This window comes from Aplidium turbinatum, chromosome 16 (assembly GCF_918807975.1).
Source record: "Aplidium turbinatum chromosome 16, kaAplTurb1.1, whole genome shotgun sequence".
NCBI lineage: Eukaryota > Metazoa > Chordata > Ascidiacea > Aplousobranchia > Polyclinidae > Aplidium > Aplidium turbinatum.
The window spans coordinates 16,232,494-16,469,792 of record NC_137487.1 but is presented as its reverse complement, the minus strand read 5'-3'; the positions used below and the strand labels follow the sequence as shown (position 1 = coordinate 16,469,792).

The following is a 237,299-nucleotide window of genomic DNA, read 5'->3' as shown; positions in this document are numbered from 1 at the left end:
GAAAAATTTTAGTTCAGTTTGTTTTTATTTTTGTTTGTTTGTTTTCCATCACAGCGAAAAAAAAGTATATGCCAAACATAGCAGAGGTCTAGAAAAAGGTAGAAGCTACAAAACGCGGACGTTATAACGTGCATGATATCAAAGCAGAACAATCACATTAAAATATGGCAAGGTTGTAACACCTTAAATGTGCCTGGCCGATGGCGAGTAAATCGTTCAGACATACCTTTGTGGCAGATAGAGCAAGAATTGCCATATTGGCGTTTTTTACTGCCAAATTCAAGAAATTTGATGTTTATTAAATGCGTTTGGCAGACAATTTTTGGTGTTAAAAGCATACTGTGACTATAGTTCTCCACCTATTGGTCGACATTGCTTTACATGCGAGATTTTTTTTCCATTGTAGTACGTTGAAGCCGTCAATTTGACGCTGAGGCTAGGGCCGTCAATTTATTTTTTAGTTGACAGAAGTGATAGCACCGTCAACTATTTTGCCGATTTTAAGCGTGATGCGCTATGCGTCACTTTTTATTTTCATGGAAAAATTCGTTTCACAATGTATTTTGGCCAGCGCGACTTTTTGTTTGTTTTTGTTTTTGTTTATCTTTATCCTGCATTGCGGGAAAGCGGACTTGAACGCTATGCATCGGTGTACGCCTTCCGACATACACCTGACCCACGCTGCAGCCGACGGCAATGTCTGTTTCCGGTTGTCTACTCTACTTATGACTTAAATTTGGTACTACCCATTACTCGAAATCGATCACTAGGTAGAGGCAATTATCGTAAAGTTTCTTGCCCAGAGAAACAACAGCAGGTGCGGGTGGCTGGAGTCGAACATGCAGACTCTCGACTGCGAGCCCAAAGCGCTAACCACTCAGCCACGGCTGCCGACAACGACTCATCCGAGTTATCCGCTTTCGCGTTGGTTGGAATGACTCCCTGGAATACAAGTGGAAAAAGTTCGCCAAAGGGTAATCACTCATATCGTGAGCAGTAGCCTATCGAGCACGAGGGATCAGAGAGAGAAAGCGAAAAATCAATGAATGTCATCGCAGGTTGAAGATACTATATTTCAAGAGCTCTATGCCCCTGAAAAGAGCGATGTTAGTGCAGTAGACTTCGTTAAAAGATTTATGGGCTATATGCTACACTACACCATCACAGCACGCTTGGAACAGTGATACCTTTCCGAGTAGCCTAAACGTTTTCAAGGCTTGTTTTTGAAATACAACACACCAATATAGGCTACCATCCAGCGTTGCTATGGAACGCTTATTTTCACTTGGAAAGGACATTATGCGTCCCAAACGCAGCAGATTGTCAGACAAACATTTTGAAATGCTTGTGTTTCTATAAGGAAATATAATAACTATCAGGCTAAGCAGCCAATTACAATACAGTCTCAAAACATAATAACCTATACCTGCTCTTTATTTATGTAGCTATTGTTAGCCTAAACTTGATTGAAGTACCGTAGCCTACTTCTGTTTTGTGAGGCCCTGGCTAAAATAGCGCTGACGCTGACGCCATCAATTTATTTAAGAGCTAACGCAGTACTTTAATTACGCTGACGTCAATTCATTTTATTGACGCGTACAACACTGCTTTTTTCTTACATGAGTGGGAGCTCCCGGTGTTCAACTGTTTTATTCGCATCAACAACGCATGGGTAGCCTACAAAAGATTGACATGGCGAGAAGAGCACAACAAACATAGCCAGGTCGAAGACTTTCAAAACCGACCTGCCGCGCGACGTGATTTAGAGGTGACGATGCACCCGGAGGGTAAGTCGACCAGCTTAGGTCACCGAGGTCAGGCTGGGGAGTCTAGGCACCAGTGGAGAGAGAGTGTGGATCGAAAATGTTACATGAGCCGTCCGCAAATTTAGGATGGCGGAGCTGGCCTGGGAGACAGGCTCTGTCTGCATAGCCCAGAAGGACGACCTGCGACGGGCCGGGCGACCCATCGCGTACTGTGGACGGCTGGACGCTGGAACCAGCAGTAATTGACTTCAGGGCGGCGCCCACGTATCCTTCGCGTGACCGCGGCGCAGGTACTTTTGACTCTTATACCCGGTCTGCCAGTAGGCAGAACGGATGAAATTGGGGTAGGCATATCCCACGAGGAAGAAAGTCAAGCTATTTGAGGATAATAGGGGCTCTCGTGGCAGACGGAATTCAAATAAGAAACTGGAGCAGAGGCTCGATTAATCAATGTAAGTTATATAAAAAATAAAAAATTAATATTCCTAAATATTTCCATCCATTTCCCATTATTCGACTCCGACTTCGACTCCGACCCCATTATTCGACTCCATGTTCGACTCCAGCCACCCGCAATTGCTGTTGTTTCTCTGGGCAAGAAACTTTACGATAATTGCCTCTACCTAGTGATCGATTTCGAGTAATGGGTAGTACCAAATTTAAGTCATAAGTAGAATAGACAACCGGAAACAGACATTGCCGTCGGCTGCAGCGTGGGTCAGGTGTATGTCGGAAGGCGTACACCGATGCATAGCGCTCAAGTCCGCTTTCCCGCAATGCAGGATAAAGATAAACAAACAAACAAACAAACAAACATTAAGCTTGGCTTTATTATAAAAAAAAAACTAATAAGAATAAGCTACGTTTTCAATGGTTGAATTTATTGCAATCTTTCATCGGTTTATTGAAATCAGCTTCAGTGAGATGGTTGGTACTGCAGTTTTTTAACAAGCTTGTCAGTGCATGAAACTGTTGCTGAAAGAACTTCTGAGCAAGATAGCCTAGCCCTAGGCTACACACTGAATTTTTTCACTGCTATTGGAAATGATACTGACAAATCTATATTTGACGTAAGATTTCTACTATGGTAACCTTGCTTTTTTGCCATTGGTTGATGGCTTTAGTTTGCACAAAGCAACGTACAAGAACTAGGTGAAAAACATCGAATGCTTTTTTATTGTTAAAGTCTTTGCATAATCTGAAAGCTTAAACAATAGAATTTCCTCAGGCCGAGGAATGATCCATTGCGAAAAAAACACAGTTTTTAGTCTTTAGTGGCAAAAAACAATTCAAAACAATGCACTGGTTTTTCAGACGTCTCACGACTCACCGAAAAACAGCTCGTGGCTCCCAGGTTGAAAAACCCTGTTTTAGAGTTTAGACGCGCCATGCAAATATTGAACCAGATTTTGGCGCTTTTGCTGGAGATCCAGTGAGAATCTGGCAACACTAGTAGTGGGATTAGGGAAAGGTTTTGTTTTGTGTGAGTGTGACTGATTAGTGATTATTGACTTATTGTTTATTGTATATGATACGTAGTTGCATACAGAGAAACATTAACTCTGGCTCTGAGGCACCTTCTCGGAATGGATAATCACTGTTAAATGAAAGAGATATCAGATTGGGTGCCGTAAAAGCTACAAGCCCCTATGTTCTTTATGGACAAACCCATTTCCTCTCTCCTTAGCAAATGTCCATCTGCTGACGCTGGATAAATTTTACTTTTATAGGTTTATTAAGAGTAGGCTGGGTTATTGTCCTAATTTCTATCTTAGTAAAGAATCGTCCTCTTAGTAAAGAATCAATCATCATCAAAGAATGTCTTCAGTTATTGGTGGAAGTTTACCAAGTTTAGTGGTAACTAGCAACATTATCTCTGCAACTACCAATACCACAGATGCATCAGGTAACACAGTAATACTGCCAATTATTTTGACTGATTTCTTCCTTCCTGATTTCTTCCTTAGTGCAGCAGAAAATTTTAGTCTTTTCATCAGTGGCTGATCTATTGAAAGGAAGAAAAGTATAAACTATCTAAGTATCTAGGTGTAACTTTGGATCTGGGTTGTTTTTTTTTCGCTGAGACTTTTCGGTCATTTGTCCGAAATGACTTGAAAAAATTCGGTCATTTTTTATTTATTTTGGTTATTTATTCTGATGAAAATATTTCCTTTCAAGTAGCTGATACAAACCTAAATTTGCACTTCCTTTTTCGAACAATTTGACCGAATTGACTACAGGCCTCGAAATTCGTTTTTGTTGACGGCGGACAAACGCGTCCGGTCTGAGCAGCTATCTCGGCGGACAAATTAAGTATCACGGCCGACACACCAGTTTTACCATCGATCGTCGTGCTTAATCACTTTATTTTGATAATTCTTCACCATTTAAGAACTATAGCTACGGTTTAGAAAGCTTTTTAAAATTTCAGTGAAGTCGCTCTGAAAAGCTTTCATCAGACCAACGACGTGTGCTTGAAGAGTCAAAGCGCCGTGCAGCTGCTTCATACGCCGCAAAACTGATTAACTTCTGCCAAACTAGGTCATGTGGCTTCTTGCATCACAATGCTCTGGACACGAGTCGGAAAACTTCTACACTAACGCTACTACTTTTTGCTGTGCAAAGTTTCAGTAGGCTTTTTTCTTTAGGTTTATTTTGCGTGTCATGTGAGCGAAAGTGAATTTTCCCTGGGCCTTTTCTTACTGAGATTAAAGCCAGACATTGTGACGTAAGACTTGAACTAAGTTGCGCGTGATTAATGTAGAAGTGCCGGTACTCCCATCAATTTTTGGCGAAGAATTCACCTTTGTTACGCTGATTCAATGTCATCAATCGTTGAAGTAACGTAAAAATCGGAAGTGTTCCTGCTTGAACGAAAGCTAAGGATGCAGTATTCACGTTTTGTAGATGCGCGCTAGAATGCGCGGGAAATTCTATTCTTGCAACAATTGTTCGTGCTATGGCAGCTATGCAATGACGATTTGTATAGCTAATTCCTGTGTTATTTCTCGGCGGACAAGTATGACCGATCTTGATGGTACTTCTCGCGGACATTACATGCTGTGACGGCAGACATGTCCGCCGTGAATTTCCAGGCCTGGGCTATATATTTTTTTGGATATTTTGACCGAATTGACTATATATATTTTTTTTGGACATTTTGCTAAAAAATCGGTCAATGACCGAAAAAAAATCCAGCTTTGGATGAGCGCTTGACATGGGATAGTCATATTATTAATCTTAGAAAGCAGCTTGCAAAGGTCTGCGGCATAGCATTTAAGCTGAGATACATTGCCCCATTAACAATATTACAAACTTTATATTATGCTTTGTTTCAATCCAAGATCCAGTACTCGGTTATAAATTGTGGAAGAACAAACTCTACATTGCTTACTCCACTTAAAGTGTTACAAAACAAGTTCATCCGATCCTGCTTATTTTTGCCAAGGTCAACAAATACAACTTTTCTTTATCACCAATTTAATGTGCTCAGAGTTGACGATATTATTAAATTAGAGACTGCAAAATTTATGGACAAATATGTGCACAAAATGCTTCCCCGGGCCTTTGCTGGCTGCTTTATTTTTGTAAACAAAATTCACCATCATAAACCCGTCAGAACCAAAAGAATGATTTATATTTGCCTTCTGCAACGTCAAACTCTGGTAAAAAGATGCTATGTTTTAATGGAGTGAAACTATGGAATCAAGTACCAAAAGAAATAAAAGAAAAATCTTATAATGTTTTTAAATTTAAATATAAATGTTTATTAAAGAATTTGTACTATGATCACTCCTGAAACGTATCATCTGCTTATTTCTCTGCACAGTTTTTTTTATTTTTTTATGTTGCCCTGTGTTACTCCACTGTTAATGTATATATTATGTAAACTGCTGGTATTGTGCTATATGTGTTAATGTTCTTGATTTTGGGTCTTTTGTTTAAATGTTTGGGTGGAAGCTGACTTTGGTGACCTTTTGGTCTTTCGCTGCCATCCTTGTTGAGGGAATTATTTTGTTTATTGTGTTTTTGTATATTTTTGTTTTTTTATTTTTTGCCAACAAAACAAAAATAAACTGAACTGAACTTCCATGTGCATTAAAATTCCTCTTATTACATTGTCTATGCTCTATTTTTTTAGAAATAAAAGAATCTATAAAGTTTGTTGCAGTGTATGAAAAGTGAATTAATTGCTTGTATGATAGTATTTCACATTTTAATGCATAAAATAGCTGAATCTCTCATCTTTTTCAATCTGTCATATACGGTACACTATACTGTAAGTAATGTGGCCTTTTTCCTATGCTGCAACATGTTGGGAAGTTTTAAAAACTTTAACGACCACAACAGCATATTAAAAATATCTTCAATTGATAATTAATATATAGGCTATATGATTCAGGCCTCTAAGCTCCTGGTGACCATGGTCACCGAGAAGTTGTTAAATAGTCTCTGAAATTACCGCGCTTCTGGGCCATGTTTGGTTGACGGTTTCCACAAGCCAACATTTCTCTTCTTGCTTTTGTATTTTTAACATTTTTTCTCCACTTGCGTTTGTACCTGAAGGTTTTTCTCTTCACTTGCATTCACAGCCTTAATTATCATAAACAAGCCAAAGTCTCTTACATGTCGACGAGTATATATATTGCTGATAAAAGTTTTGCAAAAAGTCTAAGCGTAAACCTATTCGAAAGATTACCGTAGCTGTGCTCTACACTTACTTGGGAAACAGTGCATATTATATAAGTACAACTGCAAATATATTTCATGACCTTGTTTGCGTTGTTCTTACCTGAGTGAATGTAAAAAGTGATAATTATTAGCGGATTTTTAAAAACATGACTCTTTAACGGATTTTTTATTTTGGCTGCCAGACTCAAAAGTTTTGCTGTCGAGAAGAAGCTGTGGTAGGCCATGCTTGGTCGCCGGAAAAATAAAGGAGTTTAGAGGCCTGGTGATCTATCATAAATTCTCATCTTTTCAGTCATTAATTGTGGGTACTGGGTAACCAGACTGTAGAACCAGACTATAGAATCGACAAGGAAGAGATTTTATCATAGTAACTGTATTTGATGTAGTTCAAAAGTTTTATAAAAAGCATAACCCTTGCAGGCTAGTATATCTACTAAACTTGACCACTTGGAATAAGAAGTGAGATATTATTTGTTTCAGCGCAGCAAGGTGTGAGCACTGTACAAACAACCCCTGAACTTCAGCCATCTGAAGCCCAGGTGATGCTACTCAATTTCTGGCAAAAACAACTTCAAGAAGTCCAAAGTTTAGATGTTGTAAGCATATTATGTAAAAGTTTAAGCATTTAAACTTTATGTATCAGTTTGAAATTTTACTTTTTAAATGCACGATTTGCTTCTGTTGATGACAGAACTTATGCATTTTATAAGATTGTATTCTAAGCTTGTTTTTTTTTCATATTGCCTTGTTTACTTATCTGATGCTGTATACCAGGGGTGGCCAACACATCGTCTCAACTGGTCAATTGTATCGGATTTTGTGTTGACTTGACAAGATTCTTAAAAAGAGTGTTTTTCAATTTATGCTGATTGTCCTTTTCAATTTATGCAAATTGTCAATCAACTCAGATAATTTATTTGGTTAGATAAATTTGATCATGGCTTCAGTAGGTATAAAAACAAAATCCCTGTCATACACGCCTGTTGAAGCATGTTATCATGTATCAAGGCTAAGAAACTGGTGCCTTGGCAAAAAAGTAGCAGTAACTTTCCATATTGATTGATGCTTTTGTTAAAAGAAGAGGCTAGTTACTTCTTACAAAAATTGTTACTTGCATTCATTGCAGCCTATCCCTAGCTTAATTTTTTTTACTAAATTAACTTCTTCCTGTTTAAGTCTCAAAAAAATTGCTGGGTGACTTCATCACCGACCAGTCGATTGTTAATAATTAAAAAAAAATTTCTAGTTGATCTCCATCAATGAGAAGTCGGCCACCCCTGCCGTATACTATCAGTCGTAAACCTTGGAGATGTGAGTTTTGTAAAAATGGCTTGTGATAATCGGACCAGTGCCCGTGCTCCTTGGGGTTATGGTTAAGTTAAATACAGTTAAAAACTAAGATTTTCATTGTATTTTGTTTTTGTTGTTCCACTTAACATTTGTTAGTATATTTTTGGTGTTGTGTTTAATTGTTTGGGTGGCAGCTGACTTTGGTGACCTTTTGGCCTTTCGCTGCCATCCTTGTTGTGCAAATTTAGTGTTTGTTGTGTTTTTGTATATTTTTGTTTGTTCGCTAACAAAATAAACTTAACTAACATATCAATTTGCATACTAACGGTGTTATGTTATATATGTGTAGTTTGCACAATTTTTGGTTTTTATAAAGTATAATATACATGGCATGTTTGTATTAAAACTGTTTTGTAAATTTTAGAATGATTTCAAGATACAAGAACTTCCACTAGCAAGAATAAAAAAGATCATGAAAATGGATGAAGATGTCAAAATGATTTCGGCAGAAGCTCCTCTTCTTTTTGCGAAAGCTGCTCAGATGTTTATCACTGGTAACCTCATTTGAACAACCACAGTTTTTATGCACAGTATGATATTAATATGACTGAAGTAAAGCATTATTGAAAAGATGCTAAAGTGAAAGAAAGGATCAGGCACTAAGGCACTTCCACTATGGGCAATCACAAATCTAATGACACAACACTCTAAAGTTTTGCACATGGCAATGTTTGCAAAGTAAAATCGCCTGGGAGCAACCATGTTCAACAAACGTTATAAACTTTATTAACACTTACTGTGCTTTAGAACTTAGTCTAAGAGCATGGATTCATACAGAAGACAACAAAAGAAGAACTCTGCAGGTGAGATTAATTGTATGTTCTATATCTTCGTGGAAAGAATTATTTGTTTTTTCTTAAATGTACGTTGTGCTTGCTTGTTTAACCCACACAGAAGTAGCAGAAAAAATCTGAACTTAAGTTTTCCAGTTGGTTTAGTTGGCTGTTGTGTGACATACAACCTAGTCACATGAAGAGCTCACCACTATAGACTACTTTTTTTAAGATCATTTATTATAGGATTCTTCTTTTTTAATGATAACTTCCCTTCAATACTTGTGTTTTAACCTGCAAGATGGTGAATGCGTAATACTTGTACCAGACCATTTTTCAACATCTAAGCTATTTGACTTTTTAGTTAATCATTTTTTTCTATCAGTTTGATTATGTTTTGTAGCAAGTTTATCTCATCAAATCTTACATCCGCAAACTTATTTCAGCGAAATGATATTGCCACTGCCATTACAAAATTTGATCAATTTGATTTTCTAATTGACATTGTTCCCAGAGAAGAAGTAAAACCAGCACGACGACCGACAGTAAGATGAAATCTTTGCTTTTATGTGACTACATAAGATACTGTAGGTAGGGATGGGCAATATAGAATTTCGAATAGTTGCAATCCGAATATCTAATTATTCGAATTGAAATGACATTTCGAATCGAATTTTCCAAACCGAAATTAAAATATCCACTTTTCCCACTACCAAAATTTTTTATCGATTTTCGCCGATCAATTACATTCGGCTCAGCGATAGCTATTCGCTCTAGCGAAAACGGCTAGCCAGCTCTCTTTCAGATGTTAGAAGACCGTTGTGTTGTGGATTTGCATCTATTTTCATTGTACGAAACATGGAACACAATTCAACTCTGGGTTAAGCTACCGCTACACCTAGTGTCGGAAGTTCCACAACAATGCAGCAATCCAATGAAATGGATGGTCTATTGAGCTCCGGTGTTGAAGTGACAAATACTTCAGCCTTCAGCATCAAGTATGTAACGACGACAACGAACAGCTTTCAGCTGGCCAGGAAATCCGATCGTACCTTAAGGCAAAAGTGCCAAACAGCGATGCAAGTGAATGGTGGAACAAAAATAAAGAAAAGCTCCCGCTGTTGTTTGATCTTGCAAGGAAGTATTCAGCCACTCCTGTCACTTCTGTATCCTTAGAAAGATCCTTCTCGAGTGGGGGATTAACAGCATCAAAACTGCGATTGCGGCTCACTGGCGAGCATTTAGAAGCTTTAATCATTCTTCACTGCAACAAAGACTTGCTCTCCTAGGCAGTTACTGTTGTTTTTCGTTTTGTTGCCACTTTTCCATGATGTCTCTTCAATAAAACCAGAATAAAAACAAAGCTTTTTGACATTTTCTGAAGCTAATTGAAAATTATTCTAGAATAGGTATTCGAAATTCTAAATTCGAAAAATTATTCTAGAATAATTCTAGAATAGCTTATTCTTCTATTTTACCCATCCCTAACTGTAGGGATTTTCTATTAGCGAAATCGTATGCTAATTTACAAAGATCTTGCATAAAGTAAGGTACTGTTTACACTGTTTTAGTTTACCTTGGGCTTAAACTATTTTGCCTTTCTTATACGAGTTTGAAATTGGGTCGAAATCCTGTTTTGCAAGTCTATTACGATGTCACTTTTCGACTTTTGCTTCGATTCTCATTCTCAATGCCCATGAAATGCAATACCTTAACGTTCCTATCAACCTTAATCATCTTTCAGGAAGAACCCAGGTCAACTGGTGGAGAAACAGTTCAATATTTCTATTCTATGCCTCAACAACAACAACAACAGCAGCAGCAACAAACACAAGCTCAAACCGTCACAGTGGTAGGCCAAAGCACAACGCAGGGGTCGTCATCTAATCTACAACCTAACCAAGTTGTTGTGACTCCTCAGGGACAGGTTTGTTGCGTTTGCAGTTTTCTTGCCTGCATAGAAATGAAATCACATTAACAGTCAGTTTCAGCCTTGGTGGGGTCTTTTAAAGGTTCCTATTCAAACAGGATTTGAAAAACGATGTTATTTGAATAAGAATCTTTTGAAGGTCTTATTAAGAATCAAACAGGGTGCTAAGGTTTTTAGAGCATAGCAACTGTTTGCTTTAACTTGCCTTGCTTGGCTTTTTTGGTGGGCATTGAGCACTAATTTTGTGTTGTTTATAATGTTTATTCTTGAAATCCAATCATGCAACTTTGGAGTTTCATGTCTGTCACAGATACTTATTAGAAGTTCGTTCATTTTAATATTAAAATTAATCAAAAATTAAAAAAAAACTTATCAAGTTCTTTCTCCTCAGATAGTTCAGTTTACTTCCAACAACCAAGTGATTGGCAACGTGGATGGAGGCCAGCAGATCATTCAGCTCTCTCAACCCCAACAGCAGGTAAGGCTCAATATATACCGGTAAACGTTGCCTGCTGAGAGGCTCATGTTTTCAAACTGAACCAGATTTCACTATGTCCGTTGATTTCAAAAAAAAACAAAAAGTGCTGTGTTTATGTTACGCTACAACTGTGAGGTACCGCCTTTTCGACTTGACCGGTACCGCTTGTTTGCTAAGACACAGCCACTTCCAGCGAATTAGTCGTATCGACTTCGTTTCCTCATACTCATTTGGCCACATACTCACAACGATGCGACTCAAATCCTGGCCTAGTGGTGTGTCTTCTCGAAAATGGTAATTGATTGTCGTTTATCCAGAACCAGCAGCAGCAAAACAACACGGTGGTGATGAACAACCAACCCCAGCAACAACAAGCAAGCATTGTCTTTAATCCTCAACAGGAAGTACGCTTTGAATTATCGTAGATCTGTCAATGACAGACTTTGCTTATGTATCCAACACTGTGTCAATTTTATTATGAAATCACTTCGATCTTGTGTTTGTTCATGGTTACATTTTGTGTTAACGCGAACCGTTGAATTGGAGGCCATGATATGTACCATAACTTAGATGTTGTACTGTCCATATACAAAGCACCCCCATCCGTCGCAGTAAACATAATATACTGTAGCTTATTCAGCAATATGTTGTTGCATTGTAAATTAACATTCTATGCAGTGTAGCCATCTTCATTGGCTATATAAATTAATAGAACAGAGCAAGCTTCTGAACTTTAATTCTCAAATTTACTTACTGATTTTACTCCAAATTAACTGGTATCAATGGGGGCTTTCACTTCACTGTTATTGTTCTATTTTTAAGACAAAGGTTTGTAGCTATTGGTTTGGTGAGATTGGAGTTAGTTTTTGTCGCCTGCTGTCTTGCTGTGCTTCTTTAAATCGCCATGTTTTGAATAGACGCAGCAGCAGCAGACAACCATCAACCAAACTATTCTGCAGCAATTGATCAACAACAGCGGAACCTCTGCGTCGGAAATCCATAGCGTGAGTGTTCTGCTCACAAATATTGGCGTTACAAATATTTTTTTTTCTTTAATAAAATATATGGCCCAGTTTTTTTTAATTGTAATTAATTATGGGGTCAGTTTTATCCCCAGTTTGTGTCGTTTATTTTTCCAAAACGTGAACTAAGAAAAAGTTTTGTGTTTACAAATACACCAATAAATTACTGAAAATTGCGCTACAAAGTTATATAATGTACCTAACTGTATTCAGGTACAAATCAACCCAGATGGACAGATCCAGTTGATCAAAGTTCCTTCCAATCAGTCGGACAGTAATCAGAATACGGTAGGTTAACAACGGGTTCCTATTAAATCAAAGTTGCCTTTTCACGTCGATTTACTGTTTGTTGTAACAAGGCAGAATTTGTTTGCTAGGTTAGAAAGAAAAAATGTTTTTAGCGTTAAAAACTGTAGAAACAAACTACTCATGTGGAAAACTTTTGATTGGCCAGGCGTTCTGTTCCTGAGTTAGTTACCGTGATGCAGATTTTTGTCGAATTTTCTCCTACGTAATAAAACGACCGGTTTGCACTCTTTTCAACATATGAACAAGAGGAACTTGTTCAGGCGTGCGTGAATGCACTTACCTGCTTTAAGAGACATTTCTGAGTAACCTGCGCATGATTGATTTCAAACGTCCGTAGATGTTAAATTAACGTAGAACCGATTTCTAGTATTTTTATCGTTTGTTCCAGACCCCGCAGCAAAACCAACAGCAACAAACAGTCGTCCGGCTCGATCCATCTGACAGTGGTCAGCAGATGTTTGACATCAGGACCACTACCTAGCCACCTCCCACTGGTCTTTTTTATCCACGAGAAGTTGTTATTCTGCCCGGTGCGGCCCAATGAGAGGCAGACCCTGACATGGACAGGGCGCGTTTGATAGTTTTCTGAAGACATTTTTAGTTTTTTATCGATGTTCACTGGTGCAATGAAAGAAGCAAAATACGATTTTGCTTTAATGCTTCCTTAACATTTCGCGCACTCTAGAAATACACTTCTTCAGAGTAGGTCAAGATACAAAGCGAAAGTTATTCATTGAAAGTTGGTTCGTCCATTCAGTGAAGACAAACTTTGACATCATTGATGGCTTACTTGGCCCTATCAAGGCGGCTAGGAGAAACCCTACTAAAATTAAGTGATATTCTATTTAGGCCGCCCTTTTCTGCATACATGATCTTCAAACATTGGCGGCTGTGTGCTTTAAAGAATCATCGTTTAGTAACTCTAATTTTTTAGCTTGTCTCATGTTGTTTTGTTGGTTTACTGCACAAGACTATCTTTGTATGTACGAACTGTTACGATCATATTTGACAAACCAACAAAAGTTGAACTCCTCACATCTACTAATTAAGATACAGATGACACAGCGTGAAGTGTTAGGGACATTTTATTGCATAATACGTTTTGAATAAGTTGGACTCTAACGGTGTGTCCCGTCCCATCAGCAATCCATTGGACTTTGTGAGAACGAAAAGGCTTTTCTCTGAATACTTTTAGTCCGCTACATGGCGCTCTCGAGCGATTATTTCGTACCTTTGTGCACTAAAAGATATGGACGTGCGCCCGGTTTTAACCGAAGGCAGATTTTTCAAATTAGAAGAGATGTGAAACTTTTGCAACACTTTGGTGACAAATAAAAATATTTCCATCCGAGCAATGTCTTGTCCGAGACAGATTCTTGGTCCAATACCAAACTGTATTATCTTCGGTGAACGAATAAACCTTCCATTGTTGATGTGGCGAAGCGGATCGAATCTATCTGGTTCATCCCATACCCTGGCGCCGTGATGAACTGCCCAGATGTTGGTTAGAACCTGAAGAGTTTTGAAAAGAAAATTGAACAGACCAACTAAAATACCACACTAGCTTAACACATTAGGCTAGTCTCAACAGTAGCTTAATTTGATATTTGAAGTAACATCTTAATTCAACAAGTTTTTGTCGTATGAAGGAGTTGACACTTGTCAATCAGTCATAGGCAAGCCAAACAGAGGCTCGTATGCGTCTATTCATTAAAAGCAAATTTCAAGACGCATTTTTCAGACCCCTCAGATATGTTCCCGCGTTTGGCTCAATTTTGTTCTAGTGCAGTATTACCAGTCCAATTTGTGACAACGCAGACAATGTTAACATCACAGAGGTAGTGGGGTATGACCGCCCCCCCCCCCCCTTAAAACACAGAAAAGTAACTTTATTCACGACAGTGCAAACAAGTCTGCATTTTGCAACTACGAACACCTTTTCTTCTGTGTTATTTCTACTTCTTGCGTTTTTCTATGATCATGTGATCAAGACTAAAATATTTCAGTTTGTGCTGTCACCACAAAATTCGAAAGAATCCAAATGAGACGTTGCTTTAGGGTTGAGAAAGTAAAGCTAGACTCACTCTGGTTTTAGCTGGGAGATAATAATCTTCAAATGCGGTTGCGTGTGCTGTCTCGTGCTGAATGCCAAGAGGTACAATGGGGCAGCACCTTGACACTTCATGGATAAACGCGCACGTGATTGGCAGGTCGTTCATCATCTTTGGAGGAGATCCGTCGCTACCTATAAGTCATTACTATCTAGTAAAGTCCGTTCTTTTGGCATTAAACCGGCTCGGTGCGTTAGTGCGCCCGCCTCTGAATCGGTAGGCGTGAGTTCGATATTATGTCGGGTCATACCAAAGACTATTTAAAAATGGTACTGAATCTAATTCCTGCTTAGCACTGAGCAATGGCATGTATTCTGGTGATAATGTACTCAGTTGCGCCTCTATACGACTGCATTAACACTGTCTGCTTTGTAAAGTGCTGAAGAGCAACGCATTCTGCGATGGATCCAGCGCTATATAAAAACAAGCATAATTATTATTAATTCGTCTTTATACGTTGAATCAATGTAGCACTGACGAATTTTGCTAGCTTGGATGTTGACTAACTTACATGTTGCCTACTAAGTTTAAAATATTTGCATCAATGAGACGTCATTTGAGAATCAGTAGTCGTATTTTTATCTAACTGAAGCTCAGTTGCTTTTTTTCTTTTGGCCGTTTACTTTCTCTGACTTACCCATAACTTTGTCGATTTCCTCCACAACCATATCATGATAGCGAGGAAAGTTTAAAAGATACAGAAAAATCCATGACAAAGAATTGCTGGTTGTTTCGGCCCCAGCTAGGAACAAATCTCTCACAAAGAACTGGAGATGTTCATTCTAAAGAAGAAAAAAAATGTAAATCGCAACAAGCCATGAGTTGTCAGCCCATCGTTTTTCTGGTTCATGAAATAGTTTTGCAAATGCTAAAGAAAAGTTAAATTTCTTAGACGTATGCTATTGTTTTACAGGTCTCGTAAAAAGTTCATCTTGTACAGGTAGGCTACAAAAGATAAGGTGAGTCCCATACTTGATCCAAGCATCGGGGGATGAAAAGACAAGGTTCTCATTATACTAAGCCTTCGGCACTAGGTAGGCTACTGTTCCAGACAATTGTTCACCAAATCAAACGTCATATAAAACCGTTCAGGTCTACTGAATCTTAGCGTATTACATATTGGAATATTTCTAAAAAATGAGCAGATTGCACCATCGTTTGCAAGACCTGTAAAACATTGCAGCTCCAGCATAACATTAGCCTACATCATCGTTAAATCTTGAATTGCGGGATATGGTGTAAGCCAAATTGAACACCTGCTGGAATAGCTTCATAATGGTTATCATGATTACGTCACAGAAACTGCTTACGTGCGTTTGAGATATTGCAATCTATTCTCGTCATTTTTAAAATTGTTGCTTGAAGAGTGGTCGAATATTTAACTGTTTTGCTTAGTGCTTGCCAGCTGGACGAAATTTCCGTCTTTACCTCAGTAATTTGCATTGTAGTGACAAGTTTTTAGTGGTGTACGGTGTTGCGTCCCAATTTCGACAGCCAATGGGCTATTTTTTACAGAATTACAATTCTCGAATAGACGTTTTCAGAAGAGTGTTTCTTTTCGGTCATTACATACAGACGAACGGATCCGGGAACTTTATGTTACAATTTTCCCACGAAGAGATTATGGTTTACCACTTTGACCAGCTACAGCAATCATTTAAATCAAGTTGCATTACCGGGTTTCAACATATGTTTTTTTATCATTGACGCCTATATGCGTTCGAAAACTCAATTACGGATAACTTAGCTACACCTTAAGCTACTTTTTTTCAAAGCTTTGATCTTTATGTCCACACAAGCAGGGTTGCCGTTCAGATTTTTTGTTCGAAAGTCTACGTTGGATGTTGCTAGTATTACTCAACGGCCAGTTAATAAAATGCTTGCTTTGTTTTTATGAAGCGTAGCCTAAATCTTGTAAGCTTGGGAATTTCAGTCCGATCAGTGCTTTGTTTCGATTGTAATTTTGCTAGGCTTGTGGTTGTTTTGTGACAGTACTTTCTGAACAGATCAAGTCAATAAAAGTGTCAATTATGGGTAAGCATTTTAGCTATACGTCAAAAAAGTTGCAATCAAGGAGTTTTCTGTTGTCTATAACTCTATATTACCGCAACCAGAAATCAGTTGTCAATGCATCTATATTTAATTTGTCGGCTGTTCCAACTCTTAAATGTTCGAAATTAACTTTTGCTGCCACAACTTACGTTGAATTTGTCCTTTTTGTTTTCATCATTTTGTTGGCATAAAAATGCGTCAATAAAATCCCGTATGTCATTTGAATTAAAGTCTTTTTTGTGCTCTTCAATAATTTCGCGCAACATCTCTGAACAAAACCAAATAGAAACATGATGAGAAATAGGCAGAACAGACAAACGTAGCATGCTCCTTTAGAGTAAACTGAAGATAAGGATTTTTTTATCGTGGAGCGCAAGTTCTCCATTATTCTGACGCATTTTAAATAAGTAGACTAAACCATTTGCCTACTGGCTGACAAAAACATTTTCTTGTGAAAAATCAAATTACACAGCAGAGCACAATGATATGGCTCAGACATTGTGCATGTTGCATGGATATAGTGCGTTTTTCTCAAAAGTGTCCTGATTTGGGGCCCGAAAATTTTACTGGTACCTTGCCCAAATTATCCTCCCAATGGCCCTGTTAAGAATCTCTACAGAAGCCGTAAAGACAATTCCCAGACAGCAAATCAGTCCTTTAAAGCAGATAGTTAATTTTATAATAGCCGTGAATATCATGCCAAGTATCAACCAAGCGGTGCTTGTTGTCTCTAGAAAACCTCTAAAATGCCAACCGTGTCTTTGTGTTAATTGAAATTAATTAGTCTTACCTATGATTTTTGTCTGTCTCTTTACAAACCGTTCGCTTGCACCAAAAAACGGAGGCACAAACCTCAAGTAAGGAAACATCACTAAAAGCATTATCATCGTTGAATCATAAGGGTCGGAGAACCTAAAAACCATTCATAAACCGATATAAGAATAGAGCATTAAGTAATTCAACAAAACTGAATGTGTCTAACAAAATTTGCTCTTTTATCCTTTGGCTATAGCCTACTACTATATGAACATCTCTGAGACAGCGCGCATAAGTCAATTTCGAAGAGATGCAAGAACATCCGTTTCATTGCAGTTAATCTACTTCAAACAATCCCAAATAGAAAATGCTTAAAGATTTATAGGTTGTTTACGTAGGCCTCCACTGAGCTGGCCACTTACAGATGGTATATTTCAGCAGCAATACCACGCATTTTGTAGTTCTCCTCATATTTGAAACGTCTTCCCATCACCAAGACGCCCATGACATTTGAGGAAAAGTTGTAATGAGGAATCTTGATATAACAAAAAAACAAAAAAAAAATAGCTTCGTAGATTTGCATTACACATAGCCTAGTCAACCACATACCAAGAACCCTACTAAAATTTGGCAAGACGCACGAGATCGATCAAACTGGAACATCATTGTACATCGAGGGCTGTATCAGCCATGATACCTACAGAGAGAGAGAGAGAGAGTCAAGTCTAGTTTAACGTAAACCAGAGATATCAATAACTACGGGGTTGGAAACTCTATTCATTGCTTTGCATCAGTAGGGTCATCACATTATCACGACCGCAGAAGGTTAACAAAATAATGTAGGCTACTCTTTGTACTACCGTAACTAAAAGACATATAAAATTCGATCTTACAATAGTATATAAAATGTAGCCTACATTCACGTAAAACTTGTTTGATGTATGAAAGTATATAGGCTACAGAACAACGAACCCAAAGGATCAAAAAATGAATAAATGCAAAAAATCCATAATCGCCTGATGTTGTTTTTAAGCATTTTGCTTATCATACTGCAAACTGGATCAGAACTAAATGAGAAGTGATCAGTGAAATGTGCTGGTGTATTGTGGTAAACTTGTTCACAGATGTACTCAGTACGAAATCAATACGGTAGGCTACGTTTAAAATGTCATTAGAACTAAAACCAATAGCTTTGTTTTCAGCAGCAAACAAAACACCACATAACTGCTCAAAGAAAATACAAACAAGGCAAGTGATCCTACACCCTACAGGTTACGGAATGTAAAATGATTTTTATACTTTTCCTTGTCTGTTTATTAGGCCTACTTGTTTCCCATTAAGGTTAATTTGTGTAAACCTCCATCACAGCTGAGCGCAAAGAACAGTGACCCTACTAGTGTATAAAGTGGTTTTAGTCTCTACAGAGTTTCCAATCTCGTAGTTATAGATATCCATGACGTAAACAACTAAACATACGAGAAAGTGTCTTTCTATGAAACTGTGTAGCATTTTTGCAAATCAAGAAAAGAAATGAGAAGCCCCAGCGAAGTTATATCAGAATACACGGAGCGGATCCTACAAGCAACCTTAGGGGGGGGGGGGGGGGAGGGAGCGATTTCAATAAAACACCACAATGTAATAAGTTTCTGGCCTTGCAAATACACCGTAAACAAAAGTTAGGCTACTTTTCTGTGTTTTAGCTACTCAGCTACTCTATAGCCTAAGTCTACCGGCTACCGCCCAAAAGAATACAAGCCTACTATGTTACGAACAAATGGTGTAGCTAGCCTACCCAGACAGCCACTTTATCTGGTCCAGATCTGGTAAAGATTTAGTCAGATCCGTACCAGATCTGGTAAAGATCTGGATCAGATAAAGTTGTTGTCTGGGTACTAATAAACGCAAAATACATACGGTACGATTCTATGTATTGGCCTGCTATGTCTTTTTTGCTTCTTGGATAAACCAAACCTGTAACTTTTCTCACCGTAAGATCTATTGGTGCGTTGTTTTGTTGTTTCAAAAAGTCAAGAAAATGATTCACTTCCTTTTTGCAGACGGATCGCATATTTTCTGTTCCACCATCAGGTCTACAAGAAAAACGCAGTGAGTACCGGTACATCTGTTACAAAGACATTAGTAAGCTGCTGTGGACTATTGGAACACTTTCTCTCTTGCAGCCAAAATTGAAGAGAAACCTGCCCAAGGCAGACAAAGATTAACCTACATAAGCCAACACAAACGACACCAGCATAGGTCTAATAGGTTAAAACAGACTACACACAGCAAAAGACCGAGAATCTTGGAAACTTTTCATACAAGTCAAACTTTTCAAGTCAATGTTTGGAGTCAGGTACGACTATGAAAAAAAGAAGCTGCCCAATGGTGGATTTATGAGTAGTGTTGTGGGATTCCAAGAAACAGAATGATGACAATTTCATCTTTGATTGCCCGGTCTCTAAGACATTAAACAGAATGCATGGCAAAACAACAAGGTACAGACTCTAAACACAACCACCCTAATTTGGCTTTTAAAATAACCTGCGCTAAACTTTTAAAAACTTTTTTTTGCATACATATAAAAATAAAAACTCAGCCTACCCTTTCAATGCTTGCAAAGCGAAAAGCTTCTGTGCTTTTAAATCATCTCCGTAATCCTTATGTATGATTCCATAGCTTTTAGATAATTGCTTGAACAGATGAATATCCGCTCGGTCATTGAATACAGCACTTTGATCAACAAAAGCCTGTAATTTTTACATTTGGTTTGATTGAAGATCATGTCAGGTTTAAATGTAAGCTAACTCAGGCTAGTGGTATGGAAACCAGGTTTTTAAAATGGTAAAGTACGGCAAAAACATTTCAAAATTATGATATTTTGATCCGAAGGGGAGTTAAACTAATTTTGAAGGTGGGACTCATTTTCTGTTATAGTTCCTCGCTCTTGGATTGGCGTCCATTATAGGTTAGCTAAAGTGTTATGCCGATGATATATGTAAACAGCCTTCAAAAAATGAATCTTGAGTACAGAGTCGCCGAGTTCAATTTTTTCTGTCCTGCCCAAGCAAGTCTATCTTCATGTCATTTGTCTGCTCAAGCGCTCAGAGTGGACTTCAAGGCTATAATCTAACAATTCACCCCGAAGCCATTACAATTTAGCCTGATTTGGTTAAGCAGAGAGTAGGCTAAGCCTAATAATTGTAATACGTAGCCTACAGTATCTTGTATTCTGCATAGTAGCCTATAGTTTCGTCTACAAGCAATAGACTGTAGTCTATTTACAGTGCCAATTACAGTAGCCTACCTACCTTTTTTATCGAGTCAAATTCGCTGAGAATAATCGTGTTCGTAGATCCAAGTCGTATTGACATAATTGGTCCGTACGTCTCGCTCATCTTGCACAGCGATACGTGGGGATAGTTCCCCAACCATGGAGCAATCCCTAATACAGGGATACCTCGAGGTCCAGGAGGAAAATGTGGATGCGGTTTTTTCCACCACTGCCGTAGTATGAGATATATGACAATTCCAAACAACCAGAGTTTAATTGGAATGAAATTAAGAAACTCTACAAAATACAATTCCAAGATCGATAGCATTGTTTACAATACAGTAGGCTAATGTTTTGGGTGTAACCTCCTAATAGGCTACTGCTGAGCATAATTACCGTTGTCACCTGAAATTAAACTGTTTTAAACATAAAATTTGTATTCAAGAAAAAGGTGGCTCTGAATTTTGTTGTCTCATTGATGATCATCAGAGGCGTAGCAACCGCCCTCCGAACCCTCCGATCGGAGGGGGCCCCGCAAGGAATAAGGGCCCCTCCGCCGAAGTTTTTGGAAGACTATCGAAATACAGGATATAGGCTAACCATGTAGTCACAAACGCGCACGAGAAATAGCAGAGCTTATTGGTATTGAGCAGGTGTTTTCAAAAAACACGGTAGGCTACGATGTAGGAAGAGAATGTTTGGTTACGAATGTGCTAATGATTCGAGTCGTCTTTTTGCTGAAGAAAAATTCAAATCGCAATTTTTTCTTGTTCTCACTGATTAGGCCATGTATTCTGTTTCTTTGCGCTCTGACCAACTCGTGGAGTGGTACCAGTTGTTGAATTTCTGTACAATGCTAGCAGCCTGAAGAAGTGTCTCAGAGAAAATGGTTGGGTTGGTTGGTTTTGAATCTTTTTCCTCGCACTGACAAAGCCTTGATTGGTTATTTCTGGTAGTTTCGCATACTTGTAGAGGCGCTTGACGCAGGGCCGGTTACCGAGATTGGCAGAGTGACGTTTTCTGATTATTGAAGTGATGATGCCAGGAAATTATTCCATTCACTATAGGTGCCACTGAATGGAGAGCAGTCCTGAAATGCGTTGCTCAAGCGCACACCCCGAGAGTCGAACTTGCGCCGCGTGGTCTTGAGCGGGCACGTAACCACTGAGCTACTGGGGCGGACAATGGAACTGGACAATCACTGCAAAAAAAAAAAAAATTGAGAGACATTGATGCCAACGAACTAATAATGGAATTGAATCGTTTTATTCATGTCATCGAGAAAGAGGGAGCACTTGTCACGGCAAGCATTTTTTTAACGTACAAGAACAGCCTTCAGGATATACTGTATATCCAAATCTTTGCATTTGCACCAGAATTCTTCTGACCGACCACACCAGTTACTGTCGCCAGTGCTGAAAGGACCATCAGCAGAATGAAACTGATCAAGAATATCTTGCGCTTAACCGTGACAGATGACAGGCTTTCTGCTCTTGCAATTAGCCTACCATCGAAAACAAGATTGCCAAATCCCTGGACTAGGCTATGACCCATTACAATTTGCGCAGAACAAGGCTTGAAAGGAGCACTTTGCGTAATTATGGAATATATGTCCAGTCAGGCCCGGATTAAGGTCAAATGGGGCCCCTGTGCTAATGAGTTTTATGGGGGACCTTTCGCCCTTACCAGCTTACGTGGAGCGTAATAGAAGTAAGCTGGTTTCGCTTGCAGAGGAAACCGAGCCTTGCTTAGGTAAGTTAGATAACTTTGACATAGCACGTGATCGATGATTAAATAAGCATGTGCAAATTAAGTCAACAATGTTTACGTTATAATGGATGCAAAATCACACACATTAAATCAACGAAACCGTGCAAGGGAAAACATTGTAGCAAGGGACCACTGTTAGTGCAGCACACTACACTGCAAATTGCAATGTAAGGTTATTCTGAATTTCTATTCTAAACTGCTCTTTCATTCACTACTAACTACCAATAGGATTTAGAAAACTAACATGAAATTCAGTCGAACGACTTTTTTCTGGCTTTTTTTCTGGCTATTGATAAATAAGTTACTTTTTTTAGACAGAGGGACCCCACTTTTCTTAATTTTTTTTCAGGGAAAATTTGTTATTTTATTTTATTCATTTTTAGGAAAAGTGGGGCCCTCTGTCTGCGGGGCCCCTGTGCTTTAGCACCCCTGGTTAATCCAGGCCTGTGCCCAGTGTCCACACTGTCACTGTAAACCTATGTAGGCCTATACACAGTGGTGGGCGCAGCTAATGTAAAAGTTAGCTTTCAACAAAGAAATCAGCGGATTTCCAATAAACTTACTTTCGCTAACGAGTCCGCTAAAATTTCTAAATATTAGCGAAAATGCTAATCCGCTAACCAAAGCGTTAGCTTCGCTAATTAGCGGTTAGCGGAACTGTGCCCTCTACTGTGTATACTACTATACATAATATGAACCCTGCATGTTGTATAAAATAAATACCACCTTCCAGTTTCTGCGTTGGAAGGGGCCCCGGACTTATGTTCGGAGGGGGCCACGTTCTTCGTTGCTACGGCCCTGGTGATCATTAACCGGTACCAGCAGGATTGATCTTGACAAAGGGTCCTTTTGGACCTGGGCTCGGATCATTTCGGTTGTTTGAAACATCTAAGGGGTAAAGGAGTTCAAGTCGACTCCTCTGAAGATTTATAAATCGTTTGTTTCAACAAATGATCAAAAAAAAAATGCAAAATTTCGCCTGTTCTCAGCAATATAGGCTACAGTAATTTACTGTCTTGAACTATTTTCAGGAAAATTACCTGTGAGACGAAGCCTAGCAAATTGTTTCATTATCCTCAAATAACTTAAAGCTATCATTGGACTAAATATCACAAACATACACGAACTGCAAATTTTTCAGAGATGCTAAACTGTCACTCGAGTAAATTATTGCGTTATGACTGAACAGCAGCTGTCCTGGCGCTGGCGCTTTAGGACCATACAAACACGCTGCGGTTACCACGGATTATCTCACTGAAGGTGCAATTGTGACAGCAGCTTTGCAAATGTGACATTTTCAAAAAAATATGGCTAATCGTTCTGTAGTGGAGCGAAAGACAAAAATAGAGATAAAATACCCTAGACAGCAAATTAGTCGTTTTTACATTGCAAAAATGTAAAAAAATGATTTGCTGTCTGAGATAGGCGTGCAATGAAAGGTTGCTATTTTCGTGAAGGTGCTGCGGACTTGTTTTACGTTACGGTCAGTGCACGCGCGCTGTAAACACAAAGCCGAGTTGCAGCGACATACGTGAGGTATAATTATTTGACTTGGCTTGCTACAGTACTAACAAATACAGAACGTTTGTTGCAGCGCTTGCTGTGGACTGTGACCATGCAATACAATTTTAGAACTGCTGACATTTTCCTAAAAGTGCTTTGTCGAATTAAATTGTTTCAGTTCAGTTTTCTGTGTTTTACCTTTTTCAGGCTTTTTGTACACTGGACGCTGCACAGCGACGCTTTGCTTCCTGACTTGATATCCCAGTACAACGTCTGCAGACGTTAAATGAATGTGAAAATGACGAATTTTGTTGTCGGGGTTGAGAAAGTTTGTCAGATTGATCCCATTCAGCAAAGGTTATCTTGTTTACATCGTTTCAACATCTTTTGCCGACTAAGATAAGATTTCCAATGAAAGCACACCAATGTTCGCTTTCAAGCAAGACAGTGGAACGATTGCAGCCAACATAAAAAAACTCTCTTTGTTTTCTTAGGTGCTAGGTTATATAAATTAATTGGAATTTCCATTTGCTTTAGGTATGTGGAGGCAACTGATTCTTTCAACTAATTCATCTATTATAAACTGTTAGGTTTGGTGGCCGTGCTCAAATTTACTTTCATCGACGTACCCTTTAAATTTACATCGCATGCACGTTTTAAACTTCTTTTGTTGGTTTTGTTCCGGTAAACTATTGGTAACTTTATCATTGCTGTTGTTTTCCGACAAAGAAAAATAAATTGAATTGAATTATTAAATAACAAAGTTTTTAAAAAATGTCCTTGTTTTTTATTTATTAAAGATATACTACGAACTTTGTTTAGCAGTAGGGATACTAAAGGAAAAACCTGACTTGGCAATCGTCCACGTTCTTTTGTTTAACATGCTATGCTACCATAAAACAATTTTCAATAAAATTTTGCCCCCCTTTGCGGTCTGATCAGCATTCCGCCCGTGCTTTTGTAAGAGCTTTCAAAACGGAAATGGGCGTGAGCAGAGAAGCGTACGACTCTACAGTCTACGTCACTATTGACCAGCAATCAGCTGATCGAGCAATAGTTGTTACTGCGGCGATTTAACTGTAGGCTATGTCGCCTACATCAAAACATCACATTTCAACATCAAAACATCAGATGTGATGTTAAAACATCAGACGTGGTAACGTGGCTTTTGTTATTGCTGTCGATAGTGACGTATTCTCGAGCAGTGTTTCCACTTTTTGGTCATTTTGAAAAAAAAAAATGAAAATAAATGAAACATTGGACTTTGGGCCTTGCCAGTGCTATTGAAAACAATTTTTTTTCCGTAATTTTTTTTTAAATGTATTCTTGAATGTTCAGTTTACGCATTTTAATGATTAATTCCCGTTTGAAAATTTCATTCAGTATGCCTTTAAGGGCTTTCAACTGGTTTTTCCGCATTCTCTTTACAGAATAACAATAATCACTATATTCGTACAAACAACAAAATCACAGTTGTATTGGAAGCAATTTGCACAAAGGAATAGTTTTAGTAAGCAGTTGCACAACACGAAAGGTGTCACACCTAACAACTAAGAGAAGCTTTAGCTGTATCCCAGGTAGCAAATCAACCGTTTTTACATTGATTTAACGTCTGTAGACGTTGAATCAATGTAAGAAACGGTTGATTTACTACCAGGGATATGGCTTGTTCTGTTAATCGTATTCTGTGTGCCGTTACTGTCGATAAACTCCAACACATAGCAAGAATAAATGCAACTACTATAGATTTGAGGAAGACATTTCTGCAATATTGAGAACTGTTTATGTTTAAAGCAGCGAAACGTTGCACTAAACTATAAAACGGTGTCGCTTCTATGAGAAAATAAAGTGCACATTACAATCTTGTTGTGATAAAATAAGAGACGACAGAATGACTTATGTATCGTTCACACTAACCGATGGGCAGGGGCTCTATCCACTTTTAGAATTCGGGGGGGGGGGAGTGATTTTTGGACAGTGGAATAAAATCGTCATGGTCATTTCAACAACAACTTTCAACTCGTCTTAGTCATTCCAAACACTCCAATGAGTGGGGGGTGATCACCCCCCTCAACTCCCTCGAATAGAGCCTATGCTTATGTGTAAAGACCATGACAAATTTGCAGATACGCTGTAAGTGAACTTATTTTCTTACGCGTTGTAAAAAGGAGGAGAAACGCTTTTCCCTTGAAACAGATAGTAACTCAGACAGCAATGATCAGTTAGCCCTCAGCAGTCTACACATCATCATCATCAGTGCATTATTGCCTTTGTGAACTTGGAGCCTACATACGCCCTTTTGCATTTATGTATAAGTTTGCTGCATGTGAGCCGTATGCTTGGTTCAGATGACTCTAGTAACATAGACTTGATTCACCTTGCAATCACAGTCTTTTGTAGGCCTATTAAAAAGTCAAAATGTTTTTTTTCCTTCACCGCTTCGGGTAAGCCTTCTTGTCTAGTTAGGATCGGAATTCCTGTGTAACTTCATTTGTTTTCGGATTATTATCACAGCGATTTTTGGCACGTATTGACAAACTTGTAAAATTGCTCAGTAACATCCTGTGCAAGTCAATTTCTTCATCCATGAATGCACACCAGGGCTGTGAAGCCAGAGGGATTTGGCGCATTCGGAGTCGGAGTCAGCCAGCTATAAACCTCGGAGTCGGAGTCGCATGTTTTTCGCCCGACTCCAAAGCTCTGTTGCACACTTCTTGTCCATGGTCTATTTTCAAAGTACTGTTACAAATGTATTTACTTTTCATGAGTCCTTGGACGGTTGAAAAGTATCTTCGTCGGATGGATTTTTGTCGCTATTGAGAAATGGCTCAACAAGTTGCGCAAATTTTAGTTGTTCAATTTTAACAAAATAGTCGTGGATCAAGATTGGGTTAAATTTTTTGTAGCCAAGTTTTTTTAAATAGGCAAATACCACATTAAGTCGCTCCCACGATGAGTCTAGAAATAAAAAAAGAAACTTTGTAAGAAAGTATTTCATTATGATCCATTATGACTCGTGAGAGCTCAAAAAAGAAAAGCAAAAGTCATTACCAGCCGCAATTTGTTGGTTATACAACTGAAAACAAAATGAATGTGATCAAATATTAGCAAACAAGTAGACTAATCATTGTGAAAAGAAATCATGTTAATTCTTAAACACTGTTTAGACGACAGTGACGTAACAAAAATTCAGTATAAGCCTGACATGGAAAACTGAGTACGTTGGGGGCGATAACCGCATGTTTGATTCAAATGTCGTAAAGGTTTCTGCTCGCCAGGGGCTCAACAGTCAACAAGTTCGTCCTTCCACTTTTTGCTCCCTGTTAGCAGATACCCTACGGTTAGGATTATTTGCTAAACAAATACTGACTATTTTACGATCATGCAAGTTAAAAAGGTTACGTCACCTATAACTTTGTAATGTGACGTACATAGAGATTCTTAAGTTAATATTTAACAAGGATTGTGCAGACCAGGTTGTAAATTTAACTCAGTTTTCCTTATGAAGATACAATCGCAATGCAGCAATAAAAGCACAAAAGTGAAACCGGCGACATCGTAAGATAGCTGACCAGTGACCACACCGGTTAGCTAGTCTCCTAAGCAAAACCACACAAAAGTTTTTTTTTTAAGTTGATACCAATTAGATACCCTATCGTTGACTAGCGTGCAACATATCCAACATTTTCTATTAAAAAAACTAAGCTTACCTGGTGTTTTTTTCAAATCAGAAACAAATTGGTCTGGATTTGGATGAAAATGACGGAATAGTCGAAATATGTCGTCACCATAAATGTGGTCTGATAAGACTTCTTGTAATTTGTTCACTAAAATAATGCATAAGTAACAAATCTGATCAATGGTTTCTTTAATGATAAATCAGTTCTTGGGTTTGTTTTTATATTGTTAAAGAAATTACACATTAATTTTTTCAGAAATTAAGCATTATTCGAGAAATAATCTTTTTGTTCAAAAGGTGATTTTATAAACTTATTGTAAAATGTTTTGCTTATCTTAAATTTGTTTTCATACTTTAATGCTTGTGATAAGCCTAAATATCTTGCTAAAATTATTAACTATCTACTAGTTTTACAAAAACCAGGATAGGCCCTGTATGTATTTTGGTATAATTATGTACTAAATATTATGCTGTAGCCTATCGCATTAGGTCTATTTGTTTTGTTTTTAGGTCACAACGACGCAAGATTTTAATTTTTTTAAAATATTTTCTGTCAACCCCCTTGGTGGTTTGACAATGTCGTCATTTTTGCTATCATAGTTTAATTTAAAAAAGCATTTGCGTAGTTTTTCACTGTATTTAAAATTGTGTGGCTTATGATTGCGGAACGTCATAATAAATGCCAGGTTTTGATTTTTGATTTTGGTTTTGATGAAACAAATAGCTTGCCAGTGGTTTAGTTGAAACAAGTTTAATACCCTCATTGCGAGCCAAAATAGGCCTAGAAGTTTTTACGCACGTAACAACAGGTCCACAGTAGTGATTTAAGCTTTAGGTCTACAATACCTATAGTCCGGCACTGATGATGCTCGGTGTCGAAAATTCGTATTAAAATACTGCATAACTTACTCTGTTCGTCTTCAAACGTGATTTCAAATGTAGCCGGAGCTGATGGGTCTTTGAAAGCCTATTATGGTAATGCAAGTCACGATTGCAGGTACGTGCAAAATTGTAGCCTACGTAGGATACTGCATTTTACTGCATTTATTACGTAGACTCAGACCACAAACTGAATGCAAAAATAAATAGGCTACTTGTTGGTCATAGTCCAATGCTGAATTATCCAAAAACAATCAACTTTGTTTACAAAAGAGAGACCTAACCTATCATGGCTTTATTGTTTTAAGCAACGTCAGAGTGTAAAACTGTAAATAGGTGCTTGCCCAAAAGGCAAGAGAATTTGGAGAATAAACATGGAAAACTTGTACCTCAGGCTACTATGCAAACTATTAAGTTTGACTGACTTGGAATCGATCTCTAATCTACCAGCACCAGAGCCACAAGAGAAGCCACTCGCCCGCTGAGCTGGTATTTGATAAAATGAAGAACCAGCAACAGTACGTTTTTAATGATTCTTTACACTTAATGACGTTTTTAATGACTCTTTACATTTACAGAGCAAACAAAATAGCACACATTTAGGCATTTTTGTATGTTTATTTCCCTTGGAAAGTTTTGGTCACGTACGACTATATGCCTCCTGGGTTGACAAAATCTGTTCATAACTTTATTCTTGTTGTTTCGCCCGTCCTAAATGTTTACAAAGTCTGTTAAACTAATAATGCAAGTGTAGTTATCAACGAAATAACCCCTCATTTGTAGCCTACCAAGTTCAAATATCAAAAATCTTTCCATGTTTTACCTTGTGCCGCTTGCTTGTTGGACGCTTTCTGGGATATTTTTCATGATTTTCCATAGCATTTGAAATGAAGCTCATGTCCTCCTTGTTCGTAGTCACGTAAATGACCACGGAATCACTTTTCGGTCGCTGAGTCCCTGAAGCTTGCTTTCGCCCGGAATTTGAAATAGAAGTTTGACTTGACTGATCAATCTGTTCAAAATGTTTATAACCGTAAAATTTTGTAGTTTTACCCCACTTCGTGTTGCAATAGCCTACTCAAGGTTGTGTAGTCAGAGTCGTGGAGTCGGAGGGATTTTGACCTGTCTGGAGTCGGTGTCGGTCATTTATAAACAAAGGAATCGCAGTCTTATATTTTTGCCCGACTCCACAATCCTGCCTACTCTTTGCAGAAAGTCTATTGCAAAATAAAGCGCTCCAGTAACTATTCCAGACATTTGTGTCCAATTTTATGATATGTAACCTAATATATTCGGCAAAGATAGTTTAGACTTTTGTAAAAGTGTGTCAAAAGTTGTTTGTTTTTCAAGCAATGGCTGCAGTAATTTTTTGATTTAGCAAAACGTTAACTAGAAAAACACTAATTGTTTCATGCTTTACTGACTTTGAAAACCATAAAACAACGGGCATCTTCAACCGAAAAGAAAACTCTGCAACGTAGCTGACAGTTAACATTTGACTTACTAACCTGCAAAGTAGAACCAGAACTATGAAGTTTCTTTTCGAGATCATGATTTTTTTTCATCAACTGGTGTACTGTCTCTGTAAGTTGGGAAATTGTAGCTTGTTGAGATTTTATGGTATGTCTGCATGATTGCGAGCACTCTGAAATATACACCCAGGAGTTCAGTTATAAACTGCTTCTGACCTTCCCCATCAATAAGTAACGGCTCAGCAAATTACTTTGATCTACTGTAAATAGTAACTTGACCCAATATTGGGCTTGGAACTTTCAATAGCAGTCTCAGAGTATGGAGTCTGTAGCCTATCTGTAAATGAAAGTGATAAACTAACCTAGGGATAGCCTACATTTACAAATGATTTATCACATTCAAAACCTTAGCACAGTGGTTCCCAACCGAGGGGGAATTTCCCACTAGGGGGAATTTTGCAATTTTCAGGGGGGAATTTGGCTATAGAATTGTAAACCTTTTTAAGCCTAGTTAGTTGGCCAAGACTAGAGCGTTATGGAGGAAATTATTATTAAATTAACTCCAGATTATTTAAGCCACTGTGCACTCAGTGTGCAGTGCACTGACATGGATGCAGACCATCACGTAGCCCTACTTGTGTTTCATGCAAATACTCGACGGCTTTCGAGAGAAAACGTAACCAAGCGAGTGTTTGAGCTCAGAGACGAGTTTAAATTATTTTTTGACCTTTCATTAAAATTGGAATTTGTTTCATTGCTGAATGATGAATTAGATTCCTTGCTTATTTGGTTTATATGTTTAGTTCATTGAATAAACAAAATCTGAAAATGCAAGGGAAAAACACCAATACATGGTGTTTATTCAATCGCCATCTCTGTTTAAAGCAGATTGCGCATCAACATGGGTTATCTGTATCCATGAGTCATTGACATATTGATACCATGTGAATTCACAAACTGTAGGCTACTGCTTCCTTCTGGCTCAAGGCAGGTTGGAAGAGAGTAATTGATATATGTCACTGTCATTAGGAGGTTGTCTTAAGGTACTAGAAGGCTCTGCTGTCCTGGTCGCGGGGGGACTACGTTTTGTCTGGTCTCTACCTTTCGACCACCCTGGCTTGAGTGGCCCTTCCAAGAGCAGATGCCAGTACCGCACAGCATTATTTAAAGATGCTTTGGAAGCTTTCACTAGCAAGCTTGATAATTGAAAGAGAAAAGTTAAAATGAACAATTGAACATGTTACTATGTTTAAAGAATTATCATTGATGCTGGTTGTTGACGGCAAACAAATTTTTAACAAGTTTTTCCAGAGTTGGAAAATAATTGATTTTGCAACATCTCACAGCAGCATTAGAACTGGAATTCATTCGATATTTTCCTGAAATTTATGATGATGATCTTGAATTAATACAAAATCCATTTCCATTGTTGATGGAAAAACTTCCCGAAAAATTGCAGGATGAATTTTTAGAACTCAACACGGATTCTTGCAAGAGATTTATTCAGAGAAAAATCAATCACTGGATTTGGGCCATTAATGTGCAATTCCTATTCCAAAGTGGGAGAGAAGTATCCTTCTATTTGCTTACACTTATCTATGCGAATCAGGTTTTTCAACTGTTGCAAATGAAAACAAAACAGAGAAACATATTAGACGTGGAGAATGATATTCGTTGTGCTCTTTCCAATACTCTTCCAGCATTCATGAATTATCGAAACAAAAAATCATAAGCTTCACACAGACTATTAAATGCAATGACTCTTAACTTTTGAATGTATTCTTTGAATAAAATACTTTTCAGCAACGTTCTTCATTAATTAAATTATTTTAGTATGAAAAGGAATATTAGGCCTACAGGCTAAATAACTAGTGAAAGTTTAGTTTACTTTCCAAGACTTAGATTACAATATTAATGTAAACGAGTTTTTAACAAACTAAATTTTTAGGGGGGGAATTTAAATTTGAATATCGACAAAAAGGGTCCACTGGATAAAAAAGGTTGGGAACCACTGCCTTAGCATAACCGAAGGTTTTGTTTGCACTTAAAACGATTCAAATCTTAATTAAAAGTGGATTCAGCTATTAATCTTTGAGTCATCTTATTTTAACTAAATCCTGTGATGCCACTTTGGTGGTGGAAATAAGCTATAACTTTTAAAAAATCTTTAACAATAGACCTAGCATACCTGCAGAAGAAGTGCCTTCTGACGTCATTGATCTTGCACGTGGCAATGCAATTGATGTATTGCTGCAATGACATAAATTACTGTCGGATTTATTAGCATTTTTTTAATGGCATCTTTGTAAAGCCAGTCTCCTGTGCTGCTCATTAACACAAAGTTAGTTTTGTATTGTTTACTGCAGGGGTTCCCAACCTGGAGACAATGGCCCCCTAGTGGGCCATGAACCTTTTTCAAGGGGCCATGGAAAAATTTGAAAAATAATTATTTTTTTTAAATTATCATCTCTAAGTCCACTCCAACACTATATAACGAAATAAATAAATTAAAATTTAATAAAAATGCCCACTTGGGAGATTTGATGTAAGAATTCAGCAAGTATTTCCCTGACATACCAGATCAAGCTGCTACACTAGTAAAAGATCCTTTGCATTGTCCTGTTACTGATATTCCAGACGCAAACGATTATGCGCAAAGCGAACTCTTGAAGCTGCAAGAAGAGACGGCAACCCGATTGAGCTTTGAGAAAGATAGTTTGACCACATTTTGGAAAAAAATTAAGCAAATCGTACCCTAAGCATAATGAAATAATATTGTCATGTCATTGCTGTTGCCTTTCTCATCAACATATCGTTGTGAATGTGGGTTTTCAACAATGTTACTTCTGAAGACAAAGCAGCGCAGTGTTTCAGATATTATTCTATTATTAGCTCTTTCCACCACCAAACCAAACATTGTCAAAGCAAAAACAAGCTCAACCATCACGTTAACTGCATATGTAATAACTAATTAATGTACTATCATGTTTATTGTGTGCTGTATATATATCATTTTAACTACCGGTGACTGCTGTATAAACAAGTTTTTTAATTAAAATAACGTTTCTTGATTTTTTCAAAAGGTTGAAAAAATAGGGAGGCTATTGATTTTTCAAAATTTTCAAAGAGGGCCACGGTGTAAAAAAGGTTGGGAACCCCTGGTTTACTAAATGACAAAACCGGTTGGTTGATAAGAGCAATAGACTAGCGACCAACCAAACATTCATTTGACGTTTAGTAGAAGTCAAAATGTTAGGAAAAGTTATGAAGACATTTGACACTAAAGTTAGCCTACAGCAGAAAGGAAATTCGAGCCAAAATTTTCGAATATGCAGTATGCTTGAATGTTTTATTTTGTTTGGACGTAAAATTCCATAGGCCTACTTGTTCATTTGCTCGAAGTAGGTTTCTAGCGTAGTACTATGGTTTCTAAGTGAAGAACTTCGCTTAGTTTTGTTGTGAATTATATTTTCTCGCTATGCATTTGAAACAAAACTTCAACATACGAGAATCTGGTTTAACACTCTGGAAACAGGAATATATCGAAAATTCTCAAAGCAAAAATCGTTTTGTCTTGCTACATAATTTTATTTTTCTTGATTTTGCTTTGCTTCGAATTTTGTAGGCTACCTAACTTTCGTAAACAAAAAAATGGCTTGTTATTGACAAAAGTTATTGTTAATGTCATTGCTTGTTATTGTTATATAACCCAGTGTTAAACAAATTGGTTTATTAGGATGTAAACCTAATTGATGCCTAATTGATGTCTAATTGTATGTTTGCACTTTCTTATCATAGCTTTCACATGAATTTCAGGTGCAACTGGCATCAAGACAAAATTGTTGGTATTTTGGAAAAATCATTTTTACAAGGTCATTGTCAAAAAAGTTTAGAAACATAAGCGTAAACAATCTGCCCCAGAGTTTGATAAAGAAAGTTGAAATAAAAGAACAAGTCGTAACTTGTAACAAAAGAACAAGTCGAACAAAAGTCGTAACTTGTAACGACTGAAAAACTTCGGCTGATGGCGAAGTAGAAAAATATGAATTTTTTCAAGTTACAAGAACTTAGCGCCGAAGATGAAAGTTAGTCGGTCTAATCTTTGCAATATGCACATATATAAGATATAAATAAGTGGTTCGCTGTAAAAAAATAGCTAAACTCCATCTGACCTGTTTTGATGATTTTTGGAACTAGGTCTTGTAACAAATTGAGAAGATTCCTCCCCAGAGTATGCATGGCCAGACAAAAACACCCACTCATCATTTTTGGATTTTGTATCCTTCAATGAAAAAGAAATTGAGAAAATAAACAATTTCAAAAAATCCACTATTTCAAACAAAAATTTTAATTAAACACTTTTTTTACTGAGCAGTTGAGCTCTATTTATACTGAACATTTTTATTATGCTGATGAACAATCTCAAGTAAAGTTAACTTTAGTAAAATTCTTGAAACGTATTTATGCGATTCCTATAGAACGGGAGGTTTTAAACTGGGGTGCGTAAACCCCTTAGGGCTTAGAAGTTTAAAGAAAACTTTTGAGATAAACACACGGTGCATTCACCGCGTCAAAACCCAGGTTGCTCCATTAAGAGGAGCGGCTTGATACAGGCATAGAGCAACCTTTAAAAGATTTTGAAAAAAAAACACAAAGGGTTAGGGTTAGGTTATAGGTTAGGGGAGGGGGACATTGAAAGAGATGATAGCAACATTTGCGAGGGTGGGAGGCCTGCCTGTAGTAAGATAATGACAATGTTGTAGATTGAGATACATATTATGCACATCTACTCCTTGGCATTAGTTGGAGATTGGTCGACAAAGGTCCACTTCAGGCTCTCAATGCACAAACGTGGCAACGCTATCCTTTCTGCTTAAAAGGTAGCACCGGCTTGAGTGTAGTTGGCACTAGATAGCCTTTCTGAAGAAGTGCAGTAGGTCTCCTGGAGGAGGGTGACGAGTGCCCGGATGGTAGACGCAAGCTGCTCTACAACTTTGTTCTTGCTTGTTGTGTAGTCTCCTTTGTTGAGTTACAGCATCTAGGGCAGGTTTACTCAACTAATGTTAACAAAGGTCGGGTTTGACAAATTGAATAATTGTAGCGGTCCGGTGAATAATTTATTTCACACGCAACCACGAAAGCTAAACTACCAGTACCAAACCACTTTTTTAGGTAAAATGTAACTCAACTTGGATTTTTGAGAAAGTGTTGGGGAGTCCGGGGGTCGAAGCCCCCCAGCAACTAGGATAATCACAGTAAAATTTGCTTCCTATCAATAGAAATCTGTTTAAAGAAGCCCTGAAACGTTGCAATGAACTTATTCTTTCCAAAGCTCAAGGTCCACCATCAACACCCAGAAGATCCGGATTCGGACCGCGATCCGCCAGTTGAGTAGCCCTGATCTAGGGCGTTTGTGCTTGTCGGAGGCCTTGCATCTGCTTTCCATTGCGCCATGTAGCTGTGCCGCCCGAGTCGAGGCGCTTTGTTGACAAGTTTAGTTTTGCATCTGCTGCTGATGTTTATAGCTACATCAATTTTATACAGCGAGCTACTAATCGTTTTAAAACAGAGTTTAAAAGTTGTTTAAGAGGAAATCTAGGTGGTTGAAGAGAAGCCAAAAAATGTCGTGTGTTTTTGCTGTTTTCACATGCCTTCACCCTTCATTGTCTGGAAACATTTCAGCAACGTCAAAACAAACTTTTAATTCGGAGTGAGGTGCTCGTAAAAAAGGATCTAGTTACTGCGTAGGCAGCAAAACAAAAATAAGAATTAAGTTGAAGTCGCTTTTTGATGGAGTGAAATCACTACCATTGTTTGACTTGACAAGGTAATTTTTTGATTACCAGATCCTTTTGAAAGACTGTCTAGGTTTATTTTTTTCTAATCACAAAAAAGCAAGTTAAGGCACTTAATCAGTGTTCCCTCTAAGATGCGCAATAATACTCCAGACCATTTGCGCAATGTGATTTGATTTTTCCGCAATTGCAACGCAATTTTTAATGTCATTTCAAAGTAGCCTAGGCTGCATGATTTAAGTCGACAGTACTTACATTGTTTTGTTGCTTTTTGAAAGGCAGATATTTCTTCATTCTTTTTTTCTTTTGAATCTTTACTTGAAAAAATACTCTGTGACTGATAAACACACAGCCTCTAATACAGCGGTTCTTAGCCTTTTGCTCTGTGGGCACCACCTTGAAATTACCAATCAATTCTCGCACCCCCTCCTAGGAATGGGTGAAAAGTAATAGACGCCTACAGTTCGAAATTTTGTTGAAACCTGGAAAAACAACTTTTCTTCTTACGTCATATTATAACAAACCTTGATAAATGATAATTTAGCATCCCCGCACCACCTAGGCACGGGTCTCGCAACCCTTAGTGGTGCGTGCACTCCTGGTGAAGAACCCCTGCTCTAGTAGTTGGTTGCAAACTTGCAATGACATTGATCCGATTCTCAACAACTTTCTAGAAAAGTTAGTTTTGCTCGTGGTATCACAGTAATATCAACATAATAATAAATCAACAAACATGAGTCATTTAGTTGCAACACAGACAGCATTCGCAATATTGCGGAATAATAACAAAAGCTTCGATTTGTCCCTTTCAGTTCAAGAAACATAGCTTGTGAGATCTACTTTGTTTATTTAAGTTACAAGTTAAACAACGTTTCTTTCTATTCGCATGCAGTGGTTTCTAATCTTTCTGTAATCGAAAACCTCTTAAAAGCAATTGAACAAATCTGCAAACCTCCAAAACTGCTGTTACGAGTGAATTTGACTAAAAACTTTGCAAATTACTCATCAGCATGTAACTTTTACTGCTTTAATTTCAGTACGCTACTTTTTCCTAAAATCAATGCATTCACTGAACACAAAACTTTCAACAAGTCACTTTGGGATCTGTATAATCATAGCTTGGCAACTGTTGCTATATGAATTGCATCATCAGCCATGTTAGAAACTTTTTTTTATTTTTGTGATAAACATTGCTCTCGCTTATTCAAAGTTTTTGGCGTGGTCGTAATGTGCTTTGACGTAAAGCACACATACAATGTACGTTGTAGAACAGTACTTATTGCCGGAGGACATGTTGGATTTTTTTTCCATCAACACAACAAGCTGCATAAGTTTTTAAGAGGACAAATTATTGTTTTCGTGTTAATAGGCCATTTTCTAAATTTAACTGAGTTAAATAACATATGGTAACTTAACTCAATGCTGAGCTTCTACACTCTTTTACCAATGATCAAAAACTAGTTTTAATCTGTCTACTTTCAGGAAATTACCTTTTCTACGCTTTTGTCAACTTCCTCTTTAATCGTAACAATAATTGGATTCAGCTTTTTAACAACCTTTTGAAAGTTGATTTGCAATACCCTTGACAAATGCAAATATTTGCTCGGTGTAGATGTAAATATTAAAGTGTCAATACCTTTGTGTAAACCGTGATTTCTCTGGTGATCACTCAAATTATTATCGACGTCCTTAACTTTAAAAACTTATAACAAATCATCACTTATTCAGCCGTGAGTGAAACATTGCACTATATCTGTGGCATGAAAGTAGCCATCTTTGATCCCACGAAAACTTGGCCAACCAGCCGTGGCATTGTGCTATTCAAAAAGAAACGATCTTGTGGCAAACGAATTGTAGAATTTTCTATTGATGTACTTTGAACCAAGTTTGATACTTAAGTTTACGTTGACACAATGCAAAACTAAGTTGAATTTATGTAATGGCAACCAGTGCGATGGCTGGCAAGAGAGTGTTATATGCTTACCTGATATTGACAATGTACATTGGCTCATATATCTCGGTACAGGTGTTGTTTGTAGGAGGAGGGGGCAGATCGTAACCCCCTTTCAAACAAAGAAATATGAAACAAAAATATTTGGGTTACTTTGAATCAAAAATTGTCCAAAAATTTCAGCTGTCCAAAAATTTCAGTAAATTGTCGCTCAAAATTTGAGCGAAAAAGACAAATAGCGTTTCATTATGATATAAAAATACAGTCAACTATCATACGGGGAATTTGGGTTGAGTTGATTGCTACAGCATCAAATGACAAGACCTAAAACAATGAAGTATTGCCTAAAACGAAAATGTAGTCTCAAGATAGCTAAGAAACTCAGTCTAAGTAACCATTAGTTGCAAAACTGAAAAAGAAAATTTATATATTGCTCAACAAGACGCAAAAGATTTCCCTCAATCAATCAAAATTAAATTTCTGAAAAATAAACAAACCAACTTTGTAAATGTTATGAATATCTAGACTGGAGCTCTGATACAAATCGATCTACATTACAACATACCTACTATCAGTCGCATCTGGAAGTTTGGCAACATAGAAAATTAAAAGTGATTTACAATTATATATGTGCTTGCCTTCTTTGTTTCTTTGTCCCCGGTGTTAATCGACATGTCTGACAATAAAAAGTGTCACTTTCACAGTTCAGGTTAGTCAAAAGTCTCTTTACAACGATCGTTTACGTCTTTTTATGTAGCCTACAAATACAAATTATGTACCTCACATAAGTATAATCGTGATGATTTGAAGTAGGCCTAGTTGGAACGTCAAAAACAAGCAAAAGTCCCGTCGGAGACACCCGAGACACTTAAGCTATTAATAAATATTTTCCTCTTCAACTTATGTTCCACTAATCTACCAGTTGGTATTGGTATTAAAACCAATCTGTAGCTTAAAATACGCGTGGCAAACACCCCATTAGTTAAAACGTAAACGATGAAAATTGCACCACCGCCCTCCTTGTTTTGAGAAATCGAACAAAAAACATCAGTTTCACAATGCCTAAGAAAACCAATAGAGCGGAACAAACGCCGTGGTCGTTCAGTAGGCAAATTTTTCACGGATAACCACAAATGAACGAACATTTTGTTTGCAAATTTTTTTTATTTCAAACAGTGCTATCGATGCATTTTCAAGCAGAAGTTGTGCTATGAAAGAAATAATGAGCATGAAGCCTTGTAGGCTACATTCAGTAGCCTATTAGACACCGGAAGAAAGTGCAGAACGATAACCATCCTGACCATATGAAATAAATACAATAAAACACACTAGGTCCACTGGGGCTGCCTCAGTAATTCAAACGAAAGTACGTTGCACATTGATTTGCTCATTATTGAGAAATGGCTTTCCCAACCCTCATATACTATATCTCTAAACTTTGACGCTTAAACGTCCCAAGACAATTAGATAACCGTAAACCGAATATAGATGCAATGTAGGTCAATTTGAAGTTGAAATGCGAACAAATAGACTAAGTAGCCTATTTGAAAACTTGACAAGTACCCTATGCAAAACTGCTAAGATTTAGTTACTGGATTTAGTCTACCTTTCTAAATACATTTCTTAATTCAAGGATAAAGATTTCCAAATTCAATAATCCTTCCAACAAATCTTCTTGTTCCGTTGGTTGAACCAAAATGCTTGTATGTTAGCCTCTGGCTCAATTATCTGGTTAGAGGCGGATCCAGGCGGTGATAATTGGGGCAATTGCCCTCCAAAAACATAGAAAAAGATGTGCAAATTTAGATGAATGTCGACCTACACATAATCGTGTTTTGTCCAAATCACCCCCTTCCGCCCCCTTTAGGCTACTTGTTGGATCCGCTCTTGGATCTGGTTAACAAACTCTTTTGCTTGCTCTGGACGTTTTTGGACATTTTACATTAATCTCCATTCTCCATAGGTGATTTCAGCCGCAATTTTAAAAGTATTTGCTTGGTCAAATTACGAAATTTATGTGAAGTTAAGAAACGTACGAACTTGATTAGGTAAATACGTTATGATTAGATAAGATAATGATTAGATAAGCTGATTAGGTAAAAAGTTATATTTTTGCACATTTATACAACGTTTTGCATAACAGTATTCGGCTTATTGTATTTGAAGAATGTTGATAATATCAACGAACATGATCAAAACCACTCAACAACGCACTTCAGCAGGCTACAATGTAAAGTTTATATGTATTGCAACATTCCAATCGTCAAGTGCTCGCTATTTCAAGCTATTTGGTATCTCAAGTCCCACACAATTTGTTTACACTTGTTTACACGTTGCTGAGAAGTCTGATATCTGCTTTCACCACGACTTTGACAAAACGGCAGGCATCGCAAGCTCCAACAAAGAGTATCTGTCGCTTTCTATCGTCGCATTCTTCGTATAGTTACTTGAATGAAGGTCTCTGCAGCTTTAGTAGGCTATGTTTTATCAGCTTTCGACTAAACACCAATCAGGAACTTGTAGGCTACGCACTACGCAGTTAATCTTAATGTTAAAAGAGGACGGTGAACTGTGACGCAAAACTACACAAACTGAATTCTTGCTGGGCGAGAATTTATTTTACGTTAGCAAAAAAGCACAACTCACTGTGTCTGAATAGTGTTGAGTGAGTTTTAAGCCGTAGAGTAGGTTATAGTTTCAATGTTGTCAAATATTTTCACTTTTATCAATATCACAAATTTTTAGCTCCCCTATAAAGCAGCGGTTAAAATCAAGAAAGCCATTTGCACGCGCTGCACAAGACCTTCTGGCAGCCTCTGGAGGAAGCCCTAGCAAACAGTGGTGCCACGCGGCGTGGTGTGAACAATGGTCAAGCAGCACGTCCCCACTTCGCCAAGTATTCAGATCCCCGTCCGAAAACCAGCTGGGACATGGCCTCTTTAGACTTGCCTCATCAAGGCGTAACCGTTTGCTCACTGGTGTTGGACGCTATGGTGCAGACATGTTGCGTTGGGGCTTGGCAGAGAGTGCTGCTTGTGAGCAGGGATATCTACAACTACGGGATTGCTAACTAGAAAATATCTATGACAGGAGCGGGCCGACGTCAAAATCACCACATTGTGAAGATACGATGCAATCAGGAGGCACTCAGTCAGTGGCGTAGCCAGGAATTTTGAAAGGGGGGGGGGGGGTTGACGGCCGGCGGGCGAAGCCCGACGTTGTCTTCGCGAAAGGCGACACCCAGCGGCGGGGCCAGAAAAATTTGAAAAATTACTTTGAATTTGGTGCGTTCTGAGAGCATTTTCAACAAAAATGTTGGTATAAATATTCCTGTAAAATGGTGCTGTCCAGTGGCATAGCAAAAGGATAAGATCATGTTTTCTTGGGCATTTTTCGGTAATAAAGCTAAGTCTCTATGTTTTTTCCTTGTTAATTCCTGGCTGAGATATTTGAATGTTTGGTATTGGCAAAACTCGCTCTTGTGACGTCACACGCGTGCCAAAGGGGGGGTTGTAACCCCCTAAACCCCCTTTGGCAACGCCACTGCACTCAGTCATCTATGTACAAGTACAAAAGTGTACCATGTAACTAACCGTATATTTATGGAATATTCAACTTGCGTCGGCATGTAGCCATCAGGCTAAAGAAAGCTCTACCACAAACGTTAATTATGAATACGGTAAGCAATAAGAGAAAACAAAATGGGTATGCATCGTAACAGGAGTCATAAATTCAAATTAAAACGTGTGCAGTAGATATGAAGCAATAAAACAGATAGTTTTCTTTTAGTTACACAAAATAAAGCATAAAAATACTACCCTAAAACACAATAGAGCAGTGGCGTGGTTGGAATAGCGAATACAGTAAAGACGTATAATAACCAAGCACACACAGACATTAGTGCCAAAATAAGCGTTGACAGTGACTAGCTCGTCTGCAGACTACTGATAACCGAGGAGCCTGAAAGGTGTGATAATATTGCGTAAATTCCAACTTTCATGAGCCAAACACCTGAAAGCATTCTCGCTAATGTGGATATAATGCTAGCTAAGCAAGAGCCGAAAAAGTACCGGCATCGACTGAAATCAGCTTTGAAAAGTACTTCAGTACTCCATACATGGCTCAAAATGTATTGTTGGTACCAGTAGCGGTATCGGAAAAGTACTTCCCACCTTTAATCGCAATGAATTATAACATTATGCACAAATAATACTGGATAGAAGTCTGGTGACAATCATACGCATAATACATATAGTGTGAAAAAAATGAAAAATACAAGTTCAATACAAATGACATGTGAAGATATGTAAGCATATTTCCTACAACTTAAAATTAGCTGCTACTAGAAGCTTTTGATGTTAGTTTTCTGATTTTTCGAAGCAGTTTAGGTTGTGGTGTATCAACAGTTGGTTGACTGTTAAAACGTTTAAGCTGATTTTTTGAAAAACAATTAAAAGCACATTGCACAATTAAGTCAAAATTACAATGCCCAGTGTTGTGTCTGCCTAACCTGCTTTACACAACTTGATAGTTCAGATTTAACATAGCACTTGTATTTGCGTGGCGGAACAAAGAATCCAAACAGCGAGACACGAGTCATTTATATACTAGCACGTTACGGGTTTCCAATACAGATTATGTAAATACACAGACACTACATCTCTTTCCTTTTCAGAATCAAACACTATTTCGAAATGTAGTCAACAGATCAAGAATTAAACATAACAGTTCTGGCTAAACACAACACAGTAAATTACATAACAAAGTCTTTAAACCGTTGCGGTGGTTTGATGTTGCGGTGCGGCCTGGTTAGAATAACAGCGCCAGTAAGGTTATCAGGCGAAACATTTTGTTCAGGTATTACATCAGTTGAATCAGAGAAAGCCTCAGTCGAGACATTATGTCTCGAAGACACATCAGTGGTTAGGTCATTGTTTGAATCATGAAATTTCTTAACATGGGTTACGTTTCTTTTATACTTTGCGTCATCATTTTCAACAATCACACAATTACCATGCTTCTCTGTGACAATAAACGGATCTTTACGAAAGGTAGTAGAAAGTTTATCACGGCCATGTTGTTTCAATAGTACAGTGTCACCAGGTTTAATATCAGCTTGAACTGCACCACGTCTAAGATCAGCATATAACTTTCCCTTTTCCTTCATTTCTGAATCTCTGTCACGAACAGATTTAGAATCATGGTCATAAGAACGATCAATGCATGGTAACTTAGTACGCAATTTTCGTTTGAACAACAATTCGGCTGGACTAACTCCAGTCGTTGAGTGTGGTGTAGAGCGATACATAAGTAAATACGAATACAATTCATTTTTCCAGTTTTTTCCTTCAGCTTGTGCAATTTTAATGCGTTTAAGCAATGAGCGATTTTGAATTTCAACTTCTCCGTTGGCTTGAGGCCACAATGGAGTCACTCTACGATGCAATATTCCACATTCGCTCAAAAATGAATGAAATTCGTTGCTAATAAATTGCGGACCATTATCAGAAGTTATTGAACAAGGTAAACCATGCGTTGCAAACATTTTCTTTAATCTTCCAATCACTTTTTCACTAGTAACTGTTTTCATAACATCAATTTCAAAGTAACGACTAAAATAATCGATCACAACAAAAACATAATCACCAGAAGGCAGAGGTCCCATTAAATCAATAGCAAGATCTTGCCAGGGTCCTTCCGGCAATTCGGTACGTTTCATGGGTTCAGGAGATACAGGTTTTGAAACAAGTTGACACCCAAAACAATTTTTACAAAAACGATCGGCATCTTTGTCTATGCCAGGCCACCATACTTTAGTACGAAGACGTCTCTTCATGACAACGATACCAGGATGGCCCTCGTGAGCTAACGTAAGAACATGTTGTCTCAATGTTTTTGGAATCACAATACGTGTACCTCGTAATAGAAGACGGCCAATGACAGCTAATTCACTTCGAACTGTTAGATAAGATTTACATTCAAGTTCACACCAGTCGTTCGAAAGAATGCAATCCATGACATTGCGCAACTCAAAATCAGCGTTTGTTGCACGCTCGATGTCACGTGTGCTCATGGCAATAGGCGTCGCTTCTTTTGCTACAAATTTCACATACTCATGCGTGTCATCAACGTGTTTGCACAGCGCTTTTGAAGAAAATAAGCGAGATAAGCAATCGGCAATGTTTTGCCTCCCTGGGATATACTTCACTTCATACTGATAAGGCATTAATCTTAAAATCCAGCGTTCCATTCTAGCATTCGGCTTGGAGCGGGAAGTGAAAATGAATTTTAACGGTTTATGATCTGTTAATAAATCAAAACTGCTCCCATACAAATAAACGTGAAATCTTTCGCATGCCCACACAATAGCTAAAGCTTCTTTTTCAGTTTGCGAATATTTACGTTCAATTTCGGTTAAAGTACGGCTAGCATAACTAATAACATAATTTTTCCCATTTTGGTTTTGCACCAGCACTCCAGCTAAACCATAAGGACTAGCATCAGCAATTACTTGAGTTTTAGCATGTTTGTCATAATAACCCAAAGTTACACAATTGCACAATAAAGATTTTAGCTTTTCAAAAGATTGCTGTTGAGCTTTACCCCAATGAAAATCAACACTTTTACGAGTTAACATACGAAGCGGTTCCGACACCGTGGCTAAATCAGGTATAAATCTAGCATTATAATTCACCAGTCCTAAAAAACTTCTTACTTCAGCGGCGTTTTCTGGTGCTCTTGCTTCCTTAACAGCTTCAACTTTTGCCTCTTCCGGGTCAATTCCTTTAGACGACAGCACATGTCCCATAAATACAAGTTTGTCTTTGTTGAATTCGCACTTTTCTTTGTTCAGCGTGAACCCACTATCTCGAATTCTTTCAAGTACCTTCTCGAGTCTTCGGTCATGCTCCTCTTGAGTCGACCCGTACACGATAATGTCATCAAGAATATTCTTGACTCCTGTACAACCTTGTAGCGTTTGTTGCATTACTCGTTGGTACATCTCCGGAGCACAACTAACTCCAAACATCAGTCTCTTGTATCGATATAATCCTTCATGCGTCACAAATGTAGTAATATTTCTAGAACTAGGTTGTAATTCAATTTGGTGATACGCCCATTTGACATCTAGTTTAGTGAATACCTTGCTTTGGTTCATGTCATGCAGCACTTCTTCAATGGTAGGCATCGGGTGACGTTCTCTTCTGACAGCTTTGTTAGCTTGGCGCATATCGACACACAAACGAATGTCTCCATTTTGCTTGGGCACGATCATTGCAGGTGAAACCCAAGTTGACGGTTCTTCAACTTTTTCGATGATGTCAAGGTCTTCCAACTGTTTTAATTTTTCTGCTAACTTGTCCCGAAGGTTAAATGGTATTCGTCTTACAGGTTGACACACAGGCTTTACATTTTTATCAACAGGTATTGTTAATTGAAAGTCTTTTAATTTTCCCACACCATCGAAACATGACTGATATTTATTCAAAAACGAAGGACTTTTAGTTACAGCATTTAGTTCACAATCAAATTTAATTATTTGTAACTCTGTGGCTGTTTTCAATCCTAGCAGCGGTTGCCCTTTTCCTTCGATCACTACAAATTCGACATTTTTCAGTGCTTTTTTTGTTGTTTCAACGTCTGCAGTGAAAATTCCTGCTATTTTCAAAGGTGCATCACTTCCATAAGCGTAGATTGTTTTGTCAGAAAGATGGCTTTTGCACTTAATGCGCTGTTTTTTTAAATCTTCCCACAGTGCACGATCAATTACATTACATGTAGCTCCCGAGTCGATAATCATTGAAATATTGATTCCACCAACATTTACCGAAACTTTTCCAGTATTGTAACTACATACATTAAAGATATAGTCCAACTCACCATCAGCATTTCGTTTTACTTGTCTGATGTTATTTTTTCGGTTCGTCCTGTTGCTTCCATTCGTCGGGTTCTTTTCCACGTGGCTGGTTCCAACAGTTTTTGTTCTGCAGCAGCTTGCAAAATGACCCATTTTATTGCATTTTCTGCATTCTTTTCCTTGCGCTGGACAATTCCTGTCGCTGCTTTTGTGACCTTCCCTTCCGCATCGGTAACATCGGAATCGAGATTGATAGCTTTTCTTAACTGATTTAAACGTCGAGATTTTGTTGACTTCCTGACTGTATGATCTTGATTGAATTTCTGACACTTCGAATGCCAAGGCCAATTCTCTTAACGTTTTTAGATTCAAGTCACTTCCTTTTTCTAAGAGTCGCCGTCGTAACGCATCCGATCTACATTTTTCCACGACTTGATCACGAATTTGATCATCCATGTCTTCAAAACTGCACGTTTCTGCTTTTTGTTTTAATCGAGTTATAAATTGTTCTACACTTTCTTCCTCTTTTTGAAATAGAGATCTAAATACATGGCGTTCAAACGGGACATTGTTTAACGGCGTAAAATAATTAGTTAGTGCTTGAACAGCAGCTTCATAGCTGTTCAATTCCCCTTCAAAGGTAAAGAAAATGTCCTGCACTGCCATTCCAGCACAATGCAGCAGCAGAGCTCGCTTTCTAGAAGCATTCGTGACATTCTTTCCTTCAGCATACAACTCAAAAGCTCGTTTCCATCTGGTCCATCGCGTGCTTGCTCCAGGACTTTCACAGTCAAAAGGTTGTAAATCAAACGTAGGTATCTCCATTCTTTTCTGAGTATTATCCTACTATCCTCGTCGCCAGAATTGTTGTGTCTGCCTAACCTGCTTTACACAACTTGATAGTTCAGATTTAACATAGCACTTGTATTTGCGTGGCGGAACAAAGAATCCAAACAGCGAGACACGAGTCATTTATATACTAGCACGTTACGGGTTTCCAATACAGATTATGTAAATACACAGACACTACACCCAGTAGAACATTTTGTATTTAGTAAACTAACAAGAATCTTTGATGAGCAAAGCATCTTTTTGATTGCATCAACAAAGGCACGCTGATGACTGTTTACTGTTTAAAGATAATGTTCTAATGACTGTTTAAAGATAAAAACTTTCTCATCATAGAAGGATCATTAATGATGGCCTGATAACACTGAGCAGCCAGTACAGTTGTCCCAAAGCAAAATTCAGACGGTTCACATAAACCTCCTCGGTTAGCCATTTCAAACAGATGCTTATGCTCATTTGGGATGGAGCTCTTCAAATCAGGCTCATCATCTCCTTTTATTAGCAACTCCTTGCAAGCACAGCACTTCGTGCGGCGTACAATACTGCGTGCAATGTATCCGCTGACATAGTAGGCAATAGCAGCATCCGATTCTGAAATATCCTCTAATACAATACCAAGAAAAAAGTCTGCAAGCCAAACCTGCTCTTCATTAACTTCACTACCATCGTCATCATTAGAAAAAATGTCAGAAATTCTTGAGGCTGCCAACAGAGTTTGCTGCTGTAGCAAACTTAAGCAACGTATTTTCTTTTCAGCCAAAAGCAGCTGCTTGACGGAAATAAAGAAATTGCCGCCATTGACCTGTATACAAAAAATGAAACTCAATATATGTAACGCACTAAAAGCAACACCAGCGAATCCTTAGCAAACCATACAGTGATCTCTAATAATACTAGTACAGAATAATATAAACTGACCTGCCTATACCAGCCAAAGCGGCCTTCAATAGGATCCGACATAACCTTGCCTGAAAGCAGATAATCAAAACCATGATTGGTTTGAAGGTAGGTGGCAAGTTCAACTACTGCTCCCATGGACTGAATGCAAGCTGTGAATGTCTCGTTGGAAAGCCCAGCCGTTCCACAAACACGCCATTCTTCAAAAATTTTTGTTGCTTCTTTCAAAAAAAGCAACCCAACATGATTTGTCTCATGGCTGATGCTTAATGGAATGAACATAGGATCTCTTTTCTTCTCTCCTAAACAAAGTACCAAAATTTTATAGGGTTATACATAGGCTCAGCTTATCTGCACTATAGTGCTTGTTTCTTTGACCTCCATAGACTGTACATACCTTTAAAACAAGTTTTAACAGACATTACTTTCCAAATGTTGGTGACAAAATTGATATATCGAGCAGTTTCTGAAAATGCTGAACAAGCTGTGCTGTAATGATCCAAGCCACGAACAGTTGATTCATTGAAAACACCTGCATGCCAAAAAATAACTAGTCAATAGTCACACAAAAATACTAGTAAAGCATTGGCATGAACACAAACACACACCTTGCACATAAATACATAAAATTTATTACCAGCTATATAGCTATAGCTTGAACATAACAAATTTACGCTATGCTGATGATACTGTTCTGTTGGCTGAATCACAAGAAGATCTTCAAGAAATAGTGGACAATGTTAACTCAATTGCCAATTGGTAAAGAATTTAATATGAAAATTAACGCTAAAAAGACCAAATCAATAATAATCTCAAAATCATCAGACACTCCAGTACTCCAAATTATAATTGACAATGAAATTATACAAAAAGTAAAATCTTTTTCCTATCTTGGACATTTAATAACTGAAGATGGGAGGTGTGACCATGGAATTTTGAGACGGATAGAAATTGCAAGAACTACATTTGGAAAAAAGAAAAAATATTTTAACCAATCAACGTTTAAAATTACCAATACAATTTGCACTTGATTACATGTTCTTCAAGTTTTTGAAGAAGTTACATTGAATGCATTTTCTACCAAGTTGTACATTTGTACAATAATGCATTTATAAGAACACTAACCAAACACCTACTGAGAGCATGTAGTGGAGATGTCCGTGAAATGCTGCTTGGATTTAATGAGGATTTCTTCAGTTTGTGAGCAACCTTTAATGCCTTGTCTTCTTCCATAGCATACAGGCGAGACAAATGATGAAATTCTGCAATACATGACTGACCAAGCAGGTGCTCATGGCCAGTACAAGGGAGATGCATCCTTTTCCTTTTTGCAAAATTGTTGTAAATATTCTTCAGGTTATGAGTAAAATCAAAAAATAAAAACTGTTTTTCCTCTTTTCTCAATGGATGCTCTATGCTGTGCGAAAGCTTTCCACCACACAGATCAACAAACAATTTCCTATAAAATAAAAAGTACAGCTTAAAGTGGTGAAAATGGTATATACAGCAATAGATGTCACTTTGTTTTTAAACAATGTTTATAAAAAGTTGCAAATGCAACAGGCAAAAGTTTGAGTTTTTATTTCATTGAGATCTAAGAGACTATCGAGCATATGAGAATGAAAGCATAATAAAATATTTTATTTAAACAATTATATATATGAACAGCTTACGCAGTAAGTACCCAAACAAACTACCGGTACTATGATGTAATTAGAAAAATGTTATCTTACCTGTTACAGACATGATTGTCTGCAGATACAGCAACTACAAAAAAGATATCATTGAGTGCAAGCATCACACGTTCAAACCAACTCTTCAACAAATTAGTGTCAAGTTTTTCTACAGGAATGAGACAAACAACATCTTTGTACTTTCTACTTATTGATTGGACCATAAATGTCAATACAGTTTTTGCAGGCTGACCTTCTTCAGTTAAACCAATGAAAGAGCCACTAGTATATTCAACACGCTGAGCAGTATACACTTCGTCCATCATTAAAACGACAATTCGTTCCCGTTGAGATAATTCAGATGTTCGTAATCTTAAATATTCCAAATCCAGTTTTGCAAAGTCAACAGTCATTCCAGTAGAAAGCTGACGAAGACGGCTTCGACAAGGCAATACAAAAAAATTTCGTAGTTTTTTATAAAGGGATGAACTGGTCAGTTGCCATAAAAATGCAGTAGTGGTAGTATTGGTGGAATAGCGACGAGCATTTTTTGGTACTTGGAGTAAAGATATTTGTTCTACAATAAATTTTAATAAAGGCACACATGTGTTTTCATTGCAAATGGTCAAATCTATGGATGCACATTGCTCTAGACATGATGCAGCTAACTCCAACAACTGAGTATGACTTATACTATCAAATGACTTGCTGCATAGTGATTTACATAATGCCAGTAAATTTGTAAGCTCAGAAATGGTTGTTAAACATTGAGAAGCGAAGAGATGTTTATAAACTATGCGAGGCAGGACTGCAGAACACACATATGCTTGAACTTCCAAAGCATCAGTAACAACAACAGAGGATAGAAGTTTGGGTGCAAATGTGAAGTCTTCAGAAATGGCAATATAATGAAACTGGATATTTGATTCTTTGAAAATAACGACATAACCACTTGGTAATACTTCATTCTGAATATTTGTCTTAAATGAAGCAAAATTTTTGATCACCTCTTGTTGGAACAGATTTTGATTTTGTTGTTCAATGACAGAATTTTCTTTTTTCAACCTGGCAGATGCAGATGATGCAGTTTTGTGAGGCACAGAACTTGCCTTTGTCAGATACTGGGGTAAAGCCAAAAAAACACGAGGAACTGCAACAGATTTTAATCGCTTTCTTTGCAATGTACTTGAACCCCGTACTTCCATTCGATCAATTCTTGTATCACAAGAATCCGTTACAAAGTCATTCTCATGAAAATGCAGGGAACATACTCTGGATGACTCTGTGACAATCCAATCTTTCCTCGGAATTACTTTTATCCATTTTTGTTTTAGCTCATGTTCTTTAGGAAACCTATATAAAGCAATTTTCTCTTTACTGTCATTCGTTTTATAACCAGTTTTACAACCTGGTACACAACATTTATACACCATCTTTCAGTTTACATTAAATACAGATAGAAACTTAACACTGCAATTTAGCTGAAAGCAATATACATGGATCGATAATGGTACAAGCAGTGTAAATATTTTTAAGGTAGGCTGTCATGAAATATTTTTACTGGCTACCGGTAATTTTAGTAAAGTGACAGTTTCACTTTACTGGTGACTGCCACACAAAATTCTTGAAGTCTAGTTTAACCAGGCCTACTCCAGAAGCTGAACTGGCCTTTCCTGTCTGCTCATTCATAAAAACAAGTGATACCTACTGCCATGAATCAAACTTGTGATCAGGTCAGCACCTTCAGTGAAACTTGCCTAGCCACTTGATTATCAACGTACCGTAGCTGGTGAGAATCAGCAACAATGTTGGTACTGGTAAGCCTAATAACCCCATAGTGTGAGCATGTACTGATGCAACCTGCCATCAACTTTGCAGAGTAGCCTACGATTAGTACATGCAGGGCAGGCATAGGATTGTTGTAGTAGTAGGCTACGGTACCATACAAAAAGTTAATGGCATTTAATGCCGCATAAAAGACAAGGGGGAAAGTCTATTTGAATTGTCAGATTACAAAAATAGATGTTTCTATATAGTTATAAATAGCCTAAACTCAAGTTTTTAAAATTTTTGACTAGTTAGCAGGAAAGTTTATATCCTAACTTGCATATATTGCTTCTGCTGAACCCCTAGCCTAGCACACCATTTTAGTAGCCAGCCAATCTAAGCAAAGAACCACTACAAAGCTTTACATTTACTCCCTTTACTTAAATCATAACCAAGAAACAAAACTAATTCTGCAGTGACAATCTAATAAGCACAGAGTTATGAATTCTCTGGTCAGCACACTGCAAACTTGCAAAGGAATTGTGGAAACACTTCAAAGTTCAAAAATACCATCGGCCCGCTTATGACAAAATTGCTGAGTCATTAAACGTGAGTTAGCAATCCCGTAGTTGTAGATATCCCTGCTTGTGAGTATGGCGAAATGCAGACGGCAGCCCACATTATCAAGGATTGCCGGCTATATAGACCACCCCATGGTATGGAAGGCCTAATTTCCATCGATGACGACACCAGGCAGTGGCTGACCAACGGATGCCCTGACATATAGCGACAATACGAGAGAAGAAGAAGCTCCCCTATGTTGATTATCTGAAATTTTACTATACAGCGTCTCCTAACGGAAATAAATCTTTCATAAATTTTGAAGCAACAAACTTATGACGATTGACAAGGCTCATGAGAAGGGGGTACGGCGTACCCTTGAGGACCCAGGACTGTGATTGTTGGGGGGCCCGAAATTGTGATTTTATAGTTTACGCGCAAAATTGTTTGGTTAAAACCATCTTAAACGACTAAATTCAAGCATAAAAGTTGTTATTCTTTAGTCCTGGGGGGCTCGTAATGTACAAAAAGGGCCTGAAAAGGTAATTGAATGCATTGCACGCAAATTAGGGGGCCAAAGTGGTGATTTTATGCTTTACATACAAAATTGTTTTGTTAAAAGCATCCTAAATTAAATCATAAAAGTTGGTTATTCTCTTGTCCGGGGGGCGAAATTTTTTTCCCACGAACATTTTGTTACTTCGCATAGAGTTTGTATTTATTCCGTGTGAATGCAATCATTTTTTGTTGGCGCATTTGGTTCAGTGGTTTCGCTTTTTGCCTTGTAATCGTGAGGACATCGGTTCGACGCCCATCGAAGTCAATCTTTTTTTCTTTAGGCCTACCGTACATTAATTTTTACAGTGCACAAAAGCTTTTAAAAAAAAGTAAGGTTAGGGCTAATGGGTTAGGGTTAATTCTTAATCAATTCGGAAAATCTTACTTTGAGACTAGTGACCACAATCAATTTATTTTCTCAACTTTTTTAAACTTGACTAGGCTATAGGTGTGTCTCCAGGCTACGTATTTTTTCAAGTTCAATGTTTAGATTTGGACCTGGAGAGCGAAAATCGGTAAAAACAGTTACGCGCGACGCGCGGTTACCAGTAATGGCTACACTTACAGAAATATGCAAATGAGACAAAAAGTTCGTGGGAAAAAAATTTCGCGTCCGGGGAGGGGGGAGCATATAGTGTAGCAAAAGCAGGGTTGAAAAAAAAAAACTGCTAGTTTTTGTTTTTTTTAAAAGCCCGGGTATTTTTGGGCTGTTTGTGTTTTTAAAAACTATTTGAAAAAAAAGTAGTTTCACGCTTATTTCACTTTAAAATGAATTTCGGAGCAGGTGAAGGAGTCAATACTGTCGGACCAGGAGCGCAGCCAGAGTAAAAAAAGTGACTTCGTTCGACTCTGCTAGGCATGTGGTGAATGCAAAAGTTAATGAAGAAAGTTCATTGGTCAGATGAGTAATTTGATTATGTTTTAACAAGATGTTATGTTTGAGCCTTCGTAGAGAGCTTGACTTGTACCAGATACCGTGCATATAACACTCAGTAACGTTAACGGATTTAACATTTTTTTATTGAACACACAAATAAAATAAAAACTACTAAATCCAACGTATTCGACACCACATACTGTCCTCATCAGGAATAACTATAGGCTACATCCAAGAGAAATAAATTAATGAATTTTAAAATTTTACATTAAAGCTGTAGCCTACAAGCGACACCTCCCAACAGCACAATCAACAACTGACACACGAAATCAATGCAGGATACACAAATTAGCGAGGGACAGATCACATGATCTGCACAAAACACTAAATAATAGTTTTATTGCAGCCTGATACTATTATTGCGCACAGATGTCCAATTCTGCAGTAAAATGTTGTATGGTGTGCAGGGATGGAGGAACCACGTGGGCCTCATAGGCCTGGGCCCACCTACTTTATTTTCTGGGTGGGCCTGGCCCACCCACTTTTGAAAGCCAAATTTCTTTGAAAAGGTAGTTAAAACGGCAAATTAGAGAAGGAGTTCCAAAAAAAGCTCTTCGCTCATTTGATGCACACTAGTTTGATTACACAGGCCAACAAAAAAATTTTGGCACAAAAGGTGAGAGTCATTTTAGAGTATTTCAGGGCCCCTGATTCCAAAAATGCACTTAGCTTTTTCGAAACTACCAAGAATTGAATTTCGAACCAAGATTACATTCTTCGGTAACAAGGATAAAATTTTAAGAAGCTACTTTATTGAAGAACACAACTTTGTATTCTGTAGTTATATAAATAGCCTTCGTACCTTGATGGGTGTTGCTCAGTATAGTAAGCCTACCATAGTAAAGAATTGCGTTTGTTCATCGATGGCTTTGTTTTGCTTATTCGTCTAGTTTGTTAAAACAATGTATGTATCTTATTTGTACTTAGTAGCTTAGTTAGTAAGTCTGATATTGTTGAAGTTAACAAATATATTAAGGCAAAGTACAAGTTAAGTTATATATTCTACATCTTGTATCCTCAGGCTTGCTTCATATCATATTTTTATTGTTACTAGGCCAGTAAACGTTAAATAGCCGTTTGTTTGGGTTGTAATCAACGTGATTGGTTTCAAATGGCGTTTATACAACTCAGAAATGTGCCTGGGATTACTTTCAGTTTTGTCTATGTAATAAACAACACGATGTTAAATCTATAGGAGCTCAAAATTGCCAAAAAAATGTTTTTGCTGTAGGCTATCTTAAAAACTAAAGCCAATTTGAAAAAAACAAGTGCATTTTAGGAATCAGGGGCCTCGAAATACCCTAAAATGACTTTCACATGCCGTGCTTTAAAAAAAAAATTTTGTTTGCCTGTGTTATCTTTGATAGCTCAATGATGAAATCTAATCTTCAAACTTTTCTTTTGAGCCGGTTGAGCCCACTGTTGATGAGCAGCACGTGTGGGTGTGGTTGCGTGTGATTGGTGGAGTAATCTATAAATCAATCTAATTGTTCTCCAAGGTTAAAACAATGATATCATTACATATTGTGCAGTGCATGCACGTAGGCCTACTGTATAATACTGCAGGTTATTTCTCCCAGGTTGGTATTATAACTGTGTGTGTATATCGCCTTTTTATTTGTGTGTACATCGCCATATTTTGTACAGCGCTATACAGCAATTTAACAATTTTGTAATTTGTTTGGCTAATTCGGGCTCAAAAACGGAAATTTTTCGCTGGTTGGCATAAAAGGCAATCATGAAAACACAATGTATGAGCGATTTGAAGTATTAGGAATGCAGCAATGCTATGGGGGTCTGGGGGGCGAAGCCCCCCAGAAGTTTGATTAACTTTGACAACTACGCCTTTGCGCCCACCTACTTTTAAAATGGTTCCTCCATCCCTGATGGTGTGCAATATGCCTAAGCAAACATCACGCGTTTTGTCCAAGACAAAGGGGGCCCGAATTGACACTACGTACGGTACCCCTAGTGAAAATTTCTCTCAGAGGTCCTGGCGATTAATAGATGTGACTTACATTGACAAAGTTATGCTATATAAGCCGGGACTACAGACTCTACAGTATAATTATGTTGGCACACAGAATCAAAAGTCAGCAATCTGTATGTAGAATTGATGTTTTTTCTATAAGTTTTATAAAAAATCGTTAGAATTTTTTCGACTTCGAAGCAGGGGCGCCAGAACGATTTTTGACTGGGGGGCAGAACTATGAAAAAAGGGCACTTTTGTTGCTGAAAGGCCAATTTTTTTTAAGTTTTAAGATAAGATATAGCCTAGCGATAATGCTCATCTATCAGCTCATTACATTAGGCCTATCGAGTAATGATACAGGAACTATAGCCTACCGGTGTCAGGAATATACAAAAAACAATGGCACGGAAGGATATCATGCTATGTTATAATGATGTAACATAAAGAATTTTGTGTCGTGAATATTATTTTGAGACCAAAATGAAAGATTATAATTAGGCTAAAAGCGAATAGCAGAAACTGTTAGCCTATAGCCTAATGCAAAGTGTGCAGTAGCTTACATGACCTTAAAAGGGCACTATTGCCCTCTGTCCCCCAATGCAGAGAAAATTTGACGACAGGGGGTAATGGGGCATACGCCTACTCTTCCCCCCCGCCCGCTCCCGGCGTCCCTGCTTCGAAGTCGCAATCAGTGCAGTAAGCCTGAAAAGCTAGGAATAGGCTACTAGCGATTGTCAGAGGTGCACAAGATTAGTCAACAGGCGAACAAAGGTAGGCTACAAGCAATAAAGTCGTTGAGAAAACAAACCGAGCCCGGTCCAAAGCGAATATCCTAGCCCTATTGGGAAAAAAAGTTAGCGTTATCGTAGTGTAGCCTACTGTATTTGATAAAAAAACAAACTGGCATGCCTTTTTCGTTTTTTTTTTCCCGAAAACAAATAGGCTAGCCCAGCTTACGCATATAGTTTGTCGGCATTTGTCGGCAGCAGTGGCCGAGTGGTTAGCGCGTTGGCTTCACAGTCGAGAACCTGCATGTTCGACTCCAGCCACCCGCACTTGCTGTTGTTTCTCTAGGCAAGAAACTTTACGATAATTGCCTCTACCCAGTGATCGATTTCGAGTAATGGGTAGTACCAAATTTATGGCATAAGTAGAGTAGACAACCGGAAACAGACATTGCCGTCGGCTGCAGCGTAGGTCAGGTGTATGTCGGAAGGCGTACACCGATGCATAGCGCTCAAGTCCGCTTTCCCGCAATGCAGGATAAAGATAAACAAACAAAAAATAACTTAGTAGTTACAACTTGATGTAGGCTATAATACCATAATGGGTAGTCAGTCATAAGGCAGCAGTCCCCGCCTATTAAGCCCACGTTGGGACTGGACGATTTTGGGGTTTGGTCACAACGGTAAACCATAATCTCTTCGTGGGAAAATTGTAACATAAGATTCCTGGATCCGTTCGTCTGCATGCAATGACCGAAAAGAAACACTCCTCCGAAAACGCCTATTCGAGAATTGCATTTCTGTAAAAAAAATAGCCCACGGCTGTCGAAATTGGGACGCAACACGGTACGCCACTAAAACTTGTCACTACAATACAGATTACTTGGATAAAAGACGGAATTTTCGTCCAGCTGGCAAGCACTAAGCAAACAGTTAAATATGCGACCAGCTTTCAAGCAACCATTTTACTGAATGAGAGTAGGGTTGCCAGAGGTTAATTTAAAAAAGAGCTCAAGCTTATGCAAAAAGGAGCCCAAATTTTTTTGGGGTTCTAAAATGGAGCCCAAGCAAAGAGATAGGCTATTATACTGTATAATGTATATACAAAATTTTCCAGAGCGCTTGATCATCAGTCCCAAATTATAAGTGTTTTTTTTTTTCAGTTCTTCACATCTTTCAGACAGATTGGCAACCATGCATTGATTGATTGAATTTTTATCCTCGGTCTGGAAAAGCTTCTTGCAGAGCTTAATCCTGGCTGTTTCGCATACTTGTAGAGGCTTTGAGTCACTGACGCAGGCCCGGTCACCGAGATTCACAGAGTGAAATTTTCGATTGTTGAAGTCTTGTTGCTGCTGAATGGAGAGCAGTCCTTATCGTGCGTTGCTCAAGCGCACACCCCGAGAGTCGAATCAGCGCCGCTTGATCTTAAAGCTTCTTCGTTCCAGAAGTCACGCGCTAACCAACTGAGCTATTGATTCACTCAACTGTTTGTTAAAATAACTACAAGCAATTAAGTAGGTACCTAAACACAAAAAATGGTTTGATTGCTTTTCGTGATGAGCTAACACATCAAGAATGTTCCCCGACCATCAACATTTTTTATAACCCACCAAGGTCGATCAACGCAGCAACTATCTATTTGTCTTGTTTTTCTTTTTTACTCATAGCCTACCGTATAAGTTTTTAAAAAATAATTCACTAGCCTTTTTTTCTTATCTTTCTAAATTTGTAAAATTTTTATTAAGGTGTTGCGACCATGCTATATGTTAGATTTTCAACAGATCCTTGATAGGCCTACCTTTCGTTTTTACTGCATTACTCCCATTGATTTGTGTATTCGCCACCTAGCGTCGTTTCCCCTTCATTGTTATCGCTGATTTGCAAATGGCAACACTCACCATGAGATTGTCTATGGAACTTTCGAGCAGGGTTGCCAGATTGGCCTTTTTACGGCCAAATTTCAGAAATTTGGCCTTTTTGAAAGTGTTTGGCTGGACAATTTTTGTTTGGCCGCTTGGCCTTTTTTTGGCCTTTTTTAGTTTCCCGATTGGCATTATTTGGCCTTTTTTTCTTGTGGTTTTCATAGTTCTTTTGGTTATCCCTAGCAACAGTGAAAAGTTTTGGTGTAGCGTTTTACATCATGCCCATTTCAAAGACCTTGCTAGCTATGCTTTAACATGTCTCTGCATCCCTGTCAGTAAAGCAGTAGTAGAGAGGATTTTTTCATTACTTACTGCAGTGAAAACAAAACCACGAAACAAAATGCAAACTGAGCATTTGGAAGCGATTTTGCGAATACAAACGGACATGCTGCTGAATGGAAAATGTTGCACAAACTTTGATGCCAGTGCCATAATGATAAGGCGTTTCACTTCTGAACTGATATTGTTTATGGTGAAACTAGCAGTAACGAAATGGCAGAGGCGCTAGCATTCCTAGAATAAGGAGTGTTCATTGTGGAAGAATGTTGGACATACATGCAATTAATTTCTCTGATTTTGCAGTATTGGGTGTTTAATGTAGCCTACAAGTAATTGTATTGGGTATAAATATTGTATATATTATTATTATTTATTTGCAATCAGACTCAAAGTCCATAGAATTCAAATTTTTAACAGTCATCACACAAAATATCAGACTAACACAACATCAAGCATACTATTTCATATTGCATTAAGTGATATGCCAATATTTACTCCTTCTCACTAGTCACCAGGGTCTCACTGGTGGACGTTAATGGCTTTTTAGTCTACAGGATGATGCTTAGCCTAATGTTGTATTGTAATTGTTTCCATACCTATCTGTTTGTATTTTATGGATTGCATTTTTTCAGGAATTTTACTAAGCAATTCTTCTTTAACAGATAACATGTAGAACAATAGAAACTGGGTAAATATTATCCAATTTGTTGTTAAAAGTAAGTGCAAAAACACCACTGGTTTCAACAAAGAGAACAAAACCTCAGGTTTGGCCTTTTTTTCTATAATTTGGCCTTTTTTGGGGATGCATTTGGCCTTTTTTGTTTTATCAATCTGGCAACCCTGCTTTCGAGACGTTTTCGTTTTTGCTGCTAGTTGCCAATGCCAGCTAGCCGAACTTGTTAGCTACTGTAGTCTGTGACTGAAAATTGATTGGATGATGTTAAATTGTTGATGCTTTGTTAGCTGCTTCTCTGTTATGTATTTCTACAGGACTTAAGTTTGACAACTGCTATGGTAGCCTAATATTTGCGTGTAGGCTGAATTCCATATTTGCAGCTTGCTATCTCTCAAAGTTCAACTTACTGGTGAGCGTACTTGTGATGTAATAATGTTTTGTATAACTGAATGTTGACTTTCTACCGTAAACAAACGTAACGTATCTCTGATGTGCGTAAATTGTTGTTGGGCTAATACTTCAAACTTAAATATTGCAGAGTCAATCACTATAGAATCCTTCGCGTGCAAGTGCATCATTTGGCATTACTGATCCGGTCATACTACCGGTATGTTTGTTATTCTGAATTGTATGATTGATTGATTTGTGTCGTGAATTGTGGATTCATGTTTACTACTGAATTATTGACCGATAATTTGTCAGCCTAATGGAAATTAATTCTCGTAAACCGATCTTAACTAGGCCATGTGAACTGCCACGTTTCTTTGTTTTTAATGTTGGTCTAGCGTAATGGTTGTACGGTACGTAGGCTACTAATTGTGAAAGGTAACATCGCGAATTTATTTATTCAGTGCGTCATTGGCCAACCTGTGGAACTTGTGTACCGTACAGTGGATTGAGAACTGTTAGTCAACAAACTTGGTACGTTTATCAGTTCGACTGTTGTGCTTGCTGAATTGTGACTAGTGTCTTATGTTGTGTTATTTCTTGACAGAAAAACCGTATAAACTTCATTGCTGCGAAGCAGTCATTGGAAACCGAGTGATTTCTTCAAGTTGGCGTGCTTTAACAGTTGCTCAGTCCTGCCGGGTGGATTAGGAAAATCGTGACGTCACCGGCGCAATTAACTACCGTACCTGTTGTGTTCGCGTCGCACACAACACTATATTTTAAACTGATTGTCCTGCTTTGGCATCATGCACGTTATCGCGTCCGCGTTTTGTCGCTTCTATCTTTTTCTAGACCCCTGCTATGTTTGACATATATTGTTTTACGTTGTGATGATCAGAAATAAAAACAAACTCTGAACTGACATCAACTGCATTTTCATGGAAAGTTGAAAACCTGGATCACTCGGGTTGCCAGATATTAAAGCCTAAACATTCACATTTTTTGAAATTGGCATCTTTATACCAAATTGGTAACCCTGCCTGACCGAGGCCTGATAAAACGCTGCTCCTCAATGAAATAATTACGAATCAGGTAAAAATCTTAAACATGATACAATTTTTACATAAAAAGTTATATTGTATTTTTTGAAAGAAAGTAGCCCGATTGGGCGCCAGCCAAAAAAGCGCGCCCAACGCGAAATTTTGGCGCCTGGAGAAATCAAAAGTAGCCCAATTGGGCGTAAAAGCGCCCAATCTGGCAACCCTAAATAAGAGAATAATTTGCAATATTCCAAATCTCACGGAAGCAACTAAGCATCTTATGTGACGTAATAATGATAAGCAATGATAAACTATTCAAGCACCTGTTTCAAGTTTGGCTAACACTTGTTCAAGCCTAGTTCACATCAGAGTTGGATCAATTACATTAATTTAGTTCAGTTACAATTACTCCCTTGAATGTTTTAATTACATTACAATTACTCAGTGCTAAAAATGTCAAATTACAATTTCAATGAAGGGATGCCTTTCGGCATGGCATAGACTACACATACACACTACAGTCAAGCCAACGGCCACGTGTTTAAAAATCATTTAATAATTACAACTACTCGTAAACAAAACATTTTATTAATTAATTACAAATTATAACAGTTTGGTTCGTATTTACATTTTCACTTGCTCAAAAACTGTTGGATTGCATTTGATGAACATTAGGCTGCGAAAAGTTTCTAGCCCCAGTAAGTTTCTTTTTGCCGTATAAAAGTTACTCGGAATTGAAAATACTCTTTCTGACGGGGCTGATGTTGCTGTTAGTCCCAAATAATCCTTGGCTAAAGAAGCAAGCGTGGGAAATTCTTCTGATTTCTTCTTCCAATACATAAATGGGTTTTCATCAAAATGCAAAATTTCTTCCCCCAAATAGCTATCTACTTCACTTTCTGAGTTTCTTGGTCTTTTGTTTTTTAAACCTTCTGCCATAAAGTTAAACAGGTTTGGCTTTTTTGAAGAATTTCCTTCCTCTGTGCTACAACTCTCTTCGTCCTTGCTGCCAAGTCTACTTGCCACATGAGTTTTTAGCAAACGTATGGCTTCTTCTTTTTCGACATCATCCTCAATCCACCTGTTTTTAAATCGTGGATCAAGAAGAGACGCAAGTCTGTTGTCTGTAAAATTTTTAAATGGCAACAACCTTTTGGAAATAAAGGCTGCCAGTTTAGCTACCAGTTTCTGGCAATACTGGAGATTTGAGTTTTTCAGCTGTTCCATTGCTTTCAGTAAACCAAGCACTACCGGACAAATGCAAGAGTACGTTACAATATTTCTCTTTTAACTTGTTGCATTGCTTACTTGAAAGGCAATTGAAAGGCAAAAAAGGACTGGGTAAGGTGGTAGCTGAGGCGGAACACTACTAAATGTAATTGAAAGTGTAATTGAGCCAAAAGTTTAGCAAATTACAATTACACAGAATGAAAATGCCTCAATTACATTACAATTACATGAAAAACTGTAATTAATTACATCAATTACAATTGATCCAACTCTGGTTTACACCTGCTCAAGTTTGGCTTACACTTGTTCAAGTAATTAAAGATTTAACGATGATGTAACGCTATGCCGCAGCTGCGAATTTTTTACAGGTCTTGCAAACGATTCTGCAATCTGCTCATTTTTAGCAATAGTCCATTACGTCAGACGCCAAGATTCAGTAGACCTGAACGGTTTTATATGACGTTTGATATGAAAATTGTCCTTAACAGGGTTATAACGAGTGGGCCTAACAGCAGATGAATTTCTGCAACTACGCGCAAAGTTGATTGTGGTCTACTGTATTCTACTACAGCTAAAAGTTGCTAACTTTGTTAACAACTGTGCACAGCGATACGATCACAGACCATTAATCATCAATCAAATAAATCAAGAACTGCGTTTGCAGCGGATTAAAGCTTAAAATTGTTGAAAGCAACGCTAAAAATAGTAAATTGTGACACCTTTTTACGCAATTTCAAGCAAATGTATTCGAAAGTTGGGCTTACTGAACTTCTTTTTTATTACAGGAATAAATGGGAGTAATTCTGGACCGGACCAAATTAGGCTTAAATGAGCAGAAGGACGGATCTAATAGGCTACGGTACTTTAATAAGTAGGCTACGGTAGTCTTTAGTCAAGCAGCATTGATCCAAGATGCTGACTACTTGTTATTCGCTTTTGTAGAAAAAAGTTCAAGTAGCATCAGACGCCTTTTGAGTGTTTAATTCTTTGTTGCAACAGCTCGTTTATTAAAGACCAGTTTTCTTTCTGCTTTAAGCTTAAAAGCAGGAAATAGGTAGGCCAGGGATATCTATAACTACGGGATTGGAAACTCTGTGGAACTGAAAACCATTTTATACACCAGTAGGGTCACTTTTCTTTGTGCACTGCTGTGATAAATAATCACAAAAATTGACCTCAAAGGGCAGCAAGTAGTAGGCTAAACGAACAACCAAAAGTGTAACAATCAATTCACCTGCTGTAAATTGTAAGATATAGCCTACGTTTGCCTGGTTTGTTTATTTGTTTGTATTCCATTAGTGCAGTCATGTTGTATTTTGTTCGCTGCTTAAAAGATTTCCAGAATGACTATTGGTTTTGGTTCTGATGACATCGTAAACGGATTGGTTTTGTATTGGATTGGTCTGTGAACAAGTTGATGATACAACAGCAAATTTCACTGATTGCTGAACACTCCTCATTTAGCTAGCTATTTCTCATCCGATTTGCACTAGCCTACGCAAAATGCTAAAGAACAACAGTAGGCGGTTTTTGGACTCGTTGCATTCATTCATTTTTTGGATTTATCGTTTTTTTTCTAGTAGCGTAACTGTACTTTTATAATCAATTAATTTTTAATGTGAGTGTATATTTCGTGTTATTATTGCAAAATCGAATTTTGTATATCTTTTAGTCGGTATTTTATTTTGTTAATCTTTCTGTAGTCGTAGTAATATGATGACCATACTGATGTATAGCACTGAATAGAGTTTCCAATCCCGTAGTTATAGATATCCCTGAAGTAGGTTAGTAGTAGTAGGCCTACGCTATGGTTCAGTTCACTATAGTAGAGCTACTGTCTGCTGCCGATAACAAAGCAATCCATAGAAGTTTTGAGAAAAATACTCTTTAATCACAAAAAGAAAGAATGTATCATGTTTGTTGCTTGCTTTTTTCTTCTGTTTTTGAACTCCATTTCCAGCTTCTCATCATCCGATTGCAATTGAACTCCATTTCCAGATTCCAAATTCCTACTCTCTAGTTTCCATTCAAACGCTTTTTTCAGAATCAATGAAAATTCACTACGGTAGATTTTGCATGCTTCCATTTGAGGAATTATTTTTGACAGTGTTTTTCAACTACTTTTGAAATTTTCAAAGCCATATTTTTTTTTGATTTTGCACTTAACACAATTTTCCACCTTGCAAATAAAGAAAATAATTTTCACATTAAAATGTGATGCATGGTTGCATCGTCAGTGACGCTAACTTTCTTATTGTGCAAACAAAGCAAGACTTGCTGATGCGCTTCATATTTTGTTTGTCTTCTTCTCCAGCATATTTGTATTAGTGACAATAAAAGAAAGTGTTTTGGTAACGGAGAACAACCTGGTCATTAAACCAATAAGAAAGCCTGTAATTCACTGACCGATTAGGACATAGAGCAAGCTCCTATTCTTAAGCTTATATACTGTAGCCTAGAGTAGATCATAAGCAGGTTACAATAGGCTTCGTTAGATTTTTTGAAAACTCATGAATTAAAAAATTAATGTATACGGTAGTAATTTGATGTAAAATTTTGGGAGCTGGTATACAAGTCCTCCCCCCCCCTCTTGGTAACTCATGACAAAGACAGGACTCAACCAAACATATAGGTAAAACTACTTTACCTTTGCTTTAGTGTTCACACACTTCAATCCACATGTTTTGGTCAATTCCTCTTTATCATGAGTTGCCAAGGGGGAGGGGGGACTTGTATACCAGCTCCAAATTTTGAAATAATGATAGTTACCGTAGGATTTGCTAGCCAATAGTGAAGTGCCAGAAGTGATGTCAGCCTGCAGCAGACGCAATGTACAACACAGGCCAACAAAACAAATTTTGCCGCAAAAAGTGAAAGTCATTTTAGAGTATTTCAAGGCTCCTGGTTTCGAAATGCACATATTTTTTTTTGAATTTTCTCTATTTTTCAAAATATTTGGCAATGAAAATATTATTGAAATTGTTGCCTTAAAAACTTTTCATCAGTAAATTACTCATTTTTAGCCCTGTTTACCATTTTGATGTTATAATTGGGTTTGTCTAGTTCAGGGGTTGGCCAATTTTTTTAATAAAGACCCATTCTGCTTCATCTTTCAGAAGATGTGACCAGCAAAGAGCCACAGGATTTGGTGCTGGTTTAGGATCGGCCGCCTTGGTTAGTGACGTCACAAAAATCTGTGACGTCATGCAAAAAAACGCAACTACTTTTAGGAAGGGTGCAAAAACGCGGAATAGAAGTAAAAGCGGAATGCCTATTGATTTTTAAATATTTGTAGGCATTATTATTGATCTAGCGCTAACTTAAACTGTTACTATTTTGTACCAATTCTCAGCAATTCATTTTTACAATAAAAATACTTGCTTTATTAACGTACCAACTTTCACGTTTATATGTTATCTACAAAACGAGCAATGTTATCTACAAAACGAGCAATCGTGGTTCAGTATAAGCCGCCCACAGTTTGCTGTGATCGATGAATACTGCCTCCACCAAATATGCTGTAGCTTTCTCATTTCTGCTCGGATTTTAACAATTTTACTATCGTTGGATGGCATTATGCTTCATCTACCCGAATGGATTAATTTCCAATCTAAAGTAGGCACTATATTTATGTAGCGCTAACTTAAACTTTACTATTTTGTACCAATTCTCAGCAATTCAATTTTTACAATAAAAATACCAAACCAACACAAATTAAAAGAGTATGTCTTGTTTTATTAACCTAACAACTTTCACGTTTATATGTTATCTACAAAACGAGAAATCGTTGTTCAAACGTAACCGCTCGACGAAGCTTTTTTCCAATGGATTTTTCAAGGCGATTCGATCGTGGTTCAGTATAAGCCGCCCACAGTTTGCTGTGGTCGATGAATACTGCCTCCACCAAATATGCTGTAGCTTTCTCATTTCTGCTCGGATTCTAACAATTTTACTATCGTTGGATGGCATTATGCTTCATCTACTCGAATGGATTAATTGCCAATCTAAAGTAGGCATTACATTTATGTAGCGCTAACTTAAACTTTACTATTTTGTACCAATTCTCAGCAATTCATTTATTACAATAAAAATACCAAACCAACACAAATTAAAGAAGTATGTCTTGGTTTATTCAAATGTTAACTTTCACATTTATATCTAATCCACAAAACGAGCAATCGTTGTTCAAACGTAACCGCTCGACGAAGCTTTTTACCAAAACAATGCAAACACAAAGCGATCAGTTTCCAGTGTTCATTACAAGCCGCCCACAGTTTGCTGTGATCAGTGAATACTGCCTCCACCAAATGTGCTGTAGCTTTCTCATTTCTGCTCGGATTTGAGAAATTTTACCATCGTTGGAATGCACGATACTGCATCTATCCAAATTCATTGGTTGCAAGTTTAAAGTATGCATTATATTGATCTAGCGCTAACTTAAACTTTACTATTTTGTACCAATTCTCAGCAATTCATTTTTTACAATAAAAATACCAAACCAACACAAATTAAAAGAGTATGTCTTGGTTTATTCAAATGTTAACTTTCACATTTATATCTAATCCACAAAACGAGCAATCGTTGTTCAAACGTAACCGCTCGACGAAGCTTTTTTCCAATGCATTTTTCAAGACGATTCGATCGTGGTCCAGTATAAGCCGCCCACAGTTTGATGTGATCGGTGAATAGTGCCTCCACCAAACATGCTGTAGCTTTCTCATTTCTGCTCGGATTCTAACAATTTTACTATCGTTGGATGGCATTATGCTTCATCTATACGAATCAGTTAATCCTAATTCACAAATAAACACTGGAGCCATTAACTGATGGTTTAAACTTTACTATTTTGTACCAATTCTCAGCAATTCATTTTTTACAATAAACATACCAAACCAACACAAATTAAAAGAGTTTGTCTTGGTTTATTCAAATGTTAACTTTCACATTTATATCTAATCCACAAAACGAGCAATCGTTGTTCAAACGTAACCGCTCGACGAAGCTTTTTACCAAAACAATGCAAACACAAAGCGATCAGTTTCGAGTGTTCATTACAAGCCGCCCACAGTTTGATGCGATCGGTGAATAGTGCCTCCACCAAATATGCTGTAGCTTTCTCATTTCTGCTCGGATTTTAACAATTTTATTATCGTTGGATGGCATTATGCTTTATCTACCCGAATGGATTAATTGCCAATCTACAGTAGGCATTATATTTATGTGGCGCTAACTTAAACTTTACTATTTTGTACCAATTCTCAGCAATTCATTTATTACAATAAAAATACCAAACTAACACAAATTAAAGGAGTATGTCTTGGTTTATTCAAATGTTAACTTTCACATTTATATCTAATCCACAAAACGAGCAATCGTTGTTCAAACGTAACCGCTCGACGAAGCTTTTTACCAAAACAATGCAAACACAAAGCGATCAGTTTCCAGTGTTCATTACAAGCCGCCCACAGTTTGCTGTGATCAGTGAATACTGCCTCCACCAAATGTGCTGTAGCTTTCTCATTTCTGCTCGGATTTGAGAAATTTTACCATCGTTGGAATGCACGATACTGCATCTATCCAAATTCATTGGTTGCAAGTTTAAAGTATGCATTATATTGATCTAGCGCTAACTTAAACTTTACTATTTTGTACCAATTCTCAGCAATTCATTTTTTACAATAAAAATACCAAACCAACACAAATTAAAAGAGTATGTCTTGGTTTATTCAAATGTTAATTTTCACATTTATATCTAATCCACAAAACGAGCAATCGTTGTTCAAACGTAACCGCTCGACGAAGCTTTTTACCAAAACAATGCAAACACAAAGCGATCAGTTTCGAGTGTTCATTACAAGCCGCCCACAGTTTGATGCGATCGGTGAATAGTGCCTCCACCAAATATGCTGTAGCTTTCTCATTTCTGCTCGGATTTTAACAATTTTACTATCGTTGGATGGCATTATGCTTCATCTACCCGAATGGATTAATTGCCAATCTACAGTAGGCATTATATTTATGTAGCGCTAACTTAAACTTTACTATTTTGTACCAATTCTCAGCAATTCAATTTTTACAATAAAAATACTAAACCAACACAAATTAAAAGAGTATGTCTTGTTTTATTACCCTAACAACTTTCACGTTTATATGTTATCTACAAAACGAGCAATCGTTGTTCAAACGTAACCGCTCGACGAAGCTTTTTTCCAATGCATTTTTCAAGGCGATTCGATCGTGGTTCAGTATAAGCCGCCCACAGTTTCATGTGATCGATGAATACTGCCTCCACCAAATATGCTGTAGGTTTCTCATTTCTGCTCAGATTTTAACAATAATAGTTGGTCAAGCAAAAATAGTAGGCTACACATTTAGCCAAACGCAGCAGCACCACTTTTCAAGATTAAACAATAGAAACCCGTTAATGATGCAGAAATCAGTAGTCTTAACAGCATCAAATTTTACGTTTTGAAGCAGTTTAACATCGCCTGTCTTAATACGAGAAGTAGAATGGGGTGACTTTGGTCCAGTTATGAGACACCGCTTACTTTAGTTTTACAATGGTTCTGGGAGAAAACTTTAATTAACCCATATTGAGGGCTATCAAGAGCCCTTACATGTTACCAAGTTTGAAGTCATTTGGTCCATGCGTAGAGTTAGAAAAAAAAAAAATATATAAGTGGTTTTCACTCCAGTGTTTTAAAAAAACTATAAGCAGTAATCTTTTTTCAAGACATGCTCATTGCCAACCCCAAAAAGGGGTGTCACTGGCCCCTTTCAGAGTTTTTAAAATACTTTCAACAATCAGCACTCGTGATTACGTATCAAATATCAAGTTAATCGAACGAAAATGTACCACTAATATATGGCCTAGCACCTGGTTTCCGTTTGTATTTCCTATAGGCATGTCAATTTTTGAAATATTAATCTGCACTCCATCAAGCCAAAATTGATGAAAATGGATCACTAACACAACTAAAATCCTGTAATAAACGACAAAAAGTGGATTAACATCATACAAAAGTGGCCAAAGTCACACCATATTTTCTACATGTCAAGGGGTGACTATAGCCACCTAGGTGAAAGAAGCAAATGCTCAGCAGCCAAATTACATAATTAATACTGAACCTAGAGCTAAGACCTACTTTCTGTCAATGCTTGGCATACCCAGTATGGTCAGACACTGGCGTGCCAGGTAAAAGTTTGCAAAGTTATTTTTTGGTGTTATTTGGCGGCCATATTGGATCCTCCAGAGTGAACAACTGAATTCACATTTTTCTTAAAAAATTCTGAAAACACACAAAAGAGGATATTTACAAACCTATGCAAATGACCAAAATATTGCAGAAATATTTTAAGTTGCTCAAGTTAACCAGTAACCTTTTTTTTGTTTGGTATAAAGTCGCCCTTGATGGCCAATGTCAACCCATTTTACGGAATGATTTGTTCTTGATGAGAAACATCTGAAGTAGCATCTATCCATGATCGAAAAATGTTTGGAACTGCCTATTTCATCCAAAAATTTGTTAATTTTTTAAGTTGGTACACTATTGTTTTTGTGGCAAAAATGGGACCCCCTCAAACTTAAATAAACGAAAAACTACTCGTTTTTCCTTTACAGTGCTTTGCTAGGGGAGAAAGTTGCCCGACTTCCCTCCCCCTCTCGGAGCACCTGCTCGGTGCCCATGAGATTCGCGGGCCCCTAATCAAGGCACTTCTAACAAAAACGCGCTTTGTATAAATATACGACTTAGTTTCTTCAATTTCCAGGACCTCTCGGAAGGGTTGCGGGACCCTCAAATCATCTCAAAGCAAGACATACTCTTTTAATTTGTGTTGGTTTGGTATTTTTATTGTAAAAAATGAATTGCTGAGAATTGGTCAAAATAGTAAAGTTTAAACCATCAGTTAATGGCTCCAGTGTTTATTTGTGAATTAGGGTTAACTGATTCGTATAGATGAAGCATAATGCCATCCAACGATAGTAAAATTGTTAGAATCCGAGCAGAAATGAGAAAGCTACAGCATATTTGGTGGAGGCACTATTCACCGATCACATCAAACTGTGGGCGGCTTATACTGGACCACGATCGAATCGCCTTGAAAAATGCATTGGAAAAAAGCTTCGTCGAGCGGTTACGTTTGAACAACGATTGCTCGTTTTGTGGATTAGATATAAATGTGAAAGTTAACATATGAATAAACCAAGACATACTCTTTTAATTTGTGTTGGTTTGGTATTTTTATTGTAAAAAATGAATTGCTGAGAATTGGTACAAAATAGTAAAGTTTAAGTTAGCGCTAGATCGATATAATGCATACTTTAAACTTGCAACCAATGAATTTGGATAGATGCAGTATCGTGCATTCCAACGATGTAAAATTTCTCAAATCCGAGCAGAAATGAGAAAGCTACAGCACATTTGGTGGAGGCAGTATTCACTGATCACAGCAAACTGTGGGTGGCTTGTAATGAACACTGGAAACTGATCGCTTTGTGTTTGCATTGTTTTGGTAAAAAGCTTCGTCGAGCGGTTACGTTTGAACAACGATTGCTCGTTTTGTGGATTAGATATAAATGTGAAAGTTAACATTTGAATAAACCAAGACATACTCTTTTAATTTGTGTTAGTTTGGTATTTTTATTGTAATAAATGAATTGTTGAAAATTAGCACAAAATAGTAAAGTTTAAGTTAGCGCTACAAAAATGTAATGCCTACTTTAGATTGGCAATTAATCCATTCGAGTAGATGAAGCATAATGCCATCCAACGATAGTAAAATTGTTAGAATCCGAGCAGAAATGAGAAAGCTACAGCATATTTGGTGGAGGCAGTATTCATCGACCACAGCAAACTGTGGGCGGCTTATACTGAACCACGATCGAATCGCCTTGAAAAATCCATTGGAAAAAAGCTTCGTCGAGCGGTTACGTTTGAACAACGATTTCTCGTTTTGTGGATAACATATAAACGTGAAAGTTGTTAGGTTAATAAAACAAGACATAATCTTTTAATTTGTATTAGTTTGGTATTTTTATTGTAAAAATTGAATTGCTGAGAATTGTTACAAAATAATAAAGTTTAAGTTAGCGCTACATAAATGTAGTGCCTACTTTAGATTGGCAATTAATCCATTCGGGTAGATGAAGCATAATGCCATCCAACGATAGTAAAATTGTTAAAATCCGAGCAGAAAAGAGAAAGCTACAGCATATTTGGTGGAGGCACTATTCACTGATCGCATCAAACTGTGGGCGGCTTGTAATGAACACTCGAAACTGATCGCTTTGTGTTTGCATTGTTTTGGTAAAAAGCTTCGTCGAGCGGTTACGTTTGAACAACGATTGCTCGTTTTGTGGATTAGATATAAATGTGAAAGTTAACATATGAATAAACCAAGACATACTCTTTTAATTTGTGTTAGTTTGGTATTTTTATTGTAAAAAATGAATTGCTGAGAATTGGTACAAAATAGTAAAGTTTAAGTTAGCGCTAGATCAATATAATGCCTACTTTAAACTTGCAACTAATGAATTCGGATAGATGCAGTATCGTGCTTTCCAACGATGGTAAAATTTCTCAAATCCGAGCAGAAATGAGAAAGCTACAGCATGTTTGGTGGAGGCAGTATTCATCGATCACAGCAAACTGCGGGCGGCTTATACTGAACCACGATCGAATCGCCTTGAAAAATGCATTGGAAAAAAGCTTCGTCGAGCGGTTACGTTTGAACAACGATTGTTCGTTTTGTAAATAACATATAAACGTGAAAGTTGTTAGGTTAATAAAACAAGACATACTCTTTTAATTTGTGTTAGTTTGGTATTTTTATTGTTAAAATTGAATTGCTGAGAATTGTTACAAAATAGTGAAGTTTAAGTTAGCGCTACATAAATATAGTGCCTACTTTAGATTGGAAATTAATCCATTCGGGTAGATGAAGCATAATGCCATCCAACGATAGTAAAATTGTTAAAATCCGAGCAGAAATGAGAAAGCTACAGCATGTTTGGTGGAGGCAGTATTCATCGATCACAGCAAACTGTGGGCGGCTTATACTGAACCACGATTGCTCGTTTTGTAGATAACATATAAACGTGAAAGTTGTTACGTTAATAAAGCAAGTATTTTTATTGTAAAAATGAATTGCTGAGAATTGGTACAAAATAGTAACAGTTTAAGTTAGCGCTAGATCAATAATAATGCCTACAAATATTTAAAAATCAATAGGCATTCCGCTTTTACTTCTATTCCGCGTTTTTGCACCCTTCCTAAAAGTAGTTGCGTTTTTTTGCATGACGTCACAGATTTTTGTGACGTCACTAACCAAGGCGGCCGATCCTAAACCAGCACCCAGAATTTAACATACGTATTTGTGATATTTCTGTAAATATACAACAAAACACCAGTATCAAAAGCAGTAGATATTCACTTTCTATTTGTCTGTTTGTCAATAATTTTTTTTCATTAAAAGTAAAATCGTTTTAATACTTTTTGTTCAAGATCAGACAAGTAGAAAGTAAAATGTTATAAGAAAATTATAGAAAATAAAAAATTCACTTTGGCACATGACGCCAAGACAGCCATCAAAATTTATGGCTAGAGATCTGAATACTTGCAGACGACTTCATCTTATAAACAGAATTCCTGTGCTTTAACGCTTTTGGCAACGTTTAGTTTTCAATTTGAATAACCAGGTTCACTAAAATGCACCATGCTTTGATATCGTTTTATTTTGCATGCCTGAAGCGTTTTAGTTTTCATTTCTATCAAGTTAATTAAAATAATGGCTGTGGCTATGTTTACACTATATAGTGTAATAATAGCCTCAGTAGTGTTGCCAAATAAGGAATTCTGCCCTAATTTGAGAAAAGTTTAAAACTGTTGAAAACAAAAACTTGTATTTTGGAATTTTTTTTTAGTCCTGGGCAAAGATCAAAACCCTAATCTTATTCCTTACTCTAACCCTTATCTTAACCCTTCCTAACTTTAATCCTAACTCTGGCAACACCTGATTGTAACCATGGCATTAAGTGTGGAAAAATAGCCACTTCCTAAAATAATAACAAAACAAAAATTTAAATTCCAAGTTTTGTTAAATCTAGAGGAAGCCACTTCAGTGGAGCTAAAGAGTAAAGATTTGCATGCGGCTCCAGAGCTGCAGGTTGCCGATCCCTGGTCTAGTTCAATTGGTTGATATTGAGGAAAGTTCAAAACACAAGTAAGGGTTGAAATGAATTGTGATTTATGAAAGGGAAGCATGAAAGTGGTTGTGAGTCTGAACATCACAAAAAAAATAGTCTGAAAATCATGTTTTTATTAATGTTACTTTGAATTAAAAACATAGACATATTGAAATTGATCCTTTTACAAATGAAATTTTATTCTAAGCCTTTGCTATTGTCTACTCTTTTGCTGCAAAGATTTTTTTCTGATTTATAAGCTGATATATGATATAGACCAGGGTGGTCCAAGACTGCGAACATGAAGGGCTACATTAGGGTCTGAGAAAAACTTCACGGGCTGCATAGTGAGAAATGATAACGCGTTGCTGAAAGTAGAAACGTTGTTAAATAAAAACTTAACTAGGTTGCAATTTTGAACTTCTTTTCTATAGATTTCTATCTGTTTCACCTGCATTCTTACTGTTTGCAGGCTATGAACATTAACAAATCTTGTCGCTGACAAAATACAGTTGCAATGAAAAGACTGAGTTTGCTGTTCTAATCAACCTAATGTTTTGCTGCACGCCTAACTCACTTTTTAATCTCTGCTTGCGACTCAAAAATGGATTTTCAGCTAGTAAAAAAGATACGATAGCCTACATAACACGTTAACAAATTAGCAAACCAAAACAATTTATTGTTTTTTGCTTTTGCATATAGTGTGGATCTCTGGTTTAAATTCAGTGGTCGACAGACGTAAGCAGGCAGCCAGGGTTTCATCAGCCATTCTGTTCCATGTGTCGCTTTTTAATCGCTTCATAACGGAGAAAGTGCCTTCATAACGGAGAAAGTGCTAGCAACAAAAGCAAAATATCAACGCACGTTTGTGTCGTCACAAACCGACATTGTTCCCTCATAGTTAACTATTGACTCGATTACACGCGACTTATTTAGGGTTGTGGCGAATGTAATGTATTTATAAAACGTAGGTGTATTTTTAAACCTTTGATTTAGCACTGATAATTGCGGCATGCACAAAGTGTAAGCGGGCCGCACAAAAGCTTTACGCAGGCCGCATGCGGCCCGCGTGCCAGGGTTTGGACCACCCTGATATAGACTAATAATATGCCTTTAATGTGTACGATGCTGTCCTAACGATCCAGATACATTTACTGCAACTGTGACAAGTAGGTACTGTATCTGACAAAAGACAAGTGCTTCAGTCTGATTGATTTCATAAAAAGAGGTTACTAAGCTCATTACTTTGACATAAACCGGGAGATTAAAATAAGTCCTCGGTTCGTCATACAGTATCAAACCTTGCACTAAAACCCGTTTCTGGGCTAATGTACTTGTCACCGTTGCAGTAAAATATATCTGAGTCATTGGGATAGCATTCTCCATATTAAAAACATGTTTAAGGCAACATGTTATAGGCAGCCCTTGCTTGTGTTTTAAATTGTCCTACAGTACCAACCAATTGAACTAGACAAACCCAATTATGACATCATAATAGTAAACAGGACCGAAAATGAGCAATTTGCTGGTTAAAAGCTTTTGGGCAACAATTTCAAAAGTACTTTCATGGTCGAAATCTTGAAAACTAGAGCCAATTTGAAAAAACTAAGTGCATTTTCAGAATCCAAGGCCTTCAAATGTTCTAAAACGACTCTCACATACTGTGCCTTTTGAAAAAAAAAAATGTTTGTTGGCCTGTGATAATTTCTACAAAGAAAAGTAGCCTCTGCCATAGACAGCAAATCTGAAAATTAGGTGCTATACTAATAGGATATAACAGTTGTTGTAAAAATTTGATCAATGACCATTTTAAACTACATAGTATATATTTGTCTTCCTTGACACATGCCTAAAAGTATGCTGTGGTAATGTTAAAGCCATGCTTCCAATGTTAATATAGAGACTAGAAAGGTCACTTGGCCTATTTAAAATAGAGTGATGTTTAATCCTTGCCAATGCAGTAGTTTACAGGTGGGTGAAATTCCCTTGATTCAATATCATTGACTGATTATCATGTTAGCTTTAGGATGGTTGAAAAAACTTTCTTGTTTAACATCTTGCCAAAGCTCAGAAAAGCTCTTGGTTTCAATGTTTGGTATGAAGGAAAGCAGTGTCCATATAGTTACTTCATGCATACATTCGCTGTTGCAAACACATATTAATTGTGCATACATAAATCTCAATGCAGAACCATTTGCTTTCTCCACTCGGTTTCAGTTAATAAACCAATGGAATTGTAATTCAATTACCGTGCTTTTATCGGTAGACCACAAGTAGTATGACTAAGCAGTAAGCATGACCAACATTTAACCAGACTAAGTCGTGACATAATTATATATATACCATTATTAAGCATGCACCATAATAATTTGTGTGAACTGTGTGCACAGCAATGGAGTCATTATTACGAAAAATTAAATAGTCTTAATGTATCACTGAAATAGCTGTGTTGTCAACAGAATGAGTTATATTTAATGATCTTTAAGAATATTGTTGTAAAGTAGCAAGATGAATAGCTTAAGATGACACAAGATGAAGAAGATAATTGTGACAATGACCTTCATGTTGCCGTTCGCCTTGGCGATTTACAAGCAGCAAAGAAAGCGTTAAAAGATGGTAAAGTTAAAGTTGTTTGAGCTTTGATTTATTTTTTTATCATTTAAATGAAACTTAAAATATTTACTCACTATTGAACAATGAAATTAGTCAATATATATACTTTTGAAATGAATTTTTTTTCAACCAAATTGAAAATTGTTTCTTGGTTTTATGATGCTTATGTATTTGTTTTTTTACAGATTTATTTTGACACACCGGTACGTGTAAACTCTTCCATTTCTCCATCTGTTTACAAAGCAAATTAGTTTTCAGTGATCCGGTATAACACTAGTAAATTGCAGAAAAACTAATAAGAAATATTTTTTTCAACGTTTTTACCATACTTCCAGGATACCACCCGGATACAATTGGATTGTTTGAATGGAACGCTCTTCATGAAGCAGCCCATAATGGAGATGTGGATATTGTAAAAGTAACTGATTAGGCTATTAAAGCAAAGTTAACGTGCAAACTTTTTTGGCATTCTTGAGCTTGATTTTTTCTGACCTTGTTAGCAAAGCAAAGTTGTGTAGACAAAGCACATGAACTCTTGGATGGCAGATCGAATACATTGCTTTAAATTTATTGTGCTGTTAGCTGGTACATAAAGATATTTTCTTTTTTAAAGAGTTTTGAATTAGTTATCACGGTGGATGCCATACATCCTTAAAGGGAAATTGGGGCAATTTCCCACCAAATTGGGGCAATTTTCCACCACTGACATTATTGTGTGTGTTCATTGATGCATTTTCTTCTTGTCAGATATTGTTGAACTATGGTGCTTCTCCAAATAAACACGACATTTTAAATGCCAACACAGCATTACATTACGCTTCATCTGAAGATCATTATAACTGCCTTGAAATCTTATTGGGAAAAGGTAAATTATTCAATTAACTTTTAAATTTGGTTTTATTCACGTCACTTTTTCGCTTTAGTTTACTATTAAGGCTAAAAGCTCTATCGGTTTAAGTTCTGCATTTTTAATTTTTCAAGTTCAGGTTTAAATGCTTCACTTTCAAAGTACATAAAGCCAAGAAGAACCTACATAATCTTAATTGTTTGTAATGCTAATTTGCCATTTTGTGATTTCGCTTTTTATAAACATATTTTCACTCTTTGAAATAGGTGGAGACCCAACCGTCCTCAACAAGAGTGGTAAAACCTGCATTGATCTGGCAACAAGTGAATCTTGTAAAGAAGCTCTGGAAAAGCATGGCCATGGTGTGTATCTTTCCACTCGATTTCCTGCTTTTTTGTTTCATGTTTTTTTTGTATCAGTCATTCACCCACTGTTTTGTTAAACTCAAACCTCAACACGACTATATAATAGCCTAATATAATATATAATATATATAATATATATAATATTATAATATATAATATATTATAATATTATAAATAATATATATATAATTATAATTTATAATTAATATTATAATTAATATTATATTATATATTATAATTAATATATTATAATATATATATAATATTATAATATATATTATAATACTATAATATATATATACTATATAATATATAATAGATATAATAGCCTAAGGGCCTAACCGATTGTTTAATTGGTCTGCCTAACCGATTGTTTTATACTAAATCGGTTTCTAGCTGAGTCCAATTCTGTTACCATACAGTCTCTCTTGCCTTTTTCATTAAACCCCGGCTGTATTGTAATTTAATGAAACTGACAAAGGATGAATTCAAAGATCTTTTTGAGCCAAATGGATATATTTTCATGCTTATGCTTTTAGTGCTGTTAAAATTTATACAAAATATTATTATGCAATACGATTGAACATTTGAACAATTATGTAGTAAGACGGGCGTGTGCACTGTGCAGCCTTTTTTTAATTTTCATAATGTCTTACAAAGCAGTTTTCTTAATTGCATATATAATTTCAGCCTGCCGAAAAGAAAAACCATTCATCAAACCAATCCTGAAGTCTACAAAAGAGAAGAATAAAGTCACTAAAGTGAATTCTACATCTACTCCTGTTATTTCCACTTCTCTGATAAAATCAAAGCAACTGAGAGTTGCAATAGAAACATCTCCTATCTATAATGAACCAGAAAATACATCACCGCCAGCCAGTATTGATAGTGGCACCTTTTCACCAACTCTCAAGAACTTGACTACATCAAGAGAAGCATGGGATGAGGTGAAGGGAGGTTTTTTGCGGATTCCCTCCTCACCCGCAAGATCACAGGGGAGCTCATATGGAAGTCTCACATCTCTTAATTCTTCCAGCTGCTCCGCTGCTGATGATTGTGAGTAGTGTATGCGTTTTTATTTGAATGTTATATGCTGTTTCACATCAACGTACTTATGCGAGTGTATTCTTACTTAAAAACCTTGATTCTCAAGCCATGCTAAAAGACTAAAGGACCTCTATTTAAGTGCTAGCAAGAATTTTATTGCGGCATATTCCTCTCAAAATGACGGAGTGCCAGGAACTTGTCTTAAATCATCTTGTCATCATCTTAAGCATCTCCAAAAAAAAACGTGATTAGTAGTATTGCATTTATAATGAGCACTGTATTGTTCTTGACATCTGTACAGTCACATAAATAATATTCTGTTCTTTTGGCGATTTTATTTTTATTTTTTTAGTTAAAACAAAACGTAATTCTCTACAAAAGGTTTAATGTGAAACACAATGAAATTTCAACTTGTTTTTGTTTTAAACATTTGTAAGTTTGAATATTAATAAAAATGCACGGCCTTTTGCAACAAGTAGGCTGTGGAACATGACCTGAGCCTTTGTACTGTAGGTCTTTGGAAATTGCTTGAATTGAGGTAATTTCCAAGACTAAAATATATCGTGAAAAAAATATTTTAATCAATTTTAAGATATTAACGTCTACCCTTTAAAGTACGTGTTAGTTTGAAGAGAAGGAGACATTATTTATATTCTCTGTTAAAGAAGGACCTTCAGTGCAAACTAGCACACGTTAAAATTATTTGGATTTGAACCAGTCAATTCATAGAACTTACGACGTGATACATTTTCTTTTCCACCATACTATACTTCCAAGTTTGATCAACTAATGAATTGATAGATTTAGAAGTCTTTCTAGTATTATTTACTTGTTTCTGTTTCTAGCTTTAGCCTTCATAGAGTAACACACTGTTCACTTCAAACTCTGTCATTTATATAATGAATACAAAGGACACAGCTTGATTAAGCGAGGGCGAAGCATGAAAGCAAAAAAATTAATTGAATCGTCACAAACGAAATAATGAAGAGTCATGTTGGCCACGTAATGGAATTTTACAGAGTATCCACTGCGCGACCAACATGATTTGCAAAACAGGTTGCAGAACGCGTTTTCGGCTCTTAAAGCCTCATCAGTACAATTGTGGATTGCGAAAAGTAGTTTAAAAAGTATGAAATACATTACAACTATTCAAAGGCGTGTTTAAATTCTAACAACAAGAAAGGGGGTCAGTCAAGCTGACATACACCCTAACCTGGGACCAGTCAAGCCAGCCTCCTGTAGAATGATCCACACAAGCGGATGCAAAACACTTCAAATCAAATTTAAAAAAAGCCCTCTTTTTTAATTTAAAATATATCGCTTGAGTTTCGAAATAAATTTCTTTTATGAGAATTGGATTTTAAAACAAAGACAAAAGAAATTCACGTCGAAACAAAACGTGTTTGTTTTGTCCTATAATGTTATACGTGCACTGCGCTTTCACTAAGATATAGATTAGACGACTTATAGTTTTATAATCATGATTGTTCCTATTTCCAGGCGCCGGTCAGTTTGTATTGTCCTTCCAATACAACAGCAAAAAGCAAGAATTCAAACTGCGCTTGTGGGAGATATTATTGACATCTCTCTTGCCTCCATCAAAAATACCGAAGGTATTGATTTGAAAAATCATCTTTTTTTTAATTTTTACTACTTTATGATTACGTTTGCTTCTTCTAGCAAAAGTATAATTACTGAGTTTCATATCTTACCTTACCTATACTGCTTTTACTAAGTTAAGCACTAAGTCATTTTGTAACATGTTAAAGACCCTTTTACTGTAGTTCCGCCATCGTTGAGTATGTATTACGTTTAATGTAAAAAATATATAAAAAGCTTGTCTATGCAATAAAGATGTGGAGTATGTAGAGACAAGGACATTATTATTCCTTGAATATCGGATTAATTTATTTGAAAGCTACACCAGTAACATAGCCTATTGAAGGAACACAAAGCATTATTAATTATTATCAATGCTGTTCATTTGTAGACAGTTTGGTGTCTTTCCCTGTTATACATTACTTGAGTCTTTAATGTCACTTAGGCATGTGAACTGCTTGATGCTTTGACAAATGGTCATAGTAAGTAGGTCTTAGCAGTCTTTCTGGGTCATCCATTTTTGCGGTATCTGCATTTTCTTCTTTTCATTCATAATTTTTGTCTTTCCTGTCACTAGGACACGATCATGCATCTGTATATTAAAAGTACGATATTGCTCGACGATGAATTTCAATCGAATCCATTGTTGAAACGAAAATCGGAAATATTTCGCTTACAAGCTGGCCAAACCTCCCTTCCTACGCAACCAAACCAGAGGTATGATCAAAACGGATAAATAATTTTACTGCTTTTTGCCTACGCCGTGACGTATTACGTTCTTGTTCACGTAATATCGATGACGTTGAGGCCTAACGTAAACCCCCCTTCATGTATCTTCAGTATAGAGTTTGGTCATTTACATATAGCGCTGTCTATCTTTTCTAGGGTAAGAAATTACCTCTTTGATAAACACTATTCCTCGGGTTAAGAGGTACTAAAGTTAAAACACACCAATTTAACCCGGTTTTGCTCTCGTGGTTCATCTTTGTTAATACGTTGATACGGATCTGACACGATGGTTTGTTTGACTGAAGCAACTTCCTTTGAAAATACTTTGTGAAGCTTGATATACTGTAGAGGTGCCGCTAATGCAGGCCACTTTTTCAATTTACGATTCTGCTTTTACGTTAGGAATGAATGATACGACGTGGTGTGACCACTTGCGATTTTGATAAATTGATCATCTTATCAATCGGTTTCTGCTAAATTGGGTCTTGTTTAGTGAAGAAGATGGTTAAGCTTTTTTTTTTCAGTTCTATAGCACACTTTTAATGCTTTTAAACGTCCAGCAATAATGTTTGCTTGACCTTGCTCGTTAGTTACAGGAAATGATTTTTATTGCAATGCACTGCTAAGGATTAACTATTGACAGATCGAAGTCACTAAATACACACACACAATTCTTTGTCCTCACTTGTAAATTTTAATTGTAGTTCTGACGTTTTCCTTGTGACAATTTGTTTGATTTATTTTCAGTGCTACAAATCTGGCGTGGACTGACAAAGAAGCCAGAGTCGAGTTTAAAAATTCACTTTCCCTGGATTACAATGGAATTTCTAAGGAAATGGTGACGTCCAGTTCAATAAAGGTAGTTGCCTTTCAATGTTGGCCGTAAGGCTACGTTATCGTAAAGTTGTTAGTTGCTTTTTTTCCGGTTAAAATACAATCGCATACACTTTTATTTGGGATAGGGTGTAATGCGGCAATGTCAGTTTATTACTTTATTTTTTTGTTGCAGTCAGTTTTTATTGTATATATTAATTAAAGCAATATTAAAATTGGAATTTGCTGTCATATGTATTTTACATTTTGTTTTTTGTTTTATTTTGTTAAATGTAGTGTTGCTGCTGGGTTACGTTTGTTTATACATCAATGTGTTAATCGATGTATGTAAATTCATAATATAAATTCAATTCATAATGAATTGAGTTTACTTTAACGGAGGTCTCTTTACAAGGCCAGCAGATCGCATATTGCCCACCCCTTGCTTCACCAATAAGTTTCTTAAGTATTCCGCTTTTATGCCTGGAATGTTTGTTTTCCACTCCTAGCAACTGGTTAGATATTCATTGAAGTAGCACTGCTTCACAGTTTGTCAAGATTTATGTACATTGATTCAGCATACCTGTAGCATGTCTTATACTAGAATGTTGTGGTGGTTGATGCATGATTGTAGTGGTGCAAAAAAATCAAGAGTTTCACAATTTGTTTATTTTCCTGTCAACTTTCATAATATGGTATTGAGGACGATAGTATTGGTTCGATTTGCCTTACTTTTTCATCTTTCAAACTCAATAGGCACGAAGTGCGCAGCCGCGAAGATCAGTTACAAATTCTTCAGCGCCCAGACTTGTGCCTATGATCTGAAAAAAAATCACCATTTTATATGTGTTTCATTCAGGTGTGCCTGTGCATTAGGCCTAAACGATCGTTCATTTCTAATAGAAGCAAATCCAATATGGCGGACCCTGTGCTGGCCAGTACTGAGTTTCGTATGGGGGAGGCAGTGAAAAAGATTATGAAGGTACGGCACTGGAAAACCTAGCTTACAACTGAATGATAATAATCCGTAAAATTGGTGATAATATTGCTTGGCGACGTTGAAGCGATGTACAAAAGCTCATATTCTTGGCTGGGCGTGTGGTTAAAGCAGGCCCATGTAAGTCATGTTCGTAAAGTTTGACCCACCCAAACAGCAAAATCTGTCATTGTAACATTGATTCAACGTTTGCAGACGTATATTTAATGTAAAATGACGGATTTGCTGTCTGGGCAGTTGCCATGTAATCGCCAAGAAATTAATTTAGAAACTAAAACAAGAATGTTGTCCTCTCATAGGAAGCGTATGACATGGAGAGGCACGATGTCCTCGGAGTCACCCGACAAGCATTCCCATTAGAGGGGGTCATAGCAGAAAGCCATTCCTATGACAACCATTCATTCAACAGCGACCCTTCCGTTCAGATCCGCATGGCAACACTGTCATCTGTCAATCACGCAATGACAAGGTTTGTTGGGATATTATGCTGCAGCCAACTGAATGGCGAGTTGGTTGACTTTGTTTAGCATTCTACAACAAGAAGTTTGGAGTTTAGAAGCTACATTCCAGACAACAAAATCCATCATTTTTACATTGATTCAACGTCTGCAGACGTTGAATCAATGTAAAAATAACGGATTTTGCTGTCTGGGATAGATAATAATAATAGACAAATCAATCGAGTCGGTCATATTGCTGTGGGCTTGACTCACTTCGGAAAATATGTTTTCCTTATTCTTGATGTAATTTCGAGAGCGTTGAATGAAATAAAAATACTTCGTTTTCCATTGCTATCCTAAACCGCTCATACTTCATCCAACCACCTTCAGTCTCAGATTCGATTTAAATTGAAGAAAAAGTTTAAATGTAAGCTTGGTCTTCGTTGCGTTGCGACGGTAACGTTTGAAGGAGTGAGTTTACTTTACTACCGGGCCTACTGTTTTTTTTGTGTTAATTGAACGTTTGCGGTCGTTGAATTAGAGTAAAACGCATGCTTATGTGTGCTGGTGAATTGTGATGTATGCAGCCGATTGTTTGACGTTGCTGTTACGTTAGATTACATTTTTAAAGAAATGATAGTTTTTGAAGAGTTGACCATTCAACCTGCACTTGAAATAGTAGTAACCACTTTCCGCAGGTCTTCAAGTGTAGGCAACTTGAAAGAAATAAAGCCCCGCCCTCATCTTCGCGACCAATCAAATCGTGAGAGCAAGGTAGATCTGGATAGCACGGAAGGGGCGGAAGATGAATTGGATAAGTCCGGAACTTACAGGTCCGTTTCCGTTGTTAGGTTTAATAATGAAAAGGAAATAGTTACCCTAGCAACAATACAAATTTTTGCTTAGTTGCATTTTTCTCCAAGTTGAAGACTTAAAATTAAGAACTATTAAGACTCAGTTTTAAAATTTCGACGTAGCCTAATGCTAAAATTGTGTAGTTTATTGGTCATTTTTTCATTTTGACTGTTTTTTTCGCAAACTGATTAATTTGCCATGTTAACTTGTACAAATGAGAAGTTTTGACTAAATTCTACCAATAGCAAAAGGTTTTGGCTGGTGCAAGAGTGTTTAAGTGATTTGCGTTTAATCGCTTTTTACAGCTTAGTCAGTCACGCCAAAATCTGTTATTCACGTCAAAATCTTGATATTAATTTTTCAACTTATTTTTTTTTTTCTTTTGTAAAAACAGTCCATTTCCAGACAGAAAATCAGTCGTTTTTTACATTAATTCAACGTTTGTAGATAACTGATTTGCTATCTGGGTTGTCACGTAAATTCCCAGTGCTTGCACATTTGCTCAATGTATCATCACAGATTTCTAATACGCATCTCATTTCAGTGTGACGTCATTGGACAGTGTATTTTCCCACGCTTCCACTTTTAACCCGGAAATGAAAATACGACTTCCTTTGGGAAAACTCTCAAACAATTTGAACGCAGTAGTAGTGGACCAAGCTGGAGATGGAAGGTGAGAGAACGATATGTTGCATTTGCGGTGAACAAATAAATCTGTCATTTCCGGTTCAAAGAAGAATGCTTTAATATTCTGCCTCAATCTGGTTATTACCAGTTTGGTATAACCAGTTCTCTGAAGAATCATCTGAAAAAGCAATCTTTTCAGAAAGTTTGTCAATGTTGATAACTTTAAAGTCATTGCTTAACTTTCTCCATTTATTCTTCTCTTGAGTATACGCTTTATCAGCACACAGGCTTTCAGGACCTTTTTGATTTTATTTGATTGTCGAAAGAACATTATCTTACGTTGAATTATAGTATTATTATTTTGAAAATTTGTCTCCATTTTCAGCGATAGACAGAAGAGTGACGTGCAAGTCGTTGTCCCTCGTCGGGGAAGTGCCGTTTATGACGAGTTTAAAAGGAAGCAAGGCAGTGAGTGAGAGTCTTTTCCAGTTGCAAATGTCAGCTTCTTGCAAATTACATGGCATGGCATTTGTTTTGTCGAGAATTCAACTTCACTTTAAACATTCATCATTGTAAAGTTTTTCTTCCTGTGAATGTAAGCTACGCGGCCGCTGCTTTGAAAGCCAAAATTAGCTTTTTTACCTTTCGTCTGCCACTACGACTGAGTACTTGTTTGTGTGACAAGGTGACTTTGCCTATATGAAAAAAACTCTGCCGTGAAGAAATAAGCTTTGCTGTTGTTCTAACTTTTACTGTTAATCATCGTTGACTTTGCGGTTTAGGTGACAAAGCTAAAGAAGGACTTGCCCAAAAAGCAAAGTCGAAGCTTAAATCCAGCAGCAGGGTTGTTGCAGTCACGGCAGGTGCCATGCTTAGACCAAATGTGACAGCTGTCACCGCGTTTGAAAAGGAAGAAAGAACAGTTGGAAGCCCTTCTGAAGAGGTTAGTTTTGCTATGTTTTCAGTGCGTTTGTGTCGTACGAAGTCACTTGCAGAAATGTCTTCACGTATCCTGCCAAAGACACAGCCGCATGATCTTGAGCGGTGTCGGATCCTTTCTAGCGTCGTGCCACAGTTCTCACTACTCGGCTGTGTAGCCGACGATACCGTGGCAGCTTTCGATTTATTGTATACACTTTGACAAATTGATTATAGTTGATCAAATACATTCTCTGTTATAAAAGGTACCATTTCTGCGCATTAGGACTAAACGTAAAACGATCATGTTTACATCCATAATAATCTCTTGATTTTCGCGGCTTGATTTACTCGCTGGTGTGCTGTCCATTAAATCTCTAGATGTACGTACGGCCTGATTTTCACATTTTGCCGACTTTTTTGCTGGCTGACTGAAATTGCATAAAATCACATTTTATCCCACTGCCTCCCATGCTACTTAATTTCATCAGACAGTGAAAGATGAGAAAATTTTGTTCGCAAAATGTGATGAATCAAGTCGCAGGCCGTAACATAGGTTCCAATACTGGTGCAATACTAATATAATAGACAAGCAAAACAAAGTAGCCTTAGCGGGCTTAACATAATGTATTACATACAAAACAAACTATATAACATAATGAATCAAACGTTTTCGACACGTACGTGTGTCCTCATCAGGTATTAAACCTGCAATATACATAAAATGAAAAATCGTAAGATAAATTTGACATTGCACTATAACTGTAACGGCACTCTGGACTAATATAATAATAATACAATACTATGATGAAGAATGTTACAATACTGATATTTACCATGACACTTTCAAAAGGTAGTGGCTGGTGGTAAGATACAATTAACTTTAAGCTTTAGTTTATATCTTATAACGTAAACCACTTTCAGGATATCAGCCATGGTCGGCTCACGTTTGAGGAAAAGTTGAAAAGTCATTCAAGGTCAGGGTCAACGGTGTCATTGGTTCAAGTTGATGAGAGTCCGTCACCATCTCGACGTCACAAACGCCCCGGGGACTTTCCCCGAGCCCGAACAAAACCTCGCTCCGCTGCAAGACGCAACCCGACAACCTCTGGTCACTGGACCGTGAACATCGATCCGGAAGGGACAAAAATAGAAATCGATAATCCGAAAAAAAAGGAATTTCTAGAGCCGAGCTTGAAAAATTCAAACCGGACTAGAGAAAGATACACAAATAACATTGAAATGAATATGTTGCCACCAGTATTGCAATCTAATCACAGACTACATTCTGGTCACCTCAACTCACAGCATAGGTCTTCAAAACCCGTCGCTTCTAGAAAGCTTTTATACGATGAGTCAGATTTTACAGAAACCCCTTCCGCAAACAATCCATGTTTCATTGCCGATTAACTACGTCATTAGATACGTAAGTAGTCTACGTCACTGTTAATTGTTGCGCAAATAGATTCGAAACGGAAGCAGTGTTGTTTGCTTTTTTTCTCTTTTATTTTTTACGCTTTATCAAAACTGTATTTTTAAAATTTTGTTTTACAATTTTTGGAATGTCACTGTAGTCAAACTTGTACACTTTGATCGTTTACACTTTACAGAGCAAGTGTTGCAGTTTTGTTGAAGTATGAATTTTTAAGCACATGCTTTTGAATGGGCATTCCCTTCTCGTACGACTTTTTAATATAAACAATTGTGTGTGTTTTTATACAGTGACAGAAGCAAAATGGTCGGAACGCCTGATCAATCTTATCAAAAAGTATAAAGCCCAAAATGTCGATACTAAACTCATGTTCAGCAAACAAACTTTTCAAAAACTAAACTGTTTTCACCTTTAGAACTATTGATTCAAAGCTTGTACATTTTGGGCTCTTCATTTTTTTATTACATTTTGTTTTCAGTTTTTCAACGTTTGAAACTAAAGTGCTTTGGCTCAAGATAGCTTAACGCTAACATTCGTCGATACTATGTGTTTTTGATTGTTGCAACATCACTAGTTTATTTTACGTGAATATTTTTATAGTTTGTTGATTCACTGTACGCTTTTATTTGATCAGTAAAGCTGAAGTAAGAAAATTTGCTTTAACTTTTCTGGTGCAGTTTTTTGTGTTTGACTTTACAAGCATGAACATTAGGGTGTTTCATTTTTTCACCATTTTTGAAATTCAAAATGCCTGGGGTCCCATCTGGTGGTATTTGGGGTAAAAAGTTTACACCCCAAATTTTTTTCAATTATGACGTCATATTGAGGTGGTCCACGAGGTTTGAAATTTTTGGGCCTCAAAATCTCGAAATTTGGCCGTATCGACAAAATTAGTATCAAAATGCGCAGAAGGGTCGGTTTCCTATACCTGATGTAAAGAATATTAAGGTCTATCTGCTTCAAAAAAAAAAAGTTATTTCAAAAAATCTGATTTTCGGTGTATTTTCTCCTGATGAACAGAGATCAGGTGATCAAGATAAAAGTTTTTCTGTATTTTTCTATCTTGGTAGCTGCTATTGCGTAATAATAGTCCTTGTTCGTTTTGCAAGAGATAAAATGGTAATTTGAAGGTACAGGTATTACAGTACTATTATAATATTAATGTAACTGTTGAGGAAGAGGTATGCTGCTCACCTGCTTTAGATTAAGTGTCATTATGGCATTAAGGTCAGGTATTAGTAAGTTGATGCAAAACTTCAAGGTATTGGAGAGAAATGTGCTTCCCCTGAATTCAGACATAGTAGGCAAGCCCAGTACTGAAACCTTAACACCAACTATTATTCCGCAATAACAGCTTCTCAGAGTGCAAAAATACAGAAAAACTTTTATCTTGATCACCTGATCTCTGTTCATCAGGAGAAAATACACCGAAAATCAGATTTTTTGTAATAACTTTTTTTCTGAAGCAGATAGACCTTAATATTCTCTACATCAGGTAGGAAACCGACCCTTCTGCGCATTTTGATACTAATTTTGTCGATCTATGATGAGCGGTTCCGGAGATACGGCCAAATTTCGAGATTTTGAGGCCCAAAAATTTCAAACCTCGTGGACCACCTCAATATGACGTCATAATTGAAAAAAATTTGGCGTGTAAACTTTTTACCCCAAATACCACCAGATGGGACCCCAGGCATTTTGAATTTCAAAAATGGTGAAAAAATGAAACACCCTAATGAACATGCGAGAAGATTACAATTGATTAAACATCATTATAAGGACGTAGCCACGGAGAGCTTGAGAGAGCAATCGCCTCCACCCCCCAGAATTTTATCTTGCCCCTAAAAAACGGGTTTTTGATGCCATTACAACGTTTTAATGACAAGGTATTACGATCATGTTTAAAGACATTTCATAATTGTTTGGTGGCATTCAGTAGCTATATGTTCAAACAAACTCTTTGTTTCAAATATTAAAATATTTGTCCCCCTAGCAGTTGTTTTTGCCCCCCCTAAAAATTTTTTTTTTTCTACATCACTGACTCACTATACAATTAGGCCTATACAATACATCTTCAATGCAGTAAACTATCATTCAAAACCTAGAACTTTTCGGACTCGAGGAAATATCGTTTCTACGCCGGCAGGTGGAGCTAGCAGCAGAAAATCTCTCATGCTAGCCATTCAGGCCGCCTGTCTATGTTTACAATGATCTCAAATGTTCACTTTTTCAAATTAAACATTTTTAATTTGATTTTTATTGGCTAGTATTGTTTTTCAATGGCCTACATTTTGTGTTTATGCGCTGTCAATTTTGTAAAGCATTTTTGTCTTCACAAAGATAAAATGTTTCCAATTATAATTTTATTTCAATGAAAACATTGGTGTGGTGAAGAAGAAAAGTTTCACACGAAGAATAAAAATTGGCATGGCAACTGTTGATGTAACAACAACACTGTTATGGTCAGGGCTAAGTCTCTGTTAAATCTTTATTATCAAACTTGCTTTTCTGCAAGCTTTAATCCTGATCGTTTTGCATACCGGTACTTCGTACTTGTATACATACATGAGACTTTGGGATGTGATGAGATAGCGCACGCAAGGCGTTGGCTTTCCAATAATGTAAAGCTGGTTCGACACCTATCTAATTTACCGCTCAGGGTGTGATGAATGCATGCCGTTATTGCAGCCGAGATGCAAGAAAACTTGTAGGTAACCGGTAAAAATCTCTCTTTGTATAGTAGGAACATTCTTGGAAGGAATACAATTACAATACTGAGTTACAATTAAATCTGACTTAACTTAGTTTCAAACAACAGAATGTGTAGGTTACACAATAAAACTAGTGGCGTCCAACTTTTGTAGAAGTTAGCTTACGTAAACTGAGTTTAGGCTATCCCCTGATCTTGCAACTTTTATAGACAAGTTCAGTTTTGTATTTTCATGTTTCAATAGAAATACGGTATAACAAATGTTTGAATTTATTACAAAATAATAATTAGTGTGCTCTTCTGCTTTGTTTGATTAGGTTGCAGGGGCCCATCAGTGGATTTTTCCGGAGGAGACTGAAGTGGTATTTACGCAGCACTGACTGATCACATGCATATAGCCTACATTAGGAATATCTAATGAGGGGGATACGAAGGCTCGCAGTTGCATCGTTTTTCTTTTTCTCACGACACTAGAAGGGCGGTAGGCTAGTTGGTAGCACGTTTAACATATCGCTTTTTTAATTACAGAAAATTGTGTAGTGCTGCTGGTAATGTCAGCTGCAGAAGACAGTTAGCAAATGTAATCTAGAGCATATTTAAATACGCTACTTGCTAATAGTGCAATGCAGGTTATCATACCAAGGTTTATAGAGATCATTTACGATAAACAAAAGCCCTTCTATTGTTAGATGTAATAAAATCCTTTGCATCACCTTTTTTAGATATTCCTGGAATATACTTAGTCACTTTACCAATATTTTTATATGATTCAATTCAATTTATTTTTTGCTGCTAGCTCAAACATATAGAAAACAGTAAACACACGAATTTAATACCAACAAAAAAGAAAGATGAAAAACCCAACCCAATTTTGTGTTTTTGCGTAAAAATATTTTTGGAAAATGTATTTTATTAGAGCTATCTAGAAGAAATGGCGGTTTAAATAAACAGAGTAGTCAATCATTATTAAAAATCTTAAGTTAAAGCTATTACCCGACCGAAAAATATTAAAAATGTTGTCGAACTTGTAAAGTTGACCAATCACGGACGGATTGCTCACTGGACACAGCGCAGCTGTTTAATGTTTTTGTTTACAAGTTATGTCTTTGACTTGGTTTGAAAACTGGGAAGCTCGTGGTTTAAATTTGGGTTTTAGTTTACTGTTCCTGATTCTTTCATGGAGGATTATAGATTTTAAGAGCCATAATCTAACACACGAATTTTTCCCTTAATATGCAATACTTGGTTTTCAAAATGATTGGTTCTTGGTTGGTTTCGAGACTCGAGTCTTCATACTCGGACTGACAATGCCCCTGATTGTTACGGAGATTGGCAAAGTGAAGTTTATTGATTGTTGTTGAAGTGTTTTTTTCCTGTCAGTATGGGAACTTGTGCTACTTTTGCAGTGTATACCGTAGTAGGCTATACAGCTTGCATATTTCGACCATGTACTGTTTCCTTGTCTGGCAAATAAACCATTAATTGATGATTGAAAAAGTGAAAAAGACTTTCAAATCATTCAATCACCATGGAAAGTCAAATGATTATATTTTTAGTCCACCCCAATACCTTAGTTCAGCGTTTCTTAACCTTTTCTGACTCTAGCACCCCTGTAAACAAGCTTGAACAGTCTAGCACCCCCTAACTATCATCAGGGCCTCTGAGAGAAATTTTCACTAGGGGTACGAAGAGTCATTTCGGGCCCCCCTCTCACTCCGGGCCCCCTTTGTCTTGGGCAAAAAGTGTGATGTTTGCTTAGGCGTACTGCACACCACACAACATTTTACTGCAGAATTGGACATCTGTGCGCAATAACCAATAATAGTATCAGGCTGCAATAAAACTATTATTTTGTGTTGTGCATATCATGTGATCTGACCCTCGCCAATTTCTGTATCCTGCGTTGAATTTGTGTGTCAGTTATTAATGGTGCTGAACTGCTGTTGAGAGGTGTCGCTTATTGTACGGTACATCTTATGTAAAAATTTTAAATTCATTTTTTATTTCTCTTAGATGTAGATTATAATTATTTCTGAAGAGGACACTACCGGTATGTCATGTCGAAAACGTTGGATTTAGTAGTTTTTCATGTTTTTTTTTGTGTGTTTAATGTTAAATCCATTAACGTTACTGAGTGTTATTTACTTATATGTATCTGGTACAAGCCAAGCTCTCTACCAAGGCTAAAACATAACATCTTGATAAAACATAATCAAGTTAATCATCTGACCAATTCTAACCTTTCTTCATTAACTTTTGCATTCACCACATGCCCAGCACTAGCAGAGGTGAACGAGAGAAGTCACTTTTTTTGACTCCGGCTCCGGTCCTGTTCCGAAAGTATTCTCCAGCTCCTGATCTAACTCCGAAATTCACTTTGAAGTGAAATAATCGTAAAACTACCTCTGTCAAATACTTTTTAAAAAGCACAAAAAAACAAAAAACAAAACAAAAAGGAAAGGCAAAAAGGCACAAACAAAAAGGAAAGCAATGTAAAAAGGGTATCGAGAGTCTGTTCACGTTCTGCGGTTGGATGCTTCAACTGGTGTTGCCGAAGTCTAGCAGGCTTCAAATTTGAGTTGCAAGAGACGAAATGGCAGGTCATACACTGTGCCCGGTCTGGTCCTCCACGATTGTCCAGGAATACAGTAAAGCCATACTTGACATATTCGTCACTCCATTTGCGAATCTGCTGATACTGGCAGAAAGACGAAAAAATGCAGAAAAGTAAAAGGGCATTTTTTGATATTATACTGCATGCATTTAGCACCCCCTAAAGTCAATTCCAGCACCCCCAAGGGGTGCTAGCACCCCCGGTTAAGAAACGCTGCCTTAGTTGGTTAAACGACTGATTTTGTGAATAAAAAAATGCGAGATTGAGCAGCACTGTTCGACTCATGATGTGTGCATCTAAATAATGCATTTCAAGGACAGCTTTTCATTCAGCGGTACCGTACCTATGGAATAATTGCTGAACACTTCAACAACAAGCAGAATTGGCACTCTTCATAATTAGGCCTGTATCAGTGGTTCAAAGCCTACATAAGTATACAAAACTGACAGAATTAAGCTTTCAAACAGTTTTCTCAGGTTGAGGATCATTTCTGTGATGTTCTGATATTATACGGTATTTATCCAGCATCCATAATCAGTAACCACCTTTAATTTTTTTCAAGTGCAGTATCTGAACTAACTTATAGTGACATCTGAAAGGACTTTCAAATAATGTCACAATAACAAAATATCACAACCTTGCTGAATTCTATCTGTATTTTAAAAACTCGCCTTTCCAACAGATGCCAGTATAGCCAAATTCTACTGTGGTAATCTGCTCATTTTATGCAGAATTTTTTGATAAATACTGGATTAGGCTATGTCTTCTATGTTTATGTCAGCCAAAGACAAAGAGACTTTAAATCGATTTATAAGCGGCTTGTGCCTTCAAAGTACACAGATAATTGTCCAAGGACGAATTGGAAAACCAATCAATACGCAATCTATTCCGCAATCTGTTGGATCAAAGAAATGGATTCCGGTAAATCTTTTTGTATGAATAAGTGAAAAGGTTTAATTTAATGTTTGTTGTTGTTGATGTACCGGTAGCTTTTTGTTGTTAAAATATAGTCCATGGAGTAAGAAGATTAAAAACTTTTTTTGAAAGTTTTGCGACCTTCAACATTTGAAATACCGGTACAGTAGAACTCATATGCCGTACAGGGTGATCACACCAAGTATAGACAAATATTTATTGAAATTAACAGTACCGTAGTCTGTACATCCAAACAGGAAAAAAATTACACATATAAAGAAAAATACAAAGAAAAGTATAAATAAACAAAAGGTATTCCTATTTTTCCATATATATCCTCCCCAGATTGGAAAGTTTGAACATTGCGCGGGGGAGAAGAGTTTCAGGTGTTGCATTTGCGCGGCTGTCAACATCAAACGCTGGAAATTGCGCGGTTGTCAATATCAAACGCTGGAAATTGCGCGTTTGAAAATTATTTACAAAAACGTAAGGAAAATGCTAACTGAAACCTTAACTTTGCAATTGCAATGCTGTCCTGCCTCGTTGAGCTTCTTTTGGAAATAGCATAACAGCAGCAGCTTAGCTTAACTGCGCTAAGCGTGCTCCTATAGAATCAAGGCGATCTCTATCGTCTTATTATAGGGATCGTCTTGTATATAATCCGCCTCCCTGGTTAATATGACGTCACAAAACAGACGCAGCTATTATTGGGAGGGTGAAAAAAAGGAAGGTAAAAAGCGGCGGAATGGAGATGATAAGGCGGAATGGATATGGATTTTTTTTACAATTTTACTATGTTTTTACAATAAAAACATTACACCAACGTTGAGTGTTCGATATAAGGCCCTAGGATGACTTAAAACTTATCAATTTGCATCAATTCAACTAAAAAATTGTCTAATTAAAGTTTAACATCAAAGATATAAAACCTTTGCCACTATAGTCAGTAAAGATCAGTTGACTGGTAAAACGGGTCGTACCAGAATGGAATGGTGGAAGCCTTGTGTTTGGAAAGGTGTTTGTTTGACATTGATTTAGTAATTGGTAATGTGGATGAAGCAAGGCCACCTAGTGAACCTGATCCGGAGTGGGGTATATGTGCTGCCGCTGTTACGAGGGCACAGGCAAAGAAGATGGAAGATAATGTGAAGCCTCTAAGAATAGCTGAGGTACAGTCTAAATTAACCGTTACGAGGAATAAATTGGCTGAGATTCAAGAAAACGACCTGACAGTCCAGTGGCGCCGTCAGACCTTCAACATTGGGAGGGCAAAATATTGACAGTGCAAGACAGTAGCATAATCAAAAAATTTGAAAGGGGGGTTGTTGACAGCCGGCGGGCGAAACCCGATGGCGTGTTCGCCGAAGGCGACACTTAGCGGCGGGGGGTCTGGGGGGCTTCCCCCAGAAAATTTAAAAAATTACTTTCAGTTTGGTGCATTCTAAGAGCATTTTCAACAAAATTGTGGGTATGAATATTTCTGTAAAATGGTGCTGTCCGGTGGGCATATTTACAAAAGGTTCCCTATTTTGTGCCTATCTCTAAAACTGACCAATCAGAAGCCGTATCGCTTTCTTACGTCAACTCATTTACAAAGTTTCTTTGCGTGATTGCGTCGAGTTCGTAGGTTTTCTCCAGGATTGCCAGTTCTGCGGTTTTCCCCTGGAGTTAGGCTAGTTTTGTTTCAAAGTCGCGGAAAAATGTTAGCAGTGGCGTTTTTTCTTGTTTTGTTCTATATTTATAAAAAAAACTTTGACTATATTCTGGACTTGTTTCATCACTTTCGACGACTGGGCTACCTTTCAGTAGCAATTGGGCTATAAATTTTAAAAACATCTGGCAATTTTAGTTTGCTCGTTGTTTGTGTCTGCTCTGCTGTCTGGCAGGCTAATCGCTAGGCTAGTACTGTGGGAGGCTAAATCTCGTAATATTTCTGTATATATCGAATAATCACTGAATATACAATGTGCAGTAATTAAAGTAAATGAACCGTGATGATTATCCAAATCTTACAATACATTTTATCTGCAATTTTAGATTTGGACTATCGGATAAAAAGAAAGCATTTCACCCCTACATGTCATTCCTATAGATGCTGCAAACATTTCACTGAAGTAGATATAATTAGTCATTGAACAAAAAGTGATTTTCTTGTTGCGTTTACTTTAGACTAAGTTTATTTGGCTTGAGTTAAAACATCAATCAATCAATCGTTTATTTATCAAAAAACAAAACACAAAAGTGACATAAAACAATAATACATACAATGTTGAGGTTTTGTTATTGATAGGGAGACAACGAAATGACCATACGGTCAACTAGTCAGTTGCCACCCTGGAAAGAATAATTTGAGTTATGAAACCAGGGATATCTATAACTACGGGATTGGAAACTCTGTGGAACTGAAAACCATTTTATACACCAGTAGGGTCATTTTTCTTTGTGCGCTGCTGTGATAAATAATCACATAAATTGACCTCAAAGTGTAGCAAGTAGTAGGCTAAACGAACAACCAAAAGTGTAATCATTAATTCACCTGTAAATTGTAAGGTCTATGCTTGCCTGCTTTGTGTATTTGTTTGTATTCCATTAGTGCAGTTATGTTGTATTTTGTTTGCTGCTTAAAAAATTTCAAGAATGACTATTGGTTTTAGTTCTGATGACGTCGTAAACGGATTGGTTTCGCACTGGATCAATCAGTGAACAAGTTGATAATACAACAGCATATTTCACTGATTGCTGAACACTCCTCATTTACTTCTGATCCGATTTGCAGTACGCACAATGCTAAAGAACAACAGTAGGCTGTTTCTGGACTTGTTGCATTCATTCATTTTTTGGATTCATCGTTTTTTTTTCTAGCAGCGTAAATGTACTTTTATACATCAATTAAGTTTATGTGAGTGTACATTTTGTATTATTATTGCAAAATCTAACTTTGTATATCTTTTAGTCAGTATTTTATTTTGTTAATCTTTCTGTAGTCCTAGTAATGTGATGACCCTACTGATGTATAGCACTGGATAGAGTTTCCAATCCCGTAGTTATAGATATCCCTGTATGAAACTAATCAACAATTTAACCAAATTAGTTACAATCAAAAAAGAAAACACAAACAAGACTAATACTTCGACTAGTAGCTTACAATTAATTGTCAGCTTCATAAAATTGTGTGCGAGATTTTCCAACAAATAGTAATCATGAAAATCAGTGGACACTGGACACCATGACAATAGACATTGTTGAATGTAAGAGCTTAGGCCAAATGAAGACCCACTTATCAAGTATCATAACTTTGCAAAGCTGATGCTTTGCTATGTTTTTTGAAATCATAAAAAGATAACTTTTTGAGATTGCTTGGAACCTCTGACCACACCACTGGTCCAAATACTTGTATGGATTTTTTGCCAAATTCTGTATTAGTGCGTTTAACATTCCTCCTTTCTTAAAAAACAATGACCCAAGAATCAAGATGATGCTCTCACTAGGATACTCAAACAATGTTGCTTATTAGGGCAACCAATTTTTTGACATAAAAACTTGAAATTTTGACTTTATAATTTACAAATTTTGACTCATAACTTTCTGCGTTTGCAACCCAAATGCAAAATACAAGCATATTAGCATTCAAACTGTTGGCGTTAAGTAAGGATATCTTTGTTTTTCTAATGAAATATCGGTACTGTAAAAAAAAAATGTGGAAGACTCAACGACACCACAGCTAACGAACACATAATGGAAGTCACCCGAAAAACTGCAAAACATAAATATGGAGTGTCTTTAAATATCCCGAAATTACTGAGAGGGTTCTGCAGTATTATACTTCAACATCAAGAAATGTTTCACATTATCGTCTTTGAAGTCCATATCTTTTGGTTGCCCTACTTATCATAGCATTCAACTTGAATAGGCAATAAGGATACTCATACATTATCACATTTTTGATTAATAAAATGAAACTGTAATTGTTTCTTTGCATCTGTTGCAGTTTCTGTATATGGAGTATTGCAAGTGTACATGTATATTTGCTGGAATGCTATTACTGAGAAGTACGTTGCATGGAACTTGTCTAGAGGATCAGTGTTCATACCTTTAAACAGGTTATATTGATCTATGGTCACAAAGAGCACGCTCTGCAGGAGCTCGTTGATACCAATATTCTTACCACCTGGCATGATTCAAATTTAAACAGCTGCTCTTCATCCTGCTTAAATATGTCCTGCATATGATTGGAATATGATTGTCATCTTTAAGGATACTTTATTGGTAACATGAAAACATAAACGTTATGCATAAAATTCACTGAAGATTGCGACTTACAAGAACCTAACAATAATAACAACAACTAACAAGAACCGAACTAAGATAGGTTTAGCGATGCAATTTCCTAATTGCTGCCAGCCAGTAGCGCACCCAGCATGGGGCTAAGGGGGCTCAAGCCCCCCCCAAATCCGCCACAAAAAATGAAGTTTTTGTATGTTCACCATTTAACCCTATCTGTAGTGACACCGGCTTTATGAGGACGCCCCACTCTAGTAGTAAAATATTTTACAGAAGGAAATGTGCTAGAAATGTGAAATTTCTTGACTTTTAGTTTTTGTTCTTTGCAAATTTTCTAAACCTACACTGGTCATTTTTCTACATTCTTGCCCTTCACAATATAAGCATTTCGTCTCAGGTGGCTAGACATTTTCGTCCATGCTAGATATATATAATTTAATGTAAGGGCAATATAAATGTTAGTGCAATTACTTTGAAATGTAAAAACGCCAAAAAATGCCTTATAATTATGAGAAAAAGTAATTTTTTGTTTAGTTTAGCATTACTTTGTGTTATAATTCGAAAATTTCAATTTTGAAGCTATTTTTGGGAAAGTAGAATAAAAACCGACTTTCTGACGCCTTTTCATCTCAAACGCTTTATTCCAATAAATTTGTTGGATAAAAATTTAATTTCTATATGCACAATACACATGGCTATTATTTTGTAAAGTATTTTGGCTCTGTGATTTTCATAGCTCCCGTTATTAACGATTAATTAGCACGGGGCTAAGATAGCCCGTGACGTGCTTTCCGCGTACGAAAACAGCTCGTATTCAGATAGGGTTAAGTTATACCTTTTGCTTAGAGGTTAGATATAAATAAGACACAACAATACAACAGAGAAGAGAACTATAACAATATATTTTACATATTTACAAATAGTTTTAACAGTCGAACGATTTTGGCTAAACTTTGAGCCCTCATCAGGAATCTGAAAATAAGGTAATTAAAAATGCGATGAAGTTCAACTTCTTTGAAGGTAAATTTACATTAGGAAAAGGCAACTACATAACTACAAAAAAATTTGCACCACATGGAACATGATACATCAAGTAAATGTTAAGGAGAATGGACGGGCCTCCAGCAAGTAATTGTTTGTTTGAATTTGGGTTGTAGCGTTAATAGTGCTTTTTGAATTTTGGTGTCAAATTGGGATTTGCCTTTGCGTAAAATTTTAAATGAGTCAGCAGAGAATTTTTGATCTGTGCAAAAAGAACACTCCATGGTAGGCCTATGGTCTTTGATTGCACCTTTATTTAACTCTCTAACGTTCAGATGCTCCCGTACTCTCGTGGTGTAAAACTGTATACGACATTTGAGCAGAGAGACGAAGGCGTCTGGGACTTTAATTGAAAATACCAACTAATTTTAAATGTTTTGTAAGTAGGAAAAATGTCCACATCAAATTTATTGTTTACACAATTAGTGTTTTGTTTCAAACTGATTTCGTGCTAGTTGTTGTTTTCGCACTTATTTGTGTTGGCAAACGGAAAGCTAATTCTATTTTGTCATACATGACAAAAAAGTCGAGATCTATAGAAGATTGCGAGAGTCGACGTAGGAATGAGAGTGTTGATGGTTCTAATAGCATGGGGTTCACTAGGCCAACTTCTAATCTGATTGAGAGAACGAATACTGATGTATCGGCAACCGGTGGGTAGTGGGCCGTGAGTGCCTTTGAATATTAATCAAAGGGATGGGCATTGGCCTACTGTCACTATTGTCGCAAATCACTCGGCCGAAATTTCTGAATTAGCCCCCCCCTAAATTTTTTTCTGGGTGCGCTACTGCTGCCAGCGCTTGTATGGAGGTAGGAGAGCAGGTTGAACGTTGATTGTTTCTGGTGCAGACGCAATAAATTCTGTGACAGCTTTCGCTGGGTTGTAAAAGTCACACCGTAGTGCGGTAATGTCATTGGGTAATATTGGTAACGTCTCGAGGTAAAAGGACAAGCTGCAACTTTCACTTTGGGGTTTGTCGATTAGGCCTACACGAAGTCTACAGGCAAACTCGGATGTACACAAAACGAACACATAGTACCTTACCACTAGGACTACCACGGTGTCCTATAAAACACCGGTCATTCTTGGTACATATATTATAGGCCTTCGGTATTCATTACCTCTGGCTCTACAGTACACGCACCAGCACATCATTGAATGCACTCAAGCGCGTACATAGACTACTGTCATTGACACATTATAGTTACGCATGTTACCTAACACTATTAACATGTTACTAATTAACAGCTACACAGTCATGAAAACAATAAATCCATTTTCGTACGTTTCGTCAATCAATGCAATCGTCTGAACTTTAAGATATATCAGATGGTGTAACATGACAGAGCACAGTACCATGCAATAGTGACAATCAAGGAAGCAAGTAAATGATAAGATTGATGATACAAGCAATTTGAACAACGTAATTAATGCTTCCAACACTTTGATCAAATTTACCCAAGTCAAATATTCTATAGTGTAAATATCTACTTTATATCGCCATTTAAATTACACTATGTTTCGTGATATAGACAAGTAGACGTAAATATACTTAATCAATGACTAAGACAGTTAATCATACAAACAGCTATAGGCTTATCCCTTCGTAGATAGAGTGATTACTTATTAAAGTCAGCATTTTGTGTCTGCTTCGTAAAGATGACCTGTATTTAATAAAATATATCACATGTTAAAAAAAAGAAATAAAAAATAAACAAATACTTCTTTGAGATATGGCCATCAAAAATAGTCCGGAATGACCAGGAGATTATGTACTGTAGTCAAATCACAACACACTCAATGAAAGTTTGATCTTATTCAATAAGAATACAACAGCAACTTCACCAATACTCACTTCATACGATTGGTTGTAAATAAATGTGAAGTAAGCATACAATAAACACTGCAGTACAATAACAAGCACGCTTGAAAAAACTGTTAAGGTGTTTATGAGTAGCAACTCCATTGGCTGTGAGGTATAACAAATAACATAAGTGAAATGATGGTTGGTTATCAATGTTGCGCCAACTCTGGAACCGCACCCATGGTCTGAATGCATGCAGTAAATGTCTGTGAAGTGAGCCCAGAAAGGTTTCTTTTTTCCAAAGTATAAATAGATCTCTAGCTTTTCCTAAGAAGGTCAAACTCGGTTGTTGTTTGATTCCATCAGCTTCAATTGGAGAACACATCTCATCTCTTTTTTGAAAAGCTGAAAAAATACAGAGCACATTAGCAATTTCTGAGTAGTGTACACCCATTGGTACACAACATACAATTTAGACCTACTTTCCTCGCCAGAACGAACCTTTTTTGCCTCGAATCAAAGTCAAAAGACGGTGAATAAATGAGCAAAACCTTATTTGCTGGGCCGTAATAAGTACTGTTGTCACTTTACACAATTTCAACCTAATTAATTAAATTTAACAACCAAACTAAAGCCATTCTTTTGATCTTATTCTTACCTTTTGTAGGTGTTATAACAGACATGATTTTCCACACATTTGCAATTAAATTTATGAAACAGGCAGCATCTTTTTTTCATTTCTTCATCTTTCGGAAATCAAAACATTGGTACTTTCACTGCAGTCTTGCAAGACTTGTACATACCCACTTTTACAGCTTGTTACACAACACACAAACCCCATTTCACAAATATAGATTATTACAGCACTGAATTTATCACAATAAAACCTAAATGAAAGATCAGATTAAAACCTTGGATTGCTACTAAAATTTAACATATGTATGTATATACTTTTGTTTATAAATTACTTTCTGGACTACTAACAAGCTAGCCCTTTAGTTAGCCTATATTGATTTACTTCATATTATAGCTTAGGCTTACAGCTATAACCATACAGAACCTCTTTAGGGGGCAAAATGTGTGCAATTTTAATGAAACATTGCTTAATTCAGTGGCGTATTCTCCATACATGCAAGGCATGCACTGCATGCCTTACAATTCTGATGAAATCAGAAATCAAATAGCAAAAAATAAAACAAAAACAGAGAAGCACACATGTAGTATTGAATGACAGCCTAATGAAAAGTGTTGTGGATTGAATTTGCCAGTTCCAATATTGATGTGGATGAGCAGTCATAATAATAATAATAGGATGGAGAAAGAAAACCGGACATAAAAGAAACCCATCCTCAGGCAAAAGCCCATCAGCATAATGTTTCAATCCTAAAACTAGCACTGTTACCACTATAGGCTACCCTCAAAACCTTTTTTTCCACCTGCCACAATTAGAGCCCTTTTGCTCCCAGCCTAGCCTATCTGTGGTTTTATTAGCCAGCTTGGAGAAAGATATTAATTGCACAGGCTTTCTCAAGTTTGCAACGTTCTAACCGCTTCACCAATTGCACAGGTGGTAGGCTACCTGAGAAGCCATGATGCCAGCAATTGCCTAGGTTAGGCTACCGAAAAAAAAAAAATTAACATTACCAATTTGTCAGGCTCAATTTTTCATGCACCAGTACCTAGGCTACAGTTAACTGACTAACTTGCTATATCTGCTACATCCAGTGCCAAGAAAATTACACTAACTCATTTTCCATTGATAATTATTTTATGCGCGCTTTCATTCATTTCAATTAACTGACTAACTTGCGTTAGTCAGTTGTTGTATTTCAACATTTCAATTGTACATGCATCAGTACACTTCACTTAACTGACTAACTTGCGAACTTAACCTACCAGCCTGCTCCTGTACCAGACATTACTAGCAGAAGACCAAAGAAAGAAAACGTAAATGACGCAATGACGTAAGAAAGCGATACGGCACCTGATTGGTCAGTTTTCGAGATAGGCACAAAATAGAGAACCTTTTGTAAATATGCGTCCGGTGGCACAGCAAAAGGATAAGATCATGTTTTCTTCGGCATTTTTCGGATATAAAGCTAAGGGTTATAGGTGAATTGTTCGTAAACAGTTGTTCGTAAAGCAGATGTTCGTAAACAATTGTTCGTAAAATCAATTCTTCGTAAAGCAATTTTTCGTAAAGCAATTCTTCGTATACATCAATTCTTCGTAGCCTATAGGTGAATTGTTCGTAAACAGGTGATAGGTGAATTGTTCGTGAACAATTTTTCGTCACAAACAATTCACGGAGAGAATGTGGGATTGCCGGGCCTGCATTTTCCTTCAATCGCACTTGGGTGACTGCCCTTTTCATGCTTTGCACACTTAGTTCAGGTCCTTAGGGGAATCTTTAGGCTAAACGTGTTACACGTTGTTTTTTTGCATATTTTTGCAGTTGATCAACCCAACTTTGATTTTAGTGGGTGCCGCAACTTTTTGGGTCACGTGATCACCCCCAAATCGGGGATTTCCCCAGAAATCACGTTTCAGCTCTTTTTACGTCATTTTTGTGCAATTACATATTCGATTTTTGTATATTTTAACTTAAAAAGCACATACTAATAAGTGAGACAAAATAAACACAAAATAATTTATTTGATGACGTCATTGTGACGTCATCAAATATTTTTTTTTGCTTTTTTAACCTATTTTGGTCGTTTGCTGTTGGTTTTAGTTGGAGTACCGGTTACTAAAACCATTTCACAATTCCTAAAAGTAGTTTCGTCATGATTGCGTCTTTTATGACGTCATCATTACATTATTAAAACTAGACAACTTCAAATTCAGGAACCAAAGGTAAGTTTATTCCGAAAAAAGCGATCAAATACTCTCATTATTAGTTTTGCAAATGCTTAAAATTTTACAATTGCAAGCAATAACAATAATTCCAGTACAGTATGACGCAATAACGACGTCATCAAGGGAATAACCAGAAGAGCAGCTACCAGGGGTGAATTTCCCTTTTGGTCATGCCACTTTAAAATTTAAAATAATTATGTAGCCCTAATTATGATCTACAAATCCAATTAATACACGACCCCAGATGATGCAATGTCAGAGTCTTAACACTGTTAATTCAAGATGAAAAAACTAGCGGTTTTCGATGTTAAATTCCTACCATACGTAATTTGATATTAAAAAAAATCGTGTACGACAAGTTTTTTCAAGTTACAAGATAGAGTTTAGAAAGTCAAAAGCATTTCTTGAATGATGATTGTGGATTGGAGATGAAACGTCAATGTGGATTGAAGATGAAACATCAGAGAGGATTGGATATTTTGTGGTCGAATTGCATGTTTCGTACTCGCATGAACAAAGACTTGTGCATTTTATGGATTTTTTCTTACAGGGACATCGAGAGCCACAAGTAGACTGACAAAACGGAACAAGCTGATTTGCATCATTATGTTTCCAACCCCAAGCTAAAGGAGAAGGTAGTTGCTGAACATTTACGAGGCTTGATTTCCGTATTTCAGCTTGATGTCCGTATTTCAGCTTGATGTATCGCTCTGCGTGTATGTTGCATCAAAGCAGCTGACGTTGGTGGCAGCTTTTCAATAGTGCAACCATTGGTAAACATCATATAACGGCATTCGTCTACATCCGTGATAGTAGGACTATTGCCATAAAGAGCTATGACATACTTTTGTATGTCATTTATAGAACTAGGTGAGCTTGAGAAATTCAGAGAGTTAAATAAGCCACACATTGCGGTAAGATTAAGCATCCAACAATCCCAAGCCTTTTTTTCCGAAGACGAAACAGTATCACAGATTGTGATAGCATAAAACAAAGGTAAAGAAGCGCAAATCATCTGAGATTGAGGTGAAGATGAAACAATATCATGGATTGGAATGAAGCGAGTTTTTTCTCCAACTCCAAATTCAACCCATAGTTTACAGATTTCTAACTTGTCAAAACACGAAATTGCAATAATTACCACATCAGTATCTACTGTTTTGACTATGGCATCGGATTTTCCATGTTTCACATGGAGAAACATACGGGTGTCTGCCTCTTCGTGATCACATGGGGAAACATCAGACATGTCCAATGTTTGATTGTTAAGAGCTGTATCTAATGATGTTACAACAATCGTAAACAAGTTTGGATCGACTGAAGTTATCACAGCTTGTTGAACCACTTGATATAACGCAGTTTTGTTGCTGTCATTTCCCAAAAACTCAGACCAGTTGAGAGGAAGACGAGTATTACTTGTGACAGCCACGTAACATCCAGACCCTGTTTCTTGCAGAAGATAAGCCTCAGATAGCTACTGCCATCAAAGAACATGCCAGCAGTGTGATGTCAGCCGATTATGAAGTAGTGAAAGAATCTGCCTCGAAAACCGATCACTACATTCCTTGATGGAGGGTTCTTGTTGCATCGAGTGCCATGGAAACTGGAGACAGTTATGGGTCTATTGCACTGTCGTATGCAGATTTTACCATTCGTCATTATCGCTTAGCAACGGTGGTCTTTGATGGATATGGTGGTCCGTCTATCAAAGACAATACCCATCAAAGACGCGGCATGAACGTCCACCCGGTTGTTCACTTTACTGTAGACACCCAGTTCATTGGAAAGAAGGAGCAGTTCTTGCCTCGAGCTTCCAACAAGGAAGGATTAATTTCTGCTCAACTGAGGAATAGAAGCTGCAATGTGATGAACGCTCCAGGTGATGCAGATGTTGACATCGTCAAGACGGCAGATGGACAGCCCTCATCGACATAGTACGGCTTTAATTGGTGAAGACACGGACCTTTTAATATTGATACTACGCTATGCTGACACTGACCCAGACATTAAAGACCTCTACTTCCACTCCGAAAAGGCTTACGCAACCAAAATACACGACATCAACAAACTTAAAGCAATCATCGGACTAGACATAATTATGCTTACAGCTCCTCTTCATTCATGCATTCACCGGTTGTGATTCAACGTCAAGGATATTTGGTATCGGGAAGAAGACGCTTTCCAGAAACTAGTGAAAAGTCAACCAATAATCAAAGAATGTGCAAATTGCTTTATTCTCCCAAATCAGACAGACCACATCATTAAGGATCTTGGAAACAAAGCTATGACCGTTATGTTTGGCAACGATGGCAGTAGTAACCTAGAAACACAGCGATACAATACATTGGTCAAGAAAATTAAAACAGCCAAATCCTTTGTTCACCCTGAACGCTTGCCACCTACATCATCCTTTACCAAATTCCACTGCCTCAGAGTTTACTACCAGATTATGGTCAGGATGGGTAGGCTACTGACGATGGTATGGATGCTCTAGACTGGGGATGGAAAGTAGACAATAATCAGATGGTTCCAATCATGACGAACATGAAAGCTGCCCCGGACAACCTACTGAAAGTGATCACTGCAATTGCGAATCGTGTTCACCTCACTGTAGTTGCCGGAGATATGTGCTACCATACCATGCTGGATGTGGACCATGCCAAACTGGTTCATGTGTCCATACAGCAGTCACATAATTACAGACGATGACATCGAGAGTCACAGCGATGAGCATTAGTAATACTTGATCCATTTGCTTTCTTTACGCTGATTATGTCAAGAGTCTACATGACCACATCGTATGAGCTCTTTATGCCTGCTCAGTTAACCCAAATACATATAGAAATTTACCGGGTTTATTAATAAACAATACATTGTTATTGTACATTTTTAATTGTTTTGGCAGCCATCTTGGATTGCCATATTGAATTTATAGGCTATCAGATAATTTAACAATTCTGAGAATGGTCTCATTGACTTCACAAGGTATAAAAACCTAGATATAGACACCAAAACTACACGTTTTGGTCATATGATAACCTAGTTATGGTCAATTTACTGTCATTTTAATGGTTTGGCAGCCATCTTGGTTTGCCATATTGAATTTATAGGCTATCAGATAATTCAACAATTCTGACAATAGTCTCATTGACTTCACAGGGTATACAAACCTAGATATAGACATCAAAACTACATGTTTTGGTCATATGATGACCTAGTTATGTTCAATTTACTATGTTATTTTAATGGTTTAGCGGCCATCTTGGATTGCCATATTGAATTTATAAGCTATCAGATGAATTAACAATTCTGATAATGGTTTCATTGACTTTACAGGGTATAAAAACCTAGATATAGACACCAAAACTACATGTTTTGGTCATAGGATGACCTAGTTATGGTCAATTTACTATTATTTTAATGGTTTGGCGGCCATCTTGGATGGCCATATTGAATTTATAGGCTATCAGATAATTCAACAATTCTGAGAATAGTCTCATTGACTTCACAGGGTATAATAACCTAGATATAGACACCAAAACTACATGTTTTGGTGATACGATGACCTAGTTATGGTCAATTTACTATGTTATTTTAATGGTTTAGCGGCCATCTTGGATTGCCATGTTGAATTTATAGGCCATCAGATGATTTAACAATTCTGAGAATGGTTTCATTGACTTTACAGGGTATAAAAACCTAGATATAGACACCAAAACTACATGTTTTGGTCATATGATGACCTAGTTATGGTCAATTTACTGTTATTTTAATGGTTTGGCGGCCATCTTGGATGGCCATATTGAATTTATAGGCCATCAGATAATTCAACAATTCTGACAATAGTCTCATTGACTTCACAGGGTATAAAAACCTAGATACAGACACCAAAACTACATGTTTTGGTCATATGATGGCCGAGTTATGGTCAATTTACTGTTTTGTTCAATGGTTTAGCGGCCATCTTGAAAATAACCACTTTCCGGAAGTTGGATTCCTTAAGATTTTGAATATGTTAGTACTGACACTCAATACTAATGAAATCAGTTGAAAAACCATTGGTAACTTATTGTAACCAAAAAAGTAACACCAACAACAAACAAGCGACTACAATAAGAAAAAAACAAGCAAAAAATTAATACATGACGTCGCAATGACGTCATTAATAACATAATTTTGTGCGATTTTTATCTCGTGTATTTTGTAGTGGCAGTCAGTCCAAATGTAAAAAAATAACGTATCTAATTGCATAAAAATGCCGTGAAAAGAGCTCAAAATTGACTTGGGGGGAATCCCCGATTTGGGGGTGATCACGTGACCCAAAAAGTTGCGGCACCCATTAAAATTGAAGTTAGATTCATCAGCTACAAAAAAATGCAAAAAAACAACGTGTAACACGTTTAGCCTAAAGATGCTCATTTTTTCCCCTAAGGGCCTGAACTAACTTGGCAGTTTTGCTGCCGTGGCTTGACTGAGTCCAATAGTTTTTGCTGAGACGAGGTAACTTGGGGCATCACGACTGTCTTTCGCTGCTAAACGAATATTTTCCATAACCTTTGCTGCTTCGACATGACCAGCATCTCCAGCATGATTGTGCTCACCTCTGGATTGTACAATGGCTGCCATAGCAGTTGTTACTCGTGCAGGACATTTCTTATTAAAATGCTCACATTTCCAATAAGTAGTTTCTTGCCCTTGTGCGTTAAGTGCACTATAATCTTTGTAATAAAGCTGGCCACTATACAAAAGTTTTGGCTTTCCTTTTTCGCTGCTCACAAACTGTAATGCCATTTTGAATCAGGGACTCTACACTCTGTCTGCTCGTCTACACTCTACAGGTACAGCACGTCTTTAAGCACAATTAGCACATTTTTAGCATATAGGCTACCCTAATTGATTGTAAGTAAACAATTGTAACTGTTTTTTTTTCTTAAAAGCTGTAGCCTAACTTTTATGAACATTTGTTTACGAACAATTGGTAATACGGTCAATTGCATGCCCGAAGAATTGCTTTACGAAGAATTGATTTTACGAACAATTGCTTACGAACAATTGTTTTACGAAAAACTGTTTACGAAAAAAACGTCGGACACCAAAGCTAAGTCTCTATGTTTTCTTGTTGCTAATTCCAGACTGAGATATTTGAATGTTTGGTATTGGCAAAACTCGCTCTTTTAATGCAGTTTGGTTTAAAATTAGGCAAACTTTGTTTTAGAGACATAGGTTGATTGCTTTTTTTTTTGCGAGATTATTACAGTTTTATTATTTATCAATTTTCTCCTTGGTTGATTCAAAAAACGATCTTATTCCGGTAAGTCACTAACTTTTATGCTCTAAAGCAGGGCTTCCCGATTCGTTTATCACCCCACACCCCATGAGATTGATGAAGCCAATCTCGCACCCCCTGTTCTGAACCGGAGTGGTTCTGAGAAAAAAATTAAAATACGTACGAAAACAACGCAGAAAAGTAGCTAATCGGCCTTTATATGGCTAACGAATAGGAAAATTTCTGTTATCAGCAACTTGTTGGGTGGTATTTTTTTGTTGTTGTGCATTGTGCTGTATAGGCCAACATAGAATGCTCTGAGATAATCACGACCTCAAAATCCATCTCTATATACGGTATAGCTCTTCTTCCTCGATGTATTTTCGCACCCCCAGCAACAGCTACTCGCACCCCCAGGGGGTGCGGGCACCCCCAATAGTCAACCCAAAGTTTAGAAAATGTAACGTCATAGAGGTCATATATCTTGATGAGTGTAAAACAAAAAGCTTTGAGACAATGAAGTTACTTTAGGCTATGTCTGATATATTCAAGTTTTGTATAACGAATAGCTGTTTAGATGTTAATCTAGATCGAACAAGCGATCTCAGCAGTTGCAGATGGCTTGCATCCTTGCACAGTTTGACGAGAAAGTACATCATAGGCTAAAACTTTTCTTGTAGCCTAAACAATGTAGAACATCCGTAAATTCAATTTGAAAGGTTGAAACCCCGAACCCCCCTCCCTTGGCTACGCCACTGGTGCAAGACAGTGGTATATTAAGTTATTTAATTTCTCTTGTTTTCTACCAGGGCTGGAAAAAATGTTTAGCTTCCCGGGAATCTGTTTTTTAGAGAAAAAATTTCCCGCGGCTTACAATCACGATAATGAGAACCTTATATAATTGTTCTTTGTAATACCGCTTTGAAGGAGGATTACGACTATGAACAAAAGAATAAATTTTAAACTTCATTTTGAATTGAAAAGACATGACGTAATGTCTTCCAACCTTAGTTATATATTTTTTCATTATGTAACGTCTTGTAGGAATAAATTGAAAATGAGTATAATCACTCAAAATGAAAGTAATGGGACTACGAATCCTCACTAAACCAATCAATCAATGGTCTTGTTGCACTGAAGATGACAACCTTATATTTTACTGATCTCCAGAGCTGACGTAAACCGGCATAGATCTGTTAACTCAATTCAAACCCTTTGAAAGTTGGGGGGGCTGTCAATTCAACTTTTTTGTATCAACAGTTGTATCTCTAAAACCACTGAGGCTGCGACTACGAGATTTCTTGACTTTTCCAAACTTTTATTCACCTTTATTGAGCTTAAATTTTGAGCGAATAAAGATTATAAATTGAAAGATATAAGGCATTTCTCAGCACATCCTCTGAAATATTTTCCTACCAGCTGGATGAAAGTAATTAATTTGGCCCATGTCTCGTTAATCCTAACTGTTTCACAGCGTGAAGGGCATTGGCTGTATGTAAAATAATGTAAAAAAAATTAATCACAACATTACTATGCACGTTCTTCATTACTCTACCAAAAAATAATGTGTAAACTCACGCTACAAATTACACTCATAAGTGACCTCAACATTTCAACGTATAGGGGAACGTTCAAATATTACGTAACGCCTTCGAGGGGGAGGGGGGGTTTATGCAAAGCGTTACGTTAGCGTCACATCGGGGGGGAGGGGGTTCAAGCAAAACGTTATGTAACGCTTTCGAATACGTAATGGTAGTTTTTTGTGCTGAATTCGTAGTGAAAAAGCGTTACATTGGGGAGGGGGGGATTGAAAAAAGCGTTACATGGGGGAGGGGGGTCAAAAATTCGGAAAAAAAGCGTTACGTAATATTTGAACGTTCCCTAGGCCTATGACCAGTTCTAAAATTCATAGTTTTAATTTTCGAATATGCTCAGCGTGAATAATTTTACAAAGTGAATCCCAAATTTTGAAACCGTGCCAAAATAACAGAGATATCACTCCTAAAGCATAAGAAGAATTGACAGCTCCCCCCCAAACTGAGCAAGACTCCAGGAGCCCAAACTTCTAAGGATTAAAAGTCATGTCGACTTATTCTTGATGCCCCCCTTATCGAAAATTGTTCTTTGTAGTACCGCTTTGAAGGTGGATTACGACTATGAACAAAAGAATAAATTTTAAACTTCATATTTGTATTGAAAATACATGACGTAATGTCTTCAAACCTTATCACATTTTTTTCATTACGTAATATTTACCACCACCAAACCACTTTTGACGATCGAATTTGTTAATTTATTATTCGGTAAAATGTTTAGATGATGTCACGTCATTACGCCGATTTGTAATTTCATTCATGACGTCGTATGGATGAAAAACTTTTACAAGTTTTATACTCTGCTGAGATTAAAGAAGAAACATAAATAATAAATATTGGAGAAATTGAGTCTCCTTTACAACTTAAGAATCGAACAACTCAAAACTGCTGAAACAAAACGTTTTGTTTAAGTGAAAGAATCACTGCAAGCAACCAATGCCAAAATGCGCGCGGAAGAAGTCATGGGAGTGTGAGGTATCAAAAATTTAACAGGTTGTTATTTTCTACATCAATATGTGACGTTAGTTAAAACTTTAAAAAGTCTATATCTTTGCTTCTGTAGAAAATCTTTTTATCTACTGTAACTGTAAAATTTAGTCATCAAGGTTTTCCATACTTTTTTTTAAAGATAGAACTTTTACCCCCCCCTTGCAACTTGAGGTTGGGATCCAAATATTAAAGAAATAATATTAATATGTATTAATAAAAAAAAAATTAAAAAGATGATGCCCAAAACATTGGGGGGGCAGCTGCCCTGCCTCCCCCCCGCCGGCGTCACTGCCTGACACTGAAGAAATTTTTTAATATGAAAGACTCAATTAAATGGCGAATGCCCCCCTTGCCCTCATTTTTTCTGCAGATGGAGGGGCAGGGGGGGCAATGGTGCCCTTTTAAAGTCACGTAAGCTACTGCACATTTTGCAATATAACAATTTCTGCTATTCGCTTTTAGCCTAATTATAATCTTTCATTTTTGCCTCAAAATAATATTTACGGCACAAAATTTTGCAACACAGTACAGGCCTTAAACCTCGTTGTTTTTCGGCAGCCATCGTGGCCTACCGGGAGCTCCTTCTCGGCGTCCAAATCTGCGTGCTTGGAGGCCAAAATACAAAATAAAAATAACGATAGCACAAGTAAATATAATTAAACTTGCAACAATGCTAAATTGATCACTTAGCGTTGTTGAAGTCTGGGCCTGGGCGACGTCCTACAATAGAATCGTTGCACCACGCAATAACTGCTTTATCGGGATTGTAATCCAGTACTGCGGGACCATCTAACGACACTCGCACGAGTGTCTCCAATGTAGCTGATTTTAAAGAAGTTCGCCACTCCCCTAAAATTCTTTTTAGCAACGAAAAACAACGTTCGACTTGTGTTGACGATGACGACAAGGTAATAAAATAAGTATTTCAATGATGTGAAGGACATTACTAAAAGAAGCATTTGCAATGATCAAAAAATGTTTTCCCCTCCGATGTCAAACTAACCAGTCTAACCTAGTTCTCCTTTTTAACAACGATTCAATGTCCGACAACATCGAATCAACATAAAAACGACAATAATGCCAGCCGATGTAAATTAGCACTTCGGATTAAGACTTTGTTAAAATAACAAATAAAATAATCGGAAATTACAAACAAGACTTACAGCGCTGGTGATCGCAGATGGATATATTCCATCAATAACAAACTTTCCCGCACAATGCAACAGTGGCGGTTATGACGCGCTGACCTAATTTTGCGTCACTCTTTCATACTACATATTTTCGACAGTTAATCCACGATCATTCTATTGCGAAATTAAATAATTGGCTAGGAAGAGACCGGCGGCCAAACTTGGCCGATTGAGGAGATAGCACCGGCGGTCATTCAAGCACTATTTAGCGACCATGGCCGCAGGTTGCTTTAAGGCTTGACAGTAGGTTACATCATTATAACATAGCATGATGCCCTTCTTTGTATACCGGACGCTTGTAGGCTATCATTACTCAATGCATAGTGAGCTGATACATTAGCATTATCGCTATATCTTATCTTAAAACTTGAAAAAAAAATGCCCTTTCAGTAAACAAAAGTGCCCTTTTTTCGTAATCTTGCCCCCCCAGTCAAAAATCGTTCCGGCGCCCCTGGATGTAGGCCTACGATCGTGCTTTCCAACGATGGCAAAATTGCTAAAATCCGAGCAGTATGAGAAAGCTACAGCACATAGTGGCAAAGGTTTTATATTTTTGATGTTAAACTTTAATTAGATAAATTTTTAGTTGAGTTGATGCAAATTGATAAGCTTTAAGTTATCCTAGGGCCTTATATCGAACACTCGACGTTGGTGTAATGTTTTAATTGTAAAAAAATAGTCACTCGACGTTGGTCTAATGTTTTTATTGTGAAAAAATTGTCAAAAAATCCATATTCATTCCGCCTTATCACCTCCATTCCGCCGCTTTTTACATTCCTTTTTTTCACCCTCCCAATAATAGTTGCGTCCGTTTTGTGACGTCATATTGACATAAGAAGCGGATTTTATACGAGCAATGGAGCACCATTGTTGCCATTATTTAGTTGCAGTCTCGCGGCTGGCCGGAGCGATTTTGCGCGGCTGAGGTTGTGATTTTTAGTAAATTGCGCGGCTGCGCTTGTGATTTTTCATGAATTGCGCGGCTGAAACCGCGGCTGGAATTTGAAGTGCGCGGGGGATTTATCCCCCGCGCAGGCCAAACTTTCCAATGTGGTATCCTCCTTTTGCCTTCACCAAATGCCTTAGTCTGTTGTGCACTTGACTGCATGAGGCACGCAGCCACTAGGGTGTACCAAAGAAAATAAAGTTCTTTGGATTTTTTAGCCTATTTGCTAAAACTTGCATTTAGGGTCACAATTAACTTTACAACAAAAATTTTTCAATTTCAAAGATGTCTGACTTCGGTATTCTGCGTTTCCGTGACGACGCGGCCAAAAATTCATATTTTGGTCATATACTCAGATCCGTAAGTGCTAGAGACTTCATTCTTGGTGCTATGGATGCAGAATGTCCACTTTCCTATCACCATTCAATACATTTATATAGCCTGAAGCCTCTACTTTTTGAGATTTTTGCTAAAAACTAATTTTTGCCCTGTTGTCATAGGAATTAATCCATAAAAAATCTTAAAAAACATGAAATTCAACAAAAAATTCATGGAAATATGAATATTTATGCTGATATGTAATTTTACGCCTGTTTCTGGTATTCAGCTGACAGACAGTGATTACTATAAATCAAAGAAAAGAATTGGCCAATGTACATACATCACCCAATCAGTTATTTACTGAGTAAGTGAATGTAGCCTACCATTACATTTACGAATCAATGTCGCATATATATACCAAACTACATTATTTCATACTCATTACTCTAGCATGTGATGTATAATTATGTTGTTTAAGCACTGATATGCTGCAGTAAGCTAGTTACATGCTAGCAGTTCAAGCTTGTGGCAGAACATCATCACAATACTGTACACAAAATATGGACTATTCAGTGTATAGGATAATACCATGAGACATTAGTTTTACATACCAACTGAAATTAAAATAGTTAAAAGTAACAGCAACAATGCAGAATAATCTACAACTTAACCCTGGAGTCCAATCTCAATAACACAGTCTATAAAACTACTACGGTATAGTCGGTATATAGCATTATAGCAGTCTTCAAAAGGCTCTTTGTGTTACAAGCTAAGCAAAGTATTTGATTATATTGCGTTTGGTGAATTTTTCGGATGATGTTGCTGTAATAGCTTGTTCTTTCGAAAACTGTTGGACTATTTTATATAAAAACTGTTTCTGTTGCTTGTCTGTGGTGATGAGGTTGCTGTGGAATTTTGTCAACAAACTTAATGCTCTTTCACATGAATCATTAACAACACAAATGTTGTGAACCATCTCTTCATCTTTCAAGAAATTGCTGTCTTCTGCTCATTTCCTTGGATGGCTGTTTAGAAAAGAAGAGTCTATTCCCATTGTGTCCAGAAGAATCCATGATTCTGAGCCAAATAAATCTCGCAGCTGCGTGTCCTTGCTGATGTTTTTGGGCATTTGCTGTTCAGTTGTCTGGTTTGTGGTGACGTGTAGTTGTTGTTTTTTTTTTGCATTTAAAAAGGATTTTCTGAAAGTAGAGTTTTCCATTGCAGTTAATTTTTCACCAAACAAGCTTATCACCACCAAGCGTTCAGTTAGATATCAGTTAGATACCAGAGATGGCAGTCTAGCTTCTTCAAATTTTCCTCAGCAATGTGCCTCAATTGAGCGCACCATTCTTCATTAATGGAATATCTTTACTCAGCTGCTTGTGCAGCAGTAAGTCATTCAGTGAGGCATCGCATGCACTAGTGCACTCTAACCCGCTTTCTACTTAATATAATGAAAAGTTGCCAAAGAATACACCTTATTCAGAACTTCTTCATTGAAAACACTTTTTGCTTTAAACTGCGATCGAAATAAAGCAATTTTAAAAGTGTAAAGAAGCTTTGCCATCCATCTAGCATAACTGGTGGCACCTGGAGCTTTAAATGCAAAGTTCTCCTTTTTTGGTAATGCTCCTCCGAGAAATACAACAGAAAGCACAAGAAGTTCTCTATAATCCTTACAGAATTTGTTTGAATACTCAGAGCCAGGTAACAAAACATCAGCACATCTGGTGTTAGTCCATCGTGGCCAAGCACTGTTGTCACAAATATCGTAATCATTAAGGTTCAACGATGACCAGAGTTCCTTCAAAGCATTAAATGTGCTGTTTTCTGGAGAGGATGTCTCTCCAGTCCATAAACACTTAAACAGTTTTGCATGCAGCACCACTTGCTAACTCAAAGATGTGGTGCCGGCAAGCAAATAGAAGGAGGTTTTGTCTAAAATATTCTTCAAGACGTTTCACAATACCTTTCTTACAACCAGTGTTCACAGAAGTGGTATCAAACACTAAACCAACCATATCAAATATTTTTGTAATTGTTGAATTATCGCATCAGATTCAGAGTCACTATTTTTAACATCACTTAGAGACAAGAGGATCTCTTCATTTTCAATGAGGCATTACAAAAGTATAGCCATTTGTTGCGTTTTTGAGTGTACTGTATAGGATGCAAAAGTTGGCGATCCCATTGTACAGTAGATTGTACCGCAAATGTTGAGCATTTTTGAGAGTTTTTCACTGTTTCTCGTAATTTGACTACCCATTTCAGTTCTAACTTTATCCCACGTTTTTTTGGTGGTCATTACAGATATACCGGTACCACATGTACGATTTTCTGGTTCTTTATTCTTGAAGTCTGAACCTATTGCAAATACAAGTTGTGTTAATGGCCTATTGCTATTGGCTAATTTGATATTTGTCTGCAGCAAGACAAACATTCTTGTTTTAACAGTTTGTGTTTCTTGCTTTATAATGTTGCTTTGTAATATAACTGGCTTATGCGGTTTGTACTGTGCTAATTATACCACTTAAATTGCATTGTCTCAAAAAACAAATGATAGTTAGTAAAGCAGCTGGATTTAAACTATCATACATACTGGTACCAGTATAAATATGCACATTCAGCATGAATTATCTGTTGAATTTCATGTTTTTTAAGATTATTTTTGGATAAATTCCTATGACAACAGGGCAAAAATCAGTTTTTGGCAAAAAACTCAAAAAGTAAAGACTTCAGGCTATATAAATGTATTGAATGGTGATAGGAAAGTGGACATTCTGCATCCATAGCACCAAGAATGAAGTCTCTGGCACTTACAGATCTGAATATATGACCAAAACATGAATTTTTGGCCGCGTCATCACGGAAATGCAGAGTACCGGCGTAAGACGTCTTTGAAATTAAAAAATTTTTGTTGCAAAGTTGATTGTGACCCCAAATGCAAGTTTTAGCAAATAGGCTAAAAATTCCAAACAACTTTATTTTTTTTGGTACACCCTAGCAGCCACCAGTTCTTTGGACAGACAAAAATTTATTCACCGTGCATAATCATCAGAATGACCGTATTTATGCAAAGAATAAAGAAGATATCCCACTGAATAAAAAGCTGATGTTCCGGAGATAGAAACCAGCCTCTGATGGTTTGGGGTGGGGTAACTTCAACTGGTGAAAAAACTCTCCTCTTCTTCATTGAAGAGGGAGTAAAAGCTAATCAACATGTTTAATTGAAGAAATTGATTCCCTGGACCAATGTAACATTTTGAGAAGACAGAATAACTCTTCAACAAGATGGGGCTACGTCCCAAACAGCGAATCTTGTCCAGGGCTGGTGTAAGGAGAATATGGCATTGTTTCGGCCAAAGGAATTATGGCCTCCATCATCATAATCCATCGTCGGTTTGTTCCCCACTAGTGGGGGTGGCCGATTGTTTCCGCGCAGCAATTGTCTTAATCCCTTTTCTCCATTTCACCCTGTCCCTTGCATCTTCCTCCTTCAGTCCGACTTTTTTAAACTCATCCTTCACTTGTTGTTTCCACGTTCTTCTTGGACGACCGCGTTTCCTCTTCCCATCCACCTTTAGATCTAGTGCCTTTCTAATAAAACTTCCTTCCTCCCTCCTTATCACATGTCCATACCATCTTACTCCATTTGCCCTTGCCAGTTGGTCTATGGTCTCTCTCATCTCTAGCATATCCAACAATTCTTCAGTCCTTTTTTCCCTTCTCGTTTTCACCCCACACATTGCTCTCACCATTGACCTTTCCGTTCTTCTCAGGATTGCCAGTTCACTCTCTCTCAATACCCATGTCTCGCTACCATATAGCATATACCATACACCATACTACCATATACCATACTCCATCCTTTCCTAATTTAAACCCAATAGACTTCGCAATATGGACTATGGAGTATCTTGGAGAGTGAAGCCTGTTCTTCAAATCATTCAAGTGTTATAGCTCTGAAGGCAAAATTGCTCACTTATTGGGAAAAAATATCATCAGACACCATACGTGCCTCATGCAGTCAAGTGCACAACTGACTAAGGTGTTTGGTGAAGGCAAAGGGAGGGTATATTGGAAAATGAGAGTACACTTTGTTTATTTATAATTTCCTTTGTATTTTACTTTATATATATGTGTAAATCTTCGGAAACAAATGGCAAACATCATTTCAATAAATATCTGTCTACACTTGGTGTGATTACCCTGTATAACAATGGACATGTCAAGACTGATGAATTCCATCTGTTACGCACAATATACCGGTACTTTATATATGCAACACTGACCCTCAACATTTACAATCTACATACCTTAAGGGCTAGCTAAGTTTCATATTTTACATCTTGTACTCTATGAAAAATATTTTCAAGTCTAAAACAATATTACCACTGTAATTTTTTCCTCTGTGTACTGACTGAAAATGAGTGCCTGAGCTGTCACAGTTATATGATACTACCGGTACATGAAGAATTGGTTAAACAATATTTCATGCTTTCTTGTATGACAGTAGGCTACCAGAAGCAATAGTACTAAATTTGCAATTACAAATAGAGACTTGATATACAGGGATATCTTTTACATTGTGTCTTTACCAAAGTGACTGGAGAATTGATTCGTCGTATACAATAACAGAACAAATATAACCAAGTATAATATACATTACAAATAACAAAATATAACTATATCAGTTGGTGCAAAACACAAATAGGGAAATTTATTTTACATTTCTTGGAAATAATGTGCAGACATTTGTTAGAAATGCACAAAACATACTTATGTGTTTTCTATTTGTTATCTTCACAAGACTGTCCTGTAAATTTTGTTAAAAAACAACTTCTGCTAAAACTGTGGTTCTTTGTATTACTACTATTTTTTTAAATTTTAATTTAATATTTTTAATTAATATTATATTCTTAGTTCAACTTAGCCATCAAAGATTTCCCAGAAATTCGGCATCAAGCAGCAGCTGCTTTGAGTAATGGTCTTCCGAGTCTGGACAACACCTATGTCATTGAAGTTTCATTAGGTACAAGTGATGCTGATGCACTTGTACTGGAAGTGTGGTCGATTGGAGTCACAAATAAGTAAGCTTGATTGTGTAACATTAATGGTATTATGTGAAGAAAATTAATGGTATATGTTTGAAATGTTGATTTATTAGGTTTCACATACATGATGCACATATAATACAAATATGTTTATAATATTATATATTATAGGCTACATACCTAAATAACATAATAACTTGAAAAGGTTTTGTTTTTGGACGGTGCAAAATGCTACTGAATTGCTCTTCATAATGTCTGGAATAGACCGATCCATCGCCTAGCAACGCTCAGCCAATCAGAGCGAAGGAGAGCAAGCTATCTTTCTTAGCCCACTGTCTAGCATTGCTTTTATGCAGTTTCCGTCACATTTATGCTGTGATTTTTTAGAAGTAGAATTTTCTTCTGCGGTACTTGCAGGTTTGACAGCAAATACCTATTTGAGATGTCTTAAAAAACTTAAAATCGGAAACCTGCTGCAAATAGTGCTTTCTAAGACACAGTTTAACTGGGTTGTTAGAGCCATGCAGTGTTATCAATGGTTTGAATAGTTGATCATATTTTTATAGAAGAAGTTATATAGCCTGGATGGTGTGCTGTGCTGCAACTGCTACGTTGTTTGTTTGAGTTGTTACAATTCACTGGAGTGAAAAATTAATCTAAAGGCCAAATCTTTTAAATGAAACCCATTTCTTAGCCTGCAAAGAGTCAAAAGTGGCTGATTTTCCAAAGACAATTTCAAACATTTTTCTTTGCATTCTTTGTATTTAATGGCACTTGTGGTATTTTACATCAAAAAATCAAACAGGGTTTTAAATTGCACGTGACTTAAACCAGTATAATATGCAAACAATTCACTAACAGGAGAATTTAAAATGGATCTTGCACTAAAAAATGACCCTTCTTGCAATTGTAGCAAAAGAAGAGATTGCGATTCATGTTGCATTTTTAGAGCACAAAGTTCTTCTTTCAAAGCTTGATTTTCAGTTATCAGCTTGCATGATTCGGCAATGAAAGCATAGCCTGTAAACTATGGTTGTTTAAATTCAATGGTTGCATAAGATAAAAAAATGAACTAAAACATATAATACCAATGGTAGCCTAGTAGCCTACCGTAAGCTCCAGTAGCCTAACTAATTCATACAAATCAAGAAATAAACCATAGCCCATTAGCCCAACCCATTGCAAAATGACTAAATGAGATGCCATGGATAATTATAACCTACTAGGCTATTATTTTGTGCTTCTGAAATACTTTTTTGCTTCTTTTGTAGGCTACATGGTCATCTCATTCACTGTTCATTGCATCATTATGCAATGCATAATGCAATGCAATAATGCATCATACAAGCTGATAACTGAAAATCAAGCTTTGAAAGAAGAACTTTGTGCTCTAAAAATGCAACATGAATCGCAATCTCTTCTGTTGCGACAATTGCAAGAAGGGTCATTTTTTAATGCAAGATACATTTTAAATTCTCCTGTTAGTGAATTTTTTGCATATTATACTGGTTTAAGTCACGTGCATTTTAAAACCCTGTTTGATTTTTTGATGCAAAATACCACAAGTGCCATTAAATACAAAGAATGCAAAGAAAAATGTTTGAAATTGTCTTTGGAAAATCAGCCACTTTTGACTCTTTGCGGACTAAGAAATGGGTTTCATTTAAAAGATTTGGCCTTTAGATTAATTTTTCACTCCAGTGAATTGTAACAACTCAAACAAACAACGTAGCAGTTGCAGCACAGCACACCATCCAGGCTATATAACTTCTTCTATAAAAATATGATCAACTATTCAAACCATTGATAACACTGCATGGCTCTAACAACCCAGTTAAACTGTGTCTTAGAAAGCACTATTTGCAGCAGGTTTCCGATTTTAAGTTTTTTAAGACATCTCAAATAGGTATTTGCTGTCAAACCTGCAAGTACCGCAGAAGAAAATTCTACTTCTAAAAAATCACAGCATAAATGTGACGGAAACTGCATAAAAGCAATGCTAGACAATGGGCTAAGAAAGATAGCTTGCTCTCCTTCGCTCTGATTGGCTGAGCGTTGCTAGGCGATGGATCGGTCTATTGTGTGGTGTTTGATGTGATTTTCTTACCTGTATTTTTTTAAACAAATTAAGAGCTTTTTATTATAAACATTTATGTAAGGATGCATTCTTATTTTTTTCACGATTGTTTGTGTAGGTTATTATTTATTAAATCATTCTATTTAATGTTTTAGATGTGAAGATGAGTTTTACGAATCTATGATATATGAACACATACTTCTACTGTTGAAGTCTTTATTGTGTATATCTCGAACTACTCCTGCATATAAATTATCAAGGAGGCAAGGAAATGAATATGTTATTTGTTACAGGTAACGCTATATATATATAAAGTATTACTATTATAAAGTCTAACATTTGTGTGATTAACAAGTACACTTGAATTTTTACATTTATATATATACATTTTGCTTGTTTAAAAGAGTATGATGGATAAGTCTTTTATTAAAAATTTTGTTACTATCTTTAGTGTATGACCTTACTGACTAACTGTATTCTGTTCCAGAGTTTACATGGGAAAGATAAGCCTTGCTGGTCTAGGCGAAGGCTTCAAGACGTTGAAGGTTGGAACGGTGTCAACCCCAGTTGGAACCGTCACAATATCTGCTGCTTACAGGACTACAGAAAACTTACACGTATCCACAGAACGGCTGTAAGTGGAAAGAATTTTTTGTGCTTGCTTGTAATTTTTAACAACAACTCAACTGGTTTAGGTTTGTGATAGTGAACCTTAGCTATTGCCAAGACATGTGAGCAGCCTAAACATAGATTTGATTGGTTGTGTTTGCCTGAAAGAGATCCTGTACATTGGTGTGTTTTGAAACTGTGTGCCACTAGAGATTTTCAGGCTTGGCATGGAACTCTTTGTAATGTTGGAAAACATCCTATTTGTATTACCGATAAGTATGCAGGCAAGCATGCAAGACTTGAATGCACACTATCCATCATATAACTGATAATATTATGGTATTTATCTATTGCTTTGCCAATATAGTATGACTAATTGTCATGCTAACAAACAGGCACAGCTATCGCATTAAATTTTCATTATGAATTTTTTTAAATAATATTATGTTCTTGGTAAGTGTGCCTCAATTTTTTTTAGTGCACCATTGGCTGAAAAGTTTGAAAATAACTGGTGTAGATTAAAACGGCATCTGCAATATATGGTTAGGCTACTAAATGCGACTTACCAAACTTGATCATGGAGTATTTTTTTACTAGATGTGTGGCTACATTATTTTGACATAATGCTATTGTGCATTAGCCGCTTAGCTGAAAATGTGTTTTTCAGTGAGTAAAGTAACATCTGCTTTTTTATGTTTACTAAACATTTTGAATGCTTAGAAAAAATAGCGTAGGATTGAAACGTCCCTATTGTAAATGATTCCAAGTCCCTACTATTTCATCCAGTTGATTTCTTCCCCATAATACTTCTTTCTTTCTAAACTTGTCTACCCTTATCGCTACAATTATTCATAACTGCTACCTGACGTACCTTGAAAGATGTGCATGTTATTTTAACACAATTTTTCGAGTAAAAGTTTTGAATTAAGCCTATAAAGCTATATGTTGTGTAGCTATATGCTATAAAGCATATATTAGCTATAATAATAGCTATAAAGCTACATGTTTGAGGCCCATTGCGCACATTATTTTACAACAACCATCCATTGATAGTAGTAACAATTGTAGTAAGAGTAACAATTGATATAATTCAAGTCCATCTCAGGTCGCCTGGGTTCGATCTTCCATTCGATGTAGAAGAAGATCATTTCTCGTCAGGACAACCAATTGTGTCACCGGCACAACCGTGCGCCACACTCAAGTCCAGGTTACGCACGTACGTCACACATGTGATTAAAGTTTATTAAGCCCTGCTAAAACTTGTGTTTTCTATATACGGTACATTTTATTTTATTCATAGTGCAGTATTACCTTGCTACTTTGCAGTGCTACCACAGGACACACTACCCAGACTGCAAAATAATTTTACATTCCGAAATGTTTACATTGATTCAACGTCTGCGTGCGTTAAATTTAATTCCAATATATACAATTCTTTTGCTTTCTGTTGGATGCATACTGTTTGATTACATTGTTAAAGTCAATCGTTACCGGAATTAATCATCATAGTGTAGGCTATTCTCTTACTAGCTATTGTAAATTTTTTTAAAATGTTGTTGAAGTTTCGTAAGACAGACACTTACACTCTTTAATTTCGTAGTTTAAGTGAAACATCCGAAGGTCTGATGGACAACTCTCCTTCCTACAACACATTTAATGTTTCACATTCCAGGTCTTCGAAGCCACACGGTTCAGACAAGGTTTGTGTGGTCAATATGGATAGCTTGCAAATGCTTTCACTGTTGCTTCTTTTGTTAGTGTGTGTGTCATTTTGAGATGGTTTGCGATATCTCAGTTTCATTCATTATTTTTTTATTTCCGACCATTACCAACCGATCACACACCATGAACCCATCAAAGCAAAAAAAAACGGCATCACTTGCCACGGCATCGCAGAGGTCTGGAAAAAGGTAAAATCGACAAAACGCGAACGTTAAACCGTGCTCAAGAGAGAAATGACATACTAAATACAGCACAAGGATTTTGGCACAGCCACAACACCTTTGCGACATTCAAAGATTGAAGCAAATGTAAAAAAGAATCAAAAATTGGAGTCTATAGGAGCGTTTTGGAGTTGAATTCTTGTAATGATCATTGGGTGGTTTACACGCAGTGCATGACAGGGAATACAATGGGGTAAGATTTCTCGCGCAATGAGCTTGAATGAACTAAGAATTAATGACAAACCCGAAGAACCGCTACAATTAAGTTGACAATATTTCAAAGAAAACCCTATTATGTAATAATTTTTTTAAAAGTGGTGACATTAGTAGAAAGAGCCAAAAGGGATTGCTTAAATTTATGGCACTGAAGATAAAGACTAGACAATATAGTTTTCGGAGCGTTTACTGAACATAAGTTTAGTAGTGCTAGAAACGATAAGTTTAGTATCTACACTTCGGGCTCTTAAATTTGTGATTATATTGACATTGAATATCAGCTTTTTAAAATGTAGGAATAAAACATTCGTAGAACAGATAAACCTTGTATTGCTTTGTATAGTCCTAGCAGTAATTGTTGACGTATTTCATTGTTTCAGAGTTTGACTGTTAATTTGTTGTACTTGTACCAGCCTTGCTCATGCTGTACCGTACCAGCAGTTAACAGAGCAAGGTGACGTCAGTGAAGTTTTAAGACAAACTGTGTTGTTGGCAACCTTTTTTGGTTTATGAAAACGTTCGCGAACGAACACTTTCATTAAACTTCATAATTACTGAGTTCGCAAGAGCCCTTTTTGTGTCCCGTAAGTGCTGCTTTTGCGCCTCCTTTTGAGGGCCCATTGCGCAAAGTTTTGAACCCCTGTTTTGATCGGCAAGTTCGCAACAATTTTTTACTTTGATGTTTAGGATGACGATGACGTCAGATTCACTGTTGGAACGCCACCATCCGGCCAAACCTTGATCAATCGATCCTCCACTAGTCCCGCTCTTGCGACCACCAGGTTACGCAACGCATATTCCCCAGGACAAGGGTCAGTTGGTTTATTCATTATAATTCTTGTATCCATGATAATCATGGCCGTTGTCTTGGCCAACAGCCTCACTATTACCAATCTCAGTGAAACACGTTATCAAAAATGCAACAAATTTTGTGCGAAAATTTACTTTACCACAACTAACGCCTTCCATCTTTCTGCAGACTCATGGAATAGTTGAATTTGGACTTCCTAACTCGCTTCAAATACATTCAGTCTCACTGTGTTTTTTCACTCGCAATTTCAAACAAAGTGTCTATAAAATTTGCACTGAAAACGTTGTTTAACTTCCCAGACAGCAAAATCCGTCACTTTTACATTGATTTAACGTCTGCAAACGTTGAATCAATGTAAAAGTGACGGATTTTGCTGTCTGGGTTACCACTGTGAGCAACTTTTTTATTACCCCAACGCCTTGGCAGCGAAGGTGTTTATCAGCTTGTGGTTCTTCAAATTGTTTTGCTTCTGTAGTCGGGAATGCGTTCCGTCATGTAGGAATGGCTTTCATTCGCCCAACTGTGGTAAAGTGTTAACATCCCACAAAAGCCAGAGAAGAAAAGAAACTAGCATTCCTGTACCGGGTAAGTTTCTTGTATTTTGTCTCTAATTTAACGCTTTCTAAATAGGTATATATCCGGTTGCTTCGCACTTTGCAGTATAACCAACCATGGCAGAGTAACACCTATTTGCTATATGTTCTAGGTCGATAGCACAGCTACAGTGATGACTCAAGGCTGAAGGAAAACCTTTTTGTGTGAATCGGACTATTTCATTTTTTGAAATACAGTATTTTTGCCTGTTAAGGTTAAAATTGAGCAAGTTTCTCATTTTTTCAGGTTCATCCGCACCAAGCCTTCAGTGCTACTACAAGCAAGAAGACGGCACTTTTCCCATGGATGGGACTAGTGCAAACAGAACGCCAAAGACCTACCGTTCAACGAACCCAAACGTGGTAAGGAATCGGGCCAACTCTGGGACAAGATATTGCCACTGGAACAATTCAAATGTGACCAAAATAACCGCCGAGAACTCATCGAGTGGTTCAATACAGAAACTAACCATGAACGAATTACCTCAAAGTGGGAAAGAGAAATGGAATCATTCATCTAAAGTTTCTATAAAAGATAAATATACAGCTCCTCCTGCGCTGGAAACTGGGGCTTTTGTGTTAGGAGGAAGATCTCGTTCAAAACCAAAGATGTCCCCATCTGAACCGGCTCTTTCTGATCTTCCTTTCCTCGACCTCATCAGTGCAATAGAGGATACTGACAGCGCGGAGGATATCTCCCAAGATAGCGACTCCTCACCAGATACATCACCTGATGGAAAGAGGTGAGAACATGTTTTGCAATGCCTTTAACTTTATAAAGTTTGCTTTGGCGTTTTTGAATAAGATCGAAAAGATAATTTTGTTTCTCTACTCAGTTTAAAAAACCATCCATGTTTATCTGTCATACATCCTTGGAAAATGCGAAGAATGGAATGATACTGTGGGCCATAAAATAAGTTAACTATAGTAGGCTCTAATCATAATTTTAATAACTTTAAGAAACTGGTAAGTAAAAAATAAGTTTATTTTAGGTTGTTTTTTTTTCCAAAAATTGTTATTTTTGGTAAAGTTTTCTAGTTTTAAAAATTTCCCAATTGTGTTTGTTCTGAAATACTTAGTTCTGTTTGTAATTTGTTGTCGCTTAGCTTTGTTGAAACAATAGTAATGTTCAGTGTTGATGCGGTGTGTATGATAATTGTTGTTTACGTTGAATAGCGAGTCTAAAAGTGGAAAGAAGTCAATCCAAAGCGCCACTGGTGGCGGTAGCTTGAGCAGTTTGTCTTCAGGACAAAGCAAGGATGGCTCAACAGCCGATGCTTTACAAAAGCGCCCCAAAGATGATTTTGTGATGGTAGATTTGGTATGTTGGACTTTCTTTTATGTTATTGTTCTTTGTAAACATCAAAATCTAAAATTTTAACCTTGGTTTTCTTTTGAAACGTGTTCCAATGGATCACACAGACTGTGGTTTGGTATCATAGCAAGTTTTCCTTTATTTTCTTACGTTCTCATCTCGGCTGCTTTCGATTCCTCCACACCTCTCATCGAACACATCATGAAACTTATTAATACTTTTGAATCAATGTGAAGGTTGTCGGTTCAACCGATTCGACACCGCTTGAGGTTATGCGGCTGTGTCCTGGTGTTTAATGGCATGCCTGAAAGTGGACACGAAGATTGGCTTTCTTGCCTTCCCATCCACGTACTTTATTTAAATCTTCAACTATCTGACTTAAGTCTGGATACAACCACAAAAAGGTTGGAGAACTGTCAATAAGATATTTCAAATTGGTGATAATATAATGGGTGAACGTTTTGAATGAGTTATCTTCATCCACCTCTACCCAGGGAGCTGATCAAAAATGCTTCAAGATCTTTGTTTTGTTTAGAATCCAGCATTTGCTCGCGACGAGTCCATAGAAGATCTGAGCACATTCTACAAAGAATGCAAGAACGCTCCAGAACTTGCCATGTTTGAAGAGCAACTGGGAGATGAGACAAAGCAGCCCACGGTAATGATAACAACTCGTTTGTGATAACAACTCATCATCATTTTCGTTCGGTGCAAAGTTCGTCCAGAGAATTTGAAAGTTAAACCAGATACATAGAATTATTTTTTATTGCTTTAATGACGCTTTGCACATTCTGCCTTTTCTTTAGCAAGCTGCGCCGTTGCTAATGTAGAAAAGTATAAACATATTCGCAAACTAGATAGGACTAAACTAGTTTTGTTTCGTTCTATACCAGTAGGTGTATATTGAGTTTTAATTTCACATAATTTATACCTTTTAGTGTTTTTGTTGTTTCAAACTTATATTTTTAATGAGCTGACAACCTTATTTTGGCGAGACTTTCATCATTGCAACACTTCAGCATCTCGCTTTATTAGTTTTTTGTATTGACAGGTGGACTTATCTAAACGCATTGACGATTATCAAAAGGACATTGCCGATTTTGATGATTTTGTAAACAAGATTATTAAAAGTTAGAATTCGCCGAACGATCACTTGATCGTCTTCACTGAAATCAACTTAAAACACGCATCGTTCTACCCGGAGGGTAAAGTGACCGCTGGTTGGATTGAATGTTTATTTGGATTTCGATGTAAAACTGGTAAACCAGTATTTCGTTTCCGTCTTGGTCGGATATTGAATGTTGTTTAAACTGTATGCACTGTGTGTTCTGTCCATTGTCCTTTCTTTTATGTGAGGCTGCATTCTTCGCAATGTTGATGCTGTGAATTCAAAAACCTCTGGAGTAAATTTTTAATCAAAACCTTTCCTTAAAAAAACGATGATGAATGTTCTTGTGATTTAAATTATGAAAAACTGTCAGTTGGTGGAATGTTATATTTTGATGCAGAAGCTTTGTCGCATAACATTCACATAAGTTGTAAACGAAACGTTTTCAAGCAGCTTTTGCAATGATGCCAGTTGTGCAATAAGACACCATTGTGCTGTCCTAGCTTTTTAGGCTACTAGTTATTGTATCTCAAAGTATTAAAATTAGCCTGTTTTACTTTCTTTCCTTCTAGCCTGCATAATTTTCTTAGTCCAACATTTGGCGAGATAAGATTATGTACAAGGTTGAATGTTGAGGTGGGCTATTAACTTTTGTTTCCATTGTGATAAGGGGTCGCCAAGACAAGCGATAAACGTTGTGTTGTTGTTTACCATCAATGTAGGCTACAAACCTAAATGCTTTTAACCTATTTATCTTTCGCAGTTTGACTTCTTGAATTGCTGACTATGATATTTTGCACGTGGAAATGTCGGATTTTGCAGGTTTTTAAAGAAAGCCTCTGTTTTTACGTTTAGCGCTTTGTACAAAAGAGTTTTAACTTTTTAAACAGCTTTTGTTGTTAAGCTTCTTGGGTTTAATTGACTTGTAGGCTGTGTATGATTGTCAGAATGTGGTCACGTTGTACAATCGTTGAAACATTGATTGACCACACAAAATATCTGTAGCCTAAATTAAATATAGAGGCCTGTAGAAATATCATATAACGCTTTTGAAGGTGTTTTTTTTCATCATGTTGTGTTGCGTCGATCCACCACAAAAACGTAGTAGGTCATCTTGCATTCCTGCTGTTATGTGGAAGGACCTGAGGAAAGCAAGATCATGGTGTTTTCACAACAGCCTCCTACAGTTTCGTCCGTGAATTGTTGTTTTTGTGTTATAAAGAAAATGAATTTTTCACCGGAGTTGATGCAAAACTGTTGTCTTCGTCTGCAATTTAGTAATAGCCGAAGCGTATAGACCGGTTGTCTCCAACCTGTGGGTCGCAACCCCAAGTGGGGCCGCCTTAACTTTTCCTGGGGTCGCCAAAACTCACCATATTCAATTTATTAATGAAAAAAAAAAAGACTACGATGCTCGTTTAGATTAACTTTTTGTTATTCATGGTGACTCTACAACGAACGAATAGTTATTTGGTGTAGTGTGCAGACATTTCATCGGCTGTTTTCGGTTTACTTTGCAGTTAGTAATGGTAATTTGTAGCTAGTAAGTATAGCTAAATATTATACAAAATGGCAGCAAAAAATACCAGAAAAAGATCATATGACGAGGCTTTTTTAAAACTTGGTTTTACTGATTCAAATCGCAAACCAAAGTGTCATAAAGTTTCCGCAGAAGAATCGACGATGAAAAATAAACTTAAACGTCATTTTGAAAAAAAATCATCCAGGCTGCCTGCAAGGATAAACCATCTGAGTTTTTTGAACGTAGCCTAAATTGCAATCTCTTGAATTCAATTTCACTATCAGTAAAACGTAGGATTGAAGATTATGTCCAATGACGTTCTTGACCAAATTGAAACCAACGCATTGACAGTGCAAATTAAATGTTGAAACAAATTGACAATTTTGTGTTCATGAAATCACGTTCATGTGTTATGTGAAACTTCTTAAAAACAATCATTTGGAATACTTTTGTGTAGCCACATTTCTCTGTAATTGTGCATACTTACTCGTATTAGGCCTATTTAGTTTCAGCATTACTTGAAATATTTTTCTCCGTATTGGAAAACAAAATGGGGTCGCATGTAAATGCTGATTTCGTTTTCGCTTAAATTGGGTCGCTTCTTAAAAAGGTTGGAGACCACTGGTATAGACTACTGGGCCATGCGTAGCCTACGAGGCTAGACTTTCCGTTTTTATGTTTTATTTCAGATCATCAATGTTGACTGTTCAGGTGTCTTGTCAGTAAACTACACGCGTAAAAGTTGGAAATAAACACTTTTCTGCCGAAGCAGTCTGGTCATAATTTTAGTCTATCAGGAGATCGAATGGTCCAGCACACTAGCTGCAGAAATTTTGCCGATTAATTGTAGACAAATTGTCTTGGTTTAACTACATTTTCACGTAAAGCAGAAAAACAAGTAGGCTACTCTCTTAGTAAGTTCAAAGTTTTATTTGGCACCTCGATCACACCACCCGCCCGGGTTCGATACTTGGTTGATGTCACAGGAAGTCTCACTTAACTCATAAAAGGCTACAATCGCATTGGGCATGAAGTGGCGTAGCGGTTAGTGGTGTGGCACGTCCTCACACCACCGGCCCGGGTTCAATACTTGGTTGATGTCACAGGAAGTCTGATAAAAGGCTACAATCACTTAACTGGTAAAAGGCTAAAATCGCATTGGGCATGGAGTGGCGTAGCGGTTAGTGGTGTGGCATTATAAATAAAAAGTATACAAACAATTTCAAATTTTGAGACTTTTTCAGTAACTTACTACTGTAATTAACCTCGGCCTTGGGTGTGACGTTGCGATTCTACGCAAACTACGTCAAAAATTGATAGGCCTGATAGCAACAGTCACTAACTTATTACAATTCTTAGGCCAGCGATCGAGTAGTTAAAAGTAAAAGTTAGCAATACCAACTATATACCTTTACCCAGGCCAGGTTGCTTATAGTGATTATTTTTTACTACATCATTGATCAAAAACTTCATTTTTTTTCAAGTACACAAAAAGTGATCTTGAAAGTGATCTTGATCTTCAAGATCACGATCTTGATCTTCCAGATCACATAGTTTGGTGATCTTGATCTTCAAGATCACTTATTCTTGGTGATCTTGATCTTCAAGATCACCAATACTGGTGATCTTGCCCATCTCTGTTTGTACCTATTACTGTAATGGTATGTAGTACTAGTACGGTGGGTGCAACCTAATTCGTACCGTCAGTTCGTGCCTTGAAAGGATCGAGAGAAAAAGTTAAAAAAAGCCGAAATCGCTGATCGCAGTTTCCGCAAACATTTTAAAAGGTACCCAAACTAAAAAGATCGAGAGAAAAAAATAGAACATCGCTGATCGCAGTTTCCGTTTTTTCCGCAAACATTTTAAAATTTCCATTAATGATCCTAAGAGTTTGCCGAAGTCACTGATCGCAGTTTCCGCAAACATTTTAAAATGGTTAGGGTTGATCGGAGTTTCTTCTAACATTTTAAAAAGGTTAGGGTGTTTCCGCAAACAAACAAACAAACTGAAAAGATTGAGAGAAAAAAATAAAACAAAGCCGAAGTCGCTGATCGCAGTTTCCGTTTTTCCGCAGTTTCCGCAAACATTTAAAAATTTCCTTAGGAAAATTTCACAACAGTGAATAGCTGATCAAAATATTTCAAGTTTATAAAATGTTTTGATTTAACCAATCTAGTTACCGTTGTGCTGAGTTTTTTTTTTTTAACCATGTTTATTTATTTATGTTAAAAAAAAAGTGTTCACTCTCGACATGTCGCTGTTTCCATAAAATGTGCCAGTTTTCATTTACACTGGTAAATAAATTTTAGGCAGTGGCTATTTGACCGGCTCCGGTCTTTGAATCTGAAACACTATTTGACCGGTCATTACGTCACTACATAAGCACTTTTTTCTTTTTCTCTTTCAAAGCAAAAGACGATAAGCGCGTTAACTTTTAAATTCAACACATTTTTTTCAACTGAATCTGTGGCGCATACGTAACGTCTCGGGCTGCCATTCCAGAGGGAATGAGTTCGATTCTATCCGGAAGTGTTCTTTTTTTTTTTTTTTAACTAAATTTTTGAAAGTGGAAAGTTGTCTTGAAGGGTTGGTTGAGATGATGATTTGAAACTTGACTGATGGTTGTGCGACAATGAGACTGGATTTAATTTTTAACTTCGGACTTCAGCGAAACGTAATCTTACAGCCTATTAGAAGGTGTGATTTTTTCAGAGAACTTGTGCTAAGAAATGAAAAGAATTTGTTAAAAATAAAGACTAGAAAAAACTTTTTTAATTCGTTTTGAAACTTTTTTATTCACTTGTTGATTCATTCATATCAGTTTGTATCCTTTTGTAGTTAAAAAAAAAGAACGCTTCCGGATAGTATCGAACTCATTCCCTGTAAAATGGCAGCCCGAGACGTTACGTATGCGCCACGGACTCAGATGAAGAAAACGTGTTGAATTTAAAACTTAACGTGCTTATCGTCTTTTGCTTTGAAAGAAAAAAGTGCTTATGTAGTGACGTCATGACCGGTCAAATAGTGTTTCAGATTCAAAGACCGGAGCCGGTCAAATAGCCACTGCCTAAATTTTAACTAATTTTTTTTAAACCAGGGATACAATTTAACTTTCTAGATGAAATTTAGGCGATGATTCCGAATCTGTGCATGTTTTTCTCCAGCATATCAGGTTTTGAAAATACTTGCATTTTAATATGTTAGGTATTTTTACGTATTTCTATAGTTATATAAAAATATGTTTCTAAAATGCAACTGGCAATCACAATGCATTGTGAAATTCACTTTGTGCAAGCTTGATATCAAAATTGTCATTATTTTGTCAAATTGTGTCGCTATAGGTCAAGTTTAAACCACAAAAACCTGGTGTGCTGAAGAAAAATAAGGACATTTTCGGACTCAGCATCAAAAACCCTTTAAAAATTGCCTGTTTGCATCTCTGATGAAAAGTTGAAAACTTGCTGTTGGCCAGTGTTAAAGAAGCTACTGTATTTTTATGATTCTGTGTGGTGTTGCAATGCACTCATGATCTAAAATTTTATGTTAGCTTGTTTTACCAATGATGTTAATTAATGTAAGCGTATTGCATATGATAGACATTTTAAAATATTTGGAAGGATGATATTATATGCATCAAGCACATGTACTTTATATTCCCAGCACACTTGAAAAGCCTATCCAATGCTATCGATGGTGTTTATTGTAGTTAAGACGTTAAGATATTTTAAGCTGGTGAAAGCTAATAACCTTGGTAAACACTCAAAAATGTTTTATTATAGGTTTATTTGTAAATCTGCTTTTGCATCTAGTTTTTAAATCTTTGTAGTATGCGCTTGACCCTAGTATTGCTTGGTGCTGGTCGGCGCCGGCCGGGTGGTGCTAGGGGTTGCAAAACCAGAGGAAAGCACCAAGAGCCGCATTTAATTCGGGAACCCGAGCGTAAAGCATTTGTTGAAAACTTATTGCAAGAATGTACAAATGAAATGTGGTTAACCAGACCATTTCTTAACGAAGTCCAGGAAAAGTAAGTGAATATTGATCTTTAGGAAGCAAGTTTATTGTAACGTTACCATACTGGTAGTTTCAAAAGCATGCTAAGATGTAAATTATTCTATAGTGTTTAACATGATACTGTAGTTATAAAAGCAATGACTTTACGGTTGCCACAAAAGTGGATTAGCATTGCTAATTTTACAAATGAAAATCAAGTTTCTTCAAAATGTTTTTTTTTCTATCATACTTTCATTGACTAAAGTTATTTTGTTTTAGCAATAGTAGAAAGATTTAGGAGCAAAATGGTTGAAACGCCTGGTTAATCAAATCAAAAAATAAAGAGCCCAAAATGTAGATACAAAACTCATGTTCAGCAAACAAACGTTTGGAAAACTATACAACTGTCTTCATCTTCAGTGCTATAAATGTAAGCAATGCCACATTTAATATGTTTGTAAACATGAGTTTAGTATCTACATTTTGAGGTAGCCTATATATTTTTTGATTAGATAGAGAGATTTGGTCTTGAATATGACAGATTTTATTGACAGCAGCAAAATAATGCATGTAAACTTTTATCATCAAACCCACTTTGCAGTTTATTTTGTCACCATTGTTTTTGGATAAAAATAACCTGTGGAAACATTAATTAGCTTAATGTTATTTGACTGATCTATTTCAAGTATGGACATTTATTGCGAAGTACCGGTACTGCAAAAAGTAACCACTACAACTTATGCTTACAGAAGCCTTTCAGAAAGGTTAATTAAAACTTCTCAAGGAAATCCATTGAAGAGAGAAGACACCAAACAGACTTATCCTTTCAGGAACCTCAAGTATCGAATAAACATGCCACAACATGTTTCTTTTGAGCAAAGATGGTCACGATTAAAAGAGGACGATAAGTGAGTGAAAGTTGATTTGTTACCAGTAGCCTAGAGTGGTTTCCTATTAGTTTATTTAATGATTTCAAAAAGGTGTCCTATTAAGGTATTTCTAATGATCAAATTGACAATTTATACACATATTTAATAATTTACACAATAATATTCGTCGTGTGAGCTTCTGATCTAGCCTTTTACCACCCGAGATTTACGATGTTCCCGGACTACACTGGAAGGCTACTAGAGAGCTGCTAAGCTTTGGTTTCATCATCCATGACACGCAGACCTTCCACTCCATTAGGTGGCTTAAAGATGGAAGTCATTGATAATGTGGTTTGCGGTCAGTTCCTCGACACTACACTCACAAGAAGAGGCCATTAGTGCATGGTTGAGCGGAACACGATAATTGGCCGCTAAGCCAAAGCTTTTCTGTACCGTACTAAATTTGTATGAGTAGCATGGGGTTTCTCTTTGTCTATCTGCAGCATTTAAATTTTGTATCAGATTTTAAATAAGCTCAGTGACCGAAGGGTCACTATACTGACCTGGTCAACGGCTTTACCGCATCAACCCGAGCAGGTAAAGGTAAATGCAAGGTGAGCATAAAGCCTTTGTTGCACTCAGAAGTCAGAATGAACTAAGTTTCGATATACTGACTGACATCATGCGCGAATAGATAAGAAAGTTATAGAATAACGTTGTCTGGTTGGTTGTGGGCATTTTCTCTGAATCTGCACCACCGTACCATATAGGCTTTATCCACCACGACAGCATGTTCTGTTAAGTCTCGTTCTATTTCCTGCAGATCAAAATCATTCATGTTTTTCATTTGTCTTGCAGGTGGGTTGAAGAAGATAGGGAGAAATATAGAAAGAAAGAGATGGAGAAGTATGCCCGGGCTGTGATACCAAAAAGATACCCAGATTTTTATCCGCCATATGAAGAGAAGTGGGATGAATGGAACAAAATTGAGGGCTTCGGGAAAAAGGACAACGCGAATTGTAGAACTCTAGTAACTAAAGAACAAGTCGATTAACAATGCGGAACAGTTATTTCTTTCTGGTGTAACGGATTTTTGAATAATAAGAGTATACATTTTCGTGAAATGGCGAACCAACATATCAAATTGACAATGGCTCTCTTCAATCAAATAAGTATCGTTTGAACAACGGCAGCCCTGCTACGCCAGAAGGCAGAGCAGCCAAGGGATCGTAATCCCTGTTGATATCCACGTGACGTCAAACATGTCTCAATTGAGATTAAACCTAGAAGCTAAGTTCACAATTCCCTTTCCTGGCAGTAGTGCTGCTAGACGCTTTTTCTAAAATCAAAGAGGTGTAGAATTTAACAGTTGTCTCAGGCTGCTCCAGGATGGAGTGTATTGGTTGTAGATGTGTAAGGTTTTAACTCACAGCTACAGCGTGCTGACGATCATATCACCCAAGTTTTATTTTATCACACATGATGTTTATTTGAAATGCAACAAATAGATACCGACACAATATACCCAACCATTGTACGTTTGAACAGTACCAGCTTCGGCGGCAATTTAGGTAACAGCATCAACTTATAAATTACGCTACTGCCCTAAAAACAAAGGGGATTTATTGTGACGGCACGTTGTCAAACTCGTCTTCTGCATTTTTGTGCCGTGTTTGGATGAATCGCCGCAACCGTTCAATCACTACCTCCACACTGTGTTCTCCGTGAACCTGGTAAATGAATAAACAAACATTTCATGTATTTCACTGTTCTTGGGGTAAAATGGTATTTCATGGGAGCATGTAATGCGAAGGTTAGCTATTTAGTAGAACAGTGTTGCCAGAAGTAGCCTACTTCAAATCAAAATATTCGTTTTAAAACTGGCCCAAAGTGTATTATTAAGCAATGTTATGGTGTGTTTGTAAACTCCCCTAAAATACCGCGGTCTGAAAAGAAATTAGATACGGTACAAAACCTGCAATACATCGAGAGAAGAAACTACCAGAATATTGATAAGCTGAACTTGGGAAGAATTTTTGGCCAGTTTTAACTTGCTAAGGTTCAGAGCTATTTTGAAGCAGCACGACATGGACCTTTAAAATGCATTTTGCACAAAACTGTTGCGTATATTTTTCTTCCCGAGAATCACAATATACATTGAGGGATGGTTGTCTGCACTTGACTGCCAAGGAAAAATGAGTCGTCTCGAGCTAATTACGTTCTTTTTGCATCAATTTAATATTTCCAGACGTTTAATCGATGTAATCGACCAATCGATGTAATCGGCAAGCTGGTTCGTTACCTTATTATCCCTAGTCCGGATGTTGACCGTTCCGTTCGTCTCCTCCTTTTCCCCAACGACCAGGATAAAGTTGTATTGCTCCAGTTGGGCATTCCGAATCTTCTTGTTCAAGGTCAGTCCTGGGTCACGCTCCAAGTCCACCTGGAAGCCAGCCTCGTGAAGACGTGACCTCACAGATTCCGCGTAGTTGTCGAATTTTGCTGAGACGGCCAGAACCATGACCTACAGCGAACAAATAGTTTGACAGTGCAAACGGCTCGTACAAAGCTCTCGTGTAAGCAAAAGATCTTAGTTTTAGGCTTCGCACCACGTATGACTGTAAAGTACGAGGCATAACCGTGGCGCATGTTTGGCAGATAGAACGGTCGCTTAACGGGTTCGTCTTGCGTTTGAGGCAGCCGCAGGTCACGTTGTTTGGCGCAGCAGCCAATGCAGCATCCAGGCGCAGCAGCCAATGCATTGTGTGGTCATCGAGCGTTGTTAGGTCTACAAACTCTACATGGCTATCCTTGGGTCGGTATACAGGACATTGGTAGAGAATGTGGTATGAATATCAGAGCCACATGATGGTGAGTCGGCGAAGCCCCATTGGAACATGACTTAACGGGTGCATGTCATTTTCATACATTGTCGATAGATTAAATGCAATTTCAGAGAGGTTACTTAACCATAAGGAAACGAAAATGAGTAACAATCAAATATAACAAGCGTTTTCGGCTATGCCTGGTCAAGTCTTTGAAAAAAACTAATTCTACATTAAATAAATACGAAATGCGAGTATATGGCTTCCCTTGTTCGAATAAGGTTACATACCTGTCTTGGTGAGAGCCACAGCGGCCATTTTCCTCCATAGTTTTCAGTAAGGACGGCGATCATTCGCTCAACGGAACCAAGGACAGCTCGATGGATGATCACGGGCCTCTTCTTTTCGTCTCCTTCACCTCTGCAAATTCATATTTATGACCAGGCTATGTTGCAAAGCTGATGGTACTTAAGATATTTTTTTTATTAAAAAAAAAATAAAAATATTTTTATATTTTACGTTTATTTCTTTTTCAAGAAACTAAGGTAAGCGGCAATATTGTCCTCACGTATTTGTATTTTAGGGGACGCATGGGGGACGGCAATGTAAAAGTAAATATGATAAAAAAATTTTCACTATAACGGTTAACCAAATTTTGGTGACGACACCAAACGTACAACTCACGTGACGTAGTTGAGGTTAAAGCGAATGGGAAGTTGGAAGTCGAGTTGTATCGTAGCGCACTGGTGAGGGCGGCGAAGGGCGTCCATTATCTGGGTTAAAAGGAACAACTGGTTCAGAGAGTACCGATCCCTCCCGTTAGTGGTGAGAGCCTTAGCTTGGTGTTCGAACGGTCGTCGGTTCGACGCTGCTAAAGAGCATGTGGCTGTGTCTTTGGCAGAACATTTAAAGGCATGCCTCATGGTGGACGAAGATTGGCTTTCTTGCCTTCCGTCCACAATCTAAATCTTCAAGTTTACACAGATGACAGCAAATATTAACAAGTCATCGGCAAAAACGAAACCTTCTATGACGATATGATGACGTACGATTACCTCATAAATTTGTTATCGAGGTAGAAAAGTTTGCTGTCAACTTTATTTTTGACGCTACGACATTTACCTGAATGTCGATCTTTGGTCCATAGAAGGCACCGTCGCCTGGGTTCAGCTTCCACTGGTGACCGGATTCGTTCAAGCAGTCCGACAATTGCTGGAAGTAAAAATACAAGAATTTTCAAACACTTTCACAAGTGTATCCTCTCGAAAAAGCGAAAATTCAGGGGTACCGATCAAATACAACTTCTCACGTGGGAAAGATTTTGCATATAAACCTTTTCAGCAACACATTTCAATATCGTAACGCTGAACGCAGTACCGCTAATAGTTTGTTATAGTCTTTCGACCAACCTTTTCTGCGTCGTTCCAGACTTCAATTTCTCCCAGAAAATCTTCGGGTCTTGTGGACAGGAAAAGCTTGAAAGTGAAACCAAATGTTTCATAGACTGTCTGGAGAAAGTCTAATGCTCCACAAATTTCCTGGGGAATGTAATTGCGTTTAGCAAGAAGTTTTCAGCCAGTAACTTAACTTTTTTTACATTGGTTCAACGTCTTCAGAGGTGGGTAAAACTTTGTTTTCGAAAGTAAGCGGGCAAAATATGACGTGGATCAGACATATTTTTTGGTCATAATGGTCATACTTCAGGTCAGACGAGAATGGTCATATTTTTCTGATTTATAAATCCCACTTTTTAAAAGGCATGTAAAAGAAATAAGTTAGTATTAAAGCGGTTTTAAGTTTCTTGTAGAAAACCAACTTGTTCACGGCACGTAAAAAGATTCAATTGAAAATTGACCCTAGCAGTGGTCAACACAGAGGTGTTTGTTTGGTGTTTAACATTACATTGTTGTTTAACATTACATGTTTAACAACACATTGGTGTTTCGCAAATCGAACGTGATACCCCTCTAGTCAGACAGGACTGAAAATATTGTCTATAGTGAATTGTCGATAGCAGATATATAAGAACAAACCTGTTTGATCTGCTCCGGGCGAGCGAATATGTGCGCATCGTCTTGTTGGAAGCGTCGGACCCTTGTTAAGCCTGTGAGGGCTCCAGAAAGCTCATTGCGGTGGAGAACTCCGAAGTCAGCATAACGGAGTGGTAGCTCCCTCCATGACCGGTTACGGTTCGCGAACATCAAGCTGAAATGTTTTAAGGCGGTTGAAATGCAATGTTGGACAGGTTGAGCATTTAAGACACAGCTCCAGTGCAGTGCCGTGGTTAGATTATGACCATTATGATTGTTAAAAGGAATTTTTCTTTTAAGTTTGGATTGTTCGATTTCCACTAAAAAAAAACCGCAAACCGAATTCGAGCACACTTGGTTGAGTTCTGACCGTACAATGATTATGCCAACATTTCATTTTCCTGAAATAAATCCCACACCACACGCTACGAATGTAAAAATTAAGAGGGCGGGCGCACTTGGTTAGAGATAACTCCAGCAGCAAACTAAGGCTCCGATACTCGGGCAACGTTTGCATGTTATCAGAGGAAACTGAACCGCTTACACTTAAATCCTATTGCTGAAAATCTAAGGCTCACCAGTGGCCAGGACAGTTCATTGGTTTTAGTGCAAACGTTTCTTTTTCGACGCCGAAAGAAAATAAATTGTCAGAATAATGTTCCCAGTGTCCTGACGTCTTCCACAACTTGGAATTGTAAATATTCGGGGATATGACCTCTTGGAAACCTCTCTTCCTGTATTCCTCCTGGAATGAAACAGAATTAATTTAGGGTTTGAAGACCAAAATGGCATTCGGGCACGTCACCTATCATGATTGTCTTTGGACAAAGTAGAATTCAAACCAATGCTTTGCAGGTTATACTTCTCACCCAGACAGCAAAATTCGTCATATTTACATTGATTCAACGTCTGCAGACCGTGAATCAATGTAAAAATGACGGGTTTTGCTGTCTGGGAAGCAACTAGAAATTCACCTAACGGCCGAAAAAATATGACACAGGTGTGCTTTGTGCTGTAACTCCTAACAACTAAATGTTGTTTCGTAACTTGGCTAGTGCTAATGCAACAAGATCGCTTAACGCAAGATTGTGAGCATGGCATGTAAAGTTAATTAAATCACCATTAATTTAACCTCTACAGTTTCATCTATCGATTCTTTTTGGGGGATATAGGAGGTTTTCGCTATGATTAGTGATTTAAGTCACTCCATGGTATTATGCTCTGCTAATATAGGCTGAGTTGGAACGAACATCGTTCTACAAATTGAAGGTCTCTTCGTCATTAGAGCGACCTGGAAATGAGGTAAAGCGCAGGCACATCAAGATAAAAAATGAAAACTTGTTTTCAGGCATCAGTCGGATGCTATCTTACTTTGATGAAATTGATGAGAGTGTTGTATATGAAGGCTCCGTTTGGAAAGAAAAAACAACTTCCAGGACTTAACTCGTGGAAGAAAAACAATTCCTGCTCTCTTCCAATCTTCCGATGGTCTCTTTGCTTTGCTTCCTCCTGAAGTGAAAAAATCTTGTAAACTTTCTGAATGACAGGACTACACTTTCTCTGGCAAATTGACTCTGACCAACACTTTTTCTGGCCAATCAACTCCACCTGGGTCGAGGAATATCAATTCTAAAATATCTTTAATATGCTTTTATTAATTAATTAATTTAAATTAATTGAAAATGGCGATGTTACAAGACCTGAAATTGTTGCCACTCCTTCAATTCCTTCTTGTCAGGGAAACTGATTCCATAGATTCGTTGTAGCGATTCCATGTCGGCCTTGCCTTCCCAGTATGTCGCTGAGTTCTGTGGAAAAATTAAGCATGAAAAAAATGGCTCGTTGGCTCAGTGGTTAGTGTGTCCGCTTCTGAATCGGTAGGCAAGGGTTCGATTCCCTGTCCAGTCATACCAAAAACTTTTTAAAAGTGGCACTGAACGTTACTCCTGCTTGGTACTCAGCAATGGAATGGATTCGGATAATAATACACTCCGTTGCGCCTCTATACGCCTGCATTGACACTGTCTGCTTCATAAAGTAACGCTTTGAGTCCTCAGCAACGTATATCTGCGATTGATACAGGGGCAGGCCGGCAGGGCTATATAAAAACATTTAAAACACACATTATTATTTTACATATAACGTACCATTGTCATGAAGACAATTTACTGATCGAGGTTCCATGTACCGTAAAGGCACTCACCTTGTACAACTGAAAAGCTTTAATCTTCCCTGTATGCCGTACGTGCGGACCCCTGCATAGGTCGATAAGCGGGCCACATCTGTACACGGTTGTGGTGGGGGTAGTCACTTTTTCGTTCAGAATGCGCACCTACAAATAAAAGCAAGTTGTAATACTGGTACACTTTGGGCACATTCGATTAAATGCTCAAGCCTGCAGTCTAGTTGTGCTTGCCACACGCAACAGCAAAACACAACAAATACTAAATGAAAAGCGCATTGGAATGTGACTAAACTTTGCAGAGATTTTCTAAGTATTGCTTTGTATTTGAAAAAAAAAAAACTACACAAGTTTTAAAGCTTTTAAAATTAAGACGAAAGAACGAATATACTACATTTCTATTGCTGGAGTGAAGACAATGTTGATTCAAAGAAATATTTCATTCTCCTTTGATTCACTTTTCTTTTTTCACCTATTCACCTTCACCTATTCACTTTTCTTCATTGGTAATTTCACTGAACAAGCAAAGTTTTCAGAATTTAGTAAAGAATGAAATCATTTACATACGGTAAGCGAATAGATTTTATAAAAGAAATGCGAAAAGATACCTTAAAGGGGTTGTATTCGAACATTTTCAGTAGGTTATCTTTGGTTATTTCGAGTCGTTCGAACGGTTGTTTTTCCTTCAAAATCGACTTCATTACTTTGTCAATGACCGGAAAGTCATGTTTGTCTGAAACTTGCCTGAACACAAATTGAATTTATGATCCAAAAATGCCAAGAATATAAATGAAGTTCTCTCTTCCAATAAAACCATACCTTCCATCCATAAACATATCATAGTAAAATCCTTGTTCAATAGGAGGCCCGTAGCAAAGGCAACCGCCATAAGTCCGCTCCATAGCCTCACCAAGAATGTGAGCGGTAGAGTGCCAATACACAGCCTAAGAAATGAGATGCTTGTAATACCAACCCAATAAATGATGCAATTTTGATTTAAAATCGGTGACGAAAAGCGAACTCTCCCACGCCTAAATCCATACCTGAGCTTCTTCATCGTTAAATTTGAGGAGTTGGATCTTGCAGTCCCCTTCCAACGGTCGGTCTAGATCCCACACAGCATTGTCGACTTTGGCAACGATACAGTTGTCGGCTAATCCTTGACTGCAATGAGCACAAAAGTAGCATTTATAATAAAAATACAACAGAAAAGCACAATGCACTATTCTTTAACACATACGGTAATGGTTGTATCACATTTAAAGAAAATTAAGCAACAACAGAATATAATATCTCAATTTTGAAACGTTTTCTGACTCCATGACACCTTACCAGGAAATTTAGATATTTAACCACATTGAAAATAGGAAATTATACAAATTCTTTCCTATGGTAAAAGCAATACTTTCAAAAGTTTACAGTGGTCAAAGTATAGACAAAATAAGTTCAGTTTCAAAAGTTCAGTATCGCATGTACTTTTTAGTTCGGTACAGTTAAACCTTATACCAAAGACAGACAAGACACAACAATAACACAGGGTTGAGCATTACAACAGTATATTACATATTTACAAATAGTTCATCATATCAAACGTTTTCGACTTAACTTAAGTCCTCATCAGGAATCTGTAAATAATTATAAACTACAATAAATTTCACTTCTTGACAGTGACTACCGTAACTAACTAAAAGCATCGAGAAACACGCACGATTGAAAGCACTGGAGTGGAAAACATACAGACAGACGAAAAATTACATTAAGAAAAGGCAACTGCATGATTAAGTTACAAACGAATTTGCACCACGGAGTACGTGATACAACTAGGCTAATAAATATTAAGGAGAATGGAGGCGCCACTGGCAAATAATTGTTTGTTTAGATTTGGATTGTAGCGTTTGATTAACAACGCTTCCTGAATTTTTGTGTCAAATTGGGATTTGCCTTTGCGTAAAATTTTAAATGAGTCAGCAGAGAATTTTTGATCTGTGCAAAAAGAACAATCCATGATATGGTCCTTGATGGCACTTTTCTTTAAGTCTCTAAAGTTCAGATGCTCCCGTACTCTCGTGGTCAAATGTCTGGTGGACATACCGATGTACGTCAATGCCGAATCACACGGACATGTAAAACAATATACGACATTTGAGCAGAGAGACGAAGGCGTCTGGGACTTTAGTTGAAAATACGAACTAATTTTAAATGTTTTATAAACAGGAAAAACGTCCACATCAAATTTATTTTTCATAAACTGTCCGATTTTACGAGCAAACGTTTTGGATTCTTTTCCCACAAACGGAATGGACAAGCAATGCTTCACATTTAACTCAACCCTGTGTTATTGTTGTGTCTTGCCTGTCTTTGGTATAAAAAAGCAAACTCTCTCCCGAAACTATAAGTTAAACCTTAGTTTTTAACTAATATATTTTTTATTGTACATATTAATTAAGGGGATGGGAAGATTTGTAAAGTCTTTAAGACACCGCTCGAACGAAAATGGAAGACGCCATACTCGAGTTTCATCCACTGATGATCCCAAACAAGGGGAAACTCGAGTATGGCGACTTTCATTTTCGTTCGATCGGGGTCTCAATGACAATGTACAATTGTACATATCTAGGTTACCTGCATTAATAGCAAGATTATCATATTCAGGCGTTAGTACAAAAACAATGTTGTGTTGTTGTAAAGTTTCATTTATTTTGATGGTAAATAAAAACTTTCTTCATTCTCTACATCTACTTGGAAAACTTCAATCACACTTGTCCATCAAGCAGGCGGTAATGCTGAACAAAGATTGATTATGCACTTTGCTCTGTAACAACACCAGGCCAATCGCAAGAAAGAAAAAAGGGTTTAGTGAAACTCAGCGCTCCCTAACGCGAAAAAGACCCAGAAAGAGTTAAGGATTGATATGAAAGCTTGCCAATCCTAAGCAATGCGCATTTCACAACATATATGAATGTGTTCCTTGCAACTGAGATTGTTATCTCTGAATGACAAGGCAAGGCGTTAGCCGTCTCTACTTTTGCATAAGGTTGTACCATAAAAGCTAAACCGAAACTTATGTACTCACAGCGCAGTGGTGAAGGTAAACTACAGGAAAGAGATGATCCCAAACAAGGGTTACAAGTTTAGGCGTTGGTTCTTGGTCATTGCACAGAACTATGAAGAAAGCCAAGGAGAGGAATAATAAATTAGCATTGAAAAAAAATCAACAAATGGCAGCATAGCTTTATTGATTAAAAATACTCTTTCTAAGTACTGAAAAGCTTGGGTGTTCATCAGGACAATTATCGTTTCTAGCACTAGTTGCAACGTTCATCTGATGAAATTGAAAGTAAAATTAACAACAAACAAAATGGTTTATTGCTTCACTGACGTTCTTGCCTTCAATCGCACTGCAGTATATAACCTGGTGAAATTTTATTTTGTATGTTATTCGCTCTGAGGATGCACATTGCACATTGTCATGGTGCGCGAAACGTCAGTGAAGCAATAAACCATCTTGTTTGTTGTTAATTTTACTTTCAATTTCATCAGATGAACGTTGCAACTAGTGCTACAAACAATACTCTTTCCCATGGACAGTAACTAAGGTTGAAAATAACCAGTTATATATTATACTGTAATTTTGGAGGTCGATTCTTGTTGGCTACTATTTAACTTTCTCGAAGTTGCTTGAAAATTATTTTAATAACATGCGTTTATTGGGTTCACTCACGGACGTTGGATGCCTCTTTCTAAGCTTAGTAATAGGTAAGAAAAGTGTGAACTGTTCAAAATGACCAGCAAAACAGTTAGAAAATCATGTCAATCTGCATTTAATTCCTTTTATAAACTGTTATGTACTTCTTTAATCTTAATGTTCATTGTGACTGTGACAAATTTCTTAACTTAAAACAATGGACATTCGGGTGACACTTACATGGCAAGAAACTGGAATGTTGGAACACACAAGGAAATCCAGCCGACTGTGTGAGCGTTGTGAAACATAAGATAACCACATTATGCTTGTAAAATTATCGAAATTGAGGTCTTGAATATACAGCATACTTCAAAATTCTTCATTGTCACTTTCTGTGTCAGCAGCACAATTGTATCTTATTTGCAGTTGCTGGAATTACAACACTTGTGGCGCTCATAACAACAGTTGCCATATTCTCGGAAACACAAGTGATCCGCCATGTCAGAAGAAAAGTCGAACAGCAGAAACGGTAAAATTATATTCTACTAATCTGAATATGCCTACAAGTGTGACTGTGAAATTGTTGACATATATTTTTTTGCTGGGGCTGTTCAAGTCAAAACAACCAAACTTATACAGTAATCTTTTGCATCTTTCTACGTAACTTCAGTAAAATAATTTATATTTAGGAAAGTTTATGGGATATGGAACTCCGGAGGACCAGAAGATAAAGAATTGAAGGTATGGTAATGCAACCGTACATCAAATAGTTAATTGTAAAGAAATGAATAACCACTAAATGCAAATCATAAATAAACTCTGACTCAGTGCAAATAACATCAAAAGCCATTGGCAGAACTACGCATAATTATTCCAGATATCTAGCACAAACGTAGGAGGTTTTGACGAGAGACAACGAGCAGTTCAACTTATGCAGTACAAACCAAAGCTGGTTGAAGAAAGTGAGCATCCATATTAAAAACGAGCTGTTTTTTTATTCAAAAAAAAGTATGCAACATTGATTTACGTAATTTGATGATTGCAATTAGCTGCTCGAGTTATTTGTTAGTTTTATGTGGCATAAAAATTTATATATAAAGTATAGTAATCTAGTGATAGTAGGCTACTGGTGCTGTACTTTTGTCCAATACAGGCTTACATGAAAACTAACAATCAAATTTGATTTTTTTTATTTTCCTGGTCAAGACAAGCATGATAAAAGTGATGAAGCTAAACATCATGAACTGGACAATCTTGATGGCAAAAGGATTCAAAATAAAAATTTGAAACTCCATGCCTAAACACACGAAAGGTCTGGAGAAGCGACTTCAACAACCCACGAAACAAAAGATTTCTAAAATCCATATTAGCATGAGTATTAGCCTACTAGCCGAAGTATCAGCTTCTGTTCTTTTTTAGTTGTAGCCAATTTGGTTAAACTGTTGAATAGTTATGCTTTCCAGGGTGGCAATTGCTGGTAGACCGTATGATCATTTCGTTGTCTCCTTATCAAAAACAAAACTTTAAACATTGTATGTATTTTTTTTAAGTTTTGATAAATACACAACTGATGGTTGAAGTGTGTGGTGTTCTTACTCGTTATAGTTATAGTGCAAAGTCAAAATTTATCTTACAATTTTCCAAAGTACCTTATCCCCTGTGCTACTTGGTAAGGTGTTGTAATCCATGATTTCCCTTCCACTATCTTTCCATCGGGTAAAGTTATATTGATGGGTGCTGCTTGGGTTTCTTGTCTCTCTAAATTGAAAATACAGCAATAAATATTAATAACAATTACGTAACATGAAGTGAGAAATAAACATAGCAATCAATTTTGTGAGATTTTAGAATTTGACACAGTTTATGATGGAAACTCGCATACAACATAGCGGCTTAGCTCAATTATGCTACGTAATATAATATGCTTTCCATTAAATTCACAAGTGCTGAAGATTTTCATTGTCTGGTGTAGAAATAAAAGCTATAGTCAGATTATAAGGGGATAGCTCAGCAACATTTTAAGCATTCATTCCAACAGTGTCAAAAACATTTTTCTCCATAGTCCTGGAGGAATTCCAACAAGATATTATTTCATGTTAGACGATTCACCTCTTCTAGCAAACGTTGACAACATGGAGTGGTAAAGCGATAGACCTTTGGCCCTAGAAGTTAAAAAAACATTCATGGTATTGGTATATGAGCACCAGGTAAAATTCCGTTTTCAATCATTTAACAATTAAACAACTCAATTGCAATTTTGAAGCAACTTTTAATCCTTGCCTTTTTTCATAGCATCAGATTCCACTTTCAGCTTGTCATATAAATCAAGACGTTCCTGGATATATTCTGGCCATGGGTTTAGTTCCTTACATCCTGATGATGCATCTCCTTCACCAGTAGTCTTCTTTCCTTCATTTACCAAAATAAAGATTTTGTCCAAGGATTTTGTCAAAGTACAATATTGACTCAGCTCAATTAGGTCATATTTCAATCCGTACAAGTGTAAATATACAGCAAAAAAGTACAATTCCTTCTCATTGTACAGAAATTAACCTTTTTTATTTTCTTTATTTTTGGTAGCAGGGTTTTTGGGGGGTTTTGCATTTTCTTTATTTTGCTGGTTGTCAGACATGGCTTTGGTTGATTTATCAGGCTTAGATGAAGATATCTGTAGAAAAAGTAAAGTTAAAATATAACAGGGTCACCAAACTACGGCCCGCGGGCCAGAACCTGCCCGTGGACTGATTTCATTCGGCCGCCACGTGCTGCGGAGATAACAGCTGCACTACAACTGTTAAGGAAAAAAGTTACCAAACTTTTTGTAAAGGACTGACGTTGCTGTTGAGCAACACGCAACCTGCTAATGATTTTTCCATATTGTTTCTTTTTATGACATCACAAACTTTGTTGTTCAAAATATCAATGTTTCATCAGTGCGATATCTCTGTTTAAGCAAATCATACCATACCGGCCAGACTAGACATCATAAGCAGAAGCATTTGGACAGTATGATACCAGTGCTAAATAATTAACTTTTAGGTTGTGTTGTATACTTTATTCTGACTTCCACCACTGACTTTGTTATTTATTGTGCTCAATTCAAGTCAATGGAGATTCTAAATAGTTGTATATCTTTTTGCAATTTGCATCTGGCCCGCAGCTGTTAATCTCGCAGCAATCCAGCCCTCAGAGAAAAAAGTTTGATGACCCTTGGGTTAGATAACAGAAAATAAACAATCTATACAGTATACAATAGCCTACGTTTTCGAGGGTTCAACAGAAAAAAAACCTAGATACCATATAACCCAATATATACATTTGAGTTTCCTTTTATGATTGACGACACGGACCGTAAAGTAAAAAAGTCTTTAAAGATCTGGAATTGCCAGTTCGCCTTTTTTGACGCTCATGAACCCTCCGAGATGCCCTTTAAAAAAATTAAAAATCCGAACCTTGCCGGCTACAAAACTGCCCACTACAGAATGACAACACGTGTACCAACTGCATTGGTTCCACAAACGGTAGCCTAGCGATAAAAAGTTAAAAATAAGCATTTAAAAAAAGCAAATTAAGAAGAAAGATCATTATTATTATTGTAACAGTTTGCACAAAAAAATTAAAGCTACAAAAAAAACAGTTTCGATGATACGAATTTCAGTATATTATAATTGATCTAAGCACGTCTGGCAAAACTACTTCCAAAAAACAGTGAGGCTAGCAGTCAACCTTTGTTTAGTGACAATTTAATGATATAAATTTAGTATAATTTAAAGTTATATTTTAATAATAATCAATTGCAAATTAGTCCAAAACAGTTTACTTTTTATTAGTCAATTTCCATTTGTAAGCCCACTTCTTGTCTCTTTCTAAATTGTTAAGATTAAGACAAAAAGCAAGGTGTAATCACAAATAGTAAATAATTAGTAGTAAGAAAATAAAACCCTAAAAGATAAGCTATATGAATACTATCGGCCTAACGTTTAAAGAAAGTTTGCCTTTGATGATAAAATAACTTAACATTTTAAATACGTATAAAAACACGTGTTTTAGAAGCCGTACCTGAACAAAATATGGGTGTTTATCTTGTGAAATACTTAAAATATGTTTCTTCCACCTGCTTAAATTAGGCAACGTTTCCGCAGCAATAGAAAGAGTTTTTAATTTATCTAGTAAAGCTGTATCAACATTAGAAGGACAAAATCCAACTAAATAACTATTTTGCTGAAAGTGTTTATCTAATTCTTTCAAACTTTCAGCATTAATTTTCAATTTATTCACATAACTTACATCCATCACCTTCAAAGCAAATAATTTCCTAATAACATGTCATTTTAACAGAGAAATTATCATCACTAAGTGATGAAAACTAACAGTATCTGATGCAAAAACGACCACAGCTCTAAAATATTCCAAACAAAAATGTACTTAACAACACATCAAACCAGCCTAAACACAAAAATTTGTGTGATATTTGATACAATAACCATCGTGAACTCAATGAAATTAAGCGCAAATAAAAACACAATTATTATTATTATACAAATATTCAGAGCCAACCCCAAACCTTGATGCTAAACATCTTCATGCCAACAAAACCAATGAAGCATGACAGCATGTTGCGTGATGGAGCATTACATCAGCAAGTGCATCGGTCAAAAGAGCAAAAAATAATTTCTTATGCAAGTATCAGCAACGCTGTTCTATAATTAAGCCATTACATAATTATTCCTCCACACAAAAAACTGCTAATATTTGTTGTTTTTACGGTACCGTAATTATTTCAACGCAAGCAATGTACTGGATTGATGTATGACGTCATGGTAAAAGCCATCAGACCGTAGCTTCAACGTGTCTTCTACAAAAAGGGACTTTCGTTGAAAAGGACTAGCGACTAAAAACCATAAAGTTCAGTTCGGTTCGCTTTTATTTCTGACAATAACAACAACAAAACAATGTATGTTGAACATAAGAAAGGTGGTCTAGAAAAAGGTAGAAGCGACAAAACGCAAACGTTATGACGGACTTGCTTTCAAAACAAGACAATTAGGCCTAGTTAAAAAAAAATAACGACACAAACATTTTGGAACCACAGTTGTCAGTTGTTTTGTTGATAGAAATAAACATCTTAAAAAGATATATTTTTTCCGCATAATTAGCCGACAACTAACTTGTATTTGATATATGGCAATTGGCACGTAGGAAACGGTATCACATTAAAATTATGGCTCGGTGGCAATGAAATGGACGACTTACATTTCAAGCAAGGTAAGTGCGTAAAAGCAAAAAAATAAATAGCTTCTGCAAAGGTTTCAGTTCAGTTGTTTTTATTTCTGACCATCACAGCAAAAACCATGCACGTGAATATAGCAAAGGTCGAGAAAAGGTAGAAGCGACAAAACGATAACGTTAAAACGTGCTTGTGACCGCAGTGAGTAGGCTAATTAAGTTGAAAGAAATTTGGCACGGTCGCAACACCTTCTTCAATTAAGGTTAAAGCAAGATACGGTAGCGCTCAGATTTTGCTCAACGGCAAGTACTGTAGCTGCAATCAAAAAGCGATCACTGAAAGATTTCCACCTTCCAATTTCAGCAGGAATTAATTTATTTTGAAACTTTCAGCATTGATTCCGTTCCTTGAACTTTTTGCGACACGATCTTCGTCTTTGTACGGTTGGGTCACGTCGTTAGGAGAGATAAAGCTTACGTCAGAAAAAGACAATTAAAAGTTGTTTAAAAAAAAATTGACGAAGATCGAAAAGATGGATAAAATATGTGGCAGAAGACATGGAAAACTGCACCGACGTTCCCACTTGAAGTGGGAATAAACCCAAAAGAATCTCAGCATTGGTTCCGCAAAACTGTTAGCATTTTACTCCAAGAAAAGTTTTTCAGTCCGAGGATCAAAACTGCAACGGCCAATCAAAAAAGTGTTTGTCTTCGCAAATCATGGAATAGCGTGACTTAGATTGTGAAGGATAATTCCAAAATAAAACGTTGTCACTAAAGTTTTTATTGAAATCTTTCTTTGAATTTTCCAATGATCCAAAAAAATGCGTAGTAATAAAATAATCAAAAAAGTAAAGAGTAGCCTGCCATACTAAATCGGAAAATTCAAGTTTATTAGAGCTTTCACCACACAAGTGTGACTTAATCAGTAGCCTATGTGATCTTATTCAAATAGAAAATTTATTGTGGTAGGCTACTCTCTGCTATTTTGTCAAGAATTAGGCTACTTGTTCGAAATGTTTAAGACAATTGAGAACTAGTTTTTAGTTTCTTTTAAATGAGACAACATATAGGGTAAGCTTGCCACAGAAAACAAAATTATCGAAATCTTTACCGAAAGTTTGCTTGAAAAGAGCACGATAAGAGTGATTTTGCGGTCGATATAACAAATCAATTTATTACCGAAAAAAAAATAAAATTAGCACAGTCTACAGATTTTTCTTCAAGAGCAAATTTCGAGCTTTCAACACAGGTTTTCAGTCCCACGAGAAAGTAACTACTGTAGGCTAAGCTTTGTTTAAACATGACGATTCGTAAGTCATCTTTAAAGTTCATTTCAAAAGTGAAACTAAAGTAAGCTAAAATTTGCACGAAGCGGGGAATTATTTCACAATTTCGAACACGAGCTTATTTAAGAATTATGGAGATGTAGGAATTTCGTACCGATCGCCTCCAGATCGAACAAAAATGGAAAACGCCATACTCGAGTTTCCTCCTAGTTTGGGATTATCAGTTCAAGACAACATGGGTAGCCTATGCGTCACTGATGACCCGAAACTGGAGTAGGCTATCTAGCGTCTTCTAAGTTCGATCGATCTTGATTTAATGAAGACATATTTAATGAGGAAGATGCAATTATCGGTCAATATTTCAGATAACGAGATCTTTTGATCATACGCTAGGTTCAAAACAGGCTTTAGTGCTAATTTTGTGTTGAAACTTTAAGTTTTACGAATAGATTTCTTGCAATGCTGCACCATTTTTAGATGGTAAGTCAACGCTGAAGTTTTGATGGGCAAGTCTATGACGACTGGACTTGTTTTAGTCTGTTAGAATGTTTTTAAGAAAGCTGTCCAGCAACCAAGCCTTAAGTATAGGTTATTACAGCCATTTCGCGCATACCTTACATTGTATGCTACAGATGAATAAAATTGCAAATTTTCAGGAAAAACATCATTTAGAGTAGTGTGAAGAAAAACGAAACATAATGTCGTATAATTTTACATTCCGGTAGCCTACTACAAAGGTCGTACTGGTACGTTGACAATTGACATCATTTCAAATAGTATAAAATTAGATTTTTGTTGAAAAATTGCATTAATCTAAGTAGGCCTAGGACCGCTTGACATAACCTCGGTTACTGCATTATGATCAAAAATTTGGAATAAACTGATTGATAAAACAAACTGCTGTGATGTGTTCCTACAAGGTAGACATCAAGAATTCTTTTCATTTACAGTTAGCAGCCAACTTTAAAAGTATATTCGTGGTTTTCCTGGCCTAACTGGGGAAACACTGTCTATTTAAAGCCGTGGTATAAGCTATCTACAAGTAGGCCTACATAAAATTCGAAACGTTCTTCTTGCGACACAACCCAGCGTTGAACTGGCTCAGTCAAAAATATACACCCATACATAAAGAAGTGTAGCCCTGCAACTTAAAATGTACATAAAGTATTAGCTGATTCAACACAGAAAGTTACATACCCCATACCCAATGCTTTGCTATTTGACTTAGGATGCAGTTGCATAGTGCTCTACAGCAATCTTTCACCTTGTCTTCATTTGAACAAGGTGACAGATGTGTGTTACTGTATAGGGTACCTTTGCAAGCGTATCAAATTGGTGGAAGCCGCAGCCTACAGGTTAAAAGTCCAAGAGCTCGGTAACGAATACGCCTTTGCCTTTGAAAAAAGATTTCATGTCGCTGTCATACTTTCTTTCTTGAACGAGAGTTATGAAGAAACTCGAATAAGGCAAGTCATTGTGCATTGAACTAAATGAACTTGAAGGCCTGGGAAATGGTGTAGCCTACAGGCTTTCTTCATAGCAGCCTGCTTCATCACGCCAAAGTTTTCTGGACGACAAACACGGTACCTCGTAATTGAAATATAGCCTACAGAAGAATCGGAAACTTTTCCATTCTCTACACTACAGTATATGATGCCTGCTACAAAGAATATGCGTTTCAAAAACCCAGGTGCTTGAAAATTGTGATTAAACCAGACGTAGCAGTCACATCTGTACAATAACACGGTGACATAATTGAATTTTTGCGAAAATTGTGTACCAAAACCCGAAAGCCTACAAACAACCATATCACAACAACAGCCATTCTATGTTGTCGCAGTGTTTGAGAAAGTCTGTTTTACAGCAACTCTAAACTTGAAATGTTATCTGAGCGTTTCTCGCATGAATAAAATTCAGTGATGATTTACAACATTCAACAGAACAAACGATATGTACAAACCTAGTGAGTAAAATTGCCGTTTTTACATCGCTTTAACATAAACAAAACGATAAATCGATGTCAAAAGGGCAAATTTCCCAGCTAGGATTAAATAGCACGCACGAAATTGTAAAAGCCAATGCCACGATCCGCTTTTAAGCGTCAAGTTTGAAGCTGATTTCTTGAAATTATGACGTTGCAGTTTCCCAAACAGTAAAATCAGCCATATTCATTCAAGTCTGCAGACGCTGAATCAATGTAAAGATGACAGATTTTTCTATCTAGGCTGCCTCATCCGGTGTCACAGACAACCTTGCAGCGTCAGTACATGTCTTACACCTACAGTTTCGTACTAGGCAGCGAGACGTTAAAACACAAGTTTGTCATAGAGGGATCAAGATACTAAGCCAGCAGGCCTCTGACATGATTTTGTTTGGCTTAGTTACAGACGGGAATTATACAATTCAAATTACAAGAGACTTGACGTTTTTAAATAAATAATGAGTTAGAAAGAATGTGAAAGCTTGTCCCCGACTTGCTTCTCCGCCGTCATTCGCCACCATAGAAAGAGAAAAGCACTTGCGACGCTGTTTCAAATGATAAAAAAGCGACACAGACATTGAATACAAGAAACTAAGCCGCTGTTGCAGCGTGCGGCTTTCCATTGAAATGACAGAGCATTTCGATAAACAGCATAAGTTGTAACAGGTCGATAACTGATTTATCTAATGGCTCCGCTAACGTTAGGGATATCCATGAGCGAGATTAAAACTATAATGAGTGCTATTTATCAATGAGACCATGAGGATAGTTCTAGCACACAAGAATTAGTGGATTGAAAATGATGGTTGAAGTGTGCACCATAAAATTATTCACAGCAACACAACCAAATCCAAGTTTGCTTTCAAACTAAATCGTTTACTAAAGATTGAACGGTAGTAGTTTGCTTGAAACGAATGTATACGTAGGCCCACGCCATGGCGATTTGCTGCTTGGCCACTTTTACGTGTATCAGTTTGCATTGCTTTTCTGGTGGCTCTTCCAGATGATTTTCAGTTAAAAGATAAGACATGTAAGTTTATCAACATCAGTGATCCCACTGATGTAAAAAAGTGGATTAAAATACAGAGTTTTCTATCCCACAGTCATGGATATCCCTGACAACATGCAGCACAGTCATTAAACACAAAACAATACGATTTAATCTAAAACTTTCTGTAAATGAATCCAGAATTTCTGAAAATGTTTAAAATTTTAACCTTGCTTTCGTAAAACCTCCAAACTTCTTTTGTGAAGACTTCAACGGTATGGTTCACAAGACTTATGCAAAGCAACCCGGCATTTTTGACAAAAGCCTAAATGCTAGTTACATGCTATTTACCTTGTCAAACTTTGAAGCCACTTTCGTGAAGATTCGTTGTGATCATGATTATAGGATTTGTAATTAAATATTCACTTATGTTAAGTTGTACGATTTGAAGAGCATTTATAGCTTTAGACCTATTTTATATAACAGGTATTGAAAAGTACTGAAAAGTATTGAAAAGTAGATTAAAATGGTTTCTACCATAACGGTACCGTAATAATAGTAGAAATGAGGTTTTCAAGACCATGAAAATACGTATTGATTTTTGTAACTATTGTAAAATTTAAGTTTAAAATAATCTTTAGAATACTACCATCCCGCATCGTGAAGCTGCTGCGTCACATTAAAATTAACTTTTATTACTCCTGTAGAGCGATATAGAGCGAGGATTATGCTAAATAGCACTTTTACTTAAGACTTAAACGCACGACTACTAGTTGCACCAATTTTCTTACCACATTAACAATAAAACATTCCTCTTGCAAAGTGACTTCCTCCTTAGAAACGCATTCTCGGGTGGGGCCTCATACCACCAAAACGAGGCGGGCGCACCATTCTTGGCCGAAAGTAGGGCGGTCGAGGTCGCGGGGGTCGATTGACCGGCCACGCACGAGGATGAAGTTTCGGACTTTCTATATTTCCGTTTTCCGCAAGCGCAGCCAACTTGACACCGATGGTATCGCTGCCTGATCCACGACGACGTATTCCTCCTCCTCTTCTTGGTGGTGGTGGAAAACGTGCTCTAGAGGGTGGAAATCGCTCTCGTGGCGATGGAGGATGCCGGGGATGAGGAAAACGTTCAAAGGCATGAGGAGAGCGACTGGGATGTGCTCTTACCGATGATTCGGAATTGAATGTCCTTTTAAATTCGTTAGAGTTTTGTCGCTTTAGGTTTGGGGGTGGAAACCTGGCACGACTTCCTGATATACCAATCGGGGGTTGCGCTGGCGCTCGGACAGGTGGCCTGGTTGGGAGGGGCGGGGGAGGGAATCTAATGTTATGCGGGGACGGGCCCCCAGTCCCACTGTCTGAAAACGAACGCTGTTTTTCTACTGTTGCATGGTCCCGCCCAGATGGAAGGTTCTCTTGCGATGATGGGACAGTGGCATTGCTGCTTACGTCTTGTGGAAGAGGCAGCGAGATATTACTTTGAGCCATTGATGCTGGAAAAGCTTGGAGTTGAGTGGACAGAGTGATCAGGTTGCTACCTGATCGGCTGTCAAACCCTGTTGGTGCACCAGCAGCGTTATCATGGTTTGTTGGAACTTCGGGAAAATTTGATCTAAACATGAAAAAAGCGAAGATTTGGGTGTATTGCTTGCTTCGCCACACTCATATCCACAACCAATGGCCAAGGATAAGAAAAAAAATTAATATGTTTTTGTTGAAAGTTTTAAAATCCAAGTCACAATAATTTCACGTGAAAAGATTTGTCGAGGTTTTTTTAAACTTTTTGTTATAAAACATTAAATTAAAATTTTGAAAGTGTTTTGAAAATTTGTTTTTGTTAAAATGAAAACTTACTTATAATCTTGCTCCCATTTTTGACGTTTGGCATCAGGAGGCGCCGGGAGTCGCTGGTCAGAAGCTCTAGGTGGAAAAAACGAAGACTTTGGATCAGGAGGAGCGCTCTGGGAAGTTGCGTTGCTATTTGCGACATTTTGGGTCACAGTTGCACTTCCTTGGGGAAACATGAGATTCGGGGCCGAAAACTGGGCCGTTGAAACGGGGGGCCACGTAGGGGGTGGCACATAACTGGCTACCGGTGTAGTAGCTTGAGATATGTGCGCAGACCAAGATCCGAGTGAAGATCCATCTGTTTTCGCCGGCAAGGGAGACACAAGAGGAGGCAGGTTTGGAGTCGTGGGGGAAGGTGAAGGAGCTGTGGGTTGACTCGGCCAAGCCTGTGGGGCCGAGTTTGTATTAGCTTGGTTCCAGGCTTGATTCCATGTATTTATAGAAGGTGGCGGTGGTGGCCAGCTGCTGTAAATAGCACTTGTAGCTGCAATCGGCTGACTGATGATTGGTGTAGTCTTCACCGCTACGCATGATGTGGCAACAGAACTCAAATCAGTTTTAATCGCGGAGCCCATGACTTGGGTAAGAAACCCAAGTGCATCGCCACTGAAGCGCGGAGGCGAAACAAATGATGATTCAGGAGGAGTCGTGACATATCTGCTCGGTTCGTATGGATCTTCGTCAAGTGTGGGTGTGGAAGATCCATCAGTGGTCAACATCACTGAACGAGCCAAGCCGCCAATAACCGGTATAGACTGGTTTGTCGATGGAACAAGCGCAACGGCTACAGGCATTTCAGGTGGCTTGGCGGCATATTGAAATTCTGTACTGATAACGACGGATTCTACCACGGGCGGCTTAGGATTAGTGTGGATATCAGCTGTTTTTCCAGTTTCTTCAGCAGGTTGAGGAGTTGCATCCAAATCACCCAACCCAGGCAACAAACCAACGAGTTTTTCAACACTTTCTTTTTCTTTCGCTACAGGATCATTGTCCAACTCGATATCGCTGTCTGTACGAGCAGCTTTGTTGCTGGCAGCGTCGTCCAGTCGAGAGTCCAATAGCTCAGCCAATCGAGACTCTAAGCTTTGGTGTCTTGGAGGACTTGCCACGTTACGTTCATATGATCCTGTAGGTGACGGTGGAGATTCTTCGCGGTTTGGTTCGTTTACTTCTTCAGGAACAAATAACCTAAAACAACAACCGGTTACAAAATTTGTTTGTCCAGGCATGACCAATGACCATCATACAACAGTCTGAACGCTTTGCAAGTTCCGCTAAAGTAATCACCTTGTATCGTCGTCTGAAACCGCTGTGGGACGGACAATCCTCATTGTGTGTTTTCCGCTTTCCATCTGCAAAGTTGAAACGCCATAGTTAGTTTAATTAACGAAAGGGAAACTTGTGGAGGTTAACATACATAATAGGAGTGCGTGAAAAGCTACCATTAAGCCGGATCAACGTTTTCTAACGGCCAACCCTCGCAATACGGGGAGCAAAAGACGGAAAACCGTGCACTAACTTACTAGTTTTCTAATTAAAAAGAAACAGTTGTCGAAATGTCGATAATAGATAAAATAGAAATAAATAACTTTGCTTCCAGTAGAAATTAACCTTGCTGTGTAGATGAAACAATTAAAAATACTGAGGACCAAATGAGGGTGTTTCAGAGCAAGTGGGACATATTGCTATTTTTCGATATTAACATGTCTGGGACACAACATGAAAGCTATGGAGCTTCAAATATATCAACATGACAGTAAACAGATGACAAGCCCTGAAGGTTTCTGGTAGTTCTGCAACATGTACGATGTGAGAGGCTGAGAGCGAGCTTACATCTTTTAATCGACAAAACTTGGTAAAACTTCCAACTTGGGTGATTTAATCATAAAAAGTAATAAATGGCTACTAATTGGACAGGTTGATACCTGCTTAATTCCAGCCGCTGTAGACCTAAACTTGATGCACAATAATGATTAAACAACGTTGAGTCGGCTTGTTTGAATTAAACAACCTGGTAATAAAACAAAGTGGATTTAAAACATTTTGAAGTGTCACCAAAGGCATGTTTTACCGAATGAGAAGAAGCCGTATTGATACTGCTGGATGCTCCACGCATCCCTGGACGAGTGACCAATCCGCTCACAGCACGCTTGAGCGGCTCTGTGACGTCGGGGGCTTTCCCTGCATCCAATCCGGAAACTAATAGTTTCAGCTGAGACAAAAAAATAATTTACGAAATTTAGACAAACAAACGGCAATGTGTCACACAAATACAGACAGAGTGCAAGTTTTTAACACGAACGGAAATGGAACGAAATGAAACGGAAGATCATATCCCAGGTTTGAAGGGTCCACGTCTATTAGGTGCAGACAGTTAGGTGTATGTCAAGTATGTGCGCGCACTGTGACGTCAGGATATTTAGGTGCGGCGCCCGGTTATTTAGGTCAGAGGTCTCCAGCCTTTTCTCTCTCGCGGACAGGTTTTAAAATGAAAATAGCCTCGCGGACCGGCGATAGAAAAAACGAAGTTTGACATTTAGCCTACGTATCGGTCTATTTTTTTTTTATAGCGGTTTAAACACAGTTTAAGCCAAACTCGTAACATTAAATGCAAAAGTCAATATCGGAATAGGAAACTAGTTTAACTTAGGGTCTGGGACGATTGGCCCCAGTTGTGACAAATTTAACGTAAAATAAATTTAAAAATCATCTACCTGGTCGAAATGAACAGTAAACAATCGGTCAGTTATCCAAACTGATTATTTTCATACATACAGTTACATTATGCACAGACAGTTTTCAAGCACGAATTCTGCCAACAGAATTACATATATACTGTATTTCTATACCACTGTCAAATAAAAGTGGTTTATTAAATGATAAATGACTACATTGAGCCATGTAATCAAGGCACATAAACATACAACACTATTCGGGCCATTGGACGTCTCTCCAGTGATAGTAGTGGGAAGACGGCTAGGTGATGGTTCTTTATGCTTGGTATCCGCGGCAACTGGTCTTGACGGCATGCTGAAAGACGCATCAACATGTGTGAAAATAGCACAAAACCGAATAGTTTTACACGTTCTTCTGAAAGAAAATTATTGTTCTAGTTTGACGCAAAAATATTGATGGAGGCAACTTTTTTTTGAAATAAAAGTGTGATAAAATAACTGAAGTACTCATGTAGACCAAAAACAGCAAAACAAGAAAAATTGAACATGTACTCAGCTTACTCGCTAAAATATTCATCCGTGTCGGACACATCAATCCCATCATCTAGGAGGCTTGTGGATGGAGAGGAGAGATGCGATGATACAGGAGGAAATCGCGCTTTGACTTTATCGAGTCCATCTTTCATCTTGTTGATTCGTACTTCAAAGTTTTTATAAGCCTGCAACAAATTACAAGGCAACTCCATTATTGCACAAGAGCCAACAACCAAGAGCTCAAAGCCAGAAACTGTAATTTATTGTTTATTAGCTGTGTATTGTATTGGCCTGTCGGCTGTATAAGCGGTGAGAGCCCTGGTTCGACGTTCAAAAGGGTATTGGTTCGACACCGCTCAAGAGCATGTGGCTGTATTTTTGGCAAGGCACTAAAAGGCATGCTTGAAGGTGGTGGACACGAGGATAGGCTTCCTTGCCTCCCCATTCACTTAATCTAGTATTCTACTTCTTCATCTTCCGGGCGCAGCCCTGGATACGACAAAAAGTTATTGACTGATATGCGTGAAATGAATCCAAGGACAAAAAAACGTCAATTTCATCGAGCCGGCGTCTTGTATCGTATCGATGATGAAATGTCAATGGGTATAGACTGGTTTGGTATAGAATGACAGCAAACCCAACTGAAGTTAAAGTTGTTGTATAATGTATTTAAACGTACCGTAACCAGTATGCTGTCAATAATAATATATGTCGCAATGCAACGATCCTTAAATTTGTGTAGCACACTGTATTTTGAATAATAACAGACCTGATGAGTGCTTAAAAGTAATCAAACAAAACTTACATTGACCACGATTTTAGCTTCATGATACTGGGCATGGTAATATACTGTGCCCTGTTCGAGTACTTCAAGAAGAACTTTCCGTTCTTCTATGTACTTTTCATAACGTTTCAAAAACGAATCCAGCTGTGTAGCAGACTCTTCAAAATCCTTTGAAAATGTTTCACCTCCATTTTTGTCTGAAATAAATTCATTGTATCTAGGCTAGTTAACACGCCATTTTTGGGTTGATTCAACGTTTAAATAATTTAATAAAAGCAGGAAAAACGATTTTTGTTAGGTGGTATAAGATTATAGTTAAAATCAAATCAAGTCTGCAGGACAGTGATATAACAGTAGTTAGCAAAACAAAGTAAACAAAAAACAAAGTACGTCTTTGTGTCATTAATAACCACCTTTGAGTTTTCTTATCGCGTCCAAAGTAGATACATCCATCTGCAAGGCTCTGGACTTTTGCTCATTTAATTCAATCTGGTCTTCAAGTATTTTAAATGTTTTAATCTTGTCAATCAATGAAGAGGTCTGGGAGAAATGTAAGAAATTAGTACAATCAAAACCAAAACATTTTGTGGAGTACCGTACTCAAATTTTAAATTCTACCATTTCATAAACGTTCTTCATTATGAACTACCACTCAAACTCTGCACTATGAACATTGAACAATGCCAAACTTCAAGAGTAACTCTGCAAGAAATGGCAAGCTAAATGAAGCTCACAGAATAGCAATCGAAACAGCAGTCATGAAACCATGTCGCTCTGCAACTTTTATGATTAGCTTAACCCGACAAGAAGACTTTGAAGTGTACTGACAGAATAATCGGGTCTGCTACTATTCGGTGAGTCCGATTCGGTGAGTCCGATTCGGTGAGTCTGATTCGGTGAGTTTCTAACCTCTAACCCCTAATCCTAACCCCAAACCCCTAACCCTAAAACGGCAATGATGATTAGGCTACGATACCCGATAATTTAAAAAAAAAAATTGAAAAATCCCTTGTTAAGGGATCGGACTCACCGAATCGGACTCACCGAAACGGGCCATTCCGGAATAATAAGCCGATTGGCCAATTCCATTACCCTAACAAGCACAAATCGCCTTTGCTATTTCAATGTATTACGGGTTTAAATATTGTAACAACAGAGACTTTGTTTTTGCAGACACATGGTAGATGGGGTTTCAGATACAGAGAATAATTGTGGCCGGTCCACTGATAGTCAGTCCACACAAGATTTATGTAAAAAAATGATCAATAAGTTATTTACATTACCCAACATTTACATAGCAATTGTTTCAGAAGTTACAGGGATCATGTTTTCAATCAGTCACTCAAATCCATAGCTCAACAGTAGGGCAACAATCAACAATTTTCCATTAAATACATACTTTATATTCCACAAGCAGTTTATTTCGAAGCTTTTCAGGAGCCTGGTTTGTGATCAAAGCAGCCAAAAGTTGGTCTGTAAATTCGGAATCATAGATGCCTCGCTTGGCCCATATTTTGACAACTCTCTGCACATTAGCTTTTATTGCAGAATCTCTGCAATGACATAAAGTTTGGTTACCACCACATAAGATTCAAATGCCAAAACACCTCCAGATTGTAGAATAGTAGGCTACCGCTCACTCTGTGAGCATAGTGTACTGAACTACATGTTAAGCACAAAATCAACAAAAATTATTAATATCGTACCTCAAAAAGGGAACGGCTTCAACCAGAACATCACTAAAGCTTTCTCGATATATGGGGGCATTTTTCCGTTTGCAATTTTGAACCACATCATTGCAAAGGTAAAGGAGAGTTAGACGATGAGAACCTTTCGCTAAAATTGAAAAATTGAATTATATATATACAATTTAATATTACTCAAATCAACTATCACCATGCTGTGCTTTTCTTAAATATCAATTTAAATGCAATTTACTCCCAGTCTAGTTTTAAGCTAGGATGTCAACAACAAATTTCAACAACTAAAAATATACATACAGGATTTAGCAAACAGTTACCACAAAAAACATCCAAATACAAAACCATTTCGAAAAAGATAAAGTTTTGTTATTTCAACTGGGAACATCAACAAACTACACCAACCAGGTAAAAATCGCAAAAAAAAAAACATACAAATCTGCAACAGTTTTCATTACATAAATGGTGTAGGAAAGCTAGCACAAATGAAATACTGTTACATTTAAATTAAATAAAAAGGTTAAATTACTGACATTTTTTAACGACGTCCAGCCAAGTTTCCACAATTCTCTTGTGGTGTGACTTATGATGTATAATCCATAACGAAAGCATCGGAATACTGTCCTGAGTGTTGGAAACAGTCTTTAATTTCTTCACAAGCACGTCTGTGCTCATTTGCTTTGCCATGATCAGCTACCTGAGTTTATTCGACACATGCAAGCACAATGCAGAGTTAAAACAACCACTAGAGGAATAGTTGTGGCACCCTGAAACTGTTCATCTGAAAGAAAATTATAAGTAAAACAATCTAATTATATCCTGGCATCAGATAAAGCAACGTCTAACACAGTTCTACTTGAAAAGATATCCATATCAAAATCTTTCAATACTGTAGCTTCACAAAACCTAGTTGCATGATACAGCCAATCTCATATAAGCAATTAAGCATATTAGGTTAGCTCCCTCATAATTATTAATTATGCATAGTCTCACCTAACATTGGTACACAGCATTGTTATTAAATAGGCAAAACTGAATGTAAATAGGCCTATAAAAAAATTCAATGAAAATTGTGTCCACAGTAAGTCCATTCAAAAATTTGTATGAGACATTGTAACAAGTGCACATATCTGTGCACTTGTTACAATGTCTCTCTGTGCAATGCGTATTTTTGTGAACTTGTGAACAGTAGAATGAGTATTATAAGATTGATCAGTTATCACCTTTTTAAGAATTTCACTTTTTGTAATACTAGCTCTTATGCCTAAAGTGCATTAAAGTAGGTAGACTAAAGCTATTGTTACTAACAACAGTTCAGTTCATTTTTGTTTTGTTGGCGAAAAATAAAACAACCAAAATATACAAAAACACAAATAATTTGCACAACAGGGATGGCAGCGAAAGACCAAAAGGTCACCAAAGTCAGCCGGATTGGCCCGTTTCGGTGAGTCCGATTTGGTGAGTCCGATCCCTATTTGGTGATTTTTTCAATTTTTTTTTTAAATTATTGGGTACCGTAGCCTAATTATCATTGCTGTTTTAGTGTTAGGGATTAGGGGTTAGAGGTTAGGAACTCACCAAATCGGACACCAAATAGTAGCAGACCCAAGTCAGCTGCCACCCAAACAGCTTTAGCCTACCGGTACCTACTAACCTTTCAAGGTATGACCCCCTTATTTCTTGAGCATGATGTATGTGTATTTCTCGAGCATCAAGCGTAGGAATTAAGAGAATGTGAGGATTTATAAAATCATTAAGACTCCAATCGAACAAAAAATAGATGATGCCATATTGGAGTTTGGGGTGGCCGGTCGATTGGTCGACAGACATTTGGTCGACAGACAATTGGTCGACAGTCATTTGGTCGACAGGACATTTGGTCGACAGACATTTGTTCGTTAGAGTTAGTCGTTACAGACAGTTAGAGTTAGGGTTAGTTAACCCTAACCCTAAAATGAATCGTTCTGTCGACCAAATGTCCTGTCGACCAAATGTCTGTCGACCAAATGACTGTCGACCAAATGACTGTCGACCAAACGTCTTGTCGACCAAACGTCTTGTCGACCAAACGTCTTGTCGACCAAACGTCTTGTCGACCAAACGTCTTGTCGACCAAACGTCTTGTCGACCAAACGTCTTGTCGACCAAACGTCTTGTCGACCAAACGTCTTGTCGACCAAACGTCTTGTCGACCAAACGTCTTGTCGACCAAACGTCTTGTCGACCAAACGTCTTGTCGACCAAACGTCTTGTCGACCAAACGTCTTGTCGACCAAACGTCTTGTCGACCAAACGTCTTGTCGACCAAACGTCTTGTCGACCAAACGTCTTGTCGACCAAACAAATGTCTGTCAACCAAATGTCCTGTCGACCAAATGTCTGTCGACCAAATGTCTGTTGACCAATTGACCGGGTACCGGAGTTTGGATGCAACCTAATTCGTACCATGAACAATTTGTACCATCAGTTCGTACCTTGAAAAGATCGAAAGTGAAAATTAAAAAAAGCCGAAGTCGCTGATTGCAGTTTCCGCAAACGTTTTAAAATGGCAGTGGCTATTTGACCGGCGCCGGTCTTTGAATCTGAAACACTATTTGACCGGTCATGACGTCACTTTATAGGCATTTTTTTCTTTTTCTCTTTCAAAGCAAAAAACGAGAAGAGTGCCTATATACGGAATGGCCCGTTTCAGTGAGTCCGATTCGGTGAGTCTGATCCCTTAACGGGGGATTTTTTCAATTTTTTTTTAAAATTATTGGGTACCGTAGCCTAATTATCATTGCCGTTTTAGGGTTAGGGGTTAGAGGTTAGGAACTCACCGAATCAGACTCACCGAATCGGACTCACCGAATCGGACTCACCGAATCGGACTCACCGAATAGTAGCAGACCCGCCTATATAAGTTCTAAATTCGGCAGTTATGTTCAACTGATTCGGTGGCGCGTAGGATAAGTCTCCGGCTGGTGCTCCAGAGGGAATGAGTTCGATACTACGCGGAAGCGTTCTTTTATTTTTAATTTTTAACTAAATTTTGACCCGAATTGACTCAATCGTTAGGCTGCTGCATTTTTGTGGTTAATTTTTAATTTGAGTTAGCCTACAGCCCAATTTTTTATGTCTTTTCAACTATGAGTGATAAAGTTAAAGTTTTTAATTTTCTGGAATTTGAGAATTTCTCTGGGTAATTTTCCGTTCGTCATAAGAGGATGTGACCGTGTTTGCCGAACGACGCATTACATTTTTGCGTTGTTCGGCAAACACGGTCACATCCTCTTATGACGAACGGAAAATTACCCAGAGAAATTCTTAAATTCAAGAAAATTAAAAAATAAAATTAAGCAATAAAGTTAAAGTTTTTAATTTTCTGGAATTTGAGAATTTCTCTGGGTAATTTTCCGTTTGTCATAATTTTCCGTTTGTCATAACATTTCTGCGTCGTTCGACAAACACGGTTAAATAGCCACTGCCTTTTAAAATTTTCCACAAACAAACTAAAACTCTTAGGATTATTACCAGAAATTTTAAAATTTGCGGAAACTCCGATCAACCCTAACCCTTTTAAAATGTTTGCGGAAACTCCGATCAACCCTAACCCTTTTACAATGTTTGCGAAAACTGCAATCAGTGACTTCGGCAAACTCTTGTTTTAACTAAAATTTTCTGCAAACAAATAAAAACTCTTAGGATCATTACCGGAAATTTCAAAATGTTTGCGGAAACTGCGGAAAAACGGAAACTGCAATCAGCTATATACTTCGGCTTTGTTTTATTTTTTCCTCTCGATCTTTTCAGTTTGTTTGTTTGCGGAAACACCCTAACCCTTTTAAAATGTTTGCGGAAACTCCAATCAACCTTAACCCTTTTGAAATGTTTGCTGAATCTGCGATCAGCGACTTCGGCAAACTCTTAGGATCATTACCGGAAATTTTAAAATGTTTGCGGAAAAACGGAAACTGCGATCGGCGATGTTGTATTTTTTTCTCTCAATCCTACCTAACCAATACCGTACCTACTCCGATACCCTAACCCTTTTAAAATGAAAAAAGAGAATTTCGACACTTTAAACCCTGATTAACGTAGTCAATAGAGGAACCGCGTAAAGCAGATACAAAAGCATCTAATTTAATAAAAAAAATTGAATGATAATATTGACAAGTTTGCGGAAACTGCGATCAGCAACTTCGGCTTTTTTTAATTTTTTCTCTCGATCTTTTCAAGGTACGAACTGACGGTACGAATTGTTCATGGTACGAATTAGGTTGCACCTTCGGAGTTTCACCCAAGGTTGTTTTGGATCATCAGTGGTTATAGCTTTACAATACATATCGTAAGTTTGTACTGGGCGAGCTAGATCAAAACTATGATTCATGGAGGCAGATGAACCATGTTGATGTGTAGTAGGGTGGGCTGAAAAAAAACTTTTGAAAAAATATGCAAACATCAGCAATGTTTGTTTTGAATCTTTATCCTCAGTCTGACAACGCCTTGATACTTGTGAGTTGTGATGCAGGGTTGGTTACCAAGATTAGCACAGTGAAGTTTTCTGATTGTTGTTGCCAGGAAATTATTCCATCCATTTGGTACCGCTGAATTGAGAGCAGTCCTGAGAATGCTTTGCTCAAGCACACACCCCCAGAGTCGAACCAGCAGAGCTTGATCTTGAAGCTTCTTCATTCACAAAGTCACGTTCTACTAACCAACTAAAAAACTACGGTATTGTTTGATGATATAGTATTTCACAGGCTATAGTTTCCATGTTACGGTATGTAGTATTTACAGCCAGTGTAGTTTACTCACATACCACAACTACCGGTGTAACGGTCCAGGAGTTACTGCGGTCTGAAAGTTACCGTAACTTCTGGACCGCGTATACGCGGTCTGAAAGTTACTGCCAGTCCAGAAGTTACTAAAACAGGGTTTTCAGATTTGACGCTTGCAGCAGATTTGTATCAATGATTTCAACATTGGAAACATGTTGAACTTGAAGAATTATCCACCATTGCATCTTAACAACATGATTTACAGCAGAAACGTAATTGGGAATGAAGCGAAAATAAGATGAAAGTTAAAAGATGAGTTTTGTACCAGAAATTGTTGATTTTTTGGAATGAAATTTGAATTTGTAACCTAACAATTTACGTAGGCTATCATTTTAACCTGATTTGTTTGTATTATACCATTTGAAGTTGTGTCCGTGCCTTCCGTGCGTTGGCAAATAAATTTGCATGAGGAGGTGATTGACTAGATGACCACTTAGCCTATAGTTTTTTGCAGTCATCCTGATTGTGCTATAGCCTAATGCAACCTACGATTCACAATGTAGTATTATGAGTGTTTTATTGACTCATTGTAGGCTATATGGCTCTGTTGAAACAAATAATTTAATTGATCATCGCTCCAAACATTTCAAAGTTTAAATCGGGCTATGCGTGAATCAGTGGCATTTATAATAAGCTGTACAGCAACAGGCCTTAATATATCGTGCAAAGTTTGCATTTGAAGGCTGACTTGTTAGCCGCTGGTCTTGAGTTGTAGTTGACGAACGTAGTCTTTGTCTCTTTGACTATATTTTATGTAGGCCTATTTCATGAAAGTTAAAAGCAAAGTTTTCTAGTGAATGAAGCACTGAGCCTATTTTTGGTCTGGTTTTTCATAACTACCGTTTTGAAAAAATATAAAGTAACTCAGGCTACATGTAGGGCAACCGGTAGTCAAAACACCATCAACCTTCAGTGAGTAGGCTATCACAGTCTCACACGCGGGGAAGGCTTTAGCTTTCACGAAAGTGATGAAAACAATGAATTTCCGTTGGACTCCCATCGAAAATACGTGGCACGAAACTTAAAAGTCTAGAATTATGGTTTCGTGGTGAGAATATTTATCCTTGAGATTCATCTTTCGCACACTTGCAGAGGGTTTAATCTACTGACCAAGTGAAGTTTCAGTCCATTTACAAGTTTTCCCAAAAGAATTTCGAAAAAGCACACCCACTTACAATAGCAGTAACTTTTGGACTGCTTCTGCGGCGTTGCAGTCTGGAAGTTACTGTCAGTCCAAAAGTTACCAGCGGTGCCAGGCGTTTTCACAATCGATAGAAAAGCGAAAATTGTTTTAACTAAGTGTAATAAATTCATTGCTCTCAAACTAATGCAAGCTTTTCAGTTAACATTACAAAATACTTATAATTATTAATCTGATCTTTTGAGAGGTTAAAAATTTAATTATTTTTTAAAACAAAATTAAATAAAATTTAAATGAAATATTTGGCAACTCTTGTAACTTTTGGCATGCAGTAACTCTTGGACTGCTACACCGGTACGGTAACTACTTAGTACGGTACTTATTTTTATTTTTTTTATTTTATTTATTTCTTTTTTTTTTCGGTACTTAGCATTAATTTTTATTTTAGATAGATTCGAGCTGCTGATAAATGCAAATGCGTGAACAACTCATCATTTAACAGTGTTGCCACATTGTAAATTCAGATAATACGAAACCAAACAAGTACAGTATCCATCGTAAATGGCCCAATAGCAAATGCTTTTGACCAAAGTTCTGTCACGGCAAGTCAACTGTTGGTGCATTTCTGCCACATTTAAAGTGAGAAAGAGTGAGTGAGAGAAACCTTTTATTTCGTCTGTTGCGAGATCAGTACAGTACAATTCTACACATTGTCGGCAGCAGTGACCGAGTGGTTAGCGAGTTGGGCTTGCAGTCGAGAGCCTGCATGTTCGACTCCAGCCACCCGCACTTGCTGTTGTTTCTCTGGGCAAGAAACTTTACGATAATTGCCCAGTGATCCAGTGATCAAAACCCAGTGATCGATTTTGAGTAATGGGCAGTACTAAATTTAAGTCATAAGTAGTAGACAACCGGAAACAGACATTGCCGTCGGCTGCAGCGTGGGTCATGTGTACGTCGGAAGGCGTAGCCTACACCCAGTGATGCCGAAGTTATTTGAGGATTGGGGGGGATAAATCAACATTTTATCAAAATTTAGATGATTTTGAACACTAGAATCATTACAGTTAGTGCACTATAGGGTAAAGTCACTAGTCAGGAAACTGAAAACAATCGAAGCTGCAGAAGAACATCTGCAAATTTATGACAAAAATAATAACTTTCAAACACATCACAAGAACTTCTTACAACCGAACATATTGCGTCTTACGGTGGTGCGTATTTAAAACTCATTAGCAATGTCATTTATGCTGATGTCATTAACAATATTTTCGTGAATGGTGCACACAGGGCCGGATTTAGCTGATTGGGGCCTGGGCACTTTTAGATCGGGGGGCCTCCGTGCAAACATTTTTTCAAGCCTACGGCGCGAAAAACCATCTCTACGTCTACAGTAGCATCAGTCCAGTACTGCACAGCATTTTGAAGAAACTTTAAAGGCCAAAAGGAAAAAAATAACACAAAATTACATTTTTTCCACATAGGGGGGTCCTTTTTTCCAAAGTCGGGGGGCCCGGGGCAACTGCCCCCTCTGCCCCCCCTAAATCCGGGCCTGGTTGCACACAATGCTAACATTCAACCTTTCCTGTCCCAAAGTATTTCTCAGCCAGGTTTTCAATTCCTAAAGATTGGAAAATGACCTCACACAAGCAGCAGAGCTTACCGTGCAAACTAAGAGGATCTTAATCAGCTGGAGTATTTGGGAATAGAGAGGTTTTTCCAACTCGGACAATGCCTGGTAAGCTCTTTTAGCATCGTAGGCTACAGAGATTTTGCTCCTGTTGCCTTTCTGAATGAATCAATTTGATTACTCATCGATTGTCTATTCAGCTCTGGATAATTTTTGACCATTTTAGAAACTAAGCCGGTCTTGAAAATTCGTGCAAGTTCTTTATACTTTGCCGAATCGGAATTCAGGCTACTTTCAAACCGTTCGGTCAGTTCAGATATAACTCTGATCATGAACTGATTGTAAAGAACTGCTAGATAGCCTACCACGAGATCCTCTAAAAAGTAAAAGTTGTTTCCACCTTGTTTTGAACTTTTGTCTGCCGCTTTTTGTGTGATTTTCCAGGCTTCCCGTTCCCGTCTTGGTGTACATTTATCACATGCTTCTCCTTCGAAACACATCAAAATTTTCCCAAATACAAGTGTTTAGGCTATAGGCCTACCTTGGTTGGTTGGAATGAATCTTTATTCTCAGACGGAGAAAGCCTTTGATAGGTTATTCCTAGCACATTCGCATGCTTTGTGGAGGCTTCGAACCAGGGGCGCCGGAGGCGGGGGGCAGGGGGGCGGATTCCCCCCCTGCCCTCAATTTTTCTATAGATGGAGGGGCAAGGGGGGCAATAGTGCCCTTTTAAGCTCATGTAAGCTACTGCACATTTTGCAATATAACAATTTCTGCTATTCGCTTTTAGTCTAATTATAATCTTTTGTTTTTGCCTCAAAGTAGTATTCACGGCACAAAATTTTGCAACACCGTGACGCGACAATTTATCGAAAGACAACTTATCGAATGACAGTTAATCGAGCGACAGTTTATCGAAAGACAGTTCATCTAACGACAATTCATTGAAACGACAGTTTATCGGACGACGAATCTCCCGAAACAAATTTTATCTGGGGTTAGTCCTTCGATTAATTTTCGTTCGATGAACAGTCGTTTCGATAAACACTCGTTTCGATTAACCGTCGTTCGATTAATTGTCGTTCGATAAACTGTCGTTTCGATTAACTGTCGTTCGATCAATAGTCGTTCGATAAACTGTCGCAGTACCCTGCAACACAGTCAAGGCCTATAAGAGGGGGTACGGAGGGTACGGCGTACCCTCTGTCCAGGGAGGGCATAGTGTAGCAAAAGCAGGGTTGAGAAAAACCGGGCTTTTTTAAAAATCCAAACCCGCTAGGTTTTTTTCTAAAAGCCCGGATATTTTTGGGCTTTTTTGTAGTTTTTAAAAACCTTTTGAAAAAGGTAGTTTCACGTTTATTTCACTTCAAAATCAATTTCGGAGTAGGAGCCGGAGTGACTACTTTCGGAGCAGGAGCGCAGCCGGAGTGAAAAAAAAGTGATTTTGTTCACCTTTGCTAGCCATGTGGTGAATGCAAAAGTTAATGAAGAAAGGTTATTGTTCAGATGATTAATTTGATTATATTTTAAGTAGGCTAGATGTTTTATTTGAGCCTTGGTAGAGAGCTTGACTTGTTTGACCAGATAGGCTACATACAACACTCAGTAACGTTAACGGATTTAGCATTTTTTATTACATACACAAAAAAGCAAGAAAAAACTAATAAATCCAACGTTTACAACACCACATAGTGTCCTCATCATGAATAATTATAGGCTACATGTAAGAGATATAAATAAATGAATTTAAAAATTTTACATTAAAGCTGTACAAGCGACACCTCTCAACAGCACCATCAACAACTGACACACGAATTCAATGCAGGATACACAAATTAGCGAGGGACAGCTATAAAACACTAAATAATAGTTTTATCGCAGCCTGATACTATCATTGCGCACAGATGTCCAATTCTGCAGTAAAATGTTGTGTGGTGTGCAATACGCCTAAGCAAACATCATGCGCTTTGCTGAAGACAAAGGGGGCCCGGAATGACTCTTCGTACCCCTAGTGAAAATTTCTTTCAGAGGCCCTGAACACAGTAGGCTACATCATTATAACATAGCATGATGTCCTTCTTTGTATACCGGACACTTGTATCATTACTCGATAGTGAGCTGATTGATGAGCATTATCGTTATATCTTATCTTAAAGCTTTAAAAAAAAATTGTCCTTTTAGCATCAAAAGTGTCCTTTTTTCATAATCCTGCTCCCCGGTCAAAAATCGTTCCGGCACCTTTGCTTCGAACGACCGATGCAGACCCGATTACCAAGATTAACAAAATGAAGTTTTTAATTGTCTAAGTGTTCTTATGTTGTTGCTCCACTACAAGTGTTACAAAACAAGTTTATTCGATCCTGCTTATTTTTGCCGAGGTCAACAAATACAACTGTTCTTTATCACCAATTTAATGTGCTCAGAATTGACGATATTATTAGGCCTAAATTAGAGACTGCAAAATTTATGTACAAATATGTGCACAAAATGCTGCCCCGGGCCTTTGCTGGCTGCTTTATTTTTGTAAACGAAATTCACCATCATAAAACCCGTCAGAATCAAAAGAATGATTTATTCAATTTAATTCAATTTATTTTTCTTTGTCAGAATGCAAAAGAAATGAAATTGTGAAAAAGAAATACAGTAACAAAACTAACAAAAGGAAAAGGTGGCAAAACCTTAATGGTTTAAGACGTGCGTGAAAGGATCTAATATTGCGGTATATGCATCAAGAAATATAGTTAAGCACGGCCACCAAACCTGATACTTTAAAATAAGTTGATGAATTAGTTAAGAATCAGTCGCCTCCTCGTTCCTGGAACAACTGGAGCGCCAATTCTTAAAGCAATGAGAACACGACTGAACCCAACATCACAAAAACAAACTAATATACACAGTTACACACACATATTGAAATTACGTAACGGACTATCAAAACAAGGACTATTTACAGATTTCATACAGAAATAAAGTGTTCGCAGCAACGATATTAAGTAGGCCTAGCCTATATATTGCAGAACAAATACATAATATGGCAGCTCATTATCAAGATAAAATAGTTAAAAAAGCTTTGTTTTTTAAATTAATTTCCTGCGCATGTAAGAGCATAAGAAGCATGATGATATAGCAGCGTGTTTTTGGTATTTCTAATAAGAGTTGAATCATCTTTTATAGCGTCAATGAGGGACGGAGTGTTTTTGGTATCGCTAATGAGAGGTGGAGATTCTTGGTAGTGCCGATGAAGGATGTAGTGTCTGAGTTGTTTCAAGCATCTTTTCCAAACCAACCTAAATAATAATCTTACGAAAAGTCAAGCGATCCTCTGAACGAACATAATAGCTTATAATAATCAGGGAGTAGTTAGATGCAAGCTGGTAGTAACTTAGTGATATATTCTTATCTGGCAAATATTAAATTATACAAAATGGTATAGTAGCTTATTCATGGAAGAGTAAAGATAGTAATCATCATCCTTATCCGGTCGGGTGTAATATACAAGAAAAGTCGTATTATATAATGTTTTTAAATTTAAATATAAATGTTTATTAAAGAATTTGTACAATGATCACTCCTGAAACGTATCATCCGCTTATTTCTCTGCACAGTTTTTTTATTTGCCTTGTGTTATTCCATTGTTAATGTATTATGTAAAGTGCTGGTATTGTGCTATATGTGTTAATGTTCTTAATTTTGGGTCTTTTGTTTAAATGTTTGGGTGGCAGCTTACTTTGGTGACCTTTTGGTCTTTCGCTGCCATCCTTGTTGTGCGAATTATTTGTGTTTATTGTGTTTTTGCTTTTTGTGTCTTTCTTTTTCGCCAACAAAAAAATAAACTGAACTGAACTATACACTACGTTAATTATTTTATCCACTAGGTGCTGCTAAACTGAGAGCAATCTTGAAATCTGAAGAACTTCCAACGTCCCTAAAACTGGACAAAATGTTATATCTGGCAACACCAGTTTCTTGAGGTTGATCAAAATTTTTTCTTCAAGTTGAAGGTTTTCAATCAATCAATCAAGTCTATTTCGGCATAGCTCCACATTCATTTTCAAATATCGCTTTTTTTATATGAAAACTACACCATGGAGGCACTGACCAACCTGAAAGGAAATAGCAATGTATGTTCTTATAAATCATGTAATGTTTTAAATATTTACAACAACCATGTTTTACAAAATAAATTTAGAGTTAATAATTTCACTTCTCGTGTATCAACAGTGGCCATGAGAAGCTTATTGTCAATCAAGCTTAATTGCAGAAGTCTGATGCTGCGCGCACGTACAACTTGAGAATGAAATCAAGCAGAAGCAAATAAAAAAGAGCATGATATCTATTTGTGATGACTGATTAAATTTAATTCAACTAATTAAATTCAGGTATCATCACTAAATTTGAGGGCAAAATTACAAAAAAAACAACAATTATTTGGCGTTTAACATTCACTGATTACTTTACCACTACTTCACTGACATAAAACAAAAAGTGGCTTTCATTTCATAAAAAAAAAGCAATTCTCATTCTGGGCATTGGAAATAAAAGCGACAAAAAAACTGCTTTGGAGATGTAAATTTTACTGCAGATAAATCAATATAGCCTGGCAGCACTGCTTCTTTGAAAACAAATGTCTTTCCCATGTTCAAGGCACCTTTTGATCAATCAATCAATCATCAATCATTTTATTTTTCGTCATTAACGCGTCCGGGACGAAAAAGATACTAACTACAAAAATCGATATAAACCTACCAGCACGTTAACGAACGGGAAAAGGTGGCAAAACCTTGAAAGGTTTAAAACGTGCCTGAATGAAAAATTATGTAGTCTTAACTAACCTAGATAGTAAAGATACAACTTGCTCTGTATTTCTTGATTTAGCTAAAGCCTTCGATACAGTTGATCACACTATTCTCATACAGAAACTGCAAACATACGGTTTTCGGGGCCTTCCATTACAATTGTTAAAAAGCTATATCAGCAATCGTCTACAGCACACGGTCGTCAATGGAATCTCTTCAAACTCAAGACAGGTTACCTGCGGTGTGCCCCAAGGATCGACATTGGGACCCCTTCTTTTCTTACTCTATATAAATGACTTACCAAATTCAACAAACATGAATGTTAAACTATTTGCTGACGACACCAATCTTATGATGAGCGACAAATGTGAAATAAATTTGCAGAACAATGTGAATGCCGAAATGCAAAAAGTTTACAACTGGTTGAAGCTTAATAGATTATCATTAAATTTCTCAAAAACTGAATACATGCTAATAACAAATAAAAAACACATAAAAATTTTTAACATTAACATTGGTAACACAAGCATTCAACAAAAAGATCAAATAAAATACCTTGGCGTTTACATAGATAACAAATTAACATGGAAATATCACATAGATAAAATTTGCGGAAAAGTAGCAAAAGGTTCATGGGCGTTGCTTAAACTCAGAAATTATGTCAACACAGACACTTTAAAAGATGTGTATCACGCTTTGATTTACTGTCATTTGCAATATTGTATTTCAAGCTGGGGAAAGGCCTGTGACAGTGCACTGGATCCATTAATAAAATTACAAAAAAAGGTTATAAGAATAATTACGAAACAAAATTACTATGCTTACACTAATTTTTTATTTTCCAAAATGAACATCTTGAAACTAAAAGACATACATAACATTGAAATAAAAAAACATATGTACAAAGTTCATATGAATGAGTATCCGTCTACGTATTGTGATTTATTTACAAATGCTTCATCTATTCATCAGCATAACACAAGATATCAAACAGGCAACAATTATTTTATAAACAGATCAAACACAGAATTTGGCAAGAAGTCCATGCAGGTATTGGGACCAATGCTCTGGTCAGAGGTTCCAAGTAGGCTAAAAAACTTATCATTTCATTGTTTCAAAAAAGAGATCAAAACGTTAATTTTACAAAGCTACAGTGCATCGTAAGTGATATGTTATGGAAACCAACTTGTCAGTTGCTTCGAAAACTTTATTATTCTCTGCTTGCTTCATGGAATTTTGTGTTTTGGCCTACGTTATCATCAATATGTTTTTTTTTGTGCGTATGCTGTTATTGAAGCGCGGGAACGTTTCAATTATTATTTTTCTCTTGTAAGCTTATTTTAAATGGCAAAATCGTAATTTCCGTAGGGTGGCAATTGACTAGTAGACCGTATGGTCGTCTCGTTGTCTCCCTGTCGGTATGGGAACCTGTGTAACTTTTGTACTGTGTATATTGCATATTTCAAACATGTACCTATGTTCCTGTTACTGACAAATAAAACATTGATTGATTGATTGATTGGTAGTAGGCTATATATCAACAAAAGTTGAATAATTTGACATGCAATAACAACTCTTAAATTACTTTATTCACATTGAGTTACATAGAAACAACACATTATGGGAACATGTTTAACTTTTGTGATGTGTACACTGCATAATGTACATTTCTTGCATATTTTAAACATGCACTACCGTATGTTTTTGTTTCTGACAAATATACCATTGATTGACATACACTAATTTAACAAAGTTTGAATGCATTAATTTAAGAAAATAACTTTTAAGACAAATTAAATTTAATAGAGCTTTGGTAGAGAGTTTGTCTTGTTGAACCATAGACATATGGAGCCGAATAACGTAGTTAGATTACCAAATTCACGTTCATTTTGGGAAATGGTTACATTTACGGCGCCATAAATCAGCCGTTCCATGCCTTTTTTTTAATCTTTATGTCGCTTTTACTGCGCATGCGCGCTGGTGCGTATTTTTCTTCTTTTTGGAAAGAACAAATGAAAAAAGTGCATATATAACTTCTAAATTCAACCACTTTTGCCAAGTGAATCTGTGGCGTGTGCGATCTTTGTCTGGCTCGTACTCCCAAGGATATGAGTTTGATACCACCAAGAGGTGTTTCTTTTTCTAAACTAAATTTGAACCCGAAGTGACTCAATCGTTAGGCTACGCATTTTTGTGGCCGTTCAGTTTAGTTTGTTTTTAGTTCTGACCATCACAACGAAAAAACAATATATGACAAACATAGCAGAGTAAGGTAGAAGCGACAAAACACGGACGTTATAGCCTAGCTTGCATGATACCAAAGTAGGACAATCAGTTCAAAATATGGCACTGTCGTAACATCTTTAATAAAAATTTTATAAATTGAGAACAAAGAGAAAAAAAAAGCTAGTGAGTTTTTTTCTTTAACAATTAATGTGAGTAAAAAAAAATTCATAAAGTTTTTAGGTGTTACGACCGTGCCATATTTTAAACTGATTGTCCAGCTTTGCTATCATGCACGCTATAACGTTCGCGTTTTGTCGCTTCTACCTTTTTGTACACCTCTGCTATGTTTGTCATAATATACTGTTTTTTTGTTGTGATGGTCAGAACTAAAAACAAACTAAGTGGCCACAAAAATGCGGGTCTGCTACTATTTGGTGAGTCCCATTCGGTAAGAGCCTTTTCGGTGAGAGCCCTATTCGGTGATTTTTTTGAAAATTATTGGGTACCATAGCCTAATTATCATTGCCGCTTTTACATCGTTGTAACGTCGCTAAACGTTGAAATAAGACCCTAACTCTTAACCCATAACCCTTAAACCCTACCCTGAACCCCTAAACCTAACCTCTAACCCCTACCCTTAATCCCTAACCCTATAACGGCAATGATAATTAGGCTACGGTACCCAATAATTAAAAAAAATCACCGAATAGGGCTCTCAACGAAAAAGGCTCTCACCGAAACGGGCCATTCCGCAAAAATGCGTAGGCTAACGATTGAGTCACTTCGGGTTCAAATTTAGTTTAAAAAAAGAAACACCTCTTGGTGGTATCAAACTCATATCCTTGGGAGTACGAGCAAGACAAAGATTGCCCGCAACACAGATTCACTTTGAATTTAGAAGTTATATATACACTTTTTTTCATTTGTTCTTTCCAAAAAGAAGAAAATTACGCACCAGAGCGCATGCGCAGGAAAAGCAATGTAAAGATTAAAAAAAGGCATGAAACGGCTGTATTTACGGCGCCGTAACTGTAGCCACTTCCTTCATTTTAACATTTATAGAAAGTGTAATGCTGATCAAAAAATAATAAAGAGCCTAATTATATACTAAACCTATGTTTAACACACCTTTCAAAAACTAAACTGTCTTCATCTTCAATACCATTGAATAACATTTATCTTGATATTTATTTGGGGATATTCAATACCGGTACCATCAAAAGAAAATGTACTGGTACTCACAAATTGTGCCCAAATGTGTACCATGGTCATCACAATTGCACCCAGTGGCGGATCCGAAAAGGAAGGGATGACGATTAGTGTGATCACCTTCCTAAAACACAGAAAAATAACGGAGCTGGTGTACAAGTCTCCACCCTTGTCTTAAATGCTACTGTATGACATGAATATACGTCAAAAATTAGAATCAACCAATATATTATATAGGGTGAAGCATATGAAGAGTAAAGCAAAGATAAAGTAGTTTTACCTTATATTTTTGGTCGATTCCAATGTATGACGTTGTAGTATTTTTGACCAGGCCGAAGACTTGTACACCACAGCTCTGATAAATGACTACACATCAGTATGTTTTTGTCGGCTGAATTGCTGTGTGGTGAGAACTCTGGAACGATGTTCGAAAGAGTGCCGATTTGGCACCACTCAAGAGCATGCGGCTGTGTTTTTAGTAGGACACTTAAAGGCATGCCTCAAAGTGGACACAAAGATTGGCTTCCTTGCCTTTCATCCACTTACCTGAATACAACCAAAAAAATGTGTTCTTGAAATTGTGCCCCGCTAAAACAGTTTGCTGGATTGGTCCCTGTTTGTGCTACGTGTGAGTATCTAGGGTCACAATTGACACAAGTGAAGATAAAGCATCTTAATTTGTAATGCAAAGTCAATTATATAATCCAACCAATTTAGTATAATATAGTCCATGTATGAATATTTTTTTAAAAGACCTCTGAAAATCAGATATGTAAACTTAAACAGGTATTTTTTTTTATTAAAAAGATATTTTCATACTCTGAAGCCCGTGTATAATGTGGTGATACTATTGTGTGTGATAAAATCACAGTTCAGCGTATTTTGTAACTGCTATTTAACATCCAAGTGGTTAAACTTCAACCAAACAAAAACTAATGGAATTATTGTCTGGTTTTCGCTTTTCACTTATTTCAAATTAAGAAGTTCCTTCTTTCAAATGAATTTTATGTTACATCAAAGCATGATAAAAGTGCAGGAAGCCATTTTTTGTTTTTTTATTAAAAGGGAAGTTTTTCATAAAATTTTTTTTTAAATGAAAAACAAGTGACATAGTTAGCAGTTAGCACAAAACGATACAACTCGCACAAGTTGTGAAAACATTATTTATAAATACCGGTGAACTGTTAATTTTTTTCTGTGAAATCTTTTTCAATCGCAAAGTATTTGTAAAGTAGTCGGAATTTGATACCAGGGTCAGAAATTTGTTTGTTTGTTTGGTTTATCTTTGTTTGGTTTATCTTTATCCTGCATTGCGGGAAAGCGGACTTGAGCGCTATGCATCGGTGTACGCCTTCCGACATACACCTGACCCACGCTGCAGCCGACGGCAATGTCTGTTTCCGGTTGTCTACTCTACTTATGACTTAAATTTGGTACTACCCATTACTCGAAATCGATCACTGGGTAGAGGCAATTATCGTAAAGTTTCTTGCCCAGAGAAACAACAGCAAGTGCGGGTGGCTGGAGTCGAACATGCAGGCTCTCGACTGCGAGCCCAACGCGCTAACCACTCGGCCACTGCTGCCGACGACTATAGTATATATATGTTTGTTCATTTCCTTGAGCTTTAAATTCCTTTTGATACGGTATATATTTATTAATTCAATTAGTGCTTCATAGATCTAACTAAACTGACCTCTTTCAGTTAGACATGTAAGATTTAAAATCAGATTTTTGTTGTATTTGAAACAATGGAAAGTTTGCCTACTTCAGCATCTGAATCTGACAATAAAGCATTGTCCACTCCTAAACAACTTGAGAAAAGTGCTTTGACTGATGTGTCTTCAAGTAAAACTGAGCAAGCTGGTGCAAGTTCCAGCACAGTTGCTGATGATATAAGTGTTCTTGAAACTACTCCCTTGGAAATCAATGGTTCATCCAGAAATGATGAATCTGACATGGAAATGGATTCTTGTAAAATAAATAACTTACAGACATCACCACATTCCATGTCTGATATTGAAGATCGACAACTCGACCAATCAGTACATGGTTTAGAAGGGGGTGACACTGATAAAACACTACAAAGGTGGGCTAATGCTATTCTTATTGTCATCATGATAATATATACAAACAGTCGGTTGACATCTTGGTATTACAGTATGGTTTTGAATGTACACACGTGGTAGATTGTTCTTGCATTTTTATTCACAAGATGGCAGATGCAATACTTCATAAAGAACTTTATATATATTCTGCCTTTTGCTCATCTGTATGTTTGGTCATATCAAGGCTATATAATACCTGATATTTAAAGATTTGATTAAGTGAACAAGGAAGTAAATTATTATTTAATGTTTACTTTCAAACATATATATATATGAAGAGCTTGTTTCCAAAACCGCTTACATCCACTTTTGTGATTTAAAGAAAACCACGAAAAACGTTTATGCGCGTAAGTGGTTTTGGAAGAAAACGCAATTTTTAGTGTCAAATTTGAAGCAGAAAGAGAAGGTTTTGGAAAAAAAGGAATGGATAGTAGGTATCTATGGTAATACTCTACCTAATGACACTCTGAACTCAATTTTGGTAAAGTGGCGCCTAAGCGGTTTTGGAAACAAGCTCTTCATATATTTAAAAATGTTTCCAACTCACAGCCTTGAAATGATTATAGCACTTTATGTACTGACTAACTACTGCATGTTGTTGCTGTGTGATGATTGTTCTATGTCATGGTTGTTTGTTGGATTTTGGCAAAACTGTATTGTAGCATGGAATCTTGTTTTAATTTAAATGCTTTTTGTATGTTTGTACCATAATGGTGCTTTAATTCCAACAGTAGACTATTGTTGTCTTTTAGTAGGCTACATACCGGTACCTTTACTCACAATATTTACATTGCACAATTTTTTCAACTATTTTCTATATTTATGTTTTTAGTGTGCCTCCTAATAAAGGTGACCAAAATGATGCTATCAACTCTCCTCTGCCGATGGACGGAGATGTTCCTTCTACAGAAATAAACCAAAGCTCCAAAAATGAAGACAGCTCTGAGAAACCTGTTGTTGGCAAGTTTAAGAAAATACAACTGTTTGAAAAGAGGAAAAAAATGAAAAAGTCTTTGAGGATAAAAAGGTCAAGTGATGAATCTAATTCTGACTCTAATACACAAGAAGTTAATGCTAATGCAGAAGATAGTAACCATGAGCCTGGGGAAGCAAAAAAACAAAAACGAAGTACGAAGTTAACATATTGTTTACGTAATTGTGCTAAACTTATTTGTCATAGAACATAAAATGAATATTTTACAGCGTATTATATATTGTACAATACATACTTGTTTTACCATCTTTTATTGGTTTTAATTTTTATTACTAGATCACATTTATGACGGTGTGACAATACTAAAAAACATTTTTTTATTGTTTACATTAATAATGTTGTTTATCCAACATCGGTTAATTTCAATGTATTTTGTACAACATTGCTGTGACTTCAATCATTGTATATGTACAGTCATCAGTCACGCCCCATGATCATTTGTAATGGAAGGGTTTCCGTCTTGATTCGATATATTTGTTGGTCGATTATATCGACAAGTCTGGATAGGCTGAAGTAGGACACTCCTGCATAAGCAAAGTCTAACAATACTTTACTTATAGCAACAACAAGTTTTAGTAATTCAATCAAAATATTGATATTCTATATCCTTCAAAATTACAAATGTTACCTCATCTGCGTAGCTTTGAACAAATCTTATTAGAATTTTAAAAGATATGCCCTAAGTCACTAACCCTAGGTTATGTTACCAATGACTGGTCTTTGAGTGGTCTAGTGTCAACTAGCAAACTATATTCAGAATAAAATATTTTAAACGTGGCTACTTTGCAATAGTGTGTAATTTAATTAGCTACTCGGCCACCAAGTAACTGTTCTTTTGTTCAATACCAAACAATGCAATTGTCTTAATCATTTGATTCACAGAGGAGGGGTAGTTTGAATTGTAGCCCATCAAATACAAAACTTCAATAAATTGAATATTTTCTCTTTTCTTTCAAGTCTTTGTACCATTTTCATTTTATGTATGTACGCTTTAGTCACAGAACTATAAAAAGATTATTGTGTTAGTTCATTTATTGCCCTTTGACTAAAGTGCTTCTTTTAAAACGATTTCAAGTTTTTTTGTGCCAGTACTTGATGGACATCCCATGCAATATTGCTTAGAAGCTATCTTTGAGCTTTGTCTTGAAAACACGCAATGCAACAAGTATTTGCTCAACTGTGCTGAAAGTTTTGCTATGAACTATAACACTGGCAACTTCATAAAATATATTTGTTAAAAATGACAATTTTGTTGTAGTTTGTTTTAATTATTTCTATATGTCTAGTCTATGACGTCTAACAATTTGCAATGTTTCTGAGGGGCTTTCATAGGAAAATTTTTTATGGAATGTGTTGTTGTTGTGTATCATATTATAGGTGATGAAGAATCTGTCAATAGTGATGCGGACGACCAATTTATGGATGCAAGGGAAGAACTTGATGATGAAACTTCTGTAAGAAAAGCAATTGAACGTCATTGTGAAGAGCTATCAACAGACAGTGAGTGAAAACAACATTAGGTTGTATATTAAGTTCACTTGTGTAAAACTGGTTGAGCAATGAGCATCGTATTACTTATAGCCTGTTTTGTAATAGTTGTGTAGATTTTGGCTTGGACAACTTGCCGCGAGATACTTTTCCACGAACGTTTTGCCGCAGGTACTGCTTGTTCCACTAACCCACCAACTCGGATATTGCCTCTGAGTTGACCTTGTCTTTGTCTTCCTTTCCGAATAGATGTAAAATGTTTTGTGTTGTTTTTAGGTTCTGTGGAATCGTCCTCATCTTCTGATAGCGAAACGTCCAGTGAAGAAGAGAAAGACAGACAAGAAAAGCAAAAGCTAGAAGACGAGGATTGGCTCACCAAAGATATAAAAGCTCTTTCTGATCCATCGTGGAAACCATTTGTTGCATTGCGGAACAGACAAACTGCATTTTGCAACCAGTATTGGCCTGTAAAAGTAAGCGAGCAGCAAAACCATTAAAAACAAATTTCCATTTTTATCATTTCTTTATCCATAATTCCATGATAGATTGAAAGGTCTAGTTTGTATTTTTTGAACTCTTTTATACTGAAACTGTTCATGACATTATACGCGCTTCTGGTGGAAACTGAACTGAGCTATCACAAGGTTTTTCGCCGGAATAAATGCGAATTATCACTTTAAACACCCCGTGATCGTTTAGCTTTTTTGTACTGTTAAATGTTGAAAGCTTTTGTGCCTTGTGATTTTGTATACCAGAGCTTCGCACCTTGCTGTCCAAACAACGACTGTTTATCAATTCAATCATACACGCTGAAAACCTTTCTCATTCATTGGCATGTTACATACTTGGTTTGATTTGTCGCGTACACTTTGGTAACAGAAATTAAAATAATCCTAATTTTACTTCTGAATGAAACAATTGAAACATTAATGACGTTGTATGAATGAAGATAACCTAACAATTTCCAGGGTACTAAAATGCATCAATAGCTTACGCGGATGAATTAATTCAGATCTAGCTGACGTAATATTGTTCATTGTTTCAGGTATGTGGGTCTCGTGCGATGGTTCAGAGGTTCAAGCTTCATACCGAATTGGAAAAACATCAAGGTTTGTCTAATTAAAAAACAAACAGCCCAAAATGTAGAAACTGAACTCACGTTGATGTTCTGCAAACGTTTCGAAAACTATACTGTCTTCATCTTTAGTGCTTTAAATGTACATTTGTGTATTTTATTTAAAAAAGTTTTCGAAACGTTTGCTGAGCATGAGTTTAGTTTCTACATTTTGGGCTCTTTATTTCTTGATTAAACCGTGGTTTGTATTTGTGGCATCACTGACGACATACTAATCGTAGTTTCAAGTTGCAGTGCTTTGTCCAGGTACTTTCTGAAACATGATTTTAAAGTGATACATAGCCTTTCCTCTATGATGTTTCTTCATGCAAACTTTGTCAAAACCGTTTTTTATTGAGTGGTAGTCGCTGCTCTTGGCATTTAGTTTTAAAACTTCTACAGATAAATTGCTCAATGCGTTGGTCATTCACATGATACATTGGTGAAACCATTTTGCCATCTTGAGTTTTCTTCAAAGGCTGCGTGAACGCGCTTCATTTCAATCAGAGTGGGACACTTCTTGCTTCTGGAAGTGACGATTTGAAAGTAATGCTATGGGACTGGATCGACAGCAAGAAGCAGCCTGTTGTCGCGTATGAGTCGGGACACAAGAGCAACGTCTTTCAAGCAAAATTTCTTCCTGACTGCGGAGACTCTACCGTCGTGAGCTCAGCCAGAGACGGTCAAGTAAGCTAATCTGTCTTGCTGGGGTTGTGTGCTATAAATTTTAACCCTATGCCGTTGTAATCATGCTACAGGCCGGTGGTTAGACTTAGGTGAAACATACTTTAGGTTTTTTTGTGGTATCCAGGCCTACGCCTAATGGTTGAAGGTTTAGAATAAGTGGGCGGAAAGGCAAGGAAGCCAATTTTCGTGTCCGCCACCTTTAGACATGCCTTTTAGTGTCTTGTCAAACACACAGCCGCTGAGCCGCATGCTCTTGAGCGGTGTCGAACCCGGCTCCCTTTCCAGACTTATTAAGGCTCTCACCGCTCGTCTATGCAGCCAATTGTTAAGATATAAATAGACAGACTTGAACACATGAACACGCAATCGCCATGAACACTTTCAAACCAAGTGTCGTGTCAAAGACATAATGCTACTGGGAATTGTCGAACCGGCAGCCACTCACACCGCCACGCTACTGTACAATCTATCATGATGACTGCTTAGTTTTTGTGACATCCTTTTCCTTAAAAACATTGACCATGCTTACAGTGGTTAGTCTCGGATCATTGAGACACAGGAATACTGGATTTTCATTATCAGAAATATTTAAGGCCATTTTGCGAGTGGCGGTAGTCCGGTAGATACCACAGTCCTGCTGAAGATTTTATGCAATTCTCTCACAGGTTAGAGTGGCGGACATATCGACAACGGGGTCGTGCCGCGGCACTAAGAAGGTCGCCCAGCACCGAGGGTCGGCACATAAATTATCGCTTGACGTCGGCACTCGCTCGTCGTTCTTGTCGTGCGGAGAGGATGGAACTGTCTTTGGAATTGACCTCAGACTTGACAAGTAAGAATTTGTTAACAAGCCATCATCATATTGCCAAGACACAACGAAGGCAATCGCGAGCATACACCCGCCTCCATTCCACAATCAGTTGGTCGTATCTTTTGTTTACGTGATGCGTTGCACATCACTTTGAAAGCTGTGGTTGATCAACGTTGGCAGTTTCCTTTTAAATTTCACAACATTAACACTGCACAAAGTTTGTACTTAACATGCTTCAGTGGTACTATGATCATCAAAGCACATGATCATCAAAGCAAATGGTTGGAAAAGAAAATATGATGACATATGGCTAACATGTTTTACAAACTGGATTTAGTAAGACGCTGGCAAAACACAACGCTAATTAACATCTTTCCCAGACCTGCAACAAAGCTGATCACTGTGAAATCCGACAATCGAAAAATCCCTTTGTATTCAATCCACACTAACCCTTCCCGTCCCTACGAGTTTGCCGTAAGCGGAAGAGACGAAAACGCGAGAATATTCGATCGCCGAATGCTGGATGGAAATGAAAATACTGAACCAGTGAAATTGTATTGTCCTCATCACATAAAGGGGGGCACAGATATAAAAGGTATGATGCCAGTCTTTGCTAAGCTCATGATTTTACAAAGCTTTCGCCTGTACCCAGCTTGCAAACGTTGCTATTTTTGCGAGCCGGACAATTCCAGCACGAACCGGTTTTCTTCACTGAGTGTTGTCGTGTTTGCTTAATTCGCCTTGGCTGCTGAACGGACCTTTTGCTACTTGTTAAAATATTTTCTACCTAATGCTTCTTAATTCTTGTGACTTATCAATTCCGCAATTTCTTACTTCATAAGCTGGTAACCTCAAAACCATGCCTTCCACATCAGGTGTTTGTTTTAGATTTTAGGACTTAAAAGTTGGACTGTTTGTGTCAATTTGTGCATACCGGTATTAATGTTTCTGTAACATATTTTATTTATGATTCGCAGCGAATGTAACATGTCTTGTCTACAACTGGGATGGTAGTGAGTTGTTGTGCAGTTACAACGACGAAGATATTTATCTCTTTGACACAAGCCATTCCAGTGAAGCCGATTATATTAAAAGGTATTTTCTTTTGATCAATTGCAAAGTTGTTTGTTTAAATTTTCCAGCGATTACTCAAGAGGTAGAATAGTTAATGGAATGTCAGTAACGAAATATGTTCACTGAACATTAGGGTGCCACAGGCGCCCTCATGTGGCCGAAATCACCTGAACTTTTTTTCTGGTGTGACATTTCACATATTAAGGCACTTTGCAAAGTTTGATTGAGATTGGACAAAAATTGGATGTGCAGATTGAAAACGAAAGTCTAAACTGAAATACAGTAAAATTAGGGGATTTCCCTAGTTTGAACATCAGTTTTTTTGCTATTTCTCATCTTTTCTCAACATTGAAACAAGGTAAATTCAAGAATTAGGTTAGGAGACCAGTGCCAGTATGTCAAGATCTCAATTGAGGTCAAGCATGACAGCTCCGCGCCTGTTACATTGATTCACCATCTTGCAACATTGAATCAACATAGCTGGCTTGACCTCACTCAGGGTCTTGGAATAATGGCTTTAGTATTTCTTCTTCTGTTGAATCAGTATTGCAGCGCCCAGGAAAGCTTAGTCTTAAACCCATGCAAGTTGTGACTTAATCTGGGAGAATATAGCAGACAGCAAAGATAAGGCAGGTAGCCTACTGTAAGAAAGGGTTATGTTACCTTTGCTTCTTGCAGGAAAGGCTAATAATGTTGTAAAACCTATGGTTGTATTGTTTTTTAGGTTATTCTACTAATGATAATTGATACGGTAGTGCTTTTACAAATCGGTCTGGTTAGTATTACAATCATGAACAGCCAGTCTCAGAATGCTGAGAAACAGTATCTTCTTTCTACTATTCCAACGAAAGATGATCAGAAAATCAAGGGAAGTAAACTGCCAACTTATCATCAAGTGATTTTAAGCTTTCTTGCCTTTAAGCAGGAGCTTGAATCTCAAAATCCCACGAAAAGGAAAATCCAAATATCAGTAGATGCAGCAAACGAGACAGTGAAGGACATCTTAACGTTTTACTACAAAGCTAATATTCCAACAATTCATCCAAAAAAAAATGGCTCAAAAAATTCAATCTTTTCGAGATGAAATGAGTCTTATCTTCAAAATTCAGATGGAATACTTCCATAGGAGTGATAGAAAGCAATCGGAAAGGATTAAGGAATTTAAAAAGAAATTCAATTGACCTTTCCTTTCTGGCCTCGCGATGTAATGAAGAAGATGTCAATTGAGGAAGATAAAGAATTTTTGTGGAGCATGCAAACTACCAGAGAGGCGTCAATGGCAGGGAGAGACAATGCTTTGCGTAAGATGTTGAAACGAAAACATTCTAGAAAAGAAGCAGAAGTGCAAAGGAAAAAAAAGAAATAAAACGTCAAGAGGCTGAATCCAGCAGCAAAAGTAACATTTTACTTTCTTCTAGCGATGATACCAGTGATGAAGTGATTGCAGTTAACACTGCCGAGCCTTCTACATCCACAGGAAGTAAAAGGAGTCACCGTCGAGTTGTAAAAACCGGTACCGCAATATTTGTACCACACGACATTTTACGATCACCTGGTTTAGTGGCCACAAGTTTACTAAACAGAATAACACCAACTGCATTATCTGCAACACTACACTCGTTAATCAAGAGTTGTTCTGGTGAAACTATTCGCGTAAACTTAAACCACATGACGGCTCAAAGGTATAGAGTTGAAACGATTTTCAATATTTCTGAAGCGGTTAAAAAAGGTTGGATACCTCCTGAAGTTGGAACCATTCATTGGGATGGTAAAATGATGGAGTCACTAACAAACCCTAATAAGCAAGTTGATAAGCTTCCGATACTACTATCAGGTATTGGAGGCTCAAAACTGCTTGGTGTTCCTTATTTGCCTGCACAAACATCCGATCCAAAAGGAAAGCAAATAGCCAATGCAAGCATGGAATTGTTAAACAATTAGAACTGTACTGCATGTCTTGCTGCAATGGTGTTTGACACCACAAGTAGCAATACGGCCACAAAACTGCGGCCTGTATCCAAACACAAGGTCATCTTGGAAAAGACCTACTTTGGGCAGCATGCAGGCATCATATTGGGGAGATAATACTGACGCATGTTTGGGAAGAACTCAAAATAGAAAGCAGCAGTGGACCCAACATTTCCATATTTCAACGCTTTAAAAGCAATTTTCAAACTCTTTCTGATAGCGCATCAGGTTGTTTTCATACATCAAAATCGCACGAGAAAATTGATCTGCTTGCCAGCAAGCGGGAAGAATTGTCTAATGCATGAAACCTCATATTTTTAGGCATTTTTCATAAATTGTTGAACATATACAATTGACACATGGTCTGTACGATTGTAAATTAGTGAGTAAGTTCACCAGAAAGTATTTGAAGTTCAAATACTCCGTAACTGAGAAGAAATGTCTGAGTTTTGATGATTTAGAGAGGATTTTACTATTGAAATTGTGAAAATTTACCTTTAAAAACTTTAAACTTAATCTGCACGTCCAAATTTTATCAAAACTTATTGAAATTTCTCACATATGCTTTTTTTACCAAGTGTCACATACAAAAAAAAGTTCAGGTGTATTGGACGCAATTTTAATTTTTGAGGGGCGCCTGTGGCACCCTACTGAACATTGTTCAGCCAGAAGTTGTTCACTTTGCAGTTTCTTTCCTGGGAGTATAAAAGTTGCCTTATTTCATTGTTTCAATGCTGTGGGTTGTGGAGTCAAGTGATAAACATATGACTTCGACTCCTCACTTTGTAACTGGCCGACTCCGGCTTCAATGTTGCCAGATTTTTTTTAAATTTTGGTCCTTTTTTAAATTTATGTTCACTTAAGTTATGATTGAAATTTAAGCGGTGACTTTCATAAAAACTGACAAGAACAAGCACTTATATTTTTTAGTGAAGTTCAGACCGCAATACGGAGAAAAGAAACAATATTTTAAAAAAATTGAAAAAAGATTGCAAAAACAAAAAAAATATTTATCTTTTTGTATCAAGTCGGAGTCAGCCCTTTTTTTAACGACTTCGACTCCGGACACTCCAAAATCCATCCGACTTCACAGCCCTAGTTTCATTGGTGTAAAGTTGCCAAATTCATTGTTTCAACATATGATGACGTTGTAAAGAATGTAGAAAGGCAACTTTTGCTCAAATATCATTTTACTTTAGGTACAAAGGTCATCGGAACAATGCGACAGTGAAAGGAGTTAACTTCTACGGACCTCGTTCAGAGTTTGTTGTTTCCGGAAGTGATTGTGGAAATGTTTTCTTTTGGGACAAGGAATCTTCAAGGGTATGTTATTTTAAAGTTTGAGGTATTTTTTGTGTGCTTTGTGTATATTAAATTTGCTGCAAGTTTACTACTATTTAACCTCGTGGAATGTTGAGTATGAATACTGTGTCTCTGAATACCTATCAGTTCCAATCGAACTAGTTTTGCCAATTTCGATTTGGGCAACGTTAAGGGTTAAAATTATTGTCCGACAAACCTTGAAAACGTCTGCCAATTCCTGAAACTGCCGATATTGTTTTCAAGGGTTGCCAGTTCCGCGGTTTTCGCTCGTGAAACTGCGCTAGTTTTGCTTCCCAATTGGTAGTTGTGGTATCATTGATTTTCTTTTATTTCAAACCGACTTTAATAGAATGAGTTTTTGTTGTTATTAGCCAAAACTCCAAATAAAGTGACCTATCTTTGAAAGGTGTGAAACCTATACGGCAACACTACAAGAACTGTTGATGTATCCATTTTGAAAGTCGGACCAAAACATATCTCAATTCTAATCAGGTTGTGACGTTGGTGGAAGGAGATGACGGCGGCGTCGTGAATGTGCTGGAACCTCACCCAAACCTCCCTGTCATCGCAACAAGCGGACTTGATCACGAAGTAAAAATATGGACTCCGACCGCCAATCCAACAGAAGTGTTTGAGCCATCGGAGTTAAAAAAGGTGCGTTGCCTAATGCGGCAGGTGTGAGCTCATGCTTAGGCAAGACAAATTGTCTAAATCTACGTTTGTTATACTGTATGTACTATGTATGGTATCATTGGTATGCTACACAGGCCCCGCCCTTTATACAATGTAACTTTTTCATATGTCTACTCCACCACAGACTGGGCCGCCCAAGTCACTTCTGACAGCTGGAATACAAAACCAATGGTCAGACACGAGCTGGATCCGGCAACACTGTTCTGTTATTACAGTTGAATGCCTTTCACGCTTTCGACCGTGTGATCTATACAACTTCGCGTCACCTGACCAGCAGTTTGTCACTTTGGTAGTTGCTGTAGATGGTTTCGTGCTAATAAAAGATACACAGATATTACCTGATATCAGAAGTGGGATTCGAACCCACAAAGACCCTGAGGAACACGCATTAAACCGAATACTTAATGGGTTGCTGTTTAATTTTTGCAGACGATGTTGTCAAACAGACAAGAACGTGAGGAGGAACGCACGAACATGCCTGATATGATCGATGGCCACATGCTCTGGTTCCTGATGCGTTCATTGAGGAACAGAAGGTCAGCGTTAACTTTTTAGTACCTTTTGATTTGCGTCCACAGATTACACGCATCTTAGAACTTCTCAACTACATAATACTTTGCCATTCTTACTACAAAGTTCGTTTAGATAATTTAAAGTAGGACACCTATGCATTTTTTTAAATTAAAAAAAAATCAAGCATGTAGCAAACTGAGCAGAATAACTGTTTGGTGCAGTTAGATTTTTAAATGCTTGCATTAGCAGGGTGCAAAAGAGCAGCGTCAAAACTCTTAAGTCATGGTTTTGCAGGTACGTGACTTGGTATCCAATCGAGGCTACATTGTAAGGTGAAAAACAGACAATGCAGCTTGCCGGTTTATAGTTTTGCCTTATATGAAAAAATAGGTTCTCAACTTAGCAGCTTCTGAACCACGGTGCTGTATTGGCATATTTCGGGAAAAGGGCTTTGTGTAGTTCTTGCGTCTTTTCAGCATCACCCAAACGACGTTGAAAAGATGCAAAAACGATAAGTTTTGGTAGCTAGGGTAAGATTGTTTGAAAGCTCCATTATTTTATCTTTACTCTAAATGCATTACAAATTTGTTCTTGTTTACTTCAGCCGCCGAAGACAATTGAATGGCGACAACTCAAGCTCAGATGACACGAACTCGTCCGACTCATCAAATGACAGCGCGAGCGAGTCTCGATCCCCTCAATGCGCGCAGTCGTGAATTTTCTTCAAATGATCGAATGCAACCATGGCAACTATTTTCTTTTGTTGCGTTTGCTTCCGGCACTTAGCACGTCACTCATCCCGAGGACGAATGTACTGCTGCTTTACTTTATTGATATGGTTCGGTTATACGCCAAGGCAGTTGAACCTTGTTTAAAAATAGCTGCTGTGAAAACATCTTGCTTGCGCATGAAAACTTTGCCATTCTATGTCAGGAGAGCATTGATAGAGAAATATTGGTTCTCGGAATTGTTTTTGCAACCTGTTGTATCTATCTTGTGAGCATCAACACTGTTTTTTTTTAAACTCTGGGTAGTGTTTCTGACCACGTAGGTCGTAGGCTATGGTCAATTTAAAACCCCTAAAGATCCAATCTTGCTATCCAGGAGTTCCCCGAATTCTACTAAATCTCCTGTGTTAACTTGTATTCCTGCTCTTCCGAGGTGTTTTGTGCCAAACTGTAAAGTGCATGTAATTGAACTTCGATTGAAACGGCAAACTCTTCGTACGGTAATTGCTCCCTATAGTTTTGGGCATTGCCTTCAAGTGACACTGATGTGGATGAGTGTTCTGTTATTGGTTTAATGTGGGATACCTTAACACATCCGAAACATGACACGTATATGATGACGCACGTCCTACTTTTTTTGGAAACTTTATGGTTAGCGAATCGCAATTGCTCGCTGTTCTAGTGAGTACCGTACTCAACCTTGTGCTGGCAGCCAGGAAGAACACTCCTTGCTACAAGTCAACATTTTATTCTTTTGTAGTTATAGTTATTAATGTTGTATTTTAAGCGTTTTCATTCATAAAGACATTGATCAACACTAAGAAACAGTAGTTTCTCTGTATCATATGAAAGATCTCGCCCAGTCATTCCAATGATCAAAGTGTAGCAATCCCCGCTTAAGCCCAATTTGGTTCTGAATTACTGAATGTATAGGAGTGGCAGAGAATATTTCGGTCCCGACGTGGGCTTAATAAGCGGGGACTACTGTACTTAAAACTTCTGTGATTGAATGATTACAAAATTCATACACGATCAACGTATTCACCAAATGTCATTTCATATTATCAATTAGAAAAAACCTACACACAATCACGTGCGCAAGTGACAATATCTTCATCCTGACGAAAGTGACTTCAAAATCTGTTACTATTAGTAGATCTCAATAGAAGAATGAAACCCACAAGAGCAGGAGTACACTGTACTGTACAAGCTATAAGCTGGCAAGGTTATGGCGAAAGATATTCGATGCAGATTAAAATAAGAAATTTACTGTAGGCTATAGCAATGTGTCACTTGAACTTGTTTGTGCAATTTTGACAACAACATGTTGAGGGAAAGTTACTTTAAACGGCTTAGGGCATGGCGCACAGTTTATGAAAAAAAATTTCAAATCCCCTTCCTCTTTGGTCAGTGTGTGTCCTCTATTGTACTACTCACAATTCTCACATGCAAACTGTTTTTTTATTTTCGAGCGCAAGCATTGCAAACTTACGATTATAATTTCTTCATGAAAAGGCTTGTAAGCGTAAGTTTACGATTGCTTACATGGTTGGTGACGGCCGATCTGTTTATTTTGAACATATTTTAATAAATTATTTCAGTACTTGATGTCAGTGGAGTGGTGAAAAGCATAGCACTGGTAGTACAGTAGTCTCTTATTAAACCCAATTTGGTCTGGTCCGGAATTACTCCCATCCATATGAGTGGTAGAAATTCGTACGCGCTTAACAAGCGGGGCACTGTATTACCAAATACACTACAGGAAAATATTCGTTAAGACCCTAATGCTGTCATATCAACCGTATATAACTCCAGAGGAAAATTGTTCTGCTTCTGCTGCTTGAGAACAGTCAGTCCGCTCGCTTTAAATATTGCGAGGAAATGTTCTCTGTTCCTTGTCACGCTGCTGTCCTCAGCATCGAGCTCAACCTTATGACGTGCTACGTTGTCCTTTATAACGACGATTCCTCCGTCGCACAAAGCCGCTTTGCAACGCTCAAGGAACTTCACAAAATCTGCATCAGTGAGATGACCTGAACAGTAAAATCATAAATGGAAGAGGCTGTAGACAAAATTGTCCATCGTCATGTAGCCTACAACTTTTTCAAAAAACAAGGGATTTTGGCACATGACCCTTTTAGGGTTGGGATCTCCAACCACGGAATTGTGTGGCTTCAAGTCCAGGAAGATTTGCACGGCAAAAGAAGTCATACTGTATCATCAAACCTACATCGCATGAGATGGCACGTGATTTTATTGATATTGAGTTTTTCTCCAGTAAAGTACATTTTTATAATAATGCGATTAATGCATGATTTACTATCTAAAAACTGCCGTAGTGCTTTCGGGCTATTGAAAACTATAGTTTGGTCGGAAACGAAGTGAGGTTTTATTTTATCAAAGGCAGCTGAAAAATACAAAAAAATTTAAGAAACAATGGAATCCAAACAAGAAAACATTTCACGAAACAAGTTCTTCGAAAATGATTTTCTTTCTAAATTATCAGCCATAATAATTAGAAAGTCGTCAAAGCACATAAAAGTATGAGAAAAAAATGTTTCAAGAACCTTTCTGGATAGTTTGTTTCGAATTGGCTTCTTCAAAAGGAAATTTACGTGAAAACGAAACACTTCTTGTTGAATAGGTCTTCATTATGACAATAAGTAAACACATTCTCGGTTTGGTTTACATGTGCAGATTTAACTTCGAGTACGATACCTACTCCTGGGGTTATACAATGAAGCTTTTAGATGCTGAGACTTCTAAATTTGGTTTCCGAAATCTCAACCCTAAGTAAATTCTTACAAATTACCTGTCACCCACTGGACCCATATAACGTCGTATGTGTCGTCGGGAAGAGCGAGATCTTGTAGTCCGCAGCAAAAATAATTCCTAACTCTAGATGCACTGCTTCCGAGGTATGTTTTTGCTTTGTCTAAAAATTCTTGATTTAACTCTGCTAAATCAACAGTTTGAAAGAGAGGTAAGAGCAAAAGCTTCGATACCCTTCCAATTCCAGCCCCACAGTCCAAAGCTCTGTTAGTTTTAGTCCGAGGATTTTCTCCCTACAGGAAAAAAAGAAGATTGGTTTGGTTGGTTGAATTTGAATCTTTACCCTGGGACTGACCACGCATTGATAGGTTATTCCTGGTAGTTTCGCATGCTTGTAAAGGCTCTTGACGCAGGGCCAGTTACCGAGATTGACAGAGTGAAATTTCCGATTGTTGAAGTGTTGTTGCCGGGGAATTATTCCCTCCATTAGGGGCCGCTGAATGGAGAGCAGTCCCAAGTATGCGTTGCTCAAGCGCACATCCCGAGAGTCGAACCAGCGCCGTTTGATCTTGAAGCTTCGTTCACGAACTCACGCGCTAACCAACTGAGCTATCGGGGCGGACAAGATTTTTGCTGAACATCCATGACTACACAACGATGAAAATGTATGTTTGCGAGATTTGTCACCTAAATCAGATATTAGTGTTGTCCAAAAGTCAGGTCCACACCCTTTTCTTCAGCCATCCTATATATATAGAATGTTGCCAACCTACGTAATGCAATAAGACAACCCCTTTCTAGAAAACGCAATAATGACTGATATTTGAATAACTACTAACTGGGAAGTGTTTTAAAAATGCATAGAAGCAAATATAATTGAGTCATTTAAAGAAATAAATTAAAGTCAAGTCTATGCTAAGCAAATTCAACGTTTATACACGTAATCCAACAGGAGAGCTGACACAGCACCAGTGAGATATTGGAATAATCATATAACATTCCCTGATTTCATACATACCTGAATAAACTGCTTTAGAAATGACTTAGAACTTTTAATATCGGTGCGTGAAATACGTTCGTAGCCCCCAAGCATGCCATTTAAATTGGCAGGTATAGACTTCCAGTATTTATCAGCATTTTCATAAAATTCCTTTTCAGAATTCACTTCATTGCAGCCATTAATTAAACTCATTGCTAAAGTTATGTTTCAAGCATTGTTGATACAAAAAATAAACTAAAAAACACCTTAAACAATTCTTGTGAGATGGCAAACTCTGAAAAAAGGCAGTAAAATATTTCACAAAAGCTTTTGCCACAAAAAAAAAATTCAACACAAGTCAACAAAAACTTATTTTGATGATGATTTTTGGTAAGATTCACAACAAACAATACCTTGTGTCACTGTAGAGAATAAAATCAACTATAAAGCAAATAGCAGTGATTTGATTTTGTTTGATAGTGTCCAAACATATGCCAAAATCAATCATAAAAATTCCAAATTAATAAATATATCATATTGGGAGTTTATTAGCCTATGCTGTTGCGGTCAACTTCAGCCATACAGAATGAAACATAAAAAGCAGTGAAAGTTTGGTACGCTCAACACTACCTTCAGCAGTTTATAGAGCATCCAGTACAAATGTTATAGCGTATCCGCTTAACATTACTGAATGTCAAAGGCACCAAAACATGAATTTAGCAAGCCTTTTCCAGAAACGCAACTTAAAACGTATTTGTATTTTAGGTACAACGTGATAAAGTTACAAAATTGACAGGAGCTTGAATTATGACGAGATTATGACGCGTTTATGACGCGATTCGAATGACTCCAACCCTGTTTGTAGGTTGTCTCAAGCTGGGAAACATTGAGGTTATTAATCTTCTGCAAAACCTGCTGTTGCTGGAGGGCTAAGCAGCAGTTTATGGATTTTCAAAGTGTTGCAAGAACAAAGCCAATAAATAGTGTTGCCAGCCGATCGAGGGTTATAACCGAAGCTTTGAGACATGTGACGTTGTGATAATTGGATAAATATTATTTTTATTGATCCGATAATTGTGACATGATACATGCCTTTGCGACTTTGGCACCCTTGCTAGATCACTGTATAAAGTAAGTTACATGGATTGATCTCTTTTGTTGATGGGTAGCTGATATCAAGTTAAGAATGAAAGTTAGATATGTCATCTCTGGTACACAACGGGTGCAAAACAGGTTTTCAGCAAAAAAAAAAAAAGACCTCCAAGCTAAAACTCACACCCATCACCATCTGCTGATTGGCCTAACTTTTAAAAAGACTTGCATTATAAATTACACAAAATAACAAAAAGACAACAAAATATAGAAAAAAAGAAACAGAAAAAACCCGAAGTTACTCAAATTATACAAAATAACACACCCAATGTATTGTAAACGCTTTGTCTATGACACAATTGACACATGTATCAACTGCCAATTATAAGATTGTAGTATATATCTATTTTATTACTGTATATTATACAGTGTACAATCACCACATTTTCATCTCATTATAACCATAAATTACAGTTGTGTTTTGTTGAAAGGTGACGAAAACAAAGGCCAGAATCAGTTACAACTGTGAGTATGCAGAAGCATTGATCAATCTAAATTACTACTAATAATAATAATATGACACATTCTCACTATGCAGTATGTCCAGGTATATCGAAAAACTTTTAATTAAAAGCGATAATTTACTTCTTTTTTGAAACCACACAAATCAAAATCGCATGTAGTGCAAGCACTGAACGATATGCATTATTGCAGAAATCTACACATAACAGTTACTGGTGAGCTTACAAAATATTCCACCTTCGGTTTATATTTATACATTGCACCACGAATCCACGATATTGACAAACCAATTATTTTATATTCAACAATAAACATGTTCCTAGTTAACCAATTAACCATTGTTACAAATTGAAAATTTATGTCTTACAAATTTGTATATTATATATATATACACAATTTTTTTTTGTATGAAATAGATCAACTCAAATAGTCGGCCATACAGTTTAAAAATCACCAAATTATTGACCAACCAGATTATGTTGCACAAAATGCAAACTAAAAAATAGTGCAACTACCGGTAATATGACACTTGTAAGCCAAGGCAGTAAATAAACCAAGGAAAAATAAAATATGGATGTTTGGCACTGAAAAAATATGATCATAAAAGTCGCTGCGAGCCTCCAGCTAAGATATTATATGAAAGTACTAAACAAGTTCAGGCATCACCTAGCCATATTGAATGTAACTTATTGTATCAGACAGAGAGAAAACAAAACATTCACGTTTCCATAACTAAAGTTAAGTATTCAGGCATAAGACCTAGATTTCCATTGTTCCTTTTCTCGCATCTCTCTTACTTCGGCAACAAGCAACACGACAAGAACCAAGTTTAGAAGAAGACAGCCTGCTAATATCCAACGACAAAGTCTGCTGTTCTCCACAGTTTTCACACTTTCAAGAGTTGCAGTAGTAATATTTGATATTGTTGACTTAGGAGAAGACGAGTTCAAGTTTTGTGGATGAGGCATTCGACGAATATCATCATCATCACTAAAATCAAAATCAGCTCTTCCACCAACTTGGCTAGCACTGTCATAGATAGAAATTTCAGGTTCAAATAGCTTATTTGAATTAACAGTACTGGTAGTGCTTTCAAGCCTGCTTGTATCATCTCCATCACCACTATCAAAACGCCTCTTCCTGATGCTATGCAATCGTAATTTTGCAGGACTTATCAGTGGTCGTTTTCCGATAGTGCTACCTTCTGCACTGAAATTACTTACACTGCCTAGTACAGGCATTTTCTTGCATTGCATAGGTGAATAAGAAGTCATGGACTGGGAAGTCCGTAGCCTGGGCTGAGACTGACCAGCTACAAAACCGGCAAGAGTAGACTTAGCCTTGGGTTTGTTAAAAGGCACAGCAGTTGGTCTGGCAAAAGCAACAGTAGAACCAAATTTATTGATGGAATTGTGTGCAGGAAGTGACTGACAAGATGACAAAGAAAGAAGACTAGATGATCTTGATGGTGGAGGTGTAGGGAGACTTGAAGGGAGGCTAGTTTCAGCAAACAGTGCATTGGGTTGTTTAAATTGATTGAAATTGGACACATCATCTTGTAGTTTTAATGCATTCAAACTTCCATTTAACTCGTAATGTGATTGTGTTTGATTATCATGAGAATGACATGTTTCTTGGGATATAGTTTCCTCATCACTAGGCATGCTACAATCCGAGTACATGCTGGTGTTTAAATTGCATGCTGATTTGGGTCTCAGCTGCTTTAAGCTTCTGGTTGTTTTTGTCTTATCTTGAGAAGATGAAGATAGTGTCACATTTGATTCACTGTGGTTGCTACTGCTATTAAATGTCAGCGCATGGAAAAGATTCTTTGAGCTAAACCATACTTGCAAGAAGCAAATCATACCACGAATGTAAATGACCATATCAGAAGCCAAAACACTTTCAAAAACAGTGATTTCTTGAAGTGATGGTTTTGATGCCATTCTATGTTTGTCAAGGTCATTGGAGTAGAAGTTTATTAGTTGGGTTGCAAAATCATTTTCTTTGTTATCAAAACGTTTGTCAGTATATGCAAAAGCTATGCAAGTTATCCATAGGAAGACAGACAGAGCATGAGATCTTGTACGCTGATGATAAAAAATTCTCGTTCCTGCTATACTTAAAGTCAATCCTGACACAATAATGAAGCCATAAATATCTCCTTTGAGAAAACTATCAAAGGAACAATAGACATAGATCAAGTATGTGGGAGTGTAACTGTAAGCAGCAGTCAATAAATAAAACATGTTCAGATACGATAGCAGCATGACATTAAACCAACAAATGACTGCTATTACGTTGCTCTTCTGATGAATTTTATGAGTCAACAAAGTATTTGTAGCATTAGAAGACTTTCTGGACAACTGAGTTACTTTGTCCTGCTGCTTTTTAGACATGAGTTTTCCACGAATAATAGTGTCTTGCATTTTGATGTGACGACATAAAACCTCCTTGCACCTTGGACACAGCTCATACAGCTGGTCTAACTTCTTTTTGTATTCAGTTGCTTCTGATTCAAAGTTATCTTCATTGAATGGCTTAAACTGAGAGAGTTGCTTGACTTTCAGTAGTTGGTTACGAGAGCACCTATTACATAACTGAACTTGTTGAGCAACATACGAGGTTGAAGGAGAGGAGAGGCATGGTGCAACACGTTTCACATTCAAGCTTTCATCATGCATTGCAGGGAGATGTTCATTGTAGTCCCCATTCTTGTTGAACCCGTTGTATTGCTGACAGTCGCCACATGTCCAATTATTTTTTTGTTTTCTCAACACTGTAACATTGGTGTTGCAAAACCAACAATTAACTAACGTTTTGCCGAACTGGTTCCTCAAAATCCAACCAATTAAACTGATGACTACAAGTAAAGCAGAACTGCATATCCATACTTTATTCGCCACCAAGAAATTAACAACATCCATTAACTTGAAACAATTTTTTAACTATTTCTACCTATAGCCTACAAAGTTAAATTTACAATCACCTAGAGGCAAAAGTAGACTAATATCAAAACATATATCAGTCTTCACAACTTTGTCAGAAATGAACATAGGTACCAGAAGTCATAATATACTTCAAAACAAGATTTTACAATTGAAACATTTGTTAGTTTGTAAGTGGTAGGTATCGATAAGTAACACTTACCAGTGGTAGGCTAAACACTCTGAATTAAGAATCAAATATAACAGAGTGTATCAAACAATAATAAAATATTAAGGTGTTTTAACTTGATGATCAAGCTATAAAAAATGGTGTGTACTAGGTTTGCAAGATATTTGTAGGATTAAAGCTTCTTTTAGTTTGTTGTCTAATGTCTAGTTTATATAGGCTACATGGTTTGTTTGAACTTTTATGCTTGGATTAAAATCATCATCTTAAAACAAAAAAGTCTCTAATAGAATATTCTTGGCAGTGGCGGTTCATGGCTAGTTTCAATTGATAGACTGCAAAAATGTTTTACATGCTGTACAGTGTACATTTACCAATTTCAGCAGGGTAAGCTGCAGCCCTGGGTTTTTTTTTCACTGATACTTTTCGGTCATTTGTCCGAAATGGCTTTTTTATTTATTTCGGTCTTTTTTCTAATAAAAATATTTCTTTTCTAGTAGTCTGATACAAACTAAAATTTTCACTTCCTGACTAGCTACAACATTAAGTTTCGCTGAGAAACGTTTTTTTTTCGGACATTTTGACCGAATTGACTATATATTTTTTCAGACATTTTGACCGAATTGACTATACTTTTTTCGGTCATTTTGCTAAAAATTTGGTCAATGACCGAAAAAAAAAACCCAGCTGCAGCCTAGTGTTGGGCGATATTGAAAAAACAAAACGATATGATATTGAAAAAAATACTCGATATTTCGATACTTTTGTTCTAATGAAGAAAAGAGTTTCTCAGTCTTCGAAATTGGTGTCGGCATTTGCCGAGGTGATTGCCGACGCAGATGCATAAGCATCGGCAATAAAAACACCGAGGCCACACGAGCGCTTGTAAGGTTAGGGTTAGACATTCCTCCCAGTCGTATGCCACAGCCATAGATTTGCTCGTTAGTCAACAGTCAACACCCTGATGGAGCTCTGAGAAGGAGGCATGTGGATGAGTATCAAAGCACGAAAAGCGGCAAAACGTGGACGATTCATTGCGAACGACGAAGACAGTGTAGATTTACAGCCAAGCGATGAGCCTCTTGATGTGTCCGATTCCAGTGATGACACGACTACCTCATCTTCCGATACAGCATCTGATGATTCTGACATCTAGTTCTTCATCAAACAGACTTTGTGTTGCTCGCAGTCGCAGTACGGTATCCCAATTGTAGCGAAATTATTTTAGTGCATACGTAAATCAAGGCAATCTTCTCGCAGGGAGCTATTAATTTGTTACCGATACTTGGTTGAGCAATTAACGTTATTTTATGATAATTCAACGTCGCTAGATGTCGAATTAATGTAGAACAAACGTAAATTTCTTATTGGGCATTGTTGTTACGCATGATAACCCGCCGGGAAAATTAAATCGATCTGTTGAATCAACCCAAAATTAACTTACTTTTCCTCCTCGTGAGTTAGTCAACGTGAATTACCGTAACAGAGTGCGTATCGCGTTGTTCGCTTTATCGCTAATTTTGGTATTATTACATCACAACAAATCAAACAGTACGGTTGGAATAGACTACTCTAATATATTTTTCGCTTCTCGTTTTACATGTTTTGGTACAAATTTTTTCGTAATAAACGTTCACAGCAATTGCCGAGGCAATTTCAACTATTGCCGTTTGGCCTCGGCAACGTTTTTGTAGGGGTTTGCAGTTACGAGTTAGGGCTGTAATAGTTAAAATATTGAACGATATTGAAAAGATATCGTATCGTAAATTCGATATATTGCCCAACACTACTGCAGCCTACACTCTATAGTCCTCGAAATTAGCGACGGCACACGGCAACTGCCGTGGTAAATGCTGCCGTAAACGTCATAATGGTCATTCTGCTACGGCAGGGGCGGGCAACTTCTCCAGGCGGCGGGCCTGATATGGGAAAATGAAGTAGTTGGCGGGCCGGATTCATGAATTGCTACATTAAGCGTGTATTTATCCACCTAGACAAAGAATGAATTCTATTTAATGTAATGTAAACTTTAAGTTTAAAGCATAAAGACCAAAAACAGTCTTTAATGAATTTATTAACAATTAACGTAATGTAGCTTCTGAAGTCAATGGGACATCTGTAGTCGATCAAAGTTGTCACTTTCATTGAAACATCTATGGTAGCCTACTGCTTTCTTGCCGACTTGTGTGAAAAAGCGCTTGAGCATATTTGTTAAATTCGCGACACTCCTTTTCAACTTTACGTTTCTTGGCAAAATCCATAGGAAAATATTTATTGTAGGCTACATTCAAAATCTAATTCTAACTGAAAACAAAGAAACTAAAAACACAAAGAACCAGAGAATAACCAACAATCACTATTATTTGTATACGTTCCCCGTGCAATTATTACACTAATCAGCCAAATTTCACTTTGATCTATTTTTCCAGCTTGAGACTGAAGGAGGTTCTTACAAGAGACAAAGAAAAGGGATGGAAGGCCCGTTAATGACGGAACATAACATGCTTGTCACTTGACTAAAAACCGAAAATAAATATTATAATCAAAGAACTAAAAAATAACCAACAGTCACTATTATTTGACGTAGTAAGCAAGTAGTGGAGCATTGCGGTAGAGTGGCCGCGGGCCACATTATGTAAAGACCGGAAACTGTCTGCGGGCCGCTCAAAATCCCGTCGCGGGCCGGATCCGGCCCGCGGGCCGTATGTTGCCCGTCCCTGTGCTACGGTAATAAAAATGTCGTTGCAAAATGAGCCTTGAATTAGGACAAAAATTGTTCAAAATTTCTTCCTGTGTGTGTTATTTACTCGCAGCGGGAGTTTAATCAGCAGAAACATCGCATTAAGACCTCACCTCGGACTATTTTACTTGCTGTGAACGCTCACACAGTCTTCAAAAGTAGCATGTCAAAAACCCTGCCGAGGCCAAACGGCAAAAGTTGAAATTGCTTCGGCAATTGCTGTAAACGCTTATCAGAAAAAATTGTACCAAAATATGCAAAACAAGAAGCGAAAAACATGCTAGAGTAGTCTATCATGACCACTGGCGCCGACTTACGGGGTGGCCACGCCGGGTCTGCTACTATTCGGTGAGTTTCTAACCTCTAACCCCTAACCCTAAAACGGCAATGATAATTAGGCTACGGTACCCAATAATTTAAAAAAAAAATTGAAAAAATCCCCCGTTAAGGGATCGGACTCACCGAAATGGGCCATGCCACCCCGTAACCGCTGTGGCAGCCACCCCGTTTAGGTTACATTACTTACCAAATAAATGTAATTTGAACGGACGTTTCAATCTTTTTTTGATCATTGGTTTTCGCTTCAAGTCAACGTAAAGCAAGAGGTAAACCAATACAGTATTGCGAAGAAAATGATTGTTTTTGTCACAAGCATGATACTCGCGTAACATCAAGCAATCTACGTGAAAATTACGCAACACGTGGCTACGAGTTTTTTCCTTGTTGTTGTTGCGATCGTTTTATTTGTTACTTGTCATAAGTCATTGTTACATTTGTCAGGTTTACAATGGGATTTATTAATCAATAAAATACGATCTTTCCATTGCCTCCCTCAAAAATTTTTTTTGAAAATTTTTAAACTGCTTATAATATCGCTATAAATTACGACAGCTATCAAATACTTGGAACTAAAATTATCTCGATGATTGATAGCTAAACCCCCTAAATGATTAAATAAATATCTATTTTCAAATTTTATTAAAAAAATGCAATTTTCGAAACTTTTTGAGTTTCATTTAAAAAGTGCACTTAGTAAAGTAGCAGTTTTAACGTTTTGCAAATTTCCATGTTTACATGATTCTATTCAAGGAAAGCTACACCCCCTGCCAATTCCCAATAATAAAAGCAATCTTTTTCAATTACTCAAGATTTTGCATTTTGAATTATTTTCCGATTTTAATTGGAGTGTATTGTCATCTACTTCATGCTTTAATTTCTACTTTGTTATCTACTTCATGCAGTAATATGGCGTGACAAACTGTGAGGCGGGAATTTATTGGTCTGATATAGGAGTTGCTTGTTACATCATAGAAAAAACTACGAAAAGTCCAGTAAAAGTTTTTGCCGACATTCCAGTTTTATTCAGCTTAAAGATGCCACCGAAAAAGCGTTCAAAATTGTAGCCCTCCATTGAGCCATTTTTTGTTGTGTCTAGTCAGGATTTCAGCCAGCATGAAAGTGACCAAACGCCTGAACGAAACGAAAGTGTGCCACTGCCAAAAGGCGTTAGCATGATCAAAGAGGTGGAAGAACCGAGCACGAGCAGGATAATCGCTGTTAAAGGGAGAAGCTATCAAAAATCGGGGGAATTCCCTTGGCTTAAGTTTTTAGGTTGCTATATTGTGCTATCCGCCACCCCGTGCAAAAATAAAAGTCGGCGCCTATGATCATGACCGCAATGTTTGATTTGTTGGGATGTAGTAATGCCAAAAGTAGCGATAAAGCGAGCAATGCGATTTCAACGTTCGAGTCAGCACAAATCGATGTAATTATAATGCGGCTTACAATGCGCAACAATGCTCAAAACAAATTTACGTTTATTTTACATTTTGTTTTTAGTTCTGACCATCACAATAAAAAAACAATATATGACAAACATAACAGGGGTATAGAAAAAGGTAGAAGCGACAAAACGCGGAAGTTATAAAGTGTATGATAGCAAAGCAGGACAATCAGTTTAAAATATGGCACGGTTGTAACACTTAAAAATTTTATAAGTTCAGACTATTTTTTTACTCATTTTAATTGTTAAAGAAAAAAAACTCACAAGCCTTTTTTTTCTATTTGTTTTAAATTTTAAAAAAATTGTTAAGCTGTTACGACGACGCCACGGTTACGACCGTGGCATATTTCAAACTGATTGTCCTGCTTTGGTATCATGCACGCTAAGGATGTGCCGATTAATCGGCATCGGAAGGTATCGGCAATTTTTGGAGAATCGGCATCGGAAAAAATTGCCGATTCTTTATCAAAGTTTCCTAATCAAAAGTAGCGCGAGCGCGTGGAAATACCGATCAAAGAACGGCTTCTTTGAACAACCGCATCAGCGTCAACTAGCATTCGGAGAGCGGTAGTCTAAATTATGACGATTGTCCGCCATTTTGTAAACTCTTGTTTAGTAGGCACGAGATCAAAATACTTTCTTTCTTTGAAATGACGAAAAACGTTCAAAGAGAAAATCAGACCAGATAAAATATAAAAGTTGAATGATTACACAACGGTTAGAAACTAAAGGAGAAATGGATTGTTACGTATAGTTATTAGCTTGCAGTATGCCAGGCGCTAAAAGCAAAAAGAGAAAAAGCGAGGGAGTAGGCTATAAACTGCAAAGAAAATGAGAGCAACTGTCTGAAATATTCAAAACACTTTTAGAAAAAAACAAAGGGCGTCAATGGAAAACAACGAGTGAAGTTGCAAGTTATATCTTTTCAGACGCTGAATTGCAGTGAATTAATCTTGTCACTTAGTAAACACGTGAAAAAAGATTACCTAAAAGATTGTAAATAAATTGCTTTTGTCACCACCATCGTCGATCGAAAGCGAATGAATTTTTAGCACAGGTGGCAATATTTTTACGCCTCAACGGAACAGACTTACTCCAGCAACTGAAGAAAAGTTGATGCTATTGCATTTTAATTTACATGCCTTTAATTTTGAATATTAAAAAGCGGAAATGTTTTTTGTAATTAATGATTAATCGTTGTAAAATTTGTAGTCACTGAAAGTTGCTTAACACTTCTCCCGCCAACCCGAGTATACTCGTGCATTGTGACGTCATTTTTGACGTCATTTGATAATTAGATAAATCTGGTCTTTTTGTTTGCCAAACTGCATGAGTCTGACTGTTTTAGAAAGAGGAAGACTTGTATTGTCTAAAAGTTGAAAGAAATTACTAGGTTTGTATTTAAATTTCATCTGCAATATTTAATTATTTACAAAGAATTGTCATTTTTTGTAAAAAACTGTCATTTTTTGTGCAAAGTGAAGCTTATCCAGTTCTTTCCTCGCATATCGCGTCAATATTTCCGTGACAACCTTTGTGCTGCAAGTGTAGCACTTGCCTGACATCTACCGGTAAAGTTTATCGCAGTTTGAAGATTTTTTTCCCGATATCTAAACGGAAGCGAAAAAAGTAAAAAAAAACACAAATTTTTTGTAGTTTGTCAGAAATTTTAGTGATTTAAGGCATTTTCAAAAAAAAATGCACAAAATTTGTAAACATACTGTAAAAGACTGTTGAAAATGCACCAACTTTCATGTTTTGATTTTTTTTCTAGCAGTTTCCGTTCTCAAAATACAGCAGTTCAAAATCAAAGCCTTGCTCAAACTAAATTTTAAAAAAATCCACCAAAAAAATCTTGGCAGTGAAAGTGTTAATGTTAATTTACTAAGCAGAGAGAAGTAAATTCCAAGTATAGGCCTATTACCCTTAATGCGTTCAACAAACATTCGTGTGATTGCGCAAACGTAATCAAACCAGGTACCCGGTAATCTTCGGGTGCAACCTAGTTCGTACCTTGAACCATTCGTACAGTCAGTTCGTACCCTGAAAAGATCGAGAGAAAAAATTTTAAAAAGCCGAAGTCGCTGATCGCAGTTTAATAGCACAAAGCCGAAGTCGCTGATCGGAGTTTCCCCAAACAATTTGAAACAAACTCGAGGGTTAGGGTTAGCGGAAACTGCGGTTAGCGGAAATTGCGAAACTGCGGTTAGCGGAAATTGCGAAACTGCGGAAAAATATTTGTGGAAACTGCGATCAGCGAGGGTTAGAGCATAGATTACTCTATGGTTATAGTTAGGGTAAGCGGAAACTGCGGAAAAATGTTTGCGGAAACTGTGATCAGCGAGAGTTAGAGCATAGATCACTCTATGGTTAGGGTAAAAGTTAGCGGAAACTGCGGAAAAATGTTTGCGGAAACTGCGATCAGCAAGGGTTATGGTTAGAGCATAGATTACTCTATGGTTATAGTTAGGGTAAGCGGAAAAATGTTTGCGGAAACTGCGATCAGCGAGGGTTAGAGTATAGATTACTCTATGGTTAGGGTAAAAAGATAGCGGAAACTGCGAAAAAATGTTTGCGGAAACTGTGATCAGCGAGGGTTAGAGCATAGATTACTCTATGGTTAGAATTAGGGTAAGGGGTAACGGAAACTGCGGAAAAAATTTTGCGGAAACTGCGATCAGCGAGGGTTAGAGCATAGATAAATCTATGGTTAGGGTTAGCGGAAACTGCGGAAAAATGTTTGCGGAAACTGCGATCAGCGGACTTCGGTTTTAAGCTATTTTTTCTCTCGATCTTTTCAGGGGAAAAATTTTAAAATGATTGCGGAAACTGCGATCAGCGACTTCGGCTTTTTTTAATTCTTTCTCTCGATCTTTTCAAGGTACGAACTGACGGTACGAACTGTTTATGGTACGAACTAGGTTGCATCCGTAATCTTCACGTGTTTGCTAAGCAACAAGATTGGCTGCAACTCTGCATTCGAAAACCATAGTATTTTCTTCACAAGATGTTTTTCTTTTTTTGCCTATTGATACACTTTGAATGCAAGGCTGGTGTGTTACTTTTTTAAAGGTTTTTGTATATTCAATACCGCTGCGTTCATTTTCTTTTACACTCTAGTCTTTTTCTCTTCTTGTTTCTGGTACCTTGTTGAATTCTGCGAGAAAAATACTGCAAACCGCACAAGATAATATTTTGCACACTGCATTAAGCTACGTTTATTTTGCACTCTGTGAGCAATGGCGATTTTTCTCTTTTCACTGATTTCCGCAACAAATAAAACTGGGTCTATCACCACTTTGTAGCGCGCAAAAAGTGAAGAACTACCATAAAAAATCACGCTGTCAAAAGCAGGCGACAAAGTGAACGTTTTTAGACATTTCAAAGGCAGCAACTTGTAACAAAATCGCAACCACTTGTAGAACGCCAACTAAAAGCAGCTTTAATCATTTAACCAAAGAATCGGCAAATATTTAAGAATCGGCATCAGAATCGGCAAAAATTTTGTAATTGGCACATCCCTAAATTGCACGCTATAACCTCCGCGTTTTGTCGCTTCTACCTTTTTCTAAAAAGGCATAGAATATAAAATTTTTAAGTGTTACGACCATGCTATATTTTAAACTGATTGTCCAGCTTTGCTATCATACACGCCATAACGTCCACGTTTTGTCGCTTCTACCTTTTTTTATACCTCTGTTATGTTCGTCATATACCGTACTGTTTTTACTTTTTTCATTGTGATGGTCAGAACTAAAAACAAACTAAACTGAACGGCCACAAAAATGCATAGCCTAACGATTGAGTCACTTCGGGTTAGAATTGAGTTCAAAAAAAAAACCTTTCGGTGGAATCAAACTCATATCCTTGTGAGTACGAGCCAGACAAAGATCGCATGCGCCTCTGATTCACTTGGCAAAAACAGTTGAATTTAGAAGTTATAGGCTACGCCTTTTTTTTCCAGCAACAGCACGCATGCGCAGTAAAAGCGATGTAAAGATTAAAAAAAAGGCATGGAACGGCTGTATTTTTGGCGCCGTAAATGCAGCCACTTCCTTGTTTTTTTGGGTTTTGTGGCCGTGCTAACTACCGGTAGACCACTGATATATATATAGCCTAAATTTTTCATTCAGGCACGTTTTAAACCTTTCAAGGTTTTGCCACCTTTTCCCGTTCATTAACGTGCTGGTAGGTTTATATCGATTTTTGTAGTTAGTATCTTTTTCGTCCCGGACACGTTAATGACAAAAAATAAAATGATTGAACTGAAGTCCGAAAGAGCACAGCTTACATCGTAGACTATGACTAATTTAAAAATATCTGAGGCGATGGGCTATGACCTTTTGGCTCACAAAAACACAAAAGGTTGAATCCATTCTATTTGTTTAAGGTGAGACTCCAAATTCTATGTGCCTTCCTAATTTCTATTCCTGGCAAAAAAAACTCTATCAATGTAATGCCATGGCGCCAGCCGGCAAGGACAAGGTGCTTTTTTCCACTTTGATTTTACAGTATTGCCATTCAAAAAATAAAATATCTCCATTATATAAAAAAATATACTTAGTTTACGCAGACTGCATGAAGCACACTTTATATGTCTGCACTCTGCAAGCATTGCAAAAGAAAGGCTAAAAATACAGTTTATGTCTTTTTCAAATGTTCATGTATACAAGTCTTGAAATTTGAAAATATCAGCTAAAGCTATAAAATTACTGGGTGTTGTTTTTATTTTTGCTTGTAACATTTTCTTTTATTTCCCTTTCTATCTTAATTTTTTATGAAGGTGTTGCAACCGTGCCAAATTTCTTTCAACTTAATAACTTACTTCGTTCACAAGCACGTTTTAACGTTCGCGTTTTGTCGCTTCTACCTTTGCTATGTAGATGTGTATTGTTTTTGCTGTGGTGATCAGAAGTAAAAACAATTAAACTGAGCTCATTTCAAGTAGCCTAACCGACTAATGTTCTTCATAAATTAAAGTTACCCAACTTATCTACATAGGCTACAAAAAAAAAGAATCGCATCAAAATAGTAAGAATAATCACATGACGCTTGATTGCCTAGAAACACAAATTTGAAATTTTTTTATTCTTGAAGTGTTGTTGTTTGTAAATTATTGCATCCACTGAGTGTCACCTATTCTTGAAGTGCTCTGTCAAGCGCACATCCTGAGAGTAGGACCGTTATTCCAGTTGAGAACTCGTTAAGTGAAGACACTTAGGCTGATATAGCCTACCTGAAGAAGCAAAAAAATTTCATCACGAAAAAAGCTACCAATATAGCCTACAGTAGATTTTATCAATGTCAATTTACTACGGTACCGTACGTATAAGAAACGGGAATTTGTATTTTGTCGATACAATTGCCACTATTAAGCTTCTTGTAGTTATGCTCCTATATTTCAACTAAAAATTTAAATTGTTTGATTTGAAACATCATTTCAGTAAAAATTTAAATCACATTAAATTGGGCTGTTATTGGTGTGCTAGCCTATTTTTTTGTTGACCTATACCCACTGAAGGGAAAGCTTTTAGAAAGAGGAGGCTTTTAAGCTATTGCATATACGGTACTTCATATTTATCCAACCCAGAAGATTAAACGAGCCACTTTGTGCACGAAGAAACGACGCTGGTTTGGCTCTGATGGTGTGCGCTTAAGCATAGCATTTTCAAGGACTGCTCCCCAGAATCATTCAAATACGACAACACTTCAGCATCAGCAAGCATAAACTTCACCTTGTCAATTTCGGAACCGGACCTGCTACGGTATGCAAGTTTAGGCCTACCCTATACGAAACTGACAGGATTAACTGATCAGAGACTATACGAAACTGATCAGAGACTTTTTCAGTCCAAGGTAAAGGTTTATACCAATAAATTAATTAAAGCGCTAAGAATGGTGTGATCGAGTCAGGTCGTGAGAAGGATATTTTTTTATTTTATTCAAATAATTTAAAAATTAACAAAAAACACTACAGAAAAGACGGAAACTTTTTTTATAGGCCCTCTGCAAACAATGAGGGCTGGTAAAATGAAAAATATATGAGGATTTTCGAAATGGGTCAGGAAAATTGCTTTGGTCACGCTTGGCAACACTGTTGTAAATTGCCAAGATTTGTTGCCGCCGCCCACCAGATAGGCTAACATTATGTAGCCTCCCGCTCCCGGTATCGTTGGTTTATCAGCTTCAACGCTGCAGACAGAATTGTTCAAATACGAATACCATCTCATACCACGCTGTCTTATTCAACGTCAGTTTATTCTGGAATCGGATCTGGAACTTTGCTGCATTTTAGTGATTACAAGCAAGTAAGAGGCTACGGTATAGCCTGTCTTCTAGCATTGCTTGAAGAACATCTACTCGACTAGTGCAGCCCCTATTGAAGATGAACTGTAATGCAGATACATGTTCAATATCCAGCTTACTTGCTGCTCATTTTTATGCTGGGTTCGGTGTAGTAGTTGGTGTTGCTGCAATAACAGTTGCTATTCGCACATTTATGTCAGTCAGCTCTGTGTCGAGAGGATCTTCTACTTCTAGACACAGGCTTTAGCCTAACCTCATAGTTATTTTATAGGCAATTGTATCCAATCTTTTCTCGGAATTTCATGCAAGTCTCGGTTGTTTGTTTTTTTGAGTGATATTTAAAGACATAATTTCACATAATCTCAAATTAACAAAAGCTATATGTTCAAACGCTTCTCCCTTTCGTCTCTTTGCTGGTCCACTTTTACAAGTCTTGTTTATAATTCGTGAGTCACTGCATTGTTATTGTGTATCTAATTTTATAATTTGTATTACTGTATATTTTTAGCTTTCCAGTTTTACATCAGGCCATGTAGCCCCTCAAAAATATTCTCGAACACTTTAATTTAAACACAATTGATAAACTTAGTTTTCTTAAACAATTTGACTTGTTTTTGTACAGGACCTGGAAAACAATCTTAAACATTTTATCAGAAACTGATTAAAAGCTTAAACCGTGACCCAGTGCTCCTAACCCACCCATAGTGTGCTTACTGCTTTGTAGCCTTCCAGAACTGCCCGATCGGCTGTTATCAAGCAAATTGCCAAGGAATTTTTTCGAATTTTACCGCGTAGGCTGTGGGCCTGTGGCCATTTGACCAAGCTTGGCTATTTTTTAAAGTTGGCTGTGAACCTGGCAATTTTCTTTTTTTTTGCAATAATTTTAACAAAAATGTAATTTCGTTTTGTTTGCGATAATCTAGTAGGCGAATTTTAAACATGTCTATTTTAGTTTTAACAGTTTGTGCTGCTTTTAACCGAGAACAGACCTCAGTTATAAGACGTTTTTTGCTCTACTTAACGCGGATTGGATTACACTTTTGATCTCTAAAATATGCGTTTGGATCAATAAATAAATCCATTGACAATAATAATAATAGCCTGAATGATAAGCAGCACGATTCAGTTAGGGACCGTTAAAATATTACGTAACGCTATCGAGGGGGAGGGGGGTTTTATGAAAAGCGTTGCGTTAGCGTCACATCGGGGGGGAGGGGTTCAAGCAAAACGTTACGTAACGCTTACGAGCAGTGGCGCCGCCAGACCTTCAACAATGGGGGGGCAAAATATTGACAGTGCAAGACAGTAGCGTAGTCAAAAATTTTGAAAGGGGGGGTGTTGACAGCCGGCTGGCGCAGCCCGATGGCGTGTTCGCCGAAGGCGACACTTAGCGGCGGGGGGTCTGGGGGGCCTCCCCCAGAAAATTTTGAAAAATTACTTTCAGTTTGGTGCATTCTAAGAGCATTTTCAACAAAATTGTGGGTATGAATATTTCTGTAAAATGGTGCTGTCCGGTGGCATAGCAAAAGGATAAGATCATGTTATCTTCGGCATTTTTTGGAAATAAAGCTAAGTCTCTATGTTTTTTTGTTGCTAATTCCAGACTGAGATATTTGAATGTTTGGTATCGGCAAAACTCGCTCTTTTAATGCAGTTTTGTTTAAAATTAGGCAAACTTTGTTTTAGAGACATAGGTTGATTGCTTTTTTTTTGCGAGATTATTACAGTTTTATTATTTATCAATTTTCTCTTTGGTTGATTCAAAAAGCGATCTTATTCCGGTAAGTCACTAACTTTTATGCTCTGAAGTCAACCCAAAGTTTAGAAAATGTAACGTCATAGAGGTCATACATCTTGATGAGTGTCAAACAAAAAGCTTTGAGACAATGAAGTTACTTTAGGCTATTTCTGATATATTCAAGTTTTGTATAACGAATAGCTGTTTAGATGTTAATCTAGATCGAACAAGCGATCTCAGCAGTTGCAGATGGCTTGCATCCTTGCACAGTTTGATGAGAAATTACATCATAGGCTAAAGCTTTTCTTGTAAACAATGTATTAACATCCGTAAATTCAATTTGAAAGGTTGAAACCCCCGAACCCCCCTCCCTTGGCTACGCCACTGGTGCAAGACAGTGGTAGGCTATATTATTTAATTTCCCTTGTTTTCTACCAGGGCTGGAAAAAATGTTTAGCTTCACGGGAATCTGTCTTTTAAAGAAAAAATTTCCCGCGGCTTACAATCACGATAATGAGAACCTTATATTTTACTGATCTCGGGGGCTGACGTAAACCTTAAAAGTCATGTCGACATATTCTTGATGCCCCCCTTATCGAAAATTGTTTATTGTAATACCGCTTTGAAGGAGGATTACGAGTTACGACTATGAACAAAAGAATAAATTTTAAACTTCATTTTGAATTGAAAAGACATGACGTAATGTCTTCCAACTTTAGTTATATATTTTTTGATTACGCAACGTCTTGTAGGAATAAATTGAAAATCAGTATGATCACTCAAAATCAAAGCAATGGGACTACGAATCCTCACTAAACCAATCAATCAATGGTCTTGTTGCACCGAAGATGACAACCTTATATTTTACTGATCTCCAGAGCTGACGTAAACCTTAAGGCATAGATCTGTTGACTCAATGCAAACCCTTTGAAGGTTTGGGGGGGGGGGCTGTCAATTCAACTTTTTTGTATCAACAGTTGTATCTCTAAAACCACTGAGGCTGCGACTACGAGATTTCTTAACTTTTCCTAACTTTTATTCACCTCTATTGAGCTGAAATTTTGAGCGAATAAAGGTTATAAATTGAAAGATATAAGGCATTTCTCAGCACATCCTCTAAAATATTTCATATTCTATTGTGAAACATTTTTCCACTAGCTGGATGAAAGTAATTAATTTGGCCCATGTCTCGTTAATCCTAACTGTTTCACAGCGTGAAGGGCATTGGCTGTATGTAAAATAATGTAAAAAAAAATTAATCACAATATTACAATGCACGTTCTTCATTACTCTACCAAAAAATAATGTGTAAACTCACGCTACAAATTACACTCATAAGTGACCTCAACATTACAACGTATATGAGCAGTTCTAAAATTCACATAGTTTTAATTTTCGGATATGTTCAGCGTGAATAATTTTACAAAGTGAATCCTAAATTTTGAAACCGTGCCAAAATAACAGAGATATCACTCCTAAAGCATAAGAAGAATCGACATCCCTCCCCCCCAAACTGAGAAAACTCCAGGAGCCCAACCTTCTAAGGGTTAAAAGTCATGTCGACCTTTTGTTGATGCCCCCCATATCGAAAATTGTTCTTTGTAGTACCGCTTTGAAGGTGGATTACGAGTTACGACTGTGAACAAAAGAATAAATTTTAAACTTCAATTTGTATTGAAAATACATGACGTAATGTCTTCCAACCTTATCACATTTTTTTCATTACGTAATATTTACCACCACCAAACCACTTTTAACGATCGAATTTGTTAATTTATTATTCGGTAAATAGTTTAGATGATGTCACGTCATAACGCCGATTTGAGATATAATTTCATTTATGACGCCGTATGGATGAAAAACTTTTACAAGTTTTATACTCTACTGAGATTAAAGAAGAAACATAAATGATAAATATTGGAGAAATTGAGTCTCCTTTACTACTTAAGAATTGAACAACTCAAAACTGCTGAAACAAAACGTTTTGTTTAAGTGAAAGAATCACTGCAAGCAACCAATGCCAAAATGCGCGCGGAAGAAGTCATAGGAGTGTATTTTTCTACATCAATGTGACGTTAGTTAAAACTTTAAAAAGTATATATCTTTGCTTCCGTAGAAAATCTTTTTATCTACTGTACAATTTAGTCATCAAAGTTTTCCATACTTTTTTTAAAGAGAGAGCTTTTACCCCCCCCCCCCCCCCTTGCAACTTGAGTTGACTTGCTTGAGGTTGGGATCCCAATATTAAAAAAAAATATTAATATGTATTAATAAAAAAAAATTAAAAAGATGATGCCCAAAACATTGGGGGGGCAGCTGCCCCGCCTGCCCCCCCCTGCCGGCGCCACTGCTTACGAGTACGGTAGTTTATTTGTGCATACTTTCCGAGTCAAGCAGCAAAAAAGCGACACATGGTGATGAACAGGTATGCAGGTGTACCTATGACCACTAGCATACGCAGGGGAGCATTGGGCCATGCCCCCCCCCTTAAAAATGTTTTAGCAGTTAACGAAGTAGATTAAAGCATTTAATATGTTTTGGATTGCACTGTCAAAGCAATTAGCAATGTTGTTCTATAGACTAAGCCAATACGAAATACATAGCCCAATCCACCTACCCCACCCCAGGTATGCTAACGTAGTATAGTGTTCTGTAAGCCTATTATAGTGAGAAAGAAATGGATAAAGTCTAAACTAAAACCATACTGGGATATCATGAAGACGTCCGGGATATCAATGGCCAGTGGCGTAGCCAGGGGGGGTTGGGGTTACAACCCCCCCCCCCCCTTTGGCACGCGTGTGACGTCACGATATTGAGAATGGTGCTTTCAGTCTAAAAAAAACTTTCCTAATTTTAAACAAAACTGCAAGAGGGAGTTTTACCAATACCAAACATCTCAGCCAGGAATTAGCAACAAGAAAACATAGAGACTTAGCTTTATTTCCGAAAAATGCCAAAGAAAACATGATCTTATCCTTTTGCTATGCAACCTGACAGCACCATTTTACAGGAATATTTATACCCACATTTTTGTTGAAAATGCTCTCAGAATGCACCAAATTCAAAGTAATTTTTCAAAATTTTCTGGGGGAGGCCCCGCCGCTGGGTGTCGTCTTAGGCGAAAACCCCGTTGGGCTAAGCCCACCGGTCGTCAAACTCTCCCTTTCAAAATTCCTGGCTACGCTACTGTCAATGCCCCCCTTCAGAAAATCCTGCGTACGCCACTGCCTATGACTGTTACATAGCCTAGGCCTACATATGTTCATTAAAGAACCAAATGACTTTGATACAAACTTCTTAACAGGTAGAAGACATTCATACATGCGAGTCTGAAGAAGACAATTATGCATCAAGTTCGAACCACACATCACTGGTCACAGCGGTAAACCATAATCTCTTCGTGGGAAAATTGTAACATAAAGTTCCCGGATCCGTTTGTCTGCATGTAGTGACCGAAAAAGAAACACTCCTCGAAACGTCTATTCAAAAAGTGTATTCCTGTAAAATTAGCCCGTGGCTATCGAAATCGAGATGCAACGCCGTACACCTCTAAAAGCTGTCACTACGATACAGATTACTTGGATAAAAGACGGAGAATTTGTCCAGCTAGCAAGCACCAAATAAACCAGTTAAATGTGCGACCGACTTCCAACAAACAACTTCGAGAAGGAATCAGAAAAATTTGTGATAACTCAAAGGCACGTCAGCCGTTCGTGACGCAGTATTTCATGTTTAAACAGGTTTCAACTGAAACAGGTTTAAACAGGTTTGATACAAGTCTTACGAACGATCGTGCAATTTTGGCACATGTTTTAGGAATTTCCATGACGTAAGATTCAGTAGACCTGAACGGTTTTTATATGACGCTTGATTAGGTGAACAATTGTCTGGAACATAGCGTACCCTAGTTATGACAGTCTGACATGGCATAACTAAAAAAGAATTGACGACAATTGTGAGCCAATGAATAAAACACACGATACACAAATTGTTTGAATCACTCACGTTTAAGTTAATATGTAAATACAAAGGGCATGCAAAGAATGAACAGCAATAAGAATAAACACGACGATACATGAAATTGGTACCATAGGTAGTAGGTACACGCAAAAAAATGACGCTGTATACCAGTGGTTCCCAACCTTTTTGACCTTGCGGCACCCTATCAAAGAAATAAATAGTTTGCGGCACCCTAGAAAAACTGGGTCAATTTTATGAGATTTCTGTATTTCAAATAACTGTATGAAATAACACAGAATGAGTTGTACAGTATAGCGCGCGTAAATAAATGTATTTATTCAAAAGTTAGTGTGAAATTTGGGCTTGACTTCTTGCACAAAGTCCCTTAATATCTGGAAGCACATTCGATAAAGCCACCCGCATTTCTTCCTCGACTATGAGCAGTCGTTCTCGTTTTTTAGTTTTTATGTTCGTTAATACGGCAAATCCACTCTCACATAGGTATGAAGTAGAAAACTGCAGCAAGAGAACAATACGGTAGCTTTCTTTCCAACGCAAGGATATTCATTTTGAATTTTTATCCAAAACTCGTCGAGAGGCATCTGCTTGTGCATAAGCTTAAAATTTCCATCGTTACGAATGTCAACTAATTCTTCTTCTTCTTAAGATTCAAAACAATATAAGAGTCCAGTAAAAATGGATTTCTCACCCATGCGTAATTTTCCGTGGACAAGCTGAGAAAATACTTTTCAATTTTTTCTTCCAATAATTTTAGTTGCCGAGTTACTTATTAGTGAGACAACTTCTTTGTTCTTCATTTCAGAGAAGTGTGAAAGCATGTCAAAGTTTCCGTTCTCCACTTTGCAGGACCACATTTGCAGTTTTTCTCTCAGTGCTTTCATTTTATCGGTTGAAGTTAACAGAGTTTCGTTTTTGCACTGCATTTTGGCATTTACGTTATTTAATGGTCGATATCTACTAAATAACCTACACTAATTTGGAGACCCAATTGTAATCGCAAAGCAATTATAAAGCACAAATTAATTATAACTTAGTCTTTTCTCGATTAGCTATGTATCGTGCTTGTATCACCCATGCAAAAGTTTCCTATTTTATAATGGTTCGCAAACAATCGTACAATTTAATAATCGTGCTGGGTCACACAATCCGATAATTTATCACTGCAATTTGACTTTGTGCGCCGTGAAACGCAAAATAAAATCATGAAACCTGGCAATAGTGATGCGTTTCAAACGTTTTTATGGAAAGAACAGCAACGAGTCAAAATCTCTTTCACGCTGTTTTTCCTGGGTGAGAAAACAAAGGCTTCCGCGGATTAGAGTTAAACTAAATAAATAAATTCCACATTTAACGGGTTAAAGTTAAAATAAAGAATGGGCCGCAGTATTGCAATATCTCGCGGCACCCTTGAGCATTGCAATTGGCACCCCAGGGTGCCGCGGCACCCCGGTTGGGATCCACTGCTGTATACCATGGTTGCGATAATAACCGACTGTTCTGGGCTCAGACAAGTGTCGGCCACCGCAGACAAAACCAGGCTCAAACCCTAACACTTAGGTGTTCTTTACGGGGGCGAGGCACGAAATATCCCTCAACACATAGTCTACTTTCACTTTCCCCGTACTCTCATCATAGTTGCAGACGGCAACTTTGGCTCTATGAACCACAGGCTTCCCTTTCCTAATTTGTGGAACTACCTCATGCACCCTCCCAAGTTGATACTTCCCACGTTTATCAATGTCCTGGAGAGAACCTACCACTACAAGTTGACCAGGCTCCAAATTCTCGGCCATTTTTAGCCATTTTTTCCGGCCCTGAAGACCTGGCAAGTAAAAATCGATCCATTTACTCCAAAACTGCTGAGAAAGTGACAAATTGAACCGATAATCCCTTCTTAGTTGGTCACGATCATGTGGTTGCCCAACAGCACAGTATGGGTCTAAGTATGGGGTCAAAAATGAGGCAGGGGTGATGACAGTAAAATCCCTAGGGTCGTCACTCAAAGGTACCAAAGGGCGTTCGTTTACGATCCGAACGGCACTACTGGTGTACGTAAGCAGTTCAATAAAACTGGGCTTACGTATTGAAGAGTCCAAAATGTGAAAAAATGCAATTTTAAATTGTTTAACCATTGCCTCCCAGGCGCCACCTTGCGCCGGAGCATACGGAGGTATAAATTCCTAGTTTATCTCTCTCTGTCTCAGGGCGTTGTGAAATTCAGCTGATTCTATCAACTCGGGTAACTTCATTTGAAAGAAGCATTTAGTCACATCAGCCATGAGACCAAATCTACCAAGCCGAAATCTAGCCAAGACATCTACCAGAGGGTTTAACAAGTCAGGACCCGAAAACATTACATCATTAACACAAGTTCCTCGAAATTCAGACTTGCCATCGTAAACAATGCGCTTTTTTAATTGTGACGTAACAAAGTATGGTAAATACCATTCAAATCCCTTGACATTTCCTGCTTCACCAGTACGCTCAATATAGCCATTTGATTTAAGATCTTTCATGGTGTCAGTAAGGAAATCACGAAGTTCAGGTTGTTTTAAAGCCTTCTTCCTTAAAGCAGCAACTCTATCTGACGCCAACACAAAATTGTTAGGTAGATCAATATCTTCCTTCAACGGAACAGGTATCTCAAATCGACCATCTTTCAACTCAATATTCGGTTCAACAAGTTCTCTAGCCAAAATGTCATTGCGAGACAATTCACAGGTTTCATTTTGCAAGGTCAAATCCTGAATGACTTTATTCAGGTCTGCTATTTCCATATCGCGAGACTCAATTTTACGCTGAAAGCCAGAGATGACATCCGACTCTGAAGACGTCTGCACTCTGCACACGTTAGCAACGCTTTCATCTAAGGGTGACTTACCACCACAAGCCAACCAGCCGAGAGGAGTGAGTAAAGCATGCGGTTCACTACGATTTTCACCAACACGCTCTTCTTTTGCACACATCAAATAAGCGTTGTCGTTGCCAATCAGTACATCTACAGTACTACAATCATTCAAATGAAACATATTCACGTCATGAAAATGACGGAAACCATTTAAATCTTGTTTATGCGGTAAAGTTTTAACATCATCAGCCCAAGCTGGGTTAACCACCGAGGTTATATCACAAAACAGTTCATCTGTCTCTAACGACTGGATGTTGAGTTTGACAAGGTCAGCACAAGTAGCTTTCTGACCAGCCAGGGTATCCATTTTAAACGACGCTTTATCGTACGGTTTAAGATCAAGTTCACACACCAAATCACTCGAAACAAACGTCAACTGCGAACCAGGATCATGCTGACAATACACCAACTTCGATTTGCCAGTCATTGGATTCAAAACACGAGCAGCAGTAACGCGGTTAAAGGCTGCTTTAACATTTCCAATCTTAACATTACGCACAGGAACTCTGGCACGAGCATCATCTTTCCCAACCGAATCCAGAGAATCACGTGACGTCACATAAAAATCATGCAGAAGAAAATAGTGTTTCCTATCGTTGTTAGGCCCACACTTACGACAGTTATTTGCATGAACGCAATCCCTAACCATATGCTGGCGCAAACAATTCAAGCATTTGCCAGCTTTCACAATGACATCTCTCCGATCTTTAGGTGTCAAGCGCAAAAATTCTTTACAATTAGACAAAAAATGATATTCAACTTGACCACGTGACGAACAACAAATGCATTCCGACAGGTCTTTACGTCTAGCCTCACCACCACGCGGTGCGCCAACAACAGTCGAGTACTGCGAACTCCCTGACATCACATCATCGTGGGGTTTTACGGACGTCTGCCTAACCGGACATGAAGGCAATTTTCCTTTGCCAAACTTTTTAAAATGCTGCGACTCACCAGAATCGCCCATTAGCATAATGCTAAAATCAGTCGACTTACGCGTTTCCTCCCGTACTACAAATTCAAACAAACTCTGAAAAGTAGGCTCATCAGTGCCACCATACTGATCACCTAAAAAGTCAAGATAACGCTGCTTAGCGTCAAACGGGAGTCGCTTAGCCAAATCTAAAACAAAACGTCCTTCCAACTTGTCACGCTGACCATAAGCTTGCGCGTAAAGCAAACACTGCGATAATTCATCTTTAAACTCTTTCAGATCACTGGAAGAGGTCGAAGTCAATTTGCTACCATAGCGATACTTTCTAATTTCCGGTTCTGCAAAAAGACCTCCACGAACCCCAAAACGCTGGGACAAGCGAGCTAACGACATTTCTATCCTGTCTTCCTCTGACAAGCCAGGGGTGTCAGAAACCAAATTAGCAATCGTTTGCGCAGCTGTTCTAACACAAGCTGCTTGTAACAAAGTCAAACAAGTCCCCTTAAAGGGCGAAGCTGCCATTAAGGCCGTAACACGATTTTTAAAGAAGATAAATGGCATATTATTACCATCGTAACCAATCAAGGCCGCCTTATCGAAAAACGTCCTATTATTTTGGTATTCAAAAAAGCAATCCTGCTGTTGAGAACTCGATTTAGCGGGAGAAGACAAGTTATATCCCTTAAGGGGCTGAGTGGGCTCAGTCACATGCACAGCCCGATCACAATCCTCACACACGTTAAAATCAGGAGACGCGATACGCCTCTCACAACCACCCAAATTACGTGTAGCTGGGCGATCAAAAACTAGCGGCGCAGAAAACTGTGAAGGGGGCAAAGCATTGCTACTAATGGCGGCCCCGTGACCTGTACGCTCTGGGGGAGGATTTCGGTTGTAATTCGCAGGCCTTGGCTCTACAGCATTCGGAAGACCCTTAGCCGCGGCCCCGAGACCTCCTGAAACAGCTGGAAAACGTGTGGATTTCCCTGGTCCACTCACAGGTTGAACGGGCGTTTGGAAAAGGTTATGTAAATTAAACTGCGATTGATGTTCATTTCTGGAATGCCTAGAAGAGCTCTTCTTAGAGCTACGCCGGGAGCCCGCCTCTGAACGATATTCAGCTAAAACTACCTCTTTTCGTTGTTCGGCCCTCAACTGAGCGTCTTTGAGTGCGAACTCAGCAGCTCTCGCTTCAGCTTTCGCGGCGGCCTCAGCAGCTCTCGCTTCGGCCTCAGCTCTCGCGATGGCCTCAGCTCGTGCGGCCTCAGCAGCTCTCGCAGCAGCCTCAGCTCGTATGGCCTCAGCTCTCGCGATGGCCTCAGCTCTCGCGATGGCCTCAGCAGCTCTTGCTTCGGCCTCAGCTTGGATCTGGAGCTCCTCTCGTCTTAGCTGCAGGTTAATTTGTGCCACTATCCGAGACGAAGTCCTAGACATCCTAGTGCTTACATTTGAGGCGCTATCCTCAGGATGTATGTCAGCATCCAACATATCTGAGAACTCACTTTCTTTTTGTTCAAAGTTATTTTTTAACGAGTTAAATTCGGGATCTACCCTATCACGAAGTTCTGCCAAGATTGCAGAGTTAAAGATTTTAGTCAAAAGAGCATGGAAATGCCGTAATTCCTCTTCTAAAGTAGATAACTTAGATCTAAAAATTAACAGTTCCTGCTTATCACTCAAAGAACCTAGGGCTACAGAAAGTTCCCAATTTCAGTCAAAATATCCCTTCTAAGATGCCCGGCCTCTCGAACTGACTTAGCCTCATCGTCACTGGGTCCCTCCCCAGAATGGCCTGCCCGACCGCAAAGAACATCATCAGGCTTAAACTCAGTCGAGTCTACGGCGGTCGAGTCCTTGTCGCCACCGAGTGTAGACATATTAAATGTTGGGGCTAAATTTAACAATTAAAAAAATTAAGTTACACAAACACACAAAATTATTAGGCTACAGTAGTTATAAAAAACTTAACTGCCAAGACCGTAAAAATACAAAAAAGAATTTAAATGCACGATACCGTAGCTGTACGAGTATGAAGTCCTAAAGTCCACAAAACTTGCTTGGATTCTTCCACTTGAATCTACAAGCACAGATGGATTGTCTTTAATCTTCTTTCTTGCCAATGAATGTCAAAGTTATTTTTCTTCAGTACCAAACTGAGAAAAAATGTCTTTACTTTTCTTTGCTTCTGTAAGAGTGTAGACTACCAACCAACAAATCTTCTTTTATTATTTCTTGTACTTCTAAGTAGTTCTTCTGCACTAGCTGACAACAAACACGTCGTTTATTTTTTTTGCCTTCAAGTGCTTCTTGGCCCACCAGCTAACAAGAACTCGTCTTTTATTTTTTATTTTTGCCTTCAAGTGCTTCTTGGCCCACCAGCTAACAAGAACTCGTCTTTTATTTTTTTTATGCTTTAATTTCTTCTTGACCTACCAGCTGACAAGAACTCGTCTTTTATTTTTTATGGTCACAGCGGTAAACCATAATCTCTTCGTGGGAAAATTGTAACATAAAGTTCCCGGATCCGTTTGTCTGCATGTAGTGACCGAAAAAGAAACACTCCTCGAAACGTCTATTCAAAAAGTGTATTCCTGTAAAATTAGCCCGCGGCTATCGAAATCGAGATGCAACGCCGTACACCTCTAAAAGCTGTCACTACGATACAGATTACTTGGATAAAAGACGGAGAATTTGTCCAGCTAGCAAGCACCAAATAAACCAGTTAAATGTGCGACCGACTTCCAACAAACAACTTCGAGAATGAATCAGAAAAATTTGTGATAACTCAAAGGCACGTCAGCCGTTCGTGACGCAATATTTCATGTTTAAACAGGTTTCAACTGAAACAGGTTTAAACAGGTTTGACACAAGTCTTACGAACGATGGTGCAATTTTGGCACATGTTTTAGGAATTTCCATGACGTAAGATTCAGTAGACCTGAACGGTTTTTATATGACGTTTGATTAGGTGAACAATTGTCTGGAACAATCACAAGCGAGAGTAGGCTACTGCTCCAATATATAGAAACATTTTTGAAGCATTGATGACCTCATTCGAAGATGCTTAGCTTTCCTTGCGGTTTCTTTTGCGCTTTTGTGATGTTTCTTTCAATACATAACCAAACAATGAAAGGTTTGGATCGAAACATTTTGGACGGTGGGCTACTAAACGTTTTCAGTAGGTACATAACGTTTTAATCCAAAAAAAGAATATAGCTAAAATTTCATGTCTCAAACGTAAGCTTTAGGTGCATACAAACCAAGATATTTTATCAGCACGTGTTTCCACGTCATAATTTTGATATACACTGGCAAAACGGGCTTTGTAATGGAAAAGCGTCACGTGGGAGAGGGGGTTGACAAAAACGTTACGTTGGCGTCACATGGGGGAGGGGGGGTGTCAAAAATTCGGAAAAACAGCGTCACGTAATATTTGAACGCTCCCTTAGTCTACATAGTGAAAATATATTTTGCCTGACGACTTTCAGTGACTGCAACCTTAGATATATCGTAAAATATCTTGCAATATGAAGTCGATTGATGAAAATTAAAAACGTTGGGCTAATTTTACAAACAGGTAGGCTACACAAAATGATTATTTTTTAGCAATGATGATTATGTGCCTAATCTGATACAGTCTACAGACGTGGGCGATCATGGTCTTCCAAGCTCAATTGATTAGCGCGTCACTTCTGGAACGAAGAAACTTCAAGATCAAGCGGCGCTGGTTCGACTCTCGGGGTGTGCGCTTGAGCAACGCACGTTAAGGACTGCTCTCCATTCAGCGGCATCTAATAGATGGAATAGTTCCCCTGCAACAAGACTTCAACAATCGGAAACTTCACTCTGTCAATCTCGATGACCGGGCCTGCGTCAGTGATACGAAGCCTCTACAAGTATGCGAAACTGCCAGGATTAAGCTCTGCAAGAAGCTTTCCCAGTCCGAGGATAAAGATTCAAGCAATCAATCAAGACAATATTTTGGCGATAAACTGTGTAAAAAGATGGGGTAGGCTCAGCCAAATTTGTATCGACGCAGGGGCGCTGGAACGGTTGTTGACTGGGGGGGCAGGATTATGATAAAAGGGCAATTTTGTTGCTGAAAGGCCAATTTTTTTTTAATTTTTAAGATAAGATATAGATAGCGATAATGCTTATCCATCAGCTCATCATCGAGTAATGATACAAGTGTTAGTGTCCGGTATACAAAGAACAATGGCAAAGAAGGGCATCATGCTTATATGTTATTATTATTATTATTATTTAATTATTATTATTTATTTGCAATCAGACTGACACAGACTTATAATGATGTAGGCTAACCTACTGTAATTCGGCAGCAGTGGCCGAGTGGTTAGCGCGTTGGGCTCGCAGTCGAGAGCTTGCATGTTCGACTCCAGCCACCCGCACTTGCTGTTGTTTCTCTGGGCAAGAAACTTTACGATAATTGCCTCTACCCAGTGATCGATTTCGAGTCGTGGGTAGTACCAAATTTAAGTCATAAGTAGAGTAGACGACCGGAGACATAGGCGTCGGCTGCAGCGTGGGTCAGGTGTAGGCTACGTCGGAAGGCGTACACCGATGCACAGCGCTCAAGTCCGCTTTCTCGCAATGCAGGGTAAAGATATGAAAAACAAACAAACTGTGATACAGAATTTTGTGTCATGATTATCATTTTGAGGCAGAAATAAAAGATTATAATTATAGCTAAAAGCTGAAATTGTTATATCGCATTACAAAATGTGCAGTAGCTTACATGACCTTAAAAGGGCCCCCTGCCCCCCAATCCACAGAAAAATTGAGGGCAGGGGGGCATCCCCCCCCCCCCCCCCCCGCTTCCGACGTCCCTGTATCGACGTGGACTAAAACCGGAATGAGCAACATGCGTAGAAAATGGACGCTTGGCCAAGACATGGTACCTTTGTCACTCACAACACTTCTATGATCTGTCAATGGAAATTGAACTTATAAGTAGCCTAAAAGTAAAATCGCCAGCCAAGAAAATATGGTAGCCAAAACTGCAGACAAAGACAGTATACGGTCTATTAGGCTATTTAGGCTGCGTGCATGGAAGGCATCAGCATAAAAAAAAAACATTTTATTTTGTTTGCGCATGGAATCGAATCATTCTCTGTAAAATAAACTGGATTCCGTGAGCTTTAGAACTATTAAAAGTGCTTTGGTTAAACAGTTAAGATTAATCTTTTAATAATCGGCTGTATAGCCTAGTGACTTGACATCATGATTTAGAACTATTTTTATGGGCCTCTTTGAGTCGTCACTCTCAACGTGAATTTATTTCAAAGTAATTTACGGTACCGTACCGAAATTCAGCATCTGCCTACCGGTAGCTTAATAAGCTTGCCTGCTTTTCTTCGTGCACGTTGTCGGTCTAATTATGGCTGATTTAGACTGGCAAAAAGTGACATTGCAGATTTTCTGGGATGCAAAGGAATTGCGGCGGTTATCTTTAGATATGTTTTGAGGCGCACGTGACTTGGCAAGCCTGCGGAAAACCGTTTATGGTGATTGGCTACGTTGAACTGGCACGCAATTTTAAGCCTGCATACCAGCCTTACCAGGGGTCGGCAACTTACGGGCGGGATCGCAGCTGCCCTACAAATTAAAGTATCATATGGCTTGCCTTGTAGAGTGTAATTATTTTACGAACAATAGAATAAGTGCTTTTTTATTAATCAGTTTAGTAGGCCCATGTCTTTGCTTTGCAGCGTTTCTGTTCTTATAAACAAGGAATTTAACATAAAGCGCCATTATAACACAAACGTACCCCACTAATTTTTCCAAGTTCATTGGTCAAACAAGGACAAACTTAGTCTACATAAAAATAGCTCAAAACAGTAAAGTTTTATGTTTAAAGGAAAACTTATCAATCGGAAAATAATGCTTTTACAAGGTAGTACCGTAAAATTAAGAGCAAGAGACTGTTTATTAATGGTGAAATTTGCCATTTATAATCGCCATTTAATAATCGCCATTTATTAATGGCGATTATTAATATCGCAAATTAATGGTGAATTTGCGATAAGTTATATGATGGATGTAACTGAGACCATAATTCCAGAAAAAATTCAAAGCGCCAAGAACTTCACTAAAAACCGTAACCCGACGAACAAAATGATGTCTGAGAGCGCGAAGTCTAGCCATAAAAATTCTTGAAGATCTACAGTTCTTGTCAATGGCTATAGATGAGAGCGCAGCACAGATAGATGCAGCTCAGCTGGCAACATTTGTATGTCGAGTAAACATTTTAATGTTGTTGAAAATTTTGTTTTGCTGATTCGTATCAAGAGGACTACAATAGGAGCCGATAAACTGAAGGAGTTACGTCATCGCCTTGAAGTCATAAATCTGGTTCTGTCAAAACTGGTGTTAGTAGGCTATGGCCCGCCAAGACCGTGAAATTTTTGGTTTTGGCCAGCAGTTACAAAAAGGTTGCCGACCCCTACATGAAATGGATTGAAGCGGCATATAAAACACGTTAGCCTTTATAGCCTATTAAATTTGCACGCTGGCTATCTGAAGAAAGGCCGAATGTCTAAAGGTGAATTTTTTATTAAGCTAATACTTTATTATTATTGCGTAGCAACTCATCTGCAGTGATAATAAACAGCAATAATTAATTAGAGACGCGTAGCTTGCTTACAAGGTATTGCACTTAATAGTAGGTAGTAAACAACTTAGTATTTAGAGTTTAGAGCGACAAGTTTCACGCCCTATTACCCTAACCTAGAAAAACTACTGTAAAACGGCTTACAGAAAGTTACCGACGCACAGTTTAAGTCTTAAGAACTAGCGATCATAGTAGGCTACTGTTTCTTAACATAGAGACAATATTTCGTTTATGTTTACTAGACAAATTATAAATTTCCTGATATTACTTGCTAAAACGAGGTATTTCCGTTACGCGCATACGAATGAACAAGTAGCCAGTAGCCTACGTCCCAATTTCTAACAAGTAACAACAACATCTTGTGTTTTAGTAGGTCTACTTAATTTCCAATCAGCCCAGTTTAGCAGCCCTTTGCCTATTGTCCAGTTAGCGCATGTACTGAACATGTTCTAGATGCAGTAGTTTTGGCTGAAAAATGTCATAAAAGAAAGAAAACATAGGCTATGCCTACAACGTTAGATGAAATACTAACAGATTGAATAATAAGTAGAATTGAATTTGATAAAGATTAGGTCACAGTGTAGAAGTAAGTCACTTTTGAACCTCAACTATACCGGCTCAACAAAAGTAGGATGCTGATTGCTGATATCATGCGTGCCACTTAGGCCTACCGATTCTAAATCGGACTAATTTTTTTATGAAATTACAATTACACAACAACAAACAGTTTCAATTACAATTGTAATTGATCCAGCTCTAATCTACAAATGGTTGCACTACAGTAGGAGCTAAAAAATAAGTCAAATCAATTTATTTTGTTTCAACAGCGCCATATATTAACAAACAAGCAGAGTAAATGTAATTGTTAAAACAATGCATTGTACAACTGGTGGTTAGATTATGGCGCAATCAGGATGGTAGCGAAATTCCATTAGTTTTACAACAATAAAATGATTTAGAGCTCAAAAGTAAAGGTCCAAAATTGTTGAAATAATAGCTTAGCCTACTTGTTGTTGCCAAGAGCAAAAATTGTCTAAGGAAACATTCGTATCGACTTTAGTAGGTGTAGGTTTTCCTCAAAGCAATTCTATTGTTATGTTGCGGTCTCAACCTATTCTTTTCTGCTTGCAATTTATCATAACTGTCAGCTTAACGTTTAATGGCATTGTGACACCTGTGTTTCACACAACTCAGCCTTTTTTCCAACTACGTTTAAATGTTTAATTGTGGAAACTTGACGTTGTAATTGACGTTATGATCGCATTCGACCGCCCTTCCCTGTTTTGGCAAAATCAGCTTTATAAAATTCTAAAACAATATCGTGTAGGCTATATTTCCCCATAAACTTCAGAAAAACATGAACAGCCAACGCTACTGGGCAGTGGGCATTCTTAGTTGAAAACAGGAAAGCAACTAGCATACTCTTTTACATCAGTCCTAGTGTAGCTTATGAATGCTGCCATGTTTTAATAGACCATTCTTTTTTCATACTCAATAAACGGAACAACCAGTTCAGTTTCGCGCCACTCTAGCTTCTAGAATAGCTTCACCCTGTTCGAATTTAAATGGTTTTGTAGATTAAATTCAATGTTTCGCTGCTTGTAGACTCAATGACAACAAACGGCAAGTGATGAATTGATTTGCATAATTTGTCAAAATTTTATTTCATATGTTTATTCAAACGTTGACAAAGGCTACTACCACAATCTAATTCTAAAACCTTTCAATATCAAAACAACTTTGTTTATGTTATACGAAAGGTGTCCGTTAAGAATATTTGAAAGCTAAAGTGACATGCAGTGTATATATCTAATTCGCTGATTTAGGAATTATCAGATCTGGAAATTTTTACAAAGCTATGCCGTATATACAAGTGGTTGAAACAGAACTTCATTCTTACAAAGTTACAGTGAATAAACGTTTTGAAAACGTTGCAATTGACATATTTTTTAACATATTAAAAACTGTAGACGGAACATTCGTCCTCAAAGAACAAACTACAAACCACGCTACTTCTGCAAAGTGCTTCACTTTCACAAAACAATTTACAAAACTGAACTACAAAGAATCCATTCGAATATTTTCATCTCAAGTCAACTCATTTTATATCAAACTGATTGACACATTTGAAAGACTAGGATGGAAATTGGTCAACCAGCAAACGCATGGTCAACATATGTATGGTCACAAAAGATTTTCCTGGACTTTTCATCATGCTGATATGTAAGACAATACAGTAGTTATGTTATGGAATAAGTTAGAAAATTTGCTGGACTTGGATAATGGCACCAAAGTTTGACTGCTCTTCATAGTATCATCTTCGTGTAGTCTGGGAGAAACATCAATACTAAGAGACAAAAAAGATACAACCTCGGTTCTAGAAATTCAACAACCTTGAGCACAGGGAACATTTGAGCAAATCTTAGTGGTGTTGATTAAATCCATTCACCGTTCACCGTTTTTATCACTTCGAAATAAATAAACTTTACTTCCCTTCAAAGTGGCATTCAATCTTCAAGTAACGTGACTGTAGGCTATTAGGCTACTATTATTTTGTTGATTTCTGAAGGTGTTATTATTAAGTGTCTTTCCCAAGGGCACACAAGCTAACTTGCCTACTTTTCTTCACATTGCTTTAGAGCTGAAGATACAGCAAAGAAGCTATGAATACCATGTTTAAAGTCTTTGGTATAAAACAGTTAAGATTTGTTCCAACAACCTGCTGCATTAAAGGTAATAATAATGTTATGGTTTTATTTATTGTCGCTCTACAACAGCTAAGGTCTTTTAGCGACAGGGCTCATTTTTAATTTGTATCAGGTTTACGATGTTATCACATTATTACCCGACTCATTCTCACTGCGTTATGCAGGATAGAACACAATTGGTACCGTTTTTAAAGTCTTCGGTTTGACCCGACCTGGAATCGATCTCAGATCTACCAGCACCAGAGCCGAAGGCGAAACCACTCGGCCACTGAGCTGGTTGCATTAAAGGTGACAGATCGTTTGTGTGCCACGAAACTTAAAAACGTTGGGAACTGCTGGACTGTAGTATATTCCCTGAATCCATTTGCTGCTTCTTTATCGTGCGTCACACGGTCGTAGCCCAGATCATCACGCAAGCCCATTTGCTGCTGAATGCCCATTGCCCGGCAGTTGTCAAATTTTGGTCATGTCTTTCTGCCAAACAAAAGTGAGGTAATGGCATATTTCTTAACTTTTTGTATATTAAAAAGTTATCCGAATTTTACATGAAATCGTATCAAAATGAAATGACCAAGTTCATTTTCTTTTTGACCATCGACTATTTGTTCTGACAATTTCAACCGGCACATCATACCAGGTTTAGCCTATGTTTTTATGGTTCAAACAGTTGAAATATAAACAACAACTATGTTGCTACACCATTCGAATCCTTCACATTTGCGGTGCGGCTGGTAAAAAGTAAGCTACGCCTACCGGTATGTCATTGCCTCAGACGCCAACGTTGGGAAAAAGAATACGGTAGTTTTTATTTTCTCTGGCTAAATAATGGTGATTTTTGGACTACATACTTGTGTTAAATATTAACATTTTTTGAACAATATTATAAATGAATTATATCTACAACCTTCTCATTGAGAAGGAATTTTCTGTCAAGTCTTGTTTTGGTAACAATAGAATATAGACTTTCATAGACATCACTTTAAATACCAGGCTAGTTAAATAAAGTGGATTTTCTAAACTTCAAATGTTCAAATTCTTTTCCGGAAAAGTACAAACAGCCCCTCTTAATTGCAGCAACTCAACGATACTTGAATCTTCCCAGGCTGCTTTCCGAAACTCATCGTATGAAATACAGACGTCTCCATCAATGTCCACTTTAGTAAATATTATTTCCATTCTTTCCTGGGCTGACATGCCATCTTTTACAAGTGTTGCCATCGTCATTTTTCCCAAAACTTTATATATAGCCTGAGATAGATTGTAAAGTTAGCAAGCGGCATCGACAAAACTTGCTGTCTACAAGTCGCACATTTTTACCTATTTGGCCAGTAGAATCAATACTTCAATGCCTAATTCTAAATAAAGGGTAAAATCGACATTAAAAACATTGTTTTTGTATAGTTTTCCAAAAAGACGTTTATTGCATTGTAATTATAAGTGCAATTTCTGTTGAGGACTCCATGAAAGCCTAAAACAAACGCTTGTGTACATTAATAACTTAGTGCTTCATGTTTTAACATCAGAAAGACATCAGATAGTTGTATTTTGATGTGATGGATTTATTAATTTGATTCTATCAGAATGAGTTCAAATAAGGAAAAGCCTACCTTAGGAAGAATCAAGCGTTTTTATCGGCGTAATAAGAATAATTGTTTCTGTTGCACCCCCTTACTCTTCCGACAATCAAGGGGGCAGTTATTCCGAAGGCAAGCAGTAGCCTACGCCCTACGTCACCTTCCAGGATTGCAGTCAGGGGAGGGCAATTACTTCTCCCCCGAAATATTTTTAATAAACAGTTTTATTTTCTGTTACAGCATCATTTGATGGAGTTTTACTATGGATTTAGAATGAAACTAGGCTACTCTCAGAATGCGCAATTTTAAGGTATTTTTCTAAACTTTTCTCTGGGAGGGAAACTCTCTGTGTGCTTCGCTTTGGCCAAATTGTTCCCGGGCTCACTGACATGCAATAATACTTATTTGTCCCTCCAATGTGTGCTGGCTACCACCTGGCAACTTTTTTAGCAAAGTGAAGTGCTAAAAATGTATTATTATGTCAAAATTATAACATTTGGAAAGGAATATTGCGAACAGAAGTTTGACACATGTTTTCATAATTAGCTTTAGATAGGTCACCTTAACAATGCAAAATTTGAGAACTAGCCCATTGCTTTTGGATTCACGTTGAAGGCCACAAGCTCTAGTTTGCACTTTCATATTTCCTCTCTCTTGATCTTCTTGTTGCTTTCTTATGGTGACAATTTAGCAAGAAAGAGACTTTCAATCAAAGAGAAAATCAATATGAACCAACCGTAATAATCTCCAACATCTCTGTCTTCGTCACTTGACCATCGCAATCCTTGTCGAAAAGCCTGTAAGCCCACTGAAGTCGTTCGTCTAACGAGCCACGTGACATGACGTACATTCCAAGAATGTATTCTCGAAAATCGATCGAACCACTTCTGTCGAAATCATAGGTTCTGCAAAAAACAAGATATACACTATACAACGTATCCAGAGGGGTTGTGAAAACCAAATTCTTCTTAAGATGTGTTTTGTGTCACGATATTCAAATACACAATAATATTATTATTGATTAACTTATCCTGGTCAGAGGCGTAGCAAGCGCCCTCTGACCGGAGGAGGCCCCGTAAGGAATGAGGGCCCCTAAAATGTTTGGGAGACGCCGAATGATCCTAACAGGAGATAGCCTATATCCGAATCTTTGCATTTGTATCAGAATTCTTCTGACCACTTTTCGGAACACAGTTATCTGCTATGACGAGCGATATTTTTAAACCCAGCAACTAAATTTTACCTGAACACATGCTCTGCAAATGCGTCACAATCTCCTTCAGGAAAAAAATGGCTGAACATTTCTTTAAATTCCTCGAGAGTCAGTTTCCCATTTGGATGATCTTTTTCAAACGTTTTGTAAAAACTTTTAATATCTTTTTTGCAATAATTTGTGGTGCTGGTAATTTCTTTCAAGTCACTTGTACTGAGCTTTGACTTTTTGAGGCCCATATTTTCTTCTTTTTTTGCAACGCTAATTACTTTAGTGAAGAAACAAAGTAAGTCCTGCAAACAAAGATAAACCATATTTAAAGACAATTGACCTCTTTAGTTCACATCTGAATCACCAACAAAAAACGCTCAAGCAGATATCATTATCCCATCGCAGCAGATTGGACCTTTGCATGTTTGCGTGCGTCCTAATAATCCGGTAAGCTGCGCGTGCATGACGTCAACCAGCAGCAAGATCATACCGATCAAATCGAATTTCGTATTGGGGAAAGTCTTTATTTATTGAAAACAAACAGATGCGCGGTTTGGAAGCAACGTTGCAGAATTGAACCAAAAATTATCCTACTCTGAATGTAAGTTTCGCTTTGGTTTCAAACACTGAGCATCCAGACTTCCATTCAATAAGCTTTGCAATGAGCGGATTTATCTAAGACGTAGCCAGGGGTGGGAGAGGGCTTGGGGGAGCATTCGCCCTCCAGAATGATATCTTGCTCCCTCCCCCCAAAATTGTTTTTAATATTATTACAACGGTTTAATGACTTAATGCCATCGTGTTAAATGTTGAATCACATTTCATAAATTTTTAGCTGCATTCAGTAGCTACATTTTTACAATCTTTTTCTTTCAAACATTAAAATATTTGTATATTTGTATGATTACCTTTGCTCTAAATAGTTAAGCAATAATTCACTTCAGAAATTTGCGATAAAGTTAACCAGAAGTAGCCTAGACTAACTTTATTTAAAGTTTTGCCATAAAGGAAGATTAATGTAATCTCTACATCTGCTGCCGCTTTTTGTTTGGACCAATATCATACTGTCTGTAGCCTATCTGTCAATATTCAAGTTAATACACAAGAGAAAACAACACCTCAGTCAAGTCAAAGCAAGAATAACAGAAAGACCTTGAATTCGACGGGGCGTAAATCGATCAAAGATTTAAAATCGTAAACGTAAAGCTTTTTTTGCAAAAGAAACAATTGCACCAAGGATACAGGAATAAAAAGATCACACTTATTACTATCTTGTTGTCTGGGAATTTTGGCCTATAAGCAATAAGCCTAACTCATGAAGTGATCCAACAGACATAGCCGACACAAACTATAGACATACATAAACTGTCATTCTCAACAAATTTTTTACAATGTACAACAAAGTATCATCGCTATAAAATTACCTCATTTGGTGGCGTTATGGGCAAAAATACTTTAGTAAATACAACTTACCACCAGTGGTGGGCACAAGTTACTTTCAAAGTAACTGAGTTACAGTTACAGTTACTTGGCTCAAAAAGTAACTAGTTTCAGTTACAGTTACTGTTTTTTTAAAAGTAACTAGTTACAGTTACTAGTTACAGTTACTTTTTAAAGAAAATGGATGTGTATGCTGATCTACAACTACTCTTCGTCACATGACGTACAAGGTGAAAAATACATGATAAAGGGAAAAGTGATACTTTGTTCGTAGCTGTTGCCTAACTAGAAAACAGCAACCACTCTAGTAGCTGTCCACATACTATAATGCTTTCAAACATCCATAATAATCTAAGCCCAAAACGTCTGCCTACCCAATATAAAAGAATAAAAAATGCATAAAAACGACATGCACAGGACACTCCGTATACAAGCAGTAGCCAGCAGGGCGAGTCAATGTTTTTATACGGGTAGGCTATCTAAAATGAGCGAAGAGGCACAACATCAATTTCCTTTCAGAAACATCAGCATTTCAAAATGTTGATCGCTAAGTTCAGCTCGCTTTGGCTTCAAAATGACCTTTTTATGCGGGAGAACAGTCTTACAACAGCAGCACTGGAGGGGATAGGGATATTAAATTGCAAGAACAAACGCCTCATGGCGTCATTGGAGAATGCATCAGACGTAACCGTCTTTGTTGGGTTACGTTCGAGAAATTCATTTAAAAATTTTGCGGCACTCGTTTCCTTTTTTTTGTCTTTTTAAATAACGAAGCAAAAAAGTCATCTGTTTCATGCCTGTCAACACCAGTGTCGCTGCTGGTTGCTGCATTGTCGATGCTGAAATTGTTGCGGTTCTTTAATAGATTAACTACTGTATTTTGAGATGTAGAGCCGTCTTAATTTCTTCAGTCTTGTCAAGCCAAGGAAGTCTGAATTGTAGGTGAAACGCAGCAGCTAGCATGCAGTCACTATCATTAAAAACATGACCAAATCTGTTTTCCAAAGATTCCAACAATCGGGTAAGTAATGGCAGGCAGATAGCCACCTTGTTGCGGTCCCGAAGTTTTTGTAGTCTTTTCCGCGTCATGCCCAGTGGTAGTATACCCATATATTATACCTTTACCAAAGTAAGGGGACAAACAAAGGATTGTGACGTCACAGCCATCAATCCGTATAGAACAGGGGTTCTTAAACTGTTTTGATCACGGACCCCTTAAAAAAAACTTTTGGTTTGCGTGGACCCCTTTGTGGCCTAGTCCGAGAAACTTTTCTGATCAGCATGAATTGGACATAACGCAATAAAATTAAAATGAGTTGGTAACAAAATTTATGTTTTATTAAATTTAAGAAATAGCGAATGCAGATTGTTTTTCAATATCTTCGATTTGATTTCATTAATGTGAAGGATGCTGCTGTTTGTCTTCAACAAGAACATGAAATTGTGGGTTCGTCTTTGATAGGCAACACGCATGTTATCCTTTGCATCCAACCGGTTTCGGCTCTTTGTTTTGATAGTTACCAAGGATGAAAATCCTGACTAACATAAATATGTAGTTGCAAAAGAGATTAAAGCAGCCATGGCTCTCTTTACCAAAAGAGCATATGCTTACGCCAACGAACTACAAAAATCGTCAATACTTTTCGAATTGAAGGACATTCTTAATGATTTCATTGCCCTTAGTTCAATGAACTCATCTTTTGTAAGGTCTTCATTACTGATAGATTTCAGTTCAACGAGTAAAGGGTAACGTATCCATGCTGAGTCTGTGTGCAGGGAAGATGGTAGAGCATTACAAACTGCAGTTCCGTTTTGCAGCATAAATTCTTTCAACGTTGAGAAAATAGAATAGTTGTTAGTCTCCAATCTCCACTTCCACAAAGATAACTTGTCCTGAAAAGCTTCAAATTTTTCAGAAGCGTCCATAGTTGTAACGGCAGGGCCTTGAACAGAACGATTTATCTCATTCATATGAGTAAAAGCATCCGCCAAGTAAGCTAATCCTTGAATAAACTCTTCACTGTTAAACTGCTTTGAGAGTTCAATATTTTTGTCTCTTAGAAAAAAAGAAACTTCGATTCGAAGTTTAAATAAGCGATTCAAAACTGTCCCCTTGACAGCCTGCGAACTTCTGTATGATAGAGGAGAACTTCCTTTTCCGCTCCAATTTCTTGATAAAACCTCTTGAATATTCGATGGTTCAAAGCACAAGCTCTGATAAAATTAACGATTTTCACACTACCAGACAAAATTTCTTTCAAATTTGTTGGGAGAGTTTTAGATGGTCATGCATGGCGATGTAAAAAGCAATGAGTAACGATGACCTGAGGAAAATCATCAGCGTTGTTTAAACGTAATCTCCTTTCTTTTGAAAAAATTATTCCATTTTTGAAATTATGCACGAAGATTTAACTAGTCCGCGGACCCCATGGGGGTCCATGGACCCCAGTTTAAGAACCCCTGGTATAGAACACTGCGAAATCCCACCTCGCAGTTTACAGTGTAAACTTTACACGGCCTCCTTTCTATCGCTGGTGCCCGCAAAATCCTATGTAGCTGTTTAGACAGCTCCTCTCTGTACATACCCTCGCTTCTTGTCGCTGAACGCCTGTAATCTCTCCCAAACAGATAATCATTTGACCACTAAGAAAAAACTGCCATAAACTGAAATACAAACGACCAATTTTTGTTTGGAAATTAAGTAACTGTAACTTGTAACTGTTGAAAAACGCTAAAATAGTAGCTAGTTACTGCTTATCGTTACTTTTTCAAAAAAGTAACGAAGTTACAGTTACTCAATAAGTAACTAGTTATGTAACTAGTTACTTTTTTAACTAGTTACTGCCCACCTTTGCTTACCACAACATCGTACATAATTTCAACTATAAAAGTGCGTAAAGATTTTACGATAGGCCTACTCAATACATAAGTAATTAGTAGGCCTACGATTTATTTCCAGGTTATATAGACTATAAGGCTACCCACATAGTGTAGGTTTTCTTCCATAATTTGCCGACATTGGTCCAAACAGGAGAAAGCGCGTTTGCTTTTTCCTTTTTTTTTGGACCCGGACATTTCTGAAAACAACCATATTTTGGTTGCAGGAGACTTGTCTGGTAGTCAGATCAACGATTGCAAAATTCGGCAAATATGGGACCTAGGGAACTGCCCCAAAACCGCATTTTAAATTTGCATAGCGCGCCATCTAGCGGTTGTAAATATTTGGTCAAAGTAATATGCAACTTAAGAAACATATAATCCTACACGTAAATAACACTCACAAAAAGATAAGTGCAGTAATACGTTTTAAAAAGGTTGTGATCGTGGGTGTTGGCAGGGAAGGAGCGCTTACCTTCATCCCCTTGGATTATGATTTTACATGTAATTTGCTCGGGAGAGTGCAATTTTCAAAAATTGGATTCGATTCCACGCAAACACTTTCTCATAAGGTTTTCAACCAACTCTACTTCAGTTTTTTGATTTGTTTTAAACGTTTTGCGCCGTAGGCGCAACAACCAGTTACATCAGACGTTAATAGTAATTTTTTTACACACAACTTTCGCACCCCACCACTTAAATGTTACTTTAAATTTAGAACTTTTCTTAACCATCTTGCAGCTTACAAGATTTAATGCAGATTTAATTGTAGCTTATAAGATTTAATTTACAAGATTCATTTAATGACTTGGCTGGTATGATGTTATAGTTATTCAACTCCTCAATTATGCTTTTTCAGAAATCTTTTCTTCGTGAAAGTTCAAGGTATAAATCATTACCAAATTTTATGTGCCCGTAATTTTCATGTTCGTCAGATACGTTGTAACAGATGAAATTACACTTTCCGAAATCAATCTTAATTAATTAGCACTTTGTAGAATTTTACAACCACTACACTGTGGGATGGCACAACGGATAAGGCGTTGACTTCACATTATGCAATCTTGGTTCGACTCCCGGCTTCAGCTGGTTGTTAAAAACACCGCTTATATCTACCTAGGGTGTAATAAATTGGGTGGGCATAGATGCTGCGAAAAAGGAGGCCGAGAGAAAGGAACTGGCCATCGTACTATCCTTAGTGCCGAAAGCTTAGTACAATGAGAACCTTATCTTCTCATACCCAACACTTGAATCAAGTATGGGACCACCTTTTTACACTATCATTGGAGCCTAATTTCTTTTACATGGGACACTCAGAAAACAAAATATGTAATTGCGCGTCGATTCAATGTCGCCAGACGTTGAAGCAACGTAAAATAGCAAGTTAAAAACATGAGCATAAAAAAACACGGGAACAGGAGATCCGAAACATGAGCGTAAAAGATGCAAGACATAAACAAAATAGCTGCAAGATATTGGCGTAAGAGAAACAAAACAAAACATGGGTATAAAAGAACCAAAATGTGGGCATATCAGATCTAAAATATGGACATAAAAGAGCAAAAACATGGGCATAAGAGATTGAAAAGATGACCATAGGAGATCTAAAACATAAGAATAAAAGATCCAACACATGGGCATAAGACATCTAAAACTTGGGCATAAGAGATCCCAAACAAGCGCATTCCAGATATAAAACAAAATTTGGACAGAAGAGATTGAAAACATGCCATTGGATATCCGAAACATGGGCATTGGAAATCCAAAACTTGGGCGTAGGAGGTCTAAAAGATAGCCTTATAGCTGTAGCAAATTAAAAAAAAAAATGGTATCGTTAATGTAAATTGTAGGCTATGAGAAAAAACTTAGAAATTTCCCACTCCACTCAAGTAAATCCTGCTTACGCCATTGGTTACTATATATAGCCTTCTGTACTATTCAAAAAACCTTGCTAGCCTGTTTTACCCTGAGTGAGCTTTTTAAAAGTTCTAGTATTTTCCTTAGGTTGTGTAAGTTCTGTTTGCAGTCTACTGGTCTACTGTACTGTAACTGAGTCCGTTGTGAGTTTATTGTGGTTGCCACCGTTATCTGTTCAATGTTACACCGACGAGGTAACCTGGCTCGGGGCAAAAGGATAGTGATTTTCTATTGTTTTAGAAATCAGCTTCAGATTATGGAGATGGAAATATGATGCCACAATTTTGGTTTTGCTGAGTTTTAGTTTCTATTTATGGAGAAGCGGATAGGGTTTTTATGTCCTGGCTCAGAGTGTCCATCGTTTTCTCATGACTTTGTGCAGTAAAAAATTGCTTGGTCGTCCGCGTATATGTGTATTTCGCGGAGACTGTACTTAGTAGGTCATGGGTGTAGACTAGAGTAGATATTGAAAAAAGGCGGAGCCAGAACCGATACTTGTGGGACACCGTTTTTCAATATGCAGAAAGAAACAAAATTGGTACCGAGGTATGGCCTCGACCTAGAATCGAACCCAGACTTGTCAACACCAGAGCCGAAGCAGATAACCATTCAACCATAGGGCGAGTTGCTTTCAAAAATTGCATAGTTTAATGCTTTTCCAGACAGCAAAGCAATCCTGTTTGACATTGGTTCAACGTCTGCAAACGTTGAATCAACTAAAAAATGACTGATTTGCTGTCTGGGTTTGGGTCGCTTCGAAAGCCGATTTGTGTTTTATAACCTCAGGTCGCTATATCTTTTACAAACGATGTAGTGAGCTGAAACATGGTGATTTTCGTTATTAAAATTATAACAAGAAGTATTCAGGGATAATCCATTTGTGAGTCTAAAAGTTAAAACTACCAATACCGACAACTTTGTAAAAAGTGTAGCTCTATACTCAGAAAAACATGGCTTGTTTATTCGTACTTTTTGATTTTTAGGCAATGCATTAAGT

General features: G+C 37.5%; 14 protein-coding genes across 17 annotated transcripts; 6 read left to right on the top strand and 8 right to left on the bottom strand.

Annotated features, from left to right (window-relative positions):
* Positions 1-3,501: 3,501 nt before the first annotated feature.
* On the top strand, positions 3,502-13,344 carry LOC145785475 (nuclear transcription factor Y subunit gamma-like). Its single transcript, XM_082597123.1, has 11 exons — positions 3,502-3,672; positions 6,939-7,054; positions 8,173-8,302; positions 8,556-8,611; positions 9,028-9,126; positions 10,326-10,508; positions 10,903-10,989; positions 11,307-11,393; positions 11,907-11,993; positions 12,225-12,299; positions 12,709-13,344. Exons 1-11 carry the CDS (start codon positions 3,585-3,587, stop codon positions 12,799-12,801), a joined length of 1,101 nt encoding a protein of 366 aa, XP_082453249.1. The 5' UTR covers positions 3,502-3,584; the 3' UTR covers positions 12,802-13,344.
* A 167-nt stretch (positions 13,345-13,511) lies between these two features.
* LOC145785474 (vitamin D 25-hydroxylase-like) lies at positions 13,512-20,971 on the bottom strand. Its single transcript, XM_082597122.1, has 9 exons — positions 20,548-20,971; positions 19,841-19,986; positions 19,227-19,329; positions 17,662-17,774; positions 17,274-17,395; positions 16,633-16,751; positions 15,069-15,213; positions 14,405-14,565; positions 13,512-13,832 (listed from the first exon to the last, which is right to left on the bottom strand). The coding sequence occupies exons 1-9, from the start codon at positions 20,836-20,838 to the stop codon at positions 13,512-13,514; spliced, it is 1,521 nt and encodes a 506-aa protein (XP_082453248.1). The 5' UTR covers positions 20,839-20,971.
* Positions 20,972-25,236: 4,265 nt separating this feature from the next.
* Positions 25,237-36,083, bottom strand: LOC145785609 (uncharacterized). Of its 2 annotated transcripts, XM_082597282.1 has the most exons (8): positions 35,864-36,083; positions 33,986-34,095; positions 32,002-32,063; positions 29,850-29,986; positions 29,165-29,353; positions 28,372-28,429; positions 27,494-27,610; positions 25,237-26,741 (listed from the first exon to the last, which is right to left on the bottom strand). In XM_082597282.1, exons 1-8 carry the CDS (start codon positions 35,900-35,902, stop codon positions 26,545-26,547), a joined length of 909 nt encoding a protein of 302 aa, XP_082453408.1. In that variant the 5' UTR covers positions 35,903-36,083; the 3' UTR covers positions 25,237-26,544. The 2 variants fall into 2 exon arrangements, with proteins under 2 accessions (XP_082453408.1, XP_082453409.1); XM_082597283.1 differs by lacking the exons at positions 32,002-32,063; positions 35,864-36,083 and having other exon boundaries at positions 33,986-34,089.
* A 10,420-nt stretch (positions 36,084-46,503) lies between these two features.
* LOC145785748 (uncharacterized) lies at positions 46,504-49,060 on the bottom strand. The gene is made up of 5 exons (XM_082597456.1): positions 48,897-49,060; positions 48,300-48,622; positions 47,561-47,695; positions 47,185-47,465; positions 46,504-47,068 (listed from the first exon to the last, which is right to left on the bottom strand). The coding sequence occupies exons 1-5, from the start codon at positions 49,058-49,060 to the stop codon at positions 46,565-46,567; spliced, it is 1,407 nt and encodes a 468-aa protein (XP_082453582.1). The 3' UTR covers positions 46,504-46,564.
* Positions 49,061-60,290: 11,230 nt separating this feature from the next.
* Positions 60,291-73,467, bottom strand: LOC145785263 (zinc finger BED domain-containing protein 4-like). Its single transcript, XM_082596943.1, is given in 3 exon segments — positions 60,291-60,952; positions 60,955-61,035; positions 73,383-73,467. Coding segments are annotated over 3 exon segments (828 nt in total).
* A 1,106-nt stretch (positions 73,468-74,573) lies between these two features.
* On the top strand, positions 74,574-87,735 carry LOC145785522 (uncharacterized). Its single transcript, XM_082597180.1, has 15 exons — positions 74,574-74,697; positions 75,030-75,112; positions 75,442-75,559; positions 75,808-75,903; positions 76,597-76,962; positions 78,454-78,566; positions 79,130-79,269; positions 80,029-80,140; positions 80,954-81,076; positions 81,391-81,560; positions 82,230-82,364; positions 82,931-83,059; positions 83,399-83,481; positions 83,796-83,956; positions 84,856-87,735. The coding sequence occupies exons 1-15, from the start codon at positions 74,604-74,606 to the stop codon at positions 85,339-85,341; spliced, it is 2,409 nt and encodes an 802-aa protein (XP_082453306.1). The 5' UTR covers positions 74,574-74,603; the 3' UTR covers positions 85,342-87,735.
* Positions 87,736-91,446: 3,711 nt separating this feature from the next.
* LOC145785424 (autophagy-related protein 13-like) lies at positions 91,447-127,912 on the top strand. 2 transcript variants are annotated; one of them, XM_082597080.1, is made up of 12 exons: positions 91,447-91,608; positions 116,820-116,986; positions 119,183-119,320; positions 119,515-119,661; positions 120,742-120,852; positions 121,237-121,336; positions 122,483-122,607; positions 123,082-123,191; positions 123,447-123,942; positions 124,376-124,520; positions 125,050-125,172; positions 125,566-127,912. In XM_082597080.1, exons 1-12 carry the CDS (start codon positions 91,447-91,449, stop codon positions 125,647-125,649), a joined length of 1,908 nt encoding a protein of 635 aa, XP_082453206.1. In that variant the 3' UTR covers positions 125,650-127,912. The 2 variants fall into 2 exon arrangements, with proteins under 2 accessions (XP_082453206.1, XP_082453207.1); XM_082597081.1 differs by having other exon boundaries at positions 91,456-91,608; positions 121,309-121,336.
* A 3,016-nt stretch (positions 127,913-130,928) lies between these two features.
* Positions 130,929-133,387, top strand: LOC145785999 (uncharacterized). The gene is made up of 3 exons (XM_082597690.1): positions 130,929-131,168; positions 131,884-132,042; positions 132,862-133,387. Exons 1-3 carry the CDS (start codon positions 130,972-130,974, stop codon positions 133,055-133,057), a joined length of 552 nt encoding a protein of 183 aa, XP_082453816.1. The 5' UTR covers positions 130,929-130,971; the 3' UTR covers positions 133,058-133,387.
* A 206-nt stretch (positions 133,388-133,593) lies between these two features.
* Positions 133,594-147,031, bottom strand: LOC145785998 (threonine--tRNA ligase 1, cytoplasmic-like). The gene is made up of 18 exons (XM_082597689.1): positions 146,785-147,031; positions 145,279-145,393; positions 145,006-145,134; positions 144,375-144,483; positions 140,084-140,204; positions 139,860-139,984; positions 139,649-139,784; positions 139,062-139,190; positions 138,559-138,666; positions 138,230-138,367; positions 137,437-137,603; positions 136,862-137,033; positions 136,238-136,366; positions 135,951-136,040; positions 135,513-135,601; positions 135,119-135,248; positions 134,306-134,527; positions 133,594-133,733 (listed from the first exon to the last, which is right to left on the bottom strand). Exons 1-18 carry the CDS (start codon positions 147,016-147,018, stop codon positions 133,626-133,628), a joined length of 2,451 nt encoding a protein of 816 aa, XP_082453815.1. The 5' UTR covers positions 147,019-147,031; the 3' UTR covers positions 133,594-133,625.
* LOC145786000 (uncharacterized) lies at positions 142,633-144,666 on the top strand. 2 transcript variants are annotated; one of them, XM_082597691.1, is made up of 5 exons: positions 142,633-142,796; positions 143,152-143,254; positions 143,415-143,466; positions 143,603-143,687; positions 143,932-144,666. In XM_082597691.1, the coding sequence occupies exons 1-5, from the start codon at positions 142,739-142,741 to the stop codon at positions 144,024-144,026; spliced, it is 393 nt and encodes a 130-aa protein (XP_082453817.1). In that variant the 5' UTR covers positions 142,633-142,738; the 3' UTR covers positions 144,027-144,666. The 2 variants fall into 2 exon arrangements, with proteins under 2 accessions (XP_082453817.1, XP_082453818.1); XM_082597692.1 differs by lacking the exon at positions 142,633-142,796 and adding an exon at positions 142,977-143,015.
* A 3,719-nt stretch (positions 147,032-150,750) lies between the features above and the next one.
* LOC145785262 (uncharacterized) lies at positions 150,751-160,500 on the bottom strand. Its single transcript, XM_082596942.1, has 11 exons — positions 160,293-160,500; positions 159,766-159,895; positions 159,459-159,612; positions 158,473-158,599; positions 158,081-158,256; positions 157,303-157,460; positions 156,991-157,096; positions 156,138-156,278; positions 155,354-155,418; positions 154,070-155,254; positions 150,751-153,827 (listed from the first exon to the last, which is right to left on the bottom strand). The coding sequence occupies exons 1-11, from the start codon at positions 160,444-160,446 to the stop codon at positions 153,044-153,046; spliced, it is 3,180 nt and encodes a 1,059-aa protein (XP_082453068.1). The 5' UTR covers positions 160,447-160,500; the 3' UTR covers positions 150,751-153,043.
* A 16,805-nt stretch (positions 160,501-177,305) lies between these two features.
* Positions 177,306-190,690, top strand: LOC145785042 (DDB1- and CUL4-associated factor 8-like). The gene is made up of 13 exons (XM_082596745.1): positions 177,306-177,670; positions 178,522-178,817; positions 180,061-180,183; positions 180,448-180,644; positions 181,217-181,280; positions 181,764-181,972; positions 182,638-182,804; positions 183,164-183,378; positions 183,761-183,878; positions 187,025-187,148; positions 187,641-187,802; positions 188,271-188,377; positions 188,959-190,690. The coding sequence occupies exons 1-13, from the start codon at positions 177,333-177,335 to the stop codon at positions 189,068-189,070; spliced, it is 2,232 nt and encodes a 743-aa protein (XP_082452871.1). The 5' UTR covers positions 177,306-177,332; the 3' UTR covers positions 189,071-190,690.
* On the bottom strand, positions 189,815-193,155 carry LOC145785043 (N-terminal Xaa-Pro-Lys N-methyltransferase 1-like). The gene is made up of 3 exons (XM_082596746.1): positions 192,873-193,155; positions 191,895-192,147; positions 189,815-191,115 (listed from the first exon to the last, which is right to left on the bottom strand). The coding sequence occupies exons 1-3, from the start codon at positions 193,044-193,046 to the stop codon at positions 190,856-190,858; spliced, it is 687 nt and encodes a 228-aa protein (XP_082452872.1). The 5' UTR covers positions 193,047-193,155; the 3' UTR covers positions 189,815-190,855.
* On the bottom strand, positions 193,128-197,374 carry LOC145785260 (uncharacterized). The gene has a single exon (XM_082596941.1). It carries the CDS (start codon positions 197,372-197,374, stop codon positions 195,194-195,196), a length of 2,181 nt encoding a protein of 726 aa, XP_082453067.1. The 3' UTR covers positions 193,128-195,193.
* Positions 197,375-237,299: the final 39,925 nt, after the last annotated feature.

Excerpts from the sequence above, each read along its gene's own strand:
- LOC145786000 (XM_082597691.1), top strand. The coding sequence starts at position 142,739 with ATGCGTTTATTGGGTTCACTCACGGACGTTGGATGCCTCTTTCTAAGC. Across the intron at positions 142,797-143,151 it reads CTTTCTAAGCTTAGTAATAG|TTGCTGGAATTACAACACTT; the intron begins GTAAGAAAAGTG and ends TCTTATTTGCAG. Across the intron at positions 143,688-143,931 it reads ACCAAAGCTGGTTGAAGAAA|ACAAGCATGATAAAAGTGAT; the intron begins GTGAGCATCCAT and ends TTCCTGGTCAAG.
- LOC145785043 (XM_082596746.1), bottom strand. The coding sequence starts at position 193,046 with ATGAGTTTAATTAATGGCTGCAATGAAGTGAATTCTGAAAAGGAATTT. Across the intron at positions 192,148-192,872 it reads TTCTAAAGCAGTTTATTCAG|GGAGAAAATCCTCGGACTAA; the intron begins GTATGTATGAAA and ends TTTTTCCTGTAG. Across the intron at positions 191,116-191,894 it reads ATGGGTCCAGTGGGTGACAG|GTCATCTCACTGATGCAGAT; the intron begins GTAATTTGTAAG and ends TTTACTGTTCAG.
- LOC145785748 (XM_082597456.1), bottom strand. The coding sequence starts at position 49,060 with ATGGTCCAATCAATAAGTAGAAAGTACAAAGATGTTGTTTGTCTCATT. Across the intron at positions 47,696-48,299 it reads ATCTCCACTACATGCTCTCA|GTGTTTTCAATGAATCAACT; the intron begins GTAGGTGTTTGG and ends TTTGGCATGCAG. Across the intron at positions 47,069-47,184 it reads GCTTTGGCTGGTATAGGCAG|GTCAATGGCGGCAATTTCTT; the intron begins GTCAGTTTATAT and ends TTTTGTATACAG.
- LOC145785609 (XM_082597282.1), bottom strand. The coding sequence starts at position 35,902 with ATGAAGAAATATCTGCCTTTCAAAAAGCAACAAAACAAT. Across the intron at positions 34,096-35,863 it reads TCAAAAAGCAACAAAACAAT|GATACAAAATCCAAAAATGA; the intron begins GTAAGTACTGTC and ends TTTTCATTGAAG. Across the intron at positions 29,987-32,001 it reads AGAAGGCACTTCTTCTGCAG|AGTGCTCGCAATCATGCAGA; the intron begins GTATGCTAGGTC and ends TGTATATTTCAG.
- LOC145785042 (XM_082596745.1), top strand. The coding sequence starts at position 177,333 with ATGGAAAGTTTGCCTACTTCAGCATCTGAATCTGACAATAAAGCATTG. Across the intron at positions 183,379-183,760 it reads GGGGGGCACAGATATAAAAG|CGAATGTAACATGTCTTGTC; the intron begins GTATGATGCCAG and ends TATGATTCGCAG. Across the intron at positions 183,879-187,024 it reads GAAGCCGATTATATTAAAAG|GTACAAAGGTCATCGGAACA; the intron begins GTATTTTCTTTT and ends ATTTTACTTTAG.
- LOC145785475 (XM_082597123.1), top strand. The coding sequence starts at position 3,585 with ATGTCTTCAGTTATTGGTGGAAGTTTACCAAGTTTAGTGGTAACTAGC. Across the intron at positions 7,055-8,172 it reads AAGTCCAAAGTTTAGATGTT|AATGATTTCAAGATACAAGA; the intron begins GTAAGCATATTA and ends TGTAAATTTTAG. Across the intron at positions 10,990-11,306 it reads TCTCTCAACCCCAACAGCAG|AACCAGCAGCAGCAAAACAA; the intron begins GTAAGGCTCAAT and ends TCGTTTATCCAG.
- LOC145785260 (XM_082596941.1), bottom strand. The coding sequence starts at position 197,374 with ATGGATGTTGTTAATTTCTTGGTGGCGAATAAAGTATGGATATGCAGT.
- LOC145785262 (XM_082596942.1), bottom strand. The coding sequence starts at position 160,446 with ATGGCAAAGCAAATGAGCACAGACGTGCTTGTGAAGAAATTAAAGACT. Across the intron at positions 158,600-159,458 it reads AACTGCTTGTGGAATATAAA|ACCTCTTCATTGATTGACAA; the intron begins GTATGTATTTAA and ends CATTTCTCCCAG. Across the intron at positions 155,419-156,137 it reads ATACGGCTTCTTCTCATTCG|ATGGAAAGCGGAAAACACAC; the intron begins GTAAAACATGCC and ends TCAACTTTGCAG.
- LOC145785522 (XM_082597180.1), top strand. The coding sequence starts at position 74,604 with ATGACACAAGATGAAGAAGATAATTGTGACAATGACCTTCATGTTGCC. Across the intron at positions 75,904-76,596 it reads TCTGGAAAAGCATGGCCATG|CCTGCCGAAAAGAAAAACCA; the intron begins GTGTGTATCTTT and ends ATATAATTTCAG. Across the intron at positions 83,060-83,398 it reads GACCAAGCTGGAGATGGAAG|CGATAGACAGAAGAGTGACG; the intron begins GTGAGAGAACGA and ends CTCCATTTTCAG.
- LOC145785474 (XM_082597122.1), bottom strand. The coding sequence starts at position 20,838 with ATGCTATCGATCTTGGAATTGTATTTTGTAGAGTTTCTTAATTTCATT. Across the intron at positions 19,987-20,547 it reads AATTTGACTCGATAAAAAAG|GCTTTTGTTGATCAAAGTGC; the intron begins GTAGGTAGGCTA and ends TAAAAATTACAG. Across the intron at positions 14,566-15,068 it reads GGAAATCGACAAAGTTATGG|GTAGCGACGGATCTCCTCCA; the intron begins GTAAGTCAGAGA and ends AATGACTTATAG.
- LOC145785998 (XM_082597689.1), bottom strand. The coding sequence starts at position 147,018 with ATGGATGTAAGTTATGTGAATAAATTGAAAATTAATGCTGAAAGTTTG. Across the intron at positions 139,785-139,859 it reads GATATGTTTATGGATGGAAG|GCAAGTTTCAGACAAACATG; the intron begins GTATGGTTTTAT and ends ATTTGTGTTCAG. Across the intron at positions 133,734-134,305 it reads TCCGGACTAGGGATAATAAG|GTTCACGGAGAACACAGTGT; the intron begins GTAACGAACCAG and ends TTCATTTACCAG.
- LOC145785999 (XM_082597690.1), top strand. The coding sequence starts at position 130,972 with ATGCGCTTGACCCTAGTATTGCTTGGTGCTGGTCGGCGCCGGCCGGGT. Across the intron at positions 131,169-131,883 it reads CTTAACGAAGTCCAGGAAAA|AAGCCTTTCAGAAAGGTTAA; the intron begins GTAAGTGAATAT and ends TTATGCTTACAG. Across the intron at positions 132,043-132,861 it reads CGATTAAAAGAGGACGATAA|GTGGGTTGAAGAAGATAGGG; the intron begins GTGAGTGAAAGT and ends TTTGTCTTGCAG.
- LOC145785424 (XM_082597080.1), top strand. The coding sequence starts at position 91,447 with ATGTCTTCTATGTTTATGTCAGCCAAAGACAAAGAGACTTTAAATCGA. Across the intron at positions 119,662-120,741 it reads CACGTATCCACAGAACGGCT|GTCGCCTGGGTTCGATCTTC; the intron begins GTAAGTGGAAAG and ends AGTCCATCTCAG. Across the intron at positions 120,853-121,236 it reads CTCAAGTCCAGGTTACGCAC|TTTAAGTGAAACATCCGAAG; the intron begins GTACGTCACACA and ends TTAATTTCGTAG.